At 36.3% G+C, this 223,861-nt stretch overlaps 1 protein-coding gene across 1 annotated transcript; it reads left to right on the top strand.

The window, feature by feature from the left end:
- Positions 1-73,902: 73,902 nt before the first annotated feature.
- TET2 (tet methylcytosine dioxygenase 2) lies at positions 73,903-212,848 on the top strand. Its single transcript, XM_021680410.2, has 11 exons — positions 73,903-74,056; positions 112,159-112,303; positions 158,282-161,742; positions 163,436-163,526; positions 164,948-165,041; positions 165,659-165,867; positions 194,502-194,652; positions 196,420-196,509; positions 203,275-203,412; positions 205,807-206,161; positions 208,062-212,848. The coding sequence occupies exons 3-11, from the start codon at positions 158,328-158,330 to the stop codon at positions 209,555-209,557; spliced, it is 6,039 nt and encodes a 2,012-aa protein (XP_021536085.1). The 5' UTR covers positions 73,903-74,056; positions 112,159-112,303; positions 158,282-158,327; the 3' UTR covers positions 209,558-212,848.
- Positions 212,849-223,861: the final 11,013 nt, after the last annotated feature.

Raw genomic sequence — 223,861 nt, 5'->3', positions numbered from 1 at the left:
TTAAAAAAAAAAAAAAAAAAAAAAAAAAAAAAAAAAAGTCTCAGCTGTTCAATTGATCCTACAACATTTCTCATTAGTAGATAATTGACTGGCATAATTTTTCTTTCTTCCAGACAGAGAAATTGAATTGCCAGTTTCCATCTTGTTCCTCACCTCAGATGACTAAGCGGGCCAATCCATGCTTTTTATTCATTAATTCACAACATCTATTAGATACCTTACTGTATGTGCAGCCCTGTGTTAGGAGCTAGGTATGCAAAAGTGAATTTGACGTAGAGGAACTTACTAGCACATTGGTGCTAGTGAGATGGTTAGACAAATGGTTAGGTACTTTCCCTTGTGTTTCCCAGCTTCTGTCTTAAGAAATAAGTAAAAGCTTCTCAGAGAAGGGATGTAACTCATTTGTTTCTCACTTTCAAAAGCCACAGAGAACACAGTAAATAGGGGTAGATGCCTAAGATGTACTTTGTCTTCACTCATGACATTTTTTAAAGATTTAGGGTAATAATCAATACAACCATCTTTTGCCGATCAATAAAACTAAGATATCACAAACACAGAACTTCTCCCCATTCTTTTCATTAGGGAGGGTCTATCAGTAGCAAAACTTCTAAACACTCACCAGCCTAAAAGTGGATACTCAGAACTGGTTAGGGCAGAGAAGGCAGTGGTTCTAATCCTCCACCTGAAGTCATATGACTCATCTGAAGCAGAAGTGGGAAGAAACAGCTAGGCCAGGAATCTGAAATTATGAGCAGCAAAGAAAGTCATAATGATTGTACTGATGAGTCATCTGCCATCTGCTTCTCATTCGTAAAGATAAGTCAAGGTACAGATAACTAAGAGTAAAGCAATACCAAGAAAAAGCAAACCGGACTCTTATTCTGGAATGATAGAAGGAAAGATGAAGTACATAAGAAGCTGTCACAAGGAGACCAATGTATTTAGAACCCCTCTGAGCAGGCTGGGCAGAAACAGGCTTTGTGAAACCTAAAACCTGCAGGAACTGATAGAGAAAAGGAAAGGAGGCCTATACTTCAGCCAGCCAGAGAACTGGAAGCCAAGAGACTCAGTAGGTGAGCTCCGGTTCACCAATTAATTCTTCCAACTCCACTGGTTGGCTCAACTTGCCATACAAGAGGCAGGAAAAGGCCCTCATGAGGACCCCATTCCAAGGAGGGGAGAGTAGCTGACAACACACAGAAGGTCTCTTTCTATGCCTCCACCAATTCAGCCCTCTCTGATGATGCACTGTGGCCACTTTTCCAGAACAAAAAAACTATTCTATGGAAATGTTCTATGTTCAGTGGAACTTCTCATTCCATTGCTCTTGGTTTATACTGTTTTAGAACTGATCACACTGTATGATGTGGCTTTGTATCTGTCTCACTAACAGATGGTAAACTCTTTGAGAGCAGGAGCAATAGCTTATTTATTTCTGTCTCTCCAGTGCCCAGCAAAGTTCTTGGACCAGAATAGACGTTGAAAATACCTTAGTAATTGAAGTTAACTGGACTTCCCCCTTATATTTCACTTGTGGCCTGTCATCCTATATGAATATATTATAGGACTTTGGTTACAATTCCTGTACAGAATCCTGTGAAGTTCCATTGAGATTTTAGCTGTCCCACTCAAAAACTTAGCTAAAGGAGGGCAGTGGATTGTTATTCATTGATTCTATAAATTTTTATGGAGCATCTACTATGTGCGACATACAATACTTGGGCTTGGGAATTAGTAAACTAAGATCCTTGACCTTACGGAGCTTACATTCAAGTGGGAGGAAGAAAGAGAAAATAAATATAATAAGACATGCCAGTATGTTAGATGATAAATGCCATAGAAAAGAGAAAAAGTAGAGTAAGAAATATCAGTAGTACCAGGATATAGGGTTGGGTGTTAGACAGTTTAAAACACTCCATAGACTAGTCAAAGTGTTCCTCATTGAGAAGGTAAGATTTGACCAGACTTGAAGGAGGTGGTGGAGTTAGCCAACAGGATATTTGAGAAAAAAAGTGTATCATACTCTCTTTTCCCAGCTGCATAGAGGACTTTGAGCCAGTGCTGCCTTGAGACTCAGAAGATGTGGTAAGTTTGCCAAATGGCCAAAACACTTGCTTTTGGCTCACACAGTAAATTCAGTGAGTAAGGTTTTAGTCATTTTGTTACTGTTGTGTGACATGGGAGACTGAGAACAGGAACACAGAAAGGAGAAGCGCAGGATTCAAGAATAGGGTGGGGTTGGGAAAGAGAGGGAGCTCTACTCTGAGATCAGGGAAGGTTCTGGAAATCTTGTGGGTAGTATGAAGCTAAAAAGTTTGCTATTTCCTTAATGTTTTTCCCTGTAATGAGTTTAAATTATCTAATTCTGGCCTTTTAAACTCAGAGCTTCTTTGCTGCCACTAAAGACTTCTTTTAACTGGCTTTTCTCCTTCATTCTATATTTCTGTGGCAACCAAAGGAGAATAATCAAAACTATACTTTCTGGCCTAGAAAAGGGAATTCTAGTTTTGTTGTTTTAATCCTTGCTCTATACTAGTCTTATCTCATTATATCTCTCTGTTCCTTGGGGGTTTTTCAACATAACTAATCAAAACACAGTTGAAAATTTATTCATTCAATTAAATATGTTTATTAGGTGATTGAGGAGTTTCAGGTCCTGTCTATATATAAAGGACACAAAGATGAGGAAGATGTGATTCTATGACTAGTGAGAAGCCATCCTTAATAACTTGTTGGCATGTTACTAGACCAGAACATAATGACCTCAAGTCACAGGAAAACAATATGTTTGTCATACTCTAGAAATAATCCAGTCAAAAATAATACACATTTTTTCAAGGGATTCTAAAGGAATGAAACTTAAAAATTAATTCATGGTCTTACCAATGATTAACTACTGTCATTGTTTTTCCCATAAAACTCTGAAACCCTAGCAACATTCAGCCACTCCTCCTGGTTCTTGTTAATAAGTCTGTGTTTGACTGAAAGGGCTTAATCACCTGCATATACCATATTTTCACTTCACCACAAGAAAGGAAGAGGATAGAAGCTTCACAAAGGTCAATTAGGAAGAACTGGAAACAGTGAAATGAGGTGAAGCCCTGAGTCAGGGACTGAGAACAACCTATAAACATAGAGGGTAATGGTGGTCAGGTTGTCAGAGACCACAGACGTCTTGGACTGGCTTATTCCGAAGTGTGCTGCTATCTCCACTGTTGACTCTACAGTGAGGTCTCCCCATTTTGTGTGGGTGGTGTGAATCATGTAAGGTGGAACTCAGTTGTCAGAGAAATAAAAGTTTTTTCAGCCTTATGTCTTAAGTAAAGAATATCCCAAAATTCAAACAGCATAATATGTTGACCACATGCACGACGTTTGGCATGATACAGAATGTCTTTGCATTGATGAGGTCATTCCTGACTTGAAAAGGGATTTCTCTTTTGCAGTAGGAATTGCAAGTAGGGGAGAAGAGGAGGAGAAAATAAGCCTATCCTTCCCAGACTGCTCTCTTTGCTTTACTCATTCAGGAGACTTATCATTCTCAGGAGGATTTTATGCCACTTTTGTTTTGTTGCTGGGCCTCTCCTGTTTCCATACCCAGATGAAGTATTCCTGGAATTTAAGGGGTCATTTTACAAGCCAGGCCACAAGTTCCATGTTGTTTCTTCTGCTCTGCTCTCACCCTTGAAAAATACTTGTCCTTTGATACTAAATTCAGTGTCCCTGTCTAAGAGCCAGAGAAGAATACAGAGTCCTCTGCCCCTGCATATCTTCAAAAAAGGTAAGACAGTAAGACAGCCTGGCAAAGCAGTAAAATGACAGGCCCATTGTTTGAGGCCAACACTGGGACTTCCCCTTTTGTATAAGCTGAGTCACATTTTTCCTGTTGTCAACTTGAAGCCTGTCCGTTGATGTACGATAGGGCTATCTTGCTGATGTATAAAGCCGGGCAGACAGGTCCCTTGCATTTGTTTGCCTTACCTTGGACCCCTACCAATTAAAAGCTGTCCACTGGCCAAAGGAGATAAGACATGGTTTTTTAAAGCTCTGATATGGACAGGATGAACTAATTTCTGACAATTTTCTTCTGTTAAAATACTATCCGAGGTTCCTGCCTTGTGCAATCTTACTGATTTTGACACAAATCTTATGGGATGTATATGTGCATTTTATTCTTGATATCTGTTCAGTTGACATATGCTTTAAAACCACAGATATCTTTGATTGGCTGGCAAATTGTGAAAACAGGAAGTCAAAGGATGGAATCAACTGTGAAACAACCAAAACAAGCAAGGCTGTCTGCTTATGTGCCAAGATGGGAATGCTGTTATGAGAAACAAACAAACCAAAATGAAATGATAGTATCAATATAATTCCAACAGGAAGAGTGAACATCCAGAATGCTCTAATTATCATCTTTTCAGGGCCTTATAACCATCAAAACGGACTGTAGATCTTAATCCACAATATCGTTGGTAGGCATGATAAAATCTCCAAAATTAAGAGAGGAGTATGATGACATTTGTAGGCTAGGAAATATTTTGAGATAATATTTTTTTTTGTCTGACAATCACCATCTGCATTGAGCTTGAAAGAAAAAAAAACTTGCTGTACTCATTTAATACCTTCATTTATTCAGCAAATAGCTGTTAAGTGCTCACTCTTGGACAGGTTCTATTGTGAACAATTAGGGTTGTGAAGGTCATAGCATATTCCCTCCTTGCCTACAAGCCTTTGCACATTACACCAAGACTTCTTGTATAATTCCTCAAGGTTGCCAAGCATCAGTTCTGTGATATCATTCTTCCATGGTGAATTCTCAAAAGAAAGGTTATTTATCAGCAGTGTAAAGAATGAAAAATATCCTCAAATCAGTTGATATGAAGAACACAGGCAAAGATCAGAATGAAATGAGGGCGGACTTTTTATACAAATATCTTAATTACTACTTCACTAGTATGTAATGAATTTATGAGATTTACTACTTTAAAAATTTTAGAAATGTAAACAGATGTAAAAACCACTGGGATAATTTTTGAGGCAGGAACACTGTTGGCAGTAGAACAGGGAAAGTGTAGAGCCTGGATAAAGCACATGGTAAATCCTGTTCATCCATCTTTTGAGAATTTCTGTATGAAATATGTTATACAGATGATGTCATGTGCCATCTATTCAGATACCTGAAAGTATGATCAATATCTCTCAAGGTCTAACTCTGCCAGAAAATAATTTAAAATATTACAATGAGACATTTTAATGTCATCTTGTTGGAGGGAGAATAAAGAATTAATCATGAGGACTTAGCACAATTGATTGTTAGTTAGAAGACTAAGTCACCTTCAAACATCATTTTAAGAGACTGTTTTAGGAGGGATACTTTGGGGGCAGTTGGATATTCATTGTGGTCAGCCAAATATCAAATTCTAGGAATTGAAAATCAAAGTTGGAAGGAAATAAATCTACTCTAACCTTCCCATCTTACTGATAAAGAAACTGAGGCACAAACAAATTAAGTGACTTCTGCAGGTCACGACACTTATCCAGGGAAGAAGTCAAGCCAAATGCAGGTGACCTAAATACCAGAGCTTCTTTCACACTGCTGTGCTGATGGAGATAAAACCACATTCTGGAATTATCCAGTTATCTTCTTTTCCATATTGTGAAATGATTCCATTTGGGGGCAGAGTCAATCACTAATTGAAAAGGCACTACACTGACTTTAAACTCATAAATCTACCTTCAGAGGTGTTAACTCATCATAGTTCTGTCACATCCATGGAGCATTCCAGAGCTGCTTACCAACCCTGCACTAACAAAACAATCCTTTTTATAGTTTAATAGATAGATGAAAAGTGAAGAAAAACTCTAAGTATAAAGGCCCTCCCAAAGAGAAATCCAGAGAAAATAGCAGTAATAATGCAAAATATTCAACGATATATTTTCCAAGACTTACATTTAACTGCATAGTCAAATAACACTATTATTCATTTCACAGCTATAGATCAATTTGCTCATGTGTGAAACCTCTGAAATAACAACCATTTTCTCTTCAGATGAGTGATCCTGGTTTGAGTTACCCATACAATTTGATAAAAATACATTATTCCAGATGGACTCCAGTTGTTGGGCAGATGGAAATTTTTAAGTTAAAAACTAAAAACTTTATTATCATAAATTAGGTGGTCAGAGAGAAATGTATGAGAATATAACTGTAACCCAAATAATTTGTAAGTTTCCTGAATTTTTAAAAAATTCTTTCAGGAGAAAGAACTTCAGAAAAGAAAAAAATTATACATTTATAAAATTTGACATATGTTTAAGTTAAAAAAGTGTCTACTTTTACAGTCAAATATTTATCCATAAGTTGTAGCTCTGCTAAATATCCTTGTAATACAGTCAGTTTCCATTTTCACACAGTGAGTCAACTCATCTATGAACCAAGCTCAGGTGTTTCTACTCTTCTTCAGTTGACTGTAGAATACCTGTCCCCACCCCACCACAGGCAAAGGTGCAAGTTAAGGGTGACTGTCTAGTGACATGGGGGTCTGCGCTACCTGCCCAAGCAGCTTATTTTTGCTCTGTTATTACTTGTGACATTTCTGGATATACAGTTCTAATGATAGACTGCTGCTGGGCTCATCCATAATTACGGCTGGGCCAATCCAACAGAAATTAGCTCATCATGCGCAGCTCAACTGGTGTCCCATGGTCAAGATTTCCACCTCCAGTAGGACCCAATACCACTGTTTTTCAAAAAGCATGTCATTTTCCATTGCAGATGGCACGAGCTTGCTGAAGATGGCATGGCATTGCTTGCCCAAAGGCCTGCCTTGAGTTTCCCCTCCTAGAGGTTGCCACAAACTCCAAACCATACCTTTTCCCAACACTGACACTTCCAACACTGTAGAGTCTGATGGCTCCAATAGTCCAAGGACCTACACCCTGCTGCAGCGTAAACCTGTTGCAGAGCTTTCCAGCACAGATGCCCACTCAAAGCTGACAGCCTTCTATGTAACCAAGCCTATGGACTAAAGAAGCATTCCTAGCTATAGAAGGTATTGCCTCTAGAACTTGAGGAGCCCTACCAGGTGCAATGATTCCTTTCTTGCTGTGGCAATGTAAGATGCAGCAACTTGATTTTGGCGTAGGAGGACATACTGCACCATGTTCCTGGCCACTGGGTAACTGCAAATTTCACAGGCGTGTAGGTCCCTGAAACTTTCTCCTGTACTCAGGGATTGCCAAATCTTACTATAGAGGAGTGGACTATCTCTGTAAATTTTAAACATTCAGGGAGGTCTACAGAGACAAAATCCTCTGGCGATATCTATCTAGATGACTCCATCCCATATTTCAAGATCCCAGGTTTTCCCAATCACGGCCTGGAAAAGACAGGCCTTGGCTGAGCATCCAAATATCTCTGGAGCTTCTAGAACTGTATCAGGTTCTGATTCTGCTCTTCAACTGTTCAGTACTCCATGGCAGGAGATAAGGGCCTCTTTATAAGATAACAAGGAGGCTCCCTGGCTCTCACTCTTAGCATTTGTGTGTTAATGGCCCTCAGTTTCTCATTATTCTACTGCAGTGCATCAGTATTTATCTTAGTAATTGCTAGCCAATTCTGCTGTCCTTGCACACCCATCCCCATCTCTCTCAAATGGGGCATCATCACACCTGCAAGGTGCTCTCCATTGAGACGTTTCTGCAAGTCACCAGTGGTAAAATGTCCAGCAACTGGACTGCCATCTGGTGCCAGGGACTTTCTGGGCCCTACAGATGAGGTCCTCTTGCCTGCTGGGCTGTGAGTGAACCAAGCCCCAAACCCAATCTTACCACCTGATTTATCAGAACACTTTTGGTATCAACCGTATCAATTCAGGTCAAGGCAGAAGCAGACACTGAGGCAGGATTACACATGCAAGATGTTGACTGGGAGCAACTCCCATGAATGACAGAGGGGACCAGGAGAGCCTTCAGACCACAGTGAGGAACTGACACCTGTAAAAAGAGAAATAGAAAATTTGTAATCCTGGCTCAGATGATCTCTAGGTCTGTAACTCTCCCATCTCTGTATCTTTTGCTCACAAAGGTGTTAGAAGAACTGATGGTAGATGTACATGGAAAGGCCTAGCTCATAATCCATACAGTGAGGGTCCTTAACAATTTAATTTTTATGTTCATTGCAAAAAAAAAAAAAGGCAATAATAAACAGAGCTCCTGAGTGTCTTTTAAAGAAATACAGTGTTCCTGATTCCACGTGCAGACAGGTAGACTCGGAGCCTGCCTCTCTGCATTCATAATCCCTATTCCTTATTAAAAGCATTGTTAAGCACTTTATATTTTAAATAGCACCAGAAAGAAAACAGGATGCACTTATCTCTTACAGACATGACCTTAAAAGGTATTCTGTTTTATAATCATTATTACTAACTAAAATGCACTTCTCCTATTGTTTAATCAGAAAGAAGAAAAACATCCTACCAGCTTGTAACATGTATTAAGTGCAGACTTAAGCCGGTTACTACTTTAGTCACTTCACAGATTATTTTCTTCATCCTTATCAACTATTCTGCATTCTGGAATAGGAATTACTATCCACTTTCTAAGTGAAAATTGAGGCTTATAGAAGTTAAGTAACTTGTCTGTAATAACTCAGTTAATTACCAGAAATGATCAATAATAGACTCCAGAGCCTTGTATATTTCATTAAAATAATTTATCTGCAAAATAGACCTTATGTAAGGATTACAGAAAATATTTAGCTTAAATAATTTTATTTCCAAGACCAAAAAGAATATTTTCCTAATTATATGTTTAGAAATCTATACTGGTTTCCATCCCTACTCCAGTTAACACATTGTTTTAAGTAGTCATTCATAGATCTATTTCTCTCACTTAAATTATAAACTCCTTGAGGACAGCTAGCATGTCTGATTCATTTCATCCCTAACCAACTAGAATAAGGCCTGAATAATATATCTACTTAATTTACATATGTTGAGCCAAAAGGAAATTTCATACAACTCCGTTCATTTTTCTGCTATTTTCTCCCATTACTCTGATATAACACATTAGAATATTAGGAAAACATATCCTCTTTTTATTCCGAGGGACCCATATCCTAATGGAAGGGCCTTCTCAAAAGCCTTAAAATTCTTCTATTCGTTGAGAGCCCAAAGTCATTTTACTTTCTTCTTGGCTAAAAGATGTATATGGGTCACGGGAATCCTCAGAGTTCCCGTCCCCGGAATTCATCCTCTGAGTTCTCCACTCTGTGGGACAGATGACCAGTCAAAAGCATAAAAGTAAGGAGCACATGGGACGTGGGGAACAGATTATGAAAGGCAACTTCAGAAAATGGGGCCTTGGCAGTGGCTTTCTGAGTTCACCTCATGGTGAAGAGCACCGACTTTAGAAACAGAGCAGTCTGGGTCTGAATCCTGTCTGTGACACGGAGCTGTGTGACCTTGGACAAGTTGCTAAGCCTCTCTAACCACAGTTTCCTTGTGTGTAAAACAGAGATAATAATAGTGCTGCTGTGAGAAAGAAAAGGAAGAGCAAATGTAAAGCACTTAGCACATGGCCAGCACATGATAAACACTCATTAAATAGGAATTTATACTCATTATTACTTTCACTCTGCATGCAACTAGCTGCTTCATGTGAGCCGAATGGTAACAACATTTGGAACTCATGATTTTAATAGGTCTTTGCATTTCCACAGCACCTTTCATTTCAGAGGACCCAAAGCCCTGGAAAATATTAATTCTTGTCTACTTTATTTATGTGAGTAAAGGCAGGAGAACATACAATGGCGTTATTAAAAAGAACTATAGGATAGAACGCTAACTCCACATGCACAAAGTAAAACCAAGAAAACCCTTAGCAGTATCTAGGTCTCTCAACTTCTGGGATTCCTCTTTAATTGGATCAGGTTATTTGTTTCCAGTGGCTAAATATTATTTATTGGCAGTGTAAGTCAATGCTGCTGATATATTACTCTTTCGGGGAGTGTTTGTTTTTTGAAAACTGCTCTCAAATTTTCTAAATGTGAATTTAAAAGTCTGTCAGTCTATGTGCCGATAACACAAAACAGATTGTAAATGTGACGGGATGCAATCAAGTCAAACAAATCCAACAAGAGTGCCAGAAGGCTTAATATTAGGACTGCTCCTGTTCACAGGCTCTTGCTAATGACGGAACAATTGTTTGTGCTGATTTGTAGCTGGCATTGATATGCAGACAGTAACACTTTCATCTAAAAATCCAGCTCCCAATTTTTTTAATCCTGTCAATGAATTTGCTGTGTCTGCAAAGAGCAACTCCAAAGAACCTTTCTAAATCATAAGAAATGGGAATATGCAAGCATAGTCTTTAATTCTAAATCCAGGGTTTCTGTTGAAATGTACGATGATTTTTCTCTTTGTCATTGTCTTGTGATCTACTGGGATGCCTGCATCTGAACAACTTGTATGAATTAACAACTAAACACAGCTTTAAAATATTGGAATTGGCCAACGTGGAAGGGAGGTGGGCGCTCAACTGCAGGAGGATATTGCAAGATTCCAAACTCATCTAACATTTGCTTCAGAAAATAAAAAAATGTAAATGTGCTCTGACTGCAGTTCACATTTACTGTGGGGACGAGGGTTTTTTCTTTTTCTTTTTCTTTTTCTTTCTTTTTTTTTTTATCAAACAGCACCTGCCTCTCTATTCAGAGATGTCTGCGTGCAAGGATAAGTGCAAACAACAAAGGCTTCGGCTGTGGCAGCGGCTGCATCATTTTCTTGGAACTTGCCATTATGTTTCAGGTCAGAGATTGAGGTTTGGTGCAGGGAACAGAGCTTTTAATATCAGGTGAATGGATTTTTATATAAGAGGTTGGGAAGCTTTGCATCTTAGAAAGAAAAATGGTGCTTTAAAAATAGTCACATTTCTTTTGTACTGTAATTATCAGTGCATGACGAATCACTTTTTATTCTGTGTGGGCCAAAGGAAATATCCCCTACCCATCTCTGTGGGCTGGCCATTTTAAGGAGTCAAAATGTTCCCATATTTAATCAGTTCCTTGAGAATATGTAATTTACCTGGAAGATTGATCCCAAAACATCACTTTTAAGGGAGGACGAACAAATGGTACAAATTCATCAGTTTGTCCAGGAAATTACTGTCACATGCGTTCTTTGTTTAAGCAGGTAATATTGAGTAAATTGGTGATTTGTCCACAATTCCTGCTGCAAAAAAAGGCTCACATTGTATAAGGGACCAAATGTTAGAAATAAGAATAATCAGCCTTGTTAAAAATAGAAAGAATGATTAAAAAAAAATAGGAGGGAGTAGAACAATAGCCTGAGTTGAGCCCAGCTCTGACCTTGACAGTAAGAGTCCAGGCAAATCATTTCATGTCTCTGAGCTTCCGTTTCCCCATCTATAAAGTGGAAATAGTGAAATGTTCCCTTCCAGGGCTCTTGTAAGCAGGAAATGGGGACATGTTTGTGAAAGCTTTGCAAATGGTAAAACATTTTAAGAGCATCAAGAAGGAAAAAAGAAGAGGAATGATGATAGCAATAATAGTAACAATTATATAACAATCCTAATATTTATTAAATATAATAATGACTATTATTATTAATATTAAAAATAGTGAAACTTGCCCAGAAGTGCTGAAAATTGGTAGATGGTACAGCTCAGACTATGTTTTTATTCTCTGAACTGTAGGAAAAGAGACATACAGGCCCTATAATCCCATATAAAAAAAAGTGAAACCTATTCTGACTGAAGTAGACTTTAGACACATTAATACACATTCTGTGAAAGAAACTCTGCAGGCTTTAAATTAAAGTCGCATCTTTCTGAGAGCCTTTTTCAAAAGCGAAGCGTAGGCTGATAGAGGATCCTATTTTTCAAAGAGCTTGCAGGGTTTCAAATGACCTTTGCCCATAGAACATGGGGGTCACATTAACATGCCAAAGTCACGTTTCCCCCTCACTAGAACTGTTGCCCACATGTTTTATAACCTTACATGAAGTCGCCAGGCAATGGCAAGCATTCATTACCATATCTCTGCTTCGAAATTCACAGCTTTCCATTGTTATAAGAACTCAAGATTTTTAAGTAGTAAAAAAGTTGCAGGAATTATGGATAGAAAACTACTGCATATTTTTGTTTCTGAAACCAAAACCCCAAGAAAATAAATACACTTTTAACACTAGATGCAAGAGACAGGCAGCTTCCCACACTTGCTCTCGGGGTGATAAGTTGTGTGGTGGGAAGGTAAGGCAGCTGGTGGTCACTATGAAAAGTCTGTGAGCACTATGGTTCCTCTAGTCAAGAGACAGGAGAAAGAAGAAACTAGCATATGTAGGTCACCAATCTTTTCCCCTTCTTTGGTGGTTGTATACTGTGTCCACTTAGATAAGCTGGAACTACATTTCCCAGAATCCCCTTCCCTTCATAGCCCTGGGCTAGCGCTGGGCACAGGAAATTTGGGAGGTGAAATAAAGCAGCAGCCATTATGCTCAGAAGATCATGGTTGCTCAAGGCAGAGAGGGACAGTCAAAGAAGTTTCCAGTTTGTCCTCCTCTCCCTGATCTATGTCCAGCTCCCTACCTGACGCCTGCCCTGCTGACAAATAGTAAAACCGAGCTACCATCTGACCCGTTACGGTGAACTGACAGAGGCATTGACCACAAAGAACCAACAATCTTCCACAGACTTCTATCCCAATCCCATTTCTGATTCCATGCTAGCAGCTAGATATGACTGGCTTCCCTCATGATCTAACTTGTTTACCCACTCAAGAGCAGATTTAAGTCTGGTCCGTACAACAACACAAGTCATTTAAAGATATTTGGTATAAAGAGACAGCATGGGCTCCAAAGTCCTACAAATATATATAGTCATCCTAAGTCCTTTTCAAGCTATGTGACTTTATTCCTCTTAAGCCTCCATTCTATCTTCAGGAAAAATAGTAAGAAATCCTGCCATTATCCTGCATGAAGAAAACAAAAGTTCTCCTGTGAGTATTCTTAATCATAAGCTAGTCTTCATGTACATTGGGGATTCATGTACTCTACCTTTGTAAACCATAAAAATCTCGAACTGAGCATTTAGTTTAGCAGCCTATGGTTGTAAGTGCCTTCAAGGCATCTGGAAAGAGCAAATACAGAAACTTTCCAAAGGAAAGCACCTTAAACCCAGGACACAAAGTTTTCCCAAATAAAATTCCAAGAAACATGAGCTCAGGAAAAAAAAAAAAATTACAAAACATCTAAGGAATTAAGCTGTCATTAGCAAGAGTGAGCAGAAAAAATGAACAGCATCTGACCTGCAAAGATGGCAAATAATGAATTTTAAAACAAATATTTATTGATTTCCTACTTTGTGCCAAACTATTTTTGGCACTTGGGGATCAGGCACATCAATGAGTAAAACTGAATTTCTGCCATTTTGGTGATATTTAAAATTTGCGTTTAAAATGTAAAGAATGTCTGAAGGTTTTTTTTTTAAAGAAATACAAGAGGATGTCAAAATTACCAGGCAGTTTTGATAAACAAATAGAACCTGAAGAAATAAACAAATAATAATGATTAAAATTAGAAACCTGGTGGACAGGATAAGCCACAGAATAATGACTGAAGGAGAACTTGAGTTTTATCCAGAATGCAGTACAATGAGACAAAGAGATAGAGATTTTGAACAAGCAGTGACAGAACATGAATAGAGAAGCTCTAACATATATCCAGTCAGTGTTTCAGAAGGAGAAAATGAAGGAAAGGTGCATTATTCCAGGAAATAATGGCTGAGACTTTTCCAGAGTGAAAGGTAGAAATCCTCACTCAAGAAGCCCAACAAATCACACCAGGATTTTTTTTTTTTTTAATTTTTCTTTGGAGACAAATAAAATGTAATGCCAGCATATTTTATAACATTTGGTTCAGGTACCAAACTTTTTTTTTTTTTAAGATTTTATTTATTTGACGGAGAGATAGAGCCAGAGAGCACAGCAAGGGGAGCAGCAGGCAGAGGGAGAGGGAGAAGCAGGCTTCCCACCGAGCGGGGAGCCCGATGCGGGGCTCGATCCCAGGATGCTGGGATCCTTACCTGAGCCGAAGGCAGATGCTTAACCAACTGAGCTACCAGGCACCCCTTGGTTCAGGTACCAAATGTATATTAAAAGATGTAATGAAATTTCTATTTCTATTAAGTCATCAAAAACAGTGAGGTAAGTGAGGCACCCAGCGTGCAAAATTAGAGGGAAAACTTAGGGATGTGCAAGTGCAGGGTTGATCCTTGAAAAAATCTGGGAGTGAGTATCTTCTTAAATTTTGTGCCCTGGATGCCTCACTTGCCCTACCCAAGTCCTGGCCCTTACAGACAAAAATCCGCTTTTTTGACCTTCTATTTGGAGTTATCTAATTGAATATGTAAAACGATAAATTGAGTTCTTTTCATGAAATTTATATATTGGTTTTTTAATCTGCTATGTTGTGATCTAATTTACTTTCAGTATCATGCACCCATTTAAAATGTATAGTCCATTGCATTTGACAGTATAACGATTTCCACAACCAAGAGACAGAACATTTCCATCATCCCAAAAAGTTCTATCCTATTCCTTTGCCTTTATCCACACCTATTCCTGGTCCTAGAAAGCCACTGATCTGCTTTCTATCATTATAGTTTAGATTTGACTTTTCACAATTTTATATAAATGGAATGATACAGTATTTACCTTTTGTTTTTCAATCACAAAAAAGTATCTAAGGCAGCACTTCTTTAACATGTTGCCTTACAGATATGGGTTATCTTGATTTGCAATAAGTAAAAAAATTAAATCAGATATATTTGTCTCTGCAAATTTTTTTCTTTTTATAGTGGTTTTGGAAGTGCTAGAGATTTCAGTGTGCTATATATAAATTGTGATTAAATTGATGGAATCTTATTTATACAGGACATCTTGGAGCAAATTAGAGAATTACTGTCATTTTTACACCCTTAATTAACTTATATTTAACTTCAGTGTTCATTTTGGTTTTTGTCTTCATCAAAAGTCCCATCATGAGTATAAATTAAATTTAAAAGGTACTTAAGAATAAAAAGACTATTTAATGCTATGGTAATCAAAATCAACACAACAGCTACAGGTATCCAACCGGGCGACCTAAGCACAAATATAATCCTTTTACATCTAATGATTGGTGTGCATGGCCACTCAATATACCCTACAAGACCCTCAAAGCATTCAGTTCTGGAAGAAAAAATAATCACATCATTGAGAGATTTTTAAAACAAAAATTAGAGATCAACTTAATTGTTTATGCATCTCTATTTTTTAATAGAGATGTATGACATTTGAAAATCTTTTATAAACTTACCAAGTAAATAAAGAATTTTTCAAACATGCCAGAAACCAAAACAGATGTCATTACCATTTTTAATGATGACTCTCCTATGACACTTTCACAAACCTTTGAGGATTTTCAAATCACAGCGTGGGAAGGAAAAATGAACGTTTACAGGCCACTCATGGGTCACTAATTATTGCACGTCAGCAGATAAATTTGTCTCTTTTGCCAGTCACCCTCTTTGAAGTCTCTGCATTATTTTCCAGCATTTATCAGACTTCTCCTTCTTCCTTATAATTTTCTCATTTCCTACTTCAGGACAACATCGTATTATTGCTTCTCCAACCTGTCTGGCTGATCCATCTCCACTTCTCTATGAGTTCCTCTCCCTTCTCCATGGACACAACAGAACTAATCCCTCTGCTTTTCTCCCTCTCCCACTTCATACTTGCCTTTCTTTGCTTAATCTACTGTGCTGATACTGGGCTTATTTCCCCAGCTCTACTTCAGTTGTAGGCTGCATTTCCCTGGGTCTCCTACCAGCTTGTTTCATTTAGTGAGACCAAGTGGGGGCACTGAAGGGAGTAAGGAGGCACTGAGAATGATAGCATGAAGGACAAGAGCAGCCAGGGTATTGCTCTCCCTCCCTCTCTCTGCCTTGGATATGATCTCGGATGTCTTGACTGCAGCTGGACGGTTCAAAATGGCTTCATTTACACATCTGACAATGGGTTTTGGCTGTTAGCTGGTTCTCCTCCATGTGACTTCTCATCTTTCAGTAGACTAGACTGGGCTTCTTCACAGCACTGTGGTCTGAAGGTTTCAAGAGAACAAGACTGGAACTATAAGACCGCTTAAGGCCTAGAGTTTCCAGAATTCCAGAAGTCACATCTACCACATTCCATTGGTCAAAGCAAGTCACAAGGCCCAGCCCTTATTCAAAGGGATAGAAAACCAGACTTTGCTTCTTGGTGAAAAGAACAGCAATATACCATTGCAAACAGCCTGGACACAAGGAAGTGTTCACTAGAAGCCATTATTGTAACAATACTCTTCACTCAGTCCTGAGCTCCAGAACCACCACCTCCATCCTAGCCATGGTTTAGGACCTTAGCCACATGCTGCTCCCAATCTCTGCATTGTCCCCTATCTGTCTCCTCAGCTCCTTCATCGCCTCTTTAATCTGTTCTTTGCAATAGATTGCTCCTGGTTTCCCTGTTCCTCGTTTGACCAGAAATGCACATCTACTTTCTTTCTTTCACATCGATAGTGAATAACTAAAATCTGAATCCAAACTTAATCTCTCACCCTAAGTCCAATCCTAAATTTCCATAGTTCCACCTAGATTTTCCTTTTACCCCCTAAACCTAGCATATCCCAAAACTTAAGTTATAATCCTCTCCTCTAGATAATGACTCTTGTCCTTGTCTTAAGACTCCAAACTGGAGGTCAAATAAGTACAGCCAGTGGGCCAAACCCACCACCACCAGTTTTACTGGAACACAGCCATGCTTGTTTACTTTTGTACTGTCTCTCGCTGCTGTTTTCATGTACTGCAGAATGGAATGGTTGCAACAGAGACCATGTGACCTGCAAAGTTAAAAATATTTACTATCCGGCTTCTGAGAAAATACAGAAAATTCAGAAAACTTACCAACCTCTTTTCTAAACCTCTGATTCCTTTTACTTTTTCATGTATAATTGATTTAAATTTTCATGTAAACTGATCATTGCAAAAGGCCATTTTAATTCAGTCACCTACTAACAATTCTATAGTGACTTCTAATTATGTATCTGATAACTACAAACTCTATATTCCTCCACCAAATTACTTCAATTTACCCAACAAAATTTAATTTGCACTTTTCCCAAACCATCTTCTCCAATCTAGTGCATTTTCTCTTACCGGATTTCAGAATCTAGGAACATAGGAATTCTGTCTTATGCTCTAGAAATATAGGAATTAAGTCTTATGCTTATTCTTGTGCTCTGGAACCAAGCACGATGTCTGGCATATGGCAACCAGGGAGTGTGTGTTAAATGAATGCTCCCCCTGAATACTGATTTTATTTATACTTTTTTAAAAAGATTTATTTATTTATTAGAAGGGGGAGGGGCAGAGGGAGAGAGTCTTTTATAGTAGGCTGCACTCTCAGCAGGGCTTGATCTCAGGACCCTGAGATCATGACCTGAGCCGAAACCAAGAGTTGGATGCTCAACAAACTGCACCACCCAGGTGCCCCTTATTTCTACTTTTGTTACTTTATTTATATACTTCTTCTACTTAAAACACCCTCTCCATTCTTTTCAATCTATCCAAACTATTTTCTCTCGTCCTAGCTTCTCTCCAAACTGTCTTAATCTTAATGATCTGTTCTTTTATTCAAATTCTATGACACTAAAAATCCATACCATCCATCCACCCACTGCCTCCTTGCATAAGTGGATATGGAATTAGCCACAATATTGATTGTTGAGACAACAAGAACATGCCATATGTTTAAATATGCACATTTTGTAACATCCTTTCACATACCTCACAGTTATCCTTTGAGATATTTCTTATTAGTCTTGATTTGGAATTGGTCCAAAATTATAAGGCTAGTAACTACTAAGAGCCAAAATGATGATTCAGCTTCTAAATATATAAGCTTGAAGTCCAAGATCTAAATTTATAATGCTTTCCAGGAAATGTCAGATGAGTTGTATATTATAAGATTTGATTCTAATTTTTTTTTTTTGGTAAATTGAGAGTTAAAATAATTCAAATAGAAAAAGATGAAGGAGTTGTAGAAAAGAAATAGAAAACACTTATTCATTGGTTATTACTCAGAAGAGAAAAGTTCACTTAAACAATCTAAAAATTACAACCTACCCTTTCAACATTTGTGAACAAAATCCTGAAGATGATACAGACATCCCTGGAAGCCAACTCTTAAACTATGGTTTCAGGTCTTACATTTTGGTCCTTAATCCACTTTGAGGTATTTGTTTTTGTTTTGCATATGGTTCAGGAAAGTGGTCCAGTTTACAGTTTCATTCTTTTGCATTTAGCTGCCCAGTTTTCATAGCACCATTTATTGAAGGCTGTCTTTTCCCCCCTGGATATCCCTGCCTCCTTTGTCATAGATTAATTGATCATATAAGTGTGGGTTTACTTCTGGACTCTCTATCCTGTTCCATTAATTTTTCTGTCTCTTTTTTTGTGCCAGTACCATACTGTTTTGATTACTATAGCTTTGCAGTATAATTTGAAATCTGGGATTGTGATACCTTTAGCTTTGTTCTTCTTTCTCAAGATTGCTTTGGCATTCGGGGTCTTTTGTGGTTCCATAAAAACTTTAGAATTATTTGCTCTAGTTCTATAAAAAATATTATTGTTATTTTAGTAGGTATAGCAACCCTGATCTTTTAAAAATCAATGTAAGCAATATTTTTCTGGATCTGTCCCCTTAGTCAAGAGAAACAAAAGCAAAAGTAAACAATTGGTACTACATCAAACTAAACACATTTTCCACAGTGAAAAAAATCATCAATAAAATAAAAAGGCAACTGAATGGGAGATGATATTTGCAAATGACATACCTGATAAGGGGCTAATATCCAAAATACATAAAGAACTCATACAACTCAACACCAATAAAACAAACAATCTGATTAAAAAGTGGGCAGAGGATCTGAATAGACATTTTGCCAAAGAAAAATACAGATGACAAATAGATACATGAAAAGATGCTCAACATCACTAATCATTAGAGAAATGAAAAATCAAAACCACAATATATCACCTCACAATAGTCAGAATGGCTAGTATCAAAAAGACAAGAAATTACAAGTGTTGGTGAGGATGTAGAGAAAAAGGAACTCTCACGCATTGTTGGTAGGAATGCAAACTAGAGAAGCCACTGTGGAAAACAGTATGGGGGTTCCTCAAAAAATTAAAAACAGAAATACCATATGACTCAGTAATTCCACTTCTTCTGGGTATTTAGCCTAAGAAAATTAAGCACTAATTCAAAAAGATACATGCATCCCTATGTTTATTGCAGCATTATTTACAATAGCCAAGATATGGAAGCAACCTATGCATTCATCAATGAATGAATGAAGATGTGATATTTATATATACATATATAATATGTATATGATAGAATATTACTCAGCCATAAAAAGGGGGAGATCTTGCCATTTGCAACAACATGGGTTGACCCAGAGGGTATTATGCTAAATGAAATACATCAGAGGAAGAAAAATACCGTATGATTTCACTTACATGTAGAATCTAAAAAATAAAAAAAAATTCAGAAGGAGACCCACAAATATAGCAAACAAACTGGTGATTGCCAGAAGTGGGGATGAAGGGGTGGAGGGATGGGTAAAATGAGTGAAGGGGCGTAGAAGGTACATCTACAGGTCATAGAATAAGTCATAGAATGAAATTTTAGTAGAAATGAAATAGATAAGTCATAGAATGAAATGTACAGCATAGAAAATATATTCAAAGGTATTGTAATAACATTGTATGGTGACAGATGGTAGCTACTCTCATGGCGAGTGTAGCATATTTTATGGAGTTGTCAAATCACTATGTTGTACACCTGAAACTAATGTAACACTGTATGTTAACTATACTTCAACAACAGCAAAAAAGGAAGTTGGCAAATGTTACAAATAAAAAAAAGTTTTAGAGTTTTCCAGCACATCACTAGATATATATATATATTATAAAAGAAGAGGAAAAGAGAAACAGAAGGCAATAATAATCACAATATTAATTAATAATAATTGATAAAGACACATTAATTTAGTATTTACTCTGTTCTAAGCCATGTGTTCTAAGCACCTAACATTTTTTCAGTAGTGTGCTAAAGCCAGCTAGTACCACCTTGCAAAAGCTACTTACGCACATCTCTTCCCAGCTCTGAATTCAGTGACCTCACATTGGTACCTTGAAAGCAGACAGTGGGAGTATATATACTGTGGAAATCAGCAGATACTACAAATCAGGATTTCTTATCCAGAGAGCCAGTCATCAAACCTTAACACATCACAGGTCTTAAGCCAGACTTTTACAAGGCAGAATAGTCACTACTGGTTTCTTAATGTATTATTCTGTATTATTTCATCAATAGGAAACCTATGCTTAAGCAGAGGAAAGGAAAGGAAAAGTATTAGATTGCAAAAGTAAGGAAAGGCTTGACTACAGTACAATTAGTCTGTGACAGCAGAAGGCTGTGGAAGCCCTTGCTTACATTACCTTCCTTCCACCAGAGGAGCTTCTGGGAAAAGTCGGTAGCATATTCTTCCACTGACCATGCTATCTCCATCACTCCTGACCATGGCACAAAACAGAATTGTGAACAGTTCAATCACTTCACCTTAGCTCTTTGAGTGTCACTGACTATTTCTAATCAGACAACACTCTTCCAATCGATAAGTAGGTACTTCCTAAACCCAGATAATCAGCTATTAAAGTATAACCTTGGGCAAGTTCAAAGGGATACTGCAGTGCTGATGCGGTAGGGAAAAGGGTAAGCCAAGGGGGAGAGAGCCAGAATAAGAAAAGAAATTAAGAATGACACCTCAGGTAGGGTAAGTTCTGTAAGAGCTGAGTTTCCACTTTATTAATAGGGTTCCCTCGGTGATTTGAAATGATAACACTGTGCCTGTGTTTGCCACTCCTCCTTCCTTCCTTAGTAATTCTCGGTATATCCTTGAGAGTAATGTGGGCCAGTGCACAAAAGGAAAATTATGACAAGCTTCTTCTGTCATAGCTCCACAAAAGGATAAAATGTTTATACTTCAAGGGCTCCAAAGCAAAAGTTAATTTTTAATCCAAGCTTATGCTTCCCTTAAGGGGAGAGCTGTCCAGTGAATTAGATAATTTTCAAAATTTGCTAGCAGAAATACAAATCCAAAAATTTTAAGGAAGAAAATGAACACAATAACAAATCATAAGTTATCTGTCATAAACAACAACTGCTGGGTCTCGAAAGTAGGAGAGGGAGGTGTACAGCTTAATTAGGAAGGGTCTTCCCAGAATACCAATGGCCTCCCAGATGCTCTACTTAGTTTGCCACGGGCCATTGTTTTCCTCCATAAATTTAAATTAGCATCTGCAGCCACTCTCCTTGAAATAAAGATTTGAGCTCTATGCTTCATTTTGAACACCCACTGGTCTTGAACTAAAATTAAATCATGAATGGAGTATTAAAGGTTGATAATCTTCATGCAACATCACTTCAGCAATGAAACGAAAACCCTTGAACAAAATTCTGCTAAATACCCAAAAGTGTCATGGTTAGGTTCCAGCTTAATAAAATTGTCTAGCATTTGTAACTTTAAATGCCTTTGGGCAGTTTCTTTCAAGAGGATGTTATAATCTATACAAGATTGAGCATGAAGTGATAAAACAATACAACCTTGAGCTGATGGGGGGATGGGGGAGGGTGATAGAATTCCATGGGAAGTGTCATGGTCCTGCCCAAACTGGGGGAGAAGGAGAAATTCTTTTTTCTCTTTCCCCTCTACCATCAAACAAGAAGTAACTCCTCTGTCCCAAAGGGATTCTTAAAGCCTCCATCCCAAAGAAAACACTGATTGCACTGAGAAAACACTGATTGCTCTCAGTAGCCAGTTAAATCACAGAACCAGAAGCACACATACTAGGGAGCCATCCAAATTGATGCCCTCAGTTAACAAATTCTTTGTTATGCTTATGACATCTAGAAGCATCCGTAGATACATTTGTTATGTGGTAGAAGGGCGTAGTTGGAAGGAGGTAATCTTGTTATTATTACACGATCACAGAACTGCCAAACCCCAGAGATGGTGCAGACCATCTTTTCCATTTCGGTCTGTAGATATTGTCCCTATTGCCACACCAATGGCTCCTTGTAGTGCTTGGTTCCCAAAGAAGGCTATACATCCTGCAAACTCTTCAACTAAGATGAGCACTTAAAATGTGATACTTTTGATATTTTATTATGGTTTTGTGGGGAGTAGGAGAGAAAAAATGGGATCTTTAAAAAAAAAAAATCCCAGACTAGAGAAGAGGAACTACCTAGAGGGATCAAAGAGAACTGAACAGAAAAAGATTCTACTTCATTTTTATGTTTCCTTCCCATTTAAAGATTTAGCCAACTCAGTAATGTTCCTGGAGCAAGCATCTCAGCTCAGGGTAGACTTTGAGCTAAGAACAATAGCTCAGACAGAGTGTTCACGTGACAAGTACGTGCCAAACTTCTACATTGTCCTGAGATATGAGCCTACCACAGATGGCCCAGATGTTCATGTGAGTAATTCCAGCATCTTCCAGAAGCCCTACCAGGTATCAAATAGATCGGCTTTATATCTAATATCTGAGAGTATCTAATATCCTAGAAGTATATTGTATCATATACTGAGGCCCTAATGTCTTGCTCACTGAATGTTCAGAAACATATGAAAAGTATCTACTATGGTCTCAAAGACTGAAGAAAGCTTTGGGATGCTCTAATAGTTCTGAGCTTCAAGGAAATAGACAGCCCATTCTGCCAGAAAGAGGACACAGGCAGATCTTTTTGTGAGTATGCTAAAAATTATTAGGGAAGGAAAATAACACCAAGAAAGAAGGTTACAGTCAGACTCCACAAATGGTTGTGGCATCAATAAATCAGTAAACAGTTTGAGGTACCCATGTGATTTATGACTAATAATCCTAAACATCTATGGTAGGTACAGATATACAGATAGAGAGAGATACAGATAGGTATAAATGATATAGACATGATAGAGAATATATAGAGATAGAGGTAGGGATGGAGAGAGTTATATACATACATTCAAAGCCTGCTACGGGTAGAACTGAGACAAAAGTGTGACTACTATTATCAATCGAGTTAAGAAGCAATATGACAAGTCCACTACTACTTCTACTTCAGTTTCAAGTGCAGGGTAAAAGAAAGAAGTATTCATGCATCAATTGCTGTATTTCCATCAGTGATATCATCTTTGATTTTCCTTCCAAAATAGCACTAGAGTGATCATTCTAATCATAAAACAGTCCCATAGGGCTTTGTGAACTTTAAAATCATTTCCTATGTGTTACTTAATCTCAAAATAACCCTGTGAGGAAAGCAGGCTATCAGGGCAGACATAGAGGCATGAAGAAGGAAGAGGAGGGTTGGGAAAGAAAGAAAAGAAGGGGAGAGAGGGAGCAAGGAGAAGAGGGATAAAGGGACAAGGGAAAGCTGCCTACTCAGCTCTTCCTGCCATCAGATATCACTCTTCCTCCTAATAACAGTTCCTACCATCGCCACCTCCTAACAAGCATTCCAAGGATTTAGATCCACACAGTTCTTCTTTAGACTCTCCAATAATAATTGCTGTATAAATTCTAAGTAGTAATATTATTATCACCAATTTTAGCTATCACATCTTTCATAAACTCACATATGAAGCTGGGGAACTTCAGAAAAAACAACAGTAAGGGCAAGTAAAACACAATGTCAAGAGAGTGAGTTAAGAAAGAAAGAAAGCAACAAGCACCTCACTTTCCTTATAGGCCTCATAATCTTTCTTCATGAGGCAATCTAACCAGGCAGTAAGCTTACATTAAAAATGGGGCGTGTAAAGAGTGAGTTCTTGGAGACCAGCCTAGGAAAGGAAAATCCCTCCCATTTTGTCCTCAGTTCAACTCCCAAGATTCCCAGCCTCACCGTGTGAGTCACACTGCAATTGCCTATGATAGGCATCTGCACGGATGCCTTCTGCTTTAGCAAGGATTCAAGCTTCTGCCTGCCTATAATAAGGGGGAAAATCAGTGCAACAATGTGACCGGATGCTGAAAAGCTGGCAGCCAGGGAAAACAGTAGTGCATTTGGCTAATTTTCTATTTCAGGGCTTTTTACTGTTAAGAAAATTGGCCTCCATGGATTAAGAGAAATTCAACATTTGCATCCCTTTCTTCAATTTGATCTCTTTGTTTCCATTTTAATATGTCGTGGGAAGTTTCCTGTGAATATGTAAACAAGCTTTGTGTTTATTTTAATCACTTTTTCCTCCTGTTTCCAGGCTCTAGACAACGCAGGCCCTCACTCAAATTCTGCTGTTTCAAGTAGAACACAACCAAGTTGTAACCCAGGTCTCTCCTTGTGTAAGAGGAAGTGGTAGTGGGAGAGAGGAAAGGATGGCATTTCCTAAAGCAGCTGAGACTCTTACTAACAGGCTAAAGAACCAACTCCTCAATAAAGAATTAGTCAAATGAACTAGTTTAAGAAAGAAATCTTTGGGCTGACATAATTTACAGCTTTGGAACATGAACAGCCACCCACAGTTCTCTCCCTTTCCTGTTAATCTTGAATATTTTACCTCTACTTTGCTTCTCAAGGAATCACCTTAAAGGCATTGCCATATTCAGGGTCTCTAAGCTCCCCATCTGATTTATTAACCCACTGTAATCTGCCTTTGGTCCTTACTACCTTACTGAAACTTACAAAGACAGTGGTCAAAACGACTGACTTATTGATAAATACAGTGAATGTTTCTCAATACTTATTTTACTGGATTTCTCTATGGCATTTAAAGATGATGACCACCTTCTCCTTTGAGAAATTTCTCTTCTTTTGTTTTCTATGATACCATGCTCTCCTTATTCTCTTCTATTTCAGATCAGTTCTGTCTTCTCTGAATTCTCCTCCCCCATGCTCTTAAAAATAGGTGTTCTTTGTGTTCTCCACCTCCTCTTTAACTATCTCATTCCTTCTTATGTTTTCAATATCACCTCTACATAATTTTCACATCTGTATCTCTAGCCTAGACTTTCTTCCTAAGTCTTTTTATCTTCACCTGCCTATCTCAGTTGTTGTCAGCTGTGGTTATTAAGGACAATTCCAACTCAGCTCCTGCTGCCACACTCCCACCTCAAGTGCCTGCTGTTGTGTGTCTTTCCATGTTTTGCCTCCAGGGTCTTCTATAATGCCATAGGAGCTGACTTGTCCACTTAAACCAGGGAAACCCACAATGAAGGAGTCAGTAGGTAAATGCTCCAAAGTCCTGTCTTTCAGATAGGCTAATTCTTGAAGGCATTCGTTGTTCTTCTCAAAAGTCCCCTTGTTGCCCGGAGCACTGACTCAATGAAGTACCCTTACACTGGATCTTTCTCCTTCACTGTCTCACTCTCCTTACTTGGTCACTCACAGTTTGTGGGATCATTTCCCAAGTAAACTACCTGTACCCAAGTTCTTATTGCAGGTACTACTTTCAGGGAAACCCAAAGGCTTTGGGTACCAGGAATGGTCCTGGAAAGCAGACTTCCAAAATGAGATTCTATAGTTGGATTGTCTCTATTTAGGTGATACCAATAATCCAATTACTGGTGGTAAACAGGATAGTGGTAAGAGTTAGCATAATGTAGCATTCAATTACTAGGATTCTCACCCATAATGGATGTGATGAAGTATAGGAGAAAGGAAAAGCATTGCACTGAATGATATGGAGCAATGGTAATTATGGTTATGGAGTTGAGTGGCTTTTCTTAAATGCCTTAAAAACTTTGAAAAAGTAAAATATGGAGTAGAAATAAAATACCAGGCTGAGGTCAGCTATCAACTCAGTGCACACTGTGAAGATCAAAAAGCTTCCATAGAAAGTTTCAAAAAGACTTTCAACTCCTATAATCAGAGTGCAGTCTATGCTGAAAGTCAGGCCAAATATCTAAACCTTATGGAAAGACAGAATGTGTAGTATTGAGAGGTCTCCTAAACTGAAGACATAGCCAGTAGAATCTCGAAACTTGATATGGGGACATTGGGTGGGTTCATTTAAGAAGATTGAAACTCGGGGCGCCTGGGTGGCTCAGTTGGTTGAGCGACTGCCTTCGGCTCAGGTCATGATCCTGGAGTCCCAGGATCAAGTCCCGCATCGGGCTCCCTGCTCGGCAGGGAGTCTGCTTCTCCCTCTGACCCTCCCCCCTCTCATGTGCTCTCTCTCTCCTCTCATCCTCTCTCTCAAATAAATAAATAAAATCTTTTAAAGAAAGAAGATTGAAACTCCAAGTTCTCCTGGATCCTCCAAATTGGCAGTTTCCTCCCCCTCCTAGAGGAAAGGAGTCTCCCTTACCTGAAGATCTTGCAAATGCCTAGTAAGATGACATTGCCTCCTCAAAATCCACGACTGCCTCCCCTTATAGTTTACAAACCAATAATGAAGGTATGACTCAATATTAATTTAGCAGGGAAATACAGTTCTTGCTCTAGAAAAAAATAGCCTTTTTTTTTTTTTTTACAGAAAATGTAGTGCTGGTTTATATGTATTGTCAGGAATTGGAAGAGTATGTGTGGGAGTGGTTTTTACGGATTAAAATGGGGAGGCAGTATATAAACTTGGATAGGGGAGATTTATTGACATTGAAGTATATTCTTCTATGACTCAGGATTTAATGTCTCGGCAAGAACACCTGGCAAGCCAGAGCTGGAAGGCCTCCATGAAGTTTAGTCACAACTTTGGCCTATAGGAATAAAGGTAGAGATACTGTAACTGCCTTGGCAAAGTATTGAAGAAGAATTTGAAAGGCTCAGGGAAGTATGAAAAAAAAACTCATCCTAACCATGTTTTACAGGGTACTTTCTTTACTAAGAAAATAAGGAATAAATTTTTGATGAGATTCCATCATATATTTGAGAATTTCAGTGATAACTCTTCTTAGTAGGCCAGGGTAGATATTAGGAAATTATGCCATGGTAGAACTCATTTCCAATGTATCAATGGGGATGATAGAATTCAAAAAAAATCAGAGAAAAGGTGATATCATTTAGAGGCAAGGTAGAACTGATTACCATAATGGGCATCAAATCCAGAATGGCAATCTGAGAACCTTGACCATGGTGTTCCTAGGAATGAGAGAGACGGGCAGTTGACTACAGAAAAAATCAAGAGCTGGCAAATGGAATTCTGATGTCAGCCTCCACTGTGGAAAATCACAATTATTCAACCAACTTTAATATTAGATCTTGTTCTCAGACGAAGAGCCAATCATTGAAGGGGGGAATGGTCCTCCTTAAAGAAAAATCCTTGAAGATTTCCTTAGGGAAAGTATGTGTATTATATATACTACTGCAACAAGCATATACAACAAACATCCCCTAATTCATTACCAAAAAGACCTGTGGCCATTAACCACAGTAAATTGTACACTGGGAGAAGATGAGTACTCTGGCCTTTCAAGGACTATAAGATACACTTCTAGGCTGAACCATGAGAGTGGAACACCCTCATGCCCTACTACACTAGTTAGAGTGGGGCTTTGAAGGTCAGATACATCCTGACAAAGAACTTTCTCACAATGTGTACATAGACCTGATTATGTTGTTATTTTCCCTGTCACTGAGTATATAAATGGTATGGATATACTCAGCAGCTAACAAACGCTCGTGTGGTTCCCTAAATTGTTCAGTATGAGCCATTATTATATGAAAGGCCAAGGATAAGACTTTGAAACAACAGTCAAGATGGTAAATCAGAAGCAATACTACAATCCATACAAAAATACAATGTTAATGTTTCAATCAAGACATAAAGGACACAGGTATCATGGTCCTTATATTGCTGTCTAGTTAACATCACTGTAAATGGTGATTGATTACCATGAACTTGCTAAATGAAAGCCATAGTTATGTATCTATGTGAGATGTGGTATCTTTACTGGAACTGATCAACACTCCTTGTTAATCAAATGGTAGCATGTGGTATGTAGCTATTAATCTGGTGAATATATTCTTTTCAATCCCTATCAATTAATGAGGATCAAAGCAATTCATATTCATGTAGAAAGGATACCAGTACTCAAGCCAGGTGTTGATTGTGCAGCTCTAATCAATCAGATAATGGAAATAATATACTGTGATTCAGGCCTCAACAGATCTAGAGGACACAAGTTAATCATATGAATATATGGCCATGACCTCTCTATCGCTTATTCCTATTGTACCAGTGACTCTCCCTCAACACACAGTTTTGTCCCAAGTCTTCCTCCTCACAAAGGAAGAAAAATCTTGGTCCTATACACAGCTCAATAGGTTGATGTGAGACAGAAAATCCTGCCACTACACTGCAGCTCCACTCATGATTTTTCCTAGGGGAAAATAATGAGGGAAAATGCTGTTTGGCAGGGCTTTGACCAATATATTTAGTTGGCCACATTTTTTTGGAGGGAGAAGTGGTCTGAGGTAAGGGTATATAGAGACTCCTATGCAACAGATTACTATTACCAAGAGGTAAGGGTAGGATTGGCCCCTTACCATCACTGCCAATAATGCAATTGCAAAATTTGTGCTCTTTCCCTGCAGTCTTAGTCTCTATTGGATTAGAGGTTCTAACTCTGAAAGGGGTGGCAATATCAGGGAATTCTTCCACTGCAAGTATTCTGTTGAACCTGAAGCTATAATTCCTCATGCCAATGGACTAACTGGCAAAATAAAAGAGATACTCTACTGATGGAAACATTCAAATGTGATTCTCTTGTGGAGCTAGAGTTGCCACAGAATAGAGATAAAGTGGACTATATCTGCAACTTGGAGCATTAGCCATAGTGTATTATGCTTCCATGCCTGAGGACAACAGCTAACTGGCAATTGGAGCAATTACAGCTTCATGAGGGCAAAGTAACCAAAGATTCAGACCCCCTCAACCTGACAAGGCAAGCAACTTACACTGCTTAAGTGTTGGCTGAGGGTTACAAAAATCTGGCATTAGTGGTATAAAAGGAAGATGATAAAATCAATTACAGTCTGAGGACCAATTGAAACAACAAAGACTACAGCTTATACTACCAATTAACCTGAGCACCTTCCTGCCTTTTGTCCCATGGCCTTCCCTAACACAGAAGTTCCCCATGGCTGACAAAACTGCAGTGCAGTTCACACCTCTGCAGGCTTCCTTCAACAACACTCATCCAATCAATTCCTGCATCCAGTTGACTCTACTTCCCAGGAATTGTTAATATATCATTTGAACAGTGTCTCTTTTTCTGGTTCCCCTGACTGCAACCTTACTCCTTCCAAACATTCTTCTCTAATGCCAAGACAGGATTTTAAAAAGTAAGTTATGTCTCTGCTCTTCTTTCAACCTTTCAATGGCTCCATATTACCTATAGGTTAAGGACTAAGTTCTTTAACATGGTATATAAGGTCCTGGATAGCCTTTCTCTGCCTATGTCTCCAGTCTCATTTCCTGTCATTTTTCATCACTCTATAAATATCAAGTACCTTAAACTTCCAAATACTCTGTACTAGGTATTTTAATAGTCATTCTCCTTTTCAGAAACCATAGTCTAAGTTCTCCCCCTTTTCCAGAGTAGATGCTTGCAATTAACCCATAGTGATTGTCCCAGAAATGGGCATTACCCAATCACAGCCAGTGATTCATGATGAAATTTATTTTTTCAGGAATCTTGAGAAAGAAATCCTCAAGCTTTTCTATTAAACACAAGTCCAGAATTGTGTAACCTCTGGATCTACTGGCAGCCATCTGGAGACTAAAGGGGATAGCCCTGAGAATAAAGCCAGCACAGAGGAAGCAAAGTGAATGATGGAGAGAAAAAAATTAGATACTGATTACCTCATCTGAAACCCATGTGCAGCCAAACCAGAAGCCAGGTCTACCCCAGGCTGTTCATGTATGTGATCCAATACCTTTCATTTTTAATTTAACCTAATTTGATTCAGATTTTCTTTTATTGACCACCAGATGCGTCCAAACTGATACACACATGGTGCTTCACACCTCCATATACCTGTGCATGCAATTCCCTCAATATCAAATGCACTATTTAAATACTTTGGCTAAATGTTATCTTCTCTTAGAAGTCTTCCCTAATGACCCAGAATATATTCATCATCTCCTTCATTGTGTTCTCTCTGCACAAGAATATGCTACTGTTGAATTTATCACCATATATCATATGCATAGTTAATATATAGGTCTCTCCCACTGGACTATTAATTCTATTCATTTCTTGAAAGAGGATGTGTCTTCATTTTTTTAACTAGCCCAATGACAGGCACATAGTAAGCACTTGCAGTTATATATTGCTGCATAACAAAACTTCCCCAAACTTAGTGACTTAAAGCAAAAAAAAAAAAAAAAAATTACAATTTCTCTTGATTCTGTGGTTTTATTGGATGGTTCTTCTGCTCCATATAGTGTTATCTGGGTTACTAGGGCAACTGAATGATAAAAAATGGCTTCACTCACATGACTGTCAGTTGACATGCAGGAGCTCAGCTGGGATTGTGAGCCAGAGCACTTGGTTCTCCTTCACATTGGCCTCTTCATGGGGCTACTTGGGCTTCTGCACAGCATGGTGGCTGGGTTCCAAACAACAAAGGCAGTAGCTAAAGATCTTTTAAAGCCCAGCCTCAGAAGTTACACAGCATCACTTCTGCCAATATTGTTGGATGAACTTGCCACAGGCCAGCCAAGATTCAAGAGGAAGAGAAACAGACTCCGGCTCTCAGTAGATGAGTAGCAAGATTATTGCAAAAGAGCATGTAAGATGGGAAATATTGTTGCAGCCATCTTTGAAAATGAAATAAGACAATCTACTGCAGCACTCAATCATTTCTGAATGCATGAATGAACAAATGAATGAGAAAATGAATGAATGAAGCATTGTCACCTTTATTCCTGTCACTCTTCCCATTTTACCACCATTTTGTCTAGGGTTTCATGCTGTTACTCTCCTTTGTTGGATAACTCACCTTTTTTTTTAATAAAAGCTACTAAAATTTTAAGCTATTAGGATCAAGATTTAGGTTAGTTCGTATAACTTTTCTCTAATATTCTCTTGGGAGAAAAAGCAATCCCTCTTTTAAGCCTGTATTTCAGGACTGCCTGTGTGTGTGTGTGTGTGTATTTGCTTATTACATATCTCCAACAGTTCTAGAGTGCTTTAATATTCTGACTCAAATTTTAAATTTCTGAGTTTCAAAGCCCATGTCTAATTTCATCACTTTATATAATACACAGTACAATGATATTTAATAAATGTGAGGAAGAACATTAGTTGACTTGTAGTAAGATTGCTGAGTCTTTAATAACCAGATAAAGAAGTTTGTTACCCTGTTTCCAAGTCCATGCTACAAAATTCCATAAAGAATGCAGAAATGTGGGGCACCTGGGTGGCTCAGTTGGTTAAGCATCTGCCTTCAACTCAAGTCATGACCTCCGGGTCCTGGGATAGAGCCCAGCGTCAGGCTTCCTGCTCAGCCGGGAGCCTGCTTCTCTCTCTCTGACTCTCTCTCTCTCTCTCTCTCCCCCCCCCGCCCCTTCCCCCTCATTCTCTTTCTCTCTCTATCTTAAATAAATAAATAAAATCTTTTTTTAAAAGTGTAGAAATGACTGCTAAACAAAGATTGGCATTGTATTTTTTTCATGTATAATAAAACAGACACACAGTGAAAATACTCAGTTTTTGAGGAGACATGAATATTGTTAAAGTCCCCACATTCCTTCCATCCACTGAATTTCTTTTAAGACCAGATGGCCCTGGTCAGAGGACTTTTAGTTCAATTAGTCATTTCCTGAGGACACATCTCTATGGTTTGTCCTTTTGAGTATAGTTCCTCTTCCTTTTCTTATTTATTGGAGGTTGATCTAACTTCTCTTTTGAGTGGAGTATTCTAAGATCTCATAACATATTTTTGCTGTATATCTTCATAAATAGCCATGTTTGTGTACTTACCATTGTCTCCTCTTACTCTAGCTTCTACCTTTATCTTTCTATTCCTTTTGTTTCTCCTAGTTTTTGCCTCAGAAATCAAGCCCTAAATATAATAATAAATTCTCTGTTCTAAATGTTCTTGAATCAAAATCATTAGCAACTGTGTGAACCATCACTTGCCTTGGATCTACCAAACCAGGCTCAATTCCTGTGGCCAAATCTGTGGATTCAACTGCTTGGAGCTTGGCATATATATCTTTACAATATCTGTGGTTAGGTTCTATGAATCAATGAAATTCTAATTAACCCATGATGTAGTTAAAAACTTACTAATTTTTGGACAAAATTGCCACAAGCCAGCCAAGATTCAAGGGAAAGAAAAACAGACTCTACCTCTTGATGGGATGAATAGCAAGATTATATTGCAAAAGAGTATGTAAGATGGGAAAGAGTTGAGTTTTAAGTAGCAGGTGTATTTGAGTTTTAAGTGACTGAAAACTCTGAAATTAGAGAAAGAGCAGCTTTTATAGTAGTTTAGGGAGATGGTTCTCATCACAATAGCCATCTGTCTACCATGTGTCTTCATCCAGGAAGCATGTTTCAAGTGCAAGCTGGAATTTACTCTCTGAGTACTGAAAATGGCACATCTTTCTTTCATTTGCCCTAGTAGGTGAGCTCATATTGTCAGGGAAATGGTACTAGTTCCCTTCTTCAGAAATTTTTAAAAGCTTCTCACAGAACATAAGGAACATGGGTTTACTTTCTGTCTTAAGCCCCTCTTCTGTGGGGTGATATGTGTAATCTGTGTTTCTTAATCCTTGTTCACACTTGAGACACCAAACAAGGTAATAATAGTTGATGCTGAACATGGACTTCTTGATGCTGCCTGAAATCTAGCCAGAGCTGACTCCACTTCCTTCTCTTCATCTGTTGGCCATTGGAAAAATGATATCCTACCTGATTCTAATTAGCTAATGGATAAAAGGAAAGAAGGGACAAAGACATAAACTTGAAAAATCTAAAAAAAAAAAAAATTGAAGTACACCAGGAAATTAATCGAAGTCACCAATGCCAGGGAATAAATCCTGTGCCACCTTACCATCAGGGTGCCAACAGAGCAATGATTCCCATTCCTAGGAGCACAAGGGGGAAATTAATGCTGGCTCTAGTAGGTCTGGGTAGTAGCTGCAAGTGAAGAAGTGTCCGGGGAGACCAGAATGGCTAAGAGACATTTTGGAACTTTTTCTGGGAAATTTTTAAAAATTAAAGTAATGAATATCTTCATTAAATTATAAGTAGTTGGAAAATTTGCTTTCAGCAAATCCATAAATATGAAAATTGTCTCACTGATCCAAAGGGAGATATCAAGTCAAATGCCAGGAGTGAGATATATAATTCCTTTGGCATTAGCCAAAAGTGAGGGAGAGCAAGCTTTGTACTTTTAAATAAACACCCTTCCACAGGCCCAAATGGACACAGCATCTGCAGTCCCCAAAATATCTATACCTGATAGAGAATAACATATTACATGTCTTTCATAAACGCACAGAGAAGAGTTTTACAAACACTCAGAATAAAAAAGAATGTATTCCAAAATGCATTTGTAAATCAGTTCATTGTAATTAGGACATTTTTCCCCCCCACTAAATCCATAGTTGAGCTTCCCAGGTGAAGCTGAGAAATTCCATTTAAAAATCATGCAGTTGACGACTGCCAGGGACCTAATCACTACGGACATTAGTAAGATGTTGGAACTAGAGTTCAGAATGACGATTTTAAATATACTAGCTGGGCTTGAAAAAAGCATGGAAGATACTAGAGAAACCCTCCCTGGAGAAATAAAAGAACTAAAATCTAACCAAGTCGAAATCAAAAAGGCTATTAATGAGGTGCAACCAAAAATGGAGGCTCTAACTGCTAGGATAAATGAGGCAGAAGAGTGAATTGGTGATATAGAAGACCAAATGATGGAAAATAAAGAAGCTGAGAAAAAAAGAGATAAACAACTACTGGATCATGAGGGCAGAATTCGAGAGATAAGTGATACCATAAGATGAAACAATATTAGAATAATTGGGATCCCAGAAGAAGAAAAAAGAGAGAGAGGGGCAGAAGGTATATTGGAGCAAATTATAGCAGAGAACTCCCCTAATTTGGGGAAGGAAACAGGCATCAAATTCCAGGAGGCACAGAGAACCCCCCTCAAAATCAATAAAAATAGGTCAACACCCCAACATCTAATAGTAAAACTTACGAGTCTCAGAGACAAAGAGAAAATCCTGAAAGCAGCTTGGGATAAGAGATCTGTAACCTATAATGGTAGAAACATTAGACTGGCAACAGACCTATCCACAGAGACCTGGCAGGCCAGAAACAGCTGGCATGATATATTCAGAGCACTAAATGAGAAAAATATGCAGCCAAAAATACTATATCCAGCTAGGCTGTCATTGAAAATAGAAGGAGAGATAAAAAGCTTCCAGGACAAACAAAAACTAAAGGAATTTCCAAACACAAAACCAGCCCTACAAGAAATATTGAAAGGGGCCCTCTAAGCAAAGAGAGAGCCTAAAAGGAACATAGACCAGAAAGGAACACAGACAATATACAGTAACAATCACCTTACAGGAAATACATGGCACTAAATTCCTATCTTTCAATAGTTACCCTGAATGTAAATGGGCTAAATGCCTCAATCAAAAGACACAGGCTATCAGATTGCATTAAAAAAACAAGACCCACTGATATGCTGTCTGCAAGAGACTCATTTTAGAGCCAAAGACACCTCCAGATTGAAAGTGAGGGGGTGGAAAACCATTTACCATGCTAATGGACACCCAAAGAAAGCTGGGGTGGCAATCCTTATATCAGACAAATTAGATTTTAAACCAAAGACTATAATAAGAGATGAGGAAGGACACTATATCATACTTGAAGGGTCTATCCAACAAGAAGATCTAACAATTGTAAATATCTATGCCTCTAACATGGGAGCAGCCAATTATATAAGGCAATTAATAACAAAAGCAAAGAAACACATCGACAACAATACAATAATACTGGGGGACTTTAACACCCCCCTCACTGAAACGGACAGATCATCGAAGCAAAAGATTAACAAGGAAATAAAGACTTTAAATGACACACTGGACCAAATGGACTTCACAGACATATTCAGAACATTCCATCCCAAAGCAACGGAATACACATTCTTCTATAGTGCCCATGGAACATTCTCCAGAATAGATCACATCCTCGGTCATAAATCAGGTCTCAACCCGGTACCAAAAGATTGGGATCATTCCCTGCGTATTTTCAGACCACAATGCTTTGAAACTAGAACTCAATCACAAGAGGAAAGTTGGAAAGAACTCAAATACATGAAGGCTAAAGAACATTCTGCTAAAGAATGAATTGGTCAACCAGGAAATTAAAGAAGAATTAAAAAATTCATGGAAACCAATGAAAATGAAAACACGACTGTTGAAAATCTTTGGGATGCAGCAAAGGCAGTCCTAAGAGGAAAGTAGATAGCAATACAAACCTTTCTCAAAAAACAAGAAAGGTCTCAAACACACAACCTAACCATACACCTAAAGGAGCTGGAGAAAGAACAGCAAATAAAGCCTAAGCCCAGCAGGAGAAGAGAAATAATAAAGATCAGAGCAGAAATCAATGAAATAGAAACCAAAAGAACAGTAGAACAGATCAACAAAACTAGGAGCTGGTTCTTTGAAAGAATTAATAAGATTGATAAACCCCTGGCCAGACTTATCAAACAGAAAAGAGAAAGGACCCAAATAAATAAAATCATGAATGAAAGAGGAGAGATCACAACCAACACCAAAGAAATACAAACAATTATAAGGACATATTATGACGAACTACATGCCAGCAAATTAGATAATCTGGAAGAAATGGATGCATTACTAGATGTGTAAACTACCAAACTGAACCAGGAAGAAATAGAAAACCTGAACAGACCTGTAACCACTAAGGAAATTGAAGCAGTAATCAAAAATCTCCCAACAAACAAAAGCCCAGGGCCAGATGGCTTCCCAGGGGAATTGTATCAAACATTTCAAGAAGAATTAATACCTATTCTTCTGAAACTGTGCCAAAAAATAGAAATGGAAGGAAAACTTCCAAACTCGTTTTATGAGACCACCATTACCTTGATCCCAAAACCAGACAAAGACCCCATCAAAAAGGAGAATTACAGACCAATATCCTTGATGAACATGGATACAAAAATTCTCACCAAATACTAGCCAGTAGCATCCAAAAGTACATTAAAAGGATTATTCACCACAACCAGTGGGATTTATCCTGGGCTTGTTCAACATCCACAAATCAATCAATGTGATACAATACATTAATAAAAGAAAGAACAAGAACTGTATGATCCTCTCAATAGATGCAGAAAAAGCATTTGACAAAGTACAGCATCCTTTCTTGATCAAAACTCTTCAGAGTATAGGGATAGAGGGTACATACCTCAGTATCATAAAAGCCATCTATGAAAAACCCACAGCAAATATCATTCTCAATGGGGAAAAACTGAGAGCTTTCCCCCTAAGGTCAGGAATGCGGCAGGGATGTCCACTATCACCACTGCTATTTCACATGGTATTGGAAGTCCTAGCCACAACAATCAGACAACAAGAAATAAAAGGCATCCAAATCCGCAAAGAAGTCAAACTCTCACTCTTTGCAGATGATATGATACTTTATGTGGAAAACCCAAAAGACTCCACCCCAAAACTGCTAGTACTCATACAGGAATTGAGTAAAGTGGCGGGATATAAAATCAATGCACAGAAATCAGTGGCATTCCTATACACCAACAAGAAAGAGAAATTAAGGAGTCAATCCCATTTACAATTGCACCCAAAACCATAAGATACCTAGGAATAAATCTAACCAAAGAGGCAAAGAATCTGTACTCAGAAAACAATAAAATACTCATGAAAGAAATTGAGGAAGACACAAAGAAATGGAAAAATGTTCCATGCTCATGGATTGGAAGAACAAATATTGTGAAGATGTCAATGCTACCTAGAGCAATCTACACATTCAATGCAATCCCTATCAAAATACCATCCACTTTTTTCAAAGAAATGGAACAAATAATCCTAAAATTTGTATGGAACCAGAAAAGACCCCAAATAGCCAGAGGAATGTTGAAAAAGAAAAGCAAAGCTGGTGCATCACAATTCCAGACTTCAAGCTCTATTACAAAGCTGTCATCATCAAGACAGTATGGTACTGGCACAAAAACAGACACATAGATCGATGGAACAGAATAGAGAGCCCAGAAATGGACCCTCAGCTCTATGGTCAACTAATCTTCTACAAAGCAGGAAAGAATGTCCAATGGAAAAAAAGTCTCTTCAACAAATGGTGTTGGGAAAATTGGACAGCCACATGCAGAAGAATGAAACTGGACCATTTCCTTACACCACACACAAAAATAGACTCCAAATGGTTGAAAGACCTCAGTGTGAGACAGGAGTCCATCAAAATCCTAAAGGAGAATACAAGCAGCAACCTCTTCGACCTCAGCTGCAGCAACTTCTTCCTAGAAACATTGCCAAAGGCAAGGGAAGCAAGGGCAAAAATGAACTATTAGGACTTCATCAAGATAAAAAGCTTTTGCCCAGCAAAGGAAACAGTCAACAAAACTAAAAGACAACCAACAGAATGGGAGAAGATATTTGCAAATGACATATCAGATAAAGTGCTAGTATCCAAAATCTATAAAGAACTTATCAAACTCAACACCAAAAGAACAAATGATCCAATGAAGAAATGGGCAAAAGACATGAACAGACATATTTCCAAAGAAGACATCCAAAGGGCCAACAGACACATGAAAAAGTGCTCAACATCAAAATCAAAAATCCAAATCAAAACCTCAATGAGATACCACCACACACCAGTCAGAATGGCTAAAATTAACAAGTCAGGAAACGACAGATGTTTGCGAGGATGCGGAGAAGGGGGAACCCTCCTACATTGTTGGTGGGAATGCAAGCTGGTGCAGCCACTCTGGAAAACAGTATGGAGATTCCTCAAAAAGTTGAAAATAGAACTGCCCTAGGACCCAGCAATTGTACTACTGGGTATTTACCGCAAAGATACAAATGTAGTGATCCGAAGGGGTACATGCACCCCGATGTTTATAGTAGCAATGTCCACAATAGCCAAACTATGGAAAGAGCCAAAATGTCCATTGACAGATGAATGGATAAAGAAGATGTGGTATATATATATAATGGAATATTATGCAGCCATCAAAAGGAATGAAATCTTGCCATTTACAACAACGTGGATGGAACTGGAGGGTATTATGCTGAGTGAAAAAAGTCAATCAGAGAAAGACATGTATCATATGACCTCACTGATATGAGGAATTCTTAATCTCAGGAAACAAACTGAGGGTTGCTGGAGTGGTGGGGGGTGGGAGGGATGGGGTGACTGGGTGATAGACATTGGGGAGATTATGTGCTATGGTGAGCACTGTGAATTGTGTAAGACTGTTGAATCACAGACCTGTACCTCTGAAACAAATAATGCATTATATGTTTAAAAAAAAAAAAGAAGATAGTAGGAAGGGAGAAATGAAGGGGGGGAATCGGAGGGGGAGATGAACCATGAGCGACTATGGACTCTGAGAAACAGACTGAGGGTTCTAGAGGAGAGGGGGTGGGGGGATGGATTAGCCTGGTGATGGGTATTAAAGAGGGCATATATTGAATGGAGTACTGGGTGTTTTATGCAAACAATGAATCATGGAACACTGCATCAAAAACTAATGATGTAATGTATGGTGATTAACATAACATAATACAATTTAAAAAAAGACAAAAAAATAAAAGTAAAAAAATAAAAAAATAAATCATGTGGTTGAAAATCTAGACCATCCAAATGTTGAGTACTACATTTCAAGTTACTGGAGTCCTAAGCCACTGAGAACTCCAAGGTAGGGACCAGAGGAAAAACAGTTTTCATGGTATGCCAGGAAGATGGTTCCCATGACAACAAACATATGTATATGTGTGTCATTTATAAGTCAAGAATCATCAAGGTGTGCAGCAGAGAATACATGTTATCCAAACCCATAACTGACACATATCAACCTAAGTTTATGAAATTTTGTTTATAATTTTTTAGAAAAGTTAATGCTATTTTATATAAAACTGCTTCACATTCAGAGTTTTCATTCACTTTTTCTATCTCAATCCTAATTTTCCTTTCTAAAACTAAAATATAAAGCCTTTAATGCAGTAGCCATTTTCCCCAATGTTCCAGGAACCCCACTGATAAGACCCATAATATAGCGTATGTCACCCTTTAGACATAAACCATTGGCCTTCATCTACCTTTTCCTAACAGAGGTTTTTACTGCTTTCTCCTTTATCACCTTTCCCTTGAAAAACAATTCCTGACAGCTTGAAACTGCAGTTTATTTGAATTTAGTGAACTGCTTAGTGCTTGTATCAGGGTGCATCCCCGGCCTTTGCCACAAACCACAAATTCACATTTTGATGCTCTTCAACAATAAATCCTCTCAACAAAACTGTGGCATTGCCTTACATGTCTACTTCATACATAAGTTCCCCTATAGAATTTGTGTTATGATAGACATGAGGTATAAGATTCTGGAATCTTATGTAGCATCTAGAAGACCAAAAAAAGGTTATATTTGGCGTTCCCCTCTCCTATTATCTTCTACTCCTCTCTCTATCCAAGTCTTTTCCCTAGAAACTTACTCAGCCATATATTCTTCCTGAGTTAGACTTTTACACTTCATTTTTTAAGCAAGATGTGTTCTTAAAATAAGGTTTTGGCTGACTTACATGCTGGCCTAACTATAATTACCTGCTCTGTATGCTGCACCCCCCCCCAAAAAAAAGTAGGAGGAATTTTTTTGGAGATCCCAGTGATCTTTTTTTTTTTTGACTCCAGTAATTTTTGTATAAATTGTCATTCCAAGGTGTTAGTGACCATTTCCATTCTCCAGATTGTCTGGAGAAATTATGTATTAAGGCCAAACCTAGCTCAAGGTAAGCCTTAAGTCTTCAGTCCTGAGCAATTCTCAAGAGGCCTTATCCCTCTTCTCAATTTGAAGTATTCTTCATCTCTTAGCCAACACTGAGAAAGGGGCAGACAGAAGCACAACCTCGTGAAATTCAGTCCAAGTCTTCCAACTTTTTAAGTATCATTTCCTACTAGCCTTACATTTAATAGAGGGTCACTGTGGTATAGTACATTATTTATCAAGTACAATATCCTAAAGTTCATCTTTCCAGAGATGTCTGAAACATTGAGGAGTTAGGTCATCAGTTCAAAATTTATCCCACTGTTAGGTCAACTCCAATTGACAATTTAGTTCATGTATCATACTCTTTGCCAAAAAGTCAATTATCAATTATTCACTTAGTTATTGACCATATTTGTGTCTAGTCTTAATAACATTTAAAAAACATTTTATAGATAACAGTTGAATGAAAATGATTAATCATAAATACAGAGTTAGTTTAGTGATTTTTTTTTATATTTAAAAGGAGAGCATTAGTTAGTTATAAATATCTGGTCTCCTGCAGATACAAATGGATTCATTCTGAATAGGAAAAGAAGCAATTCCATTATCAGAGATGATAGAACATAAACTACAGATAGCCATCTTGTCAAATCATATTGGCAAGAAGAAACAATGTGATAAATCAATGTAACTGTAAATAAAATTCCTGTTGGGTCTCACCAGCAATCCTCTTAGAATGGAGAATACAGCAGTTTTGTGATAATTGGGAAAATTCCAACTTAAGGCAAAGGTAGTTTTGGATAGCTAATGGCATCTCATTGGGTAAAAATCAATAAATCATTCAAACATATTTATGCCTCAGTTTCTACTTCTGTGAAAGAGAATGAATCGCATTTGTGTTTGAAGCTCTTAAGACCAAGAGAGGCAATATATCATAATGATTATGTGCATAACCCTGGAAACATACTGAATGAGTTTGCAGCCCATTCTGACACAATCAATAAATAACCTTACACAAGTTACTCCAGCTTTCTGTGCCTCCATTTTTGCCTTTGTAAACAAGGAGGATAATAATATGCCAACTGTGGGGCATATTGTAAAGACTAAATGAATGAATGGATGTCAAATACCTAGAACAGTATCTGATACAAAGCAATAATTCAGTAAATGTTAGGTCTGTAGCCATAGCCATCAAAGCCAGACTATGTATTGTTTTAAGTTTTTATTTATATTCCAGTTAGTTAACATACAGTGTAATATTAGTTTTGGGTGTACAATATACTGATTCAACACTTCCATACATTACCTGTGTTCATTACAACAAGTGCACACTCCTTAATCCCCATCACATAGTTAACCCATCTCCTACCCACCTCCCTCTGGTAACCATCAGTTTGTTATCTATGGTTAAGACTCTGTTTCTTGGTTTACATCCATCTCTAAAGCAAAACTATATTTTTAAAGGAATCAGAAGATACAGCTAAAGAAGCTATGACTGGCCCTCTTGACAGTTTGTTATCATACTTTTCCAAGTGCTTTGCAATGATTTCTGTTATATATCTGAATATTATGTTTAGGATAATATTAAATTGAAGCACCATGAGAGCAAAAGAAATCATTTTGAACTGAGAATTGGGATATAGTGGCTGTCTCTGCAACGAACCAATTGTAAACTTAAGTGATTTGGGTTCTGCATTTCCTCATCTGAAAACTGAGGGTTGTAAATTCATTATCTCTAAGGTCCCTCCAGATCTTTCATTCTCTCTACTAAGATGCATTTGATCAGATTGTCTTGAAATAACCAGAATGCCATTTTATAATAGCCATTTTTCAACAGGTATGTTTGCAGAGGTATAAGCTCATTTTGCTTCCTTTAAACTTTAAATCCAAGGTTTGTGTTAACTAAAATAGACAGAAATCTCATGAATGTTGAACCAGAAATGTGCGAAAAAGCATTTCTCTACCAAGAGTCAAGGATAGGTTACTATTCTTTAAATGAACTTAATTTTTTTTAAAGATTTTATTTATTTATTCGACAGAGAGAGAGATACGAGAGCAGGAACACAGCAGGGAGAGTGGGAGAGTGAGAAGCAGGCTTCCTGCTGAGCAGGGAGCCCAATGTGGGACTCGATCCCGGGACCCTGGGATCATGACCTGAGCCGAAGGCAGACGCTTAACGACTGAGCCACCCAGGCGCCCTAAATGAACTTAATTTTAATAAAAGTAAACTTCTAGGTTAGGGCAACTCAGAAAATGAAGACTTCAGTTAAGATCTACATAAAGGAGAGAGAGCTGGGAAATTGACAAAGCAAGTATAAGTCTTAAAGGAGAATTTAAATTACACTTTAGAAAATATTTGTAAAACTAAATGTTTGTCTTTGCAGGGAGCACATAGTCTTAAAGAGAGATGCTAAAGAGTCAGAAAGATGAGTAATACCATACCAATGACAAAAATAGCATTATCTCAAGGAAACAGATGAGTGCCTATAGGGTAGGAGGAAAGTTGGTTAAGAAAAAAATAAAAGTAAACCAAAAAAAAAAAATCCCCAAAACTGTTGAAAAAGAAGAAAGGGACTTTCTAAATAAATAAAGGGGAGAGATATGGGGATGGCAGTGGGTGGGGCATGGGGGCAGAGACATAAAAGAAACATATAGAGAGAAATTATTTCAAAAGTAGATTGATACGACAATCAAAAAGACATCTTCCATATTTCAAAAAGATGGTGAGGATAAGTCTAAGAACCTTCAAAAATGTCAATGTCATGAAAGATTTTAAAAAAATAAAAGACTGAGAAACTGTTCTAGATTAAAGTAGACTAAAGAAAATAGATGATCTTTGATAGAATCCCAATTTTTTTAAGAGAAGTTGTAAGGCATTGCGACAATAGGAGAAATTTAGATATGGACTATATATAGACAGTAGTATTGTGTCAATGGTAAATTTTCTGAGAGTGATAATAATATTGTGGTTGAGTAGGAGAATGTCTTATTATTAGGCTATATATGCTAAAGTATTGAGGGATAAGTAACATGATAACGTGCATCTTACTCTCAAATGACTTGGGAGAAAAATGTAATATAAAGAAAAGGAGACCCAGTAAATGCAGCAAAATATTGACAATTAGTGAATGTAGATTAAGAATCTACAAGTCTTCATTGTTTTATTCTTGTAATTTGACTGCAGTTTTGATATTTTTCAAAATTAAAAAAGTTTCTCAAAATTAAAAAAAACATTATTCACACATAAACTTTGAGTAAATAAGTTGTCATACTGTTTCCAAAAAGTGAGTTTTCAGCCATCCACCCTTATCCATCACCCTCCTCCCCTAGCTTCATCAAAGGGAGAATGTGTGAAACCAAATCAGTACTAGTTGCTGATTAGCTCTTCACATAAAAACACCAGGTTCTTTGGAGATTAGTTTCTTCTTATAATTAGAGCCACAAGAGTTCTCTACCACCAGTTACTTTGTGGTATCTATTGGGTAACATCAAGAGACAGAAAATGGGAACCTCTAAATGAAAATTCAGCTTATGGTGAAGAAAAAAAAAAAAACAGGTAGCCCAAGAGAATTTATTTTCCTAGACTAAGGTAGCAGTGTAATGGTCCAGTGGACAAACGGGAGGGATAATTTGACAAAGATTGCCATATGTCTCATGTATTTTGGGAAGATGTGGATGGCAGAGAATAATCTGATTTTGGTAGTCTACCTCTAGAAAGAGAACTATATTGAGCATTTTTTAATAATCAAAAGATTAACTTCTCTAAAAATGTAAAAGATGAAAAGCTTTAAATGGAACTCTCCCCAAAAGGTGGAATTTTTGCTATTAAAGAAGCATTCTACCATTTAAAATTATAATGAACAATTCTGGCAAAGATGAAAAGAAATGATACATATATTACTAATTTCAGCAAAAGTTGGTACATTTTTGGTAAATAATTTGGCCAAGTTTCAAGAGTTGAAAAATCTTCTTTTTCTTTAATCATTTTCCACAATTTATCTTAACAAGACAGAGAAAAAGAGAAGGAGTAAGGGAGACAGAAGAAAGGAAGGAAGGAAGGAAAGAAGGAAGGAAGGAAGGAAGAAGTGAACTATATATAATAAGATAGTCATTTCAGATACTTGTAATAGAAGAAAAGGGTGGGGGGAAGAAAAATCTCAAGAAAAATAAAATGTTTATATAATGCACATCAACATTAAATACATAAAACATTTTGTAAATCATAAGACTATACAAGAAAAAAAGAAAATGCTAATATATAGTGCTAAGCACAGTATGTAGAATTAAAAATTATATCTGCATTATGATTCAACCATGTAAAGTCATGAAGCACAAGGAAAAGTTAATTTGTTAGACTAAAATCAGGATGGGAATCAGAGTTAATTCTTTTAATTTAATTCTTTTAGTTGCTCTCTAAATAGGATATGGCATGTGTGTAGCCAAGGCTATCATATTGAATATATTTTTTGGGGTATCAATAAATAAAAATTCTCTCTTCACCTCTGCTACAGACTGTGTGAAAATTATGTTAAATCCCCACTACTCCTCAGCCTATTCTGCTATAAAACCATCTTTTCAAGACATGAAAACAATATTTACAAGATTAAAAAAACTCTTTATGCCAATTTGGTGAGAGCATTTACTTTAGATTCTCACATTTACAGTGTGATTTTAGAACCGGCAACAATTCCATTTCTATTTGTCATTTAGAGGAAACTTGGTTTAGAAGAGAAACCGTACACTAGGGATAAGAATGAGGGCTCTAGAATTAGGTAAATCTGGGTTTGAATCCCTTTGTCCATACTAGATGAATATCCCTGGGTAAATTTTTTTAAAGATTTTATTTATTTATTTGAGAGAGAGAGAGAGATAGCAAGAGAGAGAGAGCACAAGCAGGGGGTGTGGAAAGGGAGAAGTAGGCTTCCCACTGAGCAGGACCCTGAGATCATGACCTGAGCTGAAGGCAGACACTTAACCAACTGAGTTGCCCAGGCACGGCCTGGGTAAATTTCTTAATATCTCTCTGTACCTCCATTACCTCATCTCTAAAGTGGCACAAAAATTATATATACTTTATAGTGCTATCAAATAAGTTGATGCATATAAAGTTCTTAGCACAATGCCTGGCATGGAGTGATACGGGGTGAGCATCAGGTATTGCTGTTGGTTCTCTTTATTTTTTTATTTATTTATTTTTTTTTTTTTTAAAGATTTTATTTATTTATTTGACAGAGACAGAGACAGCGAGAGCAGGAACACAGGCAGGGGGAGTGGGAGAGGGAGAAGCAGGCTTCCCGCTGAGCTGGGAGCCCGATGTGGGACTCGATCCCAGGACCCTGGGATCATGACCTGAGCCGAAGGCAGTCGCTTAACCAACTGAGCCACCCAGGCGCCCTGTTGGTTCTCTTTAATCTGCCATTTTTATATAGCATGTAATTGGGTCTAGGGGTGGTCAGAATAAAGCACATCTTTAATACTGTAGGGCTTTGTTCTATAATTAGAATCGTTTCCATTATAGCCAGAATATTCATGGCAATACTCCTTGAAGACATCTTCAGTGCCCTAGTTCCATCACCATATAAGATATTACGTTAAGTAACATAATAATAGGTGTGTGGGAGATTTTTCAGGAAAAACTTTGCAAACTTATAACCAGATACATTATTTCTTGAGTCCCACAGAATACATGTGCTTGAGGGGAAACTGAAGAGTAAATTTTGGTCCTTCTGAAACCAGTGCAGGAAGGAATTCATTTCTCAATGCCTCCTACTGTAGTCGCCAAACCAACCCTCGGGGTTTGGACTATCCGGGAAGATATTCAGATACTGTAGATAATCTGCACTTTTTAGTTTTTCTAGAAAAGTCAATTGTGTAATAATGGAACTCATCCAAACTGCGTTGAGGGGCTAGTCTAATATCTAATCCAGCTATTATCAGGAAAGCAAGGAGAAGGCTAAGAAAACCTCTTTGGAATAAGCAGAGAAAATCTGATGCTGATAAAGACGACACGAATGCAGATTGCATCCTGCTATTATTCACCGAGCAATTCGGAGCACTTACAGTGGACAAGGCTGTAACCAGCACAGTGGAGAAACAGGTGGCACCATCTTTGCTCACAAGTAGCTTACACTTCTGTGATCAAAAGATATCCGTGGATAAGTACATTATGAACTAGTAAGTGCATACAAAATACAGTTCTGATAGCATGATTGTGTAAATCCTAAGGACGTTCTCCAGCAAGTAGTATTCTTTTGGTTCTTGGTAGTTCCACCAATAACAGGTCTTGAACTTTCAACACTTAATTAACTGAAAGAAAAGGCTGGGGCAATCACTGTTGCAACAGCATGACTGCTATTTTTTTTTACTCTCGAAGCCACCAACTGATAGTTGGAAAGCTGAACCTCCTGAAAATGTGTTGAGAGAGTTTCCAGGCTCAGCAAAGTTCACCCTCTTGCTGTCAGGTACAATTAGACATTTGATGTAGCTCCCACGGTAATTATAAAGTATGGCATTGAATTCATAAATGCTGCAGTTGTTGCCCTTGCAATGAGGAAAGACAGTACCGAATAATTCAGCTAGCTCTCTCTGGTTGGCACTTGGCAATGTTAGTTCTTCAGCACGTCAACCTGACTTGGGTTATGTTGCAAAAGACCACATGGGGCAGCCGTGGAAGCAAATCAGCAATCCTAGCATAAGGGTCACACAAAGCATTCTGTGCACATTTAACAAGTTCAAATACCATATGCTATAAGTTGGGTTTCCCCTGTGGACTAAAAGTAAACATGTTTTGCCACTTGTTTTATTGGTGAAATATTTTATTTTGGAGGCACATTTCACTGAAAGTATCCTCCAGAAGTATTACTAAATTTGAGAAACATGAACAATATACTGATGGAGTGAAAGAGTCTCTTCTTGGAAAAGACTCTTCTTTCAATATATATAATTGGAAAAGTCTATTCTTTCAATATATATAATCTATGTCCAAAGTGCATTTAAAAGCAACTCTGCCTGAGCATATCAAAAGTGACTTCTAGGGCGCCTGGGTGGCTCAGTCGGTTAAGGGTCTGCCTTCGGCTCAGGTCATGATCCCGGGGTCCTGGGATCGAGCCCCGCATCGGGCTGCCTGCTCCGCAGGAAGCCTGCTTCTCCCTCTCCCACTCCCCCTGCTTGTGTTCCCTCTCTAGCTGTCTCTCTCTGTCAAATAAATAAATAAAATCTTTTTAAAAAAGTGACTTCTAAGTAAATTTGGTGATTTGTTTTATTATAATAATAGAAATGACAGTAAAATATTTCATCTTTTCTCCTCCTAGAAGATCTTGATAAATATTTCTTCAATAAATAAATAACCTGGGGAAATAGAATTCTTTTGGCATTTATACCTAATATTAATTTCCTGGTGATTTCCACTGGTATTTTAGGATAAGTTTTGAGATCCCAGTAACCTAATTTCTTGCTGTTCAAAGTGTGGCCCACAGACTAACATCATCAACCTAGCAGCTTGTGAGAACTACAAAATCAGAATGGTCACATTCAAGTCTGAGAAAACCTGACTTAAAACAAGTGAAGTCCTTTTAAAATTAACATCAAAAGCCTGCCTTAAAAGGAAACACAAGGGAAGTGATCTCATAAATGGTGACAGAACCAGAGGGGATGTTTGGAAGGTCCAAAATATTACTTGCATATATGGTATGGCTGTACCCAAGTAATTATGAAACTTTGCATAAGTTTCTTAACCTGTCTTAGAATCATATTAAAAAAGAAAAAAAAAAAGGCAAAGATAGAAGTCTTCTAGCCCTAATGTGAGTTTTCTCATGTCTTCAAGTGCCTTGGGTTTTATTTCCCACAAATTAACAGGGCTATCTCTTTCACCCTAGGTCACTCCTAGTTTGGTCTTTGCCTATGTCTCCTGCCCCACTCTGTCCGCTACTCTGCCCAGTTTCCTGAAACATATGCTATACGCATTCTAAATATACTTTTAGCCCATGAAATGTAAAAACAACATGTATTGTCAAAAGCCCTTGCTATTTCAGACAGATCAGAAAAGAATTTACTCATATGTATGATACCTACTCTCACTCAATTAATGGGGCACAATAAAATAAATATCTAATCCTTATAATATCCCCTCTTCAACACATATTCACTCCTATTATATTTCATACTATCAGACCAGATGTCCGTTTTTTCTCTTCTACACAATTTTTTTTCATTTTTTCAAATTTATTTATTTATTTATTTATTTTTATTATGTTCAGTTAGCCACTGTATAGTACATCATTAGTTTGTGACGTAGAGTTCAATGATTCATTAGTTGCATATGATACCCAGTGCTCATCACAACACGTACCCTCCTTAATACCCATCACCCCTCCCCCCTCCCCTCTGAAACCCGCAGATTGTTTCCCGGAGTCCATAGTCTCTCATAGTTCATCTCCCTCTCTGATTTCTCCCCCTTCAGTTTTCCCTCCCTCCCCCTATGGTCCTCTGTGCTATTCCTTATGTTCCACATATGAGAGAAATTATATGATAACTGTCTTTCTCTGCTTGACTTATTTCACTTAGCATAATCCCCTCCAGTTCCATCCATGTTGATGCAAATGATAAGTATTCACTTCTCCACACCACAATTTTTGAAGAAATCTTCCATAAAGACTTCTTTCAATTTTTTTAGCTTTATATTTTTATTGTTCTATGAACTTAGTAAGAGTCTTTCAGTACATTTAAAGGGGATCCCATTATTTTCTCTCTTATTACTTTATGGTCTTTCTCCTATGGCATCTTTGTTTTTCCTGACTGGCCCGCTCATCCTGCTCTTGCACTCGTCATGGGAAATTTTCCCCCAAATCTACAGACAAAACTTTGGAAGGAAATAGGTTAATTGGCTTGGTTTTTGTACCTTTTGTACCAATCAGTCTTATAGGTTATTGGCATTTTTATGGGTGAGCTTTAGTTGGCCAGGTACCCACTTTGGTCATATTAGTGTCTGGCTTTGCACAAAGAATGCATAAAGAGTCTGGCGCTGCTTTCCTGAGCAGGCAGTTCATAGGAACATTGACCATGGTTGGCACCTAACCTGATTGTTCTGAACAGTTCATGACTAAATCCTCAGACCTTTGAATTAACCAATTACTCCATATTAAAATGCAGACACTCCTTGCACACACGAAACTACTCATCAATTGCTTAAACTTTAATACACATGAGAAGTTTCCAATATAATCCAGCTGCAGGGGTTTAACATTGGAAGAGAAGTCTGAGATCTATGGATACTTGATAGAGCAGAGGTGCTAAAAAGAAGTCAAGGAAGATTAAAGGAAAGATTAAAGAGCCATGAAGGATAATTTTTCCTATTTTTGCCCAGAGCAGGCCTTTGGCTTAAGAGTAGAGCTATAGACGAGATTTTTCTAGATATGTCAGATCACTTGAAAGATTGTATAAAGGCATAATATGGTGATTAAGATTGTGTGACAGTAAAGGAGGCAGAAGATGGGTCAAGAAGATACATGAGGAATGTCAACAAGGAGTGGAGCCTAGACAAACAGGAAGAGAGTAGAAATTTTGAGAAGTCTAAAAAGTATAAGGCCCTAAAATGTTGTCCACTATGTAAACTTCTTTGGTGAACTCAAATACTTAAAATCAGCATCTGCATAATAGATATAAGTAGATAGCCATTATTTACTTCTAGAACTTGATGATCTGAGTGCGTCCAGAGACTTCCAGAGTTTTTGAAATTGTATCCCCTTTATAATTTTTTGAGGAATTGCCAATTTGAAATGTACGTCATCTCAAATATCAGGGCTTTTGGTATGCTATGCAGATGATCCAGAACATTGGGTGCAGAAAGGAACATGAAAATTACCCAAGTGGCAAAAGTCAAATAAAGAGCCTCTTATATCAATGAATTTCAAAATGTAGACAAAGCATATTCATTTCTCATGCAAGAGAAAATCTCATTCATTCTCACCAGTTTATATAAAAGATTTTTAAAAATAGTCTTTCTAGTATTAATTAGACTGAACTTTTTTTTAAGATTTTATTTATTTATTTGATACAGAGAGAGAGAGCGCACACAAGCAGGGTGAGCAGCAGGCAGAAGGAAAAGCAGGCTCCCTGCTGAGCAAGGAGCCCGATGCGGGGCTCAATCCCAGGACCCTGGGATCATGACCTAAGCTGAAGGCAGACGCTTAACGACTGAGCCATCCAGTCGCCCCTGGACTGAACTTCTTAATTTCAATCAAAGACTACATAATCAGGAAATTAAAGACTTTAATTTTAATGTTCTCTCTACAATATTTGTTTATTTTTATCCCCTCCACTTTATAAAACTGTAACAGTAGTGTATCATAGCGCTCAAAACTATAAAAATAAATTCAATGAAAAGGATTTCAAATATAAGTCTTGTACTCATTACAAAAAGAGCCAAGAATGTGATTTCTGTACGGTAGATCACGAGGAAAAAGTCTGGGGACACCAGGAAAGAATTCATATACCAGAATTTGGCCAAGTATGCATTTTGGTGAAGGCACTACAGAAAGAAGAGATCTCCTTTAGTCATTTGAAAATGTCCCTAACTCACATAAACCCTTTAATAGCTTCTTATTGCAATTAGAATAAATTCTAAATTCCTTCCCTTGGTCTCAAGGCTGCTTACTTTTCTGACCTCATCTCTTTACACTTCTCCACACCACAGGCTTGTCCTACTGGCCTCTCTCTGCTCCTTGAATGTGTAAATCTCTGCCTTGGCTCAGGATTTTGACTTTTGCTATTCTCTCTGGCCATAATGCCCCCCCCCCCAACACCTCAGATCTTCTTATGACTGTTTTTTTTCACATCATCCAGTTCTTGGTTCAAATGAAAACTCAGAGAGGCTTTTTCCTTTCTAACTATGTGTGGTAGGCAGAATTCTAAGATGGCCCCTCAAGGTTCCTGGCCCTGGTATATATGCATACCTTCTCCCAGTTAGTCAAACATTAATCCAGCGCCTGCTGTGAAAGGATTTTGGAGATGAAAGCAAGGTCCCCAATCTGTTGACTTTAAATTGGGAAGGTTAACAGGATAGACCTGACCTAATCACATGAGCCTTTTAAAAATAGATAATTTTCCCTGGCTGTTAGCAGAAATCAGAGATTCAAAGCATGAGAAGGATTTCACATGCTGATGCTGATGTGAAGATGGATGAAGTCAAAGAATGTGGGAGGCAAGCATAGCCCCGGCTGACAGCCTGCAGGGAAACAAGGACCATAGTCTTACAACTGCAAAGAACTGAATTCTGCCAATAACAGCACAGTTTGGGAGTGTATTTTTCCACAGAACCTTTGGATGGGAACAAATCCTAGTCAACACCTTGATTTCAGCCTTCTAAGACCCTGAGCAGAATGGAGTCACACTGTGCCAGATTTCCCACTTACAGGGTCATAAGATAATTTAAAATGGCTATGTTTATGGTAATTTGTTGCACAGCAATAGAAAACTTATCTGCCATTCTAATTTAAAAAAATAATCTAAAAAGTCACACCAGTCATTGTTCATATATGAACCTATTATTATTCCTTCCCAATATATAAAACTATAAAGTTATTATTTATGTGCTTGATTACTTGCAAAATATCTTTCTTCTAATATTAGACTATAAGTTCAATAGGTGAATGTAAAAAGTGCTCACACTTAATATTTGTTGAACAAACAAATAAATGCCTAAAATTAAACAAAGGTTTTTCAACAAGATTTTTTTATCAAATCTTTTTTATCTAAACTTTTATCAAATATTTGATTAAACTTTTATCAAATGTTTTCATCAAAACACCAGCCTAAAAAACTGTGGGGTTTTTTGTTATGTCTTGTATTTGTCAAGATTGCTGTACCTGTCTTTTAACTTTTTTATTTCTATTTTTTTTTTAGAGAGAGAGAGTGTGCGTGTGCTACAGAGGGGCAGAGGGAGTGAGAATTCTAAGCAGGCTCCATGCATGGCAGAGCCTGAGGCGGGGCTGGATCTCACAACCCTGAGATCATGACCTGAGCTGAAATCAAGAGTCCCATGCCTAATCCACTGAGCCACCCAGGCGCCCCGCTGTAGCTATCTTTTAAAGACCTAAGATCTTTCCATAATATGAATTTCAAATTATATTTAAGATTAAACAACTTGGAAAATGCATAAAAGTTAAAACTTAAAGTTCTAAAGGAGTCAGCTGAGTACTTGGTTCACTCCCAGTGCTGCTTTTAAAAAAAAATGTTAGTCTTCATTAATGTGGAATGTCGGAACAAATATGCTAACAAATTATTCCACAGGCCAACTATAGAAATCATCAAGAAACATATCCTCTCACTTAAGGCAGTCTTTTTACGATAATTTTCTTTATTAGCAGCCTAAGCCAGATATTTTTGTTGGCCCCTCCAAGTCCATTTTTCATCCCTCTCCATCTTACTTTCTGCTATAGGAGGCTGGCCTCTAATTAACTCCATCAACAGACTCCTTTATCCCCTTACTTCTGGTGAGTTTATCCAGTGCTCTCCAAGAAAAATGATATGATATATGTGGTATATGATATAATATAATATGCTTTTGTATGATAATGCAGAAATATATTTTTTAATTTTAATAATTTTCTAAATATTTTATATTTTCTAGCAGTACATTTTAAAATTTAAAAACAGGTAAAATTAGTATTAAAATCATATATTATTTATCTGTTACATATAATAAAAATATATTTAGTAATGTAAGTTAATATTTAATAATATATACATTGAATATATGTCTAAAATATTGCCCTTCCTATTTTTAATTAATGTAAAATTATTAATGTGATGTTTTACATTCTTTTTAATCCTAAGGTTTCAAAATTTGGTGCATGTTTTACACTTATAACCACATTTCAAGTGCTCAGTAGCCATCTACGACGAGGCTACCACAAAAACAGTGCAGTTTAGCCCACTGGGATCCCTGGCAATGGATCAGAAAGGTGAAGAGTAAATTTGGGATATTTCTTCCCTGACTCCTTCCCTGTGAGGTCATCTCAGATTGTTTTTGTCCTTTACCCAAGGTCATAGCTTCTCTAAAGGTGGCTTACTTAATACATTGCTCCCCTTTTGGGCTCTAGTAACCATTCCCTCATCTTGCCCCTTCAAGTTTAAGGGTTATAAAAGTGCTCTCCTTTGTGATTTCCATTAAGTCTTCTACAAACATCTATAATATCTCTTTATTAAAACCTTCTCAAAGGCCCTTCTCAAAGGGTGTATTTGAGTATGTCCTCTGTTTCCAGCTGGGATCCTCATTGACTCACAGTTCCTTTATTGAGATTTTTCTAATGGAGTTAAGGGCTATATTTCCTGAATATTATTTCAGGAATGATCAATTCTGAATATCTATCTATCAAATAATAGGGTGGTATACCTAAAAAGTAAACTAATAAGCAGAAAAATTAATTGGAATTTGCTAAATTAAAAGTTGTTTAATGTAATTATAAAAGTCCCTAACAGAGGTATACCTTCTGTTCAATTTTAAAAAATAACATTATGGAAAAGTTGCTAGGTTTTTAAAAGTTGCAACAATCTAAAAAACATTAAATGCCAGTATTTTCCCATGTTCCAGGACTTCCGTACACAATATTCTAGCATGAGTAAAAATTCTGGAAGTCCTGACAGGTCTTACATTTTATGGATCAAAATATCTTTTTTCAAAAAGAATGTAAAAAACAAATAAAATTAAAAGTTCCATTATGTAATATAGATATTGACTTTGTTAGCTTTATGTTTGATTTCTAAGGTTTATCTTGATTGAGAAGGGCTGTTAAACCACTTTAGGAAGGGAATTATACATAATTATCTTTCTAAGTGGTGAATAATATATAGATCTGGATTTAAAAAATCTTTGGCACATGTTTGTAATAAGAAATCTTACTCTACTCCTTTATGGAAGAAAAGAAGGCTATCCAATTATGTAGTATAATCCCTCATGTAAGCTGTTTGGGGACAATTTCTGAACACGCTTTTGGACCTATGGAAATAAATGTCTCTTTTGTCATAAACTGTGATCGTAATTTTGAATTTTTATGAAACAAAGAAAATTTAATTATTTATCCTTCTCTAGGGAATTCCAGGCCTTTTGATGAAATATTTGCTTTTGTAGATGTTCTTCCTATCTATGGTAGCTGTCCACAGGACAGATGGAAAAATCTATGCTGAAATGAAAAAGTACTTGGGGTTCATAAATTGACCTTAACCTAATGTGATGAGAATATCTTCTACTCTAAAAAGTAAAGTGCCTGTCTTTTTTCAGAGATCAATATGGTAGTAACAACACTTTTGCAAAACATGTTTGAATGAGATTGCATGAGGCATAGTAGAAACAAAAGCACTGACAAAACCAGTTTTCAAAGTTAAATACCATTTGTCTCCCTGATGTCAGCCAACGCCCTCTATGTTTTGAAATAGTTGCCAGATGTCCTGAGGACCATGACATTATGGGTGCAGTCAATTTTTTTGTGGCTAAACTCACATTTATGTATTGGTTAAAATAGAAGGGGAGTGGGAAGGTTACTCTTAAGCTGTGGTCTTCACTGATGCATATGTGGATTCATCTTAAGAAACTCAGATTTTAAGGACAATCACTTGTAAAACCACAAAAGGGTTACCCCAAACCTCGGCCACTTAGAATTGGCCACAGAAGCCTGGTTTTGAATAACAAACTCTGTCAAACAGTAAGTTAGTCTCTATGTTTATCCTCTTCTGCTTCTGCTCAAAGGGAAACAGTTTAACATGTTAAGATATGAACTTGTTGAGTAAATACTCTCAAGGAGAGTATTTCCTTTTTTTTTTTTTTCCTTCTGAGAATGGGTCTAATGAATTACCCAAAATATTGCCAATATTGTTGGCACAAATATCCCTTAGTCAATCATTAAGCAAAATGTGACCCACAAAATTCAGTGATCTAGGTTTTTAGGTCATTCTTCCTCAGTAAAATGTTGACAATCATTGACAAAAAAGAACACTGAGGGAGATCTTGTAGCTCAGAAGCATTTTGGGATGGAAGGTAAGTAACAAACCAAAATATATGTAAAGGTTAGCATCTTGACACAGGAGGGCTACAGTGGGAAGCCAAGGCAGGTATTATATCATCAGAGCTTTCCAGATTTTTCTAATGATAATGAAGTCATGAGATTTCACAACCAGAAAGTAATAATGTGGTGGCAACATTGAATGGGGAAAAAATGCTACTTACTTTTTTATTTTTAATTGGCTATATCCCCGATGCTGTATTATACATCTCCATGACTATTCCTTTTTATAACTAGAAGCTTATACCTCTTAAACCCCTTCACTTGTTTTATGCTACTTAATTTTAAAGTAAAAAATTGTATCAATAGCATTTATTCAAAAATCATACAAAAATCCACTAACAAAACCTGGCTTGCTTTTCTCAAAATTATTTTTCCTAAAAATCTTCCATCAGACACATATTACTGACATCATGTTACACAATTATTCCTCATAGTGGTATGACACTGAGAGTTTCCTTTTGTAAATACCCAACTCTCAATTTTTGCTTTGCAATTGCAAAGTAGATCATTGCAAAGTAGATAATAGTGTAATAATTGCAAAGTAGCTAATAGTAATTTACCCAAGTCCAGATATATAACAGGTTGTCAAGAAATTTGATACTGTTGATTGGTAGCTCCTTTTTAAATTTATATTTGTGTCAAATAAGACTTCAGGTTCTAGAAATCTGTTTATACAAAGTAATTCTTGAGTCTCTTGGAAAGAAAGGTTTATACTCACTAATAATGTTAATATCAGAGTGTAAAGTGCATTCTTTCCACTGGAATGAAAACACCCAAAGAGAGCATTTTTAAATGTCCGTTGCAGGCAAACTGCTTAACCATTCAAAAACCCACGAAAAAAATCAATGCGTGAAAAGTTTCACCTCTTTACTTTTAAGTTGCATAGATGTGAAGGCCACTTGTTTGCTCCTTTGAGTGAGAGAAGTGTTTAGAGCCACTTGTCTGGAAGAAAACATACTGCTCTGCTGCCCCTCAGGCCTCCCTCTGTTAGCTGCTTCCCACCGTGAAGTGGACATAGCTACCTTGAAGAAAAATTTACATTAGGTCATAATTTTCCTCTTTTTATGTTTTTCTTGCATTCTGAGGAAGTAGAATAGGTTCTCAGCTGAAAAATAGACCCTTTTTTTCTTCACAGCAAATATATATTAGAGGAAGAGGACACATAATTTTTTAGAAATGAGGGAAAGAGTTTAACAGCATAGTTTGGGGGCTTGCTTTTTTTTTTTTCTTTTCCCCAAATTGGCTTTTGTTTTCCTCCAAAGCATTATCAGATAAAATTTTTTCTTAAATCTTTTTTAGACTTGAGGATTTGAAGCAACAGGAGACTAAGTTTAGTATTTCCTTTCCTTTTTCTTATCTGCTTTCTTACCTCTTGCTGCTTCAGAAAGTTATGGAAATACCCAAGAAACAAATACTAAGTTTGTCATTCCACCCTTCAATTTATATTTGCTTAAAGTTTAGAACCTTTATTTACTACATATGGAACTGAATATTGCAGCAAAAATTATCTCTCTTGTTTTATATCTTTGTGATATAAATTTCAAATTCTCAGTCACTTCCCATAATTCAATCATTCATTATATATTTGTACTTTTAACACATTTCAATCATGTTTAGAACATACAGAATTATGTGTTTCAAGTTCTGCGTATATCTTAGAATTAAATCCAAACTCATTTTAAAAGAGTAACTTTACAAAATCATTACTTATAAATTAGTAATCAAATTCAAATTTTTCTGCTAAAAACTTGTCAATTTAGAAACATCCCTTGTTATTCTGTTACATATCCCTACTTTTCATAAAGCACACACAATTTTCTATGGACTGTGTTGACAAATCTACACATAAACTTTCTCAGGCCACTTGTATATAGTTATCTGTAACGCTTGTTTAAGAATGTAGACTCCAGGACCACACTCCAGCCTGAGTAGATGAGAATCTCTGGGAGTAGAATCAGAAATTATCTTTTTAAATAAACTTCCCAGGAAATTCTTATGCATTCTAAAGTCTGCAGCCATTGCCATGGAGGGTGATCCCTCCATATTATGAGAATAAAGGACAAGTTGGGTTTTGTTTAGTTTTTGGTCATCTAATCTGCTACACACACACACACACACACACACATACCATATACACACACCACATACACCATTGCTTATTTGGAAATAACAATCCACTGAATTTGATGGATATATATATAGTTAGGTTACATGCTAAACTGATGTAATAAAAAGCCACCAAAATACCATGCTTCAGATAAAACAGTTTATTTATTTTTCATATGTGGTCCAGGGTAAGTAGGTGGCTCCAATCCAGGAGGTCACTTGGGGATCCAAGTTCGTTTTACCTTGTAATGCTCTTCCTCCTCTAAAGTGTAGGCTTCAATGCTGTCTTTATACCATCATGTTCACAATCTGGCCCATAGTGGGATGAGGAGATGAAATAAAGGGCAACAAAATCCCTTTAAAAATGTGATATACAAGTTGTATACTTTACTTTTACCTATTGGCTAAAACTAAAAGAAGATTTAAAAAAAAAAAAAAACAGGTTAGTTTATATGATATGCCAGAAGACAGCAAGACACTGCTAATTTCATTATAAAATTCCCAACATTTCTTCTTAATGAATATATGCACATGTGATATAATCAATGCTAACAAATAATTCTTCAGCTTTCTATAAATAATTATAGCATTTAATGGGCCTGTTCTCTTCCATCTTTTCATAGAAAAGAAAAAGGAGTCCTACCAACTGTCTTCTCAAATTTTTAATTCACAACCAGTGAATGAACCAGAAATTTAGTCATTTCATCGTGAAGTGCTAACTGGCTTGGTAAAAGTATAAAAGTATTCATAGATAGAATGCTATGAAGAGTAAAGGAAGATTAAACAGCAGACCTTAAAGAAGAGTAACCAAAATGATGTGTATTCAATACTCATCTACCGTGTCCCCAGTAATGACCCCTGAACCCCAGTTACATTTGGTCTCGTTACAAACATTGAGTACAAATATAGGTACAACCAGTAAGCTGACTGATTTTTCTTCTTTATTACTTTTGGGGAATGATATGGGAAAGGCTTTAGTGGTGTTCCTTCAAGAAGAGTTGCTCAATCAAACCTTAGTCTTCAAAAATCGCAAGCCTGATCACATCCCTCTCCTAATAAAATCCATTTCATGACATGCCATTGCTCTTGAATTAAAGACTCTTTCAGTTGGGAAGAAAATAAACCCAACATAAAATAGACTGCCCGCCCCCCCCAAATGTGGGAGGGCAGGGGATTAACTCACATAATAAAAAATTTCAAGGATAGATTAGATTCAGCTAGATGTGAAGCGGCTCAAACGCTATCACCAGGACTAAGTCTTACTATCATTCTGCTCTCATTTTGTCTATTTTTGCTCTATTGTCAGGTAGGTTCTTCATTTATGATAGGTGCTAGAAGCTCCAAGCTTGTAGTCTGTATTTGCAGCAATCTCAACAGAAATAAAATGCCTCTTGCCTCGTCCCAGAACTGCCTCATTGGTTTTGATTTAACTGGCCTGCATATGAACCTGTGGTTCAGATGTCCAAAAGCAATCACTGAAGTCAGAGGGGTATAATGTCTGATTGGCCAAGTCCATGTCAATGTTGACCTTCTCAGGCTGAAAGAGAACTTAGATTCACCTAGTCACATGTAATGAGAGTTGGGTGGATGGGAAGGGAAGAGTAGTTCCCCTGAGAAAATCAGGTAGGGAACCTATGAGAAATGGATTCTAGATAGGCCAAAACACAGATAGCTATTACAGTTCACCTCCTGGCTACATAACATCCACATATATTTTTCTTATACCTAAATTTTTTAAATTCCCCAGACCTACATTAGGCAATAATATCAGATGGAATAAAAAACATATGTACTGGCACCACTCAAGCTTTTTTTTTTTTTTAAGATTTTATTTATTTATTTGACAGAGAGAGATACAGCCAGAGAGAGAACACAAGCAGGGGGAGTGGGAGAGGGAGAAGCAGGCTTCCTGCCGAGCAGGGAGCCCGATGTGGGACTCGATCCCAGGACCCTGGGACCACGATCCGAGCCGAAGGCAGATGCCCAACGACTGAGCCACCCAGGCGCCCCACCACTCAAGTTTTATCCAGTTACTGCATTCAGCCTGAGTCCAGACTCTCCTTAATGCATTTTCCTCACGGTTCAGAAACCTACTGTAAAATGATACATTTAACCATCTTATACATTTATGAGGAGGAAACAAAATAACTACCATAAAAACTTCTACTTGAAAAAGGGGAAATGGGAGGAGGGGCAGTATGCAATATACTATCTGCATCCATACTATCCTGTTGGACAGGAGTAGAGGGATCCCTTGTCTTGACTTCAAAGTGAGTTTCTTGGGGATCCCTTCTTTCTGCTTTTGGATCTGTCTTCTGGGATGATTTCCCTTGTAATCTGTCCTATATAGCCACAGCTGAGAAAGGCACTGGGGAATATTTACTCACTGATTATTATAACTGACTAATAGCGCTGTTTCTGTTAGTGTGGCTTTAAGATCTCCACTAAGTATTGCCTTGGGGGTTGAGCAATCATAGTCCTGAGTTTGTGGGTGTTTGAGTTTCTCTGGTAACCCAAGTTCCTTAAAAGCTTAGTAAACTTTACAATCTATTTGTTTCCAGTAAATTCAGTGAGTTAGCAACAAAAGCCAGAGTTAGTATTGAGGCCTAATCCTTGATTCTAGATTCCAATCAGGTTGTTTCTGTCTTCTAACTATTGACCTTGATGTTCTGTCAACAGGGGTGGGTAGGGCTTCTGTTTTCAATCTTATTTTCTAATTTCATTCTACCCTCCCCAACTTTGCTAGCACTAAATTTAGATTGGAGGAGAGGACCTGACTTTTCAAACCACAAACAGTTAAAATGCTTCTGACTCTTGGCTGTTTTGGATTTCAGGATAAGGGCTAAAGGGCTACTCTGATTGTATTTACTGCTTCCAAGCAAGCCAGCTTTAACTGTAGTTTGTCCCTTTTATGAAGGACCTCACTAAACCTCACATGAAGGAACGATATATTCCTGGGTTTTTTTTTCCTCAAACATGCCTTCCAACCTCCAGTCTCATAGGCCCGGGCTCTGAGTCCCAAGATACCACAGATAGCAAGTTAATCAATTGCTGTGTCAATTTCTCTGCTAAAGAAAGAAGGGTCATCATTGCATCTTTCCAACCTAGATTCAGCCAACTCCACATTTTAGAGTCTGTTACCTACCACACTTCAATTCTTGTACCATGTTTAAAAAAATAAATCAAGACTCTTCCAGATCTGAGTGACTAAAATATATCTCAAACAGGATTGCTTGATAAGAGAAATTTACTGTTGCACAAAAGTGAAAATCATTTATGTCAACTGGACCCATCTCTTCATCTCTCAGCTCAGCTTTCTTCTGTGTTGGCTACACTGTAGGAGAGACATTTCCTTTGAGAGAATTGAACTTTTCCCTTCTGGTTGCCATTGCTTTAAGTTTAGATCCCACAGAACTACCAGTCCCCACAGAAAGAGAATACTTTCCACCACAACATCTGCAAAAGGCTCTGTTTGCCCTATTGGAACTGATTGGCCTGGCTTGCACTGTATGTTTTCCTTTCTTAGCAGTTCCTGTAGGGAGATGAGAAGGTTATTCTCTGATTGGCCAAGGCTGGTTTAACAAGTGCTCACCCTTGAAGCTCAGGGTAGACTAGCTCTCCCTGAGCTTCATGGTTTAAAGATTGGTTGCCCAAGGGTAGATCATACTGTCATTCATCGCCTGACAGAAGCGGGAAGAGGTGAATCCTGAGCAGGTAAAAACAATAGATAATTATAAGAAAGAATACTGAACATGACCCACAAAGCCTTGTGTGTTGGGCCCCTGCTTACATTACCACTCTCATTTAATACATTCTCCCATTTATTAGGCTCCAGCCACATGGGCCTTATGCCATGTATCTTTCTGCTTTTGGACATTCCCATGTGCAATTTCCTCTGCCTGAAACAAGACTCCTCTCCTCATGCCTCATTTGATTGATTCATTTCTACTTATTTTTCAAAAGTCAGCTTAATTATCACTTCCTCAAGGAAAGCTTAAGTTGACAAGGAAAGCTTAACTAAGTTTTTCCCTTTTCATCTTCCCTCATAGCCTCCAAACTTCTCCTTTGTAGTGCTTGTAATGATTGCAAGTAAGTATTTAATTGTGCAATTACTTTTAGCTCTATGAGGACAAATTATCTCTGTCTGTAAATTTAAAAATATTAGGGGCACCTGGGTGGCTCAGTCGGTTGGGCGTCTGCCTTCCACTCAGGTCATGATCTCAGGGTCCTGGGATCCAGCCCATGTCGGGCTCTCTGCTCAGCAAGAAGTCTGCTTCTCCCTCTCCCTCTGCCCTTCCTCTCACCCCCACCCCCGGCTCATGCATGTGAACACACACTCTCTCTCTAATAAATGAATTTTTAAACACTTAAAAAAATTTTTTTAGGGCGCCTGGGTGGCTCAGTTGGTTAAGCGACTGCCTTCGGCTCAGGTCATGATCCTGGAGTCCCGGGATCGAGTCCCGCATCGGGCTCCCTGCTCGGCAGGGAGTCTGCTTCTCCCTCTGACCCTCCTCCCTCTCATGCTCTCTGTCTCTCATTCTCTCTCTCTCAAATAAATAAATAAAAAATCTTAAAAAAAAAATTTTTTTTAAAGATTTTATTTATTTATTTATTTATTTATTTATTTATTTATTTGACAGAGAGTGAGAGACAGCGAGAGAGGGAACACAAGCAGGGGGAGTGGGAGAGGGAGAAGCAGACCTCCCACCAAGCAGGGAGCCCAAAGTGGGGCTCGATCCCAGGACCCCAGCCAAAGGCAGTCACCCAACCAGCTTAGCCACCCAAAATTTTTCTAAAATTTCATTGAATGACTAAATGAAGTGCATGAACACATGAGCAAGCTGAAGGAATATGTGATGCTGGAGATAATGATTTTTTTCTCCCACTAATCTCTGTATTTCTGGATCCATTTTTCCTCCAATTCTCTCTCCCTTATATATGAAGACCAATTTTTCCCTATGTTAGCTGTTCACTATTTTCTAACAGAGAATATATTTTAGTTGCATAACAGCACATGACTATGAAAGAAAAAATTTAGAACAAAAATAATTCTAATTAGATATTTCTGCAGGACACCTCATGTTACTCAGTGCAAAAGGCTCACACCCTGAAACAGACAAGCCTGGGTTCTAATGCTAGTTGAGCCATTTACTAGCTCTTTGATTGTAGAAATTTATTTTCTCTGAACCTTTCCTTATCTATAAACTAAAAATAATGATATCTACCTTTCACGATTCTTATAAGAATATAAAAATAATATACACTTTGTACCCAGCGCTCAGTAGACAATCATTATTTGATATGTATTCTTATGAGTATTCTTGGATCACAGACCTGACATTCTAGTAGGAAGCATGGATTAGGAATCATAGCCATCCCTGCACATCACCCAAAGGAGATTCTTTTGCCACCATAGGATAACTTTATGTAGTACCTACAGTGTTTTACAACACACCCTTGTGTTTTAAAAGAAACTCTGACTTCTAGAATCTTATATTATATAACAGACACCACCCCAGCCTTGCCCAAAACATCAGCATTTAATTCATAGTACATTTCACGGACCCCATTCCTCCTTCTCTCCAAAGCAATGATAAAAACTCATGAAGAAAATCTTCAGGACCCACTAGAGAGGGAGAGATCAGGTAGGGCACCGTGAAATGAACTCTTTTAACCTCTGTCAGTAACTATGGACTACACCCTACCCGAACCATAAGAAATGTAAAGAAAGGGCGCCTGGGTGGCTCAGTTGGTTAAGCGACTGCCTTCAGCTCAGGTCATGATCCTGGAGTCCCTGGATCGAGTCCCGCATCGGGCTCCCTGCTCGGCGGGGAGTCTGCTTCTCCCCCTGACCCTCCCGACCCTCCCCCCTCTCATGCTCTCTCTCTCTCAGTCTCTCTCTCTCTCAAATAAATAAATAAAATCTTTAAAAAAAAAAAAGAAATGTAAAGAAAACTTCACATTGAATGGATTAGCCTATCCTCCACCTCAGCTTATAAGCAGAATTTTTTTAAAGACCTCGCCTTTTAGGGACCTTGTACAATAAGTTTTATGTTCTTTTCTACATCTTTAACCACCTACCTCAAATTGATCTCTCCCATCAGTAAACACGCTCAAGTCTTTCCCATCTTAAAAAATTCTTTCCTCAATCCTGTATCCTCCTGTTCTTACTTTGCTATCTCCTTCCTCCCCTCTTAAGCTAACCTTTAAATAGTCATTTCCACTCCCTGTCTCCTCATCCTCACTTCCTGTTTATCCTTCAGGCTCAGGCAATCTGGCTTCTGTTACCCCTAATCTTCAGCTGAATGGCACTTTGCCAAAGACTGCAACAGCTGCACCACTGCCATATCCAAGGCACACTTCTTACTTGTCTCTGGGGACAGCTCAGTAGTAGGTGGCATTGCTAACAGGTCAGACCTCCTCCAGACACCTCTGGCTTCCTCCTTTGGGGGCTCTTTTTCTTTCTGTCAAACTCAGGGGTGGCATTCCTCTGTTTCTCTCCTAGCGCTCTGCTTTTCTTCTCACTCAGAGCACACAGTTATCTTTCTCAGCTGCCATCTTTATACAGGTGATCCACACCTTTATTCTTCCTGTTATTTCCATCTCTAGTGAAAGTCACCAACAACCGTCTCATTGGCCAGGTCAGAAACCTGGGTGACATCCTTGAGCCCTGCCTCTGCACTTACCCCTACTTCAAAGTAGTAGTTACTATGCTCTGTTTCTTCTACGTCTGTGATATCCATGGACCTCTCCTTTTCTCTCCTTCCTATTCCCTGATCTCTAACGCAAACCACTCTCGTTTTCCCTAAGTGACTTCCTCTGTCTCCTCACTGGTGTCCTAGGCTCTGCTATTGTGTTCTCTCAATCTATTCTCCCCACTGCAACTACGGAGATGTTTCCAAAGTCCAAATCTGATCATTTTCTTCTCCTTTAAAACCCATTATTGATTTCCCATTGCACTTAGGCCACAAGCCAAACCCTTCACTATGATTTATACTAACCCTGATGATTAGCTCCCTGCACGCTGCTGCAGTCTGAAAGTTCACAGTCTTGCTCTTGACTTTCTAAACATGGCATTTGGAATGTATTTTATTTTTTCAAATATGTCATGCTCTGTCATGCCCCGGTTCTTCATAGACTCTTTCTCATCTCCACCAAATACTCTTCTCTGACTTTCTACCTGGACTTAATAATTCCTATTTATTCTTAAAATCTCAGATTAAATCTTACTTTTAAGGGACATTTTCTCTGAGCCTTCAAATATGAGTTAAGCACCCTTCCTATTGCTGCCCGCACACTTTTGTTCATACATCTTACAGTGTTATATAATTGCCCATTTACAGGTCTGTTTCCCCACTTGACTATAAGCTCTGTGAGGGCAGGGGACACATCTTGTTCACTATTGTATTGCTGGATGAGAGAAGAAATAAGAGCCTATTGAATTGAGAATAAGGCTGTGGGCTAAGGAAGCAGAGCATGGGAAATGCCAACACTAATGTGGAACAAGGATGAATAGATATGTCATTCTTATAACACTCTTTCCAGGGGTGTTCTGTGATGGTATTTCCAACCACTTCTGATCCCTCTGTGTTTGAGCATTTCCTGAGCCGACCCCCATATTGATGCCATTTGACTCAGTTTGGCCATGCACTGATTAAACTACCTCTCAAAAATGAGAAAATTAAGATACAAATGACACACCAGTATCTCAAGCACCACCAGAAACTACGATAAATTAGAAGTACAGACTTGAACAACCACTTATGCGATAGAAAGTGAAACTAACAATCCTTCGTTTTAAAAGTTTTTTTAAAAAACATTTCTGAGAAGGTGTCCTGACTAGGTTAGTTTTCATTCATCTCAAGTCCTTTTGTAAGCTTCTCCCCAACATCCAATTCATAGCACAATGCTTTCATGAGCAAAGCAATCCAAAACGACCCAACTAAAAATTTATTTCTCTTGTCACCCAAAGCTATGCTTTTGAATTTTATGCTTTACTACCAAAATCAGTGCCCTCATAGGCTACCATGCATGAAGTGTCTAAAAATTCAAAGGTAAAAATATATGCTACCAAGTAATGATTGTCACCAAGAATTAACAATTCTATAATAAATTTGTTCTACATTAGATTTTTTTATAAAGATCTAGGATATGTGATAAGGTTTGTTTGTTTGTTTGTTTGTTTTTTGCTTGGCAAGCAGCCCTGTTGGAGAGCATTGTTATTTGCTAGAATTGTACGAAACTTGTCTTTTCATGAAATGGTTGGGAGGAAAACCGTTCACTCAGTCCAGATTGTGTGCATGAAGTTTCATTCTGAGTTTTGGTTTCACTAGAAAATCTGTGAGTTTGAAACTCTGACTTAACTAAATCAACCACCAACACCCCCCCCAGCCCTACTCAATAAAAGGGGAATTGTTTACATTAATTTCAGATATTAAAAAAATTTTTTTTTGCTTTTTATGAAAATGTGAGTCTATGTCTTCTTATTGAACAAGTCTGCTTCTTTTACAAACGTTCATACTCCAAGCAGCTTTCTATGTGGCCTGAGAAAGGAGAAATCAAGGAAGAGGTCTAACATTTTATCTTTCATACCTTTGAGCAACTTGTTCTGTCCCTTAGAAATGTTTATAGGGAATAGATTAGTTCTCACCTCACATTTGGAATGAACAGAGCTCTCACCTCACATTTGGAATGAACAGAATTTCTACCACAATGGATGACCTACTTAAAAAAATACAAGATGTGGCACCTGGGTTGCTCAGATGGTTAAGCATCTGCCTTCGGCTCAGGTCATGATCTCAGGGTCCTGGGATCGAGCCCCACATTGGGCTTCCTGCTCAGCAGAGAGTCTGCTTCTCCATCTCCCTCTGCCTCTCCCCCTGCTTGTTCTCTCTCTCTCTCTCTCTCAAATGAATTAATAAAATCTTAAAAAAAATACAAGAAACACATTTTTCCTAAATGTAGCATTCTCCTCCATGTGGGTGAGCATAGGCAAGGAATGAAAATGTATCATCCTAAGATACAATGTCACAAGTGCCTAAAGCTTCTTTTCTGACCCCAGGAAGGAATTAAAGTTGGTTTATTTGTTTCCTTTTGGTTTGTGGAAGGCATACTGATGAAGACTTAAGTCTGAGAATTTATCACCTGCTGTGTGACCCTGGGCAAGTTACTTAATCTCTCGGACATGTCCCCTCATGTGTTAAACACATGTTCTCTAGTGCTAAAAAATTTTTTAATACTTTAGATGATAACCCTCTCACCTATTTTCAAGATTATTGTAAATGAGATAATTGTAAATGAGATAAGGTATATTAAAGTTTTCTTGGTAGATTTTTAGTAGCAGCATCTAGGCTACAATCCTAGACCATGTCATTTACTTAGACCGAGCTTAATACTTTCAATAGCTATACTTTTACTAGTTTCTCTTTATAAATTTTTGGAACATCTTTTTTGTGAGTTCATACTACTTTTACCTTTAACAGCAGCCCTCGCCCATCAAAATTATGACTTTACCCTCTTCTGGGTTTTAAACTTAGAGAGAGGCTCTTTTAGTTCTTTTTCACTAGCAGAAAGTCGCTATTGATGTTTTATGATTTCAGGAGATTTAGGGAAATTTCCTTCATGAAAATGTATTCGTATTATCACTAAGATTGCACCCACCTGACAACCACCACCCCCATGCTAAACCACACCTGTCTCCAATAGTTGTCACTTCCTTGCCTCTACCTACCCAGTCTAACTAGAGCCAATGATCATAATATTACAGAGAAATAAAAATTAGGGACCCCCAATGAAATGTTCCTTTAGAATTTGTTTTTTATATTCTAATTTAGTGTGTGTGTGTGTATGTTTCTTTACACCTTCTACTCCAATCTTTCCTTCAGGAACTCTTATTTTGTGGTCCCTGTTTGGATATAATTCATTTTCTTGGTAACAAAAGTCATTGCAAAATGCAGAGTAATTGTCTGAAAATCAACCCATATTCAACTTAGAGGCATGCCTAATTACTGACAGATCAAGGAGGTTTTCTGCCAAATAGTAATAATATTGTACTCTAATATATGAAATAAGAAAACAAATTAAACAGAAGTTGATAGTGCAGAGTTTTCAGGAAACTACTCAACCTCTCCTGTTCCCACTAGCTCTGAGTTGGCATGAGTCAGATCTCATTAGGTTTTCTCACACATCTCTAGAAAGAATGAAACATACTTTAGAATATTTGAAAAAAAAAATCGGATGTCAAATAATGGCTACCCTACTTCCTTTATAAATTTTTCTTTCTTTTTCATACAGAGTATCTATAAGAAAGGTGAGGTCTGGCATGGGGATAAGATTTCTATAAGAAATCTTTTTTTAGGGATTAACCTAACAGGGACCTAAAATTAGTTTAATCTCTATAGCTCTTCCTTCTAGAAGCATTGCACTAACAGCATGGAGCTATATAACACATTCACAAACTATTACATGGCCATTATTTGGGGGATAATAAAGAAATTAGAATCACTTTGTCTAATTACCTAGATTAAAAAATGGTTTAATTTTTTTTAGGGAAAAAAAGTGTGACAAAACTCAACCAATAGAATTACCCCCTGGGAACGCAAATCCCAAAATACTCTCCACAAATTGAAGGCTGGCAACTTCCGATACATCTTTCTTGCATCAGGGTATTAGGGTATCAATACTATCACTTACATTTTCCCCTGATATTTCTTTTTCACTACTGATAATCTGGGTCATTCTTTGGCTGCTAATTATTTATATTTTCCTCGAAGGAGATTTATTTTTTACCTGTCACAGGAGAACTTAGATGAATTCCATCAACCCGAAATACAGAAAGAGTCACAGGCAGCTTTGCTGGATCTTTGCAAAGGTGTGAGTGTTCCACCAGACTATAGAGGTATACACACTATTTGCTCTTTTTCATGGGACAATCTATGAATGAGAACATTGTGTGCCTATTAACTATTAATATTCACATATTAAGCCACACCAGTGATTTTTAAGCAGAGTTGTACATCTGATTGTCCATGAATGTTTTTAAAAAACACTGCTACCTTATCCCCATGCCAGACCTCATTAATCAGAATCTCCAAGAGACTTTGGATGTAGAGGAGTGGAACGTAGTTATGCATATTTTTCAAGTGGTCCATAGGTTATTCTGATTCGTTTTCCCAATGGAAAGATTTGGTGCTATCGCATGCTGAGTATTTTATCCCCAAAGACCCATGTCTTAGTAACACTTTCAGTAGGTGGCGCTCTTTCCACCTGCCAGCTTCCCTGTTTGGCGGGAATGAACTCAAAGTCATTCCAGGAAGTCAGGAGCAGATCAAGGGTGCAATTCCCTTTTACCACACCAATATTGAAAACAGATAGCAGAACTTATCTTTCCAAAAAATTTGTTAGTGAGGTAAGACATATGTTAAAGTGGTGGTGGTGGAGGGTGGTGGACAAGGCTGTGGCATCACTTTTATTACACAAATGTAATCATTGTTCCAAAGAGTTCAAGCATGCCAACTTCCTAACATGAAATGGAAACTAAAGAAACAGAGGAGAGAATAAATGATGAGAAAAACCCAAGTAGAGATTTAGACAGGCAAGATTTAAATATATAGATGGGGAATACTGATGTTATTGCTAAAAACTGCTGTGTGAAGAACTTATGGTGTAAACATAGATATCTATAACTGCTAAAGTGGGGAGACAGTACAGTGTAGTTTGCAAGGATATGAGCTTTAGAATCAGACAAACCTAGATTTAGACCTTGGTTCCTGCTCTTTAATATTTAATCCCAACCAAATTACTCAACCCTTCATTCTCAATAAGATGATACCTACATTATTTGGTTTTAATAAGCATTAAGTTAAAAGAGATAATAAATGTAAAACAATTATCCACATGCTTGGTGCATGGCCAGTATTTAGCAATAGTGTTACTTTTGGAGTACTAAAAATGAGTAAATGTAAATGCTGTTTTTTTCTTCTCTCTCTTTTTTTTTAAAGATTTTATTTATTTATTTGACAGAGAGAGACAGCGAGAGAGACCACAAGCAGGGGAAGAGGGAGAGGGGGTGCTCAGCAGGGAGCCCAATGCAGGGCTCGATCCCAGGATCCCGGGATCATGACCTGAGCTGAAGGCAGATGCTTAACGACTGAGCCACCCAGGCGCCCTGTCTAAGTAACGAAGAATAATGGAAAATTATTGTGAATTTTGAAGGGAGAATTCCTGTATCAGTCAGTACTATTAATAGTAAGAACAATTTAGAGGAAGCTGAACAGGAAAAGATATATAAGGTTAATTTTGGTGCAATGAATAAGGCCTGAACTTGAATTCACAAAGCTTGAGTTTGTGAGGTGCTCCTTCCTCTACATACAGGCTGTATGATCTTGAGAAAGTCACTTAAACTCATTTTTCATATTTATAAGATAGGAATCAAATTCAATGCCAATTTGAATATGGCATATGATTTGAATATTAAACATAATAGTATATCTTTACCAAAGAAAACAATAGTGTACAAAAAATGCTTTGAAATCTATAAAATCATATATAAATGCAAAGGGTGTTGTTGGGATAATTACCAATAGTTAAAACTTATTCATTATTGAAGTTCATTAAAGTTGAAAAATTATCCTCTCAAAAAATGGGTGTATTGAGTTACCAAATTTGGATGAAAAGAAAAAAAAAGTAGTTACTAGATTGTGAAACCAGAATTCATGAGGAGAAAAGAGATTGATATTAACATAATATTTGCAATACTTCTGAAAGCATTTCCATGATGTTTGTTCCACTAATGATCCTAATACTCTTTTTATAATGCCTTTAGCAATATTTGAACAGGATTAGAGTTTTGAGTTTTATCTGACATTTCACTTTGCACCCATTATATCAGTATACACATTGGCTAGCACCTGACTAGAGTAATTTAGGATTATATCATTTGTATCTGTTCCTTAAAAATTTCCAAATTAGAAAAAGAGAAATTAGCCATATGAGATAAGGTCAGAAAAAAAATAGAAATCATATTAATAAAAGAGACTCTATCAAGACCTCATTACATTATGCTCCCTGGCCTTAGACAATAATGGTTTTTGTTAATAATAACACTTATATCAATAAGTTAGTGTTATGTGTAAATGTTTCATTTATTGGAAATTTTTAAAATTAGTGTTCTACCCATGTTAAACATGTACCTTGGTATGGTGTGCAGTAATGTCACCAGATAAGAGAAACAAGAAAGTCCCTTCACAGCAATGACTGCTGTGCTGTTTGAAGGTCAATTGTCTTTTAAGCATGCAGAGAATCTTTATCATGTCATACTTCAGAAATATGTTTTTGGAGATGGGAAACAACAGGCCATGATTTAATGTTTTTGTTGAACCACTATAATTCTTCCAAAGCAATACGTATCACAACAATTTCTCTCAGTTAAAGAGAATATCAAGTCCTTAAAGAAAATTTCCTATTTTGCAGGTAGAGAGGAAATTAAGAATGCACCTTTGTTGTTGTTGTTGTTGTTTTTGGTTTTGTTTTGTTAGTACACTACAAGAAATTTACATTGTAAAACAAGCTGCTGTTGTCAGCTCTTTAATGGACCTAGCAGTCAGGAAGCTGCCTCCACCCTAAGAGGCTTAGAGACTGAGCAACTGAGTTAGACAGCAGGTGCCCAGGCCAATCAAGTCAATTTTCTAACACAGAATTCATGTTGTGGAACTTGTTCTATTAGTCTTTTCTCTCTGTTAAGGAAGCAAGAATTTCTCTGTGTGGATGCAGTGCTGCTACTTCTATTTTAAGAAAAAAATGGTAAGGAATTTGATAACAATTGACTGGTATTAAAACAACAAATTACCTTTTAAAAAAATAGATTATCCACACCTATAGGAAGAATCTCAAGAAGGCACATAGTTAATAAAAGCTGGTTCCTAATTACACATACAAATATGCACTAATGTCCAGTAAATAACTGGCTGTGTCCACTACATCTTTTCTTTCCCAGGAAAAGCAACAAAGAAGAGGTTTTTTTTTTAAATCAACAATATAAAAATCTCATTAACATATTTTACAGTTGGAGACCTTCAGAATTTTACTTCCTTTTGCTATTGAAAAGTCACAATAGCCAAGAGGAGTTAATGTATGTTCTTTTAAATTAACGAATGTGGTGGTGGTTAAGGGTGGGGTGAGGGTGCACAGAAAGAAGTTGGCAAGAAAAGGTTCAGGGCCTGTTACAAAACCAACTGCAAGCCAAGTATGATTCCAGATAGACAAGAACCACCTGTTACAACAGAGGGAGAGGTTTAGAAGATGAAATGAGAAGGAGGTGACCTTAAAGATCATTTTCCCAATTATAATACAAACAACTAAGGGAACATGCAGATATTTATATCAAACACATGTGAATGCAATATTTGCCACATGGTATTCAATATAAGAAGTCATGATTATTTACATATTTCTAGTTAATCAAGAGAAACTTCTGGAAGTAGATGGTTTATTATTGGTAATAGTAATAATTACCTGGACATTTACTTAGTGCCGTCTTGAATCCTCACAACAACCCTTGTGTTTCAGAGGGTGTTTAACACATGAGGAAACTGATACACATAGGTAAGTAACATGCTCAAGGCCAGACACTTGGTAAGGGATAGGGTCAGGATTCAATCATATCTGTCCAACTCCAAAGCCCATGCTTTCAACAATTCTGCTGTACTGTGCACTGCATAAATATATGTCATAGTCTTTGGAAAACTTTACTTTCTGGACTTGACCAAAAAAAAAAAAAAATTAGAAGGGACCCCCCAAACAGCTTAAAGTCCACTAACAATTGCCAAGACCTCCATGGCACATTAATATACAGTTGGAAAAGACAGAAATTCAGTGTTACATGAAATGCTTAAGGAAAAATGAATGATTTTACTTGGCCGTTGCAAAATCAGAAACCCGAATGAACTCTGCCTCAGAATGGAATATACAATGTTTCATTAGAACACACTCTAAACGTTCTTCTTAGTAACAATGTGACACACAGAAAGAGTTCCCTTTTTAACTCTTTTCAGGGGAAATATTCCGATTTCATAAAATTAGGAAAAAGCTTCACTTTTAAAGAAATTACAGACGAAAAAAAAGAAAAGAAGCTACACAAAATAACTTGTGTTGACTTATAAGTATTGTGATCACAATGCAGTGATCCTATAAAAGATGTGCCCGAAATATCTATTTAAAAGTTGAATGTGAGTACGTGAAAATTTCTTGTAGAGGGCGAATCTCAACAACTACTGATCTAATGATTCATATGAGCTTTGTTCTTGATTCTTACCTTCAAATAAAATTTTTATGATTAGAAAGGGGGCATTAAAAAGAATTAAAGTTAGTCGGCAATAGAAAAGACAATCTGTCAATGGAAGGACGTAGGTATAGAATCCGGAACGTCAGGGAATATCGAGTGTCCGTCACTTGGAATTTAGTTCCTTATGGGTCGATTTCTTCATTACTTAATTATGCGTACGGGTAGAAATTTTTTCAAAATAGAGGCTCTTACTGGAGAAAACGTAGGCATTTGAAAGCGCAGGTTTATTTCTTACAACCGAGTCGAGCGAGAAGTAGTCACTGGTGAGAAATTCATCTTGGATCTGTAAGAATCCCTCTTTCCTAGCCCACGTGGCAAAAGTAAACAGAAGGTGGGCCGGGGCGGGCTGAAGCAGGACTCGGTCAATTTCCTAATTTGTCGAGTCTTTAAAACTACAGGCCCCTAAAGCACTAAGGGCATGCCCTCGGCGAAATTCGGGAGCGCTTTTGTAGAGCGAGATTAAAGCGACGGTGTAGAGGATGCCAAAGCGGGGTCGAGGCGGGAGCGGGTGCACCTACTGAGGGTGGGGGTGCTGGCCGTCGCGCGCGGAGGTGGGTGCGCGCGTGGGCGTGTGCGGAGATACCTGCAAGGAGGTGGGAGTAAGGGCTAGTGCGAGGCTGCGGGGTAGAGGTGGCAGCGCGCCAGGGTGAGCGGCGCGCACATACCTCTAAGTGGGTGGTGGAGTGCGGTACTAACAAAAAGTTCAAAAGGTTAATCTAGGGTCTCCATCCTTGTGCCAAGCACCCACGCCACCTCCCCCTGCGCGCCTGCCCCGCGCCTTCACCCGGGTGGCTTCCTCTCCGCGGGGCTCCGCGGTGCCCCGGGTCTGGCTGCGGCGCTCGGGGGCTGGACCTTCCCCCACGCTCGCCCCCGCCCCGCGCTCACCCCGGCGCACAGCTCCCCGGGCTCCACCGCACAGCGCCAGGGCAGCCCCGGCCTCGACTGCGCACCCCATTGTACGGCCCCCAGGTGCCGCCGGCCTTTGTGCGGGAAGCCCCGGGCGGGGGGCTGATTCCCTGGGAGCCGGGGCTGAGGGCCCCAGGGCGGCGACGGAGGCCAGGGCGGAGGAGGAGGAGGAGGAGGAGGAGGCCGGTGGAGGAGGAGGCGAGCCGGGCGGAGGAGGAGGAGGAGGCCGGAGGAGGAGGAGAGCCGGCAGCAGCAGCGGCTGCGGCGAGAGCTCGGGCGGCCGCCGCCGCCGCCGCCTCCTCGCGAGCGCCGCGCGCCCAGGCCCGGCTCGCATGCGAGTCACGTCCGCCCCCTCGGCGAGGCCGCCCCGAGACGCCGGCCCCGCCGAGTGATGAGAACAGACGTCAAACTGCCTTATGAATATTGATGCGGAGGCTAGGCTGCTTTCGTAGAGAAGCAGAAGGAAGCAAGATGGCTGCCCTTTAGGATTTGTTAGAAAGGAGACCCGACTGCAACTGCTGGATTGCTGCAAGGCTGAGGGACGTGAACGAGGTCAGAGCGCTTCTCTTATGCCGCGAAACTCTCCCTTTCCTCTCCCCCTTGCTTTCTCTCGGGCTTCCAGGGACTGGGGAGCAAACCCTGCAGTGTCACCCACAAATACCAAGAGGGAAGAGGGAAGCTTCACAAATTACTGGAGCCTCTTCAACATGGCTGACAAATATAGTTTTAATTCCACCCCCCCCCCCCGCTTTAAACCTGTAGTTTTGTGTTCTCTCTGCTCTCCTGCTAATGCTCCTCTCCTTACCCAGAAAACTTACCTTTGTGACTCCGACCAGCCGGTTTCCCGGCCTTTTATCCTCAGGAAAGTGATATTTTTATTTGCTTTCCTTTCTCAAATAGTTCAGCTTTGGGGGGCATTACTTTTCCCTTGAATCCTCCCCGACCCCCTTTCCTTCTTGTAAGTCAGACCAGTCTCTCGTTTAACCTAACCCACCCCGGAAAGAACTCTGACGGAGTGTTTTTCGACCCTTTTATCTGTTGTAGGGTCTGGATCTGGGTTTGCTTTCGCGTCCGCCCCTTTCTACCCCGGTGTCCGCTTTTTGGGGGGCGAACTAAGCGAATGTCACGGGGAGTGGACCTGTAGTACACTAAGTGGGGTTTTGTTTTTTCCTAAGTCCGCGCGTTTTGCTAGTGGTGCTGAGTGAGAGAGAATAGTTTCTCTGGTCCCCCAAACAAGACCAGATCCCACTTTTCTCAAGGTACATCAGCTCTGCAATGGGCTGTGCCTTCCAGCCTGGGGAGTGGGTGTAAGAGAATTTGTGGGCAAATCTGTGTCCTGGCTTTGTGCTTCTCCCGAATCAGCTTCGTTTGGTTCCCCGGTAAGTGACAGGCAGACACAAAGGCAGGCGCAGGCCGGGGGAGGGGGCGGGCGGGCGGGAGGAGGGGGGCAGAGTTGAGAGTTGGAAGACTGCAAGGTCAGGGGCGCCGAAAGAAATGAAACCCAATCCCAGCAAAGAAACGGAGAAGTAGGGAGCTGATTTCTAACAGTCCCATCCAAATTTCTCTGTATCTTGGTTGCTCTCTTTTCTTTGGTCTTTTATTTATCTGCCTCTCTCCGTGTCTCTTTTTTCCTCCTCCTCCTTCTCTACACACACACACACACACACACGCACACACATACACACCACACCACACACACACACACACACACACAACACACACACACACACACACACCAGTCTTGCCGAATCTTTTCGCTGGGGCTGCTTGTCTAGTGTTATTAAGCTAACAGAGTTTCTATGGAGAGTTTTCTACCTATGACAAATAAAAGTGTGGCCTGGATAGACTCCTGGGAAGGTCGATTATGAAATATAAGCGTTATTTACTGGCTATTGCTTTCATGACATACATACATAATCACTGAGTGATTCCCCCTCCCCCTTCTTCATCTAGTGTTTAGGAGTTGAAAGAAGGGTTATTTTCCAGTTGTTTGCTTAAAATTTACTGAAATATTTTTATATTTTCCTGTGTAGGGAATAGGATACATCCACGAATTTAAAATCTGAAGTCTCATAATGTGCTTTTCCCTCTCCAGTAAGAGATAATAATGGCAAATCCAAATAAAAACTATTCATCAACAAATAATCCAACATAGGAGGAAGATTGTTCCTTAGGGGAAGTTGGGATGTAAAGAGAAAAGATTGGTTTGCTTTGCTTTGCTTTGGTTTAAGACTGTAGGTATTGTTGCCTGGTTAATGAAATCATTTATTTGCATTTTAATGGAAAGTTGAAATGCTGGAGGAGAGTTACATTCTTTTACATGTTTGCATGTGTGTTTCATAATAGGTTCGAGGTAGAATATAAATTTCATCACAATATTGTTTTTTTTTTTTTTTTTAATGTTATTAAGCAGGGAAGTGTTAGTAAAGGACTGGTAAGTCAAACTTAAGTTTAGAAGGCATGTATATGATTAAAAGATGGACAGAAGGAAGAGCACAGTAATGGACATTACTCCATAAATCAGATTTCCAAAACCATTTGTCCTCAGTAGTTCACTTTGTAACTCTTTCTATTTTGATCTCTGAAAAAGCGGTTAAGTTTAATCATTGATACTGAAGGTTATTTCACATGATTACAAGGGCGTATTATTACTGATCTCTGGAATAGAAACAGCTCATTTGGTTAGTTCTTATTTGTCCTAAAATAATAAGGAAAATACTTAGGAGTTTAGCATAAATGCTTACTATTCATTGAGAAAACTGATTAATTATTGCAGTAATTCAGAGTTAAAAATAAACAGTTCCTTTTGCTAACAGACTAATATTTAACTGCTTTTTTGGGACTTTTCAAATGTTGTGGTTTATGCTTTCTTCAAGTTATTCAGCTAATAATGGATATAGTATTTTCCATTCATATTGGTAAATAAGAATACCTACATTGGTTAATATTTATTGTGACCATGAAGATTTGTTCTTTCATATCAAATTTAGACTCTTGTTATTTTATGTATCCTATTTGTATGCTGAAAATAGCTGTTAATTAATATTGTATGAGGGGCTTAAGTGATTATAAGGAGGAGATGCACATTATTCACCAATTTCAATATAAGTACCACTTTCTCCTTTATTATAAAAGAGAAATTATTTGAATTCCTTCTTTCATTTATTATATGTGTGATAGTACCACCTGGATGTTCTCAGAATTTCATAGGACAGAATTGTCTTGAGCAGTTGAATTTTATGGAAATGATAGTGGACAATAACAAGATAGAACTTTTTCTTAAACTGCAGTATTGTTTTCCTTATTTTCTTATTGAACTAATGGTTAGTGAGAAATTAACTTGGAATGAAGAAAGTCCTTTGTTTTGTTTAAATTCAGAGATTTACCAACTATGGCTTTAATTATATTTGGCATTATGCTGGTCCATGCAAGGAGTCAAGGGGATTGATAAGATTTTGATGCAGTGGCACATGAAGGTAGACATTGGCAGATCTGCATCACTTCCAGAACAAGTGAAATGCACCTGCCAAGGAGTTACTATGAGAGACTTCCAAAGTCCTGTTTAGGCACTGGACTTGTTGTATCAGGTAACAAAAACTGGAGTTAATGTTTTGGTTTCACTTGCTGAAGTTAAAATTTCTCTACCAATTCCTCCAAGGCTCCACCCACACACAATGTTGTAAGCCAGTGTCACTATTGAAATGTATTTCCTTATTTGCTGATCTCAGTAAGAAACCTTTCTTATAAGAGTTTCTGGCAGAAACTCTTTTCCATTATGTCCTGGATCCAAGTTGGTAAATTCTTATGAATTCTTTGAAATTATCTTTAAATAAAACATCATCAAAAGCTATGGATGTTTCACATGTTAGAATATCTAATACTTAGAAAGATTAAACCTGCTTTTTTATGCTCTAATTCCTTCTTCAATGAGTTCAGTTGTTGTTGCTTAATAGAATTTAATAGTCTTACCTAGCCATCTCCGATTACTGGAGGGAGCCTTCTTTGTTTTATAAACAACTGTATAGACAAGGTAAAGCTTTGGAGTGGCTGTCAGTGTCGGTTCATCAAAATAACATTTTCCTCAATGATGATGCCACCATTGCACACTAGTTCTTAAGCATAGTAATGGCACCAAAGCCAGTAGCAGGAAAATATTTTACAAGCCAACTTTACAATTGGAGCCGTAACTGTGGGAGAGTCGTTTTGCCAAGTAGAGCTGGTGGTTATCTTGGAAATTGTGCTGAAGAACACAACCACAAATGATTTTGCCAAATATACAGTATTTACTTGGTCTAGATCTCCAATTTCTGTTTTGAATCACTGCCAAAACTCAGGGAATACCGTGACATTATTTAAGGAGGTTATATAGTACATCTGCATACCTTGGTGTATAGTACAAGATATATATACTTTGGTATACAGTGGGAAAGAAGAGTTCCACAAGAGGAGAGGGTAAAGTGAGAGCCCTTGAATCAGTGTGACTGCAAGCCAAAAAGAGTCTTAAGTATCTGCTATTTCCAGCATTATTCCGATCCTAGATTGTACATTGCAGAAAATCCCTTACTTAAGATAGACATATAATCTTTTCGCAATAAAATAGATTTTGGTTGCCCCTTCCAAAATAGTAAATTCTATCAGCTTTGATTTATGCTTTCTCCAGTTGTCATGAAATGCAGTTAAATGTGCCAGGATTCAAGAAGTAGAAATAGATAGTAGGTGAATTTTCAATATTTTGTGTAAAAACAAACTCAGTGATAATGTCAGCCTACCTGAAGTTTTAAGAATTTGGAACTCAATATTTTATATTTACTCAGGATTGTTACTCAAACTGATTTGAAATCAAGCTCCAAATAATCTGAGAATTAAAATTAAGAGATGAATAAATTAAGATGAAGTGTTTTTGGAGGACAGGTTAGGACATAAAATGAACTGGTCGCTTCACTAAAAATACTATAAATATTCTTTTAAATTAAATTTATGGTTCCTGGAAGAGAGGTGCTGATTTCTACATCTATTTATTCCATAGTAGAACTTAGTAGTGTTCTACTCAGTCAATATGTAATGAAGGGAGTGCAAGCTTCCAGTTATAAGATGAATAAGTTCTGGAATGTAATGTGTAATACAGATTTCTCACCACACGCACATGCAAACTTTATAAGTATGTGAAGTGATGGATGTGTTAACTAACCTTATTGTGGTAACCATTTCCCAATATATACATATATCAAATCATTACATTGTACACGTTAAACTTACATAGTGTTATATGTCAATTATGTCTCAAAAGCTGAGAAAAAATAATGAATGACCTAGAACTGGAAAAAAGTAATGTCATTTAATTAGAAAATATATAATCTATTTTCAATGGTAATGGTGATGATGGTGATAATGATGGTAGTTTTTCCTTAAATGTAACTTCTATAGGCTATGGCTAATGTTTCATAAAAGCCATCCATTGTAAACATACAGCTTAATGATTTTTAGTAAATTTACACAGAGATCACATATTTTTAATTGAAATTTCTATTGAGATATTTGTAGATTCAGATACAGGTATATGAAATAATAATAATTGGGCATGTACCTTTTGCCCAATTCTTCCACTGGTAACTTTTGGTAAAACTATAATATCACAACCAGGATACTGACATGGATATAGTCTACCAGTCTTACTCGGATACCCCCAGTTTGACTTGGACATTTGTGTATTGTATATTTGGGTCCATACCATTTTATCACACTATCAGGTATCTTTAAATCTTTTTTCCTGAAAACAGAAGAGTTAACCCAGTTCTACTTCATCAGTCATGTGATTGTGCTACCATTCCTTATCAAAGTGCATCAGAATGTAGGTTTTTGTTTACTTAAAAGTGTTTTTGCATAAGATGGCCTTTGTGTTCAAAATATTTTAAGTTGTTTTAATAACTTACTACATTGTAACTTATGTCATTAATTCTCTTCATGACTCTAGAGATGGGTATTATTATCCTCATCTCAGGTGAGCTAACTGAGGCATATAGAGGTTGAATGACCAAATTCATACAGCCAGTACATGCCTTAGCTAAGGTTTGAATTAGGCAGCCTGTCTCTAGATCCCAGCCCTTTAACCACTATGCTATTCTGCCTCATTACTATCAGTAAAAAAGTAAAGCTGTAACGTAGGCTATGCAGGGAAAGTCCTAAGAGGAGACTTAAAATGCACACAATTGTCTACATAAAAACTGGCACCCGAATACTCATAGCAGCATTATTCATAATTGTCAAAAATTGGAACAACCCCAATGTCCATCACAACTCATAAATGTATGAACTGTGGTATATCCATATCCATACAATGGAATATTATTCGGCAACAAAAAGGAACGAAGGGCTGATACATGTTGCATCATAGATGAACTTGAAAAGAAGTAAACAACAAAAGGCCACATATGATATGATTTCACTTATATGAAATCTCCAGAATAGGCAAATCTAAAGAGGCAGAGAGTAGATTACTTATTGCTAGGGGCTGGGGGGAGAAGAAGGGGGACTGACTGTTAATAGATACAGAGTTTCTTTTGGAGCCTAAAAATATCCTGTAGTTAGATAGTAATGTTTGCACAGCTCTAAAAAAGTACCCAATTGTATACTTTAAGAAGGTGAATTCTTTTATTATATGTGAATTATATCCTAAATAAAGTAAAAATGCATATAACTGACAAGGTATTTGGCATTCAGAAAGTATCTCATGTCTCATGCAAAGAAATGTAGGGTGCTATTTGAATTGAATTGTATGGGGCTATGCATATCTTTCTAGAAACATGGCACCAGTGAGTTTTTTAGGATTTGTCCCTATGAAATTAGGATTTTTAGTTTTGGAAACACAGGGTGAATTACTTGGGGTTGGTTTTATTTTGAATTTCTAACTTAATGTAATTCTAGATACCAGACATTCTTCTTGTTGAGCAATGCTTCTCTCCTTCTTTATTCTGATGAGAATGTTGATTTGCTGCCAGTTGGATTCCATAGTTTGGAACTACGACTATAACTAGGGTGGGGGAGATTCAATTATCTGCAAGCATTCAACTTTAATAATGTATACATGTTATTGTACTCAATAAGGAAATGCCTTGGCTTCATATAATTGCTGTAATCATTATTTTTTCAAGGAATCACTATAGAAGTGGCCAAAAATTCTACTTTTTAAGAGTGTGATTACAGCACTTACCTGTAGGTTTGTTGTGTATTTGCAACAGGTACAAGTTAGACACTCACATTAGAATCTTTATCCTATCAAGCTGATGGAGCGATTGTTGGAGAAAGCAGTAAGGTAGAATATAGGTCTGGTCGTCCATATAGGAGGAATGAAAAGCTTCCTTGTTTTTACCCTCTCTTATTTCTGTTAATACTTTGTGAACTACCTCAGTTGATAATAGGTTTTTATAATAGTATCTCCATAATATTCAAAAGCTGTTCACTGGGTTTAGTGTGCTATTCCATCTTTGCTTTTTAAATATACTCCCAAAAATCTTAAATTTTTTCAAGTAAATTAAAAATATAGGAGATGAGCTATTTTGATTTGTTTATATTTTTAGCTTTGTTCTTTATAAGTAATTTCTATGGAAGATGCCCTATATTCAGAAGTAAAACATAGGGCTGTGAATTTTTGCTGATGGACTGCTGTCTTCAGGGAACAGAATTGGCTATGGTCAAGCATAGACATAGCAGATCTCCCATCAAGGCATGCCATACACAGTATTGATATTTTTCATTTGCTACTTTTACAATTCTGAGATTTGTTTCAGTTTGTTCTGTGAATGCTGCAAAGTAATGATAATTTTTGTTACTATTGTCGTATATCATTAGCCATTGCTAAAACCTGCCTTTTCAAGTTGCTTGCTTTCTTGATAGAGCATTAACCTAGTTTCTATGTCCAGATTATTCTTTAATGAAAACTATTCACCCAGCTCTCAAGATGAGTTTTTATTATAGTATTTCTCCTCAAATTGGTATATTTTTCGTCTTGCAATGTAGAAGAAAAAAGGCTTAAATAATGATAGTGAAATCCAGAGGATATAACATGATCCGTCTCTGAGTTATTCCTCCTATTTTTCTTCCCTGTCTACATTAAGAAACAAGGGCAACCATTAAAAAATACCTTAATTATTAGTTTTGCTGCTGCTAAAGTAAAGTGCCAGAATCTGAAAATAATACGACACCACACCCAGATTCCATCCCTAACATACCGTCTTGTTCCTATTAATTTATTTTTTAATCTGTTTGTTCTTTCAGCACTTTTTCCATTTTTTGTTTGATGTCTCTTACTTTGAAGTTATAGAATTTTCATATTTGCCATTGGCTATAAAGTTCTCTCAGCTCTTTTATAATCTCTCATGATTTTTGCATTAAAAGGATTACTTTTATACACCCTCTAATTAGTTTGGCTGATTATTAGCTTTTTGTTTGTTTTATTGCATACATCATAACAGAACAAGAAATCACTTCTGCAAATAAAGTGATCATTCATAAAATTAGAATAAGCTTCTTAAAAAGTGAATCCAGTTATTGAAACATTAATTCATTTACATTTATATTTTAATGTACCAAAGAGAACCGGTGAAAGGAAAAATACCGTATATGGATACTTTTCAAACATGAAGGAAGAACAAATTTTCCAACATCAGACTAACCATGTAAATTGTTTGTTTCAGTAAAAAGAGAAGCAGGTACATTTTAGCAGGAAAGCATATATTTTAAACTTTATACTCTAGATTTAATCTAGCTTTATTCCAATATAGCCACCCGAGTGGTTATTTTTTTTCTCCTATGAAGTTATAACATATTTAGTTGAAAGTAAGACAAAGTTGTACTTTTATTTTTGGAACGTCTACTACATCATAACTTGGAGAAAAACATACTGGCGGGAAGCAAAGCTAGTAGACATTTTGCTAATGGCTTACCTTTTAATACCTATAATTTACTTATGTTTTTCTACTGAAACACATGAGGTAAGGACATTTGGTTATTAACTTTGGGAACTGAATTTTCAATATTTTGAAACTTATTTACTCTCAAATGTGATTCTTATATTTCAAGTAGGAAATTTTATAGACATCAACTAATTTTAATATATAATTTAAAAACATTTTTTACCAAGTGTGTAGGCGATATAGAATATAGAAATTTAAAATGATTTAAAAAATGCTTGAGATTTTGTTGAAATCAGTATTTTTCAAATCACTAGTTTAATTTACTGACAGTTTTGCTTCAGTTGGTTTTTTTTTTTTTTTGCATTGTTATAATATGTCATGCTTTAAATAAAGCTGAAGGTTATGGGAAACTTTCCATATTTAGGAGTAAAAAACTTGATATTGACATTTTTCTTGAATATTGGTAAGAGCTCAACCCCCTTAAGAAATGGTTTACTTGTTTCCTGTTCATAAACCCATTGTAAAAGATGCAATGAATATAGATGAGGGTGAAAATTAAAATAAGACAGGTAAAATACTAAATTGCATTTCTCTTTACTCAAATGTAGCCATAGGATACTTATTGCTGAAAGGGTCATGTTGTAATTTTATTTGGATGTAAATTGTCATTTTGCAAATCATTTGCCTACTTTGAGTACCTCTGTCTAGTAGTTGTATAATCCTACCTCTCATGATATTTCAGTTCACACCAAAGTTAAGTGAGCAAAGATAAAGGAGAAGTCTTGGGATAAGAGGAGGTAGAAAGTGCATTCAGAATGCATTGTTGAGATTTCAAAACTTGCCCCAAATTTAATTAGAAAAGGCGGTTAATTGTGATTCTGTACTCTGGTTGGGTGCTGTTTAAAGAAGGAAAGGAATACAATGGGGCTTGGTCATGTCTCCTGTTCTTCCTCCCATTAATTTTTTTGGGGGGAGGGGCAGAGAGAGGGTAAGAAAAGGAAAAGATAAAGAAAATAAATCACTCTTAGAGATAGTTCCTTGACAGGCACATGCTCATTTTTAGGGCCAAAGAAAAGGGAGGTTTTTCTTCGGAGCTTGTTGATGCTTTCTCGCCTTCCGATTACACGCGGTCACATCAACATTTGACACGTGGGTACCGTGCGCATGGCAGCGCTATTTACAAACACCATCCTAGGATTCCAGAGACTCTTATGTAACAGCTGAGAGAGTGCAGGCTTTGTGTGTCTGTGGGCGGAGGAATCAAACAGTTTAATTCATAGTCAGGGAGCCCTTGTCTGGCTCTGACAGGGTCATGAACCAAAGATCAAGGTGTCTAGGTCAGGATCCGCCCAATACGCAGTTTTCCTACCAAAGTCTCAAAGGCAGTGCTTTAATACCAGATTAATCTTTTTTTCTTCCTTCAGCAAATGGAACCAGTTATGCCCAACTTTTTTTTGTGATTTTGGTAAATGTGGGCAAATCGTACGTTGGTTCTGGTTGTTAATTTGCAGTGCCACTGAGACTGAAGTGTACTTGCCTGCCACTCAGTCTCATAAATAATGCCTTTTTTTGAAAAAAGGTGTAGTTTTGAATTTGTAATCATATTCAGATGCAAGACAATTCATAATCTGACTTGCCAGATTAGACAAACTACAGAACACTCAAGAAAGTGATTAATTGATCATCCTCATCCCTTCCTGCACTGACCCCTCTCCTCTCCCTTCCCCCTCGCTGTTCAGTTCTTCATCACACCTCCCTCAGCCCTCCTCCGCTTTTAACTCTACATCAAGACTTGGGTTTAAAAAAAAAAAAAGTCTCTATACTTAGGGAATTGCTTTTCCTTTCCCAGATAGATTTTTAAGAGTTTTTCATTCATATTTATTAATAAAAAGAAAGTCTTGAGTTTTAAAAAAAGTTGAAGCACACAAACTTAAATTAAAAGTTAAAGTACACAAATTTAAAGTGCTTCCAGTGCTTTTCATTGCAAGTTGTAAGCTGACTGGTTGGAATCTTTAAAATATGAGTGAACTTTGGGGGTTATTTTTGGGGTTTTTTTGTATTGCATCTAAAGATCATTTTAGATGGACATCACCATTGATTTTCCAAAAATAGAAACCATCATAACAAAGAATTGAAATTAGATAATCAAAAAATGAACTCCTAGTTAATTTAAAAGTTGGTCTGTTTGAACTCTTCTTTCATAGAATTTTTTTGTAATTATACTATCTGTCTAAAAAAGGAAAAACTAGAATCTTTGAAATACAGTACATTAAACTAAAGGAATTTATTTAACTTTTAAAAATAAAGAATCTTTTCCCTAAGAGATAAACCAAGCACCAAAAATCCATTTTGTTTTAAGTACTGTTTGGCATAAGAGAAGTTCAAATCTGAAATAATTTAGAGATTATCTGTCCAAATTTATTATTTACATATGAGACTTAGAAATTAAGTTTTAGCTGTTTAACATCTGAATTTGCTCTCATTTGGAAGAAATTGCCAAAAGAGTGACTCATTTAACCAACACAACAAAATCTAAGGATGGGCATTTTTCATCCCTGGTGATGAGTAAAAGTTCCTTCTGGACTTGAAAATATATGATTTATTTAAAATATTTTGTACATTTCTAATACACTGAATTAAGATATGGTGAAAGTAGATTATAGGCTTACAGAGATTCTTTTCATTTGCTTTATTTGCTTGCCTTTTTATTATTTTGGCCTAAAGATAATGTATTCATCTTAATCACCCTTGGCCTAAATAGTGAAAGTTTGCGTGAAATTACTTATGAGTACCCTTTTCTAAGAGCAGTGCCAATTCTGAACATTTGTGGGCTTTCACAAGAATTATCCTATATTAGAACATTAATATTTTCCTCTCAACTTTGTTGGACACTTAATTATATGTGATCATAAGCTGAAAGTGCTCAGAATTTGATAAAGGCCATAAATTAACGCATTTCTGCTAAGAGAGGGATTTAAATATAACTTTCACTTGATTGTACTTTGGTTTCACTTGAAGTGGCAAGCATGCAATAAAAATTGATTTATTCAATGGATGGACGCCCTTCATAAAGACGATACTTAGTTGCAATTGTCTTAGTATTATAAAATATCAAAATGGTAGATTGAATGTGAAAGATATATGCCAAAAAGCAATATGAAATTTTAGTTTATCCCCTTTCAATTACTGCTGTGTGTGTGTGCATGTGTGTGTGCCTCTGTCCACATGTATTTTGGACTTTTGATATTGGTTAAGTCCTCTTGGTAGAAATGGTTAATTAAACAAACCACAGTAAAAGTTTCTGTCTATGAATATAAAGTGAAAAAATAACTAATGTCATGCATCTTTTCAGATATCATGAAGTTGCACAAAATCCTCAAGTTCATTTGTATCAACTGCTTTTATATGGCCCTTTTAGAAGACAGCTGAAGAATCAAATAGGAGCTCACCCAGAAACAGCTGGCTTGGTGATGTTAAGATTGGCGCCAGGTGTTCCCTCTTCCCATCTGGTCAGGCACACATGGCTCTAATGTTTACACACACTGTTCCAGAATTCTGAACACCAGTGATGCAACAATGGGGGTAGAAGGAGCGAGCGGTCTATATCTCGTTAATTGTTTAGCGACCTGGATCGTGAATACTGATGCAGGATAAGAAAGCACTGATTATAATAATGCTTGACTGGGACAGAGGGGGATGAGGTGAGGGGGCATGGTAGATGCATAAAGGAGGCTTTCCCCCAAACCCCGCACACTGTTATTTTAAACTGTTGTTACCACTCGAAAGGAGCTTTCTACTTTGGACTTAAAATAGTAGCTTTTAACCAGGACAAGTGACTAAGGGCTTTAGTATCCAAGGACTGAAGGTGATGAAGCTCTTAAGAGTGTTACTCTCTCTCATAACCAAGCTGACTCAGACTCTTTTAGAAGCTATTGTGGCAACTTAACCATCTCTAATAAGTTACTGCATACCTGCATGGAAACAGTTGGAGTTAGAGCTGCCATTTTCTCATGTTTTAAAATTTTTCCTCACTCATTATTTGTTTTATGTTTGAAAATATCCCATTCCTAGTACATATAGGAATGCTTCCCAAAATCACTGAATAGGTTTGGGTAGAACTAATTTGCTTAACATTATACTCTGTTTAAGAGCCTATATCTGCAAAAACATGGGGGGAAACCCCCTTCTTATCTGGTAGAATCATGATAAAGGAAAAGGTAGGTGATAATTTTGGAAAATATATAATAACAAAGTGGTGGCATTCATTCAACTAAATACCAGCAACTACATTTAACATGGAAACGTGCCTAAAACAGTGAGGGGAAAACATGTAAATATAAGGAGAATATAAAGAGTTTTTAATGAATAAATGCTCTGTCACAAATGATGAACATTTTAAAGATCTGTTTCAAACTCTCTTACTTATAACAAATTATCAAAGACTTTTTCATCCACCTTCCTTTGAACTTTTGACAGTTTTTTTCTGGACTGTGGGTTTAATTCTGTGTGCATGTATGTGTGTGTTTGAATATGTTTTTATATTTTAGATCTAGCTGTGTAAACTAGAGTTGTTTCTAATTGCTTATACGGTATTGCCACCACTTTTACTTCAACATTTCAATAAATCATCAGATTGGCAAAAATATAGTTCATTTTCAAATATAGAATCATAGATTGTTGTCAGCTGAAAAGGACTTTAGAGGCTCTCCAGCCTGTCTGTTGCATTTACCATTGAAAAAACGGAGCCATAGGAAGGGAAAGATGTTTGCCTCAAATTATATAATAGGATATCTATCATTCTAATAATAGCCAATATTGACTAAGTTCTTACATTGTGTTAAGCACCATGCTAGGCACTTTATAGAGATTATCTTATTTTTTTCTCACGTCACCTCTTTTTTTTTGTTTGTGCTATATATCCCCATTTTATTGGGGAAAAGAATAGGTCATAGGGTTTTAAACCTCCGTATCAATTATATTTAACATCACTGCCATTCTTTTAGGACTGTAATTTCTTCCTCTTTGGTATTCTCACTTGTGTGACCTTTCTTTCCATCCTTTCCCAGTTATTCCTGCTTTTCACCATATTTCCCCCCAAAGGAATCTACACTGCCTCCTTATTTCTAATGGATCACAATGAACTAACTCTTAAACAGCTGGCTGCCATTAAACAGTTTGGCCTTTTGGGTTATGAAGATCTAGTTTTGAATCCTAAGTTTCCTTCTTAATAAACTGTGTATGTTTTTAATCCACCTAGTAGTTTTAGCCTCTCAGAATCTGCTTCCCCATCTGTGAAATAGGAATAGCTAATAATTCTTATCTCCCATGCTACCAAGAGGGAATAAATGAATGAGTTAATATAATGAAACATCCAATGTATTACTTGGCAAAATTTCAGTGACTGAATAAGTATTTGGTCTTTCCTCAAGCATATGTTGAGCGTCTATGTATTAGGAAAGAAGAAAGCCATTGTCCTTGCCCTTGTAGAGTATATAGACTCATAGGAAAGAGTCAATACCATGATCTTTTGAAAAGCATAATGAGATGGAAATTGTAGGACTCACAGACTGGTCAGGTGGGGAGTTTCCCAGGATGCATCCAGCCCTGTGCTCGAAGGATGATTCTTCAGTTGCCTAAATGGTCCTAGGCACAAGAGTTGGCGTGGCTTTCTCAACACTGGGGCCTGACAGAGATTGCACAAGTCTAACAACATGGTCTCTGAAGAAGGCCCCTGGAAGGAAAGATTATTTCCATCCCTTTTATTATTTCAGTCAGGATACAAATTATGAGTCCATAGTTTCATCTGTTCACAATCATCTTTTACTATATTAGGTACACTGAAAGGATACAAACTTGTCCATAGAAATATAAAATGGTAGCATGCATGATTTAAAAACTACTGAGGATGGTAGATGTTACTTGTTCTAACTCTGTTTCGTATCCTGTTTTTAGGAACAAGGACAGATACTTTGGCACACCTTGCTTAAAGATAGATGATAGTCTTGTGCTAATCCCAGGGACTTCCCATGAGAATGAAGATTCCTTACATGGTGGTGTCATGGGATTTGGGGCCCATGTGAAAGATGTTTTGGAGTGTCTCCCAATTACTTAACAGTTTAAAATATATCAGCTATTTATGTGTCAGCAACTGCCTCCTTTCGTCATGATAGAAGTTTCCTTGAGAGCCAGGATCATAACTTGTATGTTCATTGAATCCCCCCCACAATAATTAGCATGCAACCAAGTGCATAGCAGGCCCTTGGTATACATATATGCATACTGATAGACTGGTTGCCCTGTGTAGGTTGGAAATATTATTGAGTACCATCCCAGTCTGAACTATCATTTCTGGGAAATAAGGAACACAAAAACGGAGAGATTTGATTGATTGGTTAGTTTCTACAGTGACTTTTAAAAAAATACAGGTACATGGTAACATCAAAAACAATTTAAAATAATGTAATAAGAAGTATGTCTTTAGTACTTTTTCCTACAGTAATACACTTAATTTTCAAAATTATCAACATCAAACCATAGCTTCCTGACTCCCCACTCTGCAGGATATGAACATTAGTATTTCTCACTTCATTTACTTTTCCCCCTTGCCTTCTGCCAACTTCTGTATTCTATACCATTCTCTATTGCTAAGTTTATAATATTTCTGTTCTTCATCTATAGTTACCTCTCCTCTGCTTTGTTTGTTGCTTGGTGCTAATTCAGAAAAAAAAAAAAAACCCACAACATTTATAATGTTGTGATTATAATAAATAGAATTCAGTGTAATACCAAGTGGTGTGGTTGAATATGTAGAGAAGGAAAAAAAAAATGATCCCATAGCATTAAAACTTGGTTTGTTCCGAAAATAATATGTTAAGTGCCAAGATAAAATAGATTGCGCTTTCTTAAATTCCTTTAATGCCTCAAAATTGTGCCATATATTAGTTTCTTTCACATTTGGACTTACATTTTTCTGTGAGCTTTAAATTTTTCTTGAAAATTCTAATCTCTTTTTTGGTGTTCTTGATAGAAGAATTATATGCTTTCATCACATCACGATGATTTTTCCAGTTATATCACTTGGCAAATGAAATATACCTTTTTTTAAGATTTTATTTTTATTTATTTGACAAAGGGAGAGCGAGAGAGAACAAGTACAGGGGAGCAGCAGAGGGAGAGGGAGAAGCAGGCTCCCCGCTGAGCAGGGAGTCCGATGTGGGGCTCCATCCCAGGACCCTGAGATCATGACCTGAGCCGAAGGCGGTCACTTAACTGACTGAGCCACCCAGGTGCCCTATACCTTCTTCTTCAAGTCATTCTCTATGCTGCCTGGTTCCTCTTTTCTGAATTAGAGTTTCTTTTCATTATTCTCTTGGTTAGATCTGCTTTATTATTTCACACCCTTGTCTTGCTTGGTATTTGATTTTTTTTCCCCCCTTTCTCCTTGCATACATCCCCAAGAGTTCATTCTTGTTTTTGTTTTCCAGAAATGTTGGGTAGGAAGCAAACTGAGTCCTTGCATATCCAAAATGCCTTAATTTTTTCCTCGGAGTTAATAATTTATTGTGTATATGCTCCTTGGTTCAAAGTAATCTCCCCTCAAAACTTGGGAGACTTTTATCCAGTGTTGCTTATGAGACATCTGATAAAAATTTGATTCCATCTTTTTTAGATAACTTTTTTTCTTATTTAAATGGTAATTAGGATCTTTATCTTGGCAGCTCTGAAATTCCACCTAGAAAATTAAAAGCTCACAGGAAAATCTACGTCCAAATCTGTCTAGGCATAGCTCTTTTAAAATGCATTCTTCTCAGCCGTAAATGGTCCTGTACAATCTAGAAACAAATGTCTTCATTCCACTTGAGGAAGTTTTCTTCTGTTGTACCTTTGACTATTTCTTCCCCTGTATTTTTTCTTCTCTCTTTGTGGAACTCATCTTAACTGTACATTTGACCTCCTAAATTTATTTTTCTTGTGTATTAAACTCCCCTCATATTTTCCATCTGTTTTCTCTATGTATTTTCCCAATTCACTTGATCTTTTTAAAATGTTAATTAAATTTTAATTTCCCAAAATTCTTATATCATCTGATTAACTCTTCTTAATGGAAGCCTTTTTTTGCACTCACGTCCTAAGGAATGGATGAAATTTTATTAAAAAAAAATAGAACAAAGAAAGAAATGTTTGTAACTACATTACCATATATGTTAGCAACTGAACACTATGATGTTATTGTAATTGAATAGTATGTCAGTTATACTGTGTGTTTAAGAGGCTTCTGTGACTGCTTCAAAATATGAGCATGATTTGCAAAACTACTTTAAGTTTTAAACAACTGATTTATAAATAGACTTTGGAGCTCAGGCCTCCTGAAGATGAGTACTGCCTGTGTTCTTCTTTTGCTTCTTTTCTTTCAGTTCTGTGGCTACCAACAACCTTCTGGGCCATAATAGCACTGAGTAAATACACTCAGTATTTACTATCATGATGAGATAATATTCGATTGGTCCTTAGTTCTGGGTTCAAGCGAACTTGGCATTTAATTCATAGTGAAAAATAGTTATAGGTAGATGATTCCTTATACACAAGTTTTCCACTGGTTTGGAAATATCTTCTTTATTCATTTTAAATATGGCTAAAATAATAGTATTTTTGAGTGCATTTTCCTTGCTGCTGTTATTGTATTTATTATTAACAGTTCAAAATCCTGCAGAATTTGAATTTGATTTGTAAGCTCCATGATGGGCATTCTACTTCTGTTTTGTTCAAAATGTTATCTGCAGTATCTAGCACAGTGCCTGAAACATTATAAGCTACAATCGATATTTGTTGAACATAGACCAATACTTGTAGAGAATTCTCATTCCAAAGATTTAGTAGCGTAAGAAACCCATAATGAGTAATGCTCTACTCAGTGCGAGTGAAATGAAGTACAAACAGGTAGAGTAGCTCTTTCTTTACTTTTCTTCCAAATATAGAGAACTTTCTGAAATCAGAGAGTTGATTTATGAGTTTTAATATGTTTCACTGACATAATAATGTGTAACCAGGAAACAGAAACCAGTTCTTTAAAAAATGGCAGGAAGATGAGAAAAAAAATCAGAGGTCAAAAAAAATTGTAAACAATATAACTTACTGAGGCATCTGAAATCTTTAAATTCTGTACTGGTGCAATGTATGGCTCTTGAGCTACAACTGCTTTTTGATAAAGGATGCTGGTTCATGCTGCCAGTGTTATATCTTCCCCTATATAGTACCTGAGATGTCGAAAAAGGTAAGCCAACATTCATACTTGTGAACAGACCTACAGAAATAGGCTAGACTCTTTCAGATTGCATTATTTTCACATGCTTGTCTTTACCTCTTTTGGAAGTCTGTTTTCCAACCTTCCAAGGCTTATCATCTCCTTCATATGTCCATTGCATGCTTTTTTCAGAGGCCAAACAGAATTAGTGCATACTTTGTATTGCAAAAAAGCATTGTTGACTTTAAATGAGGTCTTTGGCTTTTCATGTGATGCTGGGCAGGAAGTTTACTATTTCCTCATTTATCAAATGAAGGACATAATATTTTCTGAAATTTCACTGAACTTAAAAGTCAGCATATTAGATATATATGACTAGTTGGAGCATATTGCAGATGTTAAATAAATATTTGTTTTATTGCATTTTGTAAGTGACCACATTATTTCCTTTCAAGGAAAAAATAGTATTACATTCAAATGCCTATATGTTTATGAAAAACATTTTAAAGCTGTTGAGGTTGAATTCAAGGTTTCTTACAGATGGTCTTTGTACTTTCAGCAATATCTCTCATAATGTGAGAATACTGGTGGACTCAAGAGTGAAACTGATTAACTCTGTCCAATTAAAAAAAATTCAGTGAGGGGGGAAAATGTATTCATCAGAAGTGTTCTAGTAAATGATATATTTTTGGTAATGAAACTGATGGGGCAGGAAAAAAAGGAAACTGATGGGGCAGTTAACAGTTTTTTCTAAGTTGGCTATGCTACTACTATCTTGTTATGCAGTGATAATGCTTTTCTGACAGGGCAGAGAGCAAATTTACTTTGTTCTTATTTCCATTAACCAAACCTTAAATATCCCTTCAGAGAATAGATGTGAAAAAAAATTCTGCTTCTCAGATCTCTTAAGAATATAGATTTTGTTTTTAAGAGGAGGTTCACTCCTGCATGCCAAAATGAAGGATAAAAATTTTACCTATCTTTAGTCCTTAAAGGAAAATGCACATAAAATTGCTATTTACTGTGTACAGTCTAGGAAAGTGGTAAGTTCCTGGTGTATGAACAGGATTATAATTTAACAGATTAATACTGGTTATAAAAAATCTTGAGACTTCCTTAGGACTTCAGTTTAACAAAATATTGACTAGCTGTAGATGTACACATGGAAATATAGAACATTCATGCTTACAAAAATAGTGTCCAGTTGACCCTTGAACAACACTGGTTTGAATTGCTTGGATCCACTTATACACAGATTTTTTTTTTAAATATGGTATGGTAATAGAAATGTATTTTCTCTTACGATTTTCTTATTAATATTTTCTTCTCTCTAGCTTACTTTATTGTAAGAATACAGCGTATAATAACATATACAAAGTATGTGTTGACTGCTTATGTTATTGGTAAGGCTTCTGGTCAATAGTAGGCTATTAATAGTTGAGTTTTGGGGAGTCAAAAGTTATACATGGATTTTTGACTGTGCAAAGGGTCAGTGCCCCAACCCCCACATTGTTTCAGGGTCAACTCAGTATCATTTCTTAATAGTAGATAGCAATGACTTCAAAAGACCATAGATCTCTCTGTCAACATACACATTGACAAAATTATTACAACCATGAATTTAATATGCTAATTCCATTTTCACCTAGAACCTCAATTTATTCTATCACTAGAGTACATATATGAATAAAAATTTATGGATATCAAAGAGAGAAAAGAACAAATATCTGTACCTAACCACGGTAAGCCTGCACCTTATTTGATAGGCCTTAAAAGACAGTTTACCACTGCTTTTTTCTGAAACAATCATTTGTACATTGTAAAAACCCTTTTTGAGAAATGGCTTGCCACACACACAGAATTTATAGTCACTAGTATTTCCTAATACATATTTGGAAAAGAAGACTTGATATATTACCAGGACTACATATGGTTAAAAGTTTAAAAAACTATATTTAAAAAACCCTAAGATTTCCTATCCACTTTAACATGTAAGGAGCTTACTATCCCAACAAATAAAGAGCTGAACAAACTGAAAACAATCAATAACTCTTCTTAGCTCTGTAAGAGAGGTGAGGTCACAGGGCAAACCATGCCCCCAAAAGTAGAGAGACGGGCGAGTACGGAGAACCACAACCTACTGGAGCAGAAACCCACACAAGTAGAAACGTCCATAGCAACCAGTGCTAGGGTAGAAAAATCTGAACTGTAAAACAAATTGTTGGAGGCTCAGTGTGGATCAGTCATAGAGTAAAAAACCCAGGGGACCTCAGTTATAGGGAGCCCCCACACTTTCTTGAGTTTTACCTCCAGGTGTCCTGCCAGTCCCTTCAGTAAATATCAGAGGAAAGTCCCCTTGTACTTCAGTAAGGGGAGAGATGAACCATTGTGAAATATGCCAGAACATTCTGTTCTTCTTAACAAGGCCTGCTCTTGAAAGAAACTATTTTACCAGATCCAGGGGGAAGGGAAATTCCCACTTCAGCTCCCTCCAACCTTCTATGTGGGGGAAAGGAAATATGTACCTCCAAACCCCTCCAGCTGTCCTATCCTACTTAGGGAAGGAGTGGTTGGCACTGAGAAGGACTGGTGAAGTTCACAGTTCAGTAGCACAGGCTGACTGAAAAACCGAGGTGGAACCTAATCATACGACAGTAGAATGCTTCCCCTCCCTCCACACCTTACCCCTATATTACTAAAGGCCTCTTTACTGCAGTTCCCTTTCCCCAGTACATCTTGTCTACCTTAAAACAAAAAATTACCAGGTATACTAAAAGGCAAAAACGGTTCAAAGAGACTGAACAAGTATCAGACCCAGAATTCAATAAGGCAGGAATGTTAGAACTATCACACTGGGAATTTTTTTTTAAAAACTGATTAATATATGAAGGGTTTTAATGAAAAAAGTAGACATGATACAAGAAGAGATGGATAACGTAAGCAGAGAGATGTAACTTTTAAGAAAGAAAAAGAAATGCAAGAGATCAGAAATACTATGACAGATGAAGAATACTTTGATGGACTAATTTGCAGACTGGATATGACTGAGGAAGGAATCTCTGAGCTTGAGAGTATGACTGGAAACTTCTAAAACTAAAAAGTAAAAAGTACAGGGAAAAAATAATATCCAAGAACTGTGAGACAGTTAAAAAAGATATGATATAGACATAATGGAAATATCAGAAGAAGAGAGAAAGGAATAGAAGCAATATTTGAAGCAGTAATGAGTGAAAATTTTCCCAGGTTAACAACAAACACCAAACCACAGATCCAGGAAGTTCAGGGAACACCAAGTAGGAAAATTCCAAAAAACAAAAACAAAAGCAAAACAAACAATACATGTAGGCATATCATGTTCCAACTTCTGATATCAAAGATAAACTCTTGAAATAAGCCAGAAGAAAACTACATCTTACCTATAGAGGAGCAAAGATAAGGATTACATTTGACCTCTCCTGGGACCCCATTACAAGCAAGAAGAGAGTGGAGGGAGAAATTTAAAGTGTTGAGAGGGAAAAAAAACAAAAACAAAAACCTAGAATTCTGTACCCTGTGAAATTATCCTGCAAAAGTGAGGCAAAATGAAGATTTTCTCAAACAAAAATTGAGGGAATTTGTTGACAGTAACCTTCCTTACAAGAAATGTTTTAAAAAGTTCTTTAGGCAAAAAGAAAATGACATAGATCAGAAACTAGGATCGATGTAAAGAAAGGAAGAACATTGGAGAATAAGTAACTGAAGGTAAAAGAAAACATTTTATGTTTCTTCTGTTAATTCTAACAAAATGTAGTTCATTCAGTGTAATAACAATGTATTAAGTGTATAAGTGAAATAAATGACAGCAATGATACAGAGAGACAAGAGGTGGAATTAGGAATATTTTGTTATTATAAGGTGCTCACACTACCCAAGAAGTGGTATAGTGTTATTTGAAAGTGAACTTGGATTAGTTATAAATGTATATTGCAATCTCTAGGGCAACCACTAAAGAGGGTTTAAGAAGAAGTATAACTACTATGCTAAGAAAGAAGAAAAAAGGAAATATATAAAAAGCTCAATTAAAAATACAAAAGAGAGAAAAAGTATGGGAGACAAAAATAGGTACAAAGTCAATAATTAGGAAAACAGTAATGAATATGGCAGATATTAATTCAGCTGTACCAATAATCACCCTAAGTATCAGTGGTCTAATTCACCAATTAACGAAATAATCAGAGTGGATCAAAAAACAGTACCCAACTATATATTATCTAAAAGATACCTTAAATATAAAGACATATAGATTAAAAGTAAAGAGATGGAGGGGTGGCTAGGTGGTTCAGTTGGTTAAGCATTTGACTCTCGATTTCAGCTCAGGTCATGATGCTGGGGTCATGAGATCAAGCCCCAAGTCAGGCTCCACGCTCAGCATGGAATCTGCTTGGGATTCTCTCTTTCCCTCTGCCCCTTCCCCCATTCATGCTCTCGATCTCTATATAAAATAAAACCTTTTAAAAATAAGTAAATAAATGGAGAAATATATACCATGTTAACATTAATCAAAAGGACAGCTGGGGTAGCTACATTAATTTCAAACAGAGCAGACTTCAGAGCAAAGAAAGCTATCAGACAAAAAAGGCATTGCTTAATGATAAAGAAGTCAACACTCCAAGAAGACATAACAGTCCTTAACATGCATGCGTCTAACAACAGTGTCAAAATATATGAGGCAAAAACTGATAGAACTGCAAGAAAAAATAGATGAATCCACTATTATAATTAAAGACTTTAACGCTTCTCTGTCAGAAGTGGACTGATCCAGAAGGCAGAAAATCAGTAAGAATATAGTTGAATTCAATAGTTCCATCAATCAACTGGATATAATTGACATCTATAGACTACTTTATCCAACAATAGCAGATTACATATTCTTTTCAAGTTCCCATAGAGCATTTAACCAACATAGACCACATTTTGGGCCATAAAACACACCTTAACAAGGTTAAAAGAATAGAAATTATATAATGTCTGCTCTCAGGCCACAAGGGAATTAAACCAGAAATCAGTAACAGGAAGATCATTGGAAAATCCCAAATACTTGGAGATTTAACAACATACTTGTAAATAGCACATGGGTGAAGGAAGGAATCACACATCAAATATAAAAATATTTTGAACTACTCTACTTAACACTGATTTGTAATGCAGTTCCAGTGCTACTTATGTTTTTACTGTCTGCTTACTTCATTCAATTTTTGTGAATTTCTTGCTATCAGAGGATTTCACTATTTGAGGACTTGTGACCACAGTGTTAAAGGTACAGTGAAAGTTATTATAAATCTGAAAAATTTTTGAACTAAATGAAAATGAAAATAAAACTTCAAAATTTGTGTGATGCAATGAAAATAGTGCTTAGAGGGAAATTTATAGCATTGAATGCATATATTAGAAAAGAAGATCTAAAATCAATAATTTTTTTTCTTAATTTTATTATGTTAGTCACCATACATTACCTCATTAGTTTTTGATGTAGTGTTCCATGATTCATTGTTTGCATATAACACCCAGGGCTCCATTCAGTACGTGCCCTCTTTGATACCCATTACCTAAGCTTCTATCTTAGGAAACTAGAAAAAGAGCAAATTAAATCCAAAATAAGCAAAAAAAACCACAAAACAAAACAAAAAAACCCTAAAAATTAGAGCAGAAATCAATGAGAATAAAAACAGATAAGCAGTAAAGAAAACCCAACAAAACCAAAGCTAGTTCCTTAAAAAGATCAAAAAAATCAATCAGCCTCTAGCCAGGTAGCTAAGATAAAAAGAAGATAAATATTACTAATATTAGAAATGAAAGAAGGGATAGCACTACAGATCCCATGGACATTGAAAGGATAATAAAAGAACAAGTCCATGTGCGAAAATTTGGTAACTGAAATAAAAAGAACCGATTCCTTGAAAGGGCACAATCTGCCAAAACTCACACAAGAAGAATTAGGAAGTCTGTATAGGCCTATGTCTACTAAATAAATTAATCAATAATTAATAACCTCCCAAAACAGAAAGCATCAGGCCTGTGTGGGTTCACTGGTGAATTCTACCAAACAGTTAAGGAAGAAATTATATCAATTCTCTATAATCTCTTTCAGAGAACAGAAGCAGAGAGAATACTTCCTAATCATTCTGAGGCCAACATTACCCTAATACCAAAACTAGACAAAGATTATTACAAGAAGAGAAAGCTATAGAACACTATCTCTCAGGAACACAGATATAAAAATCCTCAACAAAGTATTAGCAAATCAAATCCCACAATAGATTAAAAGAATCATACACTATGACCAAGCTAGATTTGTTTCAGGTATGCAAGGTTGGTCCAACATGCAAAAATCAATTAATGAATTGATCACACCAACAAGCTAGAAGAAGAAAAGCCACATCATCAAATCCATGGATGCAAAAAAAAAAAAAAAAAAAGCATTTAACAAAATCCAACACCTATTCATGATAAAACTGCTCAGCAAATTAAGAGTAGAGGGGAACTTCCTCAACCTGATAAAGAGCATCTACAGAAATCCTACAGCTGGGGTGCCTGGGTGGCTCAGTCGTTAGGTGTCTGCCTTCAGCTCAGGTCATGATCCCAGCATCCTGGGATCGAGCCCCGCATCGGGCTCCCTGCTCTGCGGGAAGCCTGCTTCTCCCTCTCGCTCTCCCCCTGCTTGTGTTCCCTCTCTCGCTGTGTCTCTCTCTGTCAAATAAATAAAATATTAATAAAAAAAAATCCTATAGCTAACATCAACAGTTAATGGTAAGAAACTCAGATTTTTTCCACTAAGATCAAGAACAAGGCAAGGATGTCCCCCTCACTTCTCCTTTTCAACATAGTACTGGAAGTCCTAGCTAATGCGATAAGCCAAGAAAAGGAAACAAAAGGTATATAGATTGGTAAAGAAGAAATAAAACTGTCATTATTCTCAGATGACATGATCAGCTATGTAGTAAACCTGAAGTAATCAACAAAAATCTCCTGCAACTAATAAGCAATTATAGCAAGGTCGCATAGTGTGACATTAATACACAAAAGTCACTTTTCCTATATACGAACAATGAGTAAGTGGAACTTGAAGTTGAAAACACATTACTATTTACATTAGTATCCCCCCAAATGAGATGCTTAGGTACAAATTTAACAAAATAGGTACAAGATCTGTATGAGGAAAACTACAGCATTCTGATGAAAAATGTCAAAAAAGGAAATAAATGAAGAGATAGTCCATGTTCGTGGATAGAAGGATGCAATATTGTCAAGATGTCAGTTCTTCCCAACTTAATCTATAGATCCAACACAATTTCAATCAAAATCTCAGCATTTGTGAATATCAACAAATGGATTCTAAAGTTTATATGGAAGAGGAAGAAAACCCAGTATCCAAACACAGTATTGAAGGAGAAGAATAAAGTTGGAGGATTGACAACAACTCAACTCCAAGTCTCACTATAATGTTACATCAATCAATACAGTGTGGTACTGGTGAAAGGATAGAAAAATAGATCAGTGCAACAGAATAGGGAGCCCACAAATAGATCCACATAAATATAGTCAACTGATCTTTTACAAAGGCTAAAGGCTATGCAGTGGAGCAAAGACAAACTTTAAACAAATGGTGCAGAAACAGCTGGACATCCACATGCAATAACATGGATCTAGTCACAAACCTTACACTTTTCACAAAAATTAATTCAAAAAGGGTCATAGACATAAATATAAAATGCAAAACTATAGAACTTCTAGAGATGATGACATAGGGGAAAACCTAGAGGAGCTTAGGTATGGCAATGATGTTTTAGATACAACACCAAAGACATGATTCATGAAAGTAATAATTTTTAAGCTGAACTTCCTTAAAATGAAAAAAATTCTTCTCTACTAAAGTCAATGTCAAGAGAATGAGAATACAAGCCACAGACTGGGAGAAACTATTTGCAAAAGGCTCATCTGATGAAGGACTGTTATCTAAAATATACAAAGAACACTTCAAATTCTCAAAACAATTTTTAAAAAATGAGCAACCTAATTTTTAAAATGCGCAAAAGACCTGAACAGACACCTCATCAAAGGAGATAAACAGATGCAAGTAAGCATATGATAGATATTTAACATCCTATGTCATTAGGGAATTGCAAATTAAAATAACAATGATATTCTGCTACATATCTGACCCACCAAATGTTAGTAATGATGTACAGCAACAGACACCATTCATTGCTGGTGGGGATGCAAAATGGTACAGCCACTTTGGAACAAAGTTTGGCAGTTTCTCACAAAATTATATTTACCGTACAATCAGCAATTGCACTCCTTGGTATTTACCCAAAGGATTTGAAATTTATGTCCACACAGGAATCTGTACATGGTGTTGATAGCAGCTTTTTTCATAATTGCCAAAACTACCCTTCAGTAGGTGAATGGATAAATAAACTTCAGTAGTCAGACATTGGAATATTATTCAGCACTAAAAAGAAAAAAAAAGAAAACAGCTACCAAGCCATAAAGAAACATGGAAGAAACTTAAATGCATATTATTAAATGAAATAAGCCATTCTATTCGGTTCCAGTTGTATGACATTCTGGAAAAGGCAAAATTATGAAGATAGCAAAAAGATTAGTGTTTTTCATAGATGAGGGGTTAAGAAGGGATGAATAGGCAGAGTATAGAGGATTTTGAGGGTAGTGAAACCATTCTGTAATATACTACAATGGTGGATACATGTCATTATATATCTGTGAAAACTCATAGAATGTACAACATCAAGAGTGAGCCCTAATGTAAACTATGGGCTTTGGGTGATAGTGATGTGTCAATGTAGGTTCATCAGTTATAACAAATGTGCCACTCTGATGGGAGATGTTGATAGTGGGAGAGATTGTGCGTGGACAGAAGTATGTGACAACTATATACTTTTTGCTAAATTTTAGAGTGAACCTGAATCTGCTCTAAAAAATAAAGTTTATTATTTAAAAACATATAAAGCAACCTGAAAAAAAACCCTAAATTTGTAAAAAGAAAATAAATTAGGCAATACATGTCTTCTCTTTCTTATGGGTAGTTGTAACGTTTCAATTCAAGTCCTCTTTTGACACTCAGTTTTCCAACCTGAGGTTAAGGAAAAATAACCTAATCTCCTTCTTAATTAACCTATAAACTTATTTACAATGAACTATTAGTACCAGTCTTCATAAAAAGGTGAGTGGAAGTGGAGGTATAGGATGTCCAGAGGCAGTTAATAGGCATAATTCAAGTGGCTTCATTCAGTGCCCGTGGTACATCAAAGGCTACCAGCCAAATTCATGTACCTCCAGACTCCATGCCTTTTCTCAGGGTGTTGAAGATGAAAGAGACTTGTTCAGTTTTATGTGAGGATCTCCCCGCCAAACAAACCTCAAAAAATGAAGGGTATGTATCTTCTTCATTTAGGAAATGACTGCTTACAATAGAAACTTATTTATAGTCAACTGTTACACTTCCATGATTTATGTCACCTCTGACCTGCTTTCTGATAAAGCATGACTTCATTCATGGCTCTGGACATGACCTGTATACACTGACCTGGCGTAAACCTGGAGTGTTAAGTCATTTCATTGGCACTTGCTGGAGGGAAGATTGACATCCCACTATAAGAATGTCTGCAGTGTAAAGCAGCTGCATTCCTAGTGAGACCTGATTAAGTTTATCCCCACTATTTAGGCTCTGCAGTATTACTCACCTTCTCACAAGGTTTTTTAATGGCTATTTTTTTTTTTTTTGGTCTATGTTCTTTTTTTCTATTATTATTATGTTATGTTAATCACCATACATTACATCATTAGTTTTTGATGTAGTGTTCCATGATTCATTGTTTGTGTATAACATTCCAGTGCTCCATGCAGAACGTGCCCTCTTTAATACCCATCACCAGGCTAACCCATCCTCCCACCCCCCTCCCCTCTAGAACCCTCAGTTTGTTTTTCAGAGTCCATAGTCTCTCATGGTTCGAAGGAGAGCGGTTTTTAGCATGCAGCATTATCTGGTTTTTAATGGCCACTGAGCTAAAATAACATGCGTATATGTATGGTTGTTCATTTGTTTCCCTTCTCTTCTTTTGCTGGTTCATTCTTAGAGGTTAGTAGTTGTGCCTTTCTGGACAGCTGACAATTGACCCTTCTTAGAAATGACACTTTCACATCTCCAAGTATAAGGAGTTAGATGCTCCAATTTTCATTTACCTTCTCATCTACTCAGAACCAATGAACAATCAAGACATTCAGTAATGATTTTCATGGCCTGTGGACCTGTGTCAACTCAGCACAAAGGGCTTGTATCAGACGTTTTTCTCTGAAGACTAAGTCATGGCTCTTTTTTCCCCCAAACTCCACTTTGCTCAGTGATGATTTAAAAATGGTGATTTTATTCTTGCAGTATTAAAAATGTTGCCCCACATTCCAAAACCTCCATCATTAATACATAGAGGAAAATACAAATTTTGACATACCTGCTTTTTTTCTGCTCTTATAGATTCATAAATATAAACTATATGCACACATGTCCTATAATTATTAAGCTCTTTTAAAATACATAGTTTCTTTGTTTTACTAGGGAGCTAAGTTATGTTTATTGCAGAGCTTATTTCCTGCATTCTGGAATATGACACTCAAAAAAAAAAAACCTTTCTGAAATATTAATATGCTCTATCATTTACCTCACTCTGTTCCATTATCACAAACAGCATTTCACATTCTAATTGATATTGTCCCCTTATCAATCTTTATAATTCAGATCCTTATATTTATCATTCTATGTTAAAGTTGCTTCCCCTATGTCCTGTCCTACTTTAATAATCATTCCTTGTTTGCCTCTATAAAAGTAAGTTCAAAAGTAAAATCTTCTTCTATAAATTATTATAATGCCCCTATCTGTTTCTACCTAGAATATTTTAAAGCCTTAACAAAGTTTCCATTATTGAGCTCCCTCTCCAAACTATGATCTCTATACTCTTTGGTTAAGTCTTTTGTTATTTTTTGGAGTGTGTGTCTATCTCTTGTCTGTGTGGTCAAGATTTGTAAGCTCTCAATTTAATTAGACTTAATATGCTTTTATAGGAGGTTTTTTCCCTGGGAATTTCTTGATGACTTTTACCTTGTCATGTGATGAAAAATGTGTGTTAGAGCACCGTAGTGTAGCGCGGTGCTTTTCTACTTGCACTCTTCTGTTTTAGATGAACTGGTAGTAGACAACCAACTATTCTATTTTGGTTTCTACAACACAGAGGTTGCTAGGTGATTTTAATCCCTTTCAAAAAGAGGACAATAAACAACAACAAATTCCTGTTCTTTATATTGATGTATTCCACCTAGGAGATCTATCAAATAAAAAATGATTTAAAACACTTTCTAAATGTGCAGTTCCTTATAGACTACCCCCTACATCTCTGTAACATTGCAGCAGATGTTTTTTAATTATGCTGCTATTTCTTCCATATTATGATTTTGTTTGTTCCTAAGAGATCAACTACTAAATAGCAATAGTTGAACACCAACTCCAGGAAATTTAAAACATGAATATCCAACGTATTATGAACACGCTAATTTGGTAAAAACTACTGTGTCAAAATTTTATTATTTAAATACCTATTTGGATTTCTCATCCATTTATATGATTCTCCAGTCTTAAGTGTGATTATAGCTTTTTATTCTAAAGGTCTTATTTGTTTAGGGGGAAATAGATTTAAATTCTGTCATCCTGGTCATTACTTGAAGGTCTAACCTCGTATTTTCATTTTTAAATAACTTAAATGTCATAAAATATTTTTATAATTTTTATGTTTCATTTTGAAAATAAAAAAAAAAAACTTTCGTCTTTTTTCATTCCTTCCCCTGAACTTCCCTCATGATGTTGCTCGCTAGCTACTGCCAAAATTAATAGTTAACATTTTCTCTAGTAACAAGTAGTAGATTTGCAAAGACTTAAACAATTGCTTAATGCTTTTTAAATCTGTATTTAAGAATTCTACAAACAGAGCTGATATGCAGCAGGTATACATGAGTGCAGCTATGCTGATGTTTACTGAAATATTTTCAAGGTAGCCAGAGAATTCTTCCCTAAGATACTGTGGCTCCCTCTGCATGACTCCCTGGACCTCCCCACAGTCTTAAAACTAAAATAGTAATATATGGCCTGTAGGTGGCCTCTAGACCCTCCTCCAGCCCTATGACCCGTATTTTGACATTACATGCCAACTGTTAAATATTTTTGTTACCACTCATGTCCATGGCAAGAGAATCATCATTTATTTGTCTTAACTTGATGTTTACTAGACTGTTTTTAAGAATATCTTATGATAGGGGCGCCTGGGTGGCTCAGTCGTTAAGCGTCTGCCTTCGGCTCAGGTCGTGATCCCAGGGTCCTGGGATCGAGCCCCACATCGGGCTCCCTGCTCAGCAGGAAGCCTGCTTCTCCCTCTCCCACTCCCCCTGCTTGTGTTCCTGCTCTCGCTATCTCTCTGTCAAATAAATAAATAAAATCTTTAAAAAAAAAAAAAAAAAAAAAAAAAAAGAATATCTTATGATAGAAGTTTTTTATATCGTCTTCCTGACACTTCAGTTTTGCAAAATGCATAATTTGCTTTTAATGGTCCTGGTAAGCATAACTTCAGAGTTTTCCTATATGTTCTGAAATCTTTTCAGTGTAATATTCCACTTTAAGGAACAGAATAAAGTTAGAACCTTTGGGAAATTTGTGGAATTCTTCATTCTCCTTTCTTTGCCTTTTTATTAGAAATAAAATTTAATGAAATTTCCTTGTTTAAACTTTTAGAACGCAAAATGTAGACAGTATTATAACTGAAACAATATTGCTTTTTACAAATAGTAAAAAATCAAATGTTGGCAATTTTATATATAGTATAAAATTTTATACAGCTTGCCAACTCATCAAGCATTAGAATTTTTCTCATTGATCCTTTGCTGTTTGTATTGATGTTATTAATGTAATGGCTTTAAACCTTAACTCATATAGCCCATAAGACATATAGCATTTTTACATGAAGATATTCTTTGGGCTTTTGAATAATTTATGTAATAATTAATGATTTAAAAATTTATTCCTTTACTTCCCATCTGTCCTAAATAAATAGGAAGATGGAGTTAGTATACATGTGATAATTTTCCTAAAGAGTAAGGAGAATGGACTCATTGAAAAAGTATCTAGGTTAATGTTGTAGAGTTGAAACAGTTTTTTAAAAAGCACTTATATGCAAATAATGAATCATGGAACACTACATCAAAAACTAATGATGTATGGGGATTAACATAACAATAATAAAATAAATAAATAAATAAAATAAATAGAAAAAAACAAAAAACAAACAGTCCCCTCTCTTCCTCCTTCTAGATGTCATTCCTGGAGCCCTATTATATTTCATGAAGTCCTTTGTATTCATTATATTAAATCTTTATAACAACAACAAAAAAAACCTTATAGTCTAAATTGATCCTCAATCTATGGCTGTTATAAATGGATGTAATTAGCAGTTGACTCTGAATGAACCATGGTAGTAGCTTCATCACTCTGAAAACTTCATTATGTTACTTTATAACATGAAATTGCCAAATCTAAAGGGATAGAATATACATTGTATATCTTAGAATAGAATGTACATGTAAAAATTTCTTTGGAATCAATAATGAGCATTGTGACTATTGCTTACAGTTACATATTACAATTTAAGAAGTATTTATTATAAAGTTTTAATATAAGTGTTTTTAAATTGGAATAATTCTACCAATATAATTTTGCTCATTTTTACACCTTATTCATTTTTGCAATAACCCTTTTTTTTATATTTGTATTTGTTCCGCCCTTATCAAATTAAACCGTATCTAAGCCATAGAATCATAAAGCCCAAACCTGTTTTGGAACAGAGATAATACAATTTAATATTTTATAGACTTCTCTAGTCCTCAGTTTCCTTAAGTGACTGGCTCAAGATCATGAAGTTATGGAGAATTAATGTCAGAATTAGAACCTGAGATGGATCTATACTTTGGTTATATCTTCCACCTGCCTACTTCCTTAATTTGTTTATGGGTTTGTGAGAGTTATGGGAGAGAAGTTTCTTTTGAGATTCAGCTTAATATCCAGCTCCCAGTAGAATTATTGTCCTGCAGCGAACCATATAAATACAGTTGCCAGTTCCCAAAGTCCCTTGTGTAAAGAAAAAAGGAAATGACAGATGAACCATTAAATAAGTACACACTCTTCTTTACCTCTTTCCTCTCTTCCACTACATGGAATTTCTAGACACAATCCTCCAAATGCTTAGACACTAGGAATGGCAATTCTGTTACAGAAAATTGTATTTCCTGTTTTAGTGGATGAAGAATAAGCCATATCTTCTGCTGGCTTTTTAGAATTAAGATATTGGGCACACCTCTATTAGTTTATAATAGCCTGTTCTCTGACCAAAGAGGTCAAGTATTAGCAAGTATCAGAATATCATAGAAATGTTTTCATTTCAGATGTAAGAATTTGTATGTGGGTTTTTTTTTTTTCTGATTTTTATTCAGTGTTTTTTCTAATGTGGGTTCTCTATCTTGGTTTTTAAAAATATTGATTCCATCATAACTTTTTGTTTGTTTCTGGAAGGTATATAAATTGATCTGATAATGTACATAGAATGCCAAGTGAATTTATACCTGTCCCTCTACATTCCTGTTTAATTCTTAAATAATTTTTTTGTGCAGTGGAAATGCTGTGCCAGACAATTTCCAACTGCTGCCTATACTTCAACTTTGTTTGGCAGTTTTAGTTCTATAAAGACTGTTGATTAGAAACAACCTTGTTTGGTGTATATTTGTTTTTAGCTTAGTGGAATTTGTTCCGTAAATGCTTACTGAATTTTTCCTTGGAGTCACCACTTTGTCTCTGTTAGGAAGTGCAGAGAGTAAATATGCATGAGGACTTCCTTTAGTTTTCTTCTTAGAATTTTAACTGCTGTAGTGATTTTTTAAAAGCATTAATAGAATAGCCGTTGCTGCCAAGAAGCTGACATTCTGAAATAGCACTTCCCTTTGGGCACCATACAGTTGGGATCATTTACTTGCAGAAAAAGTGTATGGGAGTGGCTATGGGGAGGGAGGAGGGAGGAGGAAAACCTCTTTACCTCTTTTATGGGCATATCCTGCTGAGGTCAGTAACCTGCTGTTCAGTGAACTCTGGTCTGACCCCATTTAGACCTGGAGGAGGATCACATAGAGCAGGGAAGCAGCTGAGGCAGCCTCACAACAGAAGGAAGCACCTATTGCTGGAAGCTTTGAAGAGATATACAAGGAGGATGGACAAGTAGCACAAAAAGGAAAGGAAGGACTAGATCCAGCATGATAAACATAGTTTGTGATGAAAGTATTAATGACTTCTGATCAGTGATTGAAAGGATGTATTTAAGAATGTATTTAAGGCCCCAGAGAAAGATTTCTATATAGGATGCATAGCTTATATTGATATATACTTGTTTATAAGTAGAGTAACTGGTTTACAGGGAAAAGTTTTATTTTGATTTTGAGATAAAGTATCTGCTTCTAGGGTTTGAAAAATAGGATAGTTTACCTTTCACCAAAATGAAATGTTTTCTTCATTGAATCTCTTACAAGCTGGTGATGTTGTGAAGCGTGGTCGGGAAGAGCACAGGCTCCGGAGACCTGCCACCTACAAAGTGTGTCCTAAGGGACAAGACTGGGAATGTGAGAGTACTTTGAAGATTAAATGACTAAGCATGCATTTGATAAGTTGTAACAATTTTTATTGTCATTGTTTTTTCATCTACGTTCTGGAAAATACAGAAAGTAGATACTATCCTTTAAAAACACAGTGAGTAGTTGATGAAGATTAAATATACCAGAATAGACTTTAATTTAGGAAACAAAGAAAAATCTGTCTTGGAACCACATTATCCTTAGCAAGATTCCAACTTTGACCTTGAGGTTTATTTCATTCAATTAAAAATGTAGATATGTGTGTGGGAGTGAGAACATTTAAATGTATTCATTGGCTTTCCCTCTTAGATTATTTTTCTCTATAGCTCTTATTTTAACCTCTGTCTTCAGCAGTTACCCTTCATGTTTATTCTGTTTTGCCTTCTGGGTGGATTTTTTTTTTTTTTTTTTTTTATAATCTCAGTGTTTTAGGTCAGGGGGAAAACTCAGCGTGTAAGCCAACAGTGTTGCATTTTCTTTGAGAATATTTACCACAGCATCCTAAATAGTATTAAACTTTTCTTTCAGAACAGGTAACCAATATGTGAGTCATCACTGCATTGATTTCTGAGTGTTACTATTTTGGATATTTTCCAAAACTGAACAAAGCCAGAATCGTTGACCATTGAGGAACTGCATTGTAACAATAGACTTGTGGTCTCTTATGGGTGTACATTCTAATTGTTGGTTTTTTGTTTTTTGTTTTTTTTTATTTTTTAGGGGGGCTGTTTGGGGCATAGAAAACTGGAACTTCATGTTCTCCTTGATAGTTTGCCAGCTGGTTTCCAGCCAACCAGATAACTGCTTGTAGCGACATTCATTTCTGTAGGCCTCTTGATCTTGTGCCAGCCCTTAGAGGGCAATACCACTAAGCCTGCTCACACCATTCTGAACCAAGGGCACTGCTGTCCCGAATGACTCAAAGTATAGATAAAAATCTGATACCACCTCAAGGGACTTACAGCTCAAGTTCTGATAAAACTCTGAGTGTAAAGAATATATTATTTTACTATTTAAGTTTTGTATTAGTATTTTAAACAGAAAACAGGAAGGCAAATACATAGTTCTGTTGCTCTGTATTCCTCAGTGTTTGGCCCATAAGTAAACCCAGCCTTAAGGAATCTAAACATGTACAGACAGTTGCCCTCTTCTAGTCTTACCAATGCCTCTTTGACCCTTTCTAAAAACACAAGATATTTTATTGTCTCCAACCCTGACCTCCTATCTGATAATTATTTATTTGGATTACATTGGTTCTCAAATACATCATGGCAACAATTTATTTTGTCGCTTCAGATTTCTTTCTAGAATTATCTCTGATTAATACCATTATTTTCCTTTGCAGCCAAGCTCAAAGTTTTACTTCTATAATCGAGTCTTTCTTTTTCTCCCTATATCTACAATGCTACTAATATCCATTCCTTTCCCAATCAGTAATATTTCCCTGCTTGATCATTTTATTTCCTCTACCACCCTCTTGTTCAGACTCATCACTTTATATCTGAACTACTGCAATAAGCCAGTACCTTGTATGTAATAATTTAGAACAGCTAAATCTTCTACTACTCCATACCTGTGAGAATGGCTTTTTTCAAAAAAAGTCAGGCAATAACAAGTGTTGGTGAGGATGAAGAAAAATTGGAACCCTCATACACTGCTGATGGGAATGTAAAATGACACAGCCATTCACTTTGCAGAACAATTTAGCAGTTCCTTGAAAGGATAAATATAGAATTATCATATGACTCAGCAATTCCACTCCCCAGAGAATTAAAAAGGTATGTCCACACAAAACTTAAAAACAGTGAAAGCCATGTTCAAGCAGCATTATTCACAATAGTCTAAAGGTTGAAGTGATGCAACAGATGAATAGACAAACAAAATGTGGTATATACATGTAATGGAATACTATTCAGCCTTTAAAAGGGAGGGAATTCTGATGTGTGCTACCACATGGACAGATCTTGAAGACGTTAGGCTAAGTGAAATAAGCCAGTCACAAAAGGACAGATATTATATGATTCTGCTTATATGAGGTACCTAGAATTGTCAGATTCATAGAGACTGAAAATAGAATTGTATTTGCCAGGGGCTTGGAAGAGGGGAGATTGGGGAGTTATTGATTAATGGGGATAGAGTTTGAGTTTGGGAAGATAAAAAATTTCTAAATATGGGTGGTGATGATGATTGCCCAACAATAAGACTGCTTAATGCATAGAGCTATACATTTAAAATATGGTTAAAATGCTAAATTTTTGTTGCATATATTTTACCACAATATAAAAAGAGTTGTAAATGAATGTTCATAGCAGCATTATTTATAATAGCTAAAAAGTAGAAATAACTCAAATATCCATCATGAATAAAGTATGGTATATCTATACAGTGAAATATTACTTGACCATAAAAAGGAATGAAGTACTGATTCACAATAAAACATACATGAACCTTGAAAACACTATGCTACATGAAAGAAACCAGACACAAAAAAGTCAAATTTTACATGATTTCATTTATTTGAAATATCCAGAATGAGCAAATACATAGAAATAGAAGGGTGATTAGCTGGAGGAGGGATGAATGAGGACTGACTTCTGTTGACTAATGGATTTATTTTGGGAGTGATTAAATTGTTCTGGAATTTGATAGTGACAGTAACACAACTTTTGTGCAATGGCACAACTTTTTGGCTGAAACCCACAGAATTAAATACTTTAAAATAAATAATTTTATGGAATGTGAATTATATCTCAATTTTTAAAAACCTTAAGTGTTAATATATCACTCTTGTAATGTTGTGTTCTAAAGAAACAGCATGTTGTCTGGTCTTGGCTTACTATTTCTAGCTGTGGAATTTTGAGAAAATTAAGTGACCTCCCTTCTTACTCTGTAAAGTAGGGATAACAATAACTACCTAACCAGATGTTTGTGTTAAATGAGATAACATATGTAATGCATCAAGCACAGTGTCTGGCATTTACTAAGAACCCAGTAAATTTACTAAGACCCCTTGGGACATGAGCATTCAACAGGTCGCAATACTATCCCAGGTACTATTTCCAGATATTACAGAAAATGACCCAACTTCTTTAGCCATTTATCACTAGTCTATACATTCTAGCTCAAATCTGCCTCTCCAAATTCTTCTAATGCTCCTTTACAGAAATCCGTCAGTCAGAATGGGCTGTTTAGTCTCCCTCAGGTTGCTGCACATATTCTAACAGCTATGTCTTTGAAAATGCTTTCTCCCTGTTCCTGTCTTTCTCTGACTTTCATCCTGCCCTTACAACTCAGAAGACTTTCTTCATGCATTCAGCTTTCTCCCTCATTTCAGTTCATGGTCATCTCTACTTTTGGAGCACCCAAGATTCTCACTCCATCTTTGACTAATGAAGCCTTACTTTGGTTATATTTTTTAAAATATGTGTCTTATCATGGATGGAACTGGAGGGGATTATGCTAAGTGAAGTAAGTCAAGCAGAGAAAGATAATTATCATATGGTTTCACTCATACGTGGAACATAAAGAATAGGGCAGAGGACCACAGGGGAAGGGAGGGAAACTGAATGGGAAGAAATCAGAGAGGGAGACAAACCATGAGAGACTCTGGACTCTGGGAACCAAATTGAGGGTCACAGAAAGGGGGGGGGAATGGGGTAACCGGGTAACTGGGTAATGGGTATTAAGGAGGGCATGTGTGGTGATGAGCGCTGGGTGTTATATGCAATTAATGAATCATTGGACAATAATCGGCATAAACTTCCAAAGCAAAGCCTAGGCATAGAAATGTATTGTGGACCCATAGGAGATTTCAGGAGTAACACAAATGAGAAATGGGAGATGGTTGTATCTTATTCTAATGTAATTTTTGAAAGTACTGACTGAGGCTGACCAAACTGCAGTTTGCTAGCATATCAAATGTATTATCTGCCTTGTTCAGTTTGGTGGTTAAGAAGCATTTTCAAGTGGACCCATCTTAATTGCATGTATAGTGATTACTATACTAAGAAGGGTCAGCAGAATGGGAATTAAACAATAATAATAATAATTAAAAAGTATGTGTCTTGTTAGGTGATCAGATTAAAATTTGTATTCAATCTCTTGAGCTAAATTAAAGTCCCTGAGCACAGGGACTACATGTTACAATGTTCTACCTTTACCATCACACTTAGCACATTGCCTTGATACAGTATATTCTGAATAAACATTTGCTATTTATAAGTTAAGTTAGTGCTGCATCTCAACAAGTACAAGGCCTTAAATTAATGATTCTCAATCCTGGCTGCACCCTAGAATTACTTGGGGAATAAGGCTTCATTTTTAGCCCAACAAATCAGAATCTCTGAGCATTAGCCCCCAGCTTCCCACCCAGGTGATACTATTACAACCAAGGCTGAGAACCATTGGATTCAACAGATGAAGTAATATAACCCAGTGGGCACCAAGACTAACTGATAATCACAGTCAAGATGTGAGGATTGCTGATTAGGCAGAGATGCTTTGGGCATTGCAAAGTTTTCTCTACAAATATTAGTATTATATTATGGTGCATTTGGGAGTTTTCTGCTTTGAGAATGATCCTCCAACCCTGAATTTTTTAACAGTCAGTGGTCTAGTTGGACATACCAAATTATGGGCATCTATAACCTTTTAAACTTTACATGATAGTTTTCATACCAGATGTACATCTTGTTCCTTTTTGCTAACTTAAAAATATTCAAACTCTGTGTCTTTTCCAGGCTAGCCAACATCATCATCAAACCCTCTCAAGATTGTCCACTTGCCCTTGCTCCTGTTGAGTTACCACACTTGGAAGCAGGAGATGGGCTCAGCAGCAGCCAACAGGTCATGATCCAGGAGGAGCAGTAAGGGATAGAGCTGCTGGTAAGAAGTTGGGTACAGTTGGTGCTTGGTTTCTGAGAAGTAGAAATGTATTCCTAACTTAATGGTCAATCTCTCTTCTAACTTTCAACTCGAAATTACTCTGTACTCTCTCAAATATCTTAATTATCTATGCTTAGGACACGTGGGTTAGATTTTAAGATCTATGAATGTCCTGGAGTTTTGTGCTAACCTGTATGGATGGGTGGATTTGTATCTACATTGTTTTCTGGAGAAAAGGAAGATTTTCATCAGATTCTCAAATGTCTTTGAAATTTTTTTAAAAAGATAAGAGCCATGCAAATATAACTATAAGCATGGGAAAATGTGATATCTGTAACCACTTGTCACAGTATTTCTCCTCTCCATTATTACCTCACTTGTGGCCACTTTGTCTTATTTGTTGAGGATGGAAAAAAAAAGTGATTACTTGTGGTTATTTGCTGATCAGAAGAGTGAGCACCTCCTGAGCCTAGGCAGCCAGTTTTCATGATAATTTGGCCCCATAGAACCATCAGAGAACTAAAGTACACAATGACCAGTTTCAGGAAAGCCTATGTAATTTTTTCCACATGATTTTTCTGAAAATATAAATAGAGGTACTGACAGGGAGATACGAAGTACTTTTTTCATCTACAGTTGATATTAATAAAGATCAATTTGTTCTGAATGCCCTTCACTGACAGGCGAATAAGTGTCCCAACCCAAGGGTTATTTATCAGACCATTAACATTTATATAGGTGAACAGAAATGGGGAACTGATAACTGATATTTTTTCCCAAAATATTCAAGATGGACACCAGAATGAATTCCATGTATACCTTTGCCTGTACTTTCAGTCAGTTAAAATTATGGGGGCATCGTTGGAAAGAAAATGGAGGTTAGATTAAAAAAAGAAGAAGAATGAGTGTTGTTTTTTTTTTTTCCTTCTGTAACTCTTTTGCAGGTAGTTCAGCTTCAGTTTCACTGAATCTTGTTTATGCATTCAGCATGACAAATCTTCTAAAAGGCCCATGTAGCTGTAATCTCTGCCCTCACTCTAGATGCCTGAGGATATAAGTATCTGCTCTGCCACTTGATACTTCTTAGAGACTGACCTGGTGCTGAGAAATCCTTCCCATTGTGTCCTCATTTAAACTCCCATGATTCCTAGATGTTGCCATTTTCCAGACATAAGGCAACTCCGTCTGCCTAGATTACCTCTCTACCCTGGGAATTTTAAGTCACTCTGTAAGGGAAAGAGAACTCAGCACTACTAACTCTCAGAATGAGAATTTTCCCCTTGCATGCTAATATTTTTAGAGTATTCATTGTCACTGAAAATAGACTTCCTCTTTCCCCTCAAAGGCTGGTCTGGAAAATCTTAGGTAATTATGAATAAAGCATTCTTTGCTTTCCCCTCCTCCCGTAATGGATGCTTTACCTCTCACTGTGAGGACTGTGGCTACTCTTTCTGTACTTGACCTTTATATGAGAACTGAGATGCATTTTTAAAATGGAAGTTTTACAGTAACATTAGAATTTTTCTCTTCTTGGAGATGAAGTGTAGGTAAGGAAGGAAGTACAACGTTTGGGGGAAAATGTAAGAGAAATTACTAAGAAAAGAAGAAATTAAAGTATTAGCTATTTGTGAGAGAGAGAGATTGATTTCACAAGTAACTCCCAGAGGAGTTCTTCCTTCATATCCGAAAAAGAGTATTATTTTGTATTTAGCTTTTTACAGTTGGATAAGCTCAGCCTAGGAGATATTTAGAATTTAGTGATAAATAAACCTAGGACTTATTTTTAGTAATATTTATTAGCTTTGTGTTCTTGGGGAAATTATTTAACCTCTTCAAGCCTTGTTTTATCTGGCAAGGAGGAAAATAGGTCATAAATAACAATAATGGGATTATATACATATATGGATATATGTACATGTATGGATAATATGTACAGGGCCTGGCACAATTAAATTCAAAATTGTATTAGTATTTGTTTATTATTACTATTTTTACTATTGTTGATGTTGCTTTCAGTTTTTAAATAATAAATGCAATCAAAGAGTATTTCTTGAGTTCCTATCCAGTACCAGGCGCTCTTTAGGAACCAGCGTGCATTACTGAGCAGAAAGGTGAAAGTCCCTGTACTTGTTTAGCTTAGAATCTAGAGCGGCAGACAGATTAAACAAGATAAATAAATAAAAATGTATAGTGCATTAAATACCAAGAAGTGCTAAGCATAAGAAATTTAAGACAGAAAAAGAAAATTGGAGGGATGGTGAGGTAGTAATTAAAGATGGAGTAGTCAAGAAAGACCTTGTGAGAAGATTAATTTTGAGTAAAAACCTAAAAAAAAAGTATATAAATAGACCATAAAGTCGTATGGGGAAGAACAGGTAGGGGAGAGAATACCACAAAGACCTAGAGTAGTAAAAAGTTTTCACAGAATGATTCAAACAGAATCAGAGGATCTTATACAGCTAAATCATCTACCATCTGTAAATATGTACACATATACCCAAGTAAGTGATACAGATAAGAACTTTGGAAGTTCAAGGAATAGCAAAGTCCATCCAGACTAAAACAGTTAGAGGAGGACTTCGCAAAGGAAGGTGGCCGATGGTGGCCTGGATTTGAAGGATAGGAAGAAATTGGATAGTTGGCAAAAGAGTACAGACTTTCAGTTATAAGGTGAATAAGGTCTGAGAATCAAATGTATAACATGGTGTCTATAGTTGATAACACCATATTGTATAATGGAAATTTGCAGAGAGAGTGGAAGTGTTCTCATACACACAAAGAGTGGTAAACATGTGAGGTGATTAATATGTTCATTAACTTGATGGGGAGGAATCCTTTCATGATTTATGTGTATAGCAAATCATCACATTGTGCACTTTAAATATCTTACAGCTTTGTTGGTCAGTTGTACCTCAATAACACTGAAAGAAAACCTCCAAAGAAAAAGTTCTATTAAAGTTATTTTTGTATATCACAGTTCCATAGCCTTCACACTTTCAACCATAAAAACAATAACAACACCAACAACAAAACAAACAGGGAATGACATGCTAGTGGAGAAGTGGAAGAGAAACAGCATGAGATGGAGTGAAATAAGGATGTTGGTGTTGAGGGCAGGTGGGCGAGACAGAGGACGAGGAGGGAGGCAAAGGGAGGCTACCTTGCATATGCATGGCAAGTGGTGGGAGCGAAGATAGAAAAGCAGGTGAGGCCAAATTTTGTAAACTCTTAGGCCAGGCTAAAGATGATTACATGCCATCATACAAATACTGAGGAACAGTGGAAGCAGGTGAGTAACCAGATGCATTCAGGTCATTAGCAATACTATTATTTTGACAAGTTTAAGAGAGTATGGAGTTGGAGGAAGTGGTTGAGTGATTCAGGAGTGAGGCTGAGAACATGGGTTATGATATTAGAGGTAAGACTGAAAAAGGAAGATAGATTTGATAGGGAAAATCCTGAGGATTTGATCACTAATTGCAAATAGAGGATAAGAAGAATCAAAGTTTTCTTTTCAGGTTTTAAATGACCAATTAAGTGTTGGCATTAAAGGAAATGGAGAAGTAGGGGCATATTGTGAGTTTGAACTCATGGTGAAGGAGGTGAGACAATCTAGGGTAGGTATCCTTAAGACTACTAAGGATAAAGTTCATGCAATGTTTGACAGGCTGAATTGAGTTGCTAAGAGAAATTTTTCACTTGCATTGAAATCTAAATATTAACTTAGTGCAAAAATTGTATGAGAATATGCCTATCAAAATGTTATATTTTTACACCAGGGAATCATAAAAGTATTGCTCAAAAATGGGCCATCAGACATCACCTTGGTCCAGTTGGCTAATTTTAAGGCAGACTAAAGGGTACCCAGACATAATACATGACTTCCTAAAGGTCATGTCATTAGCTATTGGCAAAACCTGGACTAGCCCCCTCAATAAGTGTCCTTATTGAGACCTACTACCTCTCCATGTCATCTATAAGAAGTGTTAGTGATTTGTATTTTGCTGTCTTGTTTGTGGAGAAAAGAGTTAGAAGGTTTGGATTTGCCCATTAGAACTCTCTTGTAGCCATTCTTCTAATTATTATGGATAGTCTCACCCTTCCTCGTGAAACAGACCTTACTCATTTACAAGCTTCACCCTTCTTGCCCTAGTCATTTTCTCCCACCTATGGTCATTGTTGATGTATCCTGATTAAAAAATAAGTCATCATTCTATTCCCTCAATAGTTTGAGACAGAACAGTTATTTCTAATATTGTATTTTTTCTGTTTATCTTTCAGAAGAAAAATGGCTTTTCTTATCTCAAATTTAAATCACCACGTAGTCTTTAAAATGAAGACTCCAAATGTCCTTTCTTTGCAGACCAGTCTTATGAACTAAAGTCCATCATCATTATTCTAACAAACCCAATTGATTTATCCTTTGAGTCACAGGACTTTAAAACAAAAGTAGATCCTAGAGATCATCTAACGCAGTGCTCTTCAAACTATTATTCTCCAACCCATCTGTTACTAAGTGTTTTCTTCTTTTTAATAAAATGTAATTATCTAGCAATGTGCAGAAGTGTATTTAAAAGAGGAAAATGTTTACTTTTTTTATTTACAATAGTGCTACAAATCTTTCTTTATGTTTCTTTACTCTCTCCATTACACATGCCACATTATGATACAAGTCATGGCTGAACTGTATGAAAGCTGTATCTTGTGTATATTTTAAGGCCCAGATTGGTCTCATTGTCTCTATGTCCCAAGAGACTGAATTATAGAAGACTATTGACATTCTCATGGGATTCTGCTGAGAGCTTTGGCAATCCCTGAATTCACAAATAGCACTGTAGCTTTTTTTTTTTTTTTGCATTAATGCCTATCCACATGTGACCTGTAGTATGAGTTTAGAACAAGTAAGCCATGCTAAAATAGACTACACACTATGAAAGTTATTTTCACCATTCTTGTTTCAGTTTCCCATCAAAGGGTGAAGTGTCAGTTGTCTCCATTGATTTCATAGGATATTTTAAGCAGAAATGAAAGTCTTGGTGAAAACACTTTGTATTCTGAAAGAAAGTTGCAGTGCAAATGAGGGCATTAGAAATGTTTACCCATCTTTACAGATGTTAATCTGACCAAAGCTTTTTCTCAAAATTTGAAATAATACAATCAATGTAGTCTCCCCTTATGGGGGAGGGGGGTGGAGGGATGTTCCAAGATGCTCAGTGGATGCCTGAAACTGTGGATAGTACCAAACCCTATATATACTCTGTTTTTTCCCCATACATACATAGCTGTGATAAAGTTTAATTTATAGACACAGGAAGAGGTTAACAGCAATAACTAAAAATAGAACAGTTATAACAATATACTGTAATAAAAATTACATGAATGTGCCCCCTTTTCCCTCTCCTCTCCCTCAAAATACCTCTTTTTTTTGTAATGATGTGAGAAGATAAAATGCCTACATGATGAAATGAAGTGAGGTGAATAGCATAGTCAATGTGACATAGCACCTTCTGACCATGTGTCAGAAAGATTCTGGATGGTAGATGACCACGGATAACCAAAACTGCAGAAAGCAAAACCAAATGGGGCCAAGGCAGCAACTATTGTAGTGTGTTATCTTGGCTTTTTTAATGTTGAGAAGATTGGGAGAATAATTAATGGGTTTCTTGGATAATCTGTGACCATATAGTTAAAGTTGTATATGTGTATTGCACTTTTGTAATTCTTAAAGGCATGTACAGTCCTTGAATTTTGCTAGGAGTCTTAGAGGGACTTTAAGGAAAAAAACCTTGGCCATCTTCTCAAGATCTTGAATCCTCCTCCATACTTAGACGTGTGCACACTCACATGCTTCCTTAAATCCTTCTAGCCAGCCTGTTTCCTACTTTATTTAGAATATTGAACTCATTGGGCAAGAACTTCTACTTTTCTTTTCCACTCATACCCTCAAATACAGCTGATCCATATTGCCTCTCTTCAGAATTTTCTCAGTTTTTCCATGAATTAATTATTTTTTAATTGTTCCCTCTGCTATTCTTTTCTTTTTCCTGATGGTCAATTTAAAGTGTCCCAGTGTGCTTATTCTTAAATGCAAATCTAACCATGTATTCTCCTTCTTAATACCCTTTAATGTTTACCCATTGTTAAACTTTGCTAAAGCAATAGAAGCTTCCTCCTCCCCACCCCACAAACTTTTTACAATTAAAATGGAGTTCATCTGGTCAATGCAGGAATAGATGCAATGTTGGGAGTCTTAGGGTCACCTGCTAACCCCTCCTTAACCAGTGTGGCCCTGAACAGCTCTGTGAACCATTGACATCTAAAGTACTCAGTTTGGAAAACCATTGACCCAACGAAAATACTGTGTGCTTGATAGCCCTATCTGGCTCTTAATTACTCTTCAACCTCCAGGTCACCATACTGTCCCTCAGATTCCATGAGGTAATTATTCCTTACTGTTTATAGGTCTTGAACCTAACATTATATTGCGCACATTCAAGCCTTTGTACTGGCTATTTCTCTCCTCCGCCTTTTCAATAAAGACCCAACTCAGGTTTCTCATCAGCAAAGCCTCATATCTGTGGCATTCATGTTCCTCAAACCCCACACTTACTGTAGTCTCTTGTGCCTGTTTCTCTATAAACTCAAATCCCTAGGACAAAGGCTGTCTTATCTTCTTATTCCTAATATCTTGCACAGCGTCTGGTTACATAGTAGGCGCTCAGTCACACTCTTTAAAACAATTCACTTTGTGATCTTTTTCATATCTTTTATTTTTTTTTCTTTGTCCTCTTTATCCCCTATTAAAATAAATACAACACCTGCCCCATTGGAGGATGGGGGGGGGGCAGTAAGGAACAGTGGAAAGTGAGTAGTTGGAACTTCAAGTGTCTAGGCATAACAATAACATATAGGAAGTTAACATTATTTCAGAGCTTGAACCCCACACATACTCAGTTGTAATTAACACTTGTATAAGTAACATTTGCTACCTGAAATATTTTTTTCCTGCAGTATCCTACCCAAATTAAATTTATTGCCATTGGGATTTGTGCTTTTGTTGGCTATTTTGGGAGACTTTGGGGATGTATTCAGTGTTCTAATTCCAGTAGTACTGATGAACATAAATGCTTCACTATAGGAAGAGAGATTTGAAGAGAGATGATATTTAATGTCTACTGGGTGATAATTTTCATGAATAAATACACTCAAGACTTTGTTTAGTAAAACATGAATTCAGAAAATTTTTGAAAATTCCAAAAAGTTTAGTTGATGATAGATTTTCTTTTCAGGCCATTTTTGTTTTGTTCTGTTTTTCAGTCTCAGGGAGGGAGGAGGAGAAGAGTGGTCAGGGTACTTCAGAACATAAGCTCTTTGGGAGGCCATATGTTTGGCATTGTTGTCTGGGTGCTTTGTGGTATTAAGAGGACATAGCTGGGAATGTATGCAAGCTTGCCAGGCTAAATCAATATGCTAGAACTCGAGAGAGCATTTTTGGAAAGATTTCTGAGCTCCAGGTTCCCTAACCGAATAGTAAAGTGATTATTAGAATCCATAGCTTTTCTAGATTATGAGAATTCATAGAAGAGAGTAAATAAACTTCTCGATTAAAATGCAGAGTTGAATCACAGATCTGTACCTCTGAAACAAATAATACAATATATGTTAAAAAAAAGAAGAAGAAGAAGAAGATAGTAGGAGGGGAAGAATGAAGGGGGGGAAATTGGAGGGAAAGATGAACCATGAGAGACGATGGACTCTGAAAAACAAACTGAGGGTTCTAGAGGGGAGGGGGGTGGGAGGATGGGTTAGCCTGGTGATGGGTATTAAAGAGGGCACGTTCTGCATGGAGCACTGGGTGTTATGCACAAACAATGAATCATGGAACACTACATCAAAAATTAATGATGTAATGTATGGTGATTAACATAACAATAAAAAATTTAAAAAAAATAAAATTCAGAATTGAACACTTGGACATATTAAATGTATTTCACTTAGAACAAAAAAGAATGTATAGACTTTTGTCATATTTATTCAAAGTGTAAAACCAGGTGGTCTCAAAAAGGTTTTATTTCTCTTGTTCCATTTCACACTTTCTTAAGGTATAATGTAGTAGTTTTCTTTGTTTAATTTGTACTTTAGTTGTCCCCTTCTCATTTTCAAAAGTTCTGCCTTCTCAAGGTGGGTCACTCTTTTAGACATTTTAAAAATTGAGATTACTTTGAAGCTTATTCTACTAGCAAGTTTTCCTAGCGTAGCAAGGTAGTAAAGCATATCTGAATGAATGCCTAACACGTAGTAAGTATTTAATAGTTTTTGATTGAGTAATGGGATTATCATCCAATAGGACAGAAGATAATATCAAATTATTTTTCAAAAACTAGCTTTTACTAATGATGTAGAAGATACTTCTTTTCATTAACATGAGTCATACAACTGGAATTTATCATAAAATGCCTACTTTCAAATCTTTATCGAGGCAAGTTTAAAAGGGCAGAAGGGGAAGAGAAGTGGCCAGGAGATAAAGGAATTGACTAAATTTATGAGACTCAAAATATTTACTAAATTTGTAATTTTACAATTGCAAATTTTGTAATATTACAAAATCAGAAAAGTTATATATTTAAAAGCTCAAAGAAAATGATTATTTCCTTTCATGCCATGCAGGAATCTTCTTTATTGCCTTCCTAGAAAGGACTAGTCTAGCACCTGATTGGGTTCTTCTGATTATGGTCAATGCACTGATTTAGCACATTTTTAGGAAGTCCTACTGGTTTAGTGTCATGCTGAGCTACAATCTGCATTTACTAAAGAATGTTGGATCCCTTTTTCATACAAAGGTCCCTTAAATATTAAACTGTGGTATTTGGTATTTTAGACACCCTCAGATCACCTAGGGCTCCCCTGTAGTTGTCTGGACACTGCACATCTGTCACTCGAGTCCTGGACCACACTTGCGTCCTTGCCTGCGAGTACATACCGCTTTTCACACTCAAGTGGCAGCATACTTTTTTTTTCCCCCACACAGGCAGCTGATAAACCAAATCTCTTCCATCTTTACTTTCCTATTGTGATTGTCTAAATCAGTGTTGAAGATTTTAACATTTAATTTATTAAATTAAATTTTCTTATTTTTAGTTCCTCTTTTAAGCCTACACAAATTTATGAAAATCTATTTCCATTCCATGTATTGTTTATAAACACAGGTTTTCTTCTCTTTCTTTATCATTTTCTCTATAAATTTTGTAAAGATGACTTCTTTTTTATTACTGATTTAAGTTGATATAATTTCTTTTTTTTTTAAGTGGATAATCATTGAGAGAACATGTCATATGTTTTTAATTAAAATCTTAGCTAAAATTTAGAAGAACTCTTACTCATTATATCCTTCATCTTCTCTATTTTTAACTTTCTTCTCTGGAAAATGGAGGCATCAGATTTCTTACTTCATAGGAAAAAAGGATCTACTTTCTTGATATAACACCATACTTTTAAAACTTTAAAAGTCAGCTTTACATTTATAACCAGCAACATAATAGATGGCTCCCACAGACTGGAGGCAGCTGGAGAAGGATGTGATGTACTCTGCGCACCCCACCCCACTCCACCATGTCCTCCTTCCCTAAACAAAGGGCAGATATGGAATTGGCAAGGCCTTACTGGAGTCATTTTAAGGAATTTATTCAGTGAGTTGGACACAGTGATGAATCATGAACCTAAGGATGTACTAGAAAGTAGGTTTGAACATATCGAAGCAATTTTCTCAGTTCTGAATGTGTGGTTCCTTTTGCCTTTACTTAGAGATGTTCCACTGGTTGTGCAGATAATGCATTTTTCATCTTATTTTCTATATAATCAATTTATTAGGAATAGCAGGTAATATACCTGATAATAAATCATAGAAACCTGAGAATGTTTGGTCTAAGTCACATTAGAATATGAGGGTCAGAATGATATAATAAGCACAACTGGCATTGATATGAAGAACTGTGATTTGTTTTTAGAGGACATTAGAACAGATGTATATAAGCTTTAAACTTCCACGACTGTTTCCCTAAGCCTCAGTTCATCCGTTATTTCTATTTGGGAAAATTCGTTCAAGAGTTTTGTTTTGTCAACATAGGAAAAGGTATATGTATGTATAAAAAATATTAACTCCCTATTCTTTATATATTCACTCAACCACTATCTAATTACCTTTTTACTTAATTCTCATTTACTCCCTTCTACTTTTTAACTGTTTTTCATTTTCCTCCCTTTCTGAAAACACTGCTTCTTGTTTGCCTGATACGAATACACACACACACACACACACACACATGTTTTTTAAATAACTAGGTCATACTCTTAATCAAAATGAGAAAGAAGGTTGACTTCACTGGGGTGCTTTTGTTGTCTTTTATGTTCATGAGATAATTATGTCTTAAGACCCTTGATAATACTGTGATTGAAAGACCTGTTGCTGAATCCTTCTACCCCTGGAAGATTGGTAAGAATTCCCTTTAAATTCAGTTATTCAGCTGAATCATTTAAGTACTTGCAAATCAAGAGTTTACTTTGGAAACATTACATCTGATGTATTTAAAAAAGTGGGATGAATTGCCCTTTAAAACAAAATCACTTCTTCAGAAGAGGCCCCATTTTTCCCAAATACTTAATGGAGAAGAAATCTTTTCCTATTGAAGTGATTCAGACTTACATTATTTGCTCTCTTGTTTAATGCAAGGGATTTCTTAAAAATTTTATGGAAAGTGTAAGTATATTTTCATGCATTCATATAAGTAATACAACAGATGTAAGGCAAAAAAAAAGGATTTAAAAGTGATAAATAATGTGGGCCTTGTTGCTATGCTAATTTCTGTTCCCATTTCAGTGCTCAATAGCTTCTGTAAATAAAATTATTAGTTGATAACATTTAAGCTAGGCACTTCAGTAAATGGAGGTATTGCTTATATATGAGCTTTTAAAAAAATTTTTAATTTTACTGAGGGGGTTTCAGGACTACTAATCATGGATTACATGAAGCAAAGTATAAAGCAATAGAAGGTCACCTCCAAGCTGGGGATAGAGTTGAATTCCTGCCAGTATAGTTAAATAAGGTATTATTAACAGGACACCTTCATCCAAAATCTGTACATTACCAACTCCTGCCCTCCAGGTTTCTGTGACCATGAAAATTGCTGCATATTACCTGAGATAACACCTGTCCCCCAGCTTCAGTCCTTGACATATTTTGAACAAAGATATATGTCCAATGAACTAGTTCCCAGAGAAATAAATGAATGAATGTACACGTGCACGCATGCGCGCGCACACACACACCTCTTCAGACTTTATTATTACAGAGGATTTGCAAAATCTGTGGATAAATAACATGTATTAACCTTACTTAATGGATAGATGATGCTGAAAGTAATATGAAGATCAAATTAATTCTATTTTTCCTTATCCTTGCCTTTGAGAAGCCCGAATCCTCTGAGAGGTAAGGTGACTGCTTCAGGATGAAGTGGTGAATTACTGGTGGTACTTGGGTCTGCCTCTCAGATCCTCTGAATGCATACAGAGGTAGCTTTTTACCCACAGCTCCATATAACATCTATCTTAAAAAGTCTGTAATTCATAGTGTTTCTTTTTAATCTTTTTCATAAACTGATACATTGTTGTTAAAGAAATTATTAAAGGAAACACTTTTCTAATTACACATGGTTCTGATATCTTAGTGATTGTTTTTCTTCTCTGAAATTCTGTATTCTTTAAAGGCAATGGATTTTTGTGTCCTCTTCTGAATGACACTTAGTTTAGTAACATAACTTTAATCAATCAGCATGGCCACATTAAGCCTTTATTTTGAACCGTATTTCTACTTTTTATAATGAAGTTTGGGTGTTTCTTTCTTTTTTTTCCTTCATTGCTTGTAATTTATTAAAGAGAAAGTACTGCCCTTTAGGTTCCATAGTTTTGTAACAGGATTACTGACAACAAAAGAGTGGATACTATATTAGCACCATAAATATTTTTTGTATCAATTTTTTATTTACATCGTAGTTGGTTAACATAGGGTAATATTGGTTTCAGGAGTAGAATTTAGTGATTCATCACTTACAACACCCAATTTCATTATAACAAGTGCTCTCCTTAATACCCATCACCCATTTAGCCCAAAAAGATTTCATGTTGAAGAAATGGAGTGGCTGTTAACTATAGCAGGCAAAATGAAAATTTAGTAAATGCAAACATTTTCTGGAACAAAGCAGAATGCCAGTAAATACAGGTATCAAATATAATTGGTTACCTGGACAAATATTTTTAAATGTTTTAAGAAATATCAGTGAAAACATTTGAATTGTGTAGTCATCCACATAAACTGAAAATGACCTGATGGAGTTTTGAGCTCCTGAAGTATTTGGACTTCTCTTTTATCCTTATTATGATCCCTAACACTGTGCTTGGAACATGGTAGGTAATTAATAAATGCCTGGCAGATGAATAATGATTATCATTGATTTACGAATGAGGAAGAGCGTTGGGAAAGTGCTGTCTATCAATATCAAGTTGGTTACTTTGAAACATTTTATATAAGATTTGGGAGGAAAATAAAAGTGTGCCATATGATTATGCTATATTAAGAATTCCATTCTTATACCATATAAATTCATATTTGGCTTACATAATACACAAAGCACCAAACTGGGTTAGAAGATAGTTGGAAAAGGATGTGGTCAGAGAGGGTTTTAAATTATGGATTTACTGGAAAATAATCTTGTTTCTAACTTTAAAATCCTAAACAATACCGTAAACAGTTGGGAATTGAATGTGCTTTGTGTCAGAGAAAGGTCTTTGTATGTATTTATTAGCACATTTCATCACACAGAAAGGAGTGCCTGGCTTTGGGAAACACACCTACTGAACTCTTAATTACAGTAGTGATGCTTCCAAGCAGTAGGGAATACCAAAAACATCAGAGCCATGATTGAGGATGTTGAGGAAATGCCTTGGGCAAAATTTGAGTAAGTTTTAATTATAGCAAGAAATACACAACCTCTGTGAAGTCATCCCCAACTCCTTGAAGCAAATTTAGACCCTTTCTTTTCTATGTCTGCAAAGCATGTTTATAAAAATCTAGTAGAAAACTAATCACACTATTTCCTTATGATGTTTCAAGAATCTCTCTTTCTCAGGGACAAGAATCTTGAATCCTTCAGACATACCAGGCACTTAATAAATATTCAAATGAATAATGGGCTATTATTGCCTAAAAATACAGAAACCATGTAATATCAGGTATACAGTTGAGAGAAAAAAGTGCTCTCAGTTATTCAGAATAATTTATTTGTAGAGAGATCTCTAGTAATCTCTTCTTTTTCTGTGCTTTTTAAATTTTAAATAGCACAAGAGTTACATATTTCTTGGAAAATTGAAAGAGTGTTTGTGAGAACATTTGAGCTCTGGGCCTAATTGCCAGATAATAATTTGAAAAGTTTAAAGATTATAGTCCAAAGGTATAAACTTATTTAGGCATAATATATTTTTTGAGCTTATTTTAGCAGTGTATATTTCCCTATACCACCATTCTATCTATCTAGGTTTTCTAATTTGTTCATTGAAAGTGTATAGCAGGAGCGCCTGGGTGGCTCAGTTGGTTGAGTGACTGCCTTTGGCTCAGGTCATGATCCCGGCATCCCAGGATCGAGTCCCTCATTGGGCTCCCTGCTCAGCAGGGGTCTCCTTCTCACTCTGACCCTTTCCCCACTTGTGCTGTCTCTTTCTCTCTCTCAAATAAATAAATACAATCTTTAAAAAAAAAACTATATAGCATTTTATTTTTTAATATTCTCTGTATCTGTATTTATAACACCTCTGTCTACACTCATTTGTGTGGGGTTTTTTTTCTCTTTTTCTTAGTGATTTTTCTGTCCACTGTATTCCTTTTCAAAGAATCTACTCTTGGGGGACACCTGGGAACTCAGGTCATGATCCCAGCATCCTGGGATGGAGCCCCTCATCGGGCTCCCTGCTCAGCGGGGAGTCTGCTTCTCCCTCTGCCTGCTGTTCCCCCTGCTTGTGCTCACTCTATCTCTCTGACAAATAAATAAATAAAATCTTAAAAAAAGAAAGAGGGGTGCCTGGGTGGCTCAGTTGGTTGAGCGTCTGTGTTCGGCTTGGGTCATGATCTCAGGATCCTGGGATCGAGCCCCTCATCGGGCTGGGCTCCCTGCTCAGTGAGAAGTCTGTTTCTCCCTCTGCCCCTCCCCTCGCTGGTACTCTCTCAAATAAATAAATTCTTAAAAAAAAAAAAAAAAGAATCTATTCTTGGATTTATTCATTGAACCTACTTTATATGTTTTTGTTCTTAATTCTCTTATTATTAATTACTTTGCTTAAGTTTGTTTTGTTTTATTTTCCTAAACTATTGGGTTAGAATGCTTATGTCATTTATTTTTATTCTATTTTAAAATATTTTAAGGCTGTGGTTATAATTTGGCTACAGCTCATGCATTTCAGGATGTCCTATAATAATTATCTGTTTTTCAGAAATCCTTTCTTTTAAAGTTTTCATTTAAAAAATTAAGTTTTTGTTTCTTCTTTGAGCAAAAAGTTATTTAGAAAAAGAAAAAAAATTGTTCAGCTTATTCTCTACTTGACTGATTTTTTGCAGTATGAACTCTATTTTTTTTCTTCCTTTGATTCTGTTTTATATTTTGCTATAGAATTACATCATCTGGCTCTGTTTTCCTTAACTTCTTAATTTCAGTGTCTTTTCCAATTTAATCATCCATCTGCTGTTTCAGAAAGTACCTGTGAAAACTTCCCTCGGCAGGACAAGGCACAGGAGAGCTACAATTTATTTCTAGAACACTAAGCAAATCATGTCTAAAAGCATGCTCTTCTACTACTGTTGAGTAATAAGTTAATTGTTTTTTCTTTCAGTTGAAGTTTTTTTTTTTTTTTTTCCCGTAGGTACCATTCTGGATTATCTTCCCTTACTCATATATCTTTGAAGGAGGGCTGATTCACCTACTACCACAAAAGTGTGATAGTACCTTAGACTATTCAAAACATTTCTTTTACTGGGACATTTAGAACATTATTACTTTTTTCTCTTTGTTGAAACTATTGCTTAAGAGATCAGGTCCCCCCACCCCCCAGTCTGTCTTTGTATTTCTCTTTCACTTGTTGTGGTCTCTAGTCCAGGTTCATAATTTGGTTTTGTCTGATTTCCCTCCTTCTTCCCTCCCTCCCTCTTCTTCCCTTCCCTTCAGTCCCCTCCCCTCCCCTCCTCCTCTCCCTCCTCCTGCCCTCTCCCCCAAATAAGGGGTATTTGGGCAGTCAGATAGGGTTTTCTTTATTTTCCACAACTGACTTAGGAAGAGGGACTGTGATTAGACTCAGTGTTGTCCTTTAATATGGATTCATCTGCAGTTTATCCATAAATTTCTCAAACTTTCTGTCTTTCAGCTAGCACTGTTCCTTGGTATTTTAGTGCTGATGCAGGATATTTTCCAATTTTTGTTTTTCTTTGATTATTTCAATGATTCACTGGGAAGAGAGCTTGGATGTCTGCTCTTATGTTACCACTTCTCTACAAGTCCTCCAGCCTAATTTTGTTCATGAACATGATGAAAATTAGCTCCTCAAATGGATTTAATATTGGATGCTGCTTTCAAGGAAATTCAAAATAGAAAGTAGGCTTTCAAGAAGAGAGAATAAATTATCAGCCAGTTTCACAAGGACAAAAATAAGCCAAATCTTATGAAACAGGTTTTGGAGTAAACTTTTTTTTTTTACACATTTCTAATTTAAGTTGAACTCTTCAAATGAAACTGAAGAGCTAAAATCTTTAACTCACAAGCATTCTTACATAAATTTTGCTAGGAAAAGGAGACTAGTTGCTTTCCTAAGATTCTCAACAGGATCTCAGAGCTTAGGAATGAATGCTGCAAATGTATAAGAAAATTAAGGCAAAAATTCATTATCTCATGAGTTTCTATTTTGGATAATAAGCCTGATTCCACAAGAGATTGCTTTAGCACAAACATAAAAACTTTAAGCATGAAAACTCTTTTTACTACATAAAAGGGGAGTAAAGAGCTGCAACTGGAGTGCAGAAAACTGGATGATTTGAACTACATCCAGAATAATCCACAGATTTTAAACAAGATCCTGTATTGCGTAGTTCCTCTGGTATGCTGAAGGAGGAAGGAGGGAGTTTTAAAGACAAGTGGAGAGCAGGTTTAGTTTCTCTTGGCCTCAGCTTCAGTTTCACTGTCTGTATTAAGGGAACATAAGAAGGAACTAAAATGATTGGTCATGATGGCAACTGTGTACTTCTATGGTTGCAGAGGGGAAAAGAGCCCAGCTATTTCCCTCTTAACACAACTTTTTCTGCTAAAGGTATTTTGCTAAAAATACATTCATTATGCAGTTAGGCACTAGCAGAATAAATAAAGCATATTCTTCTGATGTATCAGGATATTTTCATCTGCTGTTTGTTTTGGTGGACTGGTAGAACATATTTCTACAAAAATTGAGCCAATTGATGGTTCAATTTGTGAACAACTGTCTAGGAGTGAGCAGGACTCCTCAGTATATTCCTCTGCATTACTGGTAAGTCCTCTGAAGAATCAGTTTCCTAAGTTGGGAGACTCTGGTTTTCTCATTTATTTTTATCATCTAATTATTTTTCTTACCATTAAGTGAAGTATAAAGGACACAGAAAGACCTAATTTACTTTTATGAGCAACAAGTTAAAAGACCTAATTAGGGCATCTTTATTTTACTATTTAACCCTTTTATATTTCTTGAATCTTTTCCAGTCATAGAAAAGTTGCTGATCATGCTCAATTTTATTTACTAGCTTGTAAGATGAAAAAGAGTAAAATAGGAGTGTGTAGGACACAGTGGTGAGTAGACAGTGTTTCCAATTAATCTCAAAGTTTGGGATTAATTTAGCATTAATTCTATTCTTTGGTGTCTTCCTGGTTTTTTTTTTTTTTTTTTGGATTTTGTTTTTTATGGTGTTGGTTTGGTTTTGTTTTGTTTTGTTTTTGACATGGTGACCTTCCATAACAAAGAGGAAACAGCAGGAAACTTGGTACCAATTAAAACCAGTTCTCCTTCCACCAAAAAACTGAACTGTCAGCAAATGTAATCTCAAATTCAAATAGTGATAAGTGTTTTAGAGTGAAACAGGAATAAAGGAACAAAGCTATTAAATTTCAGCATGTGCTGGAAAACAATTAAAATGCATGCCAGTTTAATTAAGTTTGGTATTTAATAAGTTACAACTTGCACAGCAGAAGTATAAATAGATGCCTAATGCATCTATTTAAAGCGGGGGCCGCTTCCAGCAAAACTGAATACATTGGGTGAATGTCTGCATGAATATTGTTTATACATTCACCTTTGGTGTTCATTCCAGCTATGAGTTATTCAACCACTGTGATTAAGTTTGTACCAAAAAAACTCCAAGTTAAGTTTGCATCTGATTAGCAGTATTTGAAGCTTGAATTTTTCTAGGATGAGTCAAGTGTAATAACAGGTTTCTGGATCCAAACAAGTCTTCAACCTTATCATCAAAAGAAACTTAAAACTTGAACTATCTGTTCTTACTGTAACCAAGATGCTCTGGATAATCCTGGACACAATCCACTGACTTTGGTTCTTTCTATCACAAAGTCAGTTGAATTGTCTTCTGAGGTTAGAGGTTTGAATACTCTGTGCCCATTGATTCAGGTCCATGGCTGTCATGATGTGCCTCTAACAGCTTTCTTTTAACTAAAATACTACACATGTCAGCTTGGTTTGTCACAGTGAGAACAGAACTGAAATGTGATAGCAGATTTCTCTCATATTTTTTGTGTTTCTTAATGAAATTAAATATGTGACTTTGCTCTTCTACAGTGAATTAAAAGCTGTCTTTAGTAAAATTCAGAAATCTTAAACTTGTAGCTAGCCATGAAATAAGTATTTCAAATAGAAACAGAAACTTAGAGTTTATTTCTAATCAGCTGGGAATACCAAAATGCTAAGACCAGGCCCATGTGGTTGGCATACAATATTTAGATATAGACATGTTACTGACATTTCAGGTTTGTTTATTTACAGTGGAGCCTGTCAAAAATAGTCATATCTGTTCCATTTTCATTCAGTCAACAGGCAGTTTTTGAGTGCCTGCTGCATACCTGTGTTAGGTTTCAAGATGGGGAGGGAAGGTAGATAAAGCATAGTATTTGCCTGTAGGGATTTCAGATATAACTAAGCCAAAGGACAAACCATCTTAGTGATAAGTAGAGGAGTTATCAAGGGAACTTAGGCTCCAAACCCCTCTGAAGTCCTTGCACTTTTATCCAATGTGCTAAAAAATAAGTGAATCATTTTTATTGTAGTTAAGCAGTTTTTTGAGAGTTTGTTTTTGTGTTTGTTGGGACCTGGGTTGAAAATAAACATGTATGGGAAGAGACTTTAAACTTGTTTTTCTCAACTACTAATTCATGACTAGGTTTCATTTTTTTCTAGGTAATACCTTATCTATACCTGACAGTATTTTTTCCTTTTATAGAAGAGTTGTGTGTTCCAGCTTTTAATATGCTTAGTCACTAAAATAAATTTATATGTTAAAAGATAGGATTGCTAAATGTAAATCTTAAGATTGCTAGAAACCAGCAGGAAAGAGAATACGTATACACTGTCATTCATTCATTCAGCATATATTGAATATCTACTTTGTGCCAGGTACTGACTTAAGTATTTTAGTTACGACTACGAAACCAACAGACATAGCTCTTGCTCTGCAAGAAGTTTAAGTCCGATGGAAGATGCAGATAAGAAATAGGTAGATATAGGGCGCCTGGGTGGCTCAGTTGGTTAAGCGACTGCCTTCGGCTCAGGTCATGATCCTGGAGTCCCGGGATCGAGCCCCGCATCGGGCTCCCTGCTCAGCAGGGAGTCTGCTTCTCCCTCTGACCCTCTTCCCTCTCGTGCTCTCTGTCTCTCATTCTCTCTCTCTCAAATAAATAAATAAATAAATCTTTAAAAAAAAAAGAAATAGGTAGATATAGTATAATGTGTTAAGTGCTGTGATGAGGAAAAATACAAGGTGTTCTTGGAACACTCTGGAGAGCATCTAACACCCTCTTGGAAAGTCATTCAAGGTTTCCTAGATGATGTATTGTCTACACTAAGACCTGGATAGAATATGTGAGAATTAATTTGCCCAGAATGGTAAGGGTAAAGAGGAGAGAGATAGGGAAGATTTGTTACAGTGAGAGGGACTACACGTATAAAGGCACAGGGGCAATTGAGAACATGGTATGTTAGAGGAACTATATAAAAATATCAAGAAGAGGCTGGGGCAAATGGGCATGAGAGAAAATCCCAGAAAGACAGCCAGGGCAGATCCTGACAGCTTTAGGGTCATATTCGTGGGTATGGAAAACTAAGAGGATCTACTGAGGGTGGGAAGAAAGGGAAGTGATGGTATTGAGCCCTGGGCTTTAGTATAGAGAATAGGTAGAAGATGAACAAGACCAGAAGCAAGAAGTCCTTTTAATGGACTGTTGTAGTGAGCCAGGAATGATGATGACAGCAAGAGTCATAGTAGTAAAAGTGAGGATGTAGATAATTTATGGATTCCAGAAACAATTAGAAAGTAGAACTAATCATACATGGTATTTAATGGGATGTTTGTATGAGGGAAGAAAGAACTAAATATCCAAGGTTTCATAAGTAAATGGGTAGATGATATTACTACCCAGTAGGATAGGGAACAACATACAAGAGGGGACAAGTTTGGAGTGCAAGACAATGAATTCACTTTGGGATACAGAGATGATAAAGAGACTATTGCAAATTCAGACTGGGGACTCTGCTGAGGACTCGAAGTGGAGATCTGGGATTGATCTGCTCCTAGAGCTCATGGGATATAAATGGGTCATCCAGCAAATGGTGATTTCACTCTTTCTGGCCATCTCTTGGATCACCTTGCTGTCTTTTCTTTCTCTTTGCAATCTCTAAATTCTAGAGTTTTCTCAGCCCCAATCTTAGGCCATCTTCTCTAACTGTACCCTCACTCAGGATGATTTCATCCAGTCCTATGGCTTTAGATAGCATTTGTAGGCTGACAAAGCTCAAAGTTATCTTCAGCTTAGACTTCTTAGCCCTTAGACTTCTTACTTAGCCCTTCTTACAAGTGCATGTCTAATATACCCACTTGAGTGATATGCATTTCAAATAGGTTGTTCAAGACAGAACTTATAATGTTCCCATCAGTCTTACTACGCCCATTCACCTCTATCTCAGTACACAGGACCATCTTCAACCTTGTAGCTAACCCCAAACTAGGCATTAGCTTGGTTTCTTCCCTTTCATTTATTCCCTCACATTCAGTGCAATTCCAGGTTGTTTTGTTTCTGTTCTGCCTCCAAAATGTATCCTAAATCCATCCATCCACTTCTCTGAATTACCACCACTGTCACCCTAGTCCAGGATATCATAGCCTTTCTCTTGGATTACTACAGTCTCCCAACATTTATGCTTAATGTCTTCAGTTCATTCTCTACAGACTACCAGAGTGATCTTTTAAAAGTTCAAGTCAGAGCATGCAACTATTCTATATATAATGTTCTGATGGCTTCCCATTGGATTTAAATAGTAATTTAAGTACCTTACCCTTACCTGGCTTTTGCGTACCTCTAACCTCATTTTAAAACCACTCTCTATCTTGCTGAGAACGAACCAGACCAATTTCTCTGTTCTTCAGATTGCCAAGCTCAATTATGCTTCAGTGCTTTTGGATAGTCTGTTCCTTCGGGATGGAATAGTATCCCCCCAGCTCATCCTACCATTGGCTTTTTTAGTCAGCTCAGATAGATGTCACCAACACAGAGAGTCTTTTGCTAACTTCTCTATCTAATTAATCCCATTTCAGTTCTCTATCCTGGCATTCAGATTTATTTCCTTCATAGCACTTATCAATCTGCAGTTGTCTTATTGGCTTATGTGTTTGTATAAGTAAGCTTTACTAATGGGGGAACCCAGACTATCTTGTTCACTCATACATCCCTTGAACTCAGAATGATACTTTGATACAGCTATCTCTTGAATAGATGAATGAATATTGGGGAGGGTCTGCACTAGAACCTTGAAGACACTAGCCTTTAAGGAGTAAGCAAAGGAAGAAGAGCTTGATGAGACTGAGAAAGAGCAATGAGAGATAGAGGACCACTAAGACCAAGGTGTCACTAAAGTGAAATGCCCTAATGCAGGTCTGAAGGAAAAGAGAGTTCAGAATAAGGCATTCCTTCTGGCTGAAAGGGAGCAGGAAAAGCTATATGGAGGAAGTGAATTTTTACTGAACCTTGGAAGTTAGGTAAGGGAATTTTTTAAGAAGGACTGAATGGAAGCACAAAGGCCTAGGTGCAGAAAATGCATGCCTGTTTGGGGAACAGAGTCATCTCATTTGTCTTTCACATACCTTATTTAATTCTAAGAGTAACCCCTTTAGTATTAGTCACTAGATTAAAAAAACCAAGCCTCGATCAAGATCACACAGTAAGTGGGAGAATGAGAATTTAAATTCACATCTATCTGAATCTTACTCTTACTCCAACTTTAAGTCATCAAATTTCTATAGATAACTCATATTCACCCTGCAAATAACAGTATGCCAGTGGTGGAATGAGGTGTGAACAAGCATAGTGGCAGTATAACAGATAGGCTTAACTTTGAATATCCCCATTATGGCATTAAGGGAAATTGAGGTTAAGGATAAAATTAACTACAGGCATACCTTGGAGATGTGGGGGTTTACTTCTAGACAACCACAGTAAAGTGGGCATCGTGATAAAGTGAGTCAAATGAATTTTTTTGTTTCTCAGTGTATATAAGAGTTATGGTTACACTATACTGTGGTCTATTAAGTGTGCAATAGCATTATAGCTAAAATAACAATATATGTACTTTAATTGAAAAATACTTTCTTGCTAAAAAATGCTATCATCTGACCTTTTAGCAAATTATTATCTTTTTGCTGGTGAGGGTCTTACCTCAGTGTTGATGGCTGCTGATTGATCAGGGTGGTGGTTGCCAAAGGTTGGGGTGGCTGTGGCAATTTCTTAAAATAGGACAACAATAAGGTTTGCCATGCTTGATTCTTCCTTTCATGAATGATTTCTCAGTAGCATGCAGTGCTGTTTGACAGCATTTTACCCATAGTAGAACTTGTTTCAAAATTGGGGTCAGTCCTCCAAAACCCTGCCACTGCTTTATTAACTAAGTTTATGTTATAATCTAAATCCTTTGCTGTCATATCAACAATCTTCACAGCACTGGGACACACAGGTGGCTCAGTCAGTTAAGCATCTAACTCTTGATTCTGGCTCAGGTCATGATCTCATTGAGATCGATCCCAGCATCTGGCTCCATGCTCAGTAGGGAGTCTGCTGGAGATCCTCTCTCCCTCTCCTTCTGCCCCTCCCCCTGCTCATGTGCTCTCTCTCTCTCTCTCAAATAAATAAATAAATCTTAAAATCTTCACAGCATCTTCACCAGGAATAGATTCCATCTCAAGAAATCACTTTCTTTGCTTATCCCTAAGAAGGAACATATCTGTTTTGTCATGAGATTGCAACAAATCAGTCACATCTTCAAACTCCACTTCTAATTCTAGTTCTCTTGCTCTTTCTACTACATGTGCAATTTCTCCACTGAAGTCTTGAACCCCTCAAAGTCTTCCATGATGGTTGAAATCACTTCTTCCAAATTCTTGTTCATGTTGATGTTTTGACCTCTTCCCATGACTCATGGATGTTCCTAATGACATTACAATGGTGAATCCTTTCCAAAAGATTTTCAATTTACTTTGCCCGGATCCATCAGAGGAATCACTGTGTATGGCAGCTTATGAAATATATATCTTAAATAAGATTTGAAAGTCAAAATGACTTCTTGATCCATGGGCTACAGAATGCATGTTGTGTTAGCGGGCATAAAAACAACGTGAATCTCATTGTACATCTCCATCAGAGCTCTTGAGTCAGGTACGTTGTCAGTGAGCCGCCATATTTTGAAAGGAATCTTTTTTGTTCTGAGCAGTAGGTCTCAACAGTGAATTTAAAATAGTGAGGGGGCGACTGGGTGGCTCAGTCGTTAAGCGTCTGCCTTCAGCTCAACTCAAGATCCCAGGGTCCTGGGATGGAGCCCCGCACCGGGCTCCCTGCTCGGTGGGAAGCTTGCTTCTCCCTCTCCCACTCCCCCTGCTTGTGTTCCCTCTCTCACTGTGTCTCTCTCTGTCAAATAAATAAATAAAATCTTAAAATATAAAATAGTAAGTGAACCATGTTAAACAGATGTGCTGTCATCCAAGCTTTGTTGTTTTATTTATAGAGCTCAGACAGGGTAGATTTAGCATAATTCTTAAGAGCCCAAGGATTTGGGGGATAGTAAATGAGCACTGGATTCAACCTAAAATCACCAGCTGCGTTAGCCCCTAACAACAGAGTCAGTCTGTCCTTTAAGCTTTGAAACCAGGCACTGACTTCTACTCTAGCTATGAAAGTCCTAGATGGCATCTTCTTCCAACAGAAGACTGTTTCACCTACATTGAAAATCTGTTGTTTAGTGTAGCCACCTTCATTAATGATTTTAGCTAGATCTCCTGGATAATTTGCTGCAGCTTCTACATCAGCACTTGCTGTTTCACCTTACTCTTTTATGTTACAGAGACCACTTCTTTCCTTAAACCTCATGAACCAACCTCTGCTGGCTTCCAACTTCTCTTCTGCAGCTTCCTCACCTCTCTCAGCCTTCATAGAATTGAAGAGTGAGCTCCTTACTCTGGATTTGATTTTGGCTTAAGGGAATGTTGTAGCTGGTTTGATCTTCTGTTTAAACCATTCAAACTTTCTCCGTATCAGCAATAAGACTGTTTCACTTTCTTATCATTCATGTGTTCACTGCAGTAGCACTTTTAATATTCTTTAAGAACTTTTCCTTTGGGGCACCTGGGTGGCTCAGTCAGTTAAGTGGCTGCCTTCGGCTCAGGTCATGATCCTAGAGTCCTGGGATCGAGTCCCACGTTGGGCTCCCTGCTCAGCAGGGAGTCTGCCTCTCCCTCTGACCCAACCCCATCTTGTGCTCTCTCACTCTCTCTCTCTCTCAAATAAATTAATAAATTAAAAAAAAAAAGAACTTTTCCTTTGCCTTCACAAGTTGGCTGTTTTGTGCAAGAGGCCTGTTTCAGCTTTCCACAGGAATTCCTCACTAAGCTTAATCATTTTAGCTTTTGATTTAAAGTGAGAGATATGTGACTCTTTCTTTCATCTGAATACTTAGAGGCCATTGTAGGGTTATTAATTGGCCTAATTTCAATATTGTTGTGTTCCAAGGAGAGGCCCAAGGAGGAGAGAGACTGGGAATGACTGGTCAGAGAAGCAGTTAAAACACATACAACATTTATTGTTCAAATTTACCATCTTATGTGTGGGTGGTGCATCATGCCCCAAAACGATAATAGTAACATCAAAGATTATGATCACAGATCACCATAACAAATGTAACAGAAAAGTTCAAGTACTGTGGAAATTACCAAAAATGTGACACAACGTGAGCAAATGCTGTTGGAAGAATGGTGGGGAGGGCAGTCACAAGTCCTGACCACCCCCAGAGCCTGGGCTTTTCCAGGGAAAGGCTTTGTGCAATTGGCTGGTTTTTTCCTTCCGTTTTCCCCATGTGCCTCCCCCACCCCCCAAAATCTCTGCACCAAAGCTGTCGCAGGCAATGTTGGAAAAGAACTGCATTTGAAAGAAAAAAAAAAAATGTTTTTGTTAATTTTTGCTCTACGCAGGGTTACCACAGTCCTTCAATTTATTAAAAAAAAATGCATTATCTGCAAAGCACAGTAAAGTGAAATGCAATAAAACAAGATGTGCCTGTATTCTCATTTCAGCATTTTATCTGTCCCAAAATATGAGAAATTCCAAAATGTTTGAACCGTGCAGTTTCCATTGGTCAGATGGTTGACAAATCATTTACTTGTAATGAGAAGCATCTCCTCTTTGTCATTTTTTTGTTCTGTTTTGCAAAATGACCTATACAGATCACTTGATATTTGAAATATACTACATTTTCTTTAGCCATTCATCTGTTGATGGACACTTAGATTATTTCCATGTCTTGGCTATTATAAATAATGCTGCAAAGAACATGGGGGTGAAATTATTCCTTCAACATCGTATTTTTGGTTTTGTTTTTAATTTTTAAATTTTTTTGTAGTTCCAAGTTTGTATTTAAATTCCAGTTAACAAGTAGTGTGACATTAGTTTCAAAAGAATGAAACTGGACCACCTTGTTACACCATACACAAAAATAAATTCAAAATGGATGAAAGACCTAAATGTGAGACAGGAAACCATCAAAATCCTAGAGGAGAACAGAGGTAATAACTCTTTGACATCAGCTGTAGAACTTTTTTTTAATTGATTTTTTTTAAGTTTTTTTTTAAATTTAATTCTTTTATGTTATGTTAGTCACCATACAATACATCATTAGTTTTTGATGTAGTGAGCACTTCTTACTAGGTATGTCTCCAGAGGCAAGGGAAACAAAAGCAAAAATGAATGATTGGAACTTCTTCAAAATAAAAATTTTCTGCACAGCAAAGGATACAATCAATAAACCTAAAAGGCAGCCTTAGGAATGGGAGAAGATATTTGTAAATGACATATCTGATAGAGGGTTAGTATCCAAAATCTATAAAGAATTTATCAAACTCAACACCAAAAAACCAAATAATCCAGTTAAAAAATGGGCAGAAGAAATGAATAGACATTTTCCAAAGAAAACATTGTGTTTTTGTTTCCTTCAAGTATATACCCAGAAAAGGAATTGCTGGATCATATGGTAGTTCTATTTCTTATTTCTTGAGGAACTGCCATACTGTTTTCTGTAGTGGTTGTACCAATTTGTATTCTCACCAGAGTGCGCTAAGGTTCTTTTCTTCACATCCTCATCGGCATTTGTTATCTCTTGTCTTTCTGATGATTGCCTTTCTAACAGGTATGAGGTGATATTCCATTGTGGTTTTGATATGCATTTCCCTGATGGTTAGTCATGTTGAGCACTTTATAACATACCTATTGGCCTTTTGTACCTCTTCTTTGGAAAAATGTCTATTCAGGTTCTTTGCCCATTTTTAATTGGGTTGTTGTTGTTAGCTATTGAGTTGTATGAGTTTTTTATATATTTTGGATATTAACTTCCTATCAGAAATATGACCTGCAGATTTTTTTTTTCCCAATCTGTAGGTTTTCACATTTTGTCAATTATTTCTTTTGCCGTTCAGAAGCTTTTTAGTTTGTTGTAGTCCTACTTGTTCATTTTTTATTTGTTGTTTGTGTTTTAGGTTATATCAAAAAAATCATTACTAAGACCTATGTCAAGGAGCTTTTTCCTATGCTTTCTTCTAGGAGTTTTATGGTTTCAGGTCTTTATGTTCAAGTCTTTAATTCATTTGGAGTTAATTTTTGTGAGTGGTATAAGATAGGGGTCTAATTCCATTTTTTTGCATGTGAATATCCAGTTTTCCCAGCATCATTTATGGAAGAGACCGTTTTTTTCTCCAGAATTCTTGGCTTGCTTGTCAGATATTGATTATGTATGCATTGGTTTATTTCTGGGCTCTTGGTTATGTTCCACTGGTGTTTGTGTCTGTTTGTTACCAGTACCGTATCATTTTGATTACTGTAGCTTTATAATACTGCTTAAAATTAGAAGTGCATTGACTCCCTCTTTGTTCTTTTTCATATTGCCTTGGCTATATGAGGTCTTCTGTGGTTTCTTACAAATTTTAGGATTGTTTTGTTTAATGTAAAAAAAAAAAAATGCCATGGAAATCTTGATAGGGATTGCACTGATGACTTTGGGTAGTATGGGTATTTTAACAAGATGAATTCTTCCAATTCATGAACACAGATGATTTTCCATTTATTTGTGTCTTCTAATTCTTTCATCAATGTTTTGTAGTTTCCAATGTGCAGACCTTTCATCTCCTTAGTTAAATTTATTCTTATGAGTTTTATTGTTTTTGATGCTATTGTAAAGGAATCATTATCTTTATTTTTTCAGCAAATTCATTGTTACTGTATAGAAATGCTACTGATTTTTGCATGTTAATTTTGTATCCTGCAACTTTTTTGAATTCATTGATTATACCTAACAGTTTTTTGGTGGAGTCTTTTGGATTTTCTATATATAAAATCAAGTCATCTGCAAAAAGAGACAGTTTTACTTCTTCCTTTCCAATTCTGATGCTTTTTATTTCTTTTTTGTTTTTTTGTTTTTGTTTTGTGTGTTTTTTGCCTGATTGCTCTAGCTAGAACTTCCAGTGCTATGTTGAATAAAACTGGTGACAGTGAGCACCCTTGTCTACTTTCCAGTATTAGAGGAAAAGCTTTCAACCTTTCACCATTGAGTAGGATATTAGCTGTGGGCTTGTCTTATATGGCCATTATTATGTTGAGGTATGTTCCTTCTATATTCAGTTTGTTGAGAATTTTTAATATAAACAGATGCTGAATTTTGTCAAACGCTTTTTCTGACTCTATTGAAATGATCATGTGATTTTTATCTTTCATTCTGTTAACATGATGTATCACATTTTTTTATTTGAGTATGGCAAACCATCTGCGAATCGCAGGGATTAATTGCACTTGATCATGGTGTATGATCCTTTTAATGTGCTGCTAAATTTGGTTTGCTAGTATTTCCTTGAGAGTTTTTGCATCTATTTTCATCAGGGCTATTGGCCTGTAGTTTTCTTTTCTTGTAGTATTCTTATCTGACTTTGGTATCAGAGTAATGCTAACCTTGTAAAATGAGTTTGGGAGTGTTCCCTCTTCGATTTTTTGGAAGAGTTTGAGAAGTATTGGCCTCTAATCTTAATTTTTCTTTTCAATGTTTAGTAAAAATTACCAGCAAAACCATCTGGTCCTGGGCCTTTCTTTGTTGGGAGATTTTTTATTACTGACTCAGTCTCCTTACTCATTATTGATCTGCTCAGATTTTCTATTTCTTCTTCATTCAGACTTGGCAGTTTGTATGTTTCTAGGAATTTATCCATTTCTTCTAGGATATTCTAGTTTGTTGGTGTACAGTTGTCCATAGTAGTCTCTTAACGATCCTTTGTATTTCTATGGTATAATTTGTAATGTCTCCTCCTTCATTTATAATTTTATTTAATTGAGTCTTCTCTCCTTTTTCTTGGTTAATCTAGCTAAAAGTTTGTCAATTTTACCTTCTCAAAGAACCAACTCTTAGTTTTGTTAATCTTTTCTATTGTTTTTTGGTTATTTTATTTTATTTTTTATTTATTTCTGCTCTAATCTTTATTGTTTCCTTCTTCTGCTAACTTACAGGGTTTTTTTACACAACTAAAAATAGAATAAAATTCTTCCTTTGAGCACACTAAATCAAAGCTTAGGATTCCCAAAATTCTAGAAGATAAAACTGTGAAGGCTGTCTATATTTGCTAGTGCTGTTTTTTTTTTTCCCAGCTTAAATACATTAAAATTGGATTAATTTTATTAGTCTTGATTTTCTAATTTTCTGTTATTAAAAGAAAAAAAAAAGGGCATTCATTCTGTACCCTACTTCCCCTACCAGAAGACTCCATGTAAGTTTTAGTTTACAAATGCATCTGCCCATCTAATTTCTTTTTATCTGCATAGACCAGTTTTTCAAGTCTGAGTTTAAATCTTGACTAAACTCTTCAACCCTTCTTCTGAAATGGAAATGTACAGCCACAGTATGAAATAGCTTATAGTGACTGTTTTTTAGGACTAGACGTCAATATGTGTAAGCATATTGACATAACTTGCTGAAGTTTGATAATATTCTTGGTTTTCCTAAGGTCATGGAAATAAAATTTGGGAAGATTCTCAGTTTTTCAAATATATTCAGAAGTAAAATCTAGAAGAAGCATACTAAATTTTTAAGCCAATTTTAATCAAGTTGAGTGATTATGCATCAAAGCTTGTAACAATCATAAATAGCCTTTCTAAAAATGACATCCTAATTATGATCACATCTGTACCCTTCTACTCTAAGGTTTTAAATATACCTATGTGGAACTGAATTGGTTTCTTGTTATTTTAGGATCTCTGTGTTTTAAGTCTTCTATAAATTTTCTCAAACATTTTCCTTTACCTAGGATGGTCTTCTCTCACTGCAACTGAAGAAATCCTTACAATTCTTAAGGTCTTCTACCAATCATCCTCATTTTGATATTACTGTAGTTCATGTTTGTATGAGCCTGATGGCACATAGCTGCTTTTAACTCCATGATCTACCTTTAAATTAAGTGTAAGCTCCCAGAGAGCACTGTGGCCAGTCACCATTGTGTTTTTCATGGCATCTAGCACAGTACTCAGGTGACAGGCTCAGTAAACAATGAGCTGAACTACAGTTTTGAAAATAGGTGTCAAACCTACCATTAAACATTTGCCATGTATAGTAATAAAGGTGTAATGCTTCCTTTCACAGAAAATGCCACATGAAAGCTTTTATAAAATCCAGCTTTCTTTAAATAGCATTTAAACTGAAGAGAATGGGTTAGTTCAGTGTGCCTTTATAACAGCATCTTATCACTTGCTAGATTGTGAAATATATATTCAAGAAAATTAATGAAAGAGCTTTTTAATTTTTGTGACATTTGACTTATATTTATTACCAAAATATCTGAATTCTTATACAGCATATTATAATTTCAATTTATTTAAAACTTAAATTAGCTAGGAGGTACTTTAACTCTTTACAAGATTGGTAGCTCTTTGGCAGTTTCCAAAGCTGGAAATGTCAGAGAGGGTTCCGAGGAAAGATTGAGGGTTTTGAAAGTATTTTGAATAGAGAAACAGAAAGGAATACATTTTCCCAGCATTGCTTCAATAATGCCATTTTAAGCATCCTCTCAAAGCATTAACTGCAGTGAGGATGAGATCAGCCAGTTGTTTTGTTTTGTTTTCTTGGCTGCAGTATTTTCACCATGTCTTCATGCTGCATTTTGCCACAAAGAGAATATTTAAAGATGGGAAAGTTTGCCTTGAATTGTAGGAAACTGAAAGGGGACTGGAATGCCAACTCAATTCTGGGATTCTAACCCATAACTTCTTTCAGCAGGCAGTGTTGAATTTTTAGGTAATACTATAAATGAGTGGCCTAAGTAATGTTTTAACTGTAAGTCAATACCTTTGAATAGAATACCTTTGAATAGAAATACCTTTGAATAGAAAACTCTGACGATTCAGAGTTCTATTTTCTCCCTATGTGAGTAAGGTAATTTTCCTGTTAGGAGGCTACCTACCATTTCCTTCTATCCTTTGTTTTCCCCTCAAATAAAATTATTTTAGCTTCAGAGTATTTTAAGATCTTCATTGCTAAATGTGGGCTTAGAAGACAGTGTAAAACATTTCCACACTGTGAATGTTAGAGTTAGTGGACTTGGAGTTTGGTTAGAGTTTCTGGGGCAGATGGAAGAGGACAGGTAGAGTAGAAATTAATATTTTTAAAGCCAAAGACTAAAACAAATGAATGTTTCAAATGTGTTTATTTCTCTGTAATTCTTTGCAAAGATAACTTTGCAGGTAATTAGGTCTTATTTTGAATTCAAATGGTATTTTTAATATAGACATATATGGAAGTATATTTTTAGTTTTTATTAATGCTTAGATTTAGTGAGTTTATAATCCTTTTTTCAATATTCTTTTTTTTCCTTCTTTTCCTTCCCCTCATACTCTATGAAGATATATGAATGCAATGCTATATTAAAGGAATGGTCACTTAGATTATACCCTGAGAGCAGACCTTTCTCTTAACTTTAAAAACATAACTTAAACAGTCTATTTTGCTCAGATAATTTTTTTTTACCAATTTCCTATGTATTTGGGCAAAGTAAAGAGTTACATGGGATAGTTTAATATAAATAAAATTTCGGCTGGGAATCTGAATTTTCCTGTTTCTCTTAATTTCATTTTTAAAAATTATGCTTCAGGGTTATTTTACATTATGCTAAATACTATTTTATCCAATACCTGATAAATTTGGAAAGATTTAGAAGAAAAAAGTTTAATCGTTTATTACAAGGCTGACAAAATCTTTGATAGAAAATTATTTCTCTTTCATATATGAACATCATAGCATTTCTCATATTTAAAAAATAATCATAAAAAGCTGTTTTCTATTCCTATTTTATTCAGTAGTACCCTTTATATCATTGTATTTTCTCAACTCTAATCTGATTTTATTTCTATTATTTATACTTAGTATATAAAAATTTACCTTATGTCAGTCCTTATGCTTCCATTACATTTTGATGTGATCTGGTATTGGACAATTAAGAGTAGATTTCTTGATGTGGCAGGTGGGAATGTAGAGATCACAAAGGCTATTTTTACAAAATTTAAAACTAAGTGCTCATTTGTCTCTTAAAATAAGAATATATGATGAAAATCACTTTTGGCATTAATTAAATGGCTGCCACTCTTAGAATTATCAAGAAAAAATGTTACTATTACAGAAATTATGAGTTACTGTTTCAATACTCTTATTTCAATTTGAGACTTTATTAATGCTTTTGAACATTTCTACCAGTACAGAAGAGATTTTGAGCTAAAAGCAAGAGCCATTTCTAAGGAAGAGTTTGAATAATTAGAATAGTAATATAATTGGAAGAAATAAGATGAAGAAAATAGTTCAGTGTTTATATGTTTAATTTGAAGTAAAAGCAAGACTGGCATATATACACGTCTTTGGTTCTTGAAGATGGACTCAGAGCTCTTTATAGCTAAGTTATGAGCAGTGACATGAATTTATATTCTCCTAGGCCACAGGTTCTCATCAGTGCCTCAAGATCCATGTACATATTAAAACTGCATGAAATTATCATATGCATCTGAATTAGAGTTTTCCAGTATGTGCTATTCCATGGGATGCTGGTTTGTAAGATACTCTGAAATGGCACATATCATAGTGCCTTTTTAGAGATCCCATCATCATATTAAAGTCTTTGAAGACTTTCATTAAAGAAAGGTTTAAATTTATTTTTAACTTCATTTCCCTACTTGTTCTCCCTCAGCCTGGCCCTTCCTTTTTATAAATAAGTATTAAATCCATGTGATGTGACTCTGTTCCAGTAGTATGGATGTGTATTTGTGTTCCCCCACCTATACATACAGACTCATCTGTAGTTTATTAGCAATACACTTATAAAGAGACTTGGTAAAGCTATCAGGAAGATCTAACTTTGGGGTGGACACCATTGCCCAAGATCTGTGCCTTAATTTGAAAATGTAGTCATCTAATTTTATCTTTCCCTCACAGTTAATTGGATTGAAGGAAAGGGATTTGTTTTAATCAGACTCACATGAGGTTTAGTGTTTAAACAGATTTATGTATTTGTTACTTCATAATCAGGAATTCACATTTCCAGTGATCAGAATATGATTTATATCCACTATTCAAAATGCTTGCATTAAGGGTACCCAGTGTTTCGTGGAGGTGGAGAGTCTTAAGGAATATTTTATTCTTTAGCCCTTAGTGAAGACAGCTTCTTAGTCATCCCTGTCCCATAGAAGAATTTGCTGGCCTGTTGACTCTATTCATATCAGCCAATCCAGTGTTTCCCTTCCCAAGACAGTATTGATAAAGAATGTTGAATCTGCCTCTCTGCCCTGAACTGACCATCCCTCCATCTGTTCACAATGGCTCAGAAGTTGGGACAGGTCTGCATTTCTTATTTACCTCTGCCTCATGTCAGCAATGCCAATCTGCTTTACCCTTTTAGCTTCTGTTTACTTATATGTAAAATGACATGAAAATTATACCTTCCAGACCAAAAGTAGTCTTTGTGATGACTTATTTCAATAAGACACCAGTAGATATTTGTTATTGCCAATTTTAGAGGATTATAGCATTTTAGAACTCAAAAAGACCTTAGATGTAATCTTGTTCATTTCCTTCATATTTACATTATAGATTTTTTTTTAATTGTGTTGTGTAGAGGTTGTGACTTGCTCAGAAACCCATATCCAGAACTAGAAGCCAGCTTTCTTATTCTGAATAGCTATTCCCATGTCTTGTCTTGCCGGTTAAATACTTTAAAAAAATCCTTAAAGATAGAGACCATATTTGATACTACTTCTGGATCCCATAGATTGTGCTTCCAGAAGTAAGAAACTTTTTTGAGGAAAAAAAATTTAGTAGTCTTTCTGCTTTTATTTTGATAACATTTAAAGTGTCCACTGTAATTTTGGATGATCTAAAGTATTTATCAGATCTTTTAGCAGAACACAGATGATCAAAGAAGGTGAGAGTAACACAGTATGGGGACATATTTCTGATGAATACGTGGTTATATGATATTCTTTTAAAACATCTATGTAGTTGATGTTTTTCATTTTCCTAATGCTTTACCCACTTAAGAATTTACTTCTTTTTCTTCTGAGTAGACCAAAATTATTTTATTTATATTATAAAATGTTAGCAGTTTTCTTTGGGACTGGAGCATACTGCAGTATCTTAAATTGATAGCCATTGGTGGGTAATGGGTTTAATGGCATCTCCATTTTAATATTTAAGTAGAATATTCATTTTGGCCTTAAGTATAACTTGTGACACCCTACAAGTTAATTGAAACACAGTAGTCACTAATTGTTCCAAAATAGGAAGAAGAAAAACAAACTTTTCATAACTGTAGCAGATTAGGACTGGATTGGTATGAAGATGGACTGTTCAAGGTTATATAGAACATCTCAGAACACAGATGACATGTCCTTTGAGGCAATGGGAGGGATTAAAACACCTTTGAGAAGGAGCAGATTTGATGAATACTATACAGTGAATAATTGCCAAAATGCATGTGTGTAGGGATTGCTAGTATAGTTTTCAATGAAATGTTAGGTATGTTATTATTTCCACGTTAATATTTTTAGAGCCCCTTGGTATGTCACAATTTAGTTGGCTCTAGTATAGTTAACCATCTTGATGATTTTGCTTTTTTTTTTTTTTCCATTCTTGATTTTAGGGCTTAAGGCAGGATAATGTATCCAATAATATAGAATTAACACATTGAATAATTAAGATCATCTCAGTGAATTGGATGTTTATTATATAATTTGGCTCCAAGACCTTGTTCAGATCTCACTATCTCAATGAGACTTACTCTGACTATGCCATTCGATACTGCAACCTGCAAACCCCTCCCTAGTACTCTTGATCCCTCATTATGTGCTTTTCCCTTAGTACTGTACCATATCGTTTATTCCTTATTATGTTTATTGTTTCTCTCCCCACTAGAATATCAGGTCCAGTCAGGCAAGGGTGTTCGTCTCTTCTGTTCAGGGTGCACTGTGGCTGGCTACAGTAGTGCCTAGCACGTAGGGTGTGTTCAATAAGTATTTGTTAAAAAAGAATAATGAATACATTGACAGGTTATTTTTATGACTCTACCACTGTCATTGTGTAAAAACATTGAATGATCATGAACTGTCAGAATTTATATAAAGTTCTTATATATTATTAGAAACTGTTATTGGATTTATGTAACCATTTTATTGGAAAAGTCATACCTCAAGGTATAAAAATGAAAGCATTTTCCCCTATATTGCCCCTGAGATATTTATGATAGTCTCCTCCCAACCTACTCTCCCTATGGTGTCTTCTTGACTAGATTCTGTGATTTTTATAGATCTTTTGGTTATTAGAACAATTTTATTCCAGTGTTTGAAACTCAGTCCCATTCATCGTAAAACTCCCAAGTCAAGCCTGATTCAGTACTCTTCTTCCCCAGCACAGGCTTGACCTCAGGTTCCAACATTTGCAGTTGAGAGTAGGAGAGTCTCACTCAGAAAATCTCCCCCTGCCACCTACTTTAAGTTCCAGCCACTAGAAGGTTGAGCAGGGCTGGGAAGGATGGAAAAAGCTTAGGGCACCAGGGCTCCTTATTGACCTGAACAAGACTGCAGGACTTTTTGGTCCTGTATTTTGGTAGCTGACATTGACTGGCCATGGGATGCCCTCTGGGAGGCAGGCATTCACATACTGGCTCTCTCTTGACACATATGGGTTCTTCAGAAGGGCTTGCGGGGGCTCTTACTGCACAGCTCCCTCCTTTTCATCTCTTCTATCACCTCACCCACTTCTGCTTTGCCTACAGAGTCTACCCTACAGCCTCCTTCTACTGGGTCAGCTTGCCCACTGGACAGATTCTACGTAAGATATCAGTGAGGTCAAGCCCAAACAACTACAGTTTCTGTCGTGTATATATTTTTAATTGAAAGTGTAGTGTCAAGCTTTGGATAGTGTGTAGCCTAGTAAGTGTACTCTAGAGGGTATCCTACTAAGAACAACCAGCTCACAGTTAGTCATTTCAATGATAAGAATGGACTGAAACCGAAAAATCTGAATAGTTTTTATAATTTATGAGAAATAAATAATGCTTGTGACAAATTACATTTCGAATTCTGTTTGGGGATCTTTTCCCTCAGCACATATTAATTTCATGAGAGTTAGAGATCAGGAAGAATATGCCCCAATTTGAGAAACAATCCCACAATTAACAGATATGTGGATAATTGGGAACTGACAAGATGATGCCCATTTTACCCCCTGGGAACCAGGTTGACTGGAGTTGCAAACTGTAAGCAGATACGTTTCTAAACTGTCAGTTGTCTCCACATCTTAAATGCAGACTTCTGTCTGTAAGCCTCTTCTGTAATCTTCAGTGACATTCCTCCTGAGTCTCCTCCCTCAAATAATCTATACGTTATTAAATTTTGTCTCCGCTGTTATTTCAAGATAAGGAACAAATTTTAAAACTTCAAACGTTGGAATTAAATAGTCTCTACTGAGGATTATGAAAAACTTGACAAGGTCTCCCCTCTGAGTATGCAACACACTGCAGGAGCAATGCACATGCTCGCCATGTGTATACGGCTGCTTGTTAATGCACTTCCAGAAAGGCAGGCACTTTCTCTGAGATTGTGATATGCTTGTGTGTTCATGGGTCCTTTTCAAAAGATGTGAAATGTGTCTTCACAGACTCCTTAACATGAAGATTGAAAGTTCTTAAAGATTGAAAAATGTAAAAGTCAGTTTTATCATGAAAATACTAATTCACCTCATATTTTTTCCATACTTAATGCATATAGGAAGCATTATATTCCAGTCTTAACATATAGCTTGAGTACATTAATTTCGCTATTGAAAATATGTATTTTTGGATTGACTATTCGCCTTTAAATTTTTGTTCTAATATGGAATTAATATTAAACTAATAAAGAATAGTTTTTAATTTCATTAGTAATGCCCTATAAAAAACACTTTGCTTACTACCAGAGTAGGACTTAACAACCATACTAATATTATCTGTTAAGAAGGAAAGTCAAACTAAATGGAATTTCATAGGTGCAGAAGATAGGGGTTGAAATCAACATTATGGTTAGGATTTTAGAGCCCTATGCATACAGATGCTTTAATAGACAATACTGAGGCCCATTGTCCTGCTCATATCCTGCAATAAATGTATAATTGACACAATTATGTCCCATTTTGGTAGAAAGATTCTAAAATAGATCTGGAGATTAGTACCATCTATGCAAGTAGAGTCAAATATATCATCTTTACTCAGCATTTTCTATGTCAAGAAGGAATTAATTTTTTAACACCAGAATTACCTATAGGGTTTGCAGAGCCTACCAGTGGAGGTGTTGGAAACATATTCAGTCATCTCCTAAGGTTGATGCTGAAACATGGACTTTAGATACAGTCCCTACAAGTACTGCTCCTAAGAATTTACCTCCAATAATTTGCTTATATCAGTAAACAGGACTCATCTGATGATGGCAGAATATTTTATGTACTCTTAATAGTAGTACATGAAGCCAAAGGTTTTTTATAGAAAAAATTTTGCTGCCTTATAGTATGGCAACTATGCAGATCTATAAATTGACTCTTTTGCCTCCTTGAAGAAAAAACTGACATGAGATTTAAATGATATGTTTTTTTCTCTTAGAACAGTAAAAGACACACCACCAAGAAAATCAATAAACCAAAAAATAAAAGCAGAAACAAAAAGCCCTCTTCACAAGTTTTGAGCACCATCTACAGCTTTATGTGGTGAGAGATAAAGCTACCATTCTTGAGTGATTCAAATAGAGTCAAATGGTGTTGAGCTAAATTACAACCCTAAATGCATATTGGTGAGATGAGATGCTGATCCATTTGCACACTAATGTGCTATTTTTAAGTCATGCATCATAGCATCTTCAAAGAGGCCTGTCATAATTATGATGGATTAGACTGCAGAGTCAGTCCTAGATGCAGTAATTGTTTCACAGATGCTGCCGATGTGACTTGAATTCATAATAAATTATGTCAGAGAGGCCAGAGAAGGAGCCAAATCAAATACCAAAGGAAAACTGCTGTGGCTAAACCTGTTTTGGTTTTAGGAAACTGGTCAAAAGACCAGTATTTTCAGCTGAGTATAAATTTGTACCTCTGACATAGAGGATGAAAGTTGACATACTTGGCATTTTCACTTAAAGTTCTAAATCTCAAAAAAACAAAAAGTTCTCAACCTCTGTCTCATTATCTTTCTTTCCCTCCCTCTCCCCCTCCCTCCCTCCCTTTCTTCTCTCTCTCTCTCTCTCTCCCTCTCTTTCTCTCTCTCTCTCTTTCTCACTCATTCACTCGCTCACTCTTGTAGCTTCTGAAAAATTATTCAGGAGCATTAGCTGCAATCATAGGGTGACCATAACATATTTTTGCATGTTCCTATATATATATTACATTACCTGGTTATAATTTGACCTTTAGAATGTCCAACAAAATTGGTGATATTTATGGCTGATAGAACTATTCTTTTTCGTTCCTTAGAAGGCCATACTGTATGGGAAATTTTGGACTATTAAAATAAAGGGATAAACATAAATAATATGACTAATAGGATCTAAATTACGACATTTTAAGTTGTGGTTTAATTGACATCTGTCATTTAAGTAAATAATTCCTAAGTCTGTCTCTTTAGTCTTTAAAAAGAAATGCCAGGAACACCTGGTGGCACAGTTGGTTAAGCATACAACTCTTGGTTTTGGCTCAGGTTGTGATCTCAGGGTTGTGAGATCAAGCCCTATGTCAGACTCCACGCTTGGCGTGAATCTCCCTTTGCCTCAGCGCCTCCTGCTCATGCTCTCTCTCTCTCCCCCCCTCAAAAATAAATAAATAAATCTTTATTTTAAAAATGCCAAAGCTGGTTTTAGAATTTGAGTGTTATATTTTGTGCATTCTTAACATTTAAGTCACATTGTTGCCTTTTTAGGTATGAAGAAACCTCATACTGTACCACATAATCAAAAACCCTGTGTGTGTGCATGTGTGTGCAATTTAAATAATGAGCTACTTACTGCATTTTGATTAGCAAAGATAACTATTAAAGCAGATAAGTGTATGCTGTGTCTTTTCCTAGGTTATGGGTTCAGTAGTTAGAAAAGTTTCCTTAAGTCATTTGTTGAATATTCCTAGTTTTTGTGTTTTGTTTTTTTTTTTTAATATACTCTACTGGGACACCTAGGTGGCTCAGTCGGTTGGGCGTCTGCCTTTGGCTCAGGTCATGATCCTGGAGTCCCAGGATCGAGTCCCACATTGGGTTCTCTGCTCAGCGGGGAGTCTCCTTCTCCCTCTGACCATCCCCCCTCTAGTGCTTTCTCTCTCTTACTCTCTGTCTCTCAAATAAATAAATGAAATCTTTAAAAAATTAAAAATGTACTCTACCAAGTTTTTTACATAGTCTCCTCTGTACTTGATGACTACTGATATATTCTACCTAACACACTAGTCCTTCCGCCTCAGTGATGTTGATAGACATGTTTGATGAATATTCATTATTATCCTTTTAAAACTAACTTTGACTTAGTGGGATAAGTATTTGTTTCTTACTACGGCAAGAGGGAATGAAGTTAAATTTCATGAGAGATTTCAGTTGATGGTATGCAGACCTTGACAGCTAGGAGCATATTTCCCCTCTCCTGTAGTCCTGTGGCTCTTGAACAGTCACACTGCCTTACCACAGTCCAGGGCAGTACATGATCTGTACATCTTTGTGTTAGCTCTACTCCATAGCGCTTGCACTGAGCAGGGATTCAACTAATGCTTGACTGAATGCACAAATGAACTGGCGAGTGTTGGGCTCTAATTCTCTCTGTGACATTACCAGGGAAATTGTTCTCAAATATTTTAGAAAAAAAATCATCAGCAACCCAGCATCAATTGAAAAGGTAATCTAGAAAGGTAGCAAAGAAGGGATCAGAATAACTGTGGGAACTTCAAATTCCATGTACTAAATGTTTACATTTTCTTTTTTATTCTGTTCCAATTCAAAGACATGGTACTTTGAAATACATGTAAAATGCCCTTAATTGTGCAAATAGTTACAGCCCTACAGACATGTAACCAGAATACTTTATTTTTTCATCCTAATCCTATAAAGACTCAAATGTTGGCAAAGTGAATTTGTTAATAAAATAAAACCTACTCTCTGAATTATGTGTTTTTCTTGATGTTACGGAGCCACCAGTCTATCCCTTGTGGGAGATTATTTTGATGCCTAACCTCAAGCAAATTGCTCAGTTTTTTACATCTGTAAAGTGAGAGAATGGAACTAGGTTCTTTCCTATACTCTGAAATGTTTTATACATTGTTAGGACCATCATCATCACATATTATCACTCATTTTGGATATGTCACTGTAAAATTTCTTAGCCTTCCAAAAGTTTAAAATGCAATTCACTAATTCTAGGAATAAGAGTTTTGTTGTCCAGTATGACTCTGGATTGAAGACTATCAAAATAATACGGCATGTACTTGATCTTAGGGAACTTTCATTCCATTTTTAAAAAAAAGAAAAAGTAAGTAATACGATTTGTTAATATTTTGGTAGCTCTAACAGTAGTGTGTTAGAACCATCTTGTAACAGTTTGTGAGAGCAGATTGTAAAATTTTCAGGAATTCTGTAAGCTGAAGGTTGATAGCTTGAAATCAGCCATGACCCATAAGAGCATCTCTTCAGGAATATGCTAAAAGCTCACTATTCATTTTTAAATTGTAACTAATTACTGTAACATGAAGTTCTGGCACCATGAAAAAGATTACTGGGTAAGCCTAACCAGTCATCCTTACCAGGTTTACCAAAAGCTCTTCTGGGACGCCTGGGTGGCTCAGTTGGTTAAGCGATTGCCTTCGGCTCAGGTCATGATCCCAGGGTTCTGGGATCGAGTCCCACGTTGGGCTCCCGGCTCAGCGGGGAGCCTGCTTCTCCCTCTGACCCTCTCCTCTCTCATGCTGTTTCTCTCTCACTCGCTCTCTAATAAATAAATAAATAAAATCTTTTTTAAAAAAAAAAAAAGCTCTTCTGCCTATACTCTTGCATATAAACTTCATAACAATTTTAGGGAAAAAAATGCCTTGATTTTGATTGGACAGTATCCTCTTAGGCGAGTCACTATCCTTAGTGAAAAAATGAGACTCCTAAAATAAAAATTATCTCTCCTGATTTTTATAGATACAATTTTATTTGGCATAAATTACCATACACAAACCTCCAAGAGCTAGCATTACTTTAAAAAAAACATTTGAATATTCAGTTGCCCAAGGGAATAGTATCCTGATTGATACTGTACATTATAGTAATTAAATGTTCTCTAGGACGAAATAAAGGATATTTAATCTCAATCTCAAAACAGCTATGAGAATTCAAAATATTTCTGATATCACTTACTTATAAGAGCAGATATGAATGAATAAAAACGATTTCTATTCCTGGTCTCTAAAAAGCAAAAGGAATGTCACACAAAAATCTCTATAGCAAAAATTTACATTCAGTTTAATTTCAGAAAGTTTTTTTTTTTTCCCTAAACTTGTAAAAACAACCTATTAACTCTAGTTTTACTGTTCAGCATGATATCTACAAAAAATTATCCTGGATTTTTTCTTTTATATATAAATTATTGACTTTTGTAAGCTTGGAAAAACTACGTAAATGATGCTGTAAAGATTATAGCGTTGATGCTTTTTTAAATATTTCTACAATGAGCAAGAGGTACAGGTCTCATTTCTTTCTTTCATTTATTAAAAATAAATAATGCTTGCCAGTGTCAGTATAAAATCACCAGTATCAGTATAAAATTAATAATGTGCTGTACAACTAGATTACTGGATCATGTAATATTCTGGGGTATGTACACAAAACGTGTGGTTTAGGATATATTGAATTTGAATAAAATATTTTTTCTTCCTCTACAATGGCACTTTAATGGTTTGAATTTTCTGAATCAGATTCATAAACCAGTTACAATTAAGCCTGAAAAAAAATTATCCTTGTCCTAAAATAAAAAGATAATACATAATTTTCTTGCTCTCCTTAAAAAAGTTAACCCTTTACCTTTTCACATCCAGTGGTTATACTCAGTTAAGAAATTGCTGTCACAGACAGAATAGTTCTGTCAATAGTCTAAATTAGTATTTAAAGATGGTTATTGTGTTTAAAGCTCCATATTGAAATAAATTTCATTTTAAGTCACCTTCATTTGTTCTTAGGAGCTATTCTCATAAAAGATTTGCAAACTCCATCTATGGTAATTCTGCCCTTGACACTTTAAAGAATGTCCAAATTATGTGGAATGGATCATAATAGAGAATAATGTGTTAAGTGCTTACAGTATTTTATATCTAGAAAATTAAGTAGAATAATATATATTGTATATGGAGACTGCAAGTTTTATAAAATACATAACATAAATATACATGTGTGTGTATATGTAAATACTTTTTGATTGGTATGAGCGTGAAATGATTTTACAGTTGCCAAAAGAAAGCATTTTTTGTTATAGTATTTAGAATGCTAATTGACCTGGTCTCTAAAGAATTTATCTAGGCTTATTTCTGTGCTCCTTAATTTTTGAAGAGTGGTAGTGGCCCTGATTTTGCAGAAACCCCTTACATTAAAGACTACAAATCAATTTTCATTCATGATTCCAGAACCTAAAGTTTTTTTTATTATTATTAAGGATTATTGATGATCAAGAGTATTAGTCTAGCTCAGAGCTGTCCAGTAGAAATACAATATAAGCCATATATGAAATTTAAAATTTTCCAGTAGTTACACTAAAACAAGTAAAAATTTAGGAACAAATGAAATTACTTTAATGATATATTTTATTTAAAATATCCAAAATAGTATTATTTCAACATGTAATAAATATTTTTAAAAATCAAGTTATTTTATATATTTTTTTGTCCACACTAAATTCTTTGAAATCCAGTGTGTATTTACACTTATGGCACATCTTCATTTGTGCTCACCACATTTAAAGGGCCCCATAGCCATATGTAACTAGTGGCTATGCACATCTAACCCATTTCTTAACATTTGTAGGAAGTTGGTCTAGCAGAAATAAACACTATGCTCTGTTGTTTTCTTTGCCCAATAGGAATTGTGACTTTGTAGTTTAAGTTTTATTTACTAATTAAGTAATATACATGCCTAAAAGTTACAAAAACAATAATAAAAAGCAGTTTCCTTCCCAGTGCTATTCTCTGGACTCTCCATTCTTTTTTCTGGATGCAAAATATTATTACAATTTTGTTGTATGTTCTCCCAGAGCTGATTTTATATTTATTTTTGTAAACGTACAGATTGTAACATTTTTTTAAAGATTTTATTTATTTGTTTATTTGAGAGAGAGAGAGAGACAGCACGAGTTGTGGGGGCAGAGGGAGAGAGAGGGAGAAGCAGACACCCCATTGAGCATAGAGCTCCACGCGGGGCACAACAACCACAGGGCTTGATCCTGAGACCCTGAGATCATGACCTGAGCCAAAGTCAGACGCTTAACTGACTGAGCCACCCAGGCACCCCCCAGGTTATAGAATTCTTATACATACCATTCTGCAGCTTGCTGTATTTCATTTAATTACTTGGAAATACTTCCACCTGAAAATGTAGGTTGTTTCCAACCATTTACTATTGCAAAAGATTGTTCACACATTACTTAACATATATATGAGCATATTTGTTATATAACTTCTTAAAACTGAAGGGTCAAAGAAAGTTTCTATGAAACTCTGAAGATTATTGTTAAATTGTCCTCCATGGTATTTGTACTCATTTTCACTCCTATGAACGACACAGGGGAGTGTTATTCCCCATGTGCTTGCCAACATCTTATATTATCAAACTTTTTGACCTTTGCCAAATTGAGAAAAAAAAACTGTATCTTGCTGAGGTTTTAATTTACATTTCTTTTTATGAGTGATACTAGACATCTTTTTAAACATTTAATGGCCATTTGCATTTCATTTTCAGTGAACTGTCCATGTCCTCTGCTCATTTTTCTATTCAATGATTGGTTTTTTGCCTTGTCAATTTGTAAGAGTTCTGTATATTAAGACAAGTTTTATGTGATTTTTAACTTCACTTATGGGTTTATTTTTGCATGCATAAATTTTACTGAACTTTCTCGTTTTTTATGGCTTCTAAATTTTGTGTCATAAAGACCTTACCCAGTCATTAGATTATTTTTTTTAAGTTTTCTCAGACTGTTTTAGATTTTTTTTTTAGAGTTTTGTTTTACATATTTAAGTGTTAAATCCATCTAAAATTCATTTTGGTGTAAGATGTTGGGGGTAGATTCAACTTTATCATTTTTTCAGAAGCTGTCCGGTTATTCCAATATCGTATTGATTTGCAATGCCATCAGGATGCCACATTTCTGTGTGTATTAGAATCGATTTCTGGACATTCTGTTCTGTTTCATTGGTCTTATTAACACTCTTTTATTTACTAATTGGCAAGTACAAGCTGTGTGAAGTATAGTAGCCTTTGTTCTTTTTTAGTATCTTTTAATTTGGTTACTGCCCTGCCCAGGCCCCTTTACAATTCTTTTTCAGGTTATTCCTGGCTATCCAGTTTGTTTATTTTTCCACGTGAACTTTAGAGTCAGGTTCTGTAATTCCTCACAACATTCTGCTAGTATTTTTATTGGGAATAAATTAAATTAATAAATTCATTTGACAACTACCCACGAACATATTATACCTTTCTACTTGTTTTGCTTTCGTGTATCTGTCAATACAGTCTTAAAGATTTATTTAAATAAGACTTCCACATTTCTTTTTAAATTTATTCCTAGTGTTTTAAGAATATTTTTTCCTGTTACAGTATTTTATTCCACTAAAGCTCTGACTGGTTGTTGCTGTTATATATCAAAGCTATTGATTTTCTTATTCAACTACTTTTCTCATAAACTGTAACATTTTTTCATTTGATTCTCTTGGTTGACCAGTATACAATCTTATTATCTGTAAATGATAACTTCAGTGTTGCTTTCCAGTGTTTATATCTTATTTCTTCCTCTTTTTCACTTGTCTTGGTTAGTAAGCAATGGCTATAGTTTTTTATAGCCCAAAAGGAAAATAGTCTAGGTTTTTTACTTACCTCCTTAAAATGAATGTGATGAGAAAAACTGTGGGAAAATAAAGCATGACTGTACTATGAATGGGGCAGCATTCACTTTATATGATGGATTATTTATGTTTTTTAGTGCCCATTTTTCCGTGCACTCCAGTCATTTGGACTTTGAAATCTCCATCAATATTGGTCTCAAAAATATTTGAATTAATGAGTGAATGAAGAAATGACTGTAAGATGAGCAAATTCATATCAGTTTTGTGAAACTGATTGGATGCTCACTCTATACTAAGCACAAAAACAGAGTAATCTTAGGAAGTTCACAGTCCAGTGAGTAAAGAAAATAAAATCGAGTATGATATGTTCAGCAGCAAACCATATACAAGATATAGAAATAACATAGAAAAGGGAGTGATTTATTCTCTTGGAAAATCAAAGAAGGAATCGTAAAGGAAGTAATATCTGAGACTATTTCAGAGGAACACATAGGAGTCACTGGGCAAATCAGGGTACTCAGAAGACATTCTAGGCTGACAAAACAACAGCATGGAGGTCTGAAACCATTTACCATGTGTGGGTATTTATAAGCTGTTAGAGTTCGAGTATAAGCTGTGAGAGGAAGTAGGAGGAGAGAAAAACAGAAATCTGCCTATGAAAAACTATTTGTGTCAGGCAGGGATTCTCAGTGGAAGTGGGCAGCCAGCACCTGTGGAAGAAGATATAGAATAGAAATGGCATTTTATAAACGACACTTCTCACCCCATTCCATTTCCTGGAATATTAACACTAAAGGGAGCATGCCTTGTCTTTCAGGCGTGTGGGTGAGAGAATTTGAGAACTACTAATACAGGCAATATGGAGCCAGAAAAGCATGTTAAGGAGGCTGTGACATCAGATTTGCATTGAGAACATTTCCTCTGGTAACCATTTAAAGGAACCTTGAAGAACTAGGGAGAGGACAGGCTGGGCTGGGGAAGAATCCCTCTAAAAAGCTACTGCAACAAATAATGAAGTAAAATAATGTATGTCTGGCTACCAAGTATCAGTGGGATAATTCAAGGAACATATAGGAAATGGAATTGATAGACCTTAGCAAGTGATTGGATGTATAAGGTACTAGAGAAGAAAGAAAGGAGGTAATCTTTCTCTATTGTTCTTAGCATTTTGACAAAAAGAATTATTTGGGAAGGAAGTTGATTCTATTTACTAATGCAGTGTGAAATTCCCACATTAGCTGGTGCTTTTGATCATATTTGTTCTCCATGACCATAAATATTTGAGAGTTGCTGAGAAGACAGGAGTAATCAGTTCCTGAGTAGATATCGGTTGTCAGTCTGAAACATGAAAATGAGTATCGCAGTTTGCTACGTCTAGGAATTTCAGTATCATTAATGCCATGATTATTCTCCCAGATTTATTATTAGTGCTAATATGTATAAATGCACTTCAATTTCTGTTTCCCTGCTCTTTAGAATTCATTCAGAGGGCAGCCTTGTGGATGGCCCCGAAGCAAGCCTGATGGAACAGGATAGAACCAACCATGTTGAGGGCAACAGACTAAGTCCATTCCTGACACCATCTCCTTCTCCCATCTGCCAGACAGAACCTCTGGCTCTAAAGCTCCAGAATGGAAGCCCATTAACTGAGAGACCTTATCCAGAAGTAAATGGAGACACCAAGTGGCAGTCTTTCAAAAGTTATTATGGAATACCCCACATGAAGAGAAGCCAGAATAGTCGCGTGAGTCCGGACTTTATACAAGAAGGTAGAGGGTATTCCAGGTGCTTGCAAAATGGAGGAATAAAGCGCACAGTCAGTGAACCTTCTCTCTCTGGGCTTCATCAGAACAAGAAACTGAGACAAGACCAAAAAGCTAATGGAGAAAGGAATAACTTCGGGGAAAGCCAAGAAAGAAATCCAGGCAAAGGCAGCAGTCAACTGAATGTCTCCGATTTGAGTGATAAGAGAGAATCCGTGAGCTCTGTAGCCCAAGAAAATGCAGTTAAAGATTTCATCAGCTTTTCAATACGTAACTGCAGTAGGTCTGAAAAACCAGAGCTTCGGATTCTGAATGAGCAGGAAGAGAAAAATGCTAACTACCATGACAAGAACATTGTATTACTTCTTAAAAACAAGGCAGTGCTAATGCCTAATGGTGCTACAGTTTCTGCCTCTTCCATGGAAAACACACATGGTGAACTCCTGGAAAAAACACTGTCTCAATATTATCCAGATTGTGTTTCCGTTGCGGTGCAGAAAACCACATCTCACATACATGCCATTAACAGTCAGGCTACTAACAAGTTGTCCTGTGAGCTCACTCACCTATCGCATACCTCAGGGCAGACCAATGTCCCACCGACCTCGAACTCTGAGCTGCCTCCAGAGCCAGATGCAGTGGTGACCGAGGCCTGTGATGCTGACAAAGCCAGTAAGACAGCTGCAGTGATAGGGACCTGTCCCTTTCAGAAACCAGAAAAACAAAAATCAGTTTTTGACATGTGCCCGTCGCGTGCCGAAAACAGTCCTATCCAAGGAACCACAAAGCTGGTATCTGGTGAAGAATTCTGTTCAGGTTCCAGCAGCAATGTGCAGGCTCCCGGTGGCAGCTCTGAACGGTATTTAAAGCAAAATGAAACAAATGGTGCTTACTTCAAGCAAAGCTCAGTGTTCACTAAGGATTCCTTTTCTGCCCCTACCACACCACCACCATCACAATTGCTTCTTTCTCCTCCTCCTCCTCTTCCACAGGTTTCTCAGCTTCCTTCAGAAAGAAAGAGCACTCTGAACGATGGAGTTTTGGAAGAACACCATCACTACCCCAACCAAAGTAACCCAACTCTTTTAAGGGAAGTGAAAATAGAGGGTCGGCCCAAGGCACAGCCATCCCCGAGTCCTAATCCATCTACACATGCATCCAACCACTCTCTGATGCTTCCAGAAAGGCCTCAGAATAATTGTGTTAACAAGAATGACATGCAGACTCCAGGGACGATGACGGTTCCAGCATGTTCAGAGAAAGCGAGACAAATATCAGAACACCTCAAGCATAATCCACCAATTCTTGGTAGCAGTGGGAATCCACAGGACCCCTGCCAGCAGTTGATGGGACACAAAGAGCAAGATATGCCGAAGGGTCGAGACCAGGAACAAACACAAGGTCTTGTGCTCCCAGCAGAGCACTATCTGAAACCGGGGTGGATTGAATTGAAGCCCCCTCACTTTCATCAAGCAGAATCGCACCCCAAGTGTCATGAGGCATCACTGCGGTCAGTTCTTCAGTATCAGTCCAACCCCACCAATCAAATGACCTCCAAACAATACACTGGAAATTCCAGCTTGCCTGGGGGGCTCCCAGGGCAGGCTTACATCCAGAAAATAATGCAGCCAGAGCAGAGGCCACAAAGGTACCAAGGTGAGATGAATCCAGGGCAGTCTCAAGGTACAGTGGACCAGCAGCTCCATTTCCAAAAACCCTCACTCCAGGTGCACTTCTCCAAGACAGACCCTTCATCCAAAGCTCACGTGCAGTCATTGTGCACCCACAGGTTTTATTGTGAACAAAGACCAGATTCCCAAAGTGAGAAACTCATACCCCCAACATTAAAACAGCACTTGAATCAGCAGGCTTCAGAGACTGAGCCATTCTCAAACTCACACCTTTTACAACACAAGCCTCATAAACCGGCAGCACAAGCACAAACACAACCATCCCAGAACTCACTTATCTCTCAAAACCAGCAGCAGCAGCAAAAATTACAAATGAAGAATAAAGAACAAATGCCCCAGACTTTCTCTCATCCCCAAGGCAACAATGATCAGCAAAGGGAAGGATCATTCTTTAGCCAGATTAAAGTGGAAGAATGTTTCCGTGGTGAAAATCAGTATTTGAAATCAAGTGAGTTCCAGACTCATACTACTCAAATGGGATTGGAGCAAGTACAGAATATGAATAGTAGAAATTACCCCTATGGTCAGATCTCGAAATCAAATGCAAGCAAACTACAGATTTCTTGTTCAAACAATACACACCTAGTTCCAGAAAATAAAGAACAGACTATAAATTCTGAACTCTTTGCAGGAAACAAGACCCAAAACTTGCATCACAGGCAATATTTTCCAAATAATGTGACTCCAAAGCAAGACGTTCTTCATAGGTGCTTTCAAGAACAAGAGCAGAAGCCTCAACAAGCTTCAGTTCTACAGGGATATAGAAGTAGAAACCAAGATGTGTCTGGCCAGCAAGCAGCACAGCTCCCTCAGCAAAGGTACCTGATGCAAAACCAAGCAAATGCTTTCCCTGTGTCTGACCAGGGAGGAAGTCACATTCAGACGCCTCCCCAGAAGGACATTCAAAAGCATGCTGCTCTAAGGTGGCATCTCTTGCAAAAGCAAGAACAGCAGCAGTTACAACACCCCCAAACTGAGTCTTGTCATAGTCAGATGCACAGGCCAATTAAGGTTGAACCTGGATCCAAACCCCATACCTGTATGCACCCCATGTCGGCACAGCCAGAAAACAAAACGTGGAAAAAGATAACTAAGCAAGAGATTCCACCCCCGAGTTATGATAATGTGCAGCAAAGGAGCATCCTTGAGACCATGGAGCAACATCTGAAGCAGTTTCAGGTCAAATCATTATTTGACCATAAGGCTCTAACTCTCAAATCACAGAAGCAAGTAAAAGTTGAAATGTCAGGGCCAGTCACAGTTTTAACTAGACAGACAACTGCTGCAGAACTTGATAGCCACACCCAAGCTTTAGAGCAGCAAGCAACTCCTTCTTCAGAAAAGACACCAACCAAAAGAACAGCTGGTTCTGTTCTCAATAATTTTTTAGAGTCACCTTCCAAATTACTAGATACTCCTATAAAAAATTTATTGGATACACCTGTCAAGACTCAGTATGATTTCCCATCATGCAGATGTGTAGGTAAGTGCTAGAAATGTACTGAGACACATGGTGTTTATCCAGAATTAGCAAATTCATCTTCAGATATGGGATTTTCTTTCTTTTTTTAAAAAAATCTTGAGTCTGGCAGCAATTTGTAAGGGCTCATAAAAAACCTGAAGCTTACATTTTTTGTCTTTAAATTACAGATGCTTGTGCTGTGCAAGAGAGAACTCCACTTACACTCAGTTTTTCCAAAAAAAAATAAAACAATGTGCATGCTCATTTCTTCCTCTAATCAAACCCTTTAAAATGTAAAGGTATCTGTTTTAGATTAATCAGTCTGTTTAACTCTTTGTATATGATCTCCTGGAGAGATGCCTAGGCATCTCTAAAATTATCTATTAAAATGAGAAAAATAACTGCTATATGCAACTTAATGTGGGAGCTTTTTAATATGTATTAATTCAAGGTTGAACATATTAGTGGTTTTACAACATTAATTTCTAGATGGGGGAGATTATCTTCAGTCTTGGTGAGTTGAGGGAAATTGTAATGCTGAAGTTCTGAATACTCATGACATTGCCCTTCATTTATACACTTGAAATATTGTATGATTTATATTCATTTTGATTCTGTTTTCTCTTTAAAGTGTCATCTTTTTGATAGAAAATATGCTTTTTTCTTTTCTTTTTTCAAACCAACATGTTTTTGTTAAAATTCAAGATACGTGATAGGTCTGTTGGAATAGGGAAACATTTTGCTGATAGATGCATATGTGTGTATATGTATATTTTATATTACATGTAAAATATGTATAAAGACTTCATTATAGTCTCTCAGCTTGAATACAGTAGAGGACATTTGTAAAAACAAATGTTAAACTGATACGGCCAGTGGTCCACCTACCTCATGTTCTTCCTCTTACAACGGGACACCCCACATTTTATAGAAGAATGGAGGGAGGATCCGTACTACCCCTTTGTGTGGTTAATACTAGGTTGCCCCAGGGGTGCCGTACCACACATGGCATAGATAATGTTAGGTAAGTTCTGATTATCTTCAGTCTCTTCTCCCATCATCCTAACCTCTCCTCCCACTTTCCATCTTTGATAGTCTACAAGAACCTCTTCCTTTTACCTGACCCTCTCTCCAGTATTTTCTCTCATCATAAATTATTCTGAAGTACATACAAATACGGGTCTGGGATCAGTATTCTTATTTTCAAAACACAGCAATTAAATGTTGAGGGGAAACAAGAGGAGAAAAAGGTACCTTGACAATAAAAACTGGGCAATATCCTGGGGGTGAGAGAAGACAGGAAATATTTAATCTTTTAACATCCAAGTAGCAGGCAGGCTTCTAGTTAGCTATAAAAAAATTTTTTACAGTTCAAAAAACTGGATTGTAATCGGTATTACATATAATATATTCTAATTCCCTCACTGTTTTGTTTAGTTCCACTTACTTTGTTTAAAATAAATAATTTCTTATTCCATATCTGAAGTGTAATTTAATATATTTTTATCCAACAGCCAGCATGTACATATACTTAATTATTTGGCACATTTTCTAATAGATTAGTCCATCAGTTTATTCATTTTAAAGAAAAAAAAAATGTTTAAAGTCACATTTAGGGCCCTTAATGTGCAGTTGGGGGATAAGCTTTGTGGATGTAGCCTTTATATTTAGTATAATTGAGGTCTAAAATAATAATCTTCTATTATCTCAACAGAGCAAATTATTGAAAAAGATGAAGGTCCTTTTTATACCCATCTAGGAGCAGGTCCTAATGTGGCAGCTATTAGAGAAATCATGGAAGAAAGGTAATTAACGCAAAGGCACAGGGCAGATTAACGTTTATCCTTTTGTATATGTCAGAATTTTTTCAGCTTTCACATACAAAGCAGTAAACAATTGTAAATTGAGTATTAGTAGGCTTAGCTATTCTAGGGTTGCCAGCACTCCACACTGTGCTATTCACCAGAGAGTCACAATATTTGACAGGACTAATAGTCTGCGAGCTGGCACATGCTGCCCACTTTGAGATGGATGCCAGAAAACCCAGGCACGCACGAGAACCAGCCAGCCCGCCTGCCAGGCACAGGGGTGCTGGCACAGGCTGTAAAGAGAGGCCCCACTCTGGCTTTCCTACTTGATGATAAAGCGTCCAAGAAGAAAGAGAGGGGGGATGTGGTATAAGAAAGGAACCATTGAGTTAAATTCACCTAGAGCTGTAAGTGAGTGGTTATCTATAAGGAAGTTGTCCCTTAGTATGAGCAGAGGGTAAGTGTGAGATGCTGAATAGAAATAGAGACAGATTCTATTTATAGCTGCATTTTTTTTTTTTTTTTTACTGTCAGTCAGGTAGGCAAGTATTTACCTGAATCTACACAGTCAGTCCTGCGTGTAGAAGACTCTTTTGAGTGAGACAATCAATGCAGAGACTTTCATATAGGTATCCACAGACGTGAGCTGTTAACTATGCTAGGGGGCCTTTTCTTTAAGAGTAGGCAGTGTTATTATTAAAATACGTTAGGAGACATTGTGGGCAGCAGGGACATACTTTGTATCATTCTTGCCCAATTTACAAACTATCCATTTCTAAATTAGCATGTAGAAATTCACTAAATAATCCTCTAGTAGCCTGGCAGATACAGTGAATTTCCCTAAGTGCCTTTTGTTATTAGCAAGTAGTAAGTAGTGCCTTGGTCAAAAGGGAAAATATAATCTATCTCTAGAGCTATCCTATATTTTCAAAATTGCTGGATGCTAGTTATTTGCAAGCCATCTTTAAAAAATGGTAGAGATTCTTTGAGGAACAGTTCTAACTAAAATCTGTTGTGATTCCCCAAGTTTTAAAATAGCTAAATTTAGTAAAGGACAAAAATCAAATAGTATATATCTTAGAAGACTGAATTTAACAAACTTAAAAAAGTTTTGTGCTTTGTGAAATTATGTCTAAAAATAAGCTTTCCCATTTATTTTCACCCAACATATAATTTCAAACTAGTTCATTACAATTATCAATATATTTTGATACCAAAGAAATACAAAGCTTAAAGTCTGTTATCCAATTTGCTTGGCTTAGACTTATTTTTTAAAAATAAATTAAACCATTCATTTCTCAAGGCGTGGTCATAGAATAAAATTATGCTCAAATGTTCAATATTTTGGTTGCCTCGGTTTCATTTGCTAATTTCATGTGTGTGTGTGTGTGTGTGTGTTTCTGTGGATTTCTTTTAAGGTTTGGACAGAAGGGTAAAGCTATTAGGATTGAAAGAGTCATCTATACTGGTAAAGAAGGCAAAAGTTCTCAGGGATGTCCTATTGCTAAATGGGTAAGTGACCTGACAAGGCCTTTGGTCTTAATCTTGGGCGTTTTGATTCATTAACCCTGAGAATTGGGCTACCAGATCAGAGTCATTTATGCCAGTTGAAATGAACATTGCTTATATTTATTTTGTGTTAGCTCTTAAGAAAAAGGCAGATTAGTTTTTAAAGCACGTACAAACTGTATTTAATTGAAAGACTTTAGTGGGGAGGAGGTCCATTCAAACTGATAAAAAGTGTAATTCTTCTGGAATGTGAAGTCATCCTTAATCCTTTAAATACCTTCCATTAATCTTTATACTGTCATTTTTGAAAGCCTTGAACTTTGTGAAAAAGACCTGCAGGTCTTCCATATAGCTCTAGCTTTAATGCAGGGGTCATCACCCCTCCCTGTACTGGTATAGTCTGCTAAACATTGAGCAGTTTTGCATCTCTCGCAGTTCTGACCCCATTTTACAGATGGGTAGCAAAAGGCAAGTTGCAGGTGCTGGCCAATGTTGCCGTAATTGTGACCCAGACATGAAAAAATATGCATACATAAATCAGTGCCCTCCTCTGCCACAAGTGACCCTTGTTTTGTTTTGGTGGGGGTGGGGGTGTTGGGGTGGAATGGGGACCCGCACAGGTGGTTCGCAGAAGCTGCAGTGAGGAGAAGCTACTGTGCTTGGTGCGGGAGCGAGCTGGCCACACCTGTGAGGCTGCAGTGATTGTGATTCTCATCCTGGTGTGGGAAGGAATCCCATTGTCCCTGGCTGACAAACTCTACTCAGAGCTCACTGAAACGCTGAGGAAATACGGCACTCTCACCAATCGCCGGTGTGCCCTGAATGAAGAGTAAGTGAAGCCTCCCCTCTCTTTCCACTGACCGCAAAACCTGATCATGGGTCTGACCCAAGGGAGTCGAACCTGCATTTTTACATTTATAAAATGGAGACCAAAATGGCTGTTTCAGTCATGCAGAAGGAAGTTGGATTTGCTAACGTGGGTAATTTGAGGTGATTTCCTTAACCATTTCGTACCTTCAGACAGTGCAGACATTTAGTTAGGAGCAGCTTGCTGAAAGTCTGAATGTCTACCCCATGAACTCGATCGTGCCATAAACTTGAAAGTATTTGTGTGTCCACTTGCTGCAAGTGACAAGTCTTGTGTGCCTGGCCACCACACTAGTAAGTATTGACACCATTATTATGTTGCAGTATCTGAAACAGATACATAATGCTAATGCAGCAAACATCAAAATATTAGGCTTATAGAATTTCTGTAGAAACAAACTGATTCATACGTCAGTTCAATCCCGTTTATTATTTTCACAATAGTAATAAAGATTACTTTCATTTTTACTACTACTGTATAAGCAAGAAATTAGCGGCTATGGACTTGCATTATTTTTGAGGAATTTAAACATTTGGAATAGGAGAGCAGGGGTATGCAGTTAAATATATTTAGTGCATCCAAGTGCTAGTATGTTTTTGTTTGTTAACCTCATCCAGTTTAGGAAGTTTAATCATCACTTGGAGAAAGCTTCATTACGATTGTTCCTCTGCTATACTATTCCTGTATAACATTAGAAGAATACAGGAGAATTTATAGTGCTACACTGAAATCCTACAGCAGTTATTTTACTCACAATTGGTCCTAAAATAATTTTAATTTTGCACTTCTTCCTTTAGTTTCCTTTCCTCCGCATTCACCAAACTACAGTACAGTTTACTGAATATATGGAAATACTGTGCTGCTCATTGCAACAGCCCGTTGCTACCATAATTTGTTCCTTTGCTATTAATCTGACTGATACTGTTTTACTTCATGTTGACATGGGTTTTCTCTGGGTCATGGGGGGGTGTGCAAATCAACTATAAATAATATGTCTAGGAAAGTTACTTTTCATATAGGAAAGTGTGACTTGGCTTCCTGTGGTAGTTATGATCCAAAAATGTAATGGTGTGTACCTCAATGCCATTAATCCACTTTTATAAATGATGTGCTGGAAGACAGAATGCTGATTCATAACACATGACTGAAACTCACAATGGATTGTTCTAGGTATAAAATGCTATTCAGTGTACCCTAATTTCCATTGTTCCCTCTCTAAAAGATGTATTTAAATGAGTTTAATCAGAAAGAAGATGAGAGGCACCTGGGTGACTCAGTCATTAAGCATCTGCCTTCTGCTCAGGTCATGATCCCAGAGTCCTGGGATCGAGCCCCGCATCGGGCTCCCTGCTCAGCGGGAAACCTGCTTCTCCCTCTCCCACTCCCCCTGCTTGTGTTCCCTCTCTTGCTGTGTCTCTCTCTGTCAAATAAATAAAATCTTAAAAAAAAAAAAAAAAGAAAATGAAAGTTAAGGCACCTTGAGATGATGTCAGTGATAGCATTTTTCTCAGGAATTAAGTATCTGCCTTGTTTGTTTTTTTGTTTTTGTTTTTGTTTTTTTAAAGCAGACTTCCTCTTAGACTTGGTGGCTTGAACTTCTAAACCACCGAAGAACTTCTTGTGAAAAAATAACAGTTGTTTTATTTAAATTTCTTGAAGTTTCATGCAAACTATATTTCACATTCTTCGTGATTGATTTAATTTTCAGTTATTCTATATCTCTGGTATTTTTCCCCTGTAGGCTTTTCTATAATTTCTATAAATGCTATTTCCTGAAATGGAATCTGACATGTAGAAAGAAATTCTATGTTAAGAACTTTCCTGAATTGTGTTATTTTGCATTTAAAATCCATGAGCAATAGTTGAGCCAGGGTCTAAGAAAAATTATAGTTTGGTCTAAACAGGAGGTGAGTACAAAACCGTTAGAAGATGTGCTTCAAATATTAAGACATTTTAAAGGCCAATCTGTGTACTTTTGCTTCTTTTTGTCTGGAATTTCAAAAGGTAAAGGTAATTATTTAGATGAAGTTTTAGATTTGGGTTATGCATATTTAAAACAATTCTCCAAAAACAAAACAAAACAACATACACAATTAAAATAGACATTTACCAGTGGCAATAGAGACTTCATTCAGATGTAGTTTTTGAAATTTCTAATACCTCATAAAATAAATTTTATGTCTGGCAGAAGTTAAAATTATGGCTTTGCCAAAAACAGAGGATAATCTCAAATTGGGGCTGCTGACTCCGTTTAATATTCAAAGCTGTATGAACCTCATCTCTGAGTTCTTACAAATCCCAATGCCTACATGCACCATAACCACCCACTCTGAGTCCAGAAAAGAACTCTGAGAGTATCTTTCAGTGGGAAAGTCAAAAACGGATTTTCATGTTTCCTTTGAGCCTAACCAGCTGTTTCTTCTTTAAAGATTTCCCTTTGAGATTTCCATTTTATGACTAAGCCTAACCAATATTATTTTGGCAAGTAAGAGTTGTGGGAGTGTACCTGTCATTATAAGAAGTCAAAGCCAGAAACATGTTCTGCCATGCTGGGTGATGTTAATTTTTTTAAGTTAACATTATATTATAAAAAATTTTCAAACATGCATAAATGGAGGAGTACAGGGTAATGAATCCCCATGGACCCATTATGTAGCTTCAGTAGTTATCAACATTTTATCAGTACTGTTTCACATATTTCCCCGACACTTTCTACCCCCACCAGTGTTTTAAAGCAAAACACAGATACCATCTCACCCATGTACATTTCAGTGTGTAACTCTAACAGATAAGGACTTTTTTTTTTTTTTTTACAAAACCTAGTTACAGTGTCATGTCAATGATTCTTTAATATCATTTCATGTTCAGACCACGTTCAGATTCCCTAACTGGATCCTGTTTCAAAATAATAATAATAATAAAAAGTAAAAAGATACTGACAACATGAAAGCCCATGCCTTGTATTTGATTGAGACTTTTGAGTGGTCCCAGTTCATGCCTGTTGTCTAGCATAATAATTAATAGAACTTCCTTTAAAAAAAAAATAGAACTTCCTTTCACTCTCAAAAGTATCCTAATTTGGAAGATAAAGTATATGATTCATAAGCCTCTTTTTGTTTATAACAGTTCCCCCTCTCTTTTTAATGCATTTATTGTTAAAACAGACTATATCATTTGCTGTATAAAATTTCCCACATTCTGGATTTGGTTGATTGCACACTGTTTTGTTCAACTTACCCCTCTATCCCAACTGTCTTTTGTACACTGATATTAAGAGACTTAAACAAGTTATGTGTGTATACATGTATGTATGTATATATTGGCAGAAATGCTTCATAAGTGGTGATGAAATAATCTTAGTTCTTCATATCCAGCATGAGGGTTATAATGTCTGCTTTGTTTCATTCTTAATGTTGCTAAGAGTGTTTAGTGAGTTCAGGAGTTGTCAGCTTGATCTGTCCATCATCAAATTTCCCAGAAAACTTTCACCTAATGGTGCAGCGTATTCATTGAGGATCATTGCCTGTTTCCATTGTTTTGAGTTTGCAAATTGAAGATTTTCTTATTTTTGAAGTATACATTTATTTGTTAGATTTAACAAATTTTTGCTAGTGTTTCTAAAATTGCATAAGGTTGAATATGTGAACTAATTTTTAGTTTAAAGTTGTTGAGGTTGTTTTTTTTTTTTTTTAAAGATTTTATTTATTTATTTGAGACAGAGAGAATGAGAGAGACAGAGAGCACATGAGAGAGGGGAGGGTCAGAGGGAGAAGCAGGCTCCCTGCCGAGCAGGGAGCCCGATGCGGGACTCGATCCCGGGACTCCAGGATCATGACCTGAGCCGAAGGCAGTCGCTCAACCAACTGAGCCACCCAGGCACCCAAGGTTGTTTTTTTTTTTTCTTTCAGAAGTCCAGATGGTAACTCAACGGTTGAGAATGTTTTTAAAAATCTGTTATATAGATGAATATTTTTATTACAATTGCTTTACTGATTTGTCATTTAACCATGAGCCAATTTGAGTCATGTTAAATGAGGCTGCCATGTGCTAATTCTAATATTATTTGAAAGGGCCCTATAGAAATAAAAATGCGTTTTAGTAGCCATTTCATGTGGGAAATCATCTTGAAGTTGCTCCACCTTATTATGCAGGGATTTTTTTGAGATACAATTCACATACCATAAAATTCACCATTTTGAAGTATACAGTGAGTGGTTTAGTATATTTACAAAGTTGTGCAATGTTTTTTCACTCCCAGAAGAAAACCCCATACCTATTAGACAGTCAATTCCCATTCTCCTCTCCCTTAAAATGGCAGCCACAATCAACTTTCTGTCTCCATAGATTTGCCTATACTGGACATTTTGTATTATACAATATTTGGCCTTTCTGCCTGGCCTCTTTCACTTAGCATAATGTTTTAAAGGTTCTCCATGTCCTAATGTTAATCAGTATTTTATTCCTTTTTGTGGCTGAGTAATATTCCATTGTGTATATATACCACATTTTCTTTATCCGTTCATCAGTTAATGGACATTTGGATTGTTTCCACTTTGGGGCTATTATGAATGCTGCTGCTGTGAACATCTGTTTACAAATTTTTGTATGGACATATGTTTTCAGTTCTCTTGGAGTGACATTGTTAGTCATATGGTTACTCTATGTTTAGCTTCTTTGAGGAACTTCCAAACTATTTTCCAAAACAGCTGTACCATTTTTCATTCGTCCCAGCAGTATATGGAAGTTCCAGTGTCTCCACATCCTCACCAAAACTAGTTATTGTCTGTCTTTTGTATTATAGCCCTCCCAGTGGGTGTGAAGTGTATCTTGTGGTTTTGATTTGCTTTTCCCTAATGACTGATGATGTTAGGCATTATTTTCTGTCCTATTGGCTATTCATTAATCTTCTTTGGAAAATGCCTACTTGATTCTTTGCTCATTTTTAAGTTGAGTTCATTGTTTTTTGAGTTGTAAGAGTTCTTTATATATTCCAAATACTAGAACTTTATCAGATATATGGCTTTCAGATATTTTCTCTTATTTAGGTTGCGTCTTCACTTTCTTGATAATGTCCTTGAAGCACAGAATTTTTCAATTTTGATTAAATCAAATTTATGTATTTTTTAATTGCCTGTACTTTTATCTAAGAAACCATTGTGTGATCCAAGGTCTTGAGGATTTACATCTATGTTTTCTTTCCAGAGTATTAGAGTTTTAGCTCTTACATTTAGTTCTTTGATCACTGCTAAGTTAATTTTATGATTTTAAGAGTCCAATACCATTCTTTTGCATATGGCTCAGCACCATTTGTTGGGGAGATTATTTTCTCCATTAAATGGTCTTGTCACTCTTGTTGAAAATTAAATGACAGAGATATATGGGTTATTTTGAGACTCTTCTATTCCATTAATCTACCTAAATATCTATCCTTATGACAGTAATATACAATGTTGATTACTGTAGTTTTGTAGTAAGTTCTGAAATTGGAATTCATCTCTTCTGCCCATTCTCCCTATCACCTCCCCTCTGACAACCACCACTTCTCTGTATTTATGTAAGTCCTCCAATGTTTTACAAGACTTTTTTGCGGGGGGAGCTACTCTGGATTCTTTTCATGTATTTGAGAATTTTAGGATCAATTTGTCAATTTCACCATCTGGGATTTGACAGGGGTTCTGTTGAATTGGCGTGGGGGGGGGAGTATTGTCAGCTTAACAATATTAAGTCTTCCAATTGGTTAACAAGGGATGCCTTTGCACTTACTTAGGTCTTTAATTTCTTTCAATGATGTTTTATAGTTTTCAGTATACGAGTCCTACACACTTATGTTAAATTTCTAAGTATTTTTTTTCTTTTTGATGCCATTAAATGGAATTATTTTGATTTCATTATTGGATTATTCATTGTTAGCATACACTTAGACAATTGTTTCTTATGCTTTTTTTATTGAGGTATAGTTGACATACAATGTTATGTTAGGTTCAGGTATATAACATAGTGATTTGACAATTCTATATTTTAAGCTATGCCCACCAGGAAAAACGTAGTTACCATCTATCACCATACAATATTATTACAGTATTATTGATATATTCCACATGCTGTACTTTTCATCGCTATAACTTACTTTATAACTGAAAGTTTGTACCTCTTAATCCCCTTCACCTATTTCACCCGTCCTCCCACCCCCCCTACCCCCACTCCCACCCCCTCCCCCGGGCAATCAGTTTCTTTTCTGTATTTATGATTCTGTTTCTTTTGGGGTTTTTTGTTTGCTCATTTGTTTTGTGTTTTAGATTTTACATATAAATGAAGTCATATGGTATTTGTCTTTGTCTGGTGTATTTCACCTAGCATGATACCATCTAGGTTTCTCCATGTTGTCACAAATGGCAAAGTCTCATTCTTTTTGTGGCTGAATAATATTCCATTGTATATATATGCCACATCTTCATTATCCATTCATCTATTAATGGACACTTAGGTTGTTTTCGTATCTTGGCTATTTGGGCCAAGTAGTGGAATTACTGGATTATATGGTATTTTTAGTTCTATTTTTGACAAACCTTCATACTGTTTTCCACAGTGATAGCACCAATTTACATTCCCACCAACAGTGCATGAGAGCTCCCTTTTCTCCACATCCTCACCATTTGTCTTTTTGATTCTAACCATTCTGACTGGTGAGAAGTGATATATCATTGTGGTTCTGATTTGCATTTTCCTGATGACTTGTGATGTTGAGCATCTTTTCATATGTCTGTTGTCTGTATGTCTTCTTTGGGAAAATGTCTATTTAGGTCCTCTGCCCAATTTTTAATTTTTTTTTTTAGTTATATAAGTTCTTTATATATTTTTGATATTAACCCCTTATTGGATATGTCATTTGCAGATATCTTCTCCCATTCGCTAGGGGTTCTTTTGTTTTCTTGATGGTGTCCTTTGCTGTGCAAAACCTTTTAGTTTGATGTAGTCCCAATAGTTTAGTTTTGTTTTTATTTCCTTTGCCTGGGGAGACATATCTAGAAAAATGTTGCTAAGGCTAATGTCCAAAAGATTATTGCTCATTTTTTCTTTTAGGAGTGTTTTATCAGTTCAGCTCTCACATTTAGGTCTTCAATTCATTTTGAGTTTATTTTTGTGTATGCTGTAAGAAAGTCATCCATTTCATTCTTTTGCCTGTAGCTGTCCGTTTATTGAAAAGGCTGTCTTTTCCCTAATGTATACTCTTGCCTCCTTTTCATAGCTTAATTGACAATGTATGTATGGGTTTATTTCTGGGTTCTCTATCCTATTCCATTGATCTCTGGGTCTATTTTTTGTGCCAGAACCATACTGTTTTGATTACTATAGTAATCTATAGTATATCTTGAAATCTGGGGTTGTGATACTCTAGCTTTCTTCTGAAGATTGCTTTGGCTATTTGCGGTATTTTGTGGTTCGATAAAAATTTTAGGATTATATGTTCTACTTCTGTGAAAAATGCCATTGGTATTTGGACAGGGATTACATTGAATCTGTACATTGCTTTGGGTAGTATGGACATTTTAACAATATTAATTCTTCCAATTCATGAGCATGGTATATCTTTCCATTTCTTTGTGTTGTCTTCAATGTTTTTCATTAACATCTTATAATTTCCAGGGTATAAGTCTATCACCTCTTTGGTTAAATAGATTCCTAAGTGTTTTATTATTTGTAGTGTAATTATAAATGGAATTGTTTTCTTAATTTCTCTTTCTGCTACTTTGTTATTAGTGTACAGAAACACAACACATTTCTGTATATTAATTTTATATCCTGTAACTTTACTGAGTTCATTTATTTATCCTAATAGTTGTTTTGGTGGATTCTTTAGGATTTTCTCTATATAGTATCATGTTATCCACAAATAGTGACCATTTCACTTCTTCCTTACGATTTGGATTTTTTTTTTCCTTGTCTGATTGTTGCAGCTAGGACTTTCAGTACTATGTTGAATAAAAGTAGTAAGAGTGAACATCCTTGTCTTGTTCCTGATTTGAGAGGAAAAACCTTCAGTTTTCCCCATTAGCTGTGGGTTTGTTATATGTGGCCTTAATTATGTTGAGGTGTATTCCCACTAAACTCACTTAAGTTGAGTTGTTATCATGAATGGATGTTGTATTTTGTCAAATTATTTTTCTCCATGTATTGGGATATGATCATCTGGCTTTTATTTTCTTATTAATATGCTATATCACATTTATTGATTTGTGAATATTGAACTACTCTTGAATCCCTGGAATAAGTCCCCCTTGATCATGCTGAATGAACCTTTTAATGTATTGTTGAATTCGGTTTGCTAATATTTTGTTAAGGATTTTTGCATCTGTGTTCATCAGAGATATTGACCTATAGTTTTCTTTTTTTCATAGTGTTTTTGTTTTTAGTATCAGAATAATGTAGGCCTCATAGAATGAATTTGGAAGCTTTCCTTCCTCTGCTATTTTTTGGAATAGTTTGAGAAGAATAAGTATTAACTCTTCTTTATATGTTTGCTAGAATTCATGTATGAAGCCACCTGGTCCTAGATTTTTGATGGGAGTTTATTACTGATTCAGTTTTGTCACTAGTAATTGGTTTCTTCATATTTCCTATTCCTTCCTGATTCAGTTTTAGAAGATTTTATGTTTCTAGGAATTTATCCATTTTTTCTAGGTTGTCCAGTTTATTTGCATATGATTTTTATAATATTTTCATAATTTTTAATATTTCTTTGATTTCAGTTATTTTCCTCCTTCATTTCTGTTTTTATTTGAGTCCTCTCCTTTTATTTACGAGTCTAGCTAATGGTTTATCAATTTATCTTTTTGAAGAATGAGTTCTTCGTTTCACTGATCTTTTCTATTATTCTTTAGTCTCTTTTTCATCCATTTCAGCTCTAACCTTCATTATTTCTTCCTTCTACTAGCTTTAGGCTTTTTCTTTTTCTAATTTATTTAGGTGTGAGGGTAAATTGTTTGAGACTTTTATTTCTTGTGGTAGGCTTGTAATGTCATAAACGTCCCTCTAAGAACTGCTTTAACTGTGTCCCAAAGATTTTGGACTATTGTGTTTTAGTTTTCATTTGTCTCCATGTATTTTTTATCTCCTTTTTGATTTTCTTGTTAATCCATTAGTTGTTTTTCTTTTAATATTTATTTATTTATTTATTTGAGAGAGAGAGTGAGCACACGTGAGTGGTGGGAGGGGCAGAAGGAGAGAGAGAATCTCAAGCAGACTCCCCACTGAGTGTAGAGCCCAATGCAGGGCTTGATCTCACAACCCCAAGATAATGACCTGAGCTGAAACCAAGAAAGATAGTCACTTAACCAACTGAACCACCCAGGTGCCATGCCATCAGTTATTTAGTAGTATGTTATTTAGTTTCCACATGTTTGTGAGGTTTGTGTTTTTTCTTACAGTTGATTTCTTGTTTCATACCATTGTAGTCAAAAGATGCATGATATGATTTCAGTCTTCTTAAATGTATTTAGATTTGTTTTCTGGCCTAACATGTGATTTATCCTGGAAAATGTTCCATGGATAATTTTCCACACTTGAAAAAAAAAAAATGTTCTGCTGGTTTTGGATGGAATGTTCTGTATATATCTATTAGGTCCATCTGGTCTAATGTGTCATTCAAAGCCACTGTTTCCTTGATCTATTCATTTATGCAAGTGCTGTCACTATTATTGTATTACTGTCAATTTCTCCCCTTATGTCTATTAATATTGGCTTTTTGTATTTTGGTGCTCCTGTGTTGGGTGCATAGATATTTACAATTGTTATACCCTTTTATTGGATTGATCCCTTTATCATTATGTAGTGCCCTTCTTTGTGTCCTACTGCAGTATTTGCTTTAAAGTTGATTTTGTCAGATATAAGTATTGCTACCTCAGGTTTTTGTTTTTCTTTTTCCACTTCCATTTGCATGGAATATCTTTTTCCATCCCTTCACTTTCAGGCTGGGTGTGTCTTTAGGTTTAAGTTAGTTTCCTGTAGGCAGTATATAGATGGGTCTTGTTTTTTAGCCATTCAGTCACCCTCTGTCTTTTGATTGGAGCATTTAGTCCATTTACATTTAAAGTGATTGTTAATAGGTATGTACTTAATGCCATTTTGTTAGTTTCCTAGTGTTTTCATAGTTCTTCTGAGTTCCTTTTTTCTTCTTTTGCTTTCTTCCCATGTGGTTTGATGGCTTTCTTTAATGTTATGCTTGGATTACTTTCACTTTATTTTTTGTATATCTGTTATAGGTTTTTCATTTGTGGTTACCATTGGGTTCATATAGAACATCTTGTGTGTATAGCAGTCTGTATTAGGTTGATGTCACTTAAATTTGAACACATAAAAGCACTAAATTTTTGTTCCCCTTCCATATTTTATGTGTGCGAAGTCATATTTTACATCTTTTTATTTTATCACTTGACTAATTTTTGTAGATACAGTTGATTTTACTAGTTTAGTTTTAATCTCCACACTGACTTTATGAGTGATTATTCTACTACCTTTACTATATGTTTGCTTTTACTTGTGAAATTTTCCCTTTCATATTTTTCTTCTAGTTATGGCCTTTTCCTTCCACTTAAAGAATTCCCTTTAACCTCTTTTGTAAGGCTGGTTTAGTGGTGACGAACTACTTTAACTATTGTTTGGGAAACTGTATCTCTTCAATTCTGAGTAATAATCTTGCTGGGTAGAGTAGGTAGAGTATTCTTGATTATAGGTTTTATCCTTTCAGCACTTAGAATGTCTGTCATGCCACTCTCTTCTTGCCTGTAAAGTTTCTGCTAAAAAATATCATCTTATAGCCTTATGGGGTTTTCTTTGTATGTAACTGTTTTCTCTTGCTGCTTTTAAAATTTTCTCATTATCATTACTTTTTGTCTTTTTAGTTTTTATGTATCCTGGTATGAATCTTCTTGGGTTCATCTTATAGGTACTCTCTGTGCTTTCTGACCTGGATTCTGTTTCCTTCCCCATATTAGGGAAGTTTACAGCTATTTTTTTTTTTTAATATGTTTTCTGCCCCCTTCTCTCTTCTTCTGGGATCCCTACAATGTGAATGTTACCATGCTTGATGATGTTGCAGAGTCTCTTAAGTTATTCTCACTTTTTAAATTCTTTTTCTTTTTTGCTGTTCAGCTTGGTTGCTTTCCATCTCATGCCTTCCAGATCACTGATCTGTTCTGCACCCTTTAATCTGCTGTGGATTACCTCTAGGATGTTTTTCATTTCAGCTACTGAATACTTCAGCTATGACTGGTTATTTTTTATATTTTCTTTCTCTGTGGTGTTCTCACTGACTTCATTCATCCTTTTATCAAGTCCAGTATCTATGACCATTACTTTGAATTTTTTATCAGGCATATTGCTTATCTCTGTTTCATTTAGCACTTCATTTTCATTAGTCTTCATGTAACAATTGATTTTTATGTATTCATCTTGTATTCTGGAAACTCACTGAGCTAGTTTATTAGTGTTAATTTTTTTTTTCTTTTGGTAGATTCCTTAGGATTTACTACATACAAGATTATGTCATCTACAAATAGAGATAGTTTAATTTCTTCCTTTCGATGCTGGGTGCCTTTATTTCTTTTTCTTGCCTAAATTTTCCTGGGTGAAACCTGCAGTAGATATTAAATAAAATTGACAAGAACAAACATTTATGTCTTGTTCCTAATTTTAGGGAAAAAACTCAATTTTTTACCATTAAGTATGGTGCTTATCTGCAGATTTTGTAGATGCTCTTTATCAGATTGAGATTTTTTTTTTCTATTTTAGTCTGTTATTTTTATCATGAAAAGATGTTGGACTTTTTCCAAATGCTTTTTCTGCATCTAACAAGATGATCGATCATGTGGTATATTACTTAGATTTTTGAACATTGGCCCAACATTGCATTTCTGAGATAAATCACCCGAGGTTATAATGAACAAATCTTTTATATATTGTTCAAATCTGTTTGCTAGTATTTTATTGAGGATTCTTGCATTTATATTAATAAAGGATATTGGTATACTACAATATTGTGATGTCTTTGGTTTTGGTAACAGGTTAATACCACCATCATAGAATCCATTGAAAAGTGTCCCCTCTTCTATTTTTATGGAAGAATTTGTAAAGGATTGGGGTTAATTCTTTTTTTGTAATTTTATTGTTATTTTCATCACCATACATAATATCATTAATTTTTGATGTAGTGTTCCATGATTCATTGTTTGCGTATAACACCCAGTGCTCCATGCAGAACATGCCCTCTTTAATACCCATCACCAGGCAAACCCATTCCCCCATCCCCCTCCCCTCTAGAACCCTCAGTCTCAGAGTCCATAGTCTCTCGTGGTTCATCTCCCCCTCCGATTTCCCCCCCTTCATTTTTCCCTTCCTACTATCTTCTTTTTTTTTTAACATATAATATATTATTTGTTTAAGAAGTACAGGTCTGTGATTCAACAATCTTACATAATTCACAGTGCTCACCATAGCACATACCCTCCCCAATGTCTATCATGCAGCTACCCCATCCCTCCCACCCCCTATCACTCCAGCAACCTTCAGTTTGTTTCCTGAGATTAAGAATTCGTCGTATCAGTGAGATCATATGATACATATCTTTCTCTGATTGACTTATTTTGCTCAATATAATACCCTCCAGCTCCATCCCCATTGTTGCAAATGGCAAGATTTCATTCCTTTTGATGCTTGCATAATATTCCATTGTATATATATACCACAGCTGCTTTATCCATTCATCTATCGATGGACATCTTGGCTCCTTCCATAGTTTGGCTACTGGGGACATTGCTGCTATAAACATCAGGGTGCATGTACCCCTTCGGGTCACTACATTTGTATCTTCGGGGTAAATACCCAGTAGTGCAATTGCTGGGTCATATGGTAGCTCTATTTTCAACTTTTTGAGGAACCTCCATACTGTTTTCCAGAGTGTCTGCACCAGCTTGCATTCCCACCAACAGTTTGGAAGGTTCCCCTTTCTCTGCATCCTCGCCAACATCTGTCATTTCCTGACTTGTTAATTTTAGCCATTCTGACTGGTGTGAGGTGGTATCTCATTGAGGTTTTGATTTGGATTTCCCTGATGCCGAGCGATATTGAGCACTTTTTCTTGTCTGTTGGCCATTTGTATGTCTTCTTTGCAGAAATGTCTGTTCATGTCTTCTGCCCATTTTTTGACTGGATCATTTGTTCTTTGGGTGTTGGGTTTGATAAGTTCTTTATAGATTTTGGATACTAGCCCTTTATCTGATATGTCATTTGCAAATATCTTCTCCCATTCTGTCAGTTGTCTTTTGGTTTTGTTGATGGTTTCTTTTGCTGTGCAAAAGCTTTTTATCTTGATGAAGTCCCAATAGTTCATTTTTGCCCTTGCTTCCCTTGCCTATGGTGATGTTTCTAGGAAGAAATTGCTGCGGCTGAGGTCAAAGAGGTTGCTGCCTATGTTTTCCTTTTAGGATTTTGATGGACTCCTGTCTCACATTTAGGTCTTTCAACCTATTTGTAGTCTGTTTTTGTGTGTGGTATAAGGAAATGGTCCAGTTTCATTCTGCATGTGGCTGTCCAATTTTCCCAACACCATTTGTTGAAGAGACTGTCTTTTTTCCATTGGACATTATTTCCTGCTTTGTCGAAGATTAGTTGACCATACAGTTGAGGGTCCATTCTGGGCTCTCTATTCTGTTCCATTGATCTATGTGTCTGTTTTTATGCCAATACCATTCTGTCTTGATGATGACAGCTTTGTAATAGAGCTTGAAGTCCGGAATTATGATGACGCCAGCTTTGCTTTTCTTTTTCAACATTCCTCTGGCTATTCGGCGTCTTTTCTGGTTCCATACAAATTTTAGGATTATTTATTCCATTTCTTTGAAAAAAGTGGATGGTATTTTGATAGCGATTGCATTAAATGTGTAGATTACTCTAGGTAGCATTGACATCTTCACAATATTTGTTCTTCCAATCCATGAGCATGGAACATTTTTCCATTTCTCTGTGCCTTCCTCAATTTCTTTCATGAGTATTTTATAGTTTTCTGAGTACAGATTCTTTGCCTCTTTGATTAGATTTATTCCTAGGTATCTTATGGTATTGGGTGCAATTGTAAATGGGATTGACTCCTTAATTTCTCTTTCTTTTGTCTTGTTGGTGTATAGGAATACCACTGATTTCTGTGCATTGATTTTATATCCTGCCACTTTCCTGAATTCCTGTATGAATTCTATAGCAGTTTTGGGGTGGAGTCTTTTGGGTTTTCTACATAAAGTATCATATCATCTGCAAAGAGTGAGAGTTTGACTTCTTCTTTGCCAATTTGGATGCCTTTTATTTCTTTTTGTTGTCTGATTGCTGTGGCTAGGACTTCTAGTACTATGTTGAATAGTAGTGGTGATAGTGGACATCCCTGCCATGTTCCTGACCTTAGGGGAAAAGCTCTCAGTTTTTCCCCATTAAGAATGATATTCGCGGGGCGCCTGGGTGGCTCAGTTGGTTAAGCGACTGCCTTCGGCTCAGGTCATGATCCTGGAGTCCAGGATCGAGTCCCGCATCGGGCTCCCTGCTCAGCAGGGAGTCTGATTCTCCCTCTGACCCTCCCCCCTCTCATGCTCTCTCTCTCTCATTCTCTCTCTCAAATAAATAAATAAAATCTTAAAAAAAAAAAAAGAATGATATTCGCTGTGGGTTTTTGGAAGATGGCTTTTATGATATTGAGATCTGTACCCTTTATCCCTATATTCTGAAGAGTTTTGATCAAGAAAGGATGCTATACTGTATCAAATGCTTTTTCTGCATCTATTGAGAGGATCATATGGTTCTTGTTCTTTCTTTTATTAATATATTGTAACACACTGATTGATTTGCGGATGTTGAACCAACCTTGCAGCCCAGGAATAAATCCCACTTGGTCATGGTGAATAATCCTTTTAATGTACTGTTGGATTCTATTGGCTAGTATTTTGGTGAGAATTTTTGCATCCATGTCCATCAGGGATATTGGTCTGTAATTCTCCATTTTGATGGGGTCTTTGTCTGGTTTTGGGAACAAGGTAATGGTGGCCTCATAAAACGAGTTTGGAAGTTTTCGTTCCATTTCTATTTTTTTTTTTTTGGAACAGTTTCATAAGAATAGGTATTAATTCTTTTTGAAACGTTTGGTAGAATTCCCCTGGGAAGCCATCTGGCCCTGGGCCTTTGTTAGTTGGGAGATTTTTTATTACTGTTTCAATTTCCTTAGTGGTTATAGGTCTGTTCAGGTTTTCTGTTTCTTCCTGGTTCAGTTTTGGTACTTTCTACCTCTCTAGGAATGCATCAATTTCTTCCAGATTATCTAATTTGCTGGCATACAGTTGCTCATAATATGTTCTTATAATTGTTTGTATTTCTTTGGTGTTGGTTGTGATCTCTCCTCTTTCATTCATGATTTTATTTATTTGGGTCCTTTCTCTTTTCTTTTTGGTAAGTCTGGCCAGGGGTTTATCAATCTTGTTAATTCTTTCAAAGAACCAGCTCCTAGTTTCGTTAATCTGTTCTACCGTTCTTTTGGTTTCTATTTCATTGATTTCTGTTCTGATCTTTATTATTTCTCTTCTCCTGGGTTCAGGCTTTATTTGCTGTTCTTTCTCTGGCTCCTTTAGGTGTAGGGTTAGGTTGTGTATTTGAGACCTTTCTTGTTCTTTGAGAAAGGCTTGTATTGCTATATACTTTCCTCTTAGGACTGCCTTTGCTGCATCCCAAAGATTTTCAACAGTCGTGTTTTCATTTTCATTGGTTTCCATGAATTTTTTAAGTTCTTCTTTAATTTCCTGGTTGACCCATTCATTCTTTAGTGGGATGCTCTTTAGCTTCCATGTATTTGAGTTCTTTCCGACTTTCCTCTTGTGATTGAGTTCTAGTTTCAAAGCATTGTGGTCTCAAAATATGCAGGGAATGATCCCAATCTTTTGGTACCAGTTGAGACCTGATTTGTGACCTAGGATGTGATCTATTCTGGAGAATGTTCCATAGGCACTAGAGAAGAATGTGTATTCTGTTGCTTTGGGACGGAATGTTCTGAATGTATCTGAGAAGTCCATTTGGTCCAGTGTATCATTTAAAGTCTTTATTTCCTTGTTGATCTTTTGCTTAGATGATCTGTCCATTTCAGCGAGGGGGTTGTTAAAGTCCCCCACTATTATTGTATTGTTGTCGATGTGTTTCTTTGCTTTTGTTATTAATTGCCTTATATAATTGGCTGCTCCCATGTTAGGGGCATAGATATTTACAATTGCTAGATCTTCTTGTTGGATAGACCCTTCAAGTAGGATATAGTATCCTTCCTCATCTCTTATTATAGTCTTTGGTTTAAAATCTGTCTGACATAAGGATTGCCACCCCAGCTTTCTTTGGGTGTCCATTAGCATGATAAATGGCCTTCCACCCCCTCATTTTCAATCTGGAGGTGTCTTTGGGTCTAAAATGAGTCTCTTGCAGACAGCATATCGATGGGTCTTATTTTTTTATCCAATCTGATAGCCTCTGTCTTTTGATTGGGGCATTTAGCTCATTTGCATTCAGGTTAATTATTGAAAGATATGAATGTAGTGCCATTGTATTGCCTGTAAGGTGACTGTTACTGTATATTGTCTGTGTTCCTTTCTGGTCTATGTTCCTTTTAGGCTCTCTCTTTGCTTAGAGGACCCCTTTCAATATTTCTTGTAGGGCTGGTTTCCTGTTGCAAATTCCTTTAGTTTTTGTTTGTCCTGGAAGCTTTTTATCTCTCCTTCTATTTTCAATGACAGCCTAGCTGGATATAGTATTCTTGGCTGCATATTTTTCTCATTTAGTGCTCTGAATATATCATGCCAGTCCTTCTGGCCTGCCAGGTCTCTGTGGATAGGTCTGCTGCCAGTCTAATGTTTCTACCATTGTAAGTTACATATCTCTTGTCCTGAGCTGCTTTCAGGATTTTCTCTTTGTCTCTGAGACTCATAAGTTTTACTCTTAGATATCGGGGTGTTGACCCATTTTTATTTATTTTGAGGGGGGGTTCTCTGTGCCTCCTGGATTTTGATGCCTGTTTCCTTCCCCAAATTAGGGAAGTTCTCTGCTATAATTTGCTCCAATATACCTTCTGCCCCTCTCTCTCTTTTTTCTTCTTCTGGGATCCCAATTATTCTAATATTGTTTTTTCTTATGGTATCACTTCTCTCTCGAATTCTGCCCTCACGATCCAGTAGTTGTTTATCTCTCTTTTTCTCAGCTTCTTTATTTTACATCATTTGGTCTTTTATATCACTAATTCTCTCTTCTGCCTCATTTATCCTAGCATTAGAGCCTCCATTTTTGATTGCACCTCATTAATAGCCTTTTTGATTTCAACTTGGTTAGATTTTAGTTCTTTTATTTCTCCAGAAAGGGTTTCTCTAATATCTTCCATGCTTTTTTTCCAAGCCCAGCTAGTATCTTTAAAATCATCATTCTGAACTCTAGTTCCGACATCTTACTAATGTCCATATTGATTTGGTCCCTGGCAGTCAGTACTGCCTCTTGTCCTTTTTTTTGAGGTGATTTTTTCCATCTTGCCATTTTGTCCAGAGGAGAATAGATGAATGAGAGAACAAAATGCTAACAGGGTAACAACGACCCCAGAAAAATATACACTAAACAAATCAGAAGAGACCTGAAACTGGGGGAAAAGGGAAAGAAAGAAAAAAGAAAAAAAAAAAGAAAAAGAAAAAGATAAAGATAAAAAAAATAGAATATGATCAAATATGATCAGGCTGGTGCACAGATCAGTGCCACACACTAGATTTTGGGCATATTTTGGTCTGTTAGAAGAAACTGCCTCCCAAAATTTTAAAGAAAGAACAACTTATATCTGTACAAAAATAAGGGTAAATATGATGAAGGGATGGAATATGACTATAAAGATGAAAATTATAAAAGATTTTATAAAAGGAATTTGTAAGATAAGTTGTTTGAAAAAAGGAAAAAGAGGAATTAAAAAAAAGGGGGGGAGAGAATGTGATCAGGCAGGAGACTAGAACAAAGCCATACACTAGAGATTTAGGGTATGTTTTGGTCTGTTAGAAGAAACTGTATCCCAAAATTTTAAAGAGAGAACAACTTGTATATATATATATATATACTACTATGAAGGGATAGAATATGACTCTAAAAATGAAAAATAAAAAAGATTTTTAAAAAAGGGATTGATGTTTGTTGAAAAAAGGAAAAAGAAAAATTAAAAAAAATAGAAAAACAAGAAATTAAAAAACTTAACTTTAAAGACTAAAGAATTAAGGGGGGGAAAGCCACGAATTCTATGTGCTGTATTCCCCTAGTGCTGGTGTTCTGCTGTTCTCATTGATCGGTAAACTTGGTCTTGGCTGGCTGTTCTTGCAGATCTTCTGGGGGAGGGACCTGTTGTTATGGTTCCCAAATGTCTTTGCCAGAATTGCCCCACCCTTGCCAGAGGGCCAGGCTAAGTAATCTGCTCGGGTTTGCTCTCGGGAGCTTTTGTTCCCTGCAAGCTTTCCATACAGCTTTGGAGGACGAGAGTGAAATGGCGGCCTCCCAGTCTCCGCCCCAGAGGAGCCGAGAATTCAGGTTCCCACTCCTCAGTGAGCCCTCAGAGAAAAGCAGTAAGTCACTCCCATCTCCGGCCGCACTCCGTGCTCACTGGGCCTGTGACGGAGCATTTCTCTTTGGCACCCGACCCCGTGTGGAGTCTCCAAACCCAGCAGATCCCTGCGGTGCACTCCCACGCCGCTCCTCCCGGGGGAGGAAGGGGAGTCTCCCCAGATCTGCCACTTTTTGGGTCCCTGCTGGAGGAGCAGTGGCCCGACTGTGCCACAGATCACAGTTTATGGCAGCCCCGAGCTGAGAGCCCGTGCCTCAGCTCCGTCTCTGCAGCCAGCTTCCCTGCTCCGATACCTGGGAGCTCTGCTGCACTCAGGCACCCCCGGGCTTTCTGTGACCCTGAGGGTCTGAGACCACACTGTCCCAGCAAGGGTTCCACCCCCCACTTAGCCACTGGAGCGACATCCTTCAGTGGAGCCGACTTCTAAAAGTTCCGATTTTGTCCTTCGCGGCTCTATCACTTGCCTGCAGTGGCTGACGGAGGCCCCCTCCCCTGTCGTCTATCTTCCCGAATATTGCCTCGGATTCACTTCTCTGCACTTCCTACCTTCCAGAAAGTCATTGCTGAACACAGAGAGTTTTTGCTATTCTTTTCTTCGATCTCCTGTTGAGTTTGTAGGTGTTCAGAATGGTTTGATCCCTATCTAGTTGAATTCCTGGGACCAGATGAATTCCAGGTCTCCTACTTCTCTGCCATCTTGCTCCTCCCCCCTAATTCTTTATTTTTTAAAAAAGATCTTATCTATTTGAGAAAGAGAGCATGAGCGGGGTGGGGGGCGGGGGAGAGGAAGAAGTGGGGCTCAATCCCAGGACCTGGGATCATGACCTGAGCTGAAGGCAGACACAACCAAATGAGACAGCCAGGCACTCCAGGGCTAACTCTTTAAATGTTTGGTGGAATTCAGCAGTGAAGTCATGTACTTCTGGGCTTATTTTTATTGGCAGTTTTTTGATTATTAACTCAATCTTTTATTAGTTGTAGTTCTATTCATATTTTTTTTCTGAGTCAGTTTCATAGTTTGTGTCTAAGAATTTGTCCATTTCATCTAGGTTATCTACTTGGTCGATACATCATTTTTATAGTATTCCCTTTTAATTTATAAAGTATGTTTTCTCTTTTAATGCCTAATTTTAGTAGTTTGGGTCTTCTCTTTTTTCTTATTCAGTCTATGTAGTTTTCTCAAGTTTGGATCCTTCCAAAGAACTTTCAATTCTTTGATTTTCTCTATTTTTCTATTCTTTATTTCATTAATTTCCACTTTAATCTTTAGTGTTTCCTTCATTTGTTGTGTTTAGTTTGCTCTTCTTTTTCTAGATTTTTAAGGCAGAAGATTATTTTATTGATTTGAGAACTTTTTAAATATAGGTATGTAAAGCTATAAATTTTCTTCTAATCCTTCTGTATATGCATCCCATAAAGTTTTAATATTTTGGTTTTTCCCATTTTCATTTTTCACAAAGTATTTTCTAATTTCCCTTATGATTTTAATTTCACCCACTGATTATTTAGAAGTGTGTTACACATATTTATTAATTACCCAACTTTGCTTCTTCCCCATTTATGATTTCATCCCATTGATACCAAAGAATACACTTTGCATGATTTTGTTCATTTAAATTTCGATAGACTTATTTATGACATGACATATAATCTGTCCTGGAGAATGTTCCATGCACACTTGAAAAGAATGCATTCTGCTGTTTGGCAGAGTGTTCACTGGATATTGGTTAGTTCAGTTGATTTCCATTGTTTTTCTTCCTTAATTTTGTCTAATTGTTATATCCATTGTTGAAAGTGGAGTATTGAATAATCTATTTTTCCTTTTACTTCTGTCATTTTTTACTTTATGTATTTTGGTACTCTATTTTTAGGTTCATATATATAATTGTTACATCTTAATGGACTGACCCTTTTATAAAATGTACTTGTTTCTGGTAATAATATTAAGTCCTACTTTGTCTGATACCAGTATAGCCACTCCAGTTCTCTTTTGATCACTATTTGCATGTTACATATTTTTTCTATCCACTTACTTTAAGCCTATTTGTCTTTAAAACTAAGTCATGTCTCTTAAAGATGACATATAGTTGAAATTTTAATCCATTTTCCCATTTTTGCTTTTTAATTGTATTATTTAAACCATATACAGTAAATGTAATTACTGAAGTAGGATTTATGTCTGTCAATTTATTATTGGTTTCTATATGTATTTTGTTTCACTATTCTTCCTTTACTTTTGTGTTCAGTAGATATTTTCTAGTGTACCATTTTCACTTCCTTGTCACTCTTTTAATATTTTTTGGAGTTATAACAATCTAATTTAGAGTAATACCAATTTAATTACAATATTGTACAGAAACTTTATTACTATATAGCTCCATTTGCCCCTTTTCCTTTGTGCTTTTATTGTCATACAGTTTTATGCATTGTATACATTAACACAGATTTATAATTACTGCTTTATACAGTTGCCTTTAAATCCGATAGAAAAAGAGTTAAAAACAATACACATACAAGGTTTTTTTTTGTTTACCTATGTATTTACTTTTACTAGTGTTCTTTATGTTTTCATGTGGATTCAAGTTACTGTCCAGTGTCCTTTCCTCTCAGTCTGAAGGACTTCATTATTTCTTATAGAGCAGGCCCAATAGCAATAAACACTCTCAGATTATTTATCAGGGCATACTTCAATTTATTCATTTTTAAAGCATAGTTTTGCTATAGAATTTCTTAGTTGACAGTCTTATTCTTGCAGCATTTAAGTATGCCATCCCTGTGCCTTTTGGCCTCCATTATGTCTTACGCATCATTGGCTGTTAATCTTACTGAAAATATCCTGTACATGATGAGTTCTTCTTTGCTGCTTTCAAGATTCTTTATCTTTGGCTTTCAACAGTTATAATTATTTTGGTGTGGAACACCTTTTTATGCTACTTGGAGTTAGCTGAGCTTCTTGAATGTATAGATTAATGTTGTTCATCAGATTTGGGGAGTTTGGACCATTATTTCTTCAACTAGTTTTCCTACCTCATACTCTCTTACTTCCCTCCTCTACTTTGGGGATGCTTATTATGAATATGTTGGTGTGTTTGACAGTATCCCCACAGGTCTCTGAGGTTAATTTTTTCTTCATTTTTTTTTGTTTCTTGGAACAGATAATCTCAATTGACCTATCTTCAACTTCTCTCCCCACTAGTTTTTCTGTCTCCTACTCAAATCTACTGTTGAATCCTTCTAATGGACTTTATTTCAGTTATTTTACTTGTCAGTTCCAGAATTGCCAGTTGTTTTATTATGGCTTCTACTTTTATCTCATCTATTTGAGAAGACATTGTTTTCCTACTTTTAATTCTTTAAGCATCACTTCCTTCAGTTCTTTGAACATACTTGAAATCATAACTCAGTGTCTTTGTTTAGTAGTTTTACACCTGGACTTCCTCATTGACAGCTCCTAGTAACTGCTTTCTTCCTGTGTATTGACCATACTTTGTTTCATTGTATGTTTTATCATAGTTAGAAACTGGACATTTTAGAGTATGTAGTTACTTAGGAAGCTAGATTCTCTGCCTTACCCAGGATTTGTTATTGTTGCTGGTGCTGTTTGTTAGTTTAGTGACTCTTCTAAACTATTTCAGTAAAATCTATATTTTTTCTCATCAGCAGCTGTGGAAGTCTGTGCTTGGTTAGCTTAGTGGTCACCTAATGACTAGACACAGGTCCTTAGGTACCTAAAACCAGTAAGTCTCCTAGTCTTGGCCAAACGATGTATATTGGAGCATGCTTTCAACAGTCAGCCAGGCAATTTACAACTCTGCCTTACCCCTTTACTCCCTGCTTGTGCAGAGCTTCAAAGTTAGCCAGTTTAGAGCTTATATCTTTTGTGAGTGGGTATACAGCCCTGTGTATGTACATGGCTTTCTGGATTTCCAGGCACATGTTGAAACTTATAAAGCTTTCTACAGACATCTTATTTCCCATATTTTAAGCTTTTCAATTAGCTTTTCTTTAAATGCCGCCTGTTATCCACCACCTCAGGCAGCCACAATGGTTAACAATTAATACCTCCCGGGGGAAAAACCTGTACACACCAGGTGAACTCCAAGTCAGGTAAATGAAGACAGTTCTCCAGAAGACCCTACTAGCAAAGCTATCTAATAGGTAAAATAATGCTACTTTACTGGGAATGGAGCATTAGAGGATATCTAACCTAATTCTACCCCTTCCAGTGGTCACCAGGATGCTGATTTTTACTATAAATGTGGGTTGTTGGTTTTGAAGGCTGTCATAGAGTTCTGGGAACAATGGGAACAGGGCAAATTAAAACACTACAAAGCTTACTCTTCTTATTGAAATTCCATTACTTTTCTTGCATAAACATTCCCTGGAATGCTGCAAGTGTTTGTTAATTTGCAGGTTTCTGAAAAGTTAATTCTGACAGTATTTACCAGTCAGTATTCTCAGTGCTTTTATGGAGTGAAATTTCAGAGATCCTTATTCTGCCATTTTGGCTGACATCTCTAAAATGATAATTTCTAATTATAACATTCCTTCTGCATTTATTAGCTAGAATTCTTTAAAGAACTTTTTCTTATCAACTGTTTAATTGCCATTAAATATAGTTTGTAAGCAAATTAACAGATAAATGTATGGTACATATCTTTAGTTGTGAAATTTGAGAATGGGGATTTGGCGTCCGAATAATCACCCAAAATGATCAATTAGTCTGTTCTTTCTTTTTAGTATCATTGTTAACTTGTGGATTTTAACCGGTTTCATTTTGATGAGAAGTGATATTTAGAGGTCACAGTTTGTGCCCAGATATGTTCATTACCACTGAGATATTGTTACTTTTTGACATTTTCAGTGGACAGATATAGTAATTATTTTTTAGAATGAGTGATTTTGAGCTATTAAATCATGAGTTTATATTATTTCCTATTTGTAATTAATTAAGAACATTTTTTTGACATTAACAGTGACTTCTTCGTGTCACAGTATACATAAATGATTTCAAAATATTACTCCTAAGACTGTGATGTTCACTGAGGTCAAGACAGCAATGCATAAACAAAACAAGAATTTTAACAAGAGAAAATATTTTTAAAGTACCAAACATAAGTCACAGAGCTGAAGAATAACTAAAACTGAAAAATCCACTAGAGGAGTTTAAGAGAATGAAAAAGAGTGAAGATAGCTTAAGGAATTCATGGGACACCAGAAGAGGACCAATATACACAATACAAAGGCCCTAGAAGGAGACAAAAGAGAGAGGAGCGGAATGCTTATTCAAGAAATAATAGCTAAAAAAATATCTTGAAACAAATAAATATACCAAAATTTATGGACTGTAACAAAAGCAGTTTTAAAATGAGACTTCATAGTAATAAATATCCACATTAAGAAAGAAAGAACAACAAACAAAGCCCAAAGTTAGCAGAAGGAAGGAAATAAGAGTGGAAATAAATGAAATAGAGACTAAAAAGACAATAGAAAAGATGAATGAAACTAAGCTACCTTTTTGAAAATATAAACAAAATAGTAAACCTTTAACTACTCTTACCAAGAAAAAAAGAGGACTCAAAGAAATACAACTATAAATGAAAGAGAAGGCATTTCAACTGTTATCACACAAATATAAAATATTATAAGCAAATACTATGAACGATTGTACACCCACAGGTTGAACAACCTAGAGGAAGTGGCTAAATTCCTAGACACATACAACTTACCAAGACTGAATCATGAAGAAATAGAAAATCTAAATAGACCAATTACTAGTAAGGAGATTGAGTCAGTAATCAAAAACCTCACAACAAAGAAAAGCCCAGGATCAGATGGCTTTAGTGGTGATTTCTACCAAACATTTGAAGATGGGTTAGCAATCCTTCTCAAACTCTTCCAAAAACTTGAAGAAAATGAATTATTTCCAAACATTTTACAAGGCCAGCATTACAATGATACCAAAACCAAAGACACTACAAAAAAATTAATTATCTGTCAATATCCAATGAAAAATTAAATGCAAAAACTTTCAACATAATATTAGCAAACCAGGTCCACTAGTACATTAAAAGGATCATATACTATGATCAAGTGGGATTTACTCCAGGGATGTAAGAATAATTCAACATAATCAATCAATGCAATATTCCACATGAACAAAATTAAGGATAAAAATGATACGATCATTTAAGAAGCCCAGAAAAAAGTATTTGACAAAGGTCAACATCTTTTCATAATAAAAACTGAGTATAGAAGGAAAATATCTCAACATAATAAAGGCCATATATGAGAAAGCCACAGCTATCATCATACTCAGTAATGAACAGCTGAAAGGTTTTCCTCTAAGATCAGGAACAATACAAAAAATGCCTACTCTCATCACTTTCATTCAATATGTAATTTGAAATACTAACTAGAACAATCAAGCAAGAAAATAAAATAATGGGAATCCAAATCAGAAAGGAAGTAAAGCTATCACTATTTGCAGATGACATTATATATAGAAAATTCTAAAGATTCCACCAAAAACTGTTAGAACTAATAAACAAATTCAGTAAAGTTGCAGAATACATCAATATACAAAAATAAGTTGTGTTTCTATATACTAACAATGAACTAACAGAAAGTAGGGAAATAATCCCATTTACAAAAGAAAAAGAAAACACCTAGGAATAAATTTAAGCAAGGAGATGAAAAATCTGTATACTGAAAACCACAAAAGATTGATATCTCAAAAAAAAAAATTGATGAAAGAAATCAAAAAAGACAAATAAATGGAAAAATAGTCTATGTTCTTGAGGCAGTGGCCACTGGTTTAAAAGAAAGAAATAGAAAAAAAAAAAAAAAAGAAAAAAAAATAGTCTATGTTCATGGATTGGAAGAATCAATATTGTTAACATTCCCATAGTACCCAAAGCAATCTGCAAATTCAGTGCAATCCCTGTCAAAATTCCAACTGCATTTTTCATGGTAATAGAAAAAAATAATCCTAAATTTATATGGAATCACAAATGACCCCAAAGAGTCAAAGCGATCTTGAGAATGAAAAAGACAGCTAGAGTCATCATACTTCCTGATTTCAAACTATATCACAAAGCTATAGTAATTAAAACAGTATGGTACTGGCAACAAAACAGACACATAGATTAATGGAGAATGCAGAGCCAACAAATACATGTATGCAAATATGGTCATTTTTTTTTTTTTAATGGAGCCAAGACTATACAATGGGGGAAGGATCATTTCTTCAATAAATGGTATTGGGAAAAGTAGGGATCACACCTAAAAGAATGAAACCAGACCTCTCTTAGACTATACACAAAAATCAACTCAAAATGGATTAAAGTTTTGAACACAAGACCTGAAACTGTAAAATTCCCAGAAAAAAAACATAGGGGTAAACTTCTTGGAATTGATCTTAACAATGTTTTTTTGCATTCCAAAAGCAAAGGCACCAAAAACAAAATAAGTATGACCACATCAAACCAAAAAACTGGACAATAGAGGAAACCATCAACAAAATGAAGAGGTAATCTGGGACGCCTGGGTGGCTCAGTCGTTGGGCGTCTGCCTTTGGCTCAGGTCATGATCCCAGAGTCCTAGGATCGAGCCCCGCATTGGAGCCTGCTTCTCCCTCTCCCACTCCCTCTGCTTGTGTTCCCTCTCTAGCTGTATCTCTGTCTGTCAAATAAATAAATAAACCTTTAAAAAAAAAAAAAGGTAATCTATTGAATGGGAGAAAATATTTGCAAATAATGTATCTAGAAAGAGGCTAATATGCCAAATATACAAGGAATATATAAAACTCAATTAAAAAAAAAAAAACAGGCAAAGGACCTGAGTAGACATTTTTATAGAGAATGCATACAAATGACAAATGGGTACATGAAAAGGTGTTCAACATCACTAATCACTGGAGAAATACAAATCAAAACCACAATGAGATATCATCTATCACCTGACCCTGTTAGCATATCTTTGAACCAAAAAGACAAGAATGTTAGCAAGAAGGTAGAGAAAAGGAAATCCTTGTACACTATTAGTGAGAGCATAAACTGTTACAGCCACTATGGAAAACAGTATAGATAGTCCTCAAAAAGTTAATAATAGAACTTCCATATGACCCAGCAATCCTACTTCTGAGTATACATCCAAAGGAAGTGAAATCATTATCTCAAAGAGATTTCTGCACTTCATTGCAGCATTATTCATAATAACCAAGGTGTGGAGACAACCTACATGTCCACCAATGGGTAAATGGATAAAGAAAATGTGGTATGGAAGGAGAGGGAAAACAAGTTATTATTCAGCCTTAAAAGGGGGAGGGGAATCTTGTAATTTGTAACAACATGGATGAACCTAGAGGACATTGTGCTAAGTGAAATAAGCCAGACAAAGACAAATACATGATTTCACTTATGTGTGGAATCAAAAAGAAAAACAAAAAAGCTGAACTCTGAAACAGAGTAGAGAACTGGTTGTGAGGGCACCTGGGTGGCTCAGTCTGTTGAGCATCTGACTCTTGGTTTCTGCTCAGGTCATGATCTCATGGGTCATGAGATTGAACCCCACATGGGGCTCTGCATTCAGCATGAAGTTTGCTTGGGATTCTTTCCCTCTTCCTCTCCCTACCCCTTTTTGTGCATGCTCTCTCTCTCTCTCTCAAATAAATAATTCTTAAAAAATAATAAAAAAATAAAGTGGTTGTGAGAGGCTTGGGAGTAAGGGAAATAGGGAAAGGTTGATAAAAGGGTACAATCTTTCAGTTATAAAATGAATAAGGTCTGTGGACCTAATGTGTAACATGGAGACTATAGTTGATAACACTTCATTATATAATTGCAGTTTACTAAAATAATACAACTTAAATGTTCTTTTCCAAAAAGGGGGGCATAAAAAGGTGAGGGATATATTTACTCAGTGGGCAAATCCTTTCACAATGTACACATACATCAAATCCCTTTGTACACTTTAAATATCTTACTATTTGTCAATTATACCTCAGTAAAGCTGAAAAAAAAATACCTATTAAGTTTTCCTAGTAGGTTATTTTATCATTTTTGTTCGTTGGGTTCTTTGCTAGTTTTTTCTGTTTATTGCCCTTAGGATATATCTCGCTTAGGCTATAAAGTCACAATACTGTATTTTAGCCAAAAACTAGAAAGCACTCCAATGCCCATCAATGGTAGAATGGTTATTTTGTGAAATATTCATAAAATGGAAAATTGTACTCAATGAATAAATACATGAAAAAGTACACTTATATGCAACAATATGGATGGATATCCCAAACATATGTTGAACAAAAATAACAAGACACAAGTAAGCTTATACAATATAGTTGTATCTGTGTACATATATATATACATATATATATAGTTTTACCCATTTTTGTACTACATACATAAATAAAAAACATGGTATACTATATAAATAAAAATAAAAATTTAGTATAGTATATATATGAGTGAGCAAAATTGTATATATATACTACATATATTATAAAAATATGCAAAACTATGCATACATATATACATACACACACATATAGTACACTATATATATAATATAAAAATAGGCAAAACTCTTCTGATAGAAGTTATTGTTATAGACAATGCCTGGAAGTATAGAGGAGATTGTGGAGTGCTAGTGTATATTTATTTCTTACTTTGGGTGCTACTTACTTGGGTATGTTTTATTTGTGAGCATTTGCAAGCTGTAAAATTATGTGTACTTTTTCTGTATATTATGCTACAATAAAAAGTTTGTTTAAATTGTGTTTTAAAATCAAAATAGTTCTTTTCTGATGTGGTTATGGCAAGCTTAATATAAACTTCTTTTAAAACTAATTTACACTCATTTTTGCATGCAGACATCCAGAATACAAGATTGGTAGCCTAGATAAATGTTCGATATCGATACCTATGAACTTGGTCCTTTGATTCCTCAGGAGAACCTGTGCCTGTCAAGGGCTGGATCCCGAGACCTGTGGTGCCTCCTTTTCTTTTGGTTGTTCATGGAGCATGTACTACAATGGATGTAAGTTTGCCAGAAGCAAGATTCCAAGAAAATTTAAGCTGCTTGGGGATGACCCAAAAGAGGTTTGTTTACTTCCTGATATATAATCTCTTTAATTTGGGGGGGAGAATTGATGAGTACAGATGAAGTGAACAGTATAACATACTCTGTTAAATTCTCATTAACATAGAGAATTTCATCTCAGAGGTACATCAGAATTTTAGCTATACGGTAGATACACATTATATATTTGATAAAATTAGCATAATAATAACCATGTGATACCAAAGTAGTAAAGTTTGAACAATATAAACTCTTCATACCTATGGCCTTTTGTACTTATCTTTTATGTTAATTCCAGAGTTTTAAACAGCCATCACTGGTATTAAAACCAAGTGTTAACATTTCATTGTTAAAACTTTCATTTTTCAAACCTGAATTACAGAGGTCATGCCCATCACTGCCACATTCAGTAGAGACCACTTCTCATCACATTTTCATACCACAAGATTTGATAGTTTAAAGTTATCATAATGAATGCGTTCAAGTAACTAAAACATTTAGATTTTAACGTAAATTTCTCAAAATATAACTTACAGATGTATATCAATTTTAACTTTTGGGTATAGCTTCTAGTGTATGCTAATTGAATAATCAAAAAACCCCCGAATGTTTACCATTTAGATATGACCAATTTTTTAGTGACTCTGTGAACCTTATATAGTTATACTATGTATATTATAATATTGATATTTCCCTCTATATGAAAAAATGTGTTAGCTTTATTATTTGTGACTATAAGTAGAAATTTAGTAAAGTACAAAAACTCGTGAAATCATGATATAAATTTTTTCACAGGATATTTTTAATAAACTATATCAAATGGGCTAGATGTCCCTTTTCATAAAAAATACAAATACTTAATAAGCCTAATGAAGTGTAGCAATTTTACATATCACAGCTACTTTAATTTTCCATACTGGAGAGTTTTGCCACTATTTTATAAATGTTTATCACTTTCACTAGATTTAATATAAAGCAAATCCAAGGGATGGCTAGGAACATCCTCCCTCAGGTAGGTAGGAGAGCTTGGCTTAGAAACCTTCTCACCTTCTAAACTACAAGTAAGTATAACTCTGCCAGGTAGTTACATCTTACATCTTAAGATTTTTTGGAGAAATGTTACTGTGAAATGAGAACTTCTAAGTATGAATGGAATAACTGGGTATTATCACCTACCATTTTATAAGCATCTTACCTGGAAAATCTGCTCTTTGTAGGAAGGAGGGAGTGTAACTGAACATTTCTCCTTTCAAGTAAACTTTACAAAGTTCTGCATATATACCACATTACATTCTAGTTCTGAGAGTTTTATCCATATTTGAAGCATCTACTAATTTTTAGTTCAGTTGAAAGATCTCCTCAAATTTTGAATGCTATTTTTATAAACATTTAAAAATATAAAGATTGAAAATAGATGAACCAAACAAATCCTTTCAATAGCTCATCTTCCATGGCAGCTGATTGGAGAAGGAGTGGAGAATGTGACCTCTTTAAGACCATATGGCTTCATTCTCCTTATCCTATTACTAGCATAGGCTTATATTTATAAAATGCCAAATATCTGCATGCAGAGTACAAAATTGATTAATATAAAAATACCAAAGGGCTAGATATTTTGATAACATACAAACTTAGAAATAGTCATGTTAACGAACTTTATTTAATAAGAAAGACACAGTATATTGTCATTTGGATCTAAGATGTAGCAGGAAAAATTTAACTGATAGCATCTCTTACATATAGAAAGGATTTAGAATTTAATAAGTAGAGTTATTCATTTTATACAGGAAGAGAAACTGGAGTCTCATTTACAAAACCTGTCCACTCTTATGGCACCAACATACAAGAAACTTGCACCTGATGCATATAATAATCAGGTAAGTTTATTAAAAATTATTGACAATGATTGGAACAGTTTACTTATTATTGATGACCTACCTACTTCCAAAAATATTTTTGAAGCAATGATTTTCCTTTATTGTTCTAAATTTTCCTCTTCCCAATTAGTGAGGCCACAATGTTCTGTTTCTGGTACATAAGAATTATATCATCCAAAAGAGCATATTTTTGGTCTTTTAATCTGTAAAGATAATGAGCTTTTAAGTCTCACAAGCTGTTCTATCCACTAATCTTGTTCTCATATCTCTTCTGTAAACAGACTTTGATGGTTAACTAAAATTATGTGGCCCAAATTGTAGGTTCTAACCACCTATTAATATTAACTGTTTTCACATATGTCTATACATATTAAGCTATGAGTGTACGGCTTTGTAAGTGTACATACATATGTCCAGATATATCAGATTTTGCTGGATTCTCTTCTTTTTAATTGGCCTTGGCTCCATGAACCAAGCAAAAACATCTTTTTTCCTATTTTATAGGTGTGTTCTAGGCTGTACCTATTTGGAAGGCTAGGTGATTTGTTCAGAAATGTTCATGAAGAAGGAAAAAAAAACTGTAACGTCTCCCCTGTCATTATAACATCAACAACAGAAGCATTAAATGGATATAAGCTAGATACCATATTTAGTATATGTTACATATATTAAATATACATATATGTTTGTTATAAACTAGATATTGTATTTAGTCACTGTGGACATAAAGAGCAATGTAGGGTTTCTGTCTTTAAGGAATTACTTCTTTAGAGGAGACAGGTACGTAAAATAGCAGTTAAAGCTGGAATAGAGGTATGCACATTTCTGAAGGAACAAAAAAGTTCTCCCTGAAAGTAGAGACAACTAAGATCACAAATAGCCTTGGAGACCATATAAAAATCTTTGAACTTTATCCTGTATGTAAGAAGGCTACCATTGGGGCATTTTAAGTGTGTGTTGGGGGCAGAGGAGGGTGATTTAATTTAAAAAGAACACTACATCAAAAATTAATGAAGTACTGTATGATGAGTAACATAACATAAAAAATGTAAAAAAAAAAAAGTTCACTCAACAAGCCAAATTAAATGAAATACAACTTAGGTTAGTGTAAGATTAAATTGGAGAAGTAAGCTAGTGTAGTCATTGGGCAAGAGATGTTAAAGTCCTAAATTAAAGAAATGGCAGTAGTGATAGAATAAAGAAAATAAGTATGTAAAATATCTGAGGTAGAACATACAGAACTTAGTGACCAATTGGATCTGAGGACAAGCAAAAGGTAAATTTCAGGATCCACCAAATTTCTAGCTTGGACAGATGGTTCTATTAACTAGTATTTGGAGTCAGTAAGGAAAAGTAAGTTTGGGGGCAAAAGGGGGAAATGATACATTTCATTTTGGACATAATATGTTTGACATAATTCTAGAATAATTAGATGGAAAATCAGGAGAAAAATCCAGACTAGCACTGTAGATTTGGAAATTGTCAAAATGCAAGTAGTTGAAGCTGAATACATAGGAGTGAATGCAATTTTTCAGAGTGGAGATTATAAAGAGAAGAGGCTACTGATGGCATTTTAGGCATTTAGGCAACACACTGTCATTTTAGGAGTGGAGGATGAGAAACCAGTGAAGTAAATGCTGGGGGTAGGCACAATATAGTTAAGAGAGGTTAAAGATTTAAGGAAAGAGGGAGACTGATAGATGGAAGAAAGCTGAAGGTGATGAACGTAAGCAGAGTACACAGCAGCAGGGGGTACAGGGAAGTATGAAGAAGCGTACATTTGGCAAACAATTGTCATTTAATAACATTAAAGACTAATGGGATTAGATTAGTTTACATAGCAGAGACAGACAGGGAGACCAATACTAATTTAATGATTTAGCTACTCTTGTTTCAATTATGGACTTTAACACTTTCCTCAAACCTCTACTCTTTCTTTTTTAAGTGGGAGCAAAAGAGGCAAATTAAATAATGATCTGTTTATAAAGTTGTTTTATATCACAACTTAAGTTTTTAGAAATGCATATGATGTCTATGAAAAATATTTTAAATGCTGTTAATAGTAGTAGGATTAATACTGTTATTTTACAACCTTATCTACTTTGGTAAGTATCACACAAAAGTATATGGGATGCTTGGTACTGTTGTAAAATGTTGGCCATTTTCTGTTGAATAAATTTTATTATAGGTGCTATTAATCACATGGTTTTAGCTGGGGAAAGAGGACAGAATAACAGAGCATTAATGTTCTTTTTACTCTTTTGATTCTTATTATAGATGGTGTCATATACACCTGATTTTCTAAGCATTGATATTCCACCCAATTACATTATGTTTGCAGTATTTTATGCATTAACCAAACCTAGAATATCCAAAATATGACAGTACCCCAAATTTAAGTTTAACAAGATGATTAGGTATAACTCTTTAGATGTGTTTCAGTATTTATATTTGAATAAATATACTGATAAATGGGCATAAAGTTTCAGTTAAGCAAGATGAATAAGCTCTAGAGATCCGCTTTGCAACAAGTGTACCTATAGTCAACAATAATGTATTGGACACTTAAAACTTTGTTTAATGGTAGATCTCATGTTATGCATTCTTCTATAATATGTATGTATAATGGAATATTACTCAGCCATCAAAAAGAAGGAAATTTTGCCATTTGCAGGGATGTGAATGGAGCTAGAGTGTATTATGCTAAACAAAATAAGTCAGAGAAAGACAAATACCATCTGATTTCACTCATGTGGAATTTAAAAAAAAATGAATGAACATATGGAGAGGAAAAAAATCAAATCATAAGAGACTCTTAACTATAGAGAACAAACTGAGGGTTGATGGAAGGAGGTGGGTGGGGGATGGGCTAAATGGGTGATGGGTATTAAGGAGGGCACTTGTGATGAGCACTGGATGTTATATGTAAGTGATGAATCACTAAATTCTATACCTGAAACTAATTTTACCATCTATGTTAACTAGAATTTAAATAAAAAAATGAAAAGGAAAAAAATAAAAATAAAAAACTTAAATACATAAATACTCATACATTAAAAAAATACATAAAAAATAGATGTAATGTCTATCTAAATTAAATCAATCAATGGCTGTGAATGGATAAGGTGTTTTGTACATTGCGTGGTCGCTACTAGTGGTAATGTTCATCCGTATGTCTTAATATGTCTTAATAGAGATCAAAAAAATAGCTACGTGATCTTTCCACACAGTACAGGGGAAGACCTGTTAAGATTATGGATGCTGTCAAAACCTACCATTTGATTTTTGTCTCCTCCCCCAACTGAATATATTATCCTTATTTTTCATATCTAAATGCTCTTCCCTTGCTTTGTTCCTTCATTTTTAAAGTCTCATTGCTAAAGTTAAACTTCTCATCAGAGAAAAATGTAAGAAAAATAGATAGAGGAAAAACATCTTTAAAGTACTGAAAGAGAAAAAAACTGTCAACCTAGAAATCTGTACCCAGTAAAAACAACTCTCAAAAGTAAAGGCAAAATATTTTTTTTTCAAACGTACAAAAGGTGAAATAATTTACCATGAGCAGACTAATAACACTTTAAAAATGTTAAAGGAAGCCCTCCAGCAGAAAGAAAATGATACCAGATAGAAATCTATATTGACGAAAAGGAATGGAAAACATCATAAACAGTAGATATGTGAATAAAAAACCTTTTTCCTTATTTTAAAAATTTCTTTAAAAGATAATTTGCTATTTAAAAAACAATGCATTTCGAAGTTTATAACATATAGAAGTAGCATAGAGGCTGGGGAATTGAAAGTATACTGTTGTAAGGTTCTCATGTTATATATACAGTTGTATCCTATTTCTTGAATGTAGACTGTGAGAAGTGACAGAATATACTGTAAACCTTAAGGCAAGCAGCCACTGGTGGTGGGGGGGGGCGAGGGTGTATAGCTAATCCATCAGTAAAGAGATAAAAAAAAATGGAATCAATCCAAAAAGGTTCTTGAAAGGAATATGGATTAAAAAAAAAAAAAAAGAAAGGAATATGGAACCAAATGAAAGATAAGACAAATATATAACAAATAGCAGAAAAGAAAATATATATATATATACACACCCACATACATACATATATATATATGCAACATATTTCTAAATGACCTATGAGCCAAAGAATAAATCACAGGGAAATTAGAAAGTATTTCAAACTGAATGAAAATGAAGCCATGACATTGAAATTTGCGGGATGAAGCTATTATGCCTCGCTTAGAGAGGCATTTATAGAATTGAACACTTATTAGAAAATTATAAAGCCTCAAATCAATGATCCAGGCTTCTACTCTAAGAAACTTGGAAAAGGGGAGCAATTTGAGCCCTAAAAGGTGGAAGGAATGAAAAACTAAACAACAGAAATCAACGAAATGAAATGCGGAAACGAGAATAAATCAGTGAAACCAAAAGCTGGTACTTTGAGTCAATTCAATCAGGAAAAAAGAAAAGGCACAAATTGCCAATATCTAGAGACAAGACATCACTACAGATCCTACTGACATTAAAAGAATAATAAAGACATATTATTAAAGCTATATGTCAATAAACTCAACAATTTATATGGAATGAGCAAAGTACTTAAAAGACAGTAATTACCAGAGTGCCTGGGTGGCTCAGTTGGTTAAGCATCCAACTCTTGATTTCAGCTAGGGTCATAAGATTGAGCCCCACATTGTGCTCTGCACTCAGTGCAGGGCCTGCTTAGGATTCTCCCTCTCTCTCTCTCTCTCTGCCCCTCCCTGTGCTTGTGCTCTACATACATACATACATACATACATACATACATACATAAATAATTTTAAACACATACAAATTACCAGACCTTACTGAAGAAAAAAATAAATACCACAAATCATCCTATATCTATTAAAGACATTGAAGTTGTAGTTAAAAACTTTTCTAAAAATTCCAGGCTCAGATAATTTCCCTTCCAAACTTGACTCATTATTTAAGGAAGAAATAACAATTCAGTGGAAACTCTTCTAGAAAATAGAAAAGGAGTGAACTTCCAACTCATTTTATGAAGCTGGAAATAACCTGATACTAGAACTAGACAAAGGCATTAAAGAAAAAAGATTACATAGTCCATTGTTCTTCATAAATATTGATGTGCAAATTCTTAACAAAATTTTAGCGATTAGACACAACAATGTGTAAAAGGGATAATACATCATGACCAAATGGAGTTTATTTCAGGAATGTTTTAACATTCAAAAATCAATGTGATTCACCATAATAGCCAATGTAATGGAGAAAATATGATTATCTCAATAGATAGAGGAAAAAAGCATTTAGCAATCTTCAACATCCATAGAAGGGAACTTTCTCAGTCTGATAAGGGGCATAATTGAAAAACCAAAAGCTAACTTCATAATTAATAGTGAAAGACTGAATGCTTTACCCCTAAGACTAGAAACAAGACAAGGACATCCATTTTTACCACTTCTGTTAACATCTAACTGAAAATTTTAGACAGGGTAATAGGCAAGAAAAAAACAAGAAGCATACAGATTGAATAGGAAGAAATGAAAGTGTGCTTATATGCAGACAACATGCTTATCTACGTAAAAAGTCCCAAAGAATCTACCAAAAACTCCTAGTACTAATAAATGGTTTAGCAAAGTTGCAAAATAAAAAAATGAATTGTATTTCTAGGTACTAGCAATAAACAATTAAAAATTGTAGTGAAAACCAATAGCAAATAGCATAAAAAATATGAAATTCTTAGGCATAAAAATTTGACATTTGACAAAAATGTACAAGACCTGTGCACTGAAAACTACATACCATTGCTGAAATTTAAAAAGACCCAAACTGGAAAGATATATTACATTCCCCAAGTCAGTCAGTAGATTCAGTACCTATCAAAATGTTACCACGTGTTCTGAAGGAATTGACAAGGTGATTCTAAAATATATAGAGAGAAATGCAAAGGATCTGAAATAAAAGAATTTTCAAAAATATCAGAATTTGAAGATTTCTACTCCCTGATTTCAAGATTACTAAGGGTCCATATTTACTAGTAATCAAGACCGTGATACCTCCCAACACACTGTTATATACCAAAAGATCAGAATAGAAAGTTCAGAAATAGATCCAGCATGAACAGTCAACTGATTTTTGATAAAGGCAATTTAGTGGCAAAGGATAATCTTTTTACCCAGTAGTGTTTGAAAAGTTGGATAGCCATATGGAAAAAAGTTAACCTTGACTCTTAATCTTCATCATATATAAAAATTTACTCAAAATAGATCCACTTATATAAAATTCTAGAAAATGCAAAGTAATCTGTAATCTGTAGTGACAGAAAGCAGATCAGTAGTTTCCTGGGAACAAAGGAAGCGTGAATTAAAAGGGGAAGGAGGAAACTTTGGAAGTGATGGCTATGTACATTATTTTGATTGTTGCAATGGTTTTACATATATGCATGTCAAAATTCATCAAGTAGTACACTTTAAATATATGCTGTTTAATATATATCAATTATACCTCAAGACTGTAAAATAAAAACTTTACCATATCAAAATGTTTGGCCTATTTTGTGTCATTCTGTTGTATTTCTGGATATAAAATATGCAACTTTTTTTTTTAAGTTCTAAATAGCCAAAATACTAAGGAGTCTTTTGACCTGTTCAGTACACAGGTCTTACACTATTTTCTCAAATGTAGCCTAAGAATTTCAAATGCCTAAGTATGTCCCCATTCACACGCACACTTTTATTTTTCAGATTGAATATGAACACAGAGCACCAGAGTGCCGACTGGGTCTGAAGGAAGGCCGACCATTCTCAGGGGTCACTGCATGTTTAGACTTCTGCGCTCATGCCCATAGGGACTTACACAACATGCAGAATGGCAGCACATTGGTAAGTGGGGCACAGGACAGGTTAGCAGCACATCCTGTGAAAGAGTGGAAGGCTGCAAGTTAGTAGCATGTGATTAGAGTAATATGTTCTCTACAGGTATCATTGCACAAGTGTTTTCATGAATGAATTGCTGTTGCAAAGGTGACCTTGTTTGGCATATCTAGTACTCTCATAATGGGTTGGCACATTACTGGAAATCTGTTGACAAGCACAGAAAAAGCATGGAAATGTTGATGTAAAGCTAAACCAGTGACTGTGCATTGCCAGCTACTATTAGCTGCCAAAAGTTCTTTCAAAATTCAGTGTCAGGTATCTGGTAGGTTATAATCAGTAAAGTAAAGAGCCGTGTACAAGTCAAGGCACCAGTCCACCTTGCAGAGAGAAGTGCAAATGAAAAATACCCTTCTGTGGCATAGTAACTACTGTAGAAAATTCAAAGTACAGAAGAGCCCATTTTAACTACATAGCATAGTGGGTGAAGTAGATTGGGCCGTATAATTGGAGGTCTTCGTAAGTGGAGAAAATGAATGTGGTCTTAGGGTGGAGCAGTGTTTAACACTGAGAGTCCACGGTGTGGCCTTGCATGGAGAGAGAGAAACCGGGGTGGAGATAAAGAATGAAAAAGTTTAAGTGAAGAAACTATAAATTAATCTACCTAATGAGTCATCAACATGGATATATGTATAGTTAAGGAAGATAACCAATGAGACTTAAGATGAAAAATAGAATACAGAGACCAAAGTCATAGTCTCGGGTAGACAAGAACCCAGGGAGATGGTAAACAATAGTGGAAGTAATTCACGGAACCTGGGTATGAAGTTTTTGAGAAGCAGAAAAGGTATTAGTTTAATGGTCTAGAGCAGAGGTCAGAAAGTTTTTTTTTTTTTATTAAAGGAAAGCTAGTAAATATTTTAGGCTTCGCAGGCCACATAGGATCTCCGCCACATTATTTTTTTATTATTATTAAAAATGCAAAAAACACTCTTAGTTCACTGGCCGTGCAAAAACTGGCTGTGAAGCAGATTAGCATGTGGACTTCTGATCCAGGAGGACCAACAAGAAGGCTTATCATCCACAGTATCTAAAATCGTCACTAACCATGTGTTGAACACTTGCTCACTATTAGAAGGCTAAGCTAGATTCTAGGAAGAAAATGATAATCAGAGCCATAGTAGGTTCTAAAGATAGCCATGTTTCACTCTAGCAAGGTGATGGAGAGAAGGCAGAGATGAGAAAGGTTCTGAGTAAAGGGGACTTTGCCTCTAATAGGTCACAGTTTCCACAAGGTGCAAGGGAAAGCAGCACTAGGTAAGAACAGAGTAGGGACACACGTGAGAAAAGGTGGCAAGTGCTCAGAGACGTGGATTTGGAAGACTTATGTATTGGAAGTGAAAAACTCGTTTTAGTCCCATCTCGTGTTAAACTTATCAAGGTAAGTCTGTTATGATCACATTCAAGAGTATCTTCCAGTAATTTTCTATTTCCTGCACTTTAAATAATCATGATCATGTTGTTTTCTGCATCACTCAAAAACACTAAATACTATTTTAAAGCCAACAAATAATCTCTCATCAACACCAATATGACTGTGGCTAACAAAAGAGAAAAAGGACATTAAGTTAGCAAAGCAAGAGATTCGCAATAGACTTTACCCATTTTTGGAATAGCCCCTTGTATGGTGCAATAGCTTAGAAGAGAAATGAGAGAGGAACAACAGTAAGTTAGGCTTAACAAGTAAAGAAAAGGAGAGAAGAGGAAGGTAGATGCAGAGTTGAGTTACATACTCCCTATAGCAACCATATCTTCAGTTTTACATTATTTAGATTTCACTTTGGTAGCTTGTGGAAATGTCTTAAGCACAGTGAAGGGGAGTTAGGAGTCTGGTGTGAGGAAAGATGTGAAATTTCTTTGTGTACAAAAGTATGAGATTAGGTGACTGTGATAACTAGCAAAACAGGAAATCATTTGGTGGAAGAAACTTCTAGCCCTTTCTCGAAGAGGTTTCACATCTCTCACATCTGTGTTTCAAGTGTGAAAGGTGGGAGATTGCTCCATTTTGGTGGGAGTGTTGCTTCTTCCCTTAGAATCAAAAATATATTTGAAGAACAAAGTCACCACTGGTAACATTTCCTGACAAGACTCAAAAAAAGAAAAGGGGAAAAAAAAGTCAACATGGACTGGTCTATCTCCCTGTACCATTTTAATGCAACCTCCCTTAAGAACAGACAATGTGGTTCATGGTAATACGCCTGTCACTGATCTGGTCCAGGAGACCACCACCACAAATCTAAATACTGACAGAGAGAAAGTTACACACACACACACACACACACACACACACACACGTTTCTTTTGGACTGAAACTGAGGCGGTACTGTCTTATTTCCCTACCAGGTATGCACCCTCACTAGAGAAGACAATCGAGAAATTGGAGGAAAACCTGAGGATGAGCAGCTCCATGTTCTGCCTCTCTACAAAGTCTCTGACGTGGATGAGTTTGGGAGTGTGGAAGCTCAAGAGAAGAAGAAACAAAATGGTGCCATTCAGGTGCTGAGTTCTTTTCGGCGAAAAGTCCGGATGTTAGCAGAGCCAGTCAAGACATGCCGACAAAGGAAGCTAGAAGCCAAGAAAGCTGCAGCTGAAAAGCTTTCCTCTCTGGAAAACAGCGCAAATAAGAATGAAAAGGAAAAGTCAGCCTCATCTCGTACAAAACAGACTGAAAATGCAAGCCAGGCTAAACAGTTGGCAGGTAAATTTAATGTAAAGCAACATGCATCTGTGTTATCTGAAACTTATGCTCAAAATGAGGGCCTTAAGTTTTGAACCAGAATCTTCTCTGAAGTCCCAAGGGCCAGGCTTTGCTCTTGGAGATGGTAATGAGATATTGCACCCTCAACCCCAGCTTAATGGAGAAGTATGGATTCTATTCTATAATAAATGGGAGTTTTATGAGGGGATATGGTGAAATTAGTGTTAATCTAGCAGTGACAGGAGGCCAAATTAGAGGCAAGGGAGCTATGAGTTTGGAGACAGATGCAATAAACCAAGAGAAAAGCTTGAGTTTGGGTGGTAGCAATGAAGACTTAGCAAAAATCATAGAAGTGAATGCGCCCAAAATGATTCGCAATACATGGCTGACAAAGCATTGGAACAAAGATGAAGAAAAATTTAAGATTGACTTCAACATTTTAAGCCTAGGTAACTAAAACAGTACTATTTGTTGAAATAAGAAGTTTGAAAATAGGATTTATGGAGCAGGGGCAGGAGAAGATCCTTTCCTTAGCCACATTAAGTCTGAGTTGAGGAGGGGTATCCTCATAACATGTAGTTATCTTCTAAAGCTTTTACCCATCCAAACGGATCACATCTGTGGTAGTAGCAACAGAGCATTACTTATCAATACTAAGTTGATACTTTCCTTTCAAAATCCCTTGTTTATGTCTTCAGTTAATTGCTATAAAAAGCCATACAATGTAATGTCCATATCCACATCTTACAAATGGTATTGGCCTGGCCATTAACAAAAGAAAAAGGTTTATCTTTTAAGCTTGGTCTACTAGTTTGCTTAGAACCAACCATCTTTGCTTCACCAAGTCAAATTCCCCTACCAATTCATCTCAAAACCTAGAGAAACTAAGTAATTTAGAATAATATGCTAAAGATGCTTAACAAAAAATTGTTGATTGGTTGACTTACACTAAGAGAAGTAAATCCTATTCACTCCTTAAGGTCTCCTTTGAGTTAGCTGCAAAGTATAATCGGATAGAACTTTGCCTCCAGTCTTTCCTAACTGGTTTCTGTAATAATCATTTCAGTGCTCAGGACTGCCATTACAGCTCCATTTATTTGTTCTTTTCTCATATATAGATTTTTACGAGGTCATGAAATAAAAGTATGACTTAAAATTTTCACTTACAAAGCTGAAAATTACTTTAAAGTTTTATTGATAACTGTGTAGATAGGGTTTGCCAGTTATATAAGATATGCTTTGGGTGTTAGGTGAAGGTCATTCTTTTCTTCATAGCATTGCTGCATCTTCTGTAACAAATTTTATGCTACTTCCAACTATTTAACAAATTTTATTGCATGCCAGGCAGTGGAAAAATAAAGTAAAATAAGACCTGGTCCCTTCCTTCAAGGAACGGCTTTGCATCAGTGGGAGAAGAGGACTAAAAAATGCATAATTACCATACATTATGAAGCATTGCTCTATCTGTATGTTTGCAGTGGGTATTATACATGCACTAGAAGATGAGGTCAGAGAAGGCTTCCTTGAGGAAGGGAGGACTGTGCCAAGGAAGGGCAGGGAGGTGGGGTGGAGGGAGAAGGGCACTTCAGGTAGAGTGTGGCATGGTCAGATGCACAGAAGCTCCAGAAAACACGATGCTCTCAGTGAAACAGCTTTGGGATGTTTGTGACATTTTTCTTCACTTACCAAATTGTACTGTTGTAGAGATCTGCTGTTTTATCTAATGCTTTAGACAAAAAATTACTCCAGACAGTGATCAGAACCCTGACTTTGCTCCTCCTTGTTCGATGGGTATTGCATCATCTTACCAGGGGTTCTCACATACGTTTAAGCATCCTCACTAGCTTCTGTAAAATAATAATCGGACACATTTGTGTGCTTTCTCTTACACTGTCCACAGAACTTTTGCGACTTTCAGGACCAGTCATGCAGCAGGCCCAGCAGCCCCCGGCCCCACCCCCGCCGCTGCAGAAGCAACCTCCACAGCCACAGAAGCAGCTACCCCAACAGCCACCCCAGCAGCAGCAGCAGCAGCCCCAGCATCACCCCATGACGAATAACCCTCAGTCCGAGTCTGGCAACTCCTACTGTTCCTCTGGATCAGCCAATCTGTACATGAGGCGGCCCAATCCAGTTATCCAAGCTTATCCGGGCTCTTCACACACTGCAGATATTTATGGAGGCGCCAGCCCTATGAACCTCTATTCCACCTCATCCCAAGCTACAGGTTCATATTTGAATTCTTCTAATCCCATGAATCCCTACACTGGGCTTCTGAACCAGAATAATCAATATCCATCATATCAATGCAATGGAAATGTATCGGTGGACAGCTGCTCCCCGTATCTGGGTTCCTATTCTGCCCAGTCTCAGCCCATGGATCTATACAGGTACCCAAACCAAGACCCTCTCTCTAAGCTAAGTTTACCACCCATCCATACACTTTACCAGCCGAGGTTTGGAAATAGCCAGAGTTTTTCCTCTAAGTACTTAGGTTATGGAAACCAAACTATGCAGGGAGATGCCTTTAGCAGTTGTACTCTTAAAACAAATGTACACCATGTAGGGACATTTCCTCCCTATTCCACTCATGAGATGGATGGCCACTTCATGGGAGCCACCTCTAGATTACCACCCAATTTGAGCAATCCAAACATAGACTATAAGAATGGTGAACATCCCCCATCTTCTCACATAATCCATAACTACGGTGCAGCTCCAGGCATGTTCAACAGCTCTCTTCATGCCCTGCATCTCCCAAACAAGGAAAATGACATGCTTTCCCACACAGCTAATGGGTTCTCTAAGATGCTTCCAGGTCTTAGCCATGATAGAACTGCTTCTGTCCAAGAAGGCTTACACAAATTACAGGATGCCAGTAACCAGGAAAAGCAGCCTTCTGCCCCCGAGGACAATGATGAAGTCTGGTCAGACAGTGAGCAGAGCTTTCTAGATCCTGACATTGGGGGAGTGGCTGTGGCTCCAACTCATGGGTCAATTCTCATTGAGTGTGCCAAGCGCGAGCTTCATGCCACAACCCCTTTAAAGAATCCCAATAGGAATCACCCCACCAGGATCTCGCTGGTCTTTTACCAGCATAAGAGCATGAATGAGCCAAAACATGGCTTGGCGCTCTGGGAAGCCAAAATGGCTGAAAAAGCCCGAGAGAAAGAGGAAGAGTGTGAGAAGTATGGGCCAGACTATGTGCCTCAGAAAACCCACGGCAAAAAAGTGAAACGGGAGCCCACTGAGCCGCATGAACCTTCCGAGCCCACTTACCTGCGCTTTATCAAGTCCCTTGCTGAAAGGACCATGTCCGTGACCACAGACTCCACAGTAACTACATCTCCATATGCCTTCACTCGGGTCACAGGGCCTTACAACAGATACATATGATGTCTCCCCTTGTGGTGGGTACCTCATTTGAAAAGACCACAACCAACCTGTCCGTAGTATAGTTCTCATGACGGGGGCAGTGGGGAACGAACACAGGATTCCTGGCAAATGTGGTGGGAAGAACCTCAGCTCACCAGCAAAAAGAGAGGTCATCCTACCATAGCACTTAATTTCCACTGACTCCTAAGTGGTCACAGATGGCACCTAGGCAAAGACCAAAGCATTCTATGCAAAAAGAAGGTGGGGAAGAAAGTGTTCCACAATTTACATTTTTAAACACTGGTTCTATTATTGGACGAGATGATATGTAAATGTGATTTTTTTCCCCCTTACAACTCTACACATCTGTGACCACTTTTAATAATACCAAGTTTGCATAGTCATGGAACACGAGTCAAACAAGTACTGTAGTATTACAGGGGCAGGAATTTTAAAATACCATCTGGTGCTGAATATACAATGTACTGAAATACTGGAATTATGGCTTTTTAACATGCAGTTTTTACTGTAATCTTAATATTAACTTTTATTTATCAGAATAGCTACAGAAAGCATAAATGAATAGACAGCAAAACACTGAATTTGTTCGGATGTTCTAAGAAATGGTGCTAAGAAAATGGTGTCTTTAACAATTGAAAATTTAATGCCTTTATATCATCAAGATGCTATCTGTGTACTCCAATGCCCTTGAATAATAGGGGTACCTTTTCATTCAAGTTTTTAGCATAATTACCTATTCTTACACGAGGTTTTTGTTTTTTTTTTTAAATGCGGACATTTAAAGGCCTCTGGATTTTGTTCATCCAGTGAAGTCCTTGTAGGACAATAAACGTATATATGTACATATATGTATACACATATGTATATGTGCACACACGTATATGTATAAATATTTTAAATGGTGTTTTAGAAGCACTTTGTCTACCTAAGCTTTGACAACTTGAACAATGCTAAGGTACTGAGACGTTTAAAAAAAAAAAAAGTTTACTTTCATTTTAGAATGCAAAGTTGATTTTTTTTTTAAGGAAACAAGGAAAGCTTTTAAAATATTTTTGCTTTTAGCCATGCATCTGCTGATGAGCAATGTGTCCATTTTTAATATAGCCAGTTAAATCCGCAACGGGGCTTACTGGATTCAAGGGAATACATTAGTCCACAACACGTGTTTTCTGGTGCTCATCTCACATGCTATACTGTAAAACAGTTTTATACAACAATGTATGACAAGTTCATTACTCAAATATGTAGTTTTAGGAATTTTCTCTTAACTGCAGGTAATAACGACATGCTACAGACATAACAAAGCTAGTTCACTTAAGCTGATGCTATTTTATGGATCTGTATGCTCTTCAGCAAACCGAATGGCAGTCTGCTTTTGTGTTGATAATTGTACATTGTGATGTTGTCATTTCTTAGCTTAAGTGTCCTCTTTTCCAGGAAGATTGAGCAGACTGATGCCTGCATAAGATGAATAAACAGGGTTAGTTCCATGTGAATCTGTTAATTAAAAAGAAAAAAACAGGCAGCTGGTTTGCTGTGGTGGTTTTAAATCATTAATTTGTATAAAGAAGTGAAAGAGATGTATAGTAAGTAAATTAAATTGTAAACAAAACTTTTTTAACGCAATGCTTTAGTATTTTAGTACTGTAAAAAAATTATATACATATATATGTATATATATATATATATATATATGGATTTGAAGCAGAATTCACATCATGATGGTGCTACTCAGCCTGCTACAAATATATCATAATGTGAGCTAAGAATTCATTAAAGGTTTGAGTGATGTTCCTACTTGTCATATACCTCAACACTAGTTTGGCAATAGGATATTGAACTGAGAGTGAAAGCTTAGAGCATCGTGTACCATCATTTTTTTCCAAGTCTTTTTATTGTTATTATTATTATTAAAAAAAAAAGCATACCTTTTTTTCAATACTTGATTTCTTAGCAAGTATAACTTGAACTTCAACCTTTCGTTCTAAAAATTCAGGGATATTTCAGCTCATGTTCTCCTTATGCCAACATGTCACCTGTGTTTATGTAAAATTGTTGTAGGTTAATAAATATATTCTTTTTTCAGGGATTTAACCCTTTTATTTTGAATCCCTCCTATTTTACTTGTATATGTCCTGATGTAACTAAAACTAATTTTGTAAAATCTGTTGGCTCTTTTTATTGTAAAGTAAAGCATTTTAAAAGTTTGGGGAAATCTTTTGACTGTTTCAAGCAGGAAAAAAGAATTACATAAAAATAGAATGCACTGAGTTGATAAAGGGAAGATTGTAAGGCAGGAGTTTGGCAAGTGGCCGTTGGCTAGAGTCTCTCGACACTCTTAAGAGTTTTTGACCCCATAGCCAATACAGTAGAGGGCCACGAGGACTTCCCTCCATAGGCAGAACGCGTAGGGGTGCGGCGTGCAATCCACTGGACAATTACATTTTGGTCTAAGTACATTTGTGCTTTCTAACATTTCAAATAAATTCTTAAACGAGGCCTTGGAGTTTGGTCAAGTCCTTGTAACATGGCTTTTGTCTTTTTTAAAAAATCGCCCCACAGTTTTTGGCTGTGACCAATTTACAAACCTTTTAAAAACGTTTGCATATGTCAAACTACATGATTTCAATATTGTGCATACACCATGTATCCAACCCCAAATATCTGGCTAGTCCGTGCACATCTGTTGGTTTGAGTCAGCCATCCCTATATGAATGTCTGCTTTCTGCATCATCCACTGTCATTTGTCAAACTGCTGGCCCAACAGGAACAAGAAGTGTAGTTCGGGGTTTGGAGAGCGGGAGGGAGGGAGGGAGGAGGAGAGGAAATCTAGTGGCATATTGTAAATATCAGATCTATAATTGTAAATATCACACCTGCCTCAGTTAGAATGAATGGAAGCAGATCTCCAATTTGCTTATATAGGAATATCAGGTTAACTATATAGCCATACTTGAAAATGCTTCTGAGTGGTGTCAACTTTACTTGAATGAATTTTTCATCTTGATTGACGCACAGTGCTGTACAGTTCACTTCTAAAGCTAGTGGGTAACTTGTTTAGGAAACTTTTGCAGTTTGACACTAAGATAATGAACTCTGTGTGCATTTTTCTATGCTTTTTTTAAAACTTTCATTTCATTTTCATGTTCGGTTTGTCTATAAAACCTGAGGATGGTTATAAATACTGTAAGTATTGTAATGTTATGAATGCAGGTTATTTGAAAGCGTTTATTATTATATCATTCCTGATAACGCTATGTGAGTGTTTTTAATAAAATTTATATTTATTTAATGCACTCTAAGTATGATCTTCGTTGAAGTTTCTGTTTACTGCCTGAACCGCTGCTACTTCAATGAGACAAAAGGGAATGGAAAGAAATTGCTTTTTAAAGATACTTTTTAGATGGTTATTTGTTAAACTGTACCTAAAATAGTATCTGGATAACTAAAGCCAAATTTTTTCTCTAGTGAAATAGCCTAGATATGCAACTTTTTTTTCCCCCCAGCTTACTTTAGCCTGTTCGCTTTGTGTGTGTAGCCAGTATTAGGGATGGCGCGACAGACAGCACTTCTGCTGACCCTCCATCCTCTAGCTGAACTTCGGGAACCTCCCACTTTTCAGATTTGCTAGTCATTGCCCAGGGCGAGGGGAATTTGAGATTCTGTGAGCTCCAAAGCTTCTCCCACTAGGGTGCCACACTGACCCTGACCTGGGCTGCCAGGGGCTGGTGATGCTGTAAATGAAGGTGGAGGCAGACTTGCTGCTTAGGAGCCTGCAGGTGAACTGGAATGCGAGAGAAGCTCTACCTGCCCCTTGCCCCCTTGGGAAATACTGCCAAGAATGAACCTTTACAGGCAGGCAGGCGGGCACACAGCTCCCCTGTCTCACTGAGGCCCTTCTTCCTTGCCTCAGTCTCTTCAGTTGGTTTGTCATAACCCCTCCCCCTGTTTGGGGTAATTCTAGCTTAGCTTTGACCCCTTCCCGACTCTTTGACTCTCTACTCCATCAGCTGTGTGACAATCAGACTGCGAGAAAAGGCCTTATTTATCAAGGACCTTCTCCTCAAGCTGCTGAGAATTTTAAATCGGTTTTGTTGGGTTAGAGGGCAGCTGGAGTTGAGGATATTGGGATTGGGGGTGGGGGGGGAGGAAGCCCGGGGGAGCATCTTTTCTTTCCAGTCAATGTGAGGGGAGAATGCTTGCTGGGTGAAGACACTTGCTCACCAACCAGTCACTGGGCTCACCACTGAGGCTCAGGGTGCTTTCTCTCTGCCTTCCTCCCTCCACTGGGAGCACACTCTCTAGTTGTTAGAGTTCACAAAAGACGCTTAGAAGAGAATTAACTGCAGTTAGAGATTGTTTCAGTGTTAGCAGCACTCTTCAGTTTCAAAGAACAAAGATACTTTTGTTTCCCTATATTGGCGGCCACCTGCCTACATTTCCCTCTCTCTTACCCAGCAATTTCTCACAAATTTCTGTGTTTGTCTAGTCCAACACACTCCTGAAAGGAGCAGCTATTTTTCCCACATACACACTCAACAAATATGCTTTCTTCGGGGCTTCCTTTTATGTTTCAAAAGGAATTTCTCTACCCAATTTGACATTTTACTCTCTAATCAATTCTTAATTCAAACTGAAATGGGATTTAGTGAGTAAAATAGTTAACATAAAGGCACTCTACTTCTTCCTTACCCCCATAAGAATGAATTCAGAGGATTTAAATCACTAAGAATTTGTGGGCATATCCACTGAGCACTTGCTTTTATTCCTTACACAGAATAGTCACATTAATAGAAATCTGGGTGTTGTTGCTTGAAACTTAAGATGTCTCTGGTGCTCTAACCCTTCCCTTCCCTCATGGGTAGCTCTTGATTTGGCTCTAAGGAATACAATGAAGTACAAGTAACAGCATAGTAGAAAGCACCTGCTTTGGGATTCAGCCTTGCATTTTCACTGGTTGTGTGCCATCAGCCTCATCTGTAAAAATGAGTAAAATAATGCATCCCTCACAGAAATGTGGTGAGGGTTAAGGAGAATGTAAAGCTTTAAGCACACACTAGAATAAACAGCTATTCTCACAAAATTTTTCATCTCCCTCCCGCTCCTTTGCTTACTGCTAGAAGACTCAGTCCACTGAGCATACCTCAGTGCTCCCCTAGCTGACTCCTGCAGCCTCTCTCCTTTCTCCCTAAGGGCAGGAGCCCAAATTACCTCACCTGACAAAATGGGTTTACATACCAGTGTAAAAGCTCTTGAAGAAGCACTACTAGAACCTCAAAGCTAGAGAGACAGTGACAAAATGAGGAAATAATCCCCTGTCTGGTGATCTCATAAAGCCTCAAATTGATTTTCATACAAGTTAATGATCCTCTAGTTACTGTGTGAAAACTCATAGTTGAAATGATGGGACAGTTTCTAACATACCAAATACACAAAGACTAAAAAAAAGTCCAAACAATTTAAGAGTTAAAAGAGGGGTGCCTGGGTGGCTCAGTGGGTTAAGCATCTGCCTTCAGCTCGGGTGATGATCCCAGGGTCCTGCGATCGAGCCCCGAGTTGGGCTCCCTGCTCAGTGGGGGGTCTACTTCTGCCTCTGCCCCTCCCCCTGCTCATGCTTGCTCTCCCTCTCTTTCTCAAATAAATAAATAAAATCTTTAAAAGAAAAGTTAAAAAAAATTCAACCAGAGAAAAAATAAATTAAGGAAACTATATTTTAATTTCTATTATTTATATTACATGGAATCAGTGTTTACAATATCCACGTTTCAAATATGCATATTACAAAATATTTTTAAAGCAGAGTATGTTAAAATGGAAGGGAGACACTGGCTATGTTTTAAATATTGTATTTCATTAACTTTAAAAGAACTTCACTTTTATATTCCCTAGGCCATGACATACAATAAAGAACTACAGCTCTGGGTTCAAATTCTGGCTCTGCTTGTTACTAGTTGTGGGACCTTAGGCTAGGTGCCAATACTTTCTCTCTTTTCCTCGATTTCTCCATCTGGAGAATGAAAATAATAATACCTACCTCACAAGGCTGTTATGAGGAATAAATGAGTTTATTTAAAGCACATCAAAAGAACTTTTAAAAAAAAGCCAGCTATTATAATTATGTTAATTAGTTCAGCTGAAGTTGTCTGTTTTTTACCATAGAAGCTTTATTTTACATATTTCCAAGTCATTAGTGAGAAAGAGGAAAAACATATTCACTGTACAAAATCATGGATAAGCAGATTTGAATGAGACCTTAGAGATCACCCTTCCCACACTCTGATTTTATGTAATCATTCATTTGTTAATTCATTCACAAATATTTTTTTAAGTTCCCACTCTGAAAAATGGTGCCAGGCACATTTCTGGGAGTTAGGCATCTAGCAATGAGCAAACCAGTAAGTCCCTATCTTCTTGGGGCTTATCTTCTACTTGGGAGAGAGAGACACAGAATAAAGTAAATATGGAGATAAAAGCCATGGGGAAAAAGAAAAGGGACAGAGAAAAGGAGTTCTGGTTCTCATGAGAGGAGGAACATGAACTGATTTGTGTCTTAAAGGATAATGGATAACTGTGATAATGATGAATTTTTGTTGAAGTGTAATTTACAGTATTATATTCATTTCAGGTGTACAATATAGCAATTTGACAATTCTATACATTAAGAAATGATCACCATAAGTGTAGTTACCATCTATCACCATATAAAGTAATTACAATATTACTGACTATATTCCCTAATACTGTACATTCCCTATTTATAACTAGAAGTTTGCCCTTCTTAATCCCCTTCATCTATTTTATCCATTCCTTCATCCCCTCCCCTTCAATTCTTTTCTTAATAGGTCATCTCAATATTTTAATCCAAAACGTTCTCCAAGACACATAACAACAAAACTCTAAAACCAAAGACAAAGAGAACATTTAAAGAGATAAGAGAAAAAAAAAATCTCTCATATAAAGAAACCCCCATAAGGCCATCGTGGATTTCTTAGCAGAGACCTTACAGGCCAGGAGAGAATGAGATTATATATTGAAAGTGCTAAAAGGAAAAAAAAAAAAAAAAAGCTGCCAACTAAGAATACTTTACCTAGCAAAGCTTTCCTTCAGAATTGAAGGTAAAATAAAGGCCTTCCTAATCAACAAAAGCTGATGCAATTCATCATCACTAAACCAGCCTTACAACAAATGCTAAAATGAGCTCAAGTTGAAACAAAATGATGCTAATTAGTTACATGAAAATATATGAAAATATACAACACATTGGTAAAGGTAAGCACACATAGATTCAGAATACCCTACTACTGTCACCTATGGTAGTGTGCTAACTACTTAACTCTAGAATAAAGGTTAAAACACAAAAGCATAACTATAGCATCAACAATTTGTTGAATACATGATTAAAAAATGGTAAATTGTTTTATTTTAAAAAATAAATTTTATTTAAAAAAGGGGGGTAAAAGGATAGTGTTTTTGTATGCAAGTTAAATTGTTATAGCATAAAATAGCCTTTATATGTAAAGTGTTTTGTATAAACCTCATGGGAACTACAAAGCGAAAATTTACAATAAATAAAGATAAAAACAAGAAAGAGAGAATCAAAGCATTGGATTCATCATGGAAGCATGGAAGCATGGAAAATCATCAACTTACAAAGGAAGGCAGCAAGAAATGAAGAAAAGAAAAAAGGAACTTCAAAACAGCCAGATAAGAATAATATGGCATTAATAAGTCCTTACTTACCAATAATTACTCCAAGTATTAATGGATTAATTTTCTCTAATGGAAAGGCATAATGGATTAAAAAAAAAAAAAGACTATTTGCTGCCTACAAGAGTCTCACACTCAGCTTAAAGGACACACATAGGTTCAAATGAAGGGATGAGAAAACACTCCCTGTAAGTGGAAACCAAAAAAAAAAGAATAGGAGTAGGAAGCTATACTGTCATCACAAAAAATACTCTCAGCCAATAACGGTAACAAGAGAAAAAGGTGGACATTATATAATAAGGGGATCAACTCATCAAGAGGTTAGAACAATCATAAATAGATATGCACCCAACACTGAAGTACCTAAATGTATTAAGCATATACAAACAGATCTGAGGGGAGATATGATACAACAATACAATAACAGTGGTGGATTTATATATTCCATTTTTAACAATGGAGAGATCATCCAGGTGGAAAAATCAAAAAGGAAATGTTAGACTTGAACCAAATGTTAGGCCAAATCAAACTAACAGACATGTACATTGATCCAACATTAGCAGAATGTATATTCTTCTCAAGAGCACACAGAGCTTCCCTAAGGATAGACCACCTGATACATCATAGAACAAGTTTTAACAAATTTAAGAAGATTGAAATCCAATCATAACAAGTATCTCTTCCAGCCACAATGGTATGAAACTAGAAATCAGTAATAAGAGGAAAGTTGGAAAATTCACAAATATGTGCAGATTCAACAACATGCTCCTGAACATCCAACAGATCAAACTAAAAAATAAAGAGGGAAATCAATAAATATGTTGAAAGAAATGAAAATGGAGGTACAACATATCAAAACCTGTGAGCTGCTGCAAGAGCAGTAATAAAAGGGAAATTTATAGTGACAAATGCACATTAAGAAAATGGAAAGATCTCAAACAACCTAACTTTGCAACTCAAGAAACTAGGAAAGGAATAAAATAATTAAGCCCAAGTTAGCAGATGGAAGGCAATAACAAAGATCAGAACAGAAATAAATGAAATAGAGACCAGAAAAACAATAGAAGAGATTGATAAAAACTAAGAGCTGCTTTTTTGAAAAGATAAACAAAATTGACAAACCTTTAGCTAGAGACTAACTCAGAAGAATAGAAAGAGGAATGAGGACTCAATTAATCAGAAATGAAGGAGAAATTACAACTGATACCACAGAAAGACAAAGTACCATGAGAGATTACTAAAAACATTTTATACCAAACACCTGGATAACTTAGAAGGAATGGATAAATTCCTAGAAACACATAATCTGCCAAGACTGGTGTATTAAAAAAGAGAAAATCTGAACAATCCAATAATGAATAAGGAGAATGAATCAATAATCAAACTTCCCAACAAACAAAAGTCTAGGACCAGACAGCCTCACTGGTGAATTCCATCAAACATTTAAAGAAGAATTAACAACAGTTCTTCTCAAACTCTTCCAAAAAATTAAAGAGGGTGGAAAACTTCCAAATTCATTTTACAAGGTCAGCATTACTCTGAAGATAAACAAGACAAGGACACTACAAGAAAAGAAAATTACTGGCCAATATCCCTGATGAACATAAATTTAAAAAACACTCATCAAAATATTAGCAAACCAAATTCAAAAGTACAATAAAAGGATCATACACCATGATCAAAGTGGGATTTATTCAGGGATGCAGAGTAGTACAACATTTGCTAATCAACAACGTGATACACCACATCAACAAAATGAATGATAAAAATCATGATCATTTCAATAGATGAAGAAAAAGCTCATGACAAATTTCAAGATCTGTTTATGATTAAAAATTTACAATAAAGTGAGTGTTTATTAGGGATAAACACTAGGATAAAAATAAAGGGAATGTATCTCAACATAATAAAGGTCATATATGACAAGCCCACGGCTATCATCATACTCAATGATAAAAAGCTCAAAGCTTTTCCTCTAAGACCAGGAAGAAAAGGATGCCCACTCTTGCCACTTCCATTCAATACAGTATTGAAAATTCTAGCCAGGGCAATTAGGCAAGAAAAAAAAAAGGCATCCAAATCAAAAAGGAAGAAGGAAAACTGTTACTATTGCAGATGACATATTATATGAAAAAAAAAACCTAAAGACTCCACCATAAATGTTAGAACTAATTTAAAAATTCAAAAAAGTTGCAGGATACAAAAAAAATCCATATAGAAAGATCAATTGTGTTCTATACACTAACAATAAACTATCAGAAAGAGAAATTAAGAAATCAATTCCATTTACAATTATCAGAAAGAATACAATATCTAGTAACAATAACCAAAATATGGAAAGAGCTCATATGTCCATCAACAGATGAATGGATAAAGAAGATGTGGTGTATATATATACAATGGAATATTTTTCAGCCATCAAAAAGAATGAAATCTTGCCATTTGCAATGATGTGGCTGGAACTAGAGAGTATTATGTTAAGTAAAATAAGTCTGAGAAAGACAAATACCCTATGATTTCACTCATATGTGGAATCTAAGAAACAAAACAGAGGAACATAGGGGAAGGGAAGGAAAAATAAAATAAGATGAAAACAAAGAGGAAGGCAAACCATAAGAGACTCTTAACTATAGGAAACAAACAGGGTTGCTGGTGGGAGGCTGGGGTAACTGGGTGATGGGCATTAAGGAGGACGCTTGATGTAAGGAGCACTGGGTATTGTATGAAACTGATGAATCACTAAATTTACCTCTGAAACTAATAATACAGTATATGTCAATTAAATTTAAATTAAAAATTTAATTAAAAAAGAATACAATATCTAGTAATAAGTTTAACCAAGGAGGTAAAAGACCTGTACTTTGAAAACTATAAGGCAGGATGAAAGAAGTTGAAAAAAAAATCATAAATAAATGGAAAGATATTCTGTGCTCATGGATTGGAAGAATATTGTTAAAATGTCCATGGTACCCAAAGCAATCTACAGATTCAATGCAATCCCTATCAAAATTCCAAGGGCATTTTTCACAAAAATAGAAAAGACAATTTTAAAACTTGTATGGAACCATAGAAGACTCCAAATAGCCAAAGCCTTGTGCAAGAAGAAATCTGGAGGCAAAAAATTCCTAATTTCAAACTATATTGCAAAGCTATAGTAATTAAAACAACATGGTATTGACATTAAGAGACACATTTATTAATAGAACAGAATAAAGGGACCAGAAGTAAACACATGCATATATGATCAAATCAGTTATGACAAAGAAGCCAAGAATATACAATGGGGAAAAGACAGTCTCTTCAAATAACGGTAAGAAAACAAGATATCCACATGCAAAATAAAGAAACTGAACCACTATCTGATACCATACACAAAAATTAATTCAAAATGGAACAAAAACTTGAACATAAGACCTGAAGCCATAAAAACTTCTATGAAAAAATATAGGTGGTAGTCTCCTTGACATCAATCTTGGCAATGATTTTTTGGATTTGACACCAATGATAGAGGCAACAAAATCAAAATAAACAAGTGGGCCTACATCAACCAGAAAAGCTTCTGCACAGCAAAGGATCCCATCAACAAAATGAAAGGCAACCAATGGAATTAGAGAAAATAATTGCTAATCATATCGCTAAGAAGGAGTTAATATCCAAAATATATGAAGAACTTATACACAACTTGATTACAAAAAACAAATATGATTACAAAATGGGCAGAGGACCTGAATAGACATTTTTCAACAAGGACATAAAGATGGATAACAGGTACATGAAAAAGGGCTCAATATCACTAATCATCAGGGAAATGGAAATCAAACCACAATGAGGTATCACTTCACACCTGTTAGAATGGCATCAAACATCAAAAAGAGACAGCAAATGTTGGTGAAGATGTGGTGAAAAGAAATGCTTGTGTACTATTGGTAGGAATGCAATTTGGTGCAACCACTATGGAAAACAGTATGGAGGATTCCTCAAAAAATTAAAAATAGAACCACCATATGATCTAGAAATTCTACTTCTGAGTATTAACTAATAAAAGATACGTGCACACCTATGTTCACTAGAGTATAACCCACAATGGCCAAAACATGGAAGCAACTTAAGTGTCTATCAATGGACAAATGGATAAAGAAAATGTATGTGTATGTTTGTGTGTGTGTGTGTGTGTGTGTGTATGTGACGAAATATTATTCAATCCTGAACATATAAGAAAATCCCATCATTTATGACAACATGGATGAAGCTTTAGGGCATTATGCTAAGTGAAATGAGTGAGACAGAGAAGACAAATACCATATGATTTGGGCACCTGGGTGGCTCAGTCGTTAAGCGTCTGACTTCGGCTCAGGTCATGAGCCCAGGGTCCTGGGATCGAGCCCCACATCAGGCTCCCTGCTCAGTGGGAAGCCTGCTTCTCCCTCTCCCACTCTCTCTGCTTGTGTTCCCTCTCTCACTGTCTCTCTCTCTGTCAAATAAATAAATAAAATCTTTAAAAAAAATAACATACGATCTAATTTATATGTGAAATATAAAGGCAAAAACAAAACCAAAAAACCTGAACTCATAGATGCAGATAAAGGATTGGTGGTTGCCAGAGGCAGGTGTGGAGGGTGGGTGAAAGGGATCCAGGTACACAAAAGGTACAAACTTCCAGTTATAAAATAAATAAGTCCTGGGGACGCAGCATACAGCATGGTGATTCTCAGTAATAATGCAGTATTGTATGTTTGAAGGTTGCTAAGAGAGTGCATCTTAAAATTCTCATCACAAGGGTAAAAAAATGTATAACTAATGTGCAGTGATGGATGTTAACTAGACTGATTGTGGTGGTCATTTTGTGATATATATAAATACCAAATCATTATGTTGTACATCTGAAACTAATATAATGCCATATGGCAATTATATCTCAATTTTTTGAAAAAGGCATCCAAATAGAAAAGAAAGATGTAAAATTACCTTTGTTTGTGGATGATATAATCTTATATAGAGAAAGTCCTAAAACTCTGCTAAAAAAACTGCTAGAACTGATTGACGAATTCAGTCAAATTGGATACAAAAACCAACATATAGAAACAGTTGCATTTCTATACACTAACAATAAAATATCTGGAAAATAAACAACCTCATTCACAACAGCATCAAAAGCAATAGAATACTTAGAAGTAAATTTAACCAAGGAGCCAAAAGACCTATACAATGAAAACTACAAGACTATGATGAAAAAAGTTGAAGACACAAACAATTGGAAAGATATTGCATATTTGTGTATCAGAAGAATATTGTTAAAATGTCCATTATTACCCAAAGCCATCAATAGATTCAATGCAATCACTATCAAAATTCCAATGGCATTTTCACAGAAATAGGAGAAACAATCCTAAAATTTGTATGGAGCCACAAAAGGTTCTGAATAGCCAAAGCACTCCTGAGGAAAAAACCAGAGACATCACATTTCCCGATTTCAAGCTATACTACAGAACTATAGTTATCAAAACAGTATGGTACTGGCATAAACACAGACACAAAAACCAATGAAACAGAATCAAGAGCCAGAAATAAACCCTTACATATATTATATAGCAAACTAGTATTTGACAAGGGCACCAAGAATACTTATGGGAAAAAGATGGTCTCTTCAATAAATTATGTTGCAAAAATTAGATAATCACATACAGAAAAATGAGATTGGACCCCTATCTTAGACCACTCAGAAAAGTTAACTCAAAATAAAGACTTAAATGTAAGACCTGAAACTGTAATACTCCTAGAAGAAAACAGAAAGTTCCCTGACATTAGTCTCAGCAGTGATTTCCTAGATAAGACAGCAAAAGCACAATCAATAAAAGCAAAAACAAACCAGTGTGACTACATCAAACTAAAACTTCTGCAAAATGAAAAGGCAATCTATGGAATGGGAGAAAATACTTGTAAATCATGTATGTGATAAGGTTTATTACTCAAAATATATGACAAACTAATGGAACTCAATAGCAAGAAAATAAAAAATAATAAAATCTAATAACCCAATTTTTAAAAGGGCAGATGAACCAAATAAACAGTTTTTCAAAGAAGGCATACAAATGGCCAACAGGTACGTGAGAAGGTGATATCACTAATCATCAGAGAAATACAAATCAAAACCACAATGAGATACCATCTCACATCAGTCAGAATGGCTAATATCAAAAAGACAAGAAATAACAAGTGTTGGTGAGGATGTAGAGAAAAAGGAACCCTTGTGCACTGTTGATGGGAATAAGAATTGGTGTAGCCACTGTAGAAAACAGTATGTAGAGGTTCCTCAAAAAATTAAAAATAGAACTACAATACAATCTAGCAATTCCACTTCTGGGTATATATCCAAAGGAGCTGAAATCAGGAACTCTTAGAGATGTCTGCATTCCCATGTTCATTGCAAAATTACTCACAATAACCAAGATATGGAAAACACCTAAGTGTCCATCAACAGATGCACTGATAAAGAAGATGTGACTATATATATATATATAAAATATATATATATAAAATATATATATAAAATATATATATAATATATATATAAAATATATATATAATATATATAATATA

The sequence above is a fragment of the Neomonachus schauinslandi genome, chromosome 2 (genome assembly GCF_002201575.2).
Source record: "Neomonachus schauinslandi chromosome 2, ASM220157v2, whole genome shotgun sequence".
Classification (NCBI taxonomy): domain Eukaryota; kingdom Metazoa; phylum Chordata; class Mammalia; order Carnivora; family Phocidae; genus Neomonachus; species Neomonachus schauinslandi.
This window is presented reverse-complemented; position numbering and strand designations above follow the sequence as displayed.

Bases quoted from the DNA above. Each gene is read 5' to 3' on its own strand.
- TET2 (XM_021680410.2), top strand. From the start codon at position 158,328: ATGGAACAGGATAGAACCAACCATGTTGAGGGCAACAGACTAAGTCCA. The intron at 196,510-203,274 runs GTAAGTTTATTA...TTTATTTTTCAG, and splicing joins CTGATGCATATAATAATCAG to ATTGAATATGAACACAGAGC. The intron at 203,413-205,806 runs GTAAGTGGGGCA...TTTCCCTACCAG, and splicing joins TGCAGAATGGCAGCACATTG to GTATGCACCCTCACTAGAGA.